The sequence below is a fragment of the Protomyctophum parallelum genome, assembly GCF_964188405.1.
Source record: "Protomyctophum parallelum genome assembly, chromosome: 2".
NCBI lineage: Eukaryota > Metazoa > Chordata > Actinopteri > Myctophiformes > Myctophidae > Protomyctophum > Protomyctophum parallelum.
In genome coordinates, this window is record NC_139699.1 from 39,936,765 (window position 1) to 40,180,557 (window position 243,793).

At 43.1% G+C, this 243,793-nt stretch overlaps 10 protein-coding genes and 1 long non-coding RNA gene across 22 annotated transcripts in view; 9 read left to right on the forward strand and 2 right to left on the reverse strand.

Annotated features, from left to right (window-relative positions):
- Positions 1-1,491, reverse strand: part of celf1 (cugbp, Elav-like family member 1) — a 43,337-nt gene extending 41,846 nt beyond the window's left edge. For 3 of the 5 annotated variants that reach the window (XM_083790074.1, XM_083790073.1, XM_083790072.1), the window contains exon 1: positions 1,286-1,491. The gene's annotated coding sequence lies outside the window, so the exon portion shown is untranslated. Of the gene's footprint in view, positions 1-831; positions 1,093-1,281 lie in introns of those variants that run through there. The other 2 variants (XM_083790076.1, XM_083790075.1) reach the window with 2 other exon arrangements.
- A 1,199-nt stretch (positions 1,492-2,690) lies between these two features.
- Positions 2,691-9,768, forward strand: ptpmt1 (protein tyrosine phosphatase mitochondrial 1). Of its 2 annotated transcripts, none has more exons than XM_083793510.1 (6): positions 2,691-2,761; positions 2,867-2,933; positions 4,009-4,166; positions 7,474-7,554; positions 8,223-8,414; positions 9,005-9,768. In XM_083793510.1, the coding sequence occupies exons 3-6, from the start codon at positions 4,017-4,019 to the stop codon at positions 9,134-9,136; spliced, it is 555 nt and encodes a 184-aa protein (XP_083649636.1). In that variant the 5' UTR covers positions 2,691-2,761; positions 2,867-2,933; positions 4,009-4,016; the 3' UTR covers positions 9,137-9,768. The 2 variants fall into 2 exon arrangements, with proteins under 2 accessions (XP_083649636.1, XP_083649637.1); XM_083793511.1 differs by having other exon boundaries at positions 2,753-2,769.
- A 23,017-nt stretch (positions 9,769-32,785) lies between these two features.
- Positions 32,786-39,414, forward strand: ndufs3 (NADH:ubiquinone oxidoreductase core subunit S3). Its single transcript, XM_083793060.1, has 7 exons — positions 32,786-32,866; positions 34,293-34,376; positions 34,923-35,020; positions 35,463-35,612; positions 35,894-36,019; positions 37,615-37,734; positions 38,989-39,414. The coding sequence occupies exons 1-7, from the start codon at positions 32,812-32,814 to the stop codon at positions 39,157-39,159; spliced, it is 804 nt and encodes a 267-aa protein (XP_083649186.1). The 5' UTR covers positions 32,786-32,811; the 3' UTR covers positions 39,160-39,414.
- Positions 39,415-42,079: 2,665 nt separating this feature from the next.
- LOC310879039 (large ribosomal subunit protein bL21m-like) lies at positions 42,080-53,333 on the forward strand. Of its 6 annotated transcripts, none has more exons than XM_083793460.1 (7): positions 42,080-42,157; positions 45,378-45,441; positions 46,604-46,707; positions 46,994-47,157; positions 50,931-50,983; positions 51,179-51,282; positions 53,197-53,333. In XM_083793460.1, exons 1-7 carry the CDS (start codon positions 42,097-42,099, stop codon positions 53,259-53,261), a joined length of 615 nt encoding a protein of 204 aa, XP_083649586.1. In that variant the 5' UTR covers positions 42,080-42,096; the 3' UTR covers positions 53,262-53,333. The 6 variants fall into 6 exon arrangements, with proteins under 6 accessions (XP_083649586.1, XP_083649587.1, XP_083649588.1 ...); XM_083793461.1 differs by having other exon boundaries at positions 46,607-46,707; XM_083793462.1 differs by having other exon boundaries at positions 46,610-46,707.
- A 2,569-nt stretch (positions 53,334-55,902) lies between these two features.
- Positions 55,903-61,021, forward strand: LOC310854616 (ras-related and estrogen-regulated growth inhibitor-like; the record flags this gene model as incomplete). Its single annotated transcript, XM_083759291.1, has 5 exons — positions 55,903-56,060; positions 56,702-56,758; positions 58,248-58,321; positions 59,360-59,436; positions 60,487-61,021. The coding sequence occupies exons 1-5, from the start codon at positions 55,925-55,927 to the stop codon at positions 61,019-61,021; spliced, it is 879 nt and encodes a 292-aa protein (XP_083615417.1). The 5' UTR covers positions 55,903-55,924.
- Positions 61,022-90,568: 29,547 nt separating this feature from the next.
- Positions 90,569-97,206, forward strand: LOC310853891 (hatching enzyme 1.2-like). Its single transcript, XM_083758363.1, has 10 exons — positions 90,569-90,695; positions 91,366-91,442; positions 91,658-91,694; positions 92,405-92,464; positions 92,596-92,745; positions 93,455-93,572; positions 94,702-94,880; positions 95,943-96,024; positions 96,407-96,534; positions 97,033-97,206. The coding sequence occupies exons 2-10, from the start codon at positions 91,380-91,382 to the stop codon at positions 97,041-97,043; spliced, it is 828 nt and encodes a 275-aa protein (XP_083614489.1). The 5' UTR covers positions 90,569-90,695; positions 91,366-91,379; the 3' UTR covers positions 97,044-97,206.
- A 4,164-nt stretch (positions 97,207-101,370) lies between these two features.
- tollip (toll interacting protein) lies at positions 101,371-117,014 on the forward strand. The gene is made up of 6 exons (XM_083759991.1): positions 101,371-101,499; positions 104,328-104,489; positions 105,202-105,384; positions 108,473-108,661; positions 113,599-113,683; positions 115,070-117,014. The coding sequence occupies exons 1-6, from the start codon at positions 101,467-101,469 to the stop codon at positions 115,378-115,380; spliced, it is 963 nt and encodes a 320-aa protein (XP_083616117.1). The 5' UTR covers positions 101,371-101,466; the 3' UTR covers positions 115,381-117,014.
- On the reverse strand, positions 116,797-120,076 carry LOC310855102. Its single transcript, XR_014568959.1, has 3 exons — positions 117,007-120,076; positions 116,915-116,962; positions 116,797-116,882 (listed from the first exon to the last, which is right to left on the reverse strand). It is a non-coding gene; the product is annotated as an uncharacterized lncRNA (long non-coding RNA).
- Positions 120,077-120,673: 597 nt separating this feature from the next.
- Positions 120,674-161,134, forward strand: LOC310854942 (AP-2 complex subunit alpha-2). 2 transcript variants are annotated; one of them, XM_083759709.1, is made up of 24 exons: positions 120,674-120,880; positions 123,612-123,680; positions 130,076-130,218; positions 130,597-130,790; positions 133,132-133,261; positions 137,035-137,136; positions 139,860-139,968; positions 140,898-141,048; positions 141,558-141,726; positions 142,071-142,208; positions 142,385-142,492; positions 143,648-143,722; positions 147,441-147,538; positions 147,687-147,918; positions 148,855-149,022; positions 149,376-149,528; positions 151,294-151,451; positions 151,705-151,787; positions 151,935-152,023; positions 154,585-154,709; positions 155,498-155,614; positions 155,824-155,893; positions 156,889-157,023; positions 157,669-161,134. In XM_083759709.1, the coding sequence occupies exons 1-24, from the start codon at positions 120,814-120,816 to the stop codon at positions 157,744-157,746; spliced, it is 2,961 nt and encodes a 986-aa protein (XP_083615835.1). In that variant the 5' UTR covers positions 120,674-120,813; the 3' UTR covers positions 157,747-161,134. The 2 variants fall into 2 exon arrangements, with proteins under 2 accessions (XP_083615835.1, XP_083615836.1); XM_083759710.1 differs by lacking the exon at positions 149,376-149,528.
- Positions 161,135-162,679: 1,545 nt separating this feature from the next.
- gtf2a2 (general transcription factor IIA, 2) lies at positions 162,680-169,138 on the forward strand. Its single transcript, XM_083759456.1, has 4 exons — positions 162,680-162,924; positions 164,862-164,966; positions 165,910-166,036; positions 168,138-169,138. Exons 1-4 carry the CDS (start codon positions 162,853-162,855, stop codon positions 168,161-168,163), a joined length of 330 nt encoding a protein of 109 aa, XP_083615582.1. The 5' UTR covers positions 162,680-162,852; the 3' UTR covers positions 168,164-169,138.
- A 4,233-nt stretch (positions 169,139-173,371) lies between these two features.
- LOC310854617 (transient receptor potential cation channel subfamily M member 1-like) lies at positions 173,372-240,593 on the forward strand (the record flags this gene model as incomplete). The annotated part of the gene is made up of 33 exons (XM_083759292.1): positions 173,372-173,443; positions 177,072-177,148; positions 180,139-180,316; positions 180,750-180,963; positions 184,502-184,626; positions 187,971-188,142; positions 189,440-189,614; positions 190,352-190,475; positions 191,873-191,945; positions 192,784-192,884; positions 193,160-193,327; positions 193,951-194,085; positions 194,818-194,868; positions 195,644-195,784; positions 202,987-203,016; positions 206,759-206,842; positions 207,482-207,690; positions 220,020-220,248; positions 223,553-223,669; positions 224,886-225,023; positions 225,993-226,121; positions 226,411-226,589; positions 227,072-227,144; positions 227,620-227,794; positions 233,662-233,682; positions 233,864-234,008; positions 235,468-235,682; positions 236,274-236,406; positions 236,769-237,026; positions 238,387-238,774; positions 239,378-239,558; positions 239,946-240,025; positions 240,276-240,593. 33 exons carry the CDS (start codon positions 173,372-173,374, stop codon positions 240,591-240,593), a joined length of 4,908 nt encoding a protein of 1,635 aa, XP_083615418.1.
- Positions 240,594-243,793: the final 3,200 nt, after the last annotated feature.

The window sequence follows — 243,793 nt, forward strand, 5'->3', positions numbered from 1 at the left end:
GTTAGTAGACTAACATAGTATGTACTGTATACATGACAGACACGCCCCCTTCCTATACAAACGTTCAAACTCCATTTTAACCATGAATACACCCATCCTTGGTTCTGTTTAGGTTGACCATCTGAGTGGTCCCTCTTTAGTCTCCATCTAAACCAATGAGGTGGATTGAGGATCAGCTGAGTTGCGTGGAGAACATTATGTCAACACCAGGCCGCATGTAGCCTACAGTAACATTCTATTTTATTAGACACACACAGAGAACAGAAATAGGCTATATACAGTATAAACAGCAGATATATCACATCCCTCCCTGCTTCATCTCTCTCCGATAAGAGCTAAGGTGTCCCTGTAGTTGGGGAAAGTTGGCCAAATTTGTGACTCATAACTACTGCTTCATCTCTCTCTAAGATAAGGGGTCCCTGCTTTATCTGTCAGATGTAAGCCTCTCTATAGGTTGAGTTTGAACTTTTAAAAGCAGTTTTGTAGCATCAGACAGACAGACAGGCAGCCTGGCTAAATGTGGACTAACCAATCTATAGTGGCATTTAAACCTAACCTCGCCAGAGCTAACTGTAATGCTAACCACTATAGCTTCTCCTGGCATTTAAACCTAAGATTACTAACCTTTAACCAGAGCTAGCTGTAATGCTAACCACTAGCTTCCCATCCCCTGGCATTTAAACCTAATATTACTAACCTTTAACCAGAGCTATCTGTAATGCTACTATAGCTTCCCCTTGCATTTAAACCTAATATTACTAACCTTTTACCAGAGCTAGCTGTAATGCTAACCACTACCTTCCCCTGGCATTTAAACCTAATATTACTAACCTTTAACCAGAGCTAGCTGCAATGCTAACAACTAGCTCTTCCACGGCGCAGCTAAACTCATCATGACGCATGTTATGTCATGTTTTTACTGCTAGTAGAAACATGGAGGGTTTAGTTTAGCCCCGTGCAGAACCACAGCCACAGAGCACCAATGTTTGGGTGTTTATAGAAGCAATTAAGCACCGCTGGACTCAAAACATACAGCTGTTGGACGGCTAATGAGCTACAGCTGCTCTGCTAGCCAGCCGGCCAAGGTAACAGTTGTCAACAACTGTCTGTCGTTTGCAAACCTGACTGACAGTTAGCCTAATAGCCAGCTAGCTAAAATAGACAAAACAGCAGTTAAACCAGCGTAGCTTTCTAAGCTGGCTAACTGTTGTTTGGCTAGCTTTAGCTTAGGTGCTAGGTGTGATGTTGATGTGATATAAAGTTGTGGTTTTATAACTTCACTTACCAGAGCCAGTCCTTTATAATCCCACAGGGTGCCACGCACAGTGCACGGCGGTGCGTGTGTGTGTTAGGTAGGCTTGTGTTTGTTATTGTGACTAGTGTTGTTGTGTGGTGTTGCTAGATAGGGTAGCAGCTGCCTATATCATTATTGTTATTATTTTATTATTATTGTCAGCAGAGGGAACTGTAGCTTCAGTCCTGTATGTTGGCTGTAAAATGGCAGTCTGCAGAGCGCCAGTGCACACACACCAAGGATACAAGACTGACGCCATCAGAATGCTTCATTGATACCTGGATACGACGCTAACGTCATCAAAAAGCGTGTGTGTGAGCGTGAGTGCGTGCGTGCGCAGGGAACTTCAACCAAGCTGTAAAGCAGGGTTTTTTTTTATTGATTGATTGATTGAAATATTTATTGACAGTTTGCAGAATTACAGTACATTTCAAGCAAGACCCAATAAAGCATTACACTTGTTTACAAGAGGGTCCACCTTGTTCAATTCATCAAAACATTTAGAGACGTACAAATAGACACTTCTATATAGCCAAAGAAACAGAACAGGAATTCATCATAAAACTCACTCACACTAAACAGCTTTTAAAACAGGCCTGAAAATCCACCTTTCAGCAGGCCCAAGGCAAGGGAGAGGAAATTATATGATCACCCCCCCCCACACACACGCACACACACACACACACACACACACACACGCACACACACACACACACACACACACACACACACACACACACACACACACACACACACACACACACACACACACACATTTTATAGGCCAGTGTTTTTATTTTATCTTTTGTTGTTTTTACTATGATGATATTGAATCTTGTTGTTATTGTTCATGTCGTCTGTCTATGAATTGATTGCATAATGCCTAAGTAATCAGCAATAGAGCCTTGAGCTATTTTATAAGTTGTATTGTACTATTGTATTGTACTTTTGAATAAACAAACTAATTCAACACGTTGGAGGACACCAAGCTATTTTAACTATATATATTTTTTAACAATTTATGGTTATGGAGCTTTTATGCGGTTTTATTTTTGTTTTGTTCTTTGACATCCCGTAATCCCTAAAACAACGTGTAGAGGGCAGCAACGCGCCACCGATGCTTCTTTAGACTGTCGGAAAATAAAGAAGAGTCCAGATGATGCCATCGTCCGAAGTGTTAGCCACTCTGTGATTGGCTAGTTTGGTTGTCATGGCAACCAAATTTTCGCACATCGACGAGTTTTAGGTGTTGTTGTCCTGACAACCATCGAGTAGTACACTAATCAGCCAATTACAGGGTAACATCCCCCCGGGCTATGGGTTGAATGCTGGACCTTGGAAGCAAGCTGGAGAACCAAGAAGCAATGAAGAGAGACAGCGCAGCAGTTAGATTTGTGTTTAGTTAGTAGCCTCGATACCCAGCCTTTCATTTCGTCTGCGCGAAAAATGAAAAGTGAATTGGTGTGAGTGAGTGAGTTAGTTAGTTAGTTATAGTATATTTAATTTAATTTATTTAGTTGCAGATTCATGATAAAGTGTGATTTAAACTAATTAGTGTTTCTGAAACTTAAGGACCTCCATCTGAAAACAGTTGTGTTCCAAGGACCCCCAGAGACCCCTAAGGACCCCCATATACAAGGTTTGTCTAGGTTTCAAAATAATGATTTAAACATCAGGCAGACTGCTGTTCTATACCAGCCTTGTTTAGTTGTGTGTGTGTGTGTGTGTGTGTGTGTGTGTGTGTGTGTGTGTGTGTTCTGTTATTGATGTACAGATATATTGTTTAGAGTCTAAACTTTAGACTGATGCTAGGTTCAGTGTCTGATAAATGACTAACCTACCTATACATAGTTTTAGGCTTCATATAGCCGCAATTTGCAACACTATATTTATTTTTATAATGTTGAATCTAGAGTTGCAAAACCAGCCATTGACAGTCCATACATCCGTCTGTTCTACCCTACCCTAGCCTACAACGTTGTGATGTAACCCATTTTGTAACCCATTTTTTCACCCAGTGTCAATTATCTAATGTAATCCTGGGCTCTACACTCCCTTTGCCAACCTGGGGAGAGCAACGGACTGACCTAATGCTTCCTTCAATGCATGTAATGAGTGTCCAAGCTGCTTCTTTTCACCTGACAGGGGGGTGTTTCCCCGGTTGGACGTAGCGTGTTGAAGGAACACGTTATTCCAACCAGTTCCTTTCCCCTCCATCAGGTGCCCTTGGCTAGCCTGGGCACCATTTCATTTCGGTATATGATCCGGGAGGGTGCGGATATATGGTTACGTCATGTTGTAGTATTGTTTTGTAGTCGCCAGACAGGAACAACAGGCGGCGGCAACTTCCTTTTCCCTCTCGATAAAAGCTACAGGCTACGAGAGCTTTTATTGAGAGGGAAAAGGAAGTTGTAGCCGCCTGTTGTTCCTGTCTGGCGACTACAAAACAATACTACAACATGACGTAACCATATCATCCGCTCAAGCCCGGATCATACAGACTTTTGAAACAGAGACCAGGCTTTCCTCCGAGGTGGTGGAAAGCTTGGTGAGGCGATGTTAACCCTTGGCTGGCCACAGTGGCCAGGGATAGAGACCAGGATTACTGCATGTTTTTTGTGAGGGTACCGGCTAGTACTACCCTAGGGGACAAAGGGAGAACATGCAGGGCCTTTTTGTCAACCCCGCTAATATTTATTCTATTTATTTTCTAGGTATAACAATGTTATCAGCAGCAGCAGCCAGGGTGTTGTTCTACCCTACCCTGGCCTACAACGTTGTGATGGAGAAGGTCTCGTCTAGACGATGGTTCAACAGGATAGACGACACCGTACTGCTAGGAGCTCTGCCCTTTAGATCCATGACTAAACAGGTATGTGTGTGTGTGTGTGTGTGTGTGTGTGTGTGTGTGTGTGTGTGTGTGTGTGTGTGTGTGTGTGTGTGTGTGTGTGTGTGTGTGTGTGTGTGTGTGTGTGTGTGTGTGTGTGTGTGTGTGTGTGTGTGTGTGTGTGTGTGTGTGTGTGTGTGTGTGTGAGTGAGTGACACTGAGTGAGTGACTAAACAGGTACTGATTAATGTAAACATTTTAGTGCATGGTCAGTATACTGTATAACTTCAGTCTATACGCACGCACGCTCGCGCGCGCGCGCACACACACACACACACACACACACACACACACACACACAGTAGAGAAAGGCATGATTGATATATCATTATCTTATTGACGACTGACAGACAGGACAGAGGTCAGATATGATGTTATCTATTATCTATTCTATGATGTGCTTCATTCAGCTACAGTACATACACACATTATTGCACAACATACAGTACAAGCATACCTTCACATCACATAAGTCAGTATGTAAGTAAGTAGGTCGAAGAGGTTTATTGACGGTATTAGCCATCTATCCCTGTTATAATCAGTTTAATCACATCCATATTATGAAAGGTTTATTTACTGTATTCACAAGGAATAGAAGGTATATTGTAAAGCCCAAACTACAACCACAGTTGCAATTCCTTTCAAGTTGCACTTGCAACTAGTCGCAACTCCTTGCAACAACCACACACCGATGCAATACGTTATACGTGCTATGAGATGAAATGAGCATACACGCTCACTGAAGCAAGAATGTCGTAGAGCTGAGCGAGCTTGGAGAAAAAATAAACTCACCATCCACCTAGAGACTCTTAAAAAGTCAACAGTCGCCTATAACAAAGCCTTGCGTCTAGCAAGGCAAGCATATTTCTCTGGCATTATTAACGAGAACAAGAAAAATGCCAGAGTCCTATTCTCTACCATTGAACGACTTTTAAACGCCCCCCAGTCCTACAAGCAGTCATTCCCGGCCTCTAAAGCTAAGTTTAATGAGTTTGCATGTTTTTTTTATAACAACATTTTTAACATTAGAGCTGATATTATGAATGATGCTGCTGCTAGCGCAAACCTTCAAACAGCAGCAAATGGTTCCAGGGTAGATCTCCCCAGGGGGAGCCTATTATCGTTCTGCGCAATTGATGAAGACAAACTCTGCAAAACCATATCACAGATGACATCATCCTCCTGTTCATTGGATACAATTCCCACCACCTTTCTCAAAGAGGTCTTAGACAGTGTGATTGGAGATATCCTAAAAATTGTAAACAGTTCTCACAATCAGGCGTCTTCCCAGACTCACTGAAGACTGCCGTAGTTAGGCCCCTACTCAAGAAACACAATCTTGATCCCTCTGTTTTGGGTAACTACCGACCCATTTCAAATCTACCCTTTCTGGGCAAGGTTTTAGAAAAATGCATCTCCCATCAATTGGATGTATTTCTACAGAACAATAATGTGCACAACAAATTCCAATCTGGCTTTAGGAAAGGTCACAGCACAGAAACAGCACTTGTAAAAGTAATGAATGATCTTAGGGTGTCTGCTGACAAGAAACATGTATCCGTTCTCTTACTTCTAGATTTAACGGCTGCATTTGACACGATTGATCATTCAATTTTAATACAGCGTCTGGAGCACTGGATAGGCCTGTCTGGTACGGCCCTGTCCTGGTTCTCCTCCTACCTATCAAACAGAAGTTACTTTGTCAATCTAGCCGAGTTTGACTCAGACAAACACGACATCAGTTATGGTATTCCACAGGGCTCGATTCTTGGTCCTCTGCTTTTCTCCTTGTACATACTGCCATTGGGCGAACTCATTACCAATCACGGAGTCAATTTTCATTTCTATGCTGATGATACCCAACTATATCTTTCTGTGGCCCCAGATGATCCCTGTGCCTTAGACCCACTGCTGACCTGTCTGTCTAGCATCAAATGTTGGATGAGTGAGAACTTTCTCAAGCTAAATGAGGATAAGACAGAAGTTCTCATAATCGGTTCTAGCGAGCAGAAAGAATCAATAATAAGCAGGCTTGGCAACCTGACTGTAGAAAGTGACAGTACAGTAAAGAACCTGGGGGTTATTATTGATTCTGAATTGAATTTTAATTCACACATTAATCATGTTACCAAGATTGCCTTTTTTCACCTTAGAAATATTACACGAATCAGAGCCTATTTGTCCTTGGACGATGCAAAAACGCTAATCCACGCCTTCTCGGCTTGACTACTGCAATGCGCTCTTGTCAGGACTGCCTAAGAAAACAACTGACAGACTACAACTTGTCCAAAATGCAGCAGCTAGAGTTGTAACTAGAACTAAGATGAGAGAACATATTACTCCAGTTTTGGCATCACTGCACTGGCTTCCTGTTGTTTTTAGGATTGATTTTAAAATGATTTTACTTGTCTATAAAGCTCTCAATGGTCTCGCACCTCCTACCTACTTGACTGCCTGCCTAAATATGTCCCAAACCGGCCCCTAAGGTCTTCCACTGCTGGCCTGCTCGCTTTGCCTAAACAAATGGCAACTAAAAAATATGGGGAAGCAGCTTTTTGCTTCTACGGGCCGTCGGCATGGAACAAGCTCCCACTGTACCTTCGTCAGGCAGCCTCTGTAGACATTTTTAAAGCTCAGCTTAAGACCCACCTCTACAACATTGCTTTTAAGTGATCTTTTATTTTTATTTATTATTTTTAATGTCGTTGCCTTATTTTATCTGTTCTTATCTTTGTACCATTGTCCTATTGTTTTAACTGCTTGCCTGTTTTAATGCTGTTTTGTTTTGCTTTTATTATCTTTTCTGCTCTGTAAAGCACTTTGAGCTACATTTATGTATGAAAGGTGCTATATAAATAAAGTTTATTATTATTATTATGACAAACAAACAAAAAAGTAAGATCTTGTATGTCCCCTAGTGAAATTCCAGTGGTAAGCTATGTTGTTTTCACTGCATGAAGGAATAGCGGTTTTGGCCAACCCCCGAAATACCCGCAAATGATGTTGTTTTGTTTGTTATACTTTTGAATCCGGGAGCTACCTCTGTGTCTCATTAGTTGTTGCTATACATGTAGCAACATATTTAAAAATAATTATAAATTATAATAATAAGTTGAATAAGAATTTGAAGATTTCCAGAAACCTTAGGTTAGTTTTTAGAAGGCGTTTTTAGAATTGGCCTCAGGTCTAAGTGTGTGTGTGTGTGTGTGTGTGTGTGTGTGTGTGTGTGTGTGTGTGTGTGTGTGTGTGTGTGTGTGTGTGTGTGTGTGTGTGTGTGTGTGTGTGTGTGTAGTTGGTGGAGCAGGAGCATGTCAGAGGTGTCGTCACCATGAATGAAGACTATGAGACCCATTATTTCTGCAACTCTGCCACGGTGAGTACATTATTATTATTACTTGTGCAAGCAGAGCGCTGATAGGCCTATTTGGCACCTCATAAGTGTAAATCAAATGGCCTACAATTGAAACCTGCTACTGCAGTGATTTTCTCCTGTGTTCAATGCGTTTGTGTGTGGGCACAGATGGGCAGGGATTATTTTTAAACAGAGGACAAAAATATCCGTTTTGGAAAAGATCTATATAGGTGTAGCCCACAACTGTTATAGAGCGCATTCGTCATTATACAGAAATAACACCGCTGAATGCAGCAATTGACCAATCAGAAGTAAGCATTAAACAAAGCTGTGTAATGAACATCATTATTTACCATTTTACACTTAGTAGACAGTAGACACTGGCCGGTGTTCCCCAGGAGTCTGTACTTGGTCCCCTCCTTGTTTACCTCTAGATCAGTCTGTTTGCTGAAAATGGCTATCAAGGACTCTATTGGGTAGGCCCTAAAGTTATGATGCCCTTGGATCGCAGGGAATCTTTTGGGGAAATTCTGGTTCCGACTTGGTGGTTCCGGCCTGATGACTACAAACCACTGAATATAACATGATGTGAGGTTTTAGCTCCCGACCAGATCAGATACCCCAAAATGGTATTGATCCCAGGCTAGGCTTAGGGTATGTTTAATATGTTTCTCTGTGTGTATATACAGGAGTGGCAGTCTGCCGGGGTGGAGCAGCTGGTTCTGAGCACCGTGGATCTGACGGGGGTCCCCAGTCTGGCGGACCTCCACAGAGGGGTGGAGTTTACCCTCCGCCTCAGAGAGGAGGGGTCCAGTGTCTATGTCCACTGTAAGGCTGGACGCTCCCGTAGTGCCACCATGGTGGCTGCTTACCTTATAAAGGTTAGTCATACCTATACACATAGGTTCATTTGGTTTCATTGATACACTCCCAGAGTTACAGACCTGTACCCAGAAGGAGCACTCTTTGACAACCACTGTCCTCTTTTTAAATTAAACTCTTGGTATACTATCGAGTCGACCCATACGTAAGCTATGGGTATCGGGAAGTCAGGACAAGTATTGGTACATCTCTACTTTATTTTATACTGAGCTGTGAACTGTCCTCTCCTCTCCACAGGGTTGCCCTCATTTTTCCACGCTGACTACACGGTTCTTGTATTTGTTTTACTGAGGTTAAGGTTAGAAATAAGTTTAGGGTAAGGCATAGTTTTACTGAGGTTAAGTTTAGGTTTAGGCATAGTTTACTGAGTTTACGTTCAGGAATACTAGGCAGAGACCGTTCTGCCAGCGACCGAGGCGACTGTGTTTTGAGGCGTTCTGGTATTCCTCCACAGAGACGTATACAATTGTATGTTATACTAATGTGTGAACTGTGAACTCCTCTCCACATGTGTACACACATCTGTACTGTATGTGAACTGTCGTCTCCTCTCCACAGATTTAAACTCTCCTCTCCTCTCCTCTCTCAGCTGCACAGAGTCAGTCCAGAAGAAGCGTGCTCCAGGCTGTTCTCCATCAGACCTCACGTCCTGATCCGCTCTGCTCAGATGGACATGCTGAGGACGTTCCACCAGGATGTGTGTGGAGCACAGAGTCACTGATCTATGAGGACATACCACCAAGAAAGTTCTTTCTGAAGGCAGAGACGCCGCTGACGGGCGCTTTCATGGGTGGCAAACTGAAAATGATGTCTGTGGCCTTTCCTTCTTTTTTTAATATACCTTGCATACCACCAGGATGTCTGCGGAGCACAGAGTCACTAATCTGTCCAAATTATTGTTCAGAACTCACAACTTATACGTTTACAAGATGGTGAAAATGGCCAATCTTTTTTTATGACATACCTCTGCCATCACAGTGAAACAAAACAAACTTTCTGGAAGGTGTTGATTGAACCTTTCTAGTAGAATAGAGATGACCTCTGCTCATAATAGTATCATATTATCGTACTGTTATTATTATACTAATATTACAGTCAGACTCCAGACTGTTAATATTATTATTTACATTGTGGGTGATTGTTATCAATACAATGCATTGTGATGAGATGACGGGGTGATTATTGTTATCAATACAAAGTGTGTGTGTGTGTGTGTGTGTGTGTGTGTGTGAGAGTGAGTGAGAGAGGGGGGGTCTTTTACTGGATACCTCATTCTACAGACAGTGAGATGATTACTATATGTATGGGCCTATGAGATGAAAAGGGAAAAACTGAATAAATTAAATTGTTGTACCAACGTGTTTTAGAGTAATAGACATCACTCTGCCTCCATCATCACCATCCTTAAAGTAGTATTTCACCCAACAAGTACTTATTGTCTCCACCAGGCCGAAGGCATGGGGGGAGAGTATGTTTTGCACTCCGTCCGTCCGTGTGTGTGTCCGTGAGCAGCTAATCTCGGCCACCGTTAACCCGGTCGATGCCAAATTTTGTACACACACTCCCTGGATGCCAACGATGAACCTCTGCCCCAAACTTTCCAGAACGGCCTGTTATAGCGCCACCAGGAGGCCGCTTTGTGCAAAACACGTTTTTTGCACAGTACACCTACAGATTTTGTCCAAACATCGCGCAAATTGGTACACAGTCTCTCTAGAGCCATTCAACGAAACCGGTCTTTCAGATTTCTCAGACTCCATCCTGATTGGTTAAGATTGGCTTCCAAAGTTCACAGGAGTGCTCAGTTTCAAACAAAATGCTGCAAATCATGAACACATCGCGTGATTTCCGTGAAATTGTGCACGCACATTCCCACTAGGCCGAGGATGAAATGCCACATGAACAATTTCAACTCAGCCTCAAGGTGGCGCTATAACTGCCCGAAAAGTGTTTTTACCTCTAACTGCACGGATCTGTGGATAATTTACTTTTGTTGCCCTTTTATCCAACCACCAGATGAAGGCAAGCTGCAATGTCCTACATTCCTATCCTGGTGGAGACCTGTGCCCAGAAAGGCACTTTTTCTAGTTTGCTATCAATTACACACCCCACGAAGTGAGACAAATATCAAGTTTAGTATTGGGGTTTATGTTGACTGTAAATCCACAAAAGTCAAAATGACATTTTACTGTGTTCCAAATATGGAAATAAAATATTGGAAACAAACAATCCGTGGATGTCAGACCAAGACCAGCCACTAACAAACCGACAGCGCCTTCATGTGTTCACATTGTAGTGTGTAATGATCTAATACCTTCACAAAGTCCACCATTACATAATATAAACAGCATTAAGACACAACCACACCCCCCACCAAGTGTAATAAAAAAATAAAAAACATCTTAAAAGCAAAAGGTATAAATAACAGTCACATGATCACACCCTGTGTCACAAAATATTTTCAGATGGGTGGCCCATAGCACTTACCCTAACCCCTTAGATAGCATTTCTGTTGGCTTAGATAGCATTTGACACAGACTTATAGCATGTTATGTAGACAGCACTATAATTGTATTGTATATAGTCATAGCACGCCATAGTACATATGTATAGCATAGTAGTGAATATGTATAGTTTATTATGTATAGTGTATGTATAGTTTCATCATATAGATATTCCACTGTTACCTTCTTAGCTTACGCATGTTTCATGATAAATGCTTTTATGTGATGTATTCCCATGCTTTTGTTCTTGCTTAAATGTAAGTCGCTCTGGATTAAGAGCGTCTGCTAAATGCCTAAATTGTAAATTGTAAATTGATCCGACCAACATCCATTCCAAAATACATTATCATTGTAGGGGACTAGGGTTCAAATACATAGAAGTCCAAATACATATCAATTTGTGGCGGGGTCCTTGAGAACTACACATGATGTAACTATTCAAAAAGGAGCTACCCGTTTGCTTCGATTCAGAGTAATTCATACATTCAGACCAGTAAATGTATGACTCCTCCACACCAGTAGGCGGCGTGGTGTTCCAACGTGTACAATCGGAGTAGAAGAAGCATCTAGTAGATTTCAAGGGCTCCGTCTTTTGAGCTAATTTAGAACTTCCTGTCTGAGAGCTAGCTAATTTAAGACATCCGGTTGCCTTCAGAATAAAATAAGGTTATTTAATTAATAATTATTACATTACATAGTATTATTATTACATTACAGTTATTGTAAAGACACACATTATGTTTCTGTGTAAAAATAAGTAATTAAATAACATCAAAAAGTTATCTAAATGGATAAATGCTATTCACTGGAGTGAATATTCTATTCTAAAAACGACTTATAAATCCTAAAGCCTTGTCTATACTTCACTGTGCAACGGTCCTATGCTGGACAATAGCAGATATGCAAACTCACAGCACATCTCATTCAAGACACTGAACTTGCAGATCTGCCATTTTTGAACACACTATAAAGTTAACCATTTATCATGCTGCTCTACGTGGCACTGCATTCTGTGACATTAAACCAAATGGCATTTTCCACTCTATGACACTACTGTTCTACATTTTTGTCTAATAAAATAGGCTATTAATTGAATCAATCAAACTGCATTAACTAACTAACCAAGCTATCCATGTCAACATGCTCTATAGGAGTCTCAATAACAGGTATAAGTAACGTTTAATGTTTAGTAATTTTAATGTAGCAGAAGAGGCCATTCATTGAACAGAGTTTTGCACAATTTTAACATCCCAGATCGATTGAAATATGAATCTACTGTGCTGTGCTACACCATGATATATTAAGAGTACAATAACATTCCATTGTGAATAAAAACGTATTAACCACAGTGTAATGCTAAAGGTTTCATCACAGGGCTGTCTGCTTCATGTAATATCATTAAAAGTGTTGTTGGTGACAGTTATATGAGTTGGAAGCATTAAGACCCATTTTAACCCTCAATGGCTTCCTTTCTGACAAATAACGTTATTGTAAAAAAAAAAAAAAAGATTCACGCGTTCATATGTAGCTATTTTGCATTAGAAGCGGATGGGACCAAGGGACCCGGATGTAACGTAGGGGCAATATGACTACAATATGACTACAATAGATTCCCGGTTAAATCTCGCGGGCGTGGCCTCACACCGGAAGGAAGTGCCGCCGCCCTCAAATACGGAAGAGACGCGTGGAGGTAGGTTTGGTCAGTGTTTGTTTGGAAGTGCCACGTCACCATCGGTCTTCGGAGCAAGTAAGTGATAAATGTTATTTAATACTTAACGCTGTTGTTGTTTGTGTGTTCAAACGTCTATCACTTGAAGTTACTTGTTATGATGTTTATATATGATGTTTGTACGAAACTGTAAAACAGTGTTTCAGTAGCCGAATGGTTAGTGTCGAAGGTTTATAAACAACTATGCCCGGCCTCAATGTTTACTAACCGTCGACAGTACCCACTCGACTACCGAAACACGGCTTTAAAGAGTAGTATTTACATATCTAAACACAACAAGTAACTTCAAAAGTGATAACATGTTTGAGCCACGGACCACCATTTCACATTAATAGACTCTCACAATGGTGGTCAGTGGCTCAAATGGGTCTGAGAGACTAGATGGCCTCAAATGTTGGTCCGTGGCTCAAACGCTGAATAAATAATCGACTAGAGGTGAGAAGAGTATTGTCTGGTAGGTAAAAGGACAAACATTCTGTGAAAATTGGCACGAAGCAACAAACATTCTTTGAAATTGGTGGGAAACGATCCCGGGCACTCATGTTAACAAAGCTCAGTCACTAACCACTATCGCTATGCTACAATCAGCATTATAAAATCCAAGGATCAAAAGTAGCAATCTTCTACATTCTCTAATTGTGTAGTTTTTTGGAAATTAAGCAGATGCTTAACAACAATTGAACTATTGAGTGTAAAGATCTACTATTGGGGTCAATTTGGTTACCTAAATTAAATTGCTCTGTATTGTGACAGTAATCATTGCTATAGAGTGCGTGTTGAGTAACAGTGTTAAATAGCTCTATAGTGTGACAGTAATCATTGCTATAGTGTGTGTTCAGTAACAGTGTTAAATAGCTCTATAGTGTGACAGTAATCATTGCTATAGTGTGTGTTCAGTAACAGTGTTAAATAGCTCTATAGTGTGACAGTAATCATTGCTATAGTGTGTGTTCAGTAACAGTGTTAAATAGCTCTATAGTGTGACAGTAATCATTGCTATAGTGTGTGTTCAGTAACAGTGTTAAATAGCTCTATAGTGTGACAGTAATCATTGCTATAGTGTGTGTTCAGTAACAGTGTTAAATAGCTCTATATTGTGACAAAATCATTGCTATAGTGTTTGTTCAGTAACAGAGGTCTCCCGGTCTCTCCAGTTTTTTGTTAAACACAGTCCCATAGTAACGGTACCTCTCATTCAGTCCCATTCACTCCCATTCACTTTTATTCACTCCCATTCAGTCACATAGTAACAGTACACCCCATTCAGTCCCATTCACTCTCATCGTATCAGTCCCATAGTAACAGTACCTCCCATTCACTCCCATTCACTCAAATAGTATCAGTCCCATAGTAACAATACCTCCCATTCACTCCCATCCACTCCCATGCACTCCCATAGTATCAGTCCCATAGTAACAGTACCTCCCTTTCACTCCCATTCACTCCCATAGTATCAGTAACTCCCATTATCTTGCAACACAGCAGCCAAGTATATGCAGAACACATATACACGCATTTGACACAAACAACAAGACAATTTACATACATAAAGACATGAAGACAAGAGCAATATCCACCGCTTAGATTATCCTGTGGCTACTACAACTCCTGATTAAACCCTTTTCTATTTATTAAAGAGCTGGAGAGACAGGAATATTCCTGTTACTGAACACACACTATAGCAATTATTACTGTCACAATAACTTTGTACTACTGATGTTTGTGTGCAACATTTGAGCTGGTGTCAAGTCACCTTAATTCAAGTGATAGATTATATACAGGGGCATGCCATATGGTCTACCTGCACAGCCTTTGTGATTACTGGTAGATCACGATGTACCTTTTGGGCACCCCTGCAATACAGGATTCCTGTCCAGAATTGTTTTTTATTAAATATAGAGGGTTTAAGTGTAGGGTTTGTCATGTTGGTGTTCTCTATAACTTTTCGTCCTGGGCATGACGTTAAACTGTCCAGTGTAACTCCAAGTTACATGGGGTGGGTATGGTTTGAGAGTTTGTGATGCTCAGTTCTTTTTTTGCGTCTCGGTTCCTCAGGTGGAAGCTGCATAGTTGGGTTTTTGATGGGTTGGGTTTCAAGTGGCTGGTCGTTTGTTTAGATATTGAAAAGGAGGGGGGCGAGCGCGCTACCTTGTGGGAGGCCGTTCTTTTCGGCTTTCCATTTACTCCTCTGGTCATTTAACTGAACATAGAAGCGCCTGTTGTTGAGGAGGCTTTTCCTGACCATTGTGCGGTGTTGGACAGTGTCGTAGGCAGCAGAGAGATCTCTGAATGCTGCTCCAGTTATTTGTTTCCCCTCAAACCCATCCTCAATGTGTTGGGTGAGGTTGAGCTCTGTCCAGCACAGGAGCGGCTGGGACGGAAACCAGCTTGGTCTTTAGTCAGCTTGGTATCTATGAGTGGCAACAAGGCGTTGGAGTAGCAGCTTCTCATATAGCCTTGTAGGTGATGCAGAGGGAAATGGGTCGGTAGCTCTTTGTGGATAATGGGTCTATGCCAGGTTTAGGGATTGCAACCACGTTGGCCTTTTCCCAGACAGAAGGGATGGTTTTCTGTGCTATGCATGTGTTCAGCATCCCCACAAGCCAGGTCTTTGCGTTGGGTCCCAGGTGCTGTAACATTTCTGCCAGTAGGTCATCAATCCCTGCTGCTTTTCCGGGTTTCAACTTTCCCATTGCAGTTTCAAGTTCTTCCAACACCGCCACCGACCCACATAGAATACCATCGCACAGTGGTATCAGACCAACCACAATCAGCCAGCCCTCAAACCAAACCCTTCGACTTAGAAGAACGTGAAACTGCAATGGGAAAGTTGAAACCCGGAAAAGCAGCAGGGATTGATGGCATACTGGCAGAAATGATACAGCACCTGGGACCTATCGCAAGGACCTGGCTTGTGGGGATGCTGAACACATGCATAGCACAGAAAACCATCCCTTCTGTTTGGAAAAAGGCTGGAGTAGTTGCAATCCCTAAACCTGGCAAAGACCCATTATCCCCGAAGAGCTACCGACCCATTTCCCTCCTCTGCATCACCTACAAGCTCTATGAGAGGCACTACAATTTCTGAACAGACTATATTTACATCAATATGTCTGGGTCCCCACCTACTCACTCAGGGTTGACGTGTCACACCTGCAGTGATGGGAGGGGCACCAAAATGTGGTATTTTGATTGTTTAATGGGGGCACTCCCTTAGTATAAAAGTGTATGTTTTGTGTACACATGACCTGATGAAGATCAAATGGATCGAAACGCTGTCAGTATTTCAACAAAGAACGTCTTTCTTATACCTGTGGTGTGCGGGCTCCATCCAATACCTACACCAGTTGTGATGCAACAGAGTTTGCTGTGACCGTTGTGAATTATGGGTGGTGTGGTTTTTGCCAAGACGGTGGATTGTGGCCCATGCCTTCCTGCTGTTATTTGACATGTTGGTGTTCTCTATATCTTTTCGTCCTGGGCATGACGTTAAACTGTTCCGTTCGAGAGGACCAGCGACCCTCGAATGTAAACGGCCACGAAAGGAAATTATGTGTGTGTGAGGTGTTCTCTATAGGTTGGGTTTCAGGTGGTTGTATTGTAGTAGCTTGACATTTCTTGGAGGGCACTTTCAAGGACAGACTCAATCTTCTGGAAGTCTGCTTGTTGGGTCGTAATGCAGAGGTTGTCGGCGTAGATGAAACGCTGGCATTAGGCATTGGGTAGTGGCTGGTCGTTTGTGTAGATATTGAAAAGGAGGGGGGCGAGCACGCTACCTTGTTGGAGGCCGTTCTTTTGGGCTTTCCATTTACTCCTCTGGTCATTTAACTGGACATAGAAGCGCCTGTTGTTGAGGAGGCTTTTCCTGACCATTGTGCGGTGTTGGACAGTGTCGTAGGCAGCAGAGAGATCTCTGAATGCTGCTCCAGTTATTTGTTTCCCCTCAAACCCATCCTCAATGTGTTGGGTGAGGTTGAGCTCTGTCCAGCACAGGAGCGGCTGGGACGGAAACCAGCTTGGTCTTTAGTCAGCTTGGTATCTATGAGTGGCAACAAGGCGTTGGAGTAGCAGCTTCTCATATAGCCTTGTAGGTGATGCAGAGGGAAATGGGTCGGTAGCTCTTTGTGGATAATGGGTCTTTGCCAGGTTTAGGGATTGCAACCACTTTGGCCTTTTCCCAGACAGAAGGGATGGTTTTCTGTGCTATGCATGTGTTCAGCATCCCCACAAGCCAGGTCTTTGCGTTGGGTCCCAGGTGCTGTAACATTTCTGCCAGTAGGTCATCAATCCCTGCTGCTTTTCCGGGTTTCAACTTTCCCATTGCAGTTTCAAGTTCTTCTAGGTCGAAGGGTTTGGTTTGAGGGCTGGCTGATTGTGGTTGGTCTGATACCACTGTGCGATGGTATTCTCCTGTGGGTCGGTGGCGGTCTTGGTCACAACTGGTGGCCAACAGTTGTAACCAACACCGCCACCGACCCACATAGAATACCATCGCACAGTAGTATCAGACCAACCACAATCAGCCAGCCCTCAAACCAAACCCTTCGACTTAGAAGAACGTGAAACTGCAATGGGAAAGTTGAAACCCGGAAAAGCAGCAGGGATTGATGGCATACTGGCAGAAATGATACAGCACCTGGGACCTATCGCAAGGACCTGGCTTGTGGGGATGCTGAACACATGCATAGCACAGAAAACCATCCCTTCTGTTTGGAAAAAGGCTGGAGTAGTTGCAATCCCTAAACCTGGCAAAGACCCATTATCCCCGAAGAGCTACCGACCCATTTCCCTCCTCTGCATCACCTACAAGCTCTATGAGAGGCACTACAATTTCTGAACAGACTATATTTACATAAATATGTCTGGGTCCCCACCTACTCACTCAGGGTTGACGTGTCACACCTGCAGTGATGGGAGGGGCACCAAAATGTGGTATTTTGATTGTTTAATGGGGGCACTCCCTTAGTATAAAAGTGTATGTTTTGTGTACACATGACCTGATGAAGATCAAATGGATCGAAACGCTGTCAGTATTTCAACAAAGAACGTCTTTCTTATACCTGTGGTGTGCGGGCTCCATCCAATACCTACACCAGTTGTGATGCAACAGAGTTTGCTGTGACCGTTGTGAATTATGGGTGGTGTGGTTTTTGCCAAGACGGTGGATTGTGGCCCATGCCTTCCTGCTGTTATTTGACATGTTGGTGTTCTCTATATCTTTTCGTCCTGGGCATGACGTTAAACTGTTCCGTTCGAGAGGACCAGCGACCCTCGAATGTAAACGGCCACGAAAGGAAATTATGTGTGTGTGAGGTGTTCTCTATAGGTTGGGTTTCAGGTGGTTGTATTGTAGTAGCTTGACATTTCTTGGAGGGCACTTTCAAGGACAGACTCAATCTTCTGGAAGTCTGCTTGTTGGGTCGTAATGCAGAGGTTGTCGGCGTAGATGAAACGCTGGCATTAGGCATTGGGTAGTGGCTGGTCGTTTGTGTAGATATTGAAAAGGAGGGGGGCGAGCACGCTACCTTGTTGGAGGCCGTTCTTTTGGGCTTTCCATTTACTCCTCTGGTCATTTAACTGGACATAGAAGCGCCTGTTGTTGAGGAGGCTTTTCCTGACCATTGTGCGGTGTTGGACAGTGTCGTAGGCAGCAGAGAGATCTCTGAATGCTGCTCCAGTTATTTGTTTCCCCTCAAACCCATCCTCAATGTGTTGGGTGAGGTTGAGCTCTGTCCAGCACAGGAGCGGCTGGGACGGAAACCAGCTTGGTCTTTAGTCAGCTTGGTATCTATGAGTGGCAACAAGGCGTTGGAGTAGCAGCTTCTCATATAGCCTTGTAGGTGATGCAGAGGGAAATGGGTCGGTAGCTCTTTGTGGATAATGGGTCTTTGCCAGGTTTAGGGATTGCAACCACTTTGGCCTTTTCCCAGACAGAAGGGATGGTTTTCTGTGCTATGCATGTGTTCAGCATCCCCACAAGCCAGGTCTTTGCGTTGGGTCCCAGGTGCTGTAACATTTCTGCCAGTAGGTCATCAATCCCTGCTGCTTTTCCGGGTTTCAACTTTCCCATTGCAGTTTCAAGTTCTTCTAGGTCGAAGGGTTTGGTTTGAGGGCTGGCTGATTGTGGTTGGTCTGATACCACTGTGCGATGGTATTCTCCTGTGGGTCGGTGGCGGTCTTGGTCACAACTGGTGGCCAACAGTTGTAACCAACACCGCCACCGACCCACATAGAATACCATCGCACAGTGGTATCAGACCAACCACAATCAGCCAGCCCTCAAACCAAACCCTTCGACTTAGAAGAACGTGAAACTGCAATGGGAAAGTTGAAACCCGGAAAAGCAGCAGGGATTGATGGCATACTGGCAGAAATGATACAGCACCTGGGACCTATCGCAAGGACCTGGCTTGTGGGGATGCTGAACACATGCATAGCACAGAAAACCATCCCTTCTGTTTGGAAAAAGGCTGGAGTAGTTGCAATCCCTAAACCTGGCAAAGACCCATTATCCCCGAAGAGCTACCGACCCATTTCCCTCCTCTGCATCACCTACAAGCTCTATGAGAGGCACTACAATTTCTGAACAGACTATATTTACATCAATATGTCTGGGTCCCCACCTACTCACTCAGGGTTGACGTGTCACACCTGCAGTGATGGGAGGGGCACCAAAATGTGGTATTTTGATTGTTTAATGGGGGCACTCCCTTAGTATAAAAGTGTATGTTTTGTGTACACATGACCTGATGAAGATCAAATGGATCGAAACGCTGTCAGTATTTCAACAAAGAACGTCTTTCTTATACCTGTGGTGTGCGGGCTCCATCCAATACCTACACCAGTTGTGATGCAACAGAGTTTGCTGTGACCGTTGTGAATTATGGGTGGTGTGGTTTTTGCCAAGACGGTGGATTGTGGCCCATGCCTTCCTGCTGTTATTTGACATGTTGGTGTTCTCTATATCTTTTCGTCCTGGGCATGACGTTAAACTGTTCCGTTCGAGAGGACCAGCGACCCTCGAATGTAAACGGCCACGAAAGGAAATTATGTGTGTGTGAGGTGTTCTCTATAGGTTGGGTTTCAGGTGGTTGTATTGTAGTAGCTTGACATTTCTTGGAGGGCACTTTCAAGGACAGACTCAATCTTCTGGAAGTCTGCTTGTTGGGTCGTAATGCAGAGGTTGTCGGCGTAGATGAAACGCTGGCATTAGGCATTGGGTAGTGGCTGGTCGTTTGTGTAGATATTGAAAAGGAGGGGGGCGAGCACGCTACCTTGTTGGAGGCCGTTCTTTTGGGCTTTCCATTTACTCCTCTGGTCATTTAACTGGACATAGAAGCGCCTGTTGTTGAGGAGGCTTTTCCTGACCATTGTGCGGTGTTGGACAGTGTCGTAGGCAGCAGAGAGATCTCTGAATGCTGCTCCAGTTATTTGTTTCCCCTCAAACCCATCCTCAATGTGTTGGGTGAGGTTGAGCTCTGTCCAGCACAGGAGCGGCTGGGACGGAAACCAGCTTGGTCTTTAGTCAGCTTGGTATCTATGAGTGGCAACAAGGCGTTGGAGTAGCAGCTTCTCATATAGCCTTGTAGGTGATGCAGAGGGAAATGGGTCGGTAGCTCTTTGTGGATAATGGGTCTTTGCCAGGTTTAGGGATTGCAACCACTTTGGCCTTTTCCCAGACAGAAGGGATGGTTTTCTGTGCTATGCATGTGTTCAGCATCCCCACAAGCCAGGTCTTTGCGTTGGGTCCCAGGTGCTGTAACATTTCTGCCAGTAGGTCATCAATCCCTGCTGCTTTTCCGGGTTTCAACTTTCCCATTGCAGTTTCAAGTTCTTCTAGGTCGAAGGGTTTGGTTTGAGGGCTGGCTGATTGTGGTTGGTCTGATACCACTGTGCGATGGTATTCTCCTGTGGGTCGGTGGCGGTCTTGGTCACAACTGGTGGCCAACAGTTGTAACCAACACCGCCACCGACCCACATAGAATACCATCGCACAGTGGTATCAGACCAACCACAATCAGCCAGCCCTCAAACCAAACCCTTCGACTTAGAAGAACGTGAAACTGCAATGGGAAAGTTGAAACCCGGAAAAGCAGCAGGGATTGATGGCATACTGGCAGAAATGATACAGCACCTGGGACCTATCGCAAAGACCTGGCTTGTGGGGATGCTGAACACATGCATAGCACAGAAAACCATCCCTTCTGTTTGGAAAAAGGCTGGAGTAGTTGCAATCCCTAAACCTGGCAAAGACCCATTATCCCCGAAGAGCTACCGACCCATTTCCCTCCTCTGCATCACGTCTTTCTTATACCTGTGGTGTGCGGGCTCCATCCAATACCTACACCAGTTGTGATGCAACAGAGTTTGCTGTGACCGTTGTGAATTATGGGTGGTGTGGTCTTTGCCAAGACGGTGGATTGTGGCCCATGCCTTCCTGCTGTTATTTGTCATTATGGTGTTCTCTATATCTTTTCGTCCTGGGCATGACGTTAAACTGTTCCGTTCGAGAGGACCGGCGACCCTCGAATGTAAACGGCCACGAAAGGAAACTGTGTGTGTGAGGTGTTCTCTATCATTTCATTCCAGACTTCACTGTCTATCTCCTGTGTTTTCCATTCATCTTGAGCGTTACACAGTCGTCTGATGTGCGGGGGGAGGTGCCGGCTAGCGCATAAAGTCACGGACGGGACAGGTGTTGTCTTGACCCATCCCGTGATGATGCGACAGGTGTCATTTAGGGCTGTGTCGACCAATTTGGTGTGACGTGATCGGCTCCAGCTTGAGCAGGCATACTCTGCTGTAGAGAAAGACAGGGCCATGGCAGTTGCACGGATTGTTTGTGGGTCTGCGCCCCACTTGGGAGTTCACTAGTTTTCACAGGATGTTATTGTGGGTGTTGACCGTGGCTTTTGTGTTCTCCAGGTGTTTTTGAAGAAGAGTGTCCTGTCCAGTGTAACTCCAAGATACATGGGGTGGGTATGGTTGGAGAGTTTGTGACCATCCCAAGTGACGCTCAGTTCTTTTCTCGCGTCTCGGTTCCTCAGGTGGAAGCTGCATAGTTGGGTTTGTGTGTCTTTCTTTTTCTGTCTTTCTTTCTTAGGACGGAGATCAAGGTAGACGCCATAGGAAGGCTCAACACTAGCCGATGCCCCTAGAGATCCATCCCAAAGCTTCCCTCAGGGAGCACAGCAAGCCAGCTAGCCAGCAAGCCTGCCCAGTCAGCCAACGCAGCCAGTCAGCTCCGCCAGTCAGCCAGTGTAGAAAGTCAGGCTGCCAAGCCAGAGCATATCAGCCCTTGCAGTCAGCCATTGCAGCCATACCAGCCTTGCTCAGTCAGCTCAGCCAGGCCTCTCTTGAGGCCTGGCTCTCTGTCTGCCTGGCCCGGTCTGCCCTGCCCTGCCTTGCAGCAACAGAACCAGCCTTTCTGGAAAGCCAGCCAGCTCAGAATGCGAGCTGAGCAAGCCAGTGCAGCAGCAAGCCCAGACTAGGTTACCGCAGCCTTACTGTGCAGCCACAGCCACTCAGTCTAGACCAGCAGGAGCTGGCCAGGCTCCAACCCTTGCAGCGCAGCCTTAGGCCGGACAGTCCCCCTGCCTGCACTTTGTTGCCTTCCTGGCCTGTCTGCCTGCCTAGGCGCCTCGGTCTTCCTGTCTGTCTGCCTTGGCCTGCCAGTCTGAAACTGGTTTAGACTAACTGCGTGCTTGCCAGCTGCGCTGGCTTGCTGAGCTCGTATTCTGAGCTGGCTGGCTTGCCAGCAAGGCTGGTTCTGTTGCTGCAAGGCAGGGCGGGGCAGACCGGGCCAGGCAGACAGAGAGCCAGGCCTCGAGAGAGGCCTGGCTGAGCTGACTGAGCAAGGCTGGTATGGCTACAATGGTTGACTGCAAGGGCTGATGTGCGCTGGCTTGGCAGCCTGACTTTCTACACTGGCTGACTGGCGGAGCTGGCTGGCTGCGTTGGCTGACTGGGCGGGCTTGCTGGCTAGCTGGCTTGCTGGACTCCCTGAGGGAAGCTTTGGGATGGATCTCTAGGGGCATCGGCTTGTGTTGAGCCTTCCAACGGCGTCTACCTTGATCTTCGTCCTAAGAAAGAAAGACAGAAAAAGAAACGCACACACAAACTCAACTATGCAGCTTCCACATGAGGAAGGCAGGCAGGCACGCAGGCAGGCACAAGCTGCCTGCGTGCTTGCTTCGCCCTCCAGTTGCTGCTCCAGTTATTTGTTTTCCCTCAAACCCATCCTCAATGTGTTGGGTGAGGTTGAGCTCTGTCCAGCACAGGACGGGACGGAAACCAGCTTGGTCTTTAGTCAGCTTGGTGTCTATGAGTGGTATGAGGCGTTGGAGTAGCAGCCTCTCTTGTAGGTGATGCAGAGGAGGGAAATGGGTCGGTAGCTCTTTGAGGATGATGGGTCTTTGCCAGGTTTGGGGATTGCAACCACTTTGGCTTTTCTCCAGACAGAAGGGATGGTTTTCTGTGCCATGCATGTGTTCAGCATCCCCACGAGCCAGGTCTTTGCGTTAGGTTCCAGGTGCTGTATAATTTCTGCCAGTATGTCATCAATCCCTGCTGCTTTTCCGGGTTTCAACTTTCCCATTGCAGTTTTGAGTTCTTCTAGGTCGAAGGGTTTGGTTTGAGGGCTGGCTGATTGTGGTTGGTCTGATACCACTGTGCGATGGTATTCTCCTGTGGGTCGTGGCGGTGTTGGTTACGACTGTTGGCCACCAGTTGTGATGCAACAGAGTTCGCTGTGACTGTTGTGAATTATGGGTGGCTCCCTGAGGTCCTTGATCGCCATTGGGTCCAACAGTGGTCATTGAAGCGTGCACACACATGCACACATGCACCTACACACACAGGGGCACATGCGTATGCACACCTGGACCTTTAAATGAACAACAACACAAAAACTAAGGCACTGGTGTCGGACTTCTGGTTTACCGGAACGGGGTTCAACTCCCTGCAGTGCCCTGCTCAATGTGTTGTATTTCATTCATTGGTCCATGGTCTCAGGTCATTGAGCGGCGCGCTATAGTGTGCGATTCTTCATCATTGTTGAGGATTTTTTAAAGGTGAAAATCAAGGAAAAGCAAAAGGCTATAGTCCATGGTCACGGACCGCATACTGGTCAAGGTCATTTATACTGGTGAAGATCATTTACTAGTCTTCTAAAGGTCATTTATACTGGTGAAGATCATTTACTAGTCTTCTAAAGGTCATTTATACTGGTCAAGGTCAATTACTAGTCTCATGAAGGTAATTTATACTGGTCACAGTCATATACTGGTCACGGTCATTTCTACTGGTGAAGGTCATTTATACTGGTCAAGGTCATTTGTACTTGTCAAGGTCATTTATACTGGTCAAGGTCATTTACTAGTCTTATTGAAGGTAATTTATACTGCTCAAGGTCATTGATATTGGTCAAGGTCATTAAGTGGCACGCTATAGTGCGCGATTCTTCATCATTGTTGAGGATTTGAAAAAAGGTTAAATTGCAGAAAAGCGAAAGGCTAAAGTCCATGGTCACGGAGGGCATACTATAGTATGTTGTTTTTCTTTTTTTTGGTGGTGTGCGGGCTCCATCCAATAACTACACCAGTTGTGATGCAATAGAGTTTGCTGTGACCGTTGTGAATTATGGGTGGTGTGGTCTTTGCCAAGACGGTGGATTGTGGCCCATGCCTTCCTGCTGTTATTTGTCATGTTGGTGTTCTCTATATCTTTTCGTCCTGGGCATGACGTTAAACTGTTCCGTTCGAGAGGACCGGCGACCCTCGAATGTAAACAGGTGTTGGGACAGGGTCAGGTGTTGTCTTGATGCATCCTATGATGATGCCACAGGTGTCATTTAGGGCTGTGTCGACCAATTTGGTGTGACGGGATAGGCTTGTAGGTGATGCAGAGGAGGGAAATGGGTCGGTAGCTCTTTGGGGATAATGGGTCTTTGCCAGGTTTAGGGATTGCAACCACTTTGGCCTTTTTCCAGACAGAAGGGATGGTTTTCTGTGCTATGCATGTGTTCAGCATCCCCACAAGCCAGGTCTTTCCGTTAGGTCCCAGGTGCTGTATCATTTCTGCTAGTAGGTCATCAATCCCTGCTGCTTTTCCGGGTTTCAACTTTCCCATTGCAGTTTCACGTTCTTCTAGGTCGAAGGGTTTGGTTTGAAGGCTGGCTGATTGTGGTTGGTCTGATACCACTGTGCGATGGTATTCTCCTGTGGGTTGGTGGCGGTCTTGGTCACAACTGGTGGCCAACAGTTGTAACCAACACCGCCACCGACCCACATAGAATACCATCGCACAGTGGTATCAGACCAACCATAATCAGCCATCACTCAAACCAAACCCTTCGACCTAGAAGAACTTGAAACTGCAATGGGAAAGTTGAAACCCGGAAAAGCAGCAGGGATTGATGACCTACTGGCAGAAATGATACAGCACCTGGGACCTAACTCAAGGCCCTGGCTTGTGGGGATGCTGAACACATGCACAGCACAGAAAACCACCCCTTCTGTCTGGAAAAAGGCCAAAGTGGTTGCAATCCCTAAACCTGGCAAAGACCCATTATCCCCGAAGAGCTACCGACCCATTTCCCTCCTCTGCATCACGTCTTTCTTATACCTGTGGTGTGCGGGCTCCATCCAATACCTACACTAGTTGTGATGCAACAGAATTTGCTGTGACCGTTGTGAATTATGGGTGGTGTGGTCTTTGCCAAGACGGTGGATTGTGGCCCATGCCTTCCTGCTGTTATTTGTCATTTGTCATTATGGTGTTCTCTATATCTTTTCGTCCTGGGCATGGCGTTAAACTGTTCCGTTTGAGAGGACCGGCGACCCTCGAATGTAAACAGCCACGAAAGGAAACTGTGTGTGTGAGGTGTTCTCTATCATTTCATTCCAGACTTCACTGTCTATCTCCTGTGTTTTCCATTCATCTTGAGCGTTACACAGTCGTCTGATGTGCGGGGGGAGGTGCCGGCTAGCGCATAAAGGCACGGACGGGACAGGTGTTTTCTTGACCCATCCCGTGATGATGCGACAGGTGTAATTTAGGGCTGTGTCGACCAATTTGGTGTGACGTGATCGGCTCCAGCTTGAGCAGGAATACTCTGCTGTAGAGAAAGACAGGGCCATGGCAGTTGCACGGATTGTTTGTGGGTCTGCGCCCCACTTGGGAGTTCACTAGTTTTCACAGGATGTTATTGTGGGTGTTGACCGTGGCTTTTGTGTTCTCCAGGTGTTTTTTTGAAGAAGAGTGTCCTGTCCAGTGTAACTCCAAGATACATGGGGTGGGTATGGTTGGAGAGTTTGTGACCATCCCAAGTGACGCTCAGTTCTTTTCTTGCGTCTCGGTTCCTCAGGTGGAAGCTGCATAGTTGGGTTTGTGTGTGTCTTTCTTTTTCTGTCTTTCTTTCTTAGGACGGAGATCAAGGTAGACGCCATAGGAAGGCTCAACACTAGCCGATGCCCCTAGAGATCCATCCCAAATCTTCCCTCAGGGAGCACAGCAAGCCAGCTAGCCAGCAAGCCTGCCCAGTCAGCCAATGCAGCCAGTCAGCTCCGCCAGTCAGCCAGTGTAGAAAGTCAGGCTGCCAAGCCAGAGCATATCAGCCCTTGCAGTCAGCCATTGCAGCCATACCAGCCTTGCTCAGTAAGCTCAGCCAGTCCTCTCTTGAGGCCTGGCTCTCTGTCTGCCTGGCCCGGTCTGCCCTGCCCTTCCTTGCAGCAACAGAACCAGCCTTTCTGGAAAGCCAGCCAGCTCAGAATGCGAGCTGAGCAAGCCAGTGCAGCAGCAAGCCCAGACTAGGTTACCGCAGCCTTACTGTGCAGCCACAGCCACTCAGTCTAGACCAGCAGGAGCTGGCCAGGCTCCAACCCTTGCAGCGCAGCCGTAGGCCGGATAGTCCCCCTGCCTGCACTTTGTTGGCTTCCTGGCCTGTCTGCCTGCCTAGGCGCCTCGGTCTTCCTGTCTGTCTGCCTTGGCCTGCCAGTCTGAAACTGGTTTAGACTAACTGCGTGCTTGCCAGCTGCGCTGGCTTGCTGAGCTCGTATTCTGAGCTGGCTGGCTTGCCAGCAAGGCTGGTTCTGTTGCTGCAAGGCAGGGCGGGGCAGACCGGGCCAGGCAGACAGAGAGCCAGGCCTCGAGAGAGGCCTGGCTGAGCTGACTGAGCAAGGCTGGTATGGCTACAATGGTTGACTGCAAGGGCTGATGTGCGCTGGCTTGGCAGCCTGACTTTCTACACTGGCTGACTGGCGGAGCTGGCTGGCTGCGTTGGCTGACTGGGCGGGCTTGCTGGCTAGCTGGCTTGCTGGACTCCCTGAGGGAAGCTTTGGGATGGATCTCTAGGGGCATCGGCTTGTGTTGAGCCTTCCAACGGCGTCTACCTTGATCTTCGTCCTAAGAAAGAAAGACAGAAAAAGAAAGACACACACAAACTCAACTACGCAGCTTCCACATGAGGAAGGCAGGCAGGCAGGCACGCAGGCAGGCAGGCACAAGCTGCCTGCGTGCTTGCTTCGCCCTCCAGTTGCTGCTCCAGTTATTTGTTTTCCCTCAAACCCATCCTCAATGTGTTGGGTGAGGTTGAGCTCTGTCCAGCACAGGAGCGGCCGGGACGGAAACCAGCTTGGTCTTTAGTCAGTTTGGTGTCTATGAGTGGCATGAGGCGTTGGAGTAGCAGCCTCTCTTGTAGGTGATGCAGAGGAGGGAAATGGGTCGGTAGCTCTTTGGGGATGATGGGTCTTTGCCAGGTTTAGGGATTGCAACCACTTTGGCCGTTCTCCAGACAGAAGGGATGGTTTTCTGTGCCATGCATGTATTCAGCATCCCTACGAGCCAGGTCTTTGCGTTAGGTTCCAGGTGCTGTATAATTTCTGCCAGTATGTCATCAATCCCTGCTGCTTTTCCGGGTTTCAACTTTCCCATTGCAGTTTCGAGTTCTTCTAGGTCGAAGGGTTTGGTTTGAGGGCTGGCTGATTGTGGTTGGTCTGATACCACTGTGCGATGGTATTCTCCTGTGGGTCGGTGGCGGTGTTGGTTACGACTGTTGGCCACCAGTTGTGATGCAACAGAGTTCGCTGTGACCGTTGTGAATTATGGGTGGCTCCCTGAGGTCCTTGATCCCCATGGGGTCCAACAGTGGTCATTGAAGCGTGCACAGACATGCACAAATGCACCTACACACGCACAGGCGCACATGCGTATGCACACCTGGACCTGTAAATGAACAACAACACAAAAACTAAGGCACTGGTGTCGGACTTCTGGTTTACCGGAACGGGGTTCAACTCCCTGCAGTGCCCTGCTCAATGTGTTATATTTACATGGTTCATTGGTCCATGGTCTCAGGTCATTGAGCGGCGCGCTATTGTGTGCGATTCTTCATCATTGTTGAGGATTTAAAAAAAAGGTGAAAATCAAGGAAAAGCGAAAGGCTATAGTCCATGGTCACGGACCGCATACTGGTCAAGGTAATTCATACTGGTGAAGATCATTTACTAGTCTTATGAAGGTCATTTATACTGGTCAAGGTCATTTACTAGTCTCATGAAGGTAATTTATACTGGTCAGTCATATACTGGTCACGGTCATTTATACTGGTCAAGGTCATTTGTACTTGTCACGGTCATTTATACTGGTCAAGGTCATTTACTAGTCTTATTGAAGGTCATTTATACTGCTCAAGGTTATTGATCAATATCAATGACCTTGATGACCCCAAGGTCATTAAGTGGCATGCTATAGTGCGCGATTCTTCATCATTGTTCACGATTTGAAAAAAGGTTAAATCGCAGAAAAGCGAAAGGCTATAGTCCATAGTCTCGGAGGGCTTACAAAAATGTGTGGTGCTATACAGGCCGTTCTGGAAAATTTGGGACAGAGGTTCATCGTTGGCATCCAGGGAGTGTGTGTGCAAAATTTGGCATCGACCGGGTTAATGGTGCTGGAGATTAGCTGTTAACAAACTGACGGACACACACACACACACACACTCACTCAGAGTGCAAAACATACTCTATCCCCATGGCTTTGGCCTGGTGCCATACCGTTATTAATTATTGCCTACAATGTCAATTGTGAAATTACTTTACCGTTGCAATGCAACATTTACATTTCAACGAATGGACCTCGTAAAACAAAACAAAAACCAAGGCACTGGTTGTGGTACTTCTGGTTTACCGGAATGGGGTTCAACTCCCTGCAGTGCTCTGCTCAATTTGTTGTATTTACATGGTTCATTTTTATTTTCTGCTCATTGTGTTGCCTTTTCATAGATGATAACCCCCAGGTTCTTTAATGTGTTTGCACTCCCTACAGTTAGGTTACCAAGTCTATTTATTTATTATTTCTGTTCACTAGAACTAGAACCAATTACCAAAGTAGGCTTCCTAATGACACAACTCGCCTTTGTTTTTATGTGTAGCAAAAACGTTCTTTTTATTTACGCCAAAGAGTAGAGGCTGGTCTGCATTCATGCGAGCGGGGAAGTTTAGAGTAACATAGCTCTAAATGAAACGCATTAGAGCTATGGACCAGAGCTAGTAGTCATAGCACTTCATGGTATATGCATAGTTTATATAGTTTCATTATAGATATATTAAACAGAGAGGACTGGAGTCAATTGGGTTATATTATGTTTAACACTAATTTGAAGCTGTCAAAATCTGACAGACTTCTGGCGGCCATGGCCACGCCCACCTTTTGGTAACGCCCACTTTCGGCCAAGCCCACAAAAAGGACCCCCCATGTAATTTGCCAGGCAGGCTCCACTCTCAGACAGATATTTGGCTCCGTCTTATGAGCTAATTTAGAATTTCCTGTCTGAGAGCTAGCTAATTTAAGACATCCGGTTGCCTTCAGAATAAAATAAGGTTATTTAATTCGTTAATTAAATAATTGTCAATGCCCCAAGGCACAGCACTTTTTTGAGCGTTGACCTCAGTAGAAGGTCTGCTGCCGTGAATTTTACACCTCTCCCACTTAGCGGAGAGTGGGGTGTGGTACAGGACATCTCCCCGAACGCGTGGGTATACTGCATCTACAAGTAGTACAAGATAAATTGAAACCATTGACACCTACTTCGATGGTTCAGTTGTCATCTATGCCGGGGAATTTAGCAGCTCTCATTCAAGCGTTTTTTCAAAATCCAGGTCACACATTTGATTGCAAAACAATCTGTGGTGTCACTCAACAACTAGTGAATAGCATCTTACTTGGCCTTAGGAATGCACAATGACCCATTAGATTTTATACACAAACTAGTAGTTTGGTTGAGTATGTGTGGTGTCCACACAGTTGTTCAAGCAAAACATACAGACATCTGTACATTCTGTGCCTGGACAGTTGAAAGCAATTAACAGAACAATAACGGAGGACAATTTGGAAGAAGATGATGATGATGTGGTTTTATGCAATGAAAGTCTAAATGACAATATGTGTGAAGCTATACCATTACCAATTCTAACATTTCTACAACAGACATCTGCTATCAAAAAATGTCACACACGGCTTGAAGAAGCAGCAGCGCAGGACTCAACATTTAGACGGAAACTTGAGAAATTCAATCTAGCCAACACATCAGTGTCATTAGTGTCTCAGAAATGTTCTAGGACAGAAGAATGCACCATATTAAACAGCTTTGTAGAATACACACTTCGGTCTCCTTTCCTTGGAGATGACCTGCTTTGCCTGAAAAGTCTTAGTCTGTATAGTTGTACTCAATGTGGTGACAAGGCCTTACCATCTACAAAGAACATGTCACAATTCATAGTGCAGCCACTTGACGTGTCACAAAAAGGCATCTTAGACACTATTGCACAAATATTACCTGCTCAATCTGAACAATGTGAAACATGTCAGCAGGAAAAGAGCTTATCAACATATGAAGTAATTAACAGCCCACAGACCTTACTTCTCCTGTTAAGAGCTGGCACAAAAATTCCAAAAACGTTCAATTTATCCTGTCTGTACCACCAAAATGAGTATGCTTTGACCAGTATGTGTGTATTTTTTGACAGGCCACCATATGCGTCATTGTACATCCTTAAAGATCATAAATGGCATATCTGGACAAATGAATCGAATGACACAGCAGGCTATACCTTTGATGCAAAGAACATCCGCTCGACAGCACACAAAGACAGTAGTCACAAATAGTTTCTATGTCGTGTCATACGAGAAAATAAACAGTCGAGAAATAATCAAGTTTCGTCAGGACAAACAAATGCATAAATGCACAGACAGATGACCTGACTTAGCTTGCGTAGAGAAAGTGATTTCATGTCAATGCCCCAAGGCACAGCACTTTTTTGAGCGTTGACCCCAGTAGAAGGTCTGCTGCTGTGAATTTTACACCTCTCCCGCTTAGCGGAGAGTGTGGTGTGGTAGAGGACATCTCCCCGAACGCGTGGGTATGTCCAGATAGTTGCCTCGCGGAGGCCTCTTTGTCCAGTGTCCATTCTGGGTCCGGAAACGGTACTTTTTGTCAGCCTTGACCCCAGTAGAAGGTCTGCTGCTGTGAATTTTACACCTCTCCCGCTTAGCGGAGAGTGTGGTGTGGTAGAGGACATCTCCCCGAACGTGTGGGTATGTCCAGATAGTTGCCTCGCGGAGGCCTCTTTGTCCAGTGTCCATTCTGGGTCCGGAAACGGTACTTTTTGTCAGCATTGACCCCAGTAGAAGGTCTGCTGCTGTGAATTTTACACCTCTCCCGCTTAGCGGAGAGTGTGGTGTGGTAGAGGACATCTCCCCGAACGTGTGGGTATGTCCAGATAGTTGCCTCGCGGAGGCCTATTTGTCCAGTGTCCATTCTGGGTCCGGAAACGGTACTTTTTTCAGCGTTGACCACAGTAGAAGGTCTGCTGCTGTGAATTTTACACCTCTCCCGCTTAGCGGAGAGTGGGGTGTGGTACAGGACATCTCCCCGAACGCGTGGGTATGTCCAGATAGTTGCCTCGCGGAGCCGTCTTTTGTCCAGTGTCCATTCTGGGTCCGGAAACGGTACTTTTTGTCAGCCTTGACCCCAGTAGAAGGTCTGCTGCTGTGAATTTTACACCTCTCCCGCTTAGCGGAGAGTGTGGTGTGGTAGAGGACATCTCCCCGAACGTGTGGGTATGTCCAGATAGTTGCCTCGCGGAGGCCTCTTTGTCCAGTGTCCATTCTGGGTCCGGAAACGGTACTTTTTGTCAGCATTGACCCCAGTAGAAGGTCTGCTGCTGTGAATTTTACACCTCTCCCGCTTAGCGGAGAGTGGGGTGTGGTACAGGACATCTCCCCGAACGCGTGGGTATGTCCAGATAGTTGCCTCGCGGAGCCGTCTTTTGTCCAGTGTCCATTCTGGGTCCGGAAACGGTACTTTTTGTCAGCCTTGACCCCAGTAGAAGGTCTGCTGCTGTGAATTTTACACCTCTCCCGCTTAGCGGAGAGTGTGGTGTGGTAGAGGACATCTCCCCGAACGTGTGGGTATGTCCAGATAGTTGCCTCGCGGAGGCCTCTTTGTCCAGTGTCCATTCTGGGTCCGGAAACGGTACTTTTTGTCAGCATTGACCCCAGTAGAAGGTCTGCTGCTGTGAATTTTACACCTCTCCCGCTTAGCGGAGAGTGTGGTGTGGTAGAGGACATCTCCCCGAACGTGTGGGTATGTCCAGATAGTTGCCTCGCGGAGGCCTCTTTGTCCAGTGTCCATTCTGGGTCCGGAAACGGTACTTTTTGTCAGCATTGACCCCAGTAGAAGGTCTGCTGCTGTGAATTTTACACCTCTCCCGCTTAGCGGAGAGTGGGGTGTGGTATAGGACATCTCCCCGAACGCGTGGGTATGTCCAGATAGTTGCCTTGCGGAGCCGTCTTTTGTCCAGTGTCCACTTTATAAAGTCCATGCACTCCAGTGAATAGCATTTATCCATTTAGATAACTTTATTATTATTATTATAAGGATTTAATTACTTATTCTTACACAGAAACATAATGTGTGTCTTATAGCATCATATAGCATCATTTAAATGCTTAATTTGTAGTTTTAATGTGCAAATTAAACTTTTTTTCAATACTCTAGAGGGTACTCTTATTTTGAAGAGATCGTCCACCGGAAGTCTTAAATTAGCTCACTAGATTAGCTCACTAGACGCTGCCGATTTCAAGCATCACGTCAGAGGTGCAAACATGGCAGCGTCTTTGGCCCGTTTGTTCCGAGGAGGATTCTCCAGGGGTCTCAACTGTACGTTTATATGATATTTTATATTATGATGTGTGTGTGTAATCTGTGTGTTTAGTGCGTAAACAACAGTGTACAGTAGCCATTCAAAAACAACAGGCACAGACTGTGCTAACGGTGTCTGCTTGACCTTCGAGGGGCAGCGGTGGCCGAACGGTTTGCGGAGCGGTCTTGATATCGGAAGGTCGCTAGTTCGTAATCCCCGGACCGGCACGTTACAATTACCACCGCTGAAGTGCCCTTGGACAAGGCATGTCCCTACCATGAAATGTTCTATGAGCAGGGCCTGGCTGTAAACAAGTTCTTGAGCTTAGTCCAGTTACCCTGGGTAAACATAGTACCTTTCCTTTTCGAGCTAAAGCTAATGCTAATGTTAGCCTGCTCCAGCACTGACAGAAACTGATCCCTGTTATAATGTGTTTCCCTGTATGATTAAATAATAGGCTACTGATGTAAGTCTGAATGTTGCTTCCCTCACTTCCCTGTTAGAATGTGTCCCCCTGTTTGTATGATTAAATACTGCTGCCTGTAGGTCTGATAGATGTTGTTTACTTAGAATGTAGGATTAGATACTTCTCTGTAGCTCTACAGGTTGGTTCCCTGTTAGAATGTGTTAAATACTGCTCTCTGCTCTTCATCTCTGTAGAGTGTGAGAGATGAAGCAGGGACCCCCTAAACTGAGAAAGATGCTTCATCAATGCGTTGTGAGCTTGTAGATCTGCTATTTTTGGCTAATGTTAAGTGGTTATAGCCCTGAAACATAACTGTCAACTCAAAATTATGACAGTCTCATGCAGCAACTTCAGCCTGTTTTTTGGGACCCACTACATTTACAGAGCAAAACGTAAATAAATGTTCAGATTTCAAATATAAAGCGATCACCCAAGTGCCACGAATGTTAGAAGTTTGCTGGTCAAATGCACAGCACCCGTGGTGCAGTCTGCGTTGTTTAATAAAAGGCATTTTTATCTGAGCGCCCGGCTATTTTTCTCAAATGGGGTACGTTCAGAAAACTCAGTTGCACACTGGGAGGCCTACTTGTGCGCAAGCAGAGCACGCCAGGTGCACTCAACCACTGCTGGCACGACTGCTGCTCTGAGTCCTAAAGCAGTGGTTCCCAAACTTTTTCGTGTCAAGGACCCCCAAATCAACATTTATTAGTTCACGGACCCCCATTTGAAAACCTATGCCAGTGACCCCGATAAGGGAGGATTTTTACGGCTCTAGCAGTGATTCCGAAATATTTATTTCATGGACCCCCCAGCTTCACACGCATTATGCCACAGACCCCTGATTTAATGGCATTTCTATCTCTGGTACCCCAATTTATATTGTAACACAAGATTTAGCGTCCCCCTGTAGTGACTCTGAGGTCCCGGACCTCCTTTGAAGACCCCTGCTCTAATATAAAGTGTTTTGTGTTTTTCAGTTGCAGGTGGCAGTGCGTCATGTCTCCACCATCCAGTAGGTGGCAGTGTGGTCAGGTGGGAGAGCAGCAGTGCTGAGACTAGACGTGAGTATGTTCTAGTGATAACGATTGTTGACAAATAAACCCTGACAGGATGATTAATAGATCTATAAACCCTGACCGGATGATTATTAGATCTATAAACCCTGAAAGGGTGATTATTAGATATATAAACCCCGACAGGATGATTATTAGATCTACAAACCCTGACAGGATGACTAATCAGTGCTAATCATTGCTTATTACCAGGCTAGTTTCTTTGTTTTATATTGAATTAAGTTTGATCGTTCTCTTCTCCAGCATTTGAATAGCTCTCGGTTGCTAGCTGATCGATACAAAGGCTCCCCCCCCCAGCCCGGTCATTACATCCAATGACCAATATCATCCTCCTCCTCCCCGGGGTCCCCACCTGGCTTACCTCCCCGAACACGAGCCAATTGTGCTCGCATAGACGCCCGATAAAGCCGTATGCACCACGGTGGATTCGAACACAAACCTCTGTGCTTGGAGACAGGCATTCAACCAATGTGCCACCTGAGCGCCTCTCATCCTCAGTGTGTTAATATTAACCCTTGTCTTCTTTTCTTGCAGCCACTGTGAGGCCAAAGGATGCTGTCACTCACAGCCAGCTGGCTGCGTTCGGGGAGTATGTGGCCGAAATGATGCCCAAATATGTGCAGCAGGTCCAGGTTAGTGCACTGTGTGTGTGATGAAAAGTAATTATGTCAGAACCGTACCCTAAAACACCCTGGACAACGATCCACACGGCCTAGACTCTTCTCTCTTCCCTAAAACACCCTGGACAACACTCCACGTGTCCTAGACTTTTCTCCCTTCCCTAAAACACCCTGGACAACACTCCACGTGTCCTAGACTTTTCTCCCTTCCCTAAAACACCCTGGACAACACTCCACGTGTCCTAGACTTTTCTCCCTTCCCTAAAACACCCTGGACAACACTCCACGTGTTCTAGACTCTTCTCCCTTCCCTAAAACACCCTGGACAACACTCCATGCAGTGTATGTTGTTTACCTGCTATCCTATAGTGTCTATTGTCACTATGTACACTGTCTCTCTGTGTCTGCATTCTACTTATGTGAATATTTTCGTGTGTGTGTGTACGTGCGTCAGGTGACCTGCTACAATGAGCTGGAGGTGATGATCCACCCGGACGGGGTCATCCCCATGTTGACCTTTCTGAGGGACCACACGAACGCTCAGTTCAGGAACATGATCGACCTGACCGCCGTGGACGTCCCGTCTCGCCAGAACCGCTTTGAGGTGCTTCATGTCTGATATAGCAGTGGTTCTAGAACTGTTTAATATGAAAGACCGCATTACTCTGAGTAGTGTACACATGGAACCAAATGGACCCGTAAGGTGGTTTTGCTTCAGTGCCGTTGGTCCCCCCCCCCAACACTGACCAATTATTGTCAGTGGCAGAAGAGCTCCCAATCATATTTATAGGACGCACAGATACATTTCCGAAAATAGGTGAAGTTGTGACTATGTCATGTCATGTGATGTTTATAACTCTACTGTATGTCATGTGATGTTTCCAGATCGTCTACAACTTCCTGTCTCTACGTTATAACTCTCGTATTCGCGTGAAGACATACACCGACGAGTTGACCCCCGTGGACTCTGCTGTTCCTGTCCACATGGCGGCCAACTGGTACGAGAGAGAGGTGAGGGGACTGCTTATAGTATGTAACCATTCCACACACAGTGCTTATAGTATGTAACCGTTCCACACACAGTGCTTATAGTATGTAACCATTCCACACACAGTGCTAATAGTATGTAACCATTCCACACACAGTGCTTATAGTATGTAACCATTCCACACACAGTGCTTATAGTATGTAACCATTCCACACACAGTGCTTATAGTATGTAACCGTTCCACACACAGTGCTTATAGTATGTAACCGTTCCACACACAGTGCTTATAGTATGTAACCGTTCCACACACAGTGCTTATAGTATGTAACCGTTCCACACACAGTGCTAATAGTATGTAACCATTCCACACACAGTGCTTATAGTATGTAACCGTTCCACACACAGTGCTTATAGTATGTAACCATTCCACACACAGTGCTTATAGTATGTAACCATTACACACACAGTGCTAATAGTATGTAACCGTTCCACACACAGTGCTTATAGTATGTAACCGTTCCACACACAGTGGTTATAGTATGTAACCGTTCCACACACAGTGCTTATAGTATGTAACCGTTCCACACACAGTGCTTATACATGTAGTATGTAACCGCTTCAGACGCAGGGCTTAATCTCCTGCACTCCGGTACCTCTAGATAGGGGCCTACCGTCACCTCAAATGCAGACCCTTCCTGCAATGGAAAAGGGACCGTGGATGAAATTTAACTGAGTTAGGTTTGTAAATCTTCACTAAAAAACAAACACTTTATTATCCGCTGTTAGAAAAATTGCGGATGGTTTGATCGAGTCCTACACTAGGTGTGGAGAGCTCCGCCTCCACCTCACTTCAAAACAGTTGTCAATGTTTACAACTTCACTTGATGAGAAGACATGTGGACATATACTTATGGAACCAGAGCGAGAGGAAAAAACATTGAATTGACGAGTGGTCAGGAAAGCCTGTGTTCTCTCCGCAGTAAATAAGTATAACAGCTTACGCAGATGCACATCTCTCTCTAGGCTTTCCTCCGAGGTGGAAGGTCTGGTGACGCAAAGTTAGGCAGTGCATGTCTGTGTTCTGTGGCTATGTATTACACGAGAGGGGGTGGTTTAACGTCATTAATGCATGCCTGCGATGCGGCAGGAACCCGCCCACAGGGCCAGTTCCGAAAGCAAGAAGTGTAATATTGCAATTATACAACAGTTACCCTTCAAACTATGATACTCGCTTTTTTTAAATGATGGATGTAGCCACTACAACCACAAATGTCCTAGAAACTAGCTAGCCTAGCCACCAAGTCTGCTGCGCTCTGGGAGAGCAGAGCAGCTGAATTCTTTGTTTTGATTACACGTTCCATGATGCTGGTTTGAAGCACGGCTAGAAGGCTGTTTCTACCAATCAGATTGCTTCCTCGAAACGACCTGTTGAATAATGAAACTTGGTCATGCTGTCCAGTGTCAGCAGCTGGCCCTATCTGGTAAATCCTGGTTAGGGTTGGACATTTAGAGGGCAGGTTTAGGATATTAAACTGATAGTCTATTTTCAGCTAAAATGTTGATCCCCTCACAAGTATAGTAATACAAGTGTGTGTGCGTGTGCGTGCGCGTGCTGCAGGTCTGGGACATGTATGGCGTGTTCTTCTCCAACCACCCTGACCTGCGTCGCATCCTGACCGACTATGGGTTCGAAGGTCATCCATTCAGGAAGGACTTCCCCCTGTCTGGATATGTAGAGGTGAGCTGTCAACAAACTATTCAATCTATGAATTGGCCTGTCACAATTATTACATAATTGTCTAATCGCAATTATTTGAGATAATCAATTATTCTTTTGCATAATTGTCAAAACAATCTACAAGCTTACAACGCGTCACATTGACACATTGTAAGCTTGTACCCCAGGGTTAGTGTACCCTAGCGTTAGTGTCCTTGAGCAAGACGCTGAACCCCGATGTGCAGGTTGTCTTGCATGGTTTCCTCTGGTGTGTGTGTGTGTGTGTGTGTGTGTGTGTGTGTGTGTGTGTGTGTGTGTGTGTGTGTGTGTGTGTGAGAGAGAGAGTGAATGTAATGCACACACACACTTTGGATAAATAGCGCTATATGAATTAACCATTTATCATTCTTAGTCTAGTCTTATTCCACTAAATATCAAAATCTTTGTCTTAGTGTTTCAGTCAACAAAATGAACACTTCTCACAGACAGATGTAACATTAGCGAGTGAGGACAAAATGCTCACAGACAACCAGACCAGTTACCAACAGCTGCCGCGATGGAGAAAAACTCCACAGTCTGTAAATGGTGTATTCATATAGCATTTTTTATCCAAAGTACTTTACATAGATTTTGCATTACATTCACACTAGTCTAGGAAATTGGCCTCAGATCCTGTGCAGCAGGGGCGTGGCCAAGTGCGTTGCGTTTCAAATGAAATGCGAATCAAAAGACAGGGGCGGGTTCCACATGGAGTGGGCGCTACATCTAAATAAGACGGAAGGGAAACAATTGCTCCTTGAGTGGTGGTGGCCTACTACAATTCAATGTGGAATTGGATTCCCTTCGGACTATTTTCATGGTATGCACAGTGCTTCAGACCGGAAAGGGGAGTGTCCGCTCAGATTCTGAGCGCAACGTACTTCCCTCACAGGGATACGGTCCTTTTTTCCCCAGAAGTCTTTCTCGCCCGCCTAGTGGCGAAAAATAAAACTTCTGGGAACTCAGATTACATTCACACACACACACATTCATACACTGATGGCGGAGGAAACCATGCAAGGCACCAACCTGCACATCGGGAGCAATTAGTGGTCTTGCTCAAGGACACTTTGACACTAACTCTGGTTAGGTGTTGGGTTTCACTCTGGGGTTTAACACGGTTAGTGAACAAACACTATAGCAATGACATAATATAGACATATTTAACACTTATGGGAAATCACTTTTTCTATTTTAGGACAGAAAGATGCTGTAACATTCTCTGGTCTTTTCCAGGTTCGGTATGATGATGAGTTGAAGCGCGTCGTGGCCGAGCCCGTGGAGCTGTCTCAGGAGTTCCGGAAGTTTGACCTCTCGACCCCCTGGGAGGTTTTCCCCGCCTACCGTGACCCCAAGGCTGACGCCCCCAAACTAGAGGCCGGTGATCAGACCCCAGAGAAAAAGTAGACCCCTAGGAAGGACCCTTGGGACCCCTTACAGGCTCTGAGGGTGTGCAAATGGAACCAATGGACCATTACAGGGTCTGTAGCTTAGCTGTACTGTACAAATGGATTGAGTCCATTTGGTTCCATTTGTACACTCTCAGGGTTATGAGTGGGTCCTTGAATATAAAAAACTCACCCAGCTGTTGTACCATACATTAATTAAGATGTTGTTCTCTGATATATTATTTTATGTAAATAAAGAAAACTGATAAAATAATCCTTGACCTTCTGTGTGTGCATGTGTGTCTCTGGAGGGTCTCTTGTATAGACTAGATGTATTCATCTCCTTATGAGGGTCTCTGGTATAGAATAGATGTAATCATCTTCTCTCATGGGGTTCCCTGGCGCATGTTTTCAAATCTAATAACTTGTTATTTGCTATAATGGCCAGCAGGAGGCAGCGTTGCTCCAATGTGGTTCTCAATTCCATGGTTTCACTTTCATGTTTCCCAGCCTGTGAGTCAATTTACTGTATACATACACACATACCTACAGTAGCATCCCTAAACGGGGGCGGCGGTGGCTCAGGGGTAGAGTGGCTGGATGGTAACCGCAAGGTTGCCAGTTCAAACTCGGGCTCCCCCAGAGTTGGTGTCGAAGTGTCGTTGAGCAAGACACTGAACCCCTAATTGCTCCTGATGTGCTGGTTGGTGCCTTGCATGGTTTCCGTCGCCATCAGTGTATGAATGTGTGTGTGAATGGGTGGATGTAATGCACAATCTGTAAAGCGCCTGCTATATAAATGCACCATTTACCATTTAAACAATATATGGTCTAAATAATAATCTGTACATTGAAACTATAGGATAGCAGGTGATCAATGCACCTGTGGTCCTAGTTTACTGAGGCACTACAATCTGTGTTCCATGTACTTAGCTCCCACCAGACCACCACTGCTAAATAATATTTTGCATTTTTATAGTGCTTTTTCTAAGAACTAAAATTGCTTTACAATGGTCCATTCATTCATACATTGGGGGGTGACGCGGCAAACAGTTGATGACAGTGTCCTCTTGAGTCTCTTCCCACATTCACACCAATGGTGGCAAGCTACCATGCGAGGCACCGACTACTGACTCATTGGAGGCAATATGTGACACAGGAGGAGCAGAGATTCAAACGGCCAACCCACGGATCATTGGACGACCTGCTCTACCCCTTGGGCCACAGCCGCCTCTGACTGCTTTACACCTACATGAGAAAACTGCAAGATTTTTCTTCGTAGAAAAAACAGTGGAATGTACTGAATCTGGAGCATTGAACTCAGGGGTCATCAGTGTGTCTGTACTCCGTACGTGGACAAATATCTCCGGGGCAAAGACTTGGCCTTGTCCGTGGCAAAAGAAAATGTGTTGTGTTTTACATGTCATTATTGTCTCCACCAGGCCAAAGTCATGGGGAGAGTATGTTTTGTTGTCTCCACCAGGCCACCGAAGGCATGGGGAGAGATTATGTTTTGCACTCTGTCCGTGTGTGTGTGTGTGTGTGTGTGTGTGTGTGTGTGTGTGTCCGTCTGTGTACAGCTAATCTCCGGCACCGTTAACCCGGTCGATGCCAAGTTTTGCACACACACTCCCTGGATGCCAACGATGAACCTCTGCCCCAAATATTCCAGAACGGCCTGTTATAGCGCCACCAGGAGGCCGACTTTTATATTACTCCTCCAGATTCTGTCCAAAAATCCTGCAAATCGTTTCACAGTATCTCTCATTTTTGGAACATAATGCCTCAAATCATCCAATTGCCATCCAAGGCTTAAGAAGAAATGGCACCCTTTTCACATTAGCCTATTATAGCCCACCAGGAGGCCACAACCTGACCTGCCCTGTTGGAGACCTGTGCCCCAAGGGGCACTTTTATAGTTATGTTCTTATTTTGATCAATTAAAGACCAATTTACTGAATGTCAGTCTCCAGTTTTTCTTCAGAATATGTATGACACTGATTTACTACAGTTTTATTTGGACCCGACACAACTCATAGACACAAGTGGAACCAAATGAACACTCAGAGTTGTGTTTCTGGTAATATTATTGTCCACTCATTTTGTAAAAAGAAAAAAAATAATAATAATAGGTTTTACAAAAATGTCCAGCAGAAAGCCGACGACGACCACTGACCTCTAGGCATTCTATGTATTCCATGTAGGCTAACTAGGTTCCACGTAAAAAAAGACCTCTGGTTCACCTACATGTGAAAACTGCACAATACTAGTTCTTTGTGGAAAAGCCAGTGGGAAATATGGACTGAAGTTGAAGCATTGAACTGCATACTTTATTTTGTCTCCTCGACCTCAACACTCAATCTCTTTGCCGAAAAAGCCAGACATGATGATTGGTTGGTCCTCCAGAGAAACAGATGCTGGGGCTGTAGGGGTTAAGTATTTATCTTCACATGTATCTGTCTTTCTCACCAATGTGATGACAGACGTAGGCCTACACACAGGCTGCACACTGCACAGGCAGACACCGGCCAGACAGGCACACGCGCACACACACACACACACACACACACACACACACACACACACACACACACACACACACACACACACACACACACACACACACACAGTCACACACACACACACACGCGCGCGCTCGCACACACACACGCACACACACACACACACACACACACACACACACACACACACACACACACACACTAAGAAGAAGAAGAAGAAGAAGAAGGGGGAAAAGAGACTTGAGACATTTTCAAAAATATTAGATCTAGAACAGCATGCTGTTTCTGAATAGCCAAAGTATTTAAATATGGTTCAAGTGATTAATAACTGTGATTAACTGAGAATACATCAGTGCGAATATATTAATATTCGAGGGGGAACTTTCAAACATGCCACATGATCCGGGGGACGATAATAGATGTGACACACCAAGATGGCGGTGACTTTGAGGAGCTGTGTTGTTCACATGTTTAAAAGATTAAAACTCAACAACGGTACGTTTAGTATGTTTATATTCATGTTTGTGTTTATGTGGAGCTGTAAGGGTTAATAGTGAGCTTGTAGATCTGCTGATTGATGATTGAAATATTGTATTAACGGATTGCAGAATTGACGACACCATAAAGCATTACACTTGATTAGGGCCCACTATTTTCAATTCATCAGAACTTTTAGAGACGTACAAATATACACTTCTATATTGCCGAAAACAGGAAATCATCATAAAAGAGTGTAGAGTAGGAGAGTAGCGACACGCTTTGATCTCGCCGCAAAGCGGGTGCCTATGTGCTATAGTTCCAAACATTGCTCCTATGGCTGGAACTATCCCATTTAGATAGAATGAGCACTTCCGCATTCCATTGTTACAGTCTAGTGTCGCCACTCTTACTATTATTACTCTGAGTAGGCCTACAGTCCAAGGAAGGTACAGATCAATACAACAACTCCTAAGAGGATGAAACCAGAAAAAGCACTACTTGTTTACATCAGGGTCCTCCATTTTCAATTAATCAAACAATTAAAGGCATACAAATATATATACATCTATGCAAAAAAAACAAAAAAGGGAATAGCCTACATGTACAGTATAGACAAATGGAGCGGTGGGGGACCATTACTTTTTTACAGGGGCCAGTTTTGAATTGCAGCCATCAGTGCTCTTTGAGAGCGGTTTTGAAGGAGGCTAGGGATTCACTAGCTCTGGTCCATAGCCTTACTGCTTCGATTCTGCCCTGCAGTAAGGCTATGGGACTTGACCTACTCACCAATACAAAGACAGGTTGTGTCAATAGAAAGACTACTTTCCTTAGTGGACGCACTCTGAGCCCCCCACCACACGTATAAACGGTACTTTTGGCCAAAAAGGGGTTTTGTTTCTACCGGGAAAAACATACTTTTAGTTACTCCGCTGCGCCCTCTACCGATATTGCCTCATAGAGAATATTTTTCCTCCGGTGAAAAAAAATCCCTTTCTGGCCAAAAAGTACCGTTTATACGTGTGGTGGGGGGCTCAGAGTGCGTCCACTAAGGAAAGTAGTCTTTCTATTGACACAACCCGTCTTTGTATTGGTGAGTAGGTCAAACGTTCGTGAGATTTCCACAAAAGAGGACAGGCTGGTCTGATTTCGATTTGAGATTTAAAACTGAAAGTCCCATAGCCTTACTGCAGGGCAGAATCGAAGCAGTAAGGCTATGGAGTGAAATTAATGTAACCGCTTGTTTGAGCTGGGTTGAGTGTGGTTTGTTGAACACCCTGTTGTGATTGTGGACATTAAGGAACTACTTTGACAGGTACATGGGTATCTTATTGGTGTAGACAATCTTGTAGACCAGACCCATTGCAAGTTAAGTTGCTGTACTTTGTCGTCAACCCTAAGCCATTCCAACCTATCAAAATGAGCAGGTGTGAAGTGGGTTCTGAGAGTAAGGCCAAGTAATAGCCTGACCAGTTTGTTTTTGGGTGTTTGGAGCCTTGTTTTAAGGGTCTTTGAGGTGCTGTGCGGTAGGTACCATGAGGTGCATGCATAGTTGAAGAAACTTGTATGAGGGCTCCTGTTAAGTATTTTTGCGGACCAGTGAGATATTCTGTACAGGAATCTTGTTCTTTGGTTGACTTTGTTGATTGCATTGGTGGCCATTTTATCACATGAAAGATTTGCCTCCAGGACGGAACCTAGGTAGATAATTTCATCTTTTCTTGTGATATAAACCCACTTTAATTGAGAAGCCGTCTGCCTTGCTGAGAATACCATTTGATCCAAAGAGAATGGATTTTGTTTTTCTCAGGTGTAATGATAGCTTGTTATCAGTGAGCCAGCTGCAGATTCTACCGAGTTCAGAGCCCTGTCTGGTGCAGATTCTACCGAGTTCAGAGCCCAGTCTGGTGCAGATTCTACCGAGTTCAGAGCCCAGTCTGGTGCAGATTCTACCAAGTTCAGAGCTGAGGGAGGGCCTTTTCAACCTGCAATCTGTCTGAGACCAGCGGGGCAAAGTCATCCGCGAACAGGAACAAATTGCAGTCACAAGCTGATGGCATGTCGTTTACTTATTAGGAACAGTACATCAGGGTTTCCTGCACAATGTTGTTGGCATGGCGCTGCGCCATGCTTGAAATAAATCGCGCCATGCCAAGCTTCAAAAAAAAAAAAAGAAGAAAAAAAAAAGAAAACATTTTTTTTTGAGGGGGATAGTGTGTGTGATATGAAATGTCCAGTACCTCCCCAGTGCCTCCCCCAGTGTCTGCCCAGTTTCCGCCAAGTGCCTCCCCAGTGTCTGCCCAGTGGCTCCCCAGTGTCCCCCTGAGTGCCTCCCCACTGCCTCCCCAATGTCTCCCCAGTGGCTGCAGTTTCTCCCCAGTGCCTCCCCAGTGTCTGCCCAGTGCCTCCCCAGTCCCCAGTCTCCCCAGTGTCCCCCCAGTGCCTCCCCAGTGCCTCCCCAGTGTCTCCCCAGTGCCCCCCCAGTGCCTCCCCAGTGTCTCCCCAGTGTCTTCCCAATGCCTCCCCAGTGCCTGCCCAGTTTCCCCCCAGTGCCTCCCCAGTGCCTCCCCAGTGCCTCCCCAGTGCCTTCCCAGTGTCTTCCCAGTGTCTGCCCAGTGTCCCCCCAGTGTCTCCCCAGTGTCCCCCCAGTGCCTCCCCAGTGTCCCCCCAGTGCCTCCCCAGTGCCCCTGCAGTGCCTCCCCAGTGTCCCCCAGTGTCCCCCCAGTGTCTCCAATAGCAATACAAGAGCAATAATAAAAAATTATCTTAATTTATTAATCAAATTAATTAATTAATTAATCAACCAACATTTTATGTATATTTAGAAGTCTTTTGTGACTGTTCCAACCGTTTACCTGCTGTCTAAGGTTTCGTACACACATAAAAAACAACTGTGCTGTGCTCTGCCTGTGTTTCATGGCCGCCCCAATGCTTTCCCAATGGAAGTCACGTGGTTTGACCAAACACTTGTGTTTGATTGCCCCCCCCCCCCCCCCCCCCCTCCCATCACACACAACTGTTTGGTCAAACCACGTGACTTCCATTGGAAAAGCATTGAGACGTCCATGAAACACGGACAGCACAGAGCATGTTCGTCTGATATGTGTGTGTGTGTGTGTGTGTGTGTACGAAGCCTAATAGGACTCAGGATTTTAAACCATTACGATTCCTTGATGAATGATGATTCCCTTCAACAAATCCTAGATTTGTCTTTTCTATTGTTTCTATTCATGTTCAGGGGTGCTGTCTCCTACCATCCTCACCCGGCAGCAGAGTTCTTACAGTCCCAGCCTACCATCCAGGTAACATGTATACCCTACTACACACTCTGAAATAATACCATACCCTACCATCCAGGTAACATGTATACCCTACTGCACACTCTGAAATAATACCATACCCTACCATCCAGGTAACATTTATACCCTACTACACACTCTGAAATAATACCATACCCTACCATCCAGGTAACATTTATACCCTACTACACACTCTGATATAATTCCATACCCTACCATCCAGGTAACATGTATACCCTACTGCACACTCTGAAATAAGAGAGGCTGATTTGGGAAATGGGAATCATGACATTTGCCATGTTATTTCCTACATCAGTGTACACTGTGCTAAAGTTCACATTCACAATCGAGTCATTCACAAAAAAAAGACAAGTTTGATTGACTGTCACAATGCATGCCTAGAACCAAGGAAGCTTTGAGAAGGAAGAGTGGTCACGTGACTGGGCTGCGCCATGACACTTTCATGTGAGCCAAACTTACACCGGAAGTGCAATGAATACATGGCAGTGAATGGAGCCGGCTGGACCAGCTCATAACAAACATTATTTATGAACAATTGAGACCTTTGTCATATAATCGGTTCAGGAATATAAAAGAAGACAAGGATCTAAACAGCAGCAGGTATCGTTTCTGGTACTTTGTGCTCTTTAGATACCATAACCATAACTAATATAAAGATTACAGTTTACACATCGAAAAGCAACACAGCAGACAATAATGTGTTACATGTCTTCTGTTATTTTCCAGAAGTGATTACTTTACAAAAGGTCTCAGTCATTCATAAATAATGTTGGTGACTCAGCTCTTATTGACTCCAGTGCATTCTGCCATACTTCCGGGTAGTTTGGCTCCCATGAAAGTGTCCATGAAAGTGTCATGGCGCAGCCCAGTCACGTGACCACTTCTCTTCCTTCTCAAAGCTTCCTTGCCTAGAACCACCTCCGTTCTACTTCCTGCATCACAGCTGTTTGTTTACACTGACGTAACATCATACGCGACATGCTGCTGCAGAGCACACATCTGATGTTTTATTTTCCCTTTCCTCTACAGAGCGTTGTCGTCCAAACAGACCTAACACATATGAGTGTAGTGTTCTTTGTACAGTGTGTTTGTGTTGTGTAGTCTTGTAACTGTGTGTGTGTGTGTGTGTGTGTGTGTGTGGTAGTAGTAGTAGTAGTAGTGTAGTTCCACAGACCTCTCTCTCCTCCCCTCCGTGGTCAACAGAGATGCATCACATCGACCTGGAAGAACAACAGCAGCAACATGCAGGTGACCTTTCACCTTTGAGGCCGCAGACATGACTGTCATATGATTTTTGCACCTGCTCCTCTTACAACGCTTACATCTACATAAAATATGTGTCAAATCTAAAGCGCTTGCCCCAGGGCCACGGATGTTACAATTCTCCTTGGGCGGAGAATCTTCCAAAAATCTGCATCTAAAAAAATCTGTTCTATTTTTCAAACATTTGTCCTGGGGCGACATTAAAAAAATAATATATATATACTGTATATTAAAAAAGAGAAATATGAAATGTGTGTGTGTGCGCGAGCAGCGGTGGTCCTGAAGGTGAACGACCTCCTGGCCAGTCAGAACTACGGCAGGCTGTTCGCTGTGGTGCAGTTCTCTGGACGTCAGTGGAAGGTCACTGGAGAAGACCTGATCCTCATAGAGAACCATCTGGAAGCACAGTGTGGAGACAGGATCTGCATGGAGAAGGTACTCTCATGCACGCATGCACCACTTAACTCATTGACTGCCACCATTGTGCAACGTATCTGCCGCCGGACGCATCGGCGTCTTTTGTTTTGAAGACCCCAACATTCACCCCAAAATGAACCCGAAGCAACATCAACAACAAAGTTAATCTCATGGATTAAAGTTCTCAGCCGCCACTACTGATTTCAGTCATTTGGATTCCATAGAAGCCAGCGTGTCTTCTGTGCAAACTCGCAATAGTATTCTATTGCTAGTTTGATCCCTTCAAATACTCTTTCATCTCTTTCATACAAGTTTGGAGCATTTTCCAGAAACATGAATGGTCTCAGAAATGTCATCATGATTTCTTCAGCTGGTCGGCCTAAAATATCATTACATTTTCAGTCTTGAGATTTTATTTTGCTAATCTGGTGATCGTATCTTTAAAAGTCATCAGAAGTGTTAATATTGCAACCACAAGGTAGCAATGATTGAATGATGAGCCCCTAACATCGACGTTCTGTTCAAACACCTCAAAACGAGCTTCAATACCAAGAAAAAAGGGCTTTTCGATCTAGTTTGTAATGACTGCGGACGGCGGGGAATCATTACATTGACGGACCACAGGCGAGCCCAGCCCAAGGACCCCTGGGCGTCCCTGGGCCCCACTTTGTGAACCACTGGTCTGTGTGTGTGTGTGTGTGTGTGTGTGTGCGTGCATTCCATTGAGGTCAGTGTGGTTGTAAATTAATAATAATTGTGGTATAAGTATTATAATTATGGTAAACTTGGCGTCACAAAAAAACCCACGTCATTCATGCTGTTTGTCAGCGTTTAACCAATTAAACCCTTCGACAAATAGCAGATCTACAAGCTTGCAACACGTCACAACGTGATGTGCTGTGAGCTTGTAGATCAGCTATTTTTGGCAAAGATCTGGTATAGGCAGAACAATCTCGGTTTAGCACACACACACACACACACACACACACACACTATGTAATTGATGTTAATTGCCTTTGGTTTTTAAATGCAGAATGTTTTAGAGAAACAGACGGCGGGGGGGGGGGGGGGGGGGAGGTTCCCACGGTCATCACATTCCCGTAGACTAGAGGGTTTGGGATAATTCAACACAATGTTTTATGTTTAGTAAGAGCTTTTATGGCTATCGATTATGTTTATGAAAAGAAATAAACATTATACGTTTGTCACATCACAAATAGAGTTGTAAAAACTATCTGTTGTGTTGATGAAGTGTCTGTACAGCACTTTGGTACAATGGAAATGTTTTTTAAATGTGCTTTATAATTAAAGGTGATTTGATTTGATTTATGACAAAAAAAGGTTTGTTGACTACCTTTTTTCACAGACAAAACCTAAATAAAAGCTGAAGAAAAATTGTATATATTGACCATTTCGTCAACAAATTAAAACTAGACTAAAATGTTAGGGAGGGACTAGTGGAGTCATTTTATGCTTGGTTGCGAACTGAAAATAGATCTACAAGCTCACAACGCTGTGACACGTAGCATGAGTGTTGACCTTGTAGATCGCCTATTTTCAGCATGCAATCAAGTGTAAAATCAGCCCTTACGATGCCATCATGGCCTGCTAAAAAATGCATTTTAGACAAAATCAACTAGATTTTGTGGGCTGTAGAAAGTAACAGTACAGTAAAGAACCTGGGGGTTATTATTGATTCTGAATTGAATTTTAATTCACACATTAATCATGTTACCAAGATTGCCTTTTTTCACCTTAGAAATATTGCACGAATCAGAGCCTATCTGTCCTTGGACGATGCAAAAACGCTAATCCATGCCTTTGTTTTTTCTCGGCTTGACTATTGCAATGCACTTTTTTCAGGACTCCCTAAGAAAACGACTGACAGATTACAACTTGTCCAAAATGCAGCAGCTAGAGTCTTAACTAGAACTAAGATGAGAGAACATATTACTCCAGTTTTGGCATCACTGCACTGGCTTCCGGTTGTTTTTAGGATTGACTTTAAAATTCTGTTACTTGTCTATAAAGCTCTCAATGGTCTCGCACCTCCGTACCTCCGTGACTGCCTACCTAGATATGTCCCTAGCCGCCCCCTCAGGTCCTCCAATGCTGGCCTACTTGAAGTGCCTAAAAAGAAGTGCACAAAAAAGTATGGTGAGGCAGCTTTTTGCTTCTATGGCCCAACAGCCTGGAATAAACTTCCATTCGAGCTCAGACACGCACCCTCTGTAGACATTTTTAAATCTCAACTCAAGACTCACCTCTTCACCCTTGCTTAGTTTAGTTGAGTTTTATTTAATTTTTAATTTATTTTATTTTATGTGTTTTTATTTATTTTATGTTCTTATATTCAGTTTTGTTCTCTGCTATTGTTTTATCATTTTAACTACTTGTGTTTTATTGTATTTTATTTTTGTGTCCTGCCCTGTGAAGCACTTTGAGCTGCATTTATGTATGAAAAGTGCTATACAAATAAAGTTTATTATTATTATTATAAAACAAAAGGAGACTAAAACTAAAACCATTTCAGATGACAAAAACACTACACAACACACTATAATGACTGTCTGTAGAGAGTGTTCTGTGGTCAACCATACCAACTGCCACAAGTCTCTCTTAATGTGTTCACATGATATTTCAGGCCTTATGTCAAAGCAGAGCATGGGGGGCGAGTACTCCCCCAGTGGAGACTTGAATTCATGGATATTGTTTTGTTTTTGTCACATTCCTAAGCCAATAATTTAATGACGAGCAGTGGTTCCCTATGGAGACACAAAGGGAACAAAAATATCCATGAATTCTCATTCAGTCTCCATGGGGTGAGTAAACGATGGAAAAGGTTTTTGCGGGGAAATGAAAGGCGGGGGTTTTCAGAGTAAAATCTCTCATTTTCTTGGCACTCTAGCGCCTTTATTCTGAAATCATAAGTGCCATGGACGGAGATCTCCGTCTTTTCAAATCCATTGGTTCACTGCTGTCTTGTTACGTGTAATATTGATCCAGTTGGAGATCGCTCTATGCTACAGAGAAAACCGGAAGTGGTCCATTCTTGCTTTCAACACATGACGGTAACAATGGCTACGTTTACATGAGCAGTTAAATCCCCTTTTCATTCCGAATAGAATTTCAATCCTATTAAACGTTGTTATGTAAACACCTACAAAAACTTACAACCGAATGAAAACGCTCGATGCGATCTAAAAACCATTCCGATGTCACTGGCCGGATTACTCCGATGTTCAATGCGATTGAAAGAAAATTGGACTCATGTATACACTAATTCGGATGTAAGTTCATTCTGGTCTTTCTGAGCATGCTCCAAGGCGCTCATATCCAAGGCGCGCCGAGGAGTTTGCACATAGAGCGCGTTATTTCGTTCCTTTTTTCAGATCCGAAATCCACAAAAAAACGTGGAGCAGCAGCAGATGACGATAACCCTGATCTGTGTGTGTGTGTGTGTGTGTGTGTGTGTGTGTGTGTGTTCAACGGTCTCTCTCTCTCTCTCAAAAATAACGAGCGACCCGATACAATAATAATCAGTGTGTTTGTAGTATGTTTGTATTGTTGAGACAGTCACAATGAATGAACTGCCTATATTTTATGTGTCCAACAGATGGCGTAGTTTCACGTGAATTAACATGTATCATGTCTTCTATCACTTCTCCATATAAACACTCATTCGGAATGACCATTTCCCATGTAAACTCGCGGCAAAAAACATTACATCTGAAGTATTTATTCGGAATGATCACCCTTCATGTAAACGTAGCCAGTGTCTCTGTTTCTAGGTGCTGATGGTTGGAGGAGAAGACTTCACACTGATTGGCAGACCTCTGCTGGGGTATGACACACGCACACACACACTGTTGCCTCCCTTCTCCCTAGTCTGTGTCTAGCCGCCTTACTCCAGAAAACGGTGTTAAATAACAGTATATAATGTATTAACAGTAATGTATTAATTAACAGTATATAATGTATTAACAGTTTATAATGAATTAACAGTATATAATGTATGAACAGTATAATGTATTAACAGGTGTAATCTGGTCCGGGTCGAGGCCACCGTGGTGGAGAAGACCGAGTCATGGCCCAAAGTCGTTCAACACTTCAAGAAACGCAAGAGATTCGAGAGACGGAAATGTACGTTCACCTCACTATTATCAATCTATATTATGTTCATTAATCATTATAAATGTACGTTCACCTCACTATTATCAATCTATATTATGTTCATTAATCATTATAAATGTACGTTCACCTCACTATTATCAATCTATATTATGTTCATTAATCATTATAAATGTACGTTCACCTCACTATTATCAATCTATATTACGTTCATTAATCATTATAAATGTACGTTCACCTCACTATTATCAATCTATATTATGTTCATTAATCATAAATGTACGTTCACCTCACTATTATCAATCTATATTATGTTCATTAATCATTATAAATGTACGTTCACCTCACTATTATCAATCTATATTATGTTCATTAATCATTATAAATGTACGTTCACCTCACTATTATCAATCTATATTATGTTCATTATAAATGTACGTTCACCTGACTATTATCATTCTATATTATGTTCATTATAAATGTACGTTCACCTCACTATTATTATGAAGAGCTCACAGTGTTTCCCAGAGGAAGTTATAACTACTATATTATATATATATATATATATATATATATATATATATATATATATATATATATATATATATACTAGAATTTTGCGGGCCTGCGCATCCTCGATGCATGGCAAATGGGAAGAAGGCAATAGCGGGAGGGCGATGCGAGTGCTGTACTGTACCCCTTTGTACTGTACTGCACTCCTTTGTACTGTACTGTACTGTACTGTGCTGTTATTAGTGTTGTTATTATTGTTGTTATTATTACATGGATTATTGTTCTGATGTGAGCTTGTTTGTAAATGAGTGAGTTTACAAAGAAGCTTATTGTTATTATTATGATTATTATTATTAGTATTATTATTGTGATTGTTATTATTACATGGATTCCAAAATTGCTAAATATAAAAAAAAATATATATATATTTTATTATTTTTACAAACAAATAAATAGGCTAGTTACAGTAGCTAAGCTGCCCACTTAAGCACCCTGACCACACCCAGCACAATGACATTAGCACCCCAGGCTAGTTACAGTAGCTGCCCACATAAGCACCCTGACCACTGCAACAATGACATTAGCACCCCTCCCCACCCCAAGGATGGCCTATAGGTGAGGAATGTTGTTTTTCCAGTTCTAGATAGGAGATCATTAAGATGCTGCTGCATCCTGTATTAAGATGCATCCTTACTTCCTTCCTTTCAAGCAATGGAATTTAATTGAATGCCTGGAAATGTACCATTGTTTAGTCTGTAACTATGCCCCCCGTGGCACCGGGCCTGCAAATCCAAAAGTAGTATAATATATATAATATAGTAGTAATATTTCCACAGCCTAATTACTAAAGGATAAACTATCAGTCTTCTCCGAAATCTGTCAATCTTTGTCAACTCAGCACGTGTTGACAATGCATTGTAAAAGTAGTGTGAATATTTCCACAGCCTAATTACTAAAGGATTGTGACTGTGGGGTGACAGACATACAGTCTGACATACAATAGGCTACACGTGTGCACAGTTAATAAACAATGACCTAATATGTCCAGAGTTCTTAAATTAACATAGTTGGATTTTAACAGAAAGACAATGCCATAAATCAGTCAAAGTGAGTGACAGACTTAACAGTAGCACACAGCATGCAAGGCAGCGTGCATGCAAACATGTTTCTCCAGCTGAGATTTAGTGTCTCCATCTCTCTCTGGAAGAGGTTTTTTTTTTTTGTCGTCATATGTGATGTCATGAGTTGTGATTTGTGAGTGTGATTTGTTACTGTATTTAAAAGTTAAATTGTCACTTCACTGCCTCGGAATCATGTTGAGAAGCAGTGTGTTAAGACATGGTTGTTTTATTGTATTTGTTTTATTTAGAAGCAGTGTTAATCCATGACTGTTTTTCTTGTGTTGTGTTTCAGGGATGGTCCAGCCGCAGACTGTACTGCGGATCAACAGCATACAAGTGGCTCCAGCTCTCTCATGAATATTAATGTACAAATGTTTTACTTTTCTTTTTGTAATCTGAATCAGCACAATAAAACGCTGTTTCACTTGACTTTGTGTGGTGATGTTATGTTATGCTGTGTGGTGCTGGAATATTAAAATACTATCATGTGTATTTGTTACATATTATATAAGCCGACTTCAGATATGGTCATTTGGTCTCACGTTTATGTTAGAATTGTTTCTGACCACAATGTTTAAAAAATATATTTAGTACATCGAAACAGTTGCTATGTTTATTGTTTACCCGGTATCCTATAGTTTTCATTGACAGGTTATTATTTAAATTGTATATTGTTTAGTGTTCATTGTTTTCCTGATATCCTATAGTTTACTGAGAAACTACACTGTCTCTCTGCAGTCTATGTATTTGTTTACCTTGCTTACTGTAGGTCACTCGATAAATATGATTTTCAGAATATTTCTATAATGGCTCGTCTTACAGGCTATTTTAAGCTAGGATATTGTGCAGAAATGCAGAAGCTTTTTTGGATGATGTATCATTCTCAGTCATATAATTATTAGCATTATCGTCACAGATATATATATACCGGTATATAATATAACAAAATACACACATAAATGGATGCACCTGGGACGTATCCTCAGTGATGTATCCCAAGGTCATCAGGGTTTCGGGACTCGCAACATCATACCCCTCACTCAGGTGACCCAGCCGGGAGTGATCAAGTCCCGACTTACGTCCCAGTAGCTACCCTCTAAGTCCCATTAGGGAAAAACCAGGGCCACACAATCCATTCCTCCTGAACTACTCTGCCGGGACTGGGAGGTACCATTCTGGCACATGGAAGGACTAGGCTCTGTGGGTTGACACCTGTCTGGGCCCCTCCTACGTCTCACCAGGTCCACTCCTGCTCTCACCAGGTCAGGCCCTGTGCGTTGCACCAGACTCCCAGCACCAGGCACTTTATTCAGGAATGGTGGATTCTCAAGCCGCAACGGTTCCGCAGGCTCCACCTTGCCCTTGGTGCCGCAGACTCCGCTTGAGGCTTGCATGGCCCTCCTAAAGGCCTCACCGTGGGTTTGTTGGGCTTCTTCCTCACGGAAGACACATATATATATATATATAAAGTATAATTTGCCACATTGATGATGACCCCTTTTAACCACTTTTAATAGGATTCCTATAGGCTACTATCACACAGATTTCTAAAGATCTCGGTTTTGGGAGCACTGTGCGCTAGCGCTCTCTACTGACGAGCCGCCACTTGCCATGTTTTAATTTAGAATTCAGGTAAAAGAAATACAGCACAAACAATAAAAATTTGAATACAATACAATAATAATACAATGATATCAAATGTTGGGAAAAGATGATTCAAACAGCTGTAGCAGTTTTTCTTTTCTTTTTTCTTCATTTATTTTACTAGGCTAAGGATCTGAGGAGCATTGTAAATTCCAAGTTGAAGAAGAGGGTGAAGTTTGGTAAAGTTTTAGCAAAAAAAAATTGTGTATGACGAATTTAGCGTATAGAATAATACAATTTAAAACACATTGAATCATTGGTGACGAGAGGTTAATGCCATGGATCATAGCCATAGTAGGGGATCATGTAGTAGCTGATGGACAGTCTGGGATCCGCCTACATGATGACGTCACGTCAGCCTGCTACTAACTTGTGAATTCATGGAGTGGAGCTACACATTCTGATAGATGGACTGAATGAATATGGAGCTACTCATTCTGTCAGATGGACTTCTTGGATGAATGGATTTTAGCCTACAACGCCTGGAGTGTTCTACCATGTATGCAAGTGGACTCCGACTGTCTGGGATCATTGGATCACAGCTGTAAGAGACTTATTTGCATCGGATGGACGTACAGACAGTGAATATATATGGACAGGATTACTGTACGAGTGTTTTATTATTCAGTAACAATAAGAGAAGAGTGGGCGATGTAAAACTGGTAGGCCTAGTTGGTCCAAAATGTAAAAATAATGTAGCCTATATTTGAAAATCGGTCTTAATTAAGTATAAAGTACACACGATTTATAGAACAAATTTGTCATTTAAACTAATATTTCTGCAATTGCTCCAAATCGGTAACACGTGCAAATCCAACAATCTTGGACCTAAAGAATAATGTTCATTGTATGTGTAATGTTCACTCTATCAGTCAAAAGGTGAACCTGGGTCAAATACTGGAGATGGACATGACGTCATGTAGTTCACAGTTGGACAGGACAGTCGTTTTGGATGTATAGTTTATAGATGGACAGTGAGTCTAGGATGTCTGGGTCAAACTGTGGACAGTAGTTTATAGATGGACAGTGAGTCTAGGATGTCTGGGTCAAACTTTGGACAGTAGTTTATAGATGGACAGTGAGTCTAGGATGTCTGGGTCAAACTTTGGACAGTAGTTTATAGATGGACAGTGAGTCTGTCTGGGTCAAACTGGACAGTAGTTTATAGATGGACAGTGAGTCTAGGATGTCTGGGTCAAACTTTGGACAGTAGTTTATAGATGGACAGTGAGTCTAGGATGTCTGGGTCAAACTGTGGACAGTAGTTTATAGATGGACAGTTAGTCTAGGATGTCTGGGTCAAACTGTGGACAGTAGTTTATAGATGGATAGTGAGTCTAGGATGTCTGGGTCAAACTGTGGACAATAGTTTATAGATGGACAGTGAGTCTAGGATGTCTGGGTCAAACTTTGGCGGGTTCTCCAGGACTCTGCGGAGGACAGGTAGTCTACCTCTGGCCAACAGGACGGTGAGGATCGTCATCCTGGGACAGGCTGCTGTCGGCAAAACAGGTCTGTTCATTATTATTATTATTATTATTATTGCTAAAGGGACCTCCCTACCCCCTCCCACACACACACACACACACACACACACACACACACACACACACTTTTGAGAAACAATGCATCACATCACATGATTATTGTATGACTCTTATAGTTTGTATTTAAATAATTCAAATTGTCAGCTTTTAATTGTGACGATAGCCACGTAAAGGGACATTTCACCGCTGGAAGAAACTGCAGTCATTCAATATTAATAGTATTTGTAGTAGATAACAGTAGCACAATTTCAAATTTGCACCCTATATGGCCATAAAAAATGCATGTAGTTTGTAGTCCTATAGAGACTAATGCATTGGTGCACGTATACTGCCCCTCCTTGTGGAGAGGGGGAGGGCTGTCTTACTGAGACAAGTCCAGGAAGGAAGTGAGACCATTTGAAACACTAAAATATCTAAAAACACATATTACACACAAAAACACCAGGAAAATGTTTATTGTGTCCTATTAAACATCATTAAAATGAGATCTGGTTACTGAAGGGGTGAAGTGGCCCTTGGTGAATTTGGAGATAATATCTATATTCTCTGTCTAAACTCAACTCAAAATGTTATTTATAGGTCTCTCTGTCTTTTTTTTTTTTTCAGCGATGGCTGTAAGGTTTACCACTAGAAGATTCATTGGAGAGTATGATCCTACGTTAGGTAAGTTTATGAATATGACCCAACAATGGTATATATGTTTATGAATATGACCAATCTTTGTTTTGGTTTTATTATTATTATTTTTATCCCACGATTTTGCAACCCATTTTTTCATCCAGTGTCAATTATCTATCTATTAATGGGCATGGCTATAGCAATTCAGGGACTGGAGCCGCAGGCTAGCTATATGTTTATGAATATGACTTTAGGCATGTAGACTCTCATATTTCATATGTATGACTTTATAATGTATAGGCTATATTTAAGATGTCATTAATGACTTCTTCTTTCATAATATAATGACTTCATTACTTAATGTAAATGTAACTCAACCATATTACAGATTTTAATCTCCAGATGTATTTATGATCTAACCAGTGCTGGGATTGGTAGCCTATTATGTGACAAAGTAGGCTACCGATATACAGTATGCTAAAAAGAGTACAAATTAGAAAGTAGCCTACAATGTTACCTTTAAAATCCATTGCTGCATGTATTGCATATAATCATCAAAAAATAATCATCAAATTAAATATGATGATGTCTGAAAAGAGCATGGGCTGAAATACTTTTTTGAGTGGTGCAACCACTCCCTTACGGAGCTGTGTGTGTGTGTGTGTGTGTGTGTGTGTGTGTGTGTGTGTGTGTGTGTGTGTGTGTGTGTGTGGGTGTGTGTGTGTGTGTGTGTGTGTGTGTGTGTGTGTGGGTGGGTGGGTGGGGGGTGGCTGGGTGTGTGCGTCTGAGCACGAAAACAGCATGGTTGTTTTTCACCACCTTTGCGCAAACCTAACACACACACAAACACACACGCACATATTAACTATGTATATATGGTGATTTCGGGTGTGCCAGTACAGTACAGTGACAGTACGGTACAGTAGGGGGACCCCCACACGGTAACTCTGTCATTTCTCAACCGTTTCGGACGCGGGGCGGCTCACCGGAATCGGCCCGGCCCCCTGGGTGCGTTCCTGTGGGTCTGGAACTTCTGCCCCCCCCCCCCCCCCGGGGACCCCCACACGGAGTTGCACCACTCACTTCACATGATTTTTAAGAAATAGGCTATTATGTATAGTAGTTAATTATAATTTTTACCACTATTTCTCCCCAATGTAATCATTATGCCAATTAAATTCCTCTCCACACACATTACTGTGTTGTCAATGCTGTATACTGTATACACCTGCCAGTGAAGAACCCCCACCGGGAGGACGTAGAGCCTGCCTAACACTCCCAACTGACAGGCTCCGGCCGCAGGCCCGCAGCCCGTAGGTCCATAGGTGTACATGCTGTTTAGTGTTTACACAGCCGCCTCACGCTACTATATGGGCCTCATGGCTCGGCAAGGCTTGGAGTTGGACCTAGTGGTGGTGGGGAGGGACTTTCCACTGCGCTACCTTGTGGTGCTATTTTATGCCTTTGTTTTTAAACCCTGCAGAACGTTGAGATTTGTAAATATGTAAAAATGAATGTATTATTATTATTATAGAGAGCATCTACAGACATGAGGTGTCTATTGGAGGAGATGTGGTCAACTTTGAGATTTTGGACACAGCAGGACAGGTGAGATGTTATGATTCAATTTGATAATGTTATGATTTAGTTCACAATACTTTAATTAATCATTTATGTTATAATATAATGCAACACATGAATCTACATTCATATTAACACATTATACCTCAAATGATGATTATATTTCTATACACTATATTGCAGTGCGTTATCAACATGTGGGAAGAAAGATATTCTGAAAGACTTTCTGCTGTCCAATTCATTTTAGTTACTCTTATTGTTATTTGTTAGTTTTTTGAGGGGCCTATATACAGCTTTTGTCCCAACACGTCTCATATTAAATATGAGACGTGTTGGGACAAAAGCTGTATATAGGCCCCTCAAAAAACTTTTGCCATTTACAATGAAAGGGGAAATTAGGTCATATGTGCCTCAAATATGACTTACTTTTTTTTGTGGCAACACAAACATTAAATGCCATTGACAATGAAGGGAATATTTACGTCATATGTCGACGAGCAAATCGGCTAACCAATCACATAAATCCAGTTGTTCATGAGATGATGTATGATGATGCATATTATGAAGCCATTTTTAATTAATATTTTCATGGAAAAAAATTGAATCGTGCAAGAATTCTGATCTCAATTCTTGTGGAGGAAAAACGAGATTCACACTTGAGCAAGAATCGTGCAGCACTACTCCCCAAATGATTGAGGGGGAGGGGATGAGTAGCGTATAGCCTATATAGCCTATAGCTATAGCATAATATGAGTAGACAACTAGAAAAAGCGCTCCTCGGAGCACAGGTCTCCTGCTGCCCAACTCAAATCATGAACGCAGCTTGCAATATACGTGAGAGTTTGCATACACATCTACGCACCTGTCACCTGTAGGTGTGCAAAAGCCTTGCTTTTTATTGGGGGATCCCCCGTTAAATCTTTTGGGGGGGTCAGTGGGTCACAGCCTGCAAGGTTTGGGAAATGCTGTGTAATGCAACACACAGAGGGAGGTGTTCCTGCCTTGAAAGGTATAATTATGTTTTACACACATCACAAGAGCTCATTAGCGGCCCCTTTCTGTCAGGAGGAGGATGCTCTTCTGATCGAGGAGAAGATCAAGTGGGGCGACGGCTTCCTGATCGTCTACTCTGTGACTGACAGGTGATCATTTGTTTGTTTGTTTTTTGCCGAGAGGATGATTAAACACTGAGGCGAAGCAGAGGTGTTTAATCATCCTGAAGGGGGTTATTTATCAACAACAACTGGTGTGGGGTATATTATCCCACTTATTACACGGTTACTTAATAAATACATTCATAAAATGACCCAAAAGTAACAACTAAACAAAGTACTTGCTGTTGAAAACCCATACACCGGTGTTATTCCATAACAAGTTGGTCATTTTCCAGACACGCTTACAAGGTAAACACAAACATAGAATGCAGAGAAACAGTGTAGTGTCTCAGTAAACTATAGGATCACTAGAATACAGAGAGATGTGAGTATCTCAGTAAACTATAGGATCACATAGAATGCAGAGAGACAGTGTAGTATCTCAGTAAACTATTATGATCATAGAATGCAGAGAGACAGTGTAGTAGTATCTCAGTAAACTATAGGATCACTAGAATACAGAGAGACAGTGTAGTATCTCAGTAAACTATATGATCATAGAATGCAGAAAAACAGTGTAGTGTCTCAGTAAACTATAGGATCATAGAATACAGAGAGACTGAGTATCTCAGTAAACTATATAGGATCACATAGAATGCAGAGAGACAGTGTAGTATCTCAGTATAGGATCATAGAATGCAGAGAGACAGTGTAGTAGTATCTCAGTAAACTATAGGATCACTAGAATACAGAGAGACAGTGTAGTATCTCAGTAAACTATATGATCATAGAATGCAGAAAAACAGTGTAGTGTCTCAGTAAATTATAGGATCATAGAATGCAGAGAGACGGTGAGTTTCTCAGGAAACTATAGGATCACATAAAATGCAGAGAGACAGTGTAGTGTCTCAGTAAACAATAGGATCACAAGTAGAATTCAGAGAGAGTGTAGTGTCTCAGTAAACTAGCATACCAGGTAAACAATGAACCTAGCATCTGATTCTGTCTAAACAACAAGTTATCTAAATGACAATTTTACCATTTTACCATCATATGAGTACATCATTAAGAAAATCGTTATTTCTGTGTGATTGGCAGGTGTAGCTTTGATGAGGTGATGCGCCTGTGCTTCCTGGTCAAGCACCTGAGCGGGGGGCGGTGGGGGGGCGTGGCTGTGGTAGCCAATAAGAGGGACCTCCAGTACGACCGCATGGTGAGCCAGGAAGAGGGTCGGAGCCTGGCCAGCGGTCTGGCGCTGCCCTTCTGGGAGATCTCTGCGCGCGACGGTCTGGACGAGACCACCCAGGTGTTCCACGACCTCTACGCACAGCTTGTCCAGCAGGCGGACTCTGGCTCCACCCCCCCGGCTTCCTTCCACCGCAGGAGGGGCGTGTCCAAACTGATGGAGCGAATCCCCCGCCTCAGCAGCTCGGCCGGAGCGACCAGGGGAACTGCCGGACCCGCGGGTGGGTCCCTCGCTACCCTGAGGACCAACTCCTCCCATGGAGGACACCCCAGGACCAACGCCCCGACCCCCTCTACCACCACTGCCTGTGCCGGGGGTCCCGGCACCTCCTCACGGAGCCCTGGGCTCCTTGGGGCCTCTGGACGCAGAGACCTGTTGTCTGACTGATGTGAGACACAGACTAAATGCTGTTCCTGAATAAACAGTGTGGGTTCGAATCGTCACAGCCCAGCAGGAAAACGGCCCGTGAATAAAATGAAAGTGCAATAGAGAACTACTCGAGCCCACAATAATAACACTTTATTTGTATAGCATCTTTCATGACATGAAATGCAGCTCAAAGTGCTTTACAGAGCAATAAAGAAAAAAGAAAAACAGAAGCATAAAACAACATTACGTTTTTTTCCAATTTTTATTTATTTTAAGTTTATGAGGTGACAGTACGTACTTAATTAGACCCCTTGGTTTGGTTGCAATGATGCCGTTCCTTTGTATTTAGGGTTTCTTCCTGGAAGCTGAAACCTTGTCAAATGTGTCAATGAAAAAAAACAGTGATATAGTGACATCACAATATCACCCCTAACCCCTCCCCCTTTATCCATACAACAACAGCTGTGGGTGCGGCTTCAGTTCAGGTGGATCAGCACCCATCACCACCCACCGCAGGCAAACCAGGCATACTTAATGAACTGGTGGGCGTGTCCACATAAAAACGTCATTTTAACAACTACTGTACACTTTTTAGAAAAAGATTATATAATAATAATACCTGATGATCATGTTTTAGGGTGAAAATAAAATCACAACAACACCCCATCTTTAAAATAAAGCAAAAAAGGCAGTGAATAAGGCAATACAGTGAGGTCATGAATAACAACATAGAGATTTAAAAATCAACTAAAAGCAAGAGTGAAGAAATAGATCTTGAGCTGTGCTTTAAAGATGTCTACATGTGGCTGCCTGTCTAAGGTGTAATGGGAGTTTATTCCAAGCCGTCAGGCCGTAGAAGCAGAAAACTGCTTCAGTGTGTTTGTTAACCTATAGGCACTTTGTCCTACAGGTCAGTAGGTGACAGAGATAAAAAGAGTAAAAGTAAAAACTTAAAAACAACCAGGAGCCAATGTGAAACTAAAACGGGAGTAATCATCTTATTTTAAGTTAAAACTGTATCATCAGCATAGAAATATAAATTCACTCTGATCGCCGTGGTAATACGTTCTCCCAACTGCAGTATACAGGGAAGACAATAAATGACCAAGAATTGAGCCCTATATGGAATACCAAAACTGATGTTGTGTTTGTCTGAATCAAAGTCAACTAGAAAAAGTGCCCTTCCGGGCACAGGTCTCCACCAGGTTATCCACAGATCCGTGCAGTTAGAGGTAAAAACACTTTTTGGCCAGTTATAGCGCCACCTTGAGGCTGAGTTGAAATTGTTCATGTGGCATTTCGTCCTCGGCCTAGTGGGAATGTGGGTGCACAATTTCACGGAAATCACGCGATGTGTTCATGATTTGCAGCATTTTGTTTGAAACTGAGCACCTGTGAACTTTGGAAGCCAATCTTAACCAATCAGGATGGAGTCTGATAAATCTGAAAGACCAGTTTCGTTGAATGGCTCTAGAGAGACTGTGTAGCAATTTGCGTGATGTTTGGACAAAATCTGTAGGTGTACTGTGCAAAAACGTGTTTTGCACAAAGCGGCCTCCTGGTGGCGCTATAACAGGCCGTTCTGGAAAGTTTGGGGCAGAGGTTCATGGTTGGCATCCAGGGAGTGTGTGTGCAAAATATGGCATTGAAAAACTTGTTTTGCACAAAGCGGCCTCCTGGTGGCGCTATAACAGGCCGTTCTGGAAAGTTTGGGGCAGAGGTTCATGGTTGGCATCCAGGGAGTGTGTGTGCAAAATATGGCATCGACCGGGTTAACGGTGGCCGAGATTAGCTGTTCACGGACACACACACACACGGACACACACACACACACACGGACGGACGGACGGAGTGCAAAACATACTCTCTCCCCATGCCTTCGGCCTGGTGGAGACAACTAGATTGACAAAATAACTTCTGCCTGTTACATTAGGTATGTGGAAAACCAAGACAAGGTTGTACCAGATAGACCTATCCAGTACTTCAGACATTGCATTAAAATTGTACGATCAATTGTATCACATGCAGCCATTTCATCAAGGAGTAAGAGAATGGACACCCTATATCATGAATTACTTTTACAAGTGCTGTTGCTGTAGGACTGATATGGAATTAAATACATACTGTACTACAATGTAGACCAATCAATGTTAATTACTTGTTTAGACTGAACAGGCCGTGTTACCTTAATTCATATCAGCTTCAATTATGTTTTGTGGCTCCAGACAGAATTTATATTACCAACAAAAACAGCTGAAACGGAACCCTGTTGTTCATTGAATGATTTGATTGTGTGTTTGTTTTTGTAATACTTTGTTTATGAACCATGTATTAACTGTAAAGACGTACGACACATAACAATGGGTCTCTTTGAATCCTCAGATCATTAGGCCAACAACTGAAGTACAACTTCAGTTGTTGGACAACAAGAGAAAAAAATAATGTTTGTGTTGTAGTTTGATGAGACGTTATCTTTGACCTGCAAGAACTCCATTTCCTGTCTTGTATCTTACTGTGTTTGTGTGTGTGTGTCCTTCACAATTACATCACAGAGTTGCTTACGCTAACACTAACGTTGAAAATCACTAACATTGGGTATGTTTTACCCCATATAATAAATTCCATAGGAAATATTTCTCATCAAAATATTAAAGTATAGCCTACAACAATACATGGCAATTTCAACATGAGGAAATGTCACAAAAACAGGTATCATTGGGGGGTGGGGGCAGAGATGGGCAGTATTTGAAATACATGTATTTGAAATACGTATTTGAAATACTTTTTTGTATTTTGTCATTTGTATTTCGCTGGGATGGAAGAAATGAGATGTATTTTGTATCTAAATACTTTCAGATTGAGTATTTTCTGTATTTCAAATACATAAAATACTTTTTTTGTTTTAATGTAATTTTATTCTCAAATGGACACATGTTAAACATTTACACTGCCTCAGGTTTAAACTGTCAAAACACACGCACCCATACACACAACACAACACAATGTGTGATGTCACTTCTATTCCGCCTTCTGATTAATCAATCAGATTGATTGATTTAAATATTTATTAACAGTTTGCAGAATTACAGTACATTTCAATCACAAACTCAATACAAAGACTGTTAACTATGAGTAGACGACCCAATTAATCATTACACTTGTTTACAACAGGGTCCACCATGTTCAATTCATCAAAACATTTAGAGACGTACAAATAGACACTTCTATATAGTTAAAGAACAGAACAGGAATTCATCATAAAGGAAGCAAAAAGGGAAAAGAAACATATACAGTGAGGGGAAAAAGGGGGGGGGGGGGTCGGTGGGGGGGGATTCAGATTTTATGGGGGCCAGTTTCGCATTGCAGCCCTCCATAGGTGCCCTTTGAGAGCGGTTTTGAAGGAGTCAAGGGATTCACATGTCTTAATGACTGTTGGTAGGGCGTTCCACATTTTGGTGGCATAGGAGTGAAAATAATTTAGTCCCTTGTTTGTGCCGGATCTGGGTTGTACATGGTTTGTTGCACTCCCTCTGGTGTTGTGGGTGTGGACTTCGTTTACATTAAGGAAGTATTTAGACAGGTACATGGGTATCTTGGTGGTGTATCGAATCTTGTGGACCAGACCCATTGCAAGATGCTGTACTCTGTCGTCAACCCTAAGCCATCCCAGCCTGTCAAAGTGGGCAGGGGTCACGGGGTGAGGTGGGTTCGGGGGGTGAGGCCAAGTAGGAGCCTGACCAGTTTGTTTTGGGAGGTCTGGAGCCTTGTTTTAAGGGCCTTTGAGGTGCTGTGGTACCAAGAGGTGCATGCATAGTCAAATAAACCTTGTACGAGGCCTCCTGTTAAGGTCTTCAAGGTGATTTTGTTGACCAGTGAGGAGATCCTGTAAAGGAATCTTGTTCTTTGATTGACTTTTTTGATTACGTTGGTGGCCATTTTATCACTATGCATGCCCCTCTTGGTACCACAGCACCTCAAAGGCCCTTAAAACAAGGCTCCAGACCTCCCAAAACAAACTGGTCAGGCTCCTACTTTGCCTCACCCCCCAAAACCACCTCACCCCTGCCCACTTTGACAGGCTGAGATGGCTTAGGGTCGACGACAGAGTACAGCATCTTGCAATGGGTCTGGTCCACAAGATTCGATACACCACCAAGATACCCATGTACCTGTCTAAATACTTCCTTAATGTAAACGAAGTCCACACCCACAACACCAGAGGGAGTGCAACAAACCATGTACAACCCAGATTCGGCACAAACAAGGGACTAAATTATTTTCGCTCCTATGCCACCAAAATGTGGAACGCCCTACCAACAGTCATTAAGACATATGAATCCCTTGACTCCTTCAGAACCGCTCTCAAAGGGCACCTATGGACGGCTGCAATTCGAAACTGCCCCCCGGAAAATCTGAATCCCCCCCCCGACCACCCCCCCCTTTTTTCCCTCACTGTATATGTTTCTTTTCCCTTTTTGCTTCCTTTATGATGAATTCCTGTTCTGTTCTTTAATTATATAGAAGTGTCTATTTGTACGTCTCTAAATGTTTTGATGAATTGAACATGCGGTGGACCCTGTTGTAAACAAGTGTAATGATTAATTGGGTCGTCCACTCACAGTTAACAGTCTTTGTATTGATTTTTTGCTTGAAATGTACTGTAATTCTGCAAACTGTTAATACATATTTCAATCAATCAATCAATCAAAGCTTACACACTCAAATTGAACCACAAATGAGAGGCAGAGTAGTGCGGGCCTTCAGTTGTTGGAGACTAACCTCACAAGGCTCATATCTTCAAGTTCTTCTTAATAATCTTCAATGTATTAGACATTCTGACAGGTCATTCATTTAATATTTGGCAATCAATTATGAATTTACTTATCATTATACACATGTTCATGAAAATGTATTTTCATGTATTTTCAAAATACAAAATACGTATTTGTATCTCAAATACATTTCTCAGACCAGTATTTGTATTTTGTATTTAGATACATTTTTGACCCAGTATTTGTATTTTGTATCAAAATACATTTTCAATGTATTTTGCCCATCTCTGGGTGGGGGTGGCTATCATGGTTTAAAAAAACATGTCAACGGTGAGTGGGTATGTTTAAAAAAATTAAATAATAATAATGGAGCTGGGAAGTTACTTGTGTGTGAAACCTGATCCAACCTTTAGAATGACAGGGTCCTGGCTGTCCTGCATTCCCCGGGGTCTTTGATGTCCTTAATGGATGGTGTGTGTGTGTGTGTGTGTGTGTGTGTGTGTGTGTGTGTGTGTGTGTGTGTGTGTGTGTGTGTGTGTGCGCGCGCGCACGTTCGTGCATGTGTGTGTGTGTGTGTTGTCTGTAAAAATGTAATTAAATGCAAGGAGATAATTTGTTGATGTCTGTCAACTATCCCCTTAACCCAAAAATAAATAAAAAACAACTTTAAAATCAGTGCTATAGAACACCCTGTGTGGGTTTTTACAAATTTTGAACCAATGTATTAAAAAGCACTTCTGACTAAACCTCCTAACTCCATTGGATCCTCAAACTGTCGTTCAAAACAACTTACTCCAAATCTTAATTTTTTTAGTTTATTTTTAGTTTAATCAATGATGGACAACCTCATCACCCCACTTGAGCTATATTTCCGTAAAAGTGATCATAATTTAAGATCATATTCAAGTATATATAGGCTATAAAGTCACCATAAACATGAGGCAGTATTCTTTTTCATTTCCTGAAAAGTTAATATTTTAGAGATGGAGTTCTGTTGTTTCTAGAATATGAAATATAATTGCATGAATTGACTTACTGTATATGTATGACATTTTAAGTGAGAGCAACATGCATATTACAGATGGCCAAGACAGTCACCAGATTTTCAATGGTTCTTCTAACATTCATTAAAAAGGACAATATCAGTCACCAGAAGCAACGACGTGTGTTTCCACATAGGTCCCAGTACTGTATCCGGTCATTTGGTCCTCTGTGCGCTCAGATCCTGCCTAGAGCCCGTCAGCCTATACCATATCCGCTCTGGACAGAGACCGGATCGACATTCAGCAACCCGCAAAGAGGATGAGGGAGGATCTGTTTACATCAGTGGAGGGAAGAGGGAAATGGATAGCATTAACACAATTTTATTGGCAGTAAAAGCGGACGGGTCACGGAGCTTTTTGTTTGGAAAGAAATCGGACGGGGGGAGATATTAGTGTAGCTGCCCTCGATGTGAAAGAATAGAAGAGGATTGGTCTCAACGGGTGTTTTTATTTCCTTTGGAAGTATGGATTGTACACCGTGAAAACTATGGAAAAATGGAGAATAAATACTTTAACATTTCATAGTTTTCATTCAACAATAAAAGCAGTGCATTTGCATAATCACATTAGTACAATCCAACAATAAAATACTTTATAGTCGATTATAATTCAGTGATTCAATCAGTAGTAAAGGCATCAACATAGAGACCCAGACAGGCATAAAGCAAAGTGAACCAAACAAAACCAAACAAAAGCAATAAAGCCCAAAGTAAATAACAAACGAAAACCCAAAACAAACAATCCTAACCTTGCTCCGGCTATCGAGGGGCTAACATGTTGTTTGGACGCCACCTGGAACCTTCATACACCGTCACCCATCAATTATGTCAACGCTGAGTACAGCAGGCGGGCACGTAGTGCTGCTACGTCTACGCACAGGCCGTCTGTCTCTCCCTGTCACTGAGTACTGCCACACCATAGCCTAAAAGATTTTGCGCAGCCGACAGTCTCGGCTGTCGGCAGCCGAAAAACCGGGTTTTTAGACAGCTGGTGGATGGAGAAAATGCTCCACTTCCGCCGAGGACTTGCGCGGCGGCCAGCCTACAGCTGACGCTCTCCTCCGCGACAGATGTAAGCTGCCGACAAGCATAAAAATTAAGTGTGTCACCCGGCAGTGATATGCACTAGCCAATGGAACAGATGCAGCCTGCAGGCCATCTACGGGCGGAGTTTCAATTGTAGTTTTCTTCTTTCACAGACCCAAACGCCCCTGGGAGGGACTTGTGAATGTCGAGGGATACAGGGAGATATCTGGGCACCTCAAAGTAACATTGTCTGTCCAAAATCGTCTGAAGTAATGTAAAGCAGTGGTTCTCATGTTTGGTTCAGATCACCCCTGTAATATTTTCATCCATGGCAACCCTAGCTGAATTACATTGTCATTACTGTAACCTGTCCCTGATCCTTGATGACATTGAAAATAACTTTATACTTTATAAAATAGCCCGTTCTCTTCAGCCTCCACAGCCTTCTCATCATCATCATCATTCTCCGTGGTGGTCTAGTGGTTAAGGTTTAGCGCTCTCACCGCCGCGTCCCGGGTTCGATTCCCGGTCAGGGAACACTGTTTTATGATGAATTCCTGTTCTGTTTTTTAACTATATAGAAGTGTCTATTTGTACGTCTCTAAATGTTTTGATAAATTGAACAATGTGGACCCTGTTGTAAACAAGTGTAATGCTTAATTGGGTCGTCCACTCACAGTTAACAGTCTTTGTATTGAGTTTGTGCTTGAAATGTACTGTAATTCTGCAAACTGTTAATAAATATTTAAATCAATCAATCAAAAATCTCCTTCTCCTTCTCACCGCCGGGTGACACACTTCATTTTTATGCTTGTCGGCAGCTTACATCTGACGCGGAGGAGAGCGTCAGATGTAAGCTGGCCGTAAGTCGTCGGCGAAAACAAAACTAGTGTAGCCCGGCCGGGAGGCGAACCCGGGTCCCCCGTTCCAAAGGCACGTACGTTAACCAGTCGACTAGACAGTCATGACTCGATAGCCAAGTAGCAACCCAGCAGCTTATAGCCTACACTAGAATGCGCCTTTGTCTGTGTCAACATCTTGTCACTCAATTGTCACTCACGCCCACTTCGGTGATGGACAACCTCATCACCCCACTTGAGCTATATTTCCGTAAAAGTGATCATAATTTAAGATCATATTCAAGTATATATAGGCTATAAAGTCACCATAAACATGAGGCAGTATTCTTTTTCATTTCCTGAAAAGTTAATATTTTAGAGATGGAGTTCTGTTGTTTCTAGAATATGAAATATAATTGCATGAATTGACTTACTGTATATGTATGACATTTTAAGTGAGAGCAACATGCATATTACAGATGGCCAAGACAGTCACCAGATTTTCAATGGTTCTTCTAACATTCATTAAAAAGGACAATATCAGTCACCAGAAGCAACGACGTGTGTTTCCACATAGGTCCCAGTACTGTATCCGGTCATTTGGTCCTCTGTGCGCTCAGATCCTGCCTAGAGCCCGTCAGCCTATACCATATCCGCTCTGGACAGAGACCGGATCGACATTCAGCAACCCGCAAAGAGGATGAGGGAGGATCTGTTTACATCAGTGGAGGGAAGAGGGAAATGGATAGCATTAACACAATTTTATTGGCAGTAAAAGCGGACGGGTCACGGAGCTTTTTGTTTGGAAAGAAATCGGACGGGGGGAGATATTAGTGTAGCTGCCCTCGATGTGAAAGAATAGAAGAGGATTGGTCTCAACGGGTGTTTTTATTTCCTTTGGAAGTATGGATTGTACACCGTGAAAACTATGGAAAAATGGAGAATAAATACTTTAACATTTCATAGTTTTCATTCAACAATAAAAGCAGTGCATTTGCATAATCACATTAGTACAATCCAACAATAAAATACTTTATAGTCGATTATAATTCAGTGATTCAATCAGTAGTAAAGGCATCAACATAGAGACCCAGACAGGCATAAAGCAAAGTGAACCAAATCAAAACATCATAGACCCAAACAAAACCAAACAAAAGCAATAAAGCCCAAAGTAAATAACAAACGAAAACCCAAAACAAACAATCCTAACCTTGCTCCGGCTATCGAGGGGCTAACATGTTGTTTGGACGCCACCTGGAACCTTCATACACCGTCACCCATCAATTATGTCAACGCTGAGTACAGCAGGCGGGCACGTAGTGCTGCTACGTCTACGCACAGGCCGTCTGTCTCTCCCTGTCACTGAGTACTGCCACACCATAGCCTAAAAGATTTTGCGCAGCCGACAGTCTCGGCTGTCGGCAGCCGAAAAACCGGGTTTTTAGACAGCTGGTGGATGGAGAAAATGCTCCACTTCCGCCGAGGACTTGCGCGGCGGCCAGCCTACAGCTGACGCTCTCCTCCGCGACAGATGTAAGCTGCCGACAAGCATAAAAATTAAGTGTGTCACCCGGCAGTGATATGCACTAGCCAATGGAACAGATGCAGCCTGCAGGCCATCTACGGGCGGAGTTTCAATTGTAGTTTTCTTCTTTCACAGACCCAAACGCCCCTGGGAGGGACTTGTGAATGTCGAGGGATACAGGGAGATATCTGGGCACCTCAAAGTAACATTGTCTGTCCAAAATCGTCTGAAGTAATGTAAAGCAGTGGTTCTCATGTTTGGTTCAGATCACCCCTGTAATATTTTCATCCATGGCAACCCTAGCTGAATTACATTGTCATTACTGTAACCTGTCCCTGATCCTTGATGACATTGAAAATAACTTTATACTTTATAAAATAGCCCGTTCTCTTCAGCCTCCACAGCCTTCTCATCATCATCATCATTCTCCGTGGTGGTCTAGTGGTTAAGGTTTAGCGCTCTCACCGCCGCGTCCCGGGTTCGATTCCCGGTCAGGGAACACTGTTTTATGATGAATTCCTGTTCTGTTTTTTAACTATATAGAAGTGTCTATTTGTACGTCTCTAAATGTTTTGATAAATTGAACAATGTGGACCCTGTTGTAAACAAGTGTAATGCTTAATTGGGTCGTCCACTCACAGTTAACAGTCTTTGTATTGAGTTTGTGCTTGAAATGTACTGTAATTCTGCAAACTGTTAATAAATATTTAAATCAATCAATCAAAAATCTCCTTCTCCTTCTCACCGCCGGGTGACACACTTCATTTTTATGCTTGTCGGCAGCTTACATCTGACGCGGAGGAGAGCGTCAGATGTAAGCTGGCCGTAAGTCGTCGGCGAAAACAAAACTAGTGTAGCCCGGCCGGGAGGCGAACCCGGGTCCCCCGTTCCAAAGGCACGTACGTTAACCAGTCGACTAGACAGTCATGACTCGATAGCCAAGTAGCAACCCAGCAGCTTATAGCCTACACTAGAATGCGCCTTTGTCTGTGTCAACATCTTGTCACTCAATTGTCACTCACGCCCACTTCGCCACCAAGAAATATAGAGGACTACAGGCCATAAATAGGCTTCCATGTGCGTTAGAGCACAGCACGGGTCCATAAAATTGGACCCGGCCCGAAACGGACCCGGTGATATCAGAACCGAACCGATCCGGATCCGAGAACATTCTAATTGGCCGCACCCGGCCCAGAACCGGACCCGAAATAATTGGACCCGGTCCGATCCGGAGCCGATAAAAACAGGTTCGGATCCGAAAAAAACCTACCCGTTTCGAAAGACCCGACGACCCGTTACACCTGTGGTGTGTCCAATCCTATATTATGCTCATTTTCACTGTGATTATGAGACTGAACGTCAGCAATGCTGCATGCATCACCCCGTCCTCTACAAATCTACATCTACAAGCTCGCAATGCGTTGCATGGTTAAGTAGGCCTACAGTTTGTGTCTTGTGTTGCACAATGTGTACAATCAGAAAGGACGACGTGCTGTAATAATTAGGCTTTATTCCAGACTGCGGTGGATCACATTCACATCGGAAGGCTGACTTCACACAACTGACTGTGTATGTGACCGCGCACACACTGTGACACACCCACCACCAGTGGATACGTTCCATTTCCAAATCCTCGAGGCGTGTATTTTAGAACATAATCATTACAACCGTAACGCATAACCATAATATCATGTCTATTTTCAAAAAAAAAAAAAAAAGTTGAAAGGTTTATATATATTATATAGTGTAGCGGCCAGCTATGGCTTTAGCCAATGGGACTGTCTTGGGGGTGGGACTCCCGGGACGGAGGAGTGAGTGACGCGGCATGTGAGCCTGTGAGGGGCTGTGTTGGTAGTTAGGTTGAGAGAGCAAACCTGGCTAGCATGTACACACAAATGCTGTGGTTATATGGATGATTGTTGAACTATAATAAAGAGAGATCTTTATCATTGGAACTACGTCTCTGCCTCCGGTTCCTGGGATCGTTACAATATATAATAAAGCTCGGGTCCTGCACGGGCATTTCGGGTATTCTGCATTTCAGATACCCGAACCGAGATCCGCAGCTTTGAAATGGAACCGACCCGTTCCCCGACGGCACGTCAATATTTTGCACCAGACCCGGCTCGGTTCTCGGGTCGGATCTCGGGTATTCGGGTCCGGGTGGACCCGTGCTGCCCTCTAGTGTGCGTCTCCTGAGGGGACCGCCCAAAGCCCCGGAAGAAGTCAAAGTGTCGGCAGCCGACAACCGAAACTGTCGGCTGCGCAAAATATTTTAGGCTATGGTGTGGCAGTAGAAACAGTCTGACTGTGTGAATGAATGGGCCGTGCGTGAAGCGAGCGGTTTTAGGTACGTGCCCGTGCGGTGACAGGGCACTTCAAAATAAAGGTAAACCATACGTACAAGAAGTGTCAAAATAAATATATCCCAAAGCAATGTAAATAAACAAATCAACTTCAAACAAAAAATAATATGTTAAAACCAGCAAGTGTCCCCGACACTTACACTCCCACCAAGTCATGTTATAAACATTCTGAAATAAACATAACATGACTCCCAAGGTCGAAGAGGTTTGAAAGGACGAATTGTTAATCATTCACTCTCCAAGAGAAGAACCAATTTCTGGATTGGCCTTTCAATGACTGACGGTTTGGCGGAAAGATCTTGCTTCCCCATCGTCAGCTTGACACGACGCACTATGCCATCGTTTTCTGCTGTGGTGTCAACCACTCGTCCTAGGTGCCACTGGTTTCTAGGAAGAACTTCTTCCTTAACGATGACCAAGTCGTTCACTTTAAGGTTGCGCCTGGGAGTATGCCACTTCTGCCTCGTAGAGATGTTGGAGAGATACTCCCTTTTCCAACGGCTCCAGAACTGTTCAGTGAGATATTGGACTCGTCGCCACCTTTTCCTGGCGTATACATCTTCTTTTACAAACTCGCCAGGAGGTGGGAGAGCAGCCTTGGGCTTCATCAGAATGAGGTGGTTTGGTGTTAAGGGTTCTAATGCCAGGGGGTCATTTACTCCATCTACGGTTAACGGGCGGCTGTTCACGATAGCCATAGCTTCGTAGAACAGGGTTCTGAGGGAGGAGTCGTCAAGTCTGCCTGGGTACGGAGATAGTACAGCGTTCAATACGTTTCGAACAGTGCGGATTTGGCGCTCCCAGACGCCTCCAGCGTGCATGGCTCGCAGAGGGTATGTTGAAGACAAATTCACATTGTTTTTCCGCCAGGAAAGTTTCTAGTCTCTCAGTGTCACATTGCTTCAGTGCTTCTCTGAGTTCATTCCTAGCTCCCACAAAGTTAGTGCCCTGGTCACAACGAAGTTGGCGCACAACTCCACAGAGACTGATGAAGCATCTCAGGGCATTGATGAACGCATCTGTAGACAGATCTTCAAGCATTTCTACATGTATCGCCCGGGAGGAGAGGCAGGTGATTATGAGGCCATATCTCTTCTGTTCCTTGCGGGCGTTTTTAGTGAGAAATGGGCCAAAACAGTCCATGCCGCAATACATGAAGGGGGCAGAGACTTCAACACGTTCCTTTGGTAATTCTGCCATGCGTTGTTCTTCTACTGGGCGTCTGAGCTTTCTACAGGTCACACAGTTGTGAATCAGTTTGGCAACTGATCTGCTCCCGCTGATGATCCAAAATCCATTTGCTCTAAGTTCCATCAGAGTTTGATGTCGACCCTGATGGTGGATCTGGGCATGGTAGTGACTAAGGATCAGCTGTGCGACATGGCTTTCTTTAGGGAGGATGATGGGATGTTTAAACTCAAGACTGAGGGAGGAGTTCTTGAGTCTTCCCCCTACACGTAGGATGCCATTGTCCAGGATAGGATCAAGACAATACAGATGGTTTGTGCTTGGAAGGGCGTTTCCTTCTTGGAGTAGCTTGATCTCTTCAGAGAATGCCTCTTGTTGTACAAGCTGTATTATGGTCTCAGTAGCTCGCTCACGTTCTTCTACTGTCAGAAGCTTACTGGACAGTTCTTGCTTCGATCCCAACCTCTTGATTCTTGCAACCACTTTTACCATTCCTATCCAGGACGAGAAGCGACTCAGACGGCTGAGGATGCTCAGCTGGGAGACTTCATTCATGTTTGGTTACGAACACCTGGACGGTTTTAACCTCTGGATCACCAACCAGTAGCTCAGTTGATCGATTGATCTTTGGGTGGATTTCCTTTTCCCACAGGAACTTAGGTCCAGTTAGCCAGTTTGTTGCAGAGATGTCTGAAGCGGAAAGACCTCTGGAAGCATGGTCGGTGGGTTCTGTGCTGTATCCACATAGTACCACTGACTGGGATCTGTATTTTCTCTTATCAGTTGTACACGGTTTGCAACAAACACATGGAATCTTCGTGCTTCGTTATTAATGTATGCCAAGACGACCTGCGAGTCTGTCCAGAAGTACTCGTTGTTGATCTGCATTTCAAGTTCGTTCCTCAGCATAATACTTAAATTTGCTGAGACCACAGCTGCTGAAAGTTCCAGTCTTGGTATGCTGGTAAGTTTTGTCGGTGCAACTCTGGCTTTGGCCATTACTAGACAGCAATGGACATCACCCTTTTCGTTTTTGTATCTGAGGTAGGAACAAGTACCATACCCATCATTGCTCGCATCTGAAAAGTGATGTAGTTCTACGGTAACATGTTTGCCAAACTTTGGAGGGTGGTAGCATCTCGGTTGTGAGACCCCTTTCAACTTCTGCAAACCGTCCTTCCATTCCTCCCACCGTGGGCTCAAGTCCTCGGGGAGTGGGTCATCCCATCCGATGCCTCGCCGACAGAGCTCCTGAAGAATGCACTTTCCGCTAAGGGTGAATGGAGCAACCAGTCCAAGTGGGTCGTACAGGGAAGCGATGTGGGTCTACATCTTGTGAAGATGTAGACCTCCTCTTCTGCACAACTCTTGTGCATCTACGACCAGCTTCTTAGCCTCTTCTACTGAGGGGACGCTAGTTAGGCCATCATCCACATAAAAGTTCTTCTCAATGAAGTTTGATGCCTCAGGGTAGTCCTCCTTGTTTTGTCGAGCTAGGTGCTTAAGCCGAAGTTGGCACACCCAGGGGAGGAGGCGGCACCAAAAAGATAATAAGCCATGCGGTACTCCTTTGGTTCCGATTCCAGATCTCCGGCCTCCCACCAGAGGAACCGTAGGTAATTCCGCAGTTCAGGGCAGACGGAGAATTGATGGAACATTTTCTCGATGTCGCAGATCACAGCTACAGCTTCCTTTCTGAAGCGACAGAACACTCCCACCAAGGAGTTGGTCAGGTCAGGCCCGGTCAGTAGCTTGTCATTTAAAGAGATGCCCCGGTACTTGGCTGAACAATCAAACACGACCCTTAGTTTCCCTGGTTTGTTTTGGTTGTACACCCTGTGATGTGGTATGTACCATACAGTCTGCTCTTCAGGCGTTTGGGCGACTGGCTCTGCATCGCCCCTTTCCAGCATCTCTTCCATGAAAGCAGTATACTGATCATGATAGTCTTTATTGGCGTGTAACCTTTTCTTTAGGTACTGCAGGCGGATCATAGCCAACCTCTTGTTGTTGGGTAATATAGGCGGACTACTTGTCTTGAAGTGGAGAGGCATCTCGTAGTGAAGGTCTTCCTTCTGCCTGATGTTGTCACTGAGGAGCTGCACAAAGTGCACATCATCTTGAGATACGTATTTGTCCTTGTTTTCTTGCCTCCTTTCGTTGAAGTCTGCTTCCAGAACTGCCAGCACGTCTGTCGATGATGGCATAATTGACATCTCTCTTACTGTGATGCGATTCACATAACTCTGGCTCCCCTGCCGATCAAGATGTGGATTTGAAGAGCCCACTATGCTCCACCCCAACACGGTTCTTTGGGCGAAGGGATCGTTGTCTTCTCCGGTGATGACCTTGAGTGGTGCCAGCGCTATTGGGCAGTCGTTTCCAATCAGGAGGCCGACTTCACAATCCTGAAGGGGAGGCAGCTCTTTTGCAAGGTGTTTTAGATGAGGCCATTGTAGGGCGGTGTTCTTGGTGAGTATATAGGACTTGTCTACCGGAATAAAGTTGCGGGTGTAGGCGTGTCGTATTTGGACCCGTTTCTCGGAGTACAGACCTCTAACTTGTAGTCCTCGAACGCTCTTCCTCGCAGTGACCGTGTTAATGGCTGTCATGGTGCTTAGTTTCAACTGTACGGGCTGGGCATTCACTTTCATCCCTTCAAGGAGGTCTTCTAACACAAAGGTGGAATCACTCTGTGTGTCGAGTAGGGCGTAGGTTAATATTTCTTTCTGTGGCTCCTCGGTAGATGACATGAGCACGGGGACGATACTTGAAGTAGCAGAAGCTCTTTGGAATAATGTGTGTGTTGTAGCCGTATGGACCTCCTGCTCCGAACGATTATCTGTGGGAGTGGACTCTGTCGCCATTTCTCCCACGGGTTTCTTGACTCTATCGTCATGTAGACAGGTCGGATGTTGTCGGTTACATACTCTACAGGTATGTCTCCTCTGGCATTGTTTACTACCGTGTCCTGTCCTTAGGCACCCGAAGCAGAGGTGATTTTCAAAAATATACGCTTTACTGTCTTCGATCAGTTTATTTGCGAATATGGGGCAGGTAGCGATACCGTGTGCTTTCTGGGAGCAGATGGGGCAGGTGAATGAAGGTTTGGAGTCGTTGTTCTGAGTACTGGTGTGGAATGTCCTGGCTTTTCTTAATGTTTTATCTGCTGTAGACCTGTGGTGTAGTAGAAGAGGAGAGGCAATAGGGTTGCAAACTATGTTGGCTTCTGTCTGTATGTATTTTGCAAAACATGGGAAGTTTGGGTAATCCCCAGAGTTGTCCAGTTCCTTCGCCACTACCCTGCTCCACCCACGCACGATCCACTCTGGTAGTTTGTGGAGTATTCTATGGTTCTCCTCACAGTCATTTAAGATAGATAGGCCTTTAATGTGTGGCATTGCTTCGACACAACTTTGCAAAAAGTCTGAGAAGTCTCTGAGGGCAAAAGGATCTTTCGAATCAATGTTGGGCCACTTCATTAATTTGTCACAGAAGGCCTTTTGCAGAATGAACGAGTTTCCGTATCTTTCTTGTAAAACTCTCCAGGCTCCCTGGTACGCATCCTCTGAATTTCTATAAAAGAAGCCTTCCACAGCCCTGAGGGCTTCCCCGGCTAAATAGTGTTTTAGATAAAACATTTTCTCGCTAGCGGGTATTGGCTTTCGATCTATTAATGCGATAAAGGCCATTCTCCAGTCCACAAACTGTAATGGCTCACCGGAAAATGTTGTTGGCTCTGGAGTGGGGAGGCGATTTATGCTTAGTGAGCTCAGGAGTGATTGCGTGAAACTGTATCCAAAGTGACTGCTGTATTAATGGGCGTTTGGGATATTGTTGGCTTTGGGTTTGAATTAGGGTGGGGACGTAATGTGGTGTTAGTAGGAGCAGAGGGTGGGTTGTTGCAGTGATCGGAAGCACCTTCGAAATGTTGGTAAACTCGAACCTGTGCTGCTGCCATTTTGATATCCTTTTGCGCTTTAAGTTGCTGTAATTTTGTCTCTACCTCTTGGATCTCCTGTAATGCCATGGCCGCTTTGTGTGTGGCGGCGAGATCCGCTTCTGCATCCGCTCTTTTGGATGAAGTGTTGGATTGATGGCTGGAGATGGATTTCGAGTTGTCGCTGTTTAATATGGAAGGGGTCTTGGGAGGGTGTAAGGGATCGGTTCCACGGGACTGCACACGGTTTTTGTCTGATGCGCCAGAGACAACAGTTTCTGTGTTTGTGTCCAAACGAGTTTCCGTATCTTTCTTGTAAAACTCTCCAGGCTCCCTGGTACGCATCCTCTGAATTTCTATAAAAGAAGCCTTCCACAGCCCTGAGGGCTTCCCCGGCTAAATAGTGTTTTAGATAAAACATTTTCTCGCTAGCGGGTATTGGCTTTCGATCTATTAATGCCATAAAGGCCATTCTCCAGTCCACAAACTGTAATGGCTCACCGGAAAATGTTGTTGGCTCTGGAGTGGGAAGGCGATTTATGCTTAGTGAGCTCAGGAGTGATTGCGTGAAACTGTATCCAAAGTGACTTCTGTATTAATGGGCGTTTGGGATATTGTTGGCTTTGGGTTTGAATTAGGGTGGGGACGTAATGTGGTGTTAGTAGGAGCAGAGGGTGGGTTGTTGCAGTGATCGGAAGCACCTTCGAAATGTTGGTAAACTCGAACCCGTGCTGCTGCCATTTTGATGTCCTTTTGCGCTTTAAGTTGCTGTAATTTTGTCTCTACCTCTTGGATCTCCTGTAATGCCATGGCCGCTTTGTGTGTGGCGGCGAGATCCGCTTCTGCATCCGCTCTTTTGGATGAAGTGTTGGATTGATGGCTGGAGATGGATTTCGAGTTGTCGCTGTTTAATATGGAAGGGGTCTTGGGAGGGTGTAAGGGATCGGTTCCACGGGACTGCACACGGTTTTTGTCTGATGCGCCAGAGACAACAGTTTCTGTGTTTGTGTGTCCGAAAATTGAGCCGTGGTCCTCTTTATTCAAGGTCATCTTGACTCTGAATTTTGCGACCGGTTCATTGAAGGGTTGATCAATAGTTTGTAAATATTTCTCCGCAATTTCAGATATGTCTGAGGTAATAGTACCACAGACGTCCATTTTCGTCACAATATCAGGAGTGGGGGTGCTGTTGTGTTGAATTGATTTATAGCATTCATAAATTGCAGTGTGTTGGGTTTGAATAGTCTTTTTTATATCCCAGAGATCCTCCCCTGAACAGAATGTTTTCAACTCTGTTCGAATGTTTTTGGCAGATTGCGCCCAGGTTTTATATGCTTTGGTAAATGCCTGTTCGTGTTTCCTTAGATTTTCATCATGCATTATTTGACCCTTTTCTGTAAATGTTTTTTGTCGAGTGCTTGATTTTGCCAGTGGTGCACTTTCCTCTCCAGGTTCATTAACGTCCGGTGTGTCACCTGTTGGCCTTTCTGGATTCATAGGCTGCTGCATGTTAGCAGTCTCAGAGGTTGACATTTTATGGATTGAGTTTTGATCACTTGTACACTTCAGAGGGTATTGACATTCAGAGTATATACACATACACCATAAACCATGTCATGAGGCAACTCTGTAAACATAAACTTTGAACCCCAAAAAGAATGATAGCAAACAATTTCAGCACAATGCAAAATGTCCCCTTTAATATTTAATTGATGCACGCAGCGATTCTCAGTTTGAGATTAAATACCTTGGGACCAGTATAGAAGAACCTTTAACTCATTACCTTAGAAAACACATTTGGTTTTCCCATCTTTTTTGTTGTTGTTGTTTTTTTCTTGTTTGTATAACTTTTTTAATTTTCTTTGTCCTTTTTAGAGCTTTCAGTCCAGCAGTGATAAGTGTAGGTCAAAGGTACCTCTTAATATGTAGTGTGTATGTGACAAACTTGTGAAATGGGCTGGTGACTTGAAGCACAGGGTGGCTGTAGTTGAGATGAAGGTGTCGACGTTGAGTCACTTCAGGTCAAGTTTTCACTGTAGCTGCCCTTGATGTGAAAGAATAGAAGAGGATTGGTCTCAACGGGTGTTTTTATTTCCTTTGGAAGTATGGATTGTACACCGTGAAAACTATGGAAAAATGGAGAATAAATACTTTAACATTTCATAGTTTTCATTCAACAATAAAAGCAGTGCATTTGCATAATCACATTAGTACAATCCAACAATAAAATACTTTATAGTCGATTATAATTCAGTGATTCAATCAGTAGTAAAGGCATCAACATAGAGACCCAGACAGGCATAAAGCAAAGTGAACCAAATCAAAACATCATAGACCAAACAAAACCAAACAAAAGCAATAAAGCCCAAAGTAAATAACAAACGAAAACCCAAAACAAACAACCTTGCTCCGGCTATCGAGGGGCTAACATGTTGTTTGGACGCCACCTGGAACCTTCATACACCGTCACCCATCATTATATGTCAACGCTGAGTAGCCTACAGCAGGCGGGCACGTAGTGCTGCTACGTCTACGCACAGGCCGTCTGTCTCTCCTGTCACTGTCTGACTGTGTGAATGAATGGGCGGTGCGTGACGCGAGCGGTTTTAGGTACGTGCCCGTGCGGTGACAGGGCACTTCAAAATAAAGGTAAACCATACGTACAAGAAGTGTCAAAATAAATATATCCCAGAGCAATGTAAATAAACAAATCAACTTCAAACAAAAAATAATTGAAGTTAAAACCAGCAAGTGTCCCCGACACTTACAATTAGATTGGAGAGAAATGATTTCGGTGCATGTTTACTGGCAAGAAGTACGAATGGGGTAGATGGGGGAGCCCCGCCATTGGAAAGGAAAGGATCTAGCGAGGTAGACGGCCGGTTGCTTTTAAGTGCCACCGTGTCCACTGTGGTGGACGGGTTTCTGACCTGCCCACAGCCCTCCTATGAGACACAGACACACAGAAAATAATTGTGTTATTTTATCATGAACATTATTGAGGACCAATTATATTATTAAGATAGGTTGAAAAGTGGTGAAGTGGTCCTTTAACACCCAATACTTTCCATTATGGTCTGCCTATAATGAACCTGCGTTCATGGCCTTGTTTCTGGTCCACTGAAGGTCACTATAATGCCTGACAGACATAATGAGATATTTACCCCAAAATATAATTTTCTTGAGGCACCAAAGTAGCCTACTCTTAATCACTCAGTCATAAGGGTTAAACCATTTAACATCCTGCTTGTTATGCTGAACATGCATGTGAAAAATAGTGCATCTACAAACTTACAAAGTTTATAGATCGGCTTTAAATAATGAACAAATTCACATCCGTGTGAAGTGAGGGGCGCTCTTATCATCGTACATCATCCAATGAATATACTTCCCCATGAATTCATTTGTCAACTTAAATGCCAACTTATGTTATTATCTTATAACCATTGTCAATGGCATTTAATGTTTGTGTTGGCACATAAAGCTTATTTGCTCAGACACATTTGACGTAAATTCTCCTTTCATTGTCAATGGCAAAAGTATAGGTATACCAGTAAGACGCACTGAGGGCGAGATCTAAGGGTTTGATGAGGGGCGAGCAGAATTCAAAAGCTTCCCTCAGAGCAGCAAATTAACATGGTTGTATACTGTACAGTATGTATAGCATTTAAGCTGCCCTGAGAGAAGCATTCCAAAGCTGCCCTCAGAGCAGCAAATTAACATGGTTGTATCATATGTATAGCATTTAAGCTGCCCTGGGAGCAGCATTCTCTCGCAGCTCTGCTATGTGTGTGTGTGTGTGTGTGTGTGTGTGTGTGTGTGTGTGTGTGTGTGTGTGTGTGTGTGTGTGTGTGTGTGTGTGTGTGTGTGTGTGTGTGTGTGTGTGTGTGTGTGACTGTGTGTGTGTCTGTACTGTCAAATAATACCATAGGTGAGGACATTCTCATTTTCACCATTAAAGCCCGTTTACAGGTGTTGCCGACCAAGTTCAACTTGGCAACCTGGTACCCATCAGCACACGGCCCACACTGCATCCTACATCCAGTACCACATGACAAAGAAGGTCACACACATCTTAAATGGTTGCAGCCACTATAAGGGACTGTACATTGCCATACATGACCGTCTGGTGGACCTGGTCTCAGACAAGATCAGAGGAGTACAGGACAGGACAACAAGAATGTATAAACACAGCAGTGTAAAAATAGACTGGTTTGATCACAATGACACACATGTCAATTCACTACAAGATATTCAAAATACCCCAGATATTGTGTTCATCAATGAAATTAGAAAAACTGTCACTATATTTGAAATAGGCTGCCCATTTGATTTGTATATGGACACTTGTTTTACTGTACATCCAAACTTATGAAATATCAGCTTTTGGTGGAACGTATTATGGCCTTTGGATATAACTGTCCACTTATTGTCCTATTTGGAAGTCTGGGCCATGTCCATAAACGTGTGCTCAGGGGTCTGCAATTGGATGGATTGCAAATGCAAAAAAGTTGGCTAAATACTGTTCTGTCTCAGCTATTATGGGCAGTCTGTCTATCTGGAGATGGCGTTGTTTCATTTATCTATAGGTGGCTTAATTTTTTTAAATAAAAACATCCTGTCTAGTATATTGTCACGTAATAGTATGTCATCAATGTGCTATCTTTTTTTCCTCTGTGTGTTAAGCATGTGCAGCAGTCATATCCGGTTGGACCATAAAATGTAACCTAATTCTGATTAGTGTGTGTGTGTGTGTGTGTGTGTGTGTGTGTGTGTGTGTGTGTGTGTGTGCGTGCGTGCGTGCGTGCGTGCGTGCGTGCGTGTGTTAATACAGAGTGTCACATGAGTTTTACTGCATTAGCAGAGTTGCCCAGTGGGGGGCAGTACAGTCATGTTTAATCCATTAAACAATCTTGCTAAATAATTAACTTCTGCATAACTTAACAGCACAGACAAGTGTTGTTTATTTGGTGTTGCCATGTCTGTTTATTATAAGCGATTTTGGGCTTGTTTTTCTGTAAAGTCGCTTGTAAATAGGCTACTGCATGGTAGGCTTAGTGGGTTGGGTTTTTGGTCTTGTTTCTAAAGTTTTGTTTATTTGGGCTTGTTTCTAAAGTGTTGTTGTTTATTTGGGCTTGTTTCTAAAGTGTAGTTGTTTATTTGGGCTTGTTTCTAAAGTGTAGTTGTTTATTTGGGCTTGTTTCTAAAGTGTAGTTGTTTATTTGTCCTTGTTTCTAAAGTGTAGTTGTTTATTTGGGCTTGTTTCTAAAGTGTAGTTGTTTATTTGGGCTTGTTTCTAAAGTGTAGTTGTTTATTTGGGCTTGTTCCGAAGGGTATAGTTGAATTAATTTAATCCACAATGTTCACATTCTTTTCCCAAGATTAGTAGTTTTTGAAATGGCAGATCTACAAACTCACAACGCGTCACAACACTAACGTGTTGTGAGTTTATGTAGATATTATTTAAAAATATCTGATGTATTAAAAATATATTTGAAAAATATGATCAAAGTGTTGCACGGCACGGGTGCACGTCATTCCTCTTGGCTTGTAACTTCTAGCCTGGCGGGGCCAGACTCATTGCGGGGATTCACTGACACTTCCTCCCCGCATATGAAGCGTCAGTGAATCCCCGCTATGAGTCTGGCCCCGCCGGCCCGGCAGCCGACAGGCTTCTTTTGTTTAAAGTGGGAAATTTGGTATAGTCTTTTTTATTGACCTAAAATATTGTCTATATACATAATAATAATAAATAATAATAAACTTTATTTACCGTATATAGCACCTTTCATACAGAGTTGCAGTTCAAAGTGCTTCACAGGCAGGACACAAATCGTATACTTTACAGTTTAATAGGTCATAACAACTCAGACACAATCACATAGTATGCATATAATCATCAACATAAGAGGGGAATAAAAGGTCAGGCATAGAGTTAAAAAAGACAATAGAGTTAAAAAAGACATACATATAAGATCATGAAAATATCATTTATTAATTTAAGTCTAAGGCATTTGAGAGAATATAAGCACGGTACCGGGGAACCTTCTATAAAGTGCTATGGGAGGATTGAGAAGGCCAATCTAAAGAGGTGTGTTTTTAATTTGTGTTTAAAGATGTTGATGGAGTTGGCCTCTCTGATTTCCTGAGGAATTGTATTCCATAGTTTTGGTGCATATAAGGCGAATGCGGCCTCTCCTATTTTCTTTAGTGGTTTCTTGGTGTCAAGTACATACATTTATGAATCCACTTGCTGACCGGCTGTCACTATTGGGCAATTTCTTTTGTAGGGGTTTCTTGTGACCCTACCATTGACATCCTATGGCAGGCAAAAACATCCTACACTAAATAAATAAATGCATGTTCTATGTTCACATTAAATTGTTACATTTGGTTACCGTCAAATAAACTATCCATAGTGTTCAGAAACATACTGTATATCTTCCATTAAAATATAATCTCTCTTATTTTATTTAATCAGCGGCACAACCATGGGCCATGTCATGTAGAGCCTGCAGAACCATTGCGTCTCGAGAATCCACCACTCCTGAATGAAGTGCCCATGGTGCTGGGAGTAATATGCATAATGTGTACAACGTGTACGTCATTCTCAGACTTAATTTCATCCTTCAACTTGTTTATGTCTGAAGATGACTGGATATACATGCACATTTTGTAGCTATTTGTAGAAATTTTAGAAATTAGACCTTGATTGTTGAATGTTTAAGCATGCTTTAGGCTCAGTGCAGACATTCCAATGCAATACAATACAATGTAGTGTCCAAATAAAGGATTGATTCATTATTTCAAGGGATGATTGCCAAATTGTTTAAATTCTACCAATGTCCTGGCTTGAGCAATGGCACTAAGATAAGGACCAGGAAGTGTTATAGAATGCATTGTGACTACTGTAACACGCCTTTATCGGATCTATAAACAAACAGCGTGCTTACGCACTGTTATACCTTATCTGATCGAGGAAGTATAGTTTCGGCCAATAAGAAGCCAGGAGACTCATCAGAAAGCAGTCTGTGATTTGTATAGATCTGACGTCATTGACTGTGATATTCTTGTAGATCTGCTATTTTCAAAGTACATTTTTAATTCCAGACATTTACTTACTTGTAAAGTATTTCTATATTGCAGTATATTGATTTTACTTAACAGTAAGAAATGAGAGTACCTTTTCCACAGCTTTCAAAATAAATTAGCACTTTAAAATCCCACTTTCAAAGAAATTAAAGAAACGGTTGGATGGCATTTACACCCGCCTTCTAATGAGAGTCTTGGAAGAGCCACCCATCGACTAATCTAATATACAGCAACCTTCCCTGTGTTTCTTCACTAGTCCGATCCAGAAGAACTGCTATGCCGTAATTCTGGTGCACGGGGCTTCACAAAAATAGCAGATCTACAAGCTCACAAAGATTGAGTCGTGTTGAATTTGATCTATACCATATTCCTAGGAAATAGGAAGGAAAGCAGAAAGCTATAGGATGTAACAAACACTGTTCACCTCTGGACACACACACACTCGCGCATGGCACGCGCACACACACACGCACGGCATGCACACAGTATTTGTTGAGTGTTATTTTTAGAGAGAGACAAAAGAGACGAATACAAAAAGGTTTGTGTTGGAGTGAACAAACAGACTTATGTAACACAGCCTCCTATTGGTCAAAATTCCTGTCCATTGGAGCAAAGGACTGGAAAAAAGTACAATTATTCAACTAATTGTACTAAAGGGAATTTTCACTTTCAAACATGTTTTTCAGGATTTTGTGTTTGTGTTTCAGTTGCTTGATTAAGTATTTAAATATTTAATATTCACTTTATCACACACACACACACACACACACACACACACACACTGGGCTGAGTCACTATGACACACAAAGTCACTAACAAAAGCTGTGTGTGTCAATTCACTGCAAGATATTCCAAATCCTCATGCAGATAAATAATAATTATTGAACTGATGACCCCCCAAAGTAATATTTGAACTGAAGACCGGCACAAGTTCAGTCAGGAAACTTAATGCAGTTGTCAGCAGCCGTTCATTGAGCATCATGTTCTCATTCACATCAATCACATGATCCAATCACACACACTCATTTCATCTTCATAGGATGGATAGATTCATATACAGCTTTACATAGATTAGTGCATTACATTCACCCATTCAGACACACATTCATACAGTCAACCATGCAAGGCACCAACCTTTCTTTCTTAGGATCCCCATTAGCTTCCACAAAGTGGTTGCTAGTCTTCCTGGGGTCCACACAAAAATGTATAGCCTACAATAAAAACATGCTAACAGCTAAAACAGTTAAGTCGCTCTGCATTTAACAGAGACAACAACCAATTGTCACAAATAGTGTTTACACAAAATACAATGAAAAAATACAATAAGGTAAAAAAAATAGAAAACTAAAAACAATTACATCTATAAAGGACTGATATCAGTTTATGTTTAAGTAACTAACCTGCATGCTCAGGAACAGTTATGGGTTCAGACAGAGTGCACAAGGACACTTCGACAACTGTGTTATAAGTGTTCTCAGTTTGTTCACTTGAAACAAAGGAGAAAAATGTTTTTGTCTCTTTTGTGTCTTTCTAAAAAAGAACACACAAAAAAATGCTGCGTGTGTGTATAGCATTATGTCGGCCTATATTATATAAGTAGGCTACAATAGAATTTGAGAAACAGACATTATTTCCTGGACCATACAGTGTTGATTTCGTCGACTTAAACTATTAGGATAAATGTTCGTTTACTACGTAAACTAAATAGAAAACCAAGATGCTGAGGAAAACTAAGGACCCTTTTACACGAGAATGGTTTCCATAAAAAAGGCAAAATAAAGTATCGTTTTCAATTTGCACGGTTCCGTTTAGAGTTTAGACCAGGGGTTTTCAACTGATTATGAACCAGGGACCACCACCCTGACTGCTTAATGTAAATCGCTCTGGATTAAGAGCGTCTGTTAAATGCCTAAATTGTAAATGCCTAAATTGTTAAGACACATATCCCACTGAGCATTTTTGTAGTCTAATAGACATCTAAATGGCAAGAAAAGGTATAAAAACTGGGGTAAAAATAGTCTAAAAATTAAAGTTTTTTAGCAGTCTAGGCTAATAAACGTCGTTTCAACGTCTATATAGACGGTCTACATTTAGACCTTGATTAACTAGGCTAATCAAGGTCTAAATGTATATCTATATGTAGACGTTGAAATAACGTTGTTTGTTTCAACGTCTAATCTAAGCCTATAGACTGCTAAAAAACTTTCATTTTTAGACTATTTTTACCCCAGTCATTTAGACGTCTAGAAGCCGAAAATTGCTCAGTGGGATGCGTGGCCGGTTAAGACTCACCTGTGGCTCTGACATGCGTGGCCGGTTAATACTCACCTGTGGCTCTGACATGCGTGGCCGGTAAAGACTCACCAGTGGCTTCAACATGCATGGCCGGTTAAGACATATGCGTGGCCGGTGAAGACTCACCCGTGGCTCCGACATGCGTTGCCGGTTAAGACACATGCATGGTCGGTTAAGACCATAGACTGTAAAAAATATGGACAAAGCGTTCTCTGGGTCTAACATGAACGTAAAATGAAGCCTGTCAGTCCTTGTATTGTAAGTCGCCATCTTTCTAGATCCGTTTTAGCCCAGCTGGCCATTGGCTGGCCCAAACAACGAGGCGGGACTTCCCCCCTTCTTTTCCGTTGGTTTTTATTTTGACTCGAGTGGGAGGGGAATCCCGATCATATGACTGTAACGGTAGCCACGCCCCTCAGAACATACGCGACTTTATAATTTTTTTTATAAATGGGACCATAATTTACCAAAAAGAATATTATGACATTAGAAATGAGACTTTAAACTAGTGACTGGAAGCAGAAAGTATTCATGACCATGTTTATTAAGGTAATATAGTCTAGGTGAAGTTGGGCCCAAATACATGGACTTCTATGGGGCTATGGGTTTTTCTGGGTCCAATGACAGCGCCACAACAGGCCATTATATGAACTTTCAGGAAATCCCGATTTCCTCAGTGGCTTCACAAAATATCTGTCTGACTGCCCCCCTGGTTAAGACACATGCATGGTCGGTTAAGACACTTGCGTGGCCGGTTAAGACACATCTGCGTGGCCGGTGAAGACTGACCCGTGGCTTCCGTGTGCGGTTAGGTTTCTGGTTTAAGAACTTCAGTGTTTTGTACCATATAATTGCATGTATAAGCACAGAACAAAGAATGTTTGCTTTCGCCATCTTTGTTGAAGAATATTTTATATTTGTAGTTCCTACAATTAATGTACAATTTAGGCATTTAGCAGACGCTCTTCATCCAGAGCGACTTACATTAAGCAAGAACAAAAAAGCATGGGAATACATCACATAAAAACATTTATCATGAAACATGCGTAAGCTAAGAAAGTAACAGTGGAATATCTATATAATGAAACTATACATACAAGTAAGACGCGCAAACGCGGGAAGCGAACGCAGCTCGTAAATTGCAATAACAACAATTAGAATAAATTACGTACTTTTTTTTTCTTTTTAGTTAGTATTTTTTTAAAGTTTTCTACTGTGTGTGTGTGTGTGTGTGGTTGTTTGTGTGTGTGTGTGTGTGTGTGTGTGTGTGTGTGTGTGTGTGTGTGTGTGTGTGTGCTACAGCTGCGCCCTCTGGTGGCGGGCGGGTGGTGTCACAGCGGGACAGACACACAGACAGACAGACAGACAGACACACACACAGACATGATCTGCAGGGTCTCATAGTTAGTGCTCACTGCGTTCGCAAAAAACTATACATCTATACTACTATGCTACTGCTGCTTGTGCCACTTTCTTTCGGCTGCCCTTAGAGGTGTTCGTTCAGATCTGAGAGTTTCAGATAGCCAGGGAGCCGGTGGACATGAACGAGCTGGCCTGGATGAGAGCGGGCAGTGTTGGTCGAATGCAGATGAGATAGAGGAGAGGAAGGATGAGGTTGCAGTGTCAGGTGAGAGGGAGAGGAAGGACTCCAGGGAGGGTAGAGAGAATAGAGGATGAGTGGGAGGAGGGGTTTAGGGACTTGAGATTGCGTCGGGAGGTGACGTTCGGAGGGTTAATAGGTTTAGGCGGGAGGGTGGAGAGAGAGAGGGAGAAGGTTATGAAGTTATGAAGACCTAATTAAGGGGGTAACAGAGAGTGTGGAGGGAGAGCAGGCTCTGGAGAACACAAGGTCCAAAACATTACCAGCCTTGTGAGTGGGAGGGGAGGGAGATAGGGAGAGGTCAAATGAGGCCAGAAGGGATGTAACGGGAAGTTACTTCTCTGCGGTAGGAAGGTTGAAGTCACCCAGTAGAATCAGAGGGGTGCCATCTTCCGGTAACGAGCTGATCAGAGAGTCTAGTTCTTCCAGGAAGTTCCAGAGAGTTCCTGGAGGTCCTAGAATGAGCAAGCTCTCCCTTGCCTTGCTCATCCTACGATTACAAATGTAGAGACTAGTGAGTCGCTGCATTGAAAGTAAACCATAGTTATGATGTAAACCAGGGATTCCCAAACTTTTTTGGCCCAGGTACCCCTTGGGGGGAAGAATGTTTTCCAGGTAACCCCTCATCCTCGCAACACAGATAAGCATATTTGCAACCTTACATTGTGATGCCATTGGAACTATTTGTATTAAAACTAGGGCCGGGACTAATTGCGATTAATTACGATTAATTAACTACAGAAAAATTAATGCATTAAAAAAATGCAGAACGTTGTCACTGGACAGTTTTCAGACGGACCTGCGCACCAAGTGTCCGTGTCCTCTTCAGACAATAACACCACCAGAAACCGCAGACAGTTCACCAGACTGGGGGAAGCCGCTGAGATCACTTTGCTTGTCCCCGTGGATTGGAAAAAGGATTTAAAAGGCTATCCGATGGTAGCGTGGATTACAGCACAGTTGTGTGCAATTATTCAATAAAGAATTATTACCCCTATTACGACAAAAACAATGTTTTATTGCTTAAACTTATGTATTCACTATTCATTGATTCACTAGTATACCAAAATCCATTTGAAAAAATTGCTTTCTCACTGTTCTCGGGTCAAATAATGATATGCGATTAAAATGCGATTAATCTAGATTAATTAATCGCAAAGCCTCTGATTAATTAGATTATTTTTTTTAATCGAGTCCCAGCTCTAATTAAAACCTTTGAGGTGTGAAGTGTGAACGGTTTGGGGGACCATTTATAACAAAGGTGGCTTGCATATTGTGGTTTGCTATACTAAACAGAAATTTGCATGCACAAGGGCTGCCAAAGTAGGATATCTTTTGTTGTTTTTCTTGTTTTTTCGCCCCCTCTCTTCGAAGTTAGACTGGGCCAGCTCTAAACTAACTGGGCCACCGTGTGGCCCAATGGACCCTACGCCGGTGCCTACTTTACTATAGGCCTATAAATAATAGTTAGATCATTACTGTGGTTGATGACAGACAGAGATACTGCACTAAGGGAGAGGGGGCGGGGGAGGGTGCAACAGGTATCTGTTACACAACTTTGACTTATTTTAGTTAGTTTGTTTCCATTGTGTGTCTTTCAAAACAATGTCCCGTCACACAAATGAGGCGTGTGATTGATGCCACTGAGTCTGTCTGTCTGTGTGTGTGTGTGTGTGTGTGTGTGTGTGTGTGTGTGTGTGTGTGTGTGTGTGTGTGTGTGTGTGTGTGTGTGTGTGTGTGTGTGTGTGTGTGTGTGTGTGTGTGTGTGTGTGTGTGTGTGTGTTAGGTGAACAGGTCTTTGTGGTCTGAGTGACTGAGTCCACTGGGTATCTTTCCTGGAAAAAACCCCAATTGTCTCATCTTCTTCCTCCTCCTCCTCCTGCTGTTGATTGACTGGTTGAGTCATCGGCTCCATGCACCCTGTCGAGTGAGGGTATTTAACGCCACACAACACAACACACAACACACACGCACCAGTCACTCACCTCACACTGCACCTGCCCCAAGGTAAGATGTACTCTACTCTCCCCCGACTGTTACTTTTGACAGTTGACAGTTTGACAGTTTGTGTAGTTTTAGTCATAGTCTTTGACAAAAAATTCATGTAGTTTCAGTCACATTTTTGTCATCTGAAAGTCTAGTTTTAGACTGACTAAATCTACACTTGATTTACTTAAAATGTACTTTGGCAGGCTGTGATGGCGTCGTAATGGCAGATTTGACACTTTATGCTGAAAATAGCAATTTATGGAAATTTTCAGAGCACAACACCCGAGGGCAACCAAACCTAAAATGATTTTATACAGTCAGGATCTGGATCTGGACTGGAACATTTTAGCCTAGTTAAAAGTACATTGTTATTCATCATAGCTTAGTTTTTATTTACTGTAGTTTTCATCAGTGAAAAAAGGTAGTGCTAAACAAATTATGATCTATTATTATAATCTCTAATCTCTAATATCTTTATGTATATTCAGGTTAATAATCATATCTTTATGTATATTCAGCTTTATAATCATTAATATCTTTATGTATATTCAGGTTTATAATCATTCATATCTTTATCTATATTCAGGTATATAATCATTAATACCTTTATCTATATTCATGTTTATAATCATTAACATCTTTATCTATATTCATGTTTATAATCATTAACATCTTTATCTATATTCAGGTTTATAAATCATCATGACTTCACTTCACGTCTTCATTCTTCTCTCTCTGACTGGGACCATATATGCGCTTCCTCTGGTATGAACCATAGTATGAACACGCACGCACGCACGCACGCACGCACGCACGCACGCACGCACGCACGCACGCACGCACGCACGCACGCACGCACGCACGCACGCACGCACGCACGCATGCCTGTTGTATTATGAAAACACATGCCATGACTTTGCAGATGTAACTTTAATGCACTTTTTAATGCACTTTAATGTGTATGTGTGTGTGGTTTTCAGGATTCAGTTGCTAGAGACATTAGAGAGGTTGTTGTCGGTGAGTAAACATCATAACTTTATCAAATATCATGTTATATGCTAACTTATTGCGACCACAGGTCGCAGTTAATATGAAATCGTGCATTTCCCGTCAGTTGTTTGGTTGGTTGGTCACACATTTGGTTGGTTGGTGACATCACGTGACATCTTCAGGGATGGAGATCCCTGATGTCATAAATCATTATTAAGCCCATAATTATACTGTATGGAGAATCCTGATGTCCATACTGATGTCATCAGCAACTCTACATCTGACCTCAAACCCATAGATCTCCATATATGAAGCTGACCTGTTCTGACATTCAATATGTTGATCCCTCCCCACCCATCCATCCTTCCTCTTCGATGTCTCCCTTTTGACTGATACCTCTCCATTTAAACTCTAGACGGGCCTGCCCCAAAGATAATAGTGCAGCCGCGCCAGGCAGCTGGAGAAAACTCAACAGGCCAAATTAAGATCTTTCCCCACATGCCAAAGCACCAGTGCTCGCCCAGCAGTCTGCTGTCACCCAGGCGGATATGTTGATCTGACCCCCCATTCCAAAGCGCCAGTGCTCGCCCAGCAGTCTACTGTCACCCAGGCGGATGCTTGCACACAACCTCGCCCTTTAGGGCGAGGTAGCTTCTCGCCCTCAGCCGTTTTACCGGTATAATTATAACTGTCTTCTGTGTATTTGTATAATTAACGGTTTGTTTCTATGAATCCAGGTGACATCACTGAAGATCTGGATGTGGGTGAAATTATTCAGACAGCGAACACAAACCTTGGTGAGTGAGACAACATATCTGCCTCAAGGAGACAACATGGCTGCTTAATACAGTATGTGTTGTTTGTGGCATGTACTGTATTTCACTAGATATGTTGTCGTTTGTGTGCGTGTGCGTGTGTATGTGTGTAGGTCGTGCCAGAGGTGACCCTCACGTCATGTTTGGTGACATCGCCATGCCAAACAGGAGGAACGCACATCCGTGCACAGAGAGGGGATGTCTGTGGCCCAGAATGCAAAGTGGCAACGTTTACATCCCTCTGACCATCTCTAATGCTTTCAGTACGTTCTGTTTGATTGATTGATTGAATTAATTATTTATTAACAGGGTTATTAAAAAGATCCATGAATGGCTAATAAGCATTATATGCCTTAACTAAATTACTGACAGATTTAGTTCTCGCTGCATGCGTTTAGCCCTTGCCATGTCTTTTTTCAGTGCATACTGTTATTTTGACGCAGAGAATTTCCCGGAAGCGGAAGTAAAAAGTTCCCTGAAGATCTTATTTAAATTCACCCGAAACATACATTTTATAACCGCTACCAGCGATGCCTTAGTTATGAGCCGTGAATAAAGCTTGTTTCGCTCAAAAACTAGGAATCGTCTTCGCGTTGCCACGTCCAACTTCACAACGTTCGACACGGCAACTTGTGTGCTTTAGTGTGCTTGGTGGTGTCTCTCGTGGCGCAAGTTCACTTGAGACAGCGCCCCTCTGTCATGGTCTAAAACTGTAGGCTACTTTATCCCCTACTACTAGAGGGTGTGACCATTTACTCAAACGCGAAGGTGATTCTTCTGTCACCTTGAATAAAAGATTGAATACACACTGGACCACAATGTAAACACGTCCCCAGCAGGTCTCTTTCTGTTATAGGCTGATCCTTTTAGCCTAAAAGTGTTACCGTACCTCCGTGACAGACATTCTCGAATAAATATATAATGAAAAAAGAATGACCAAACTAAGTGGTTTGAATTTGTCTCCCACTGCAGGCAGTGCACAGCGTAACACCATCATCAGAGCGCTGGTTAGCTTCCATGGATCCACATGCATCCGTTTTACGTGGAGGGGCACTCAGAGAGACTATCTGAACATCTTCCCTGGGACTGGGTTGGTACACACACACACACACACGCACGCACGCACGCACGCACGCACGCACGCACGCACGCACGCACGCACGCACGCACGCACGCACGCACGCACGCACGCACGCACACACACACACACACACACACACACACCCTCACACACACACACACACACACACACACACACACACACAACTCTGTAGGGCCTACAGGTAGACCTATTTAGTATTTGGGATGATGACAGTATTCAGGGTTTCTCTCGCCTGCTGGTACCACACTCTGGCCTGGCAAATAGAACGTCTCGAAAGCCTTGCAAAGAGCTTTCAAAGACACTGAGCTGCATTAGCCTCCCGCGAAAAATTTGTGGATCGGCGGGCTGATCTGGGTTTTTAAAGCGCAAATAACATGCATTTTAAAACTGCTTTTAATATTTAATAATCATATTGTCTATGTCCCTCAAACTTATTTTTAATGGTTTGAGCCTCAATCACCACTCTGATATAACCAGGCCTTGTCAATTCTTCCTGGACTTTGAAAGCAGTTTTAGCTGCAATGCCACAATGTCCTGAGGTGGTGGGGGTGCTGATATGCAGATTATTTAATATTTAAGTCATTATAATACTGATGCTAGATAAAACCAGGCTTGTTTCCATTCCATGCCAGCTTGGAAAATCAACAATGGTGGACATTGTAAACAAAGTGGAAATGCAAATTTGCAACTGAAGACTGAAGAAATGGAGGAATTATACAAAGTAGGGTGACATTGATGACATCACGATGAGGCCAAAATCAGTCGAGCTGTTTCTGAGAGCAATTTCCATTAAAACACCCATATGACATGAAGGCCTGATTGTTCAAAATTGGTTATTTGTGGGGATAGAAAACACACATGGGAGCTCCAAAAACACAAAAGAAATTGAAAAAGTAGAATCTTATGTTATAGGTCCTTTAAATCATTATTTTAAAAGGTTGTATTGCCATCTCCCACGTTCCATGTCCCACCTCCCCACACCATGTGATTGGCCGGGCAAATTTCATCTAATGACAATACATTGTAACACTATTAATTATAGGTGCTGGTCATAGTGCATGGTAACATTGTAACATTAACATACATTCATAATTTAACATTATGAACTGTACTTTAGGTGCTGGTCATACGTGGGGCGTCAGGGAGGCGCTCAGAAGATTTCTCTACAGAGCAGGGGGTGTGTCTTCCAAAGCACCATCCAGCACGAGGTTCTGCACGCTCTGGGCTTCACACACGAACAGAACCGATCCGACAGAGACAAACACGTCACCATCGTCACCGACAACATCCAATCAGGTAACCACAATACCATTTAACTATAGCCTGGGATCAATACCATTTAACTACCTCTATACTAGCCTGGGATCAATACCATTTAACTACCTGTATACTTGCCTGGGATCATTACCATTTTCAGGTTTCTGCTCCGGTCTGGAGTGTATACTGTAAATTACTGTCAGGCAGCTGTGCACCTCCAAAAATGATTCCCCTTCTTAAAAGTATTTATTTTGGTATAATCGTTTCATTATTTTGTTATAATAATCGTTTGGCGTATCCATCTGTTACTCTAACTTGTAGTCTGACTAGTGAGACTAAAGTAGCCTAATTAATTCGCATTATGTGGGGAACAAAAACAATGCAATTTACAATTTACAGTGCGACACCAACCAAAACACAGCACTGGAACACGGTAGTGGAAAGCCTGGTGACGCGGAGATTATCAACCAGGTAATCAGCGCTCGGAATTGCGATCGAGGCTCTTTTTTTTGTGTCTTATGTACCAGGTCTTATGACTTAAGACGTGGAGGTGTGGCCAATGCTATTTGGCTGGTTTGAGTGGCCAAACAGCATTAATGGGACGCAAAATCAGTCAGCGGGGAGTGTTTGGTGGCAAGTGTTGGGCGGCAAGTTGGACGAAGGCTCTTAGGACTTAATTGTCATAACGACTATATTGGGGCGAAAAAGGGGGCAAAAAAAACTGACCTAGAGAAAGAAATTGTAAAAAAGGAAAAAGTATATAATCTGTGCGACCTAAACAGATTAATTGGGAGCATTTATGTGGCTGTTGCTGAGATGCGACCATAACAATAGTTTGATAAATAAATAAATGAATGAATAAATAAATAAATAAATAAATAAATGAATGAATGAATGAATGAATGAATTAATGAATGAATGAATTAATGAATTAATGAATTAATTAATGCTTCTAAACATTTTGACGTTTTGCTGCCGATAGGGATCGATGTTAAAAAAAATCTATATACTTTGTATAATTAAGTGATTTTCCGATTGGTTCGTTTATAATGTGATGGTTTTGTCTCTGTGTTCTGATTGGTCAACTCTGCTTCTCTACAGGAATGGAGCACAACTTCCGTATAGTGGAAACCAACAACTTGGCCACACCCTATGACTACAACTCTGTTATGCACTACAGCATGTGAGTGTGTGTGGTGTGTGTGTGTGTGTGTGTGTGTGTGTGTGTGTGTGTGTGTGTGTGTGTGTGTGTGTGTGTGTGTGTGTGTGTGTGTGTACTGTGTACTAACCCAGTCCCAGGGTTCTGCCCAGTCCTAGTCCCAGATATTTTTGATATTTTGAATGCCGTTCTAAAAAGAAAAGTAATAATATATATGTGTGTGTGTGTGTGTGTGTGTGTGTGTGTGTGTGTGTGTGTGTGTGTGTGTGTTGTGTGTGTGTGTGTGTGGGTGTGTGTGTGTGTGTGTGTGTGTGTGTGTGTGTGTGTGTGTGTGTGTGTGTGTGTGTGTGTGTGTGTGTGTGTGTGTGTGTGCGCACGCGCACGTGCGTGCGTGTCTGCGTGTCAGTTATGCATTTTCCAGAGAGTGGGGGAAGCTCGCTACCATCGTTCCTAAGCCAGACGACTCGGTCACAGTAGGGGGTGCCAGAGAAATGAGCAGCAACGACATCCTCCGTGTCAACACGCTATACTGCAGTGAGTCACATGGCCACCAGTCGAAAGTGATTCAATTTAAAGTAGCTTTAGTGGCATGAGAAAACATTGTGGCAGACCTGTGGAAATACGAAAATGAGGACAAATTGTTTTTTCTTTTGCGGAACAAACCATGCTTGTCCAACACAAACATCAAGCCACTCAAGAAACTCAGCGATTTATGTTACGTTGCAAAAAATGTCCAGTAAAGCCCAAATCACACCAATGGGTCAAGACGCAACCAAGCGGTTTTAGCGTTCGTCCCATGTGTCCTGTCCCGCATGTTGACGCAAGTCGAACCAAGTGATTCAATTGGTTTAATTCAATGGTGCTTGCAACTACATGCATACATGTGTCTACTCGCTGCAAGGAGTTGCATGGTGACCCATTGGTGTGATTTGGGCTTTAGTTGACTAAATATCTAAATCTTAGTCATTGGAGTATGCATGGGCCTTTAGTCAACACAATTAACACTGCTAATGATGTTTTTTTGTCACTCAGATAAAAACTGAGACAGTTGACTTCCTGTTTCCTGAACTGAACCATGCTGTCCTACTGAACAACCTACCATGATGGCTGCTGAACAACCTACCATCATGATGATGATTTAATATTGGTTATGTTGGTTTTTTATATATTTGGTCAAGGAACTGTCACTGGTGTCTGTGTGTGCGTGGGGTATTTTCATGATGACCACTTTATTTGCTTTATTTGTTTTGTTTTATTGTTTTGATTGCTGTGATTCTGTTGCTTAAGTTTTAGCACCCTTTAAGTACGTTATTTATGTTATTTTAATAAGATGAAGCAGGGACCCCCACTGTCATTGACCGACAACCTACCTCAAACCCTAACCTAACCGCAAGCATGGGTGCAACGCATGTTCGACCGCACGTCCGACCGTTGTTTCCGCATGTCTGTCCGTTAGTGTGTCTAATCTGCGTGTGCATTCCGATGCAGGGACCCTTATTGTAATGCAGATTCAACTTTTTCATAGATTTCATAGATAGATTCATAGACTTGTCAGACACTATTTTCAGTGTTGTTGTTTTTTGAGTGGTGCAACCACTCCAAGGAACAGCAATGTCCGTGTTCACCTATGTGTTCACCTATGTGGCCATGAGCACCAGTATATGACTATGAGTACCAGTAGGGGCGCTGTTGTGCCAGAAACAGAGAGAGAGATAGTATTAGTGCTGCACTGTTGCCTGCTAATGAGAGAGAGAGAGAGAGAGAGAGAGGATGGGGGGGGGAGGGGAGTTGCACCACTCAGTTCACACGGGTGTGATTCTTTTCTTATTTAGAGTAGCCAATTCTTTTTACCCCCCATTTTCTACACAATTTTGGTTACCAATTAATTCCTCCCCACACACATCTTTGTGTTGTCGCTGCTGTTGTATTCTACTACTGACTTGCCTGCCAGTGAGGAGCCCCCACCAGGAGGGCCTTCGTTCTACTCCGCCCATGACCTCCTGCTGACAGGCTCCGCCTCCAGCCTGTAGGAGTACATGCCGACACCCGGCAAAGCTGGATGCACCGCGGTAGATTTTACGCCACAACCTCCGTGGTGGTGGATAGGGACTTTTACCCATAGACATATAAGGTAGACACCTCTTCTAGCTCTGGGGCATGTGTTCTCGAGAGGGGGCAAAGCTTTCCCGAGTTTCCTTGCGAAGCACAGCAGAAGCATGAGCGGAAGCTTGCCAAGCTTTCGCGTGCGTCACAGTCACAGACATGGTCACAGAGCGGATGTTCGGGACTAACAAGTCCCGGAAAAGATGCAGGGGCGCTGGAAGGTATTTATACCAGGGGGAGCTGAAGGGTGGGAGGGATATCGTGGCCGAGCGCACCCCCCTTTCAGCGCTGATGAAAAGATGTGCTGTGATTGGCCAGCGTAAGTGGCAGCGTGAACTTCCACTTGAGTGGCACACTTCCTCCCCAGAGTGTAAATTGTTCCACCTTCCCGTTGACTCCAACGAACTATGTTGGATTAATTTCAATGTGTATTTTCAGACATTCAACAATGCACTTAAAACCTCAATACTTAAACTTGACCTTTGGTTCTGTACTTGGTCTGCTCTTTTTTTAACCTGCAGGCTACGTTGACCTTTGCCTAAAATAGCAGATCTTGTGTATGCTTGTTGTCGATCTGCCCTTTTCGGCAGATGATCAGCACTTGTCCTAGGGGGTCTCTGTTTTCAGTATGAAATGATGTAACATAATCTAATACAAATACTCAGATAGAAATCTCATGACTGAATTATTATTATTGTCCCCGAACTGTGATTTATGAAATTTGTTTGATTGATTGATTGATTGATTGAACGTATCTATAGACTGACACCACGGCGCGTATTCAGAGCTTCAAGCTGTGACTCCGCCCACCCCCGGGTGAAGTTGTGATTTGCTCTCGTTCACTGCAATGCAATTTGCAAAACAATATTGCGCAGAGTAGCGATTATCAAACGTATTTGCAATGCCATACGTTGAAAGATCTGTTGCCCGTGGACAAGGCACGCTACCTCCGCAAGTTAGATATTATCGGCATAGATGTTTGTCCGTATGTGATTAAGGATTGGACCAAGTTGCATTGGCAGCCATAGAAAATTCTTACCCCGGGCTAAAACCAGGTGTGACATTTGTGGGCGTTCCTGTGTAGCGTGGTGTCAGTCTATTAACAAGAATAGTAGGCCTATTTGTACAGGAAGTACAACCAAAGGTTATGCTAAAAGGATAACACATGAATGGACAGTTTGTGTAAACACAAACATTGAAGACAAAGGTGAGGACGCAAATTCTCATTGGCCGGAATGAGATGACGTATGATGTATGATGATAAGAGCGCCCCTCACTTTACACGGGTGTGATTTTTGAGGGGCGTTAGCCCATCCTATAGGCTACTCAACTATAGTGTAGATTCTGATACAAACATTAAAATCCCATTGACAATGAATGGAGAATTTTACATCATAGTGTCTGAGCAAATAGGATTAGTGTCTATCTTTGTCTTACACAAACATTAAATTCCTATTGACAATGAACGGCGAATTTTACGTCAGTGTCTTGAGCAAATATGCATAGTGCCTATTTTACATCATAATGATGAGCGCCCCTCACTTCACACGGGTGTGATTTTTTTTTTAATCTCATGAACATTAGTGAGGATTGAGGAAGATAAGTTGGAAAGTGCTAAATGCGCAAATTGTGAGAAGCCCCTGACTGCAGCCCGCAGATCGGGGCGGGGCTTCTCCTAGGAGGAGTGGGTGGGGTTATGGAGGAGGAGTGGGTGGGGTTTTGAGAGGAGTGGGTGGGGTTACCCCCTATAGTTACACCCAGCCCCTTGAGTGAAGGGTAGCCTACTAAACCCTAGTAGTCACTCTTAAAATGCATTACAAATACAATCCATTATACACATACATAATAAGTCACTGCACTATAGGCTAAGAGGTAATTTGTTGATTCATATTTTATTTGTATTGCAATTGTCACTCACAGGGAGTGCTACTCAGTTAAATCATAGAAGGTTAAAATTAGGTTTATAATGGTCAATCACAGAGGGTGCTCGTCCAGGTTCCAGTCGTCCCAAAAAAGGTGATGTGCCCACCTATCTTGTATTCACAACACAACACAATAAGAACATGTACAGTCTTATTAAAACATTTGAAGACAGTAAAAGTATACAATCCATTATATTACATTCCATTGAAGTAATTCAGATCAGTTAACACTAGGGTAACATTAGGGTCATTGCAACCGAAGGTTGCTGTTAGGAATCTGTTAGGAACCTGATGTCATAGTAAATGCGACAGGAGGCCCCTGGATCTCCATATATGGATATATGTCAGAACATGTTCTGACATATATCCATATGTTGATCCTTCCCCATCCATCCCTTCCTCTTTGATGTCTCCCTTTTGACAGACAGACACTGGCACAGTAACTCACCTTGATTACAGCTGCTCTACAATAGGCACAGCTTGTGTGTGTGTGTGTGTGTGTGTGTGTGTGTGTGTGTGTGCGTGCGTGCGTGCATGCATACGTGCGTGCGTGCGTGTTTATCTCAATACGCAACATATTGTGAGTGCTTAAGTGGGCAATAATCTGGTTGCCAGACTATAGTAATTGCACAACTTTATTATTATTATTATTATTATTATTATTATTATTATTAGTAGTTGTAGTATTAGTATTATTATTATTGGACTATTGTCATAATCTGTATGGTATTATTTTCCATTATTACGTACGTTATATCATGCTGATTCCATTGTTATAAGACATTGTAGGCCTACCATGAAACAAGCTTTTTATACCAGGATTTAGATTAGATAGATTTAGATTTATTTAGATAAAGGCGCTATATAAATGCACCATTTACCATTTAGGCCTATCAAGAATTTCGGTATTATTATATTATATTAAACTATAAACATTCATTATTACTAAGAATTTTAATCAGTAGTAGCCTATGATTTTTTGATTAGCAATTTTTACTATGTCTTAAATAAAATATAGGCTAATTTATACATAATTATTTTTAGTTTAATTTCGGTATTTAACTTATAAACATTGATAATTAATAAATATTGTAATCAGTACCGTGAACAGTCAAGCACCCCCTCCTCAAGCCCACCCCCTCCTCACGGAGCCCCGCTCCCTCCTCACGGAGCCCCGCCTCCTCCTCCCTAAACCCCGCCCCCTCCTCCCTACTGCGCGCTGCAGTGAGGGGTACATGCAAATTGTAGTTGTTATTTACTACTGCCGCCGCAGCCCACACGGGGGGGCACTCGGTCCAGTACAGTCTTGAACCCTGTTCAGCTGACGTGTGTCACGTGACCTGGCCGTTCTTTCACACTTCCGCGTTGAGTTGTTTACATTCAGATCCTCTTCAGATTCTAGTTTTCTACTGGCTTCAAACAACAGATCTACAAGACCAACATGGCGACCACCATCAGCACCCAGAGGGGACAGGTACGACGTTATCAAGATGACGTCACTCATAATCATCTTGAAATCATAAGCCATGAGTGGTTATGAATTATGTTATCATGATGACGATGCTAGCTGCTAGCAGGGCTAGGCTATGGCAGAGCCATTGGGCTATGGCTATCCGAAAACATCACTAGATGTACAAGATTACAATTTACAAGAACGCGTTGTGAGCTTGGAGATCTGTTTTTTGTAGGCGAGCGACGCACTGTCGTACGGACGAGGATAAATCAGGCTTAAAGGGGGCTTTAAACAAGCCTGATTATCAGTGGTGTAAAGTAACTATTAAAGGACCACTTCACTTCACCACTTTCAACCAGGGGGGGCAGTGAAGCCAATAGTGTCTGAAGCCAGTAGGAAATCCTGACTTCCTGAAAGTTCATATAATGGCCTGTTGTGGCGCTGCCATTGGGCCCAAAAAACCCCATAGCTCCATAGAGGTCCATGTATTTGGGCCCAACTTCACCTAGACTGTATTACATTATAAACATGGTCATGAATACTTTCTGCTTCCAGTCACTAGTTTAAAGTCTCATTTCCCATGTCATAAAATTCTTTTTGGAAAATGATGGTCCCATTTATTAAAAAAAATACCATAAAGTCAAGTATGTTCTGAGGGGCGTGGCTACCGTTGCAGTCTATGATCGGGACCACCCCCCGCTCGAGTCAAAATAAAAAACAACGAAAAAGAAGGGGGGAAGTCCCGCCTCGTTGTCTGGGCCAGCCAATGGCCAGCTGGGCCCAAACGGATCTAGAAAGATTACTGACAGGCTAGCCTGAGCTAACGTGTTTCTGGTCTAGAGGGGCGGGTCGCGGCTGAGATTTGCGCACGCCCTGATTGGATCTCATCGATCTGTCCGTCACCCCCGGCCCCTCCTCTCCCCCCTAGTGCAGCGCTACGTCACATCATTTGGAGCGACTCCCACCCGGAAGGGTTGACTCCCACTTTTAGACCAGAGCGGCCAATGCGTTCCGCCAGGCTTTCAATTTTTGCACCAACAAAAATGAAAGCCTGGTACCGAGGCTACTGACAGGCTTCATCTTATGTCCATGATCCGGAGAACGCTTTGTCCATATTACTTTACAGTCTATGCTTTCAACCTATCTTCATATAATAGGTCTTCATGTAATAGGCCAGTTCAGAAACCCATCATCGATGGGGAATCCAAGCTAATAGAAACAGCAGGCTTTCTATTCCTGAAAAGTTGCAATGCGAAAATGGAAACCATCGTTCTCACCATAATAAAAATCTAAATCTTTTTGTTAAAAAAAATCTTTCTAACGATGATGTCACTGATGGACGAATTTCTGAACTGCCCACAGCCCTCCCATGAGACACAGACCGAGTAGAAAAGAAATTGTGGCATTTTATCATCAACATTAGTGAGGACCAATTATAATGATGATAGGTAAGGTTGAAAAGTGGTGAAGTGGTCCTTTAAGTACATTTACTCAACTACTGTTTTTCTTTATACTTCACTTCAGTACTTTTACTTCTACTCCACTACATCTCAGAGGCAAATATTGTATTTTACTCAACTACAATCAATGATTTAAAAACTTTAGTTACTAGTGACTTTGTAGATTTTTATTATTATTTATTAAATAGCAGATCTACAAACTCACTACATTGCCTGTAGTCTGACATCTTATGATTCTTATCCTTTCCATCGATGTGTTTTTCAAGGTCAAGTTTAGTCTGTTCCTAATTCTAATCACATTTATAGTTTCAATGATATTAAAAAAAGTAATGTTGCTGATCAACAAACTGACCATGCGTCACATCACAGTGCATTGTGAGGTTGTACATCTGCTATTTTTGGAATGTTGACACAGTGATTAAGACACAGTTGTGCTATTGTTTTCGTGTGTGTGTGTGTGTGTGTGTGTGTGTGTGTGTGTGTGTGTGTGTGTGTGTGTGTGTGTGTGTGTGCGTGTGTGCGTGCGTGCGTGCGTGCGTGCGTGCGTGCGTGCGTGCGTGCGTGCGTGCGTGCGTGCGTGCGTGCGTGCGTGCGTGCGTGCGTGCTGATGTGCCCACAAGTATAGTAACCCTAACCTGGGTGTTCAAATACCACCAAAGTGGGAAACGCAGCCTCAAAATAAAGGATGCAAGACTGAGGTTCAGATTCACATTGTGTTTATTGAGAAGGATTTAGAGAAAAGAGTTATCCAGAGTCATGCCTTCACACGGCGGTCGAGACTGTAAATAAACTAGAGAGAAAAGAATTGTTCACCAAGAGAACGAAAACCAAGAAACCCTTTTCTGTTAACTACGTGCTTACGTTTAATTCTATTAGTCCCAGTATCAAAGACGCTGTCTCAAAACACTGGCACATATTGTCGTCAGACAACGCTCAACAACGTTTTTCAACACCCCCCATTATTTACTTTTAAGAGGGCTACCAGTCTAAGAGACCGACTTGTGAAGGCTGACAAGCACATGAAGAGACCTGAACCAATAATGATAGGCAGTTTCCCTCTTGTGCCAATATGATTAAAACAGATATTTTTCATAATTCACACAGACAAAGAGTATAGAATAAGATCTTTAATATCCTGCAACACGACACATGTAATGTATATTTTGTTGTGCCCATGCAACAAACATATTTGTCAAACATCCCGTAATATGAAAATAAGGCTCAATGAACATAGACGCAGCATTAAACGGGCTGACATCACGTCACCCGTGGCACGCCACTTCTGTGAACTTGGCCACAAAGTGAGGAATGTAACATGTCTCCGTTTACATATGTGTGTCCTTCACATCCTAACACTAACGTTGAAAATGTGTGTTTGTGTGCGCGCAGGTGTACGTGGGCGAGCTGCCCCAGGACTTCCTGCGCATCCAGCCCACCCAACTGCAGCAGCAGGTGCATATGGACGCCCAGGCAGCCAGACAGCTGCAGTACGGAGGCGCCGTGGGCGCCGGAGTGGGCAGCGTGGGTCGCCTCAGCATCACCGTGGTACAGGTGGGTGATGTGCAGTACTACACTCTGTGGGCACTAGGGGTCACCGTGGTACAGGTGGGTGATGTGCAGTACTACACTCTGTGGGCACTAGGGGTCACCGTGGTACAGGTGGGTGATGTGCAGTACTACACTCTGTGGGCACTAGGGGTCACCGTGGTACAGGTGGGTGATGTGCAGTACTACACTCTGTGGGCACTAGGGGTCACCGTGGTACAGGTGGGTGCAGCTGCAAGCAACTCTAAATTCTATTTGTTGAATCTAGAGTTGCAACACCAACCATTGACAGCCCATACATCCAAACAGAAAAGAGCTATCTGAATGTATTAACCCATTCTGACCTGAGATCAGATTCATACAAGGTTTCCGCCGGACACACACTGGTCTGATGAACCCATTCTGACCTGAGATCAGATTAAAAAAAATGTCAGTCGTTCTTCGATTTTTCAAAAATAGCAGACCTACAAGCTCGTATCGCGCCACTCGGTGGCGCGATATGAGCTTGTAGATCTGCTATTTTTCAATAGCTAAAGCATAACATGATGCTGACACCAAAATGGATGCCCGGTCAGAATGGGTTAAACCACGTTAAACTCACCAACATGTAGGCATAGCACTCTATAGTGTATACAATACTTCATGTACAGATATTCTACGGATGTTCTTAGCTGTCTCTGTCTCTGTCTCTCTCTCTGTCTCTCTCTCTCTCTCTCAGGCCAAGCTAGCTAAGAACTATGGCATGACGCGCATGGATCCGTACTGTCGGGTGCGTCTAGGCTACGCGGTGTACGAGACCCCAACGGCTCACAACGGAGCCAAGAACCCTCGCTGGAACAAGGTGATCCAGTGCAGCGTGCCTCCCGGGGTCGACTCCTTCTACCTGGAGATCTTTGACGAGGTGAGAGCCTTACTTCAAAATCATGCGTTGGTTTTGTATTTTATACCGTTGTTATCCAGCGGTGGACCAAGTACTCACATGTTGTACCTGTAGAAACACTCTGTTACAATTAAAAGTCTGGTATTAAGAGGGGGCACGGTGGCACAGTTGGTAGTGCTATCGCCTCACAGCTAGAAGGTCCTGGGTTCGATTCCCGCTCGGGGCGCTGTGGGTGCTGGCGGTGTGTTTCCTCCTCCGCGTCATCAGTGCCCATACCCGAAGGCGGGGTTGGCGAAAGGGCCTTTCTGTGTGGAGTTTGCATGTTCTCCCCGTGTCCCCTAGGGTAGGTACCCTCACAAAAAACATGCAGTAATCCTGGTCACTAAACTGCCTCCCCCTGGCCAGCCGGGGCGCCTGATGGAAGGGAAAGGAACTGGTTGGAATAACGTGTTCCTTCCACGCGGTACGTCCAACCAGGGAAACTCCCCCCTGTCAGGTGTAAAGGAGCAACTTGGACACTCAGGCATGAAGGAAGCATGAGTTCAAGTCCGTTGCTCTCCCCTTGTCCCCCATATACTGTATGGGGACTAGGTTGGTGGAGGGTGTGTAGAGCCCAGGATGACATTAGATCAGTGGTAACCAACCTTTTCAAGCCCAAGAGCCCATTTTATTCCCAATTGTAAGCCAAGATCTACCACTAAAACGTGTTAGAAAAAACACTTGTTTTTTTTGCTATTTCTGACAGGCTCAATGCATGTGCACACATCCACACAAAGACTAAAGCTTAAATAAGAATAAAAACTTATAGTAAATTATATTATCAATGTCAAATAATATTAAGACAAATGTATTAGAAATAAAACATATTAGGACAAAAATACAAATAAACTTCTTTGTTGAGTTTTTTTAAAATAAAACAAAATGCAAAGGACATGAATTGCTTTTACAGCACAATATTTTGTTTCTCATTTCAATGAATATTGACATTGGCAGATGTTCAAATGACATAGGCATAACATGACCATATATATTTGCACAGATATGGTGACATACTCTCAGGGTCAGCCCACCTTTAATGAGACTGCTGTGACTGCACTTTATCTGCAAGCGTTTTGAAATCTGGTTCTTATTTAGTGATTGCCAGTCTGAGGGTGTCATTGTCTCCACCAGGCCGAAGGCATGTGGGGAGAGTATGTTTTGCACTCCGTCCGTCCGCGTGTCCGTCCGTCCGTGTGTCCGTGAACAGCTAATCTCGGCCACCGTTAACCCGGTCGATGCCATATTTTGCACACACACTCCCTGGATGCCAACGATGAACCTCTGCCCCAAACTTTCCAGAACGGCCTGTTATAGCGCCACCATGAGGCCGCTTTGTGCAAAACAAGTTTTTGCACAGTACACCTACAGATTTTGTCCAAACATCACGCAAATTGGTACACAGTCTCTCTAGAGCCATTCAACGAAACGGGTCTTTCAGATTTATCAGACTCCATCCTGATTGGTTAAGATTGGCTTCCAAAGTTCACAGGAGTGCTCAGTTTCAAACAAAATGCTGCAAATCATGAACACATCGCGTGATTTCCGTGAAATTGTGCACCCACATTCCCACTAGGCCGAGGACGAAATGCCACATGAACAATTTCAACTCAGCCTCAAGGTGGCGCTATAACTGGCCAAAAAGTGTTTTTACCTCTAACTGCACGGATCTGTGGATAACCTGGTGGAGACCTGTGCCCGGAAGGGCACTTTTTCTAGTTAAGATGTGAGTCAGTCATACGAGTTCATGGTAGCGTCCCCGACACGTTGAATACTAAACTTATTTGTAAAGTTTGAACGCCAACTTTTAACCAAACGTGGGAGAAACACTGTGCACGGCTGCACGCACAAATAAAGAGTGCACTCGCGCACGCACATGACGGATTATTATCGATCAAAACAATCCTTAGCGTTGCTTACAAAAGCATGTGTTGCACAGCATGAATGATAAGTAATCACCGACCTGGCTGGATAAATATCAGTGGTCCATCCATTGTGTGACCTGATTAACGAGCAACGGTAGGCAGCCGAGTAAGTTAACAGCTTAGTAAATTAATAGTCTACCGTAGCTGTGTGTCAGATGTTCTGTCTGAAGCAGTCAAAGCCAAGGAGAATGTTACAATTTAATTCACAATCGAGCATCTTGCCCTGCATCGAATATCACATGATAGAACAGCAGGATAAAAACGGATAGTCTGTCTATCATCCATGCATCCATGAGCTAAGCGTCAAGCCCTGTCTAGGACCCACTTCCTTCAAAACTGTGGCTTTCTTGTTCAATAGTTAGAATCTTCAACTCTCACTGTGTCATGTTTTGACAGCGGCACTAAACATTTTGACACTTTGTCATAGTGATATTTATCCAGCCAGGTCGGTGATTACTTATCATTCATGCTGTGCAACACATGCTTTTGTAAGCGACGCTAAGGATTGTTTTGATCGATAATAATCCGTCATGTGCGAGTGCCGAGTGCACTCTTTATTTGTGCGTGCAGCCGTGCAGTGTTAAAAGTTGGCGTTCGAACTTTACAAATAATAATATTGAATAATATTCAACGTGTCGGGGACGCTATCATGCTGCGTTCACTCTGATGCTCTGTGTGCTGCCTGCGAGGGGAACAACAGACACACAGCACATGAGCACAGAGTGCTAAAAGGGGGAGGGCCGAGGGCGGTGCGGTGGAAGCAAGGGGAACAGATCTTCAAGCTGAAATGCATCGAGCCTCTACACGTTGTTAGCTTGTAGATCTGCTCTTTTTTTGCGAACGACATTCTGCTGTGTATTGGCAGTGGTGGCTGGCTGCCCGTCAGTCTGACACTTCGGGATCGACTTGAAAGGTTCCCGCGAGCTACCAGTAGCTCGCGAACCCCTGGTTGGTTACCCCTGCATTAGATGATTGACACAGGGGTGAAAAATGGGTTACAAAATCGTGGGATAAAAAATATATATAAAAAAAAAAAAAGTCTGGTATTAAAAATTAACTCGAGGAAACGTGCATTTAATTGTGAGAAGTCAAAGTCGCGATCAGGATTAAGATGTTGATTAATTGTGTAAAGTGTGTGGGTTTGACAGAGAGCGTTCTCCATGGACGACCGGATAGCCTGGACTCACGTCTCGATCCCCGGCAGTCTCAGAGAGGCCAGCAGGGGGCAGTGTGGAGGCCCCCAGGGGGGCGGGGCCGTGGTGGATGAGTGGTTCAGTCTGAGTGGAAGACAAGGAGACGACAAGGAGGGCATGATCAACCTGGTGCTGAGCTACGCTGTGAGTACTTAGCCCTAACCCTGGCCTACACTATACATGATCAACCTGGTGCTGAGCTACGTTAGCTAGTCTGCTAACCGTGGGCGGATAGGACCGATCTATGGCCGTGTATTTGGAATACATGAGATGTAAGATCACATACATTCTAGGGCTAACAAGTTAACAGAAGTCCATCAATCAGCATGCATACTTTCTCATAGACGAGGGCCGTCTACATGTTTTAAATGTTTCATGTAATCATCGAGCCATAAGATTGATCGCTAGTTTAGCAAAAATAAATACGTGATGGTGGCCACACACACACACACACACACACACACACACACACACACACACACACACACACACACACACACACACACACACACACTCTCTCTTTTTTTTTATAACTTTGTTTATTGGTTTTTTTTCACAGAAGCATTATTGAGATAGAGTTTGAAAAAGAATAATTAACATTAACAGCTTCTCTTAAATAAACCCCACAAGTATGACATAAAAGAGTAAACACATTGAATTTTCACCCCAAAGAAAAAGGACAACAGAAAACAAGAAAAAAACAAACCTTAAATACATGATCAGTAAAAGTTGAAAAATAAAAGGCAGACAAAAACAGACAAAACAACAGTACACAACATCCTATATAAAAATAAAAATAAACATAGGTACATGATACATCCATAATCCAATACAGTACAATCCATACAATCCAATCACAGTATATTAAGCTACTTTTAAAACAAAAGTCCAGCAGATCTCACTCATCCCCAAGCAGAGATGGATTCAAATCCTGAATGAATTGAAAGAATGGACCCCATATCCTCCCAAACCTATCGGAAGAACCATTCAAGGAGTGTCTAATCTTCTCCAGTTTTACACAGTACAAGGTGTCCCTAACCCAACGAGTGTGAGAAGGGGAAGTGGGCGATTTCCAGTTGGTCAGAATTAGTCTCCTCGCTAACAAAGTGACAAAGGCCGAAACATCCCTCTCTGGTTTGGAGAGCGACGGTATTGAGGGAAAAACACCAAACAGGGCCCCCAAAGGTGTGGGCTCCACTCTTTGCCCGACTATCTTAGATAAGGAATTGAAGATATCGGTCCAATATTTGTGCAGAGAAGGGCAGAGCCAGAACGTATGAATGAGGTCTGCGGGAGCCTGCCGACATCTATCACACTCAGGAGACACATCGTTATATATTCTAGACAACCTGGCCTTGGTGTAGTAGACACGGTGTAGTAATTTACATTGAATAAGAGCATGCCTCGCACAAATAGAGGACCCATGTACCCGATGTAGAATTGTATCCCAAACCTCCTCAGTTATCTCCTCTCCAATATCCACCTCCCAACGAGCCTTTAATGAGTCCAAAGACTCTGGGCGCAAACAACAAATCTCATCATAAATACATGAGATCGCACCCTTCAAGGTTGGCAACGGAGTCAGAAGGGTGTCTATAACAGAGTCATTAGGTAAATTTGGAAACGTGGGAAATGTTTTCTGAACAAAACTACGGACCTGTAAATATCTAAAAAAGTTCTGTTTGGGAAGCGTATATTCAAATGAGAGTTGCTGAAAGGATGCAAAGACCTTCTCCATATACAAGTCCTTGAAAGTATAAATCCCAAGACTTTTCCAGGTTGAGAAGGCACCATCTATCAAAGAGGGATGGAAAATATGATTGGCTGCTATTGGGGCATTAATAGAGAGTGAGTGTAATCCGAAATGGCGTCTAAATTGGATCCATATTTTTAGAGTCTTTTTAACAATAGTATTTTTAGTGTACAGGGCGGTTGAGGAGAGAATGGGAGAGTATGTTAAAGCCTTCAGTGACACTGGACCAGCCGAGTTTGCCTCCATAGCTAACCACGTTGGAGGGGGTTCCGCTATTTCATATAAGATCCAATATTGGAAAATCCTAATGTTGGAGGCCCAGTAGTAAAATCTAAAGTTAGGCAGAGCCATTCCCCCAAGAGATTTGGGCCTCTGTAGGTACTGCTTACGCAACCTCGGCACCTTCTTGTTCCAAATTAATTCAGAGATCATACTATCTAATTTACTAAAGAAGGTCAGAGGGAGAAAGAGGGGGATACATTGGAACAAGTATAAGAATCGAGGGAGAATGTTCATCTTAACAGTGTTAACTCTTGCAACCAAGGATAAGTTGAGCAAAGACCAACGGTCAAAGTCTTCTTTGACTCTTTTCATTAAGGGAGTAAAGTTAGTTTTATATATAGATCGTCATATTCACGCGAGACATAAACTCCAAGGTACGTAAACCCATCAGGAGCAATCCTAAAGGGGAAGTTGTGAAGAGGGTATGTCCTGGCGGCTCTATTAACAGGAAATAGTTCACTCTTGTTCAAGTTCAATTTGTATCCAGATATTCTACCAAATGAATTGAGAGTAGTAAGCGCAGCGGGGACCGAAGTGGACAAGTCAGAGACATACAGGAGGAGATCATCTGCATAGAGAGAAACCTTTAACTCCGACCCAAACCTAAATATACCGGTGATATGTGGATTAGTTCTTAGTGCAATCGAAAGTGGTTCAATGGCTAATGCAAATAACAGTGGGCTCAATGGGCAGCCTTGTCTAGTCGAGCGGTGTAGACTAAAGTATTCAGATTGAACATTGTTCGTTCTAACCGAGGCTAATGGAGAGGAGTACAGCAATTTGACCCAGGAGATAAAACGTTCACCAAAACCAAACCGTTCTAAGGTGTATAACAGGTAGTTCCACTCAACACGGTCAAACGCCTTCTCGGCATCAAGCGATATCAACGCCTCCTGGGTGTCGGGGGAGGGGGAGTTGTGAATGGCGTTGAACAGTTGTCTAAGGTTGGAGAATGAATGTCTGTTACAGATAAAGCCCGTTTGATCTGGAGAAATCAGTAGTTGGAGAGGGTATTCTAGGCGTGTTGCCAGTAGTTTTGACAATAGTTTAAAGTCTACATTCAATAGGCTAATTGGGCGATAGGACGTACAATCAAGGGGGTCTTTGCCCTTTTTTAGCAGAAGGGAAATGGAGGCCTGATTAAGAGTCTGTGGAAGACAACCCGATTCAAACGCTTCATTAAACATATCCAATAATAATGGGCCCAACTTGTGAAAAAACTTTTTATAAAAGTCAGCGGGGAAACCATCCGGTCCCGGGCATTTCCCACTCTGAAGACTTGAAGCGGCTGTTCTAAGCTCTAACAGAGTGATTGGTCTCTCCAGGTCCCCAGCCACAGGCTGTTCAACAGTGGGAGTGTCGATACTATCGAAAAACATATTAAAGGTAGACTCAGAGGCCTGTTCTGAGGAGTACAGAGTAGAATAAAACTTCTTAAAGGTGTCATTGATTTCCAATGGTTCGGTAGTAATGCCTGAGTCAGATCTAATTTGGGGGATTAGGTTAGAGGTAGAGATTCGCCGTAGTTGGTGTGCCAACAGTTTACCGGCCTTGTCACCCTGTTCAAAAAACCTGGATCTCGTTTGGATTAGAAGTTCAGTGGTGCGATTTGACGTGAGTAAATTATATTCTGCTTGTAGTAGTAAATTATATTCTGCTTGTAGTCACACACACTCTCTCTTAAGCTAAATTCCAATACCCAAAATCTCGGCCACTCGCTCACTCCCACTCGGTCACTCGGGGTCATTCCAGCGTGACCCGGAAATGGTTAACGTTCCATTTGTTAAAGTGCTCCATCGAGGAGGAGAGTGGAGTCGAGTGGAGGAGCCGAGTGGGCTCTCCGAGACCGCATAGAGCGAGTGTACATCAGGTGCAGGCTCGGTGGGGTATTTTGTCTCCTCGCAGCGGATTTCCGCATCACGTGTACATGTTTTTTTTCCTTCTCCAGTGACATAAGTCCGCCTCCTCCACATGTGGCACAGAAAACACTGATGAAACCCGATACTGTGCACCCCCCCCCCCCCCCCCCCCCCATCCACTAGCTGCCGGCCAGCTGACTGGCTGAAGTCACCGACCCAACGGCCAACACACACATGCACGCACTGTTCAACTGTTTGTTGAAGAGACACATTTTCGCTGAATGAATAGAGCTTCAGAATGATAAAGTAGCCTATCTAGCCTACTTATGTGAAAGTGAAAGGACCACAACAAGCCACTGGCTTTATTGCGTTGTGTGATATAAGCATAATAAAAGTAGGATATATAAATTAGGCCGGCTATATTGTGCGCACCTCAAAAGCTATAGTTAATTTATCTCTGTGCATGCCTGAATGCACAGACTGCTATGATTATGAATGACGGTGACAAAAATGAAAATTTTATTTATTTATATGTGGACTGAACTGAATATGTAAGTCAGAGAGACTATACCTAATTCCTGTTATAGTGTCCGTTATTTGCAAAGACCGCGGAGGAGGACTGACTGTCGGAGGAGTGGGGGGGAGGGGGTGATTTATACGTGTGCGCATCCTGGCGCTTATTCACTATTTCAGGAATAAATACCCTTGCCTTGCACATGTTACCAATACATACACATTGGCCTCGGACCCTCGGTTACATGTACAAAATGATGAATTGTCTATTCTGTAGACTGTACGGCTCTGTTCGGAGTTCCAGTGATCCAGGCATCCAGCTGTGTGACAGCACTTTTGCTTTGGCAATGTTAACGTATGTTTTCCCATGCCAATAAAGCCCTTTGAATTGAATTGAATTGAAACACGTCATTAGTGATCGCGGAATGTGCCGTCGCTTTGAAATGACAGCGTAGTACATTCCGATTCCAGAGGAAAATTCGACCACCACTCTGTCCTCGCATTGAATCCTCTCCTCCTCGCTGGGGGCGGGGCCGAGGAGCGAGTGGAGGACGCGAGGAGAGTGCGCGAGTGTGAAAGTTGCGGTATTATTACTTTCAGTGTTGTGTATAATGTGTTGCATTATGCTCTCTGTCTCCCTCTCCTGGCGGTGTGCTGTCATGCCATGCTGCCAGTCGGTGCCAGCGGGCATGATGACTCAGCCGGTGGTGCTGATGCCCTCTGTATACCAGCAGGGAGTGGGCTACGTCCCCATTGCAGGTAGGACCACCAAATCAACTCTGCCTCTCTTTATTTGTCTTTCTTTTGCATTTTACCCCCATCCCCCCTACCCAATTAGTCATTAATTCCTCCCGACACACACTGCTGTTGTATCCTACTAACTCACCTGTCTGCACCGGGAGGACATAGAGCTTTGTCGCTAGCCGATCTACAAGCTTGGCTGTTGGTGTAGAGGGAATAATACAGAGCAGAGGGCTCTTGTGTTGATGGTTTAGGACATTTCTCAAAATACACCCTGAAGAAGGCATTTTATTTGTGGAAACGTTGGTAAAATGAAGTTTATTGCATCATGGTTACGAGCTGTCTGCACTCCTCCCCGGTTGTTTTCACACCATAAGATATATAACATTATATTATAATTAGTATAAGATCTTTTACCAATCCCCACTATTGGTCAAACGCCACACATTCCGTGTTGTTGTTTCTCCGGGCCACATGTTTGTGTCGCAGTGTGATCTGAGACACACACACACACACACACACACACACACACACACACACACACACACACACACACACACACACACACACACACACACACACACACACACACACACACACCGTTCTTTTTCTTCTTTCTCTTCTTTTTTTGAGGGGCTCCTATATACAGGTTTAATGTCTGTTTTTAGTTCAATGTTTGTTTTAAAAACGCTATTGACAATGAAGGGAAAATGTATGTCATCTTGTCCCTAACACAAACATTAAATGCCATTAACAATAAAGAGAATGTAATGTTTGTGTTGGCACCGTTTGTTTTATATCACCATTACATCACCTAATCAAGATGAGTTAGACTATTAGCGCCCCTCACTTCACACAGGTGTGTTTTTTTGGTATGTATTGCAAATAATAACTAACTAAACTAACTAATTATAGACAAAATACCCTTAGTTTTGTTTGTGGGTGGTTGGTGGTTCATCTGTAATTGAATAATTTTTTTTTTTTTTTTTTTTTTGCGGCTTACGCCTTTTATTCGTTTTTTGAAGGGACAGACAGTAGGCTGACAGGAAACGGGAGAGAGATGGGGGAAGACATGCAGTAAAGGCCGTGTCGGGCTCGGGAGTCGAACTCGCGGCACACTGCGACTGGATTACCAGTCGGGTGCCCAGACGGTTACGCCACCGCCTGGGCCATTGAATACATTTTTAAATGCTATCTAAGTTTCTATTACACAATACTTAATACCTTTTCAATCCTGCACCTGACAAATATAAGTATAAAAAACTAAAACTAACAAACTAATTAAAATTTCAAATCCAAAACTATACTAACCTTGCCTTCCTGAAAATCCACATTAAGTGCCATGGACGGAGATATCCGTCATTTAATTGTTCAATATTCTGTGGTGTGCGTGTGTCACCACAGGCGTACCAGCAGTCTACAACCAGAGCATGGTGCCCATGCCCATGGGCGTGCCCCAGCATATGGGCGTGCCCCAGCATATGGGCGTGCCCCAGCATGTGGGCGTGGTGCCCCAACATGTGGGCGTGGTGCCCCAACATGTGGGCGTGGTGGAGCAGCAGGGCGGCGTGGCCTGCCTGGAGGAGGACCTGAAGGCGTTGCAGGACATGTTCCCCAACCTGGACAGAGAGGTGGTGCGTAGCGTGCTGGAGGCGCAGCGCGGAGACAAGGACCAGGCTATCAACTCGCTGCTCACCCTGGCAGAGGAGCTGTAGCCACGCCCCCTGACCCCCCCCCCCCATCAACCCACTCCTGGCTAGGGATGGGACGATGAAATTTTATTGTGGCAAAATTAGTTGCGATTAACGATATTATCACGATAATCAAAATGCATCCCTATTCTGGGAGGAATGTTCGGCAAACATAGCAGGCTTGTCACGTTGTGATCTTGTAGGCCTGCTATGTTTTGGCGAATCGATTTGTGCAGAGTGAAGCGTACCAAATGCACTCTTTACAGGTCAGTTGTATCAAGTATAGAGGGTTTAAGTACTGCTGAATTTGCAGCTCAACAAAAGCCAAGTCATCCTAGTGTACAGTATGACAATACCACGATGAATTAAAATCCCTGCGATACGATTACTGTGATCGTTTTCTTATTACGATAAACAATGAGGATGATCGTCCCATTCCTACTGCTGACCGTGACTGAGGAGTTGCAGCCACACCCACCACACCTCGGACACGCCCCCATCAACTCAGTGCTTCAGGTGACGTGAGCACGCCCACCACCACTCTCCCCTATCCATAGACGGCGGTCATTAGAGATGATGATGTAATGATGCAAAAAAAAACAGAGTGATGATAAATAAATAGAGCACTTATTGTTATATTTAAATTCCAATATAACACTTAGTTCTGATTGGTTGGATGGCTCTACCCGTGCTTCAAACCAGCATGACGTCACACCTAATCAAAATATGAAAATCAGCTGGGCTGATCAGAGCCGGCTAAGTGGCTAGGCTAGTAGTTTGCATGGGACGTTTCCGGCTGTAGTGGCTGAATCTGGCATTAAAACATATTTCAATTTTCTATTGAATATCTTAAATGCAATGAGCTTGAACTAACAGTTATGTTTTGTTCCTCTGTGTGTCCAGACTGAGAAAAGTTGTCTAGTGTGGCTGATAAACAATGCTGTCTGACCACGTATTTCAGCGATAACACTTGCAGAAAGTCCCACAATATGAATACATTTTGATATGTTTTATTTTGTTGGTAACTGTTATAATCTCAACATTACACCCTCTGGTGTAATGCGATTAAACAGTTACTGGCGTGCCGATAATCACAATAATGCGTGTAATATTATAGTCACGGTAAAGCACACTCTATGGTGTAAAGATTCGAAAACATAAATAATGAGTAAGAGCCCGTGTCCACTCAGGCTTATTTTTCCTCTGTTGAAAACGCCAAGACGCTGCACAAAAAATCTACTCCAAACGCCCCAGTTATTATATTTTGTCTCACAGCAAAATAAGATAATAAGAAGATACGACGAGCGCAAAATATTGGCTAATCGCTACACAGCGCTGGGATTTCCCCCCAATAAAACGCACTGATCTCATTAACAATTTGAAACTCAAGAAAAGACACATCGTGGTGAACACGGACCGTAAATATAAATGAAACGTAAAGGAGGTATGGCATCGTGTCCAGCTGTTCATACCAAGCCTGTCCCTGAAGTCACTTATGTATAGTATTAATGTGTACACAGATAGTCCTCTGACGTCACTCGTTCATCCACTGGGTCACAGACGTTTTGTCCTCTGACGTCACTCGTTCATCCACTGGGTCACAGACCTTTTGTCCTCTGACGTCACTCGTTCATCCTCTGGGTCACAGACCTTTTTATCCCCTGGGTCACAGACGTCTTTCTCAGTGGAGGATAACATTGGATCATCTTAGAATCGTCTCATATATGAATTTTGGTCCAAAATAAACAAACTTTCTATATCATGGACAATAATCTAAACATGCCTAAAACTCTTAAAATGCCACTTTCCTTATACCACTTGAACATGCATCCATATTCTGAGGCAGAACATTTGCCCAAAACATATCAGATCTAAAAGCTCACAATGCATTTCAACAATATGTGTTGTGAGCTAGTAGATCTGCTATATTTTGGGCAAAGAGATTTGGTAATTGTGAGATTTTCAAGTGGGTCCTGATCTGGAAAAGGTTGAGAACCACTGAGTTAATCAACCTAACATGAGTGTGTGTGCAACCTGCTTCTCTCCGTGTTCGATACCGTACAGTATATATAGCGTATAAATGTAGATGAATATATTGTTGAGTTTGTAAATTATGGAGACGTCTAGACACCGCTTGGCTTTCCACAGGCAGGATGTGTGTTCATCACATGCAATAGTTTATCCAACTATAATAGATTTCAGCCATTATTTAAAAAAATAAGTTATACATAAAGTTATCGCAAAAAAAGAAAAGAATAGCCTTAAATGGCGTGCGGCAAACACATTGTTTGATCTTGCCATCATTTTATAACAAAAGTCACTGTGAGACCCACTCGTCTTCTAAATCTCCAGCATTACTCCTCCATCACAGCTAATCTTAGATATTTTTCTACATGTTATTGGTGAAAATTCTCATAGATTTAGCCTACGCCTGTGTGTTGAACCCACGGCAGGGTGGCACTGCGTTGAACCCACACACATACGTCGTACGGCAGGTAGCAACGCCAACATAGACCATGTACAAATCTTAGATTGTAAATCTTAGATCGGCTATTTCTGTCATGATTTCTGTCGCGTTTCGAGGGGGTTAGGGCTCAGGTGTGGGGGAGTGGTTACTCAAGAGAGTGCAGATACTGTAATTCTTTCTTTGTATCTTGAAGAATCTGCACCTAGTTAAATTATTCCTGAAGACTCCCCGGGAGGTGAGTTGAGCGTGCCTTCTGACGGACTTGATCCGGTAGAGCAGTTGATCAAAATGACAATTATTTACATTCTCTAATTGTGTAGACTTCTCGTAAAATTAAGTAATGCAGATGTTTAACAAAGATTTAACTCTTGAGTGTAAAATTAAACCAAATGGACCTGTAATAGTCCATTTGTTTAAGAGTTAAAGATGTATATAAGGGTCCATTTGGTTACCTACTCTCCCATCATTTAGCTGGGGACCACCTGGAATACCCTCAAGGACTACTGGTGGTCCCCGGACTACTGGTTGAGAACCACTGCGGTAGGAGAGTTTTCTTTAGGGAATAAACAAACACCTATTTTGGCCTGTAACTTAATTATTACGGAATGTTTTTTCCAAACCAGGAAGGCTGTGGTGGACATGTGTTGGATAATGTTTTGTCGCTGAATTGCGAGAAATCTCTTATCTCCATATTTTTATGTTTTTTTTTTTTTTCCATAAATGTATGCCATACATCGCCATACCACAGTCACACCAAAGTACCACAAAATAGCCGCTCCACAGCGTGTTTTGATCGTGTAGATCGGCAATGTTTTTCTATTTATTGAATCCTGTAAAGAAAGGGTTCCCAAACCTTTTCAGGCCGCAACCCAATACGAGAGAGCATTCCACCTGACAGCAACGAGATTATAATATATATACACTCATAAATGCATACTGTAGATACATACAAATTCACAATTTTCAAGATGATTTGTAACGTTTTAGTTTTCACCCTGCGTCATACTGTGTAAAGATGTTGCTATATTATATTTTTACACTAGCTGTGGAGATTTGATTTATGATGCCAGAAATATTAATCTTATGTGTCAAATATTGTATAGAACCGATTGTGTAATTATAGAAGAAATATTGTTGTACAGTGACTGCAAATCTGATCACTTTATTTTTGGGTTCATGTAATTTTTTTAATGCTCCCACCTTCCCTGCTTAGCCTACTAACCTGTAACCTCCAAGCCACAATGACAGTATAGGGGATAGCAGTGGCAGCCATTTTTTGGTGCAACAGATAGAGAACACATAAAAAGGATTCTCATAGAGATTTCCAATAATACAATTATAAATTATTTGAAGCCTGAAACATTTGATTCTGTGTTAAAAGTATATTTGAATGAACTATATACTATAATTAGCTATTCAAATGTTGTTTTTTTTGTTTGTTTTTTTACACATAATCAAATGTTTTATGGTCATGATAAAAACATATTTTCGGAAATCTCTTTGGGAAAAAATACTGTTCTCTAGATCTACAAAATGGCCGCCACTGGCTCTCAAATATTTTCATGTCAAGGACCCCCGATTTATTTGGCTGCAGACCCCCATTAAATATATTTTGTGCCAGTGACCCCCATAACAGATTTGTGTTTGGAATATTTTTGAACACAAATCTTGTATGAAGGGTCCTTAATTTTGGCACAAAACATTTCAGACAAATGCAATTTGGTGATCCTTGACATGAAAATGTTAAACCACTGGTATAAAAAACATCTATAGGAAAAAATCACAATAATCATAATAAAATAATCAACTAGCCTACACTTTAGAAACAAGCCCCCACATAATCAACTATACACTTTATAAACACGCCAAAATCATCAACTGCACTTTAGAAACAATTCCAAATAATTTTAGAAACAAACCCAAATTAACACTTCAGAAACAAGCCCAAATAATCAACTACACTAGAAACAAACCCAAATAAACAACCACACTTCAGAAACAAGCCCAAATAAACGACTACACTTTAGAAAAAGCCCAAATAAACTTTACAGAAAAACAAGGCCAAAGCTAATAATAAGCAGACATGGCAACACTTGGATTTTAACCTACAAACATCAAAATGTCTTCATGCTGTTTCCATGAAACAGCTGCTCAGTGTGCACACATGATAGATTCATTAGTATTGTTATTATTACTTTGTTACTTTACCCTACTGTTTGATTATTTTGTGAATGACAAATTGTGGATGATTAAAAAAAACATTTTGATTTGCAGTTCTGTGGTCTGTCATGTTGATGAACACTTTGTTTATTATACTAGAACAGTGCCCGTTGGGGGGTGATCAGGTGTGATCAATTGGGTAATAAAGGGTGAGATCTTGCATCATTGTGATGTCAGAACATCATTGTGATGTCAGAACATCATTGTGATGTCAGAACATCATTGTGATGTCATAACAGGCCAGCTCCATATATGGAGATGTAGGGGTGATCTGGATTTGGGCCCTGTCCGGAGCCTGGGCAGAGGCTTTTGTGCTGGTTCTGGACAACCAGCGATCCAACGGACTTGACACTGGGCACCGCACGTCCTGTGGTGATGTGGAACGCATGTGTCAAATTTGAAGTCTGTGGGGCGAACGGTTCTCAGAATAAATAATGGACCTTTATGCTTAATTGTCATGACAACTACAAATAGCAACATCAAAGTAGCAACATGCGGAAGTATTGCAATCCCAGATTTGGCCACTAGGTGGCGGCAGTTTCACTGTTGGTGTTCCAACGCCACGCACGCACGCACGCACGCACTCACACACACACACACACACACACACACACACACACACACAGCAGAGGCAGTGGGCTGCTAGCTAGCTGTCTCGGGGCTAGCTACAGTTAGCAGGGTGTTGTCATGTTGTGAAACCCTGCAGCAGAACATTTTAATTAATAACATTATTGATCATAATTCATATTCACAACATATTAAAATCAAAGATGCCTGCGGTGTCTAAAGGAGACGGCATGAGAGGCCTGGCGGTGTTCATCTCTGACATCAGAAACTGTGAGTTTTAAACTTTACTTTATGTTTAGTTTTAGTTGTCAACAAGTGGTGGAATAATTTACTCACATTTATTACTTAAAGTAAAAGTATAGAAATACTGTAAAAGTCCGCTGTGCGATATTTTCTGTTTTCATCTATGACATCAGAAACTGTGAGTTTAAACTTTTCTTCATGTTTAGTTTTTGTTGTCAACAAGTGATGGAAGAACTTCTAGAAGTATAGCTACTCACATTTATTACTTAAGTAAAAGTGTCAATACGGCAATGTACATAAATAGGTTACTCTGTTACTAGTGAAGTCCGCTTTTTAACATAATCAGTAAAAGTATACAAAAGATATTGGCAGGAACATGAAGCTAGCTAAAGTAGAAAGTAGTCATTATCTCACAGGTTATTATAACATATCTCACTGTGAGAGAATCAAAGACTATAACCACAAACGTTAACTTTCTTGTAGGCTATACTCTTTTGGGGGAGTTTGATACTTAAATCAGGCTTGCTTGTAGCACATCCAATGATTATGGCTACATTTTGAAATATCAATTAAAATAGCTAAAAGTAGGCCTATATAGACATTGAAACATGGCGGGGGGGTTGGCTAGGTATGGGCACCATGTAATACAGGATATATAGATGCATTGGCAGTGGGCAACATGTAATACAGGATAGATAGGCTAGGTATGGGCACCATGTAATACACTGCATGTAATACAATGCATTGGCAGTGGGCATAGAGGCATCTGTGCAGCATGTGATACAGATAGATAGGCTAGGTATGGGCACCATGTAATACACTATAGATGCATTGGCAGTGGGCACTAGAGGCATCTGTGCAGCATGTAATACAGATAGATAGGCTAGGTATGGGCACCATGTAATACAGGATAGATAGATGCAATGTCAGTGGGCAACATGTAATACAGGATAGATAGGTGGGCACACTGGGCACTATAGATATCTGCAACATTCTGTGGGCACCATGTAATACAGGATAGGTGGGCATTATTAAGCCCAAACCACACCAAAGGGTCGGGTTGGGACAAAACGTTTTTTAAGGTAGACCACACCAATGCAACTCTTCGCAACTCAATAAGTTGCATTGGTGTGGTTTACCTTAAAAAACGTTTTGTCCCAACCCGACCCTTTGGTGTGGTTTGGGCTTAATAGTGGTTTGGGCTTTAGACATCTGGGCAACATGTAAAACAGGATACATGGGCACTATAGACATCTGGGCACCTCAATGTGAAATTGGCTATTTTGTCCAAAAGTATAAAAAAATATATATTAGTAAAATGTTCAACTTCTTGTTTATGCCCCAAAAGGTCTGGATACCGGTATACAGGTTTTGTATAGCAGTTGTAGAAATATTAGAACTTAATTGTCGAATGTTGTTCTAATGATCTTTTTATTACTCTATGGTGTCGTCCCATGGCCTAGGGGTCATAGGGGTGTCATCCCATGGCATAGGGGGCATAGGGGTGTCGTTCCATGGCCTAGGGGGCCATAGGGGTGTCATCCCATGGCCTCTTGCTCAGCGCCCATCCCGTAGACCTACGCAAATTGGTCTTTTATAGTGCTTTTTATCGATCGAGTCGAGATGCTACTCGCATCAACATTGGGTTGCTAGCTGGTGTTGTCAATAACACTGGAGCCTGCCATCTTGATCGCAGCGCGCATACGCATCCATCTAAATTTCTTTCAATCGCTTTAGCTCCAATTCCTTGTCCCAGATGGCATTTCTGGTTTTATTCCACGGCCGATAGCCGACGTTGTGACTCTCCTGATCATGTTAAATGTAAAGTGTTTAAAATCTAAAATGACAGATGCTTTCCTGGTTTTAATTTGGCATCTTGTGACGCATGCACGCACGCACGCTTCACCTCGAATAACCTTACAGCCGAGCTACTCCAAGTACATGTGCGTTTAACGTTACGTAAGCATAAAAGTCTGCAAACATTAATAAATAATGCGTGTGCGAAATACTCCTGGCTACACCGGAATTGTGGGCATGTGCAGATTTGATCCACTCTCTCCATTTGGGAGACAATATACGTGCACGTGGGGGCATACGCACGTAAACGAATTAGAGACGATCCTATTTTTACAGCATGCATATCCGGGGCCCGCACTATCCGCGTGTCTGTGTAGCCGGTATCAGAATCAGCATCAGAATCAGAAGACTTTATTGCCATGACATGTAAATATGTTAGGAATTTGGTTTGGTGGGACAGCAGAGTGCAGTTACAACAACATTAGGACAAGTGCAAAACAGGACAAGACAAAACTATGGAATGCACTTCCCATTACAATCAGAACTGCAGCCTCACTCCCAACCTGCCAGCCGTAGTCTGAAAACCACCTCTTCAGACTCCATCATGGCCCGTAGCACTTGCCCTAGCCCCGACATTTTTATGTAGACTTATAGCATTTTTATACATGCATAGTTTCATTATATAGATATTCCATTGTTACGTTCTTAGCTTACGTATGATTTATGACAACTACTTTTTATGTACATGTATGTGTATCTGGATAAAGAGCCCAAATTGTCTAAATTGTAAATTGTAATAGACAAAACACATCAGATTTGGTCTAAGCAGGATCTCAGAGTCACATGTGTGTATGTATGTACATCTTGTAAATACAATGTAACAGTATATGTTGGTGTGTATGTGTGTATGTATGTACATCTTGTAAATACAATGTAACAGTATATGTTGGTGTGGTTACAGGTAAAAGTAAAGAGGCAGAAATCAGGCGGATTAACAAAGAATTGGCCAACATCCGCTCCAAGTTTAAAGGTAAGTGTCAAGTGACGTGATTTTGATGTAATGTTTAATTCATTATAATAATATAGCTGAAAGCAGCGACAAACGATAAAAAAATAAATATATATATATATATATATATATATATATATATATATATATATACTGTATATTTTTATATGTAATAGACTAGAGGGTATGCGCAAATCGAGTAGCAAAGCAACATGCAAAGTGAGTTTAATATTGTTTAATGTTGTTTAATGCAATGAGGTAGGACTTTTCTGTGTGGACGTATGGGTTGTCAAGGCCAGAAAGTAGTTTTTTGCCACTCAGTAGGCCTTCCTGCATAACTTCCTGGTTTGATGATGATGTCACGCGCATACCCTCTATACGCAGAATGAGTCATAGAAACATAGAACACTGACGTTGAGAGAAAGAAGACCATGCAATTAACAAACTAACCTAAACTATACCTAAACCTAACCATAACCCAAAAAGCCCAAATGTGAAAGTATATTATATACAGAGAAGGTGGGGTCCTGAGAGGATTCCCACGCTGGAGAATAGACTTTCAACAACAAAACAGCCTTTGTTTGAGTAAAAAATGTAGTTTTGTTTATTTTTGAGCGGTGCACACCGCTCCAATAAAGGGCTGTGTCCCCCCCTATGTCTGTAGGTCTATGGCTCTGTCTTTCTGTCAGTCAGATAAGTGTAGACCTATTGATCCCTGCAGATGATTGGGGTTGCATTCGGGTCACATTCACACACACACACACACACACACACACACACAATGCAACGCACATACAGCCTGCACCGCTCAGTTCACACAGGTGTGATTTTACCAAAGTCGGGAGCCCACGCATGGCAGTGGAATGTTCCTTCCATGTGTAGCAGAGGAGTGCCTGGCAGGGCAAAATCTGATGGCACTGGGGGCATGTCATCTCCTCCGTGTTATCAGTGCCTATACCCTAGGTGAGGTTGGCAAAAGGGACTTTCTGTGTGGAGTTTGCATGTTCTCCCCGTGTCCCCTAGGGTAGGTACCCTCACAAAAAATTTGTGTGGAAGGAACGTAGCATATGGAAGGAACACTGTGGTATTAAACACTCATTTTAACAAAGAAAACATCACTTAAATATGGAAAGGGGCGGGAGGGGAGTGTCACGGGGTCACAGTATAAGAAAACTATTGTGAGTCTCTCTCTCTCTGTGTCTCTCTCTCTGTGTGTCTCTCTCTCTCTCTGGTCTAAATGTCAGCGGTGTCTCTCGGCCACCTGTTCCATGCCACCTAAATTTAGGGTGCTCCAGAATGAAGCACCCTTCCTCACCCTCCTGTAGGTCATGTGACCTGTCCTCTATGCCCACACTGCTGTAGGTCACCATTTAAATCCTGTGTCTTCCTATTCTTCACAGCCAAGTGTGTGTGTGTGTGTGTGTGTGTGTGTGTGTGTGTGTCTGTGTGAGAGAATTGAGTGACAGTCTGAATTGAGTGACAGCGTGACAGTTGTGACACACACACATTCTAATTGTTTAATTGTGCCCTGCTCTTTATTGTAGCAAGCTGTTACATTCCCCTTTGTATGTCTAGGGGTATTCTATTCAAGAAGAGGATGCAACACGGCTGACATAAGAGTTGTTATTTATTGAACGTTAAGGTGATAAGGTATATACATATAAACAATAAAGATTACAACTTCACTCCAAAACAAAGACAGGCTGTATGGGGCAACTTAAATGAAACAATCAAAACCATCTAGCCCTATGCTAAAGTGTCACATAACCCTCTAACCTAACTCTAACCAACAAAAGGAAAAGAGGGGTTACACAAGTTCAAAACTATCTAAGCTGCCTACACTAACTACTGCCTAACAAAGAGTTACAACAAGTACGCTCCCATACGCCATATTTATATTATATACTATTTATATCTCTATAATAATTATAATATCAGTTGTATCTTTTAACACAGGAACACAGGATCAGTTCAGGGGCTCCACACAGATATAGCCCCTGGCCTACGGAATCACAGAATCAGCTCAGGGGCTCCACACAGATATAGCCCCTGGCCTACGCTTATACACAGTTTCAAGACATTTGAGCATTCCCTAGCTCCTCTGGACAGTGTGCTCTCAGTATGGGGAAACTGAGAGACACTGCCAATGATTGCATGTCACAGGTGCTGCTAAGTAGTCTTCCCAGGTCGGTCCTCCGAGCGCGGATTGGCTCCTGGTGACGAGGGGGTGGGCAGACAGGTTGATGGGTCTCCGCCTCCACGCACCACAGCAGATCAGACCTGTGACTGAAAGTGTTGATCAGCACTCTGTACAATGTAACCTATTCAGTGTATTCATGATATATTATAAGTATATATATATACACAATCATCACGTTATCATCTCATAAATATATATAATCCCCGATTATGTAACACCCCCACACCCAAAATCAAACACAGTTTGAGCAACATTTTCGTTCTGGGCACAACCCTCCCAAACGCATAAAATACAGGGTACACCAGAATTAACTTGGTTTACATTACTTTCTTGAGGTAGCCTCAACCACACTCTAGTGAGGAGCACGCCTATCAAGACACCCCCTGCACTCTATACAACACTCAGTTAGCCACAACTATACTCTAGTGAGGAGCACGCCTATCAAGACACCCCCTGCACTCTATAGTGAAGTTCTACATTATATTTACCATTCAAACATAACCAAATCGCATCTAGGTTAAGTTATCGGAACAGATCTCATAGGGAGATAATACAACCTGCAAACTGTGCATAAACAAATCACTTCATGAAAAATAACAAAGAGGGAAGATTGAATAATGACTCTCACAACCAATCTCAAGCTAGAGTAGCTATTCTGTAACAACCACCTCATGAAACTATCCAGTCATTCCCACGGCAGGTTCCCACGCAAGCGCTGCCGTCTGCCAGAACAGAACCAAACTGAACATACATACAAGGTCAGGGACCTATACGAGTACGCTTGCATTTTTATCTTACACGAATCCATACCTTAAAGTTATATGACACAAAATAAACCATGTGATTCATTTCCTTCCTATCAAGGATCCTACTGAGAACATCTCTATCTCCACTGCGGAGCTGCTTGCTATAACTCCACTGAGGAGCTTTGACTTTAGCTTTGAATATGAAACACAACGAACTTGCAAGTTCAACAAGAGCGAGGCTAGACTATCCAGTCCTCTTAACATAACGACGAACACACATGTCATAGTGGTACCTGTCCTGAACACATTAGATACTAATCACCAACACAGTAACACAGGGGACATTCTAAACCACTTGATTGGATACACAATCACTGGACAGTCAAATACATGACAACTGGATTAACGAAACAAAACACCCACGCATGGAGCTTTGCATTAGCCATACATTCAAACAAATTCACATGTCTCCTGTCATGAGAGAAAACACCACTTTTAATTTGTCTGTAAGCTTGTTAAACCCTGCCACCTTCCCTCAACCCCTCAGCAACTAGTACAAGGGAAGCGAATTAAGAGGAGTGAGATACAGAACCAGGGCAGTACATATAGCCCAAGACAAAATCACTGATTATTAACCCTTTCACACCTTAAAGTACGAACCCACCTCGGACTCACGAACAATGGGAACTAACCCAAAGTACCGTGGCATTTCAAAATTAGTGCGATACCAGCACAACTAAACAGAGAGCGACAGTAACTATATTACTCGATTTTCTGCACCCTCATTTAGCATACAAGCGCCTCACGGGTTAGGCCAATCTTCCCGTGGCAGCAACACATTCAACACAAACGCTGACAGTTGAATTTCAAGTTTTCAACCTTACCTTCTGCAGCATAGGGACAGAGGCACTCCTTGAGTGGTGGGCTTAGAGCAGGAGCACCGTGCTCCGGACCAACATTTCTCTTCCGTGGCTGCATCTTCAGACTGGGGGAGCGGTGATTATGCCGATAGGAGGCACCCCGTCAGACAGGTTCCACCTCCCGGAGACGATGGATGCTCCCAAGCCCCCAGGGTGATGACTAGGCCCCCCCCAGTCGCTCTCAGCAGGCCAGCACGGCTCCGGGGACCCGACCCCCAGAACCAAATCTGTACTGGCCCGCTCCTTTCCACAGGACGCCACATTTGCCACGTAGGCTAGAACCAACAGCTCTGCCACCACTCTTGTCTATACCGCCTCTCAACAGCCCCACCGCAGAGATTCTAAGAAATTTGGAAGTCTAACAACTTTTAGTTTGTCCAATTAACCTAGCTACTACACAAGCAAAACTTCAAGGTGCAAAGAATACGAGCAACATACCTACCACCACAACTCCAGCCGATCACAGACAGGACAGAGGAAAAGAAGCCACCACGAACGCATCGAGTTGCCATCTTCACCACCTTATCACCGCTAATAAACCAACAACTCCAGCCAGCACTTTCCCAAACCGGTAACCTTCTGTGCCTTAGGACGAGCCGCCAACTGTTACATTCCCCTTTGTATGTCTAGGGGTATAAGAAGAGGATGCAACACGGCTGGCACGAAGAATTGTTGTTTATTCAACGTTGGAATGATAAAGGTATATAGATTACTAAACAATAGTGATCACAAATTCAACACAAAGCGAAGACAGGCTGTATGGGGCAACTTAAATGAAACAATCAAAACTATCTAGCCCTATGCTAAAGTGTCACATAACCCTCTAACCTAACTCTAACCAACAAAAGGAAAAGAGGGGTTACACAAGTTCAAAACTATCTAAGCTGCCTACACTAACTACTGCCTAACAAAGAGTTACAACAAGTACGCTCCCATACGCCATATTTATATATTATATTATATTATATACTATATATATATAATTATAATATCAGTTGTATCTTTTAACACAGGAACACAGGATCAGCTCAGGGGCTCCACACAGATATAGCCCCTGGCCTACGGAATCACAGAATCAGCTCAAGGGCTCCACACAGATATAGCCCCTGGCCTTCGGAATCACAGAATCAGCTCAGGGGCTCCACACAGATATAGCCCCTGGCCTACGCTTATACACAGTTTCAAGACATTTGAGCATTCCCTAGCTCCTCTGGACAGTGTGCTCTCAGTATGGGGAAACTGAGAGACACTGCCAATGATTGCATGTCACAGGTGCTGCTAAGTAGTCTTCCCAGGTCGGTCCTCCGAGCGCGGATTGGCTCCTGGTGACGAGGGGGTGGGCAGACAGGTTGATGGGTCTCCGCCTCCACGCACCACAGCAGATCAGACCTGTGACTGAAAGTGTTGATCAGCGCTCTGTACAATGTAACCTATTCACGATATATTATAAGTATATATATATATATATATATATATATATATATAAGCATAACAACGTTATCATATAATATATATATATATACATATATAAATACAATCATCACGTTATCATCTCATAAATATATATAATCCCCGATTATGTAACACAAGCACGCGCACAAACAGTCATTTGAGTCAGCACTTCAAGAGGTTGTCCGCGTGTGTGTGAGACTCAGAATGACAGTATCAGATGGGGCGACAGGAACGTCTAACAGTAAATAAAAACATACGTACATATAGCATGATCAGTCCCGGATTGTAGCTTTTAGTTGGTTGTGACCAGTTCACATACATGTTGGCCTATTGACCCCTGCACCCCCCCCCCCTCCACATCCCAACCCCCCACAACACAGATGTTACCATGGAATGTTTACAGTTTACTTTACACACAGTCACACACACACACACACACACGCTCGTGCAGACAGACGTGCACAGGCATGCATGCAGACAGACAGGATGTTGAACAATGCAGCCACTTAAAAGCAGATTGTTGTGAAATCCTCAAGATCGCACAACTCCCCTTTAATCCCCCAGTCTCACACGCACATGCTCACACGCACGCACACACACACACACACACACACACACACACACACACACACACACACAAACACACACACACACACACACACACACACACACACACACACACACACCATTCATAATTTCTCGACCATGGTCGAGATCATGGATTTCACAATCCCACGCCAGACTTCCCGGTCCTTCATTGCCATCCCCAGTTCCTGCTTACTGATGTGTCCCTAGCGATGACATCTGGGAATGACAGTCGATGAGTGGCTCTTCCAAGAGAGATTCAGAAGGCGGGTGTAAGTGCCCTCCAGCCGTTTCTCTCATTGAAAGTGTCCATGTCTCGGAGCCATAGAGTAGAATCGGCTCAACGGTCGTCCTAAATATTTTTGATTTGATTTTTGATTTTTGAGCCCTGAATGGCTACAGTAATATGTTTGGATTAAGAGCGTCTGCTAAATGCCTAAATTGTAAATTGTAAATTGTGTGTGTGTGTGTGTGTGTGTGTGTGTGTGTGTGTGTGTGTGTGTGTGTGTGTAGGAGACAAGGCCCTGGATGGCTACAGTAAGAAGAAGTATGTGTGTAAACTGCTCTTCATCTTCCTGTTGGGACACGACATCGACTTTGGTCATATGGAGGCTGTCAACCTGCTGAGCTCCAATAAATACACAGAGAAACAAATAGTAAGATCTATACCTACCTACCTACCCAACTAATGTACCTACCTACCTACCTATCTATCAGTGTGGTCATTAACAGTGATTCATCCTCAGGGGTACCTGTTCATCTCAGTGTGGTCATTAACAGTGATTCATCCTCAGGGGTACCTGTTCATCTCAGTGTGGTCATTAACAGTGATTCATCCTCAGGGGTACCTGTTCATCTCAGTGTGGTCATTAACAGTGATTCATCCTCAGGGGTACCTGTTCATCTCAGTGTGGTCATTAACAGTGATTCATCCTCAGGGGTACCTGTTCATCTCAGTGTGGTCATTAACAGTGATTCATCCTCAGGGGTACCTGTTCATCTCAGTGTGGTCATTAACAGTGATTCATCCTCAGGGGTACCTGTTCATCTCAGTGCTGGTGAACTCCAACAGCGACCTGATCCGGCTCATAAACAACGGCCTGAAGAACGACCTGTCCAGCAGGAACCCCACCTTCATGAACCTGGCGCTGCACTGTGTGGCCAACGTGGGCAGCAGGGAGATGGCAGAGGCCTTCACTGAGGACATACCTCGCATCCTGGTGGCCGGGTAGGGAGCGCACGCACGCACGCACACGCACACACACACAGCACTATGAATTGCATATAGCTAATGCACAGTTACAGAGGTGTGTCAGTCATAGAACTGAGAACTGATTCTATCACGGAATGGAGTCCAAAGTCATTGAGAATCTTAAATCAATAAAGGTTTGCAGAGTGCATAGTAAAAGTGTTTCCATGGTGAAGCAGAGTGCATAGTAACAGTGTTTCCATGGTAACAGGGACACAATGGACAGTGTGAAGCAGAGTGCATAGTAACGGGTGCAGTACTTAGTTTAGACAGTTTTTGGTTTAGACTAGTCATTGGTTAGACCAGTCATTAGTCCTACAACTACAACCATGGACAGTGTGAAGCAGTGCATAGTAACAGTGTTTCCATAATAATAATAATAATAATACATTTTATTTATAAGGCGCCTTTCAGGGCACTCAAGGTCGCCGTACAGATTAAAAGCAGTACAAGAACACAGTTAAAAGCAGAAAAATAATAATAATAATTAAACTAGGGCACAGCTTGCAGCAGAAAGTCACACAGAGTCATAGGCCTGCCTAAACAGGTGGGTTTTGAGGTGAGTTTGAAATATGGTGATAGAGTCCATGTTTCTGATGTCAGGGGGGAGGGAGTTCCAGAGGTGAGGGGCAGAGCGGCTGAAAGCTCTTGACCCCATGGTGGAGAGACGGGCTGGGAGGACTTTCAGGGTGAGGGAGGAGGCAGACCTGAGAGACCGGGTGGGGATATTGATGTGGACAAGGTCAGACAGGTATGGGGGGGCGAGGTTATGGATGGCCTTGAATGTGTGGAGGAGGATCTTGAAGTCGATACGGTATTTGATGGGGAGCCAGTGGAGTTGGTGTAAAACAGGGGTGATGTGACTGATGACAGGGGTTCTGGTGACAATACGGGCAGCAGCGTTCTGGACTAGTTGGAGTTTATGGAGGAGTTTGTGGGGGAGACCAAAGAGAAGGGAATTACAGTAGTCCAGACGGGAGGTGACGAGAGAGTGAACCAGGATAGCGGCACTGTGGGGAGTGAGTGAGGGGCGGAGGCGGTTGATGTTTCTGAGGTGGAAGTAGGCGGATCGGATGGTGGTGTTGATGTGGGTGTGGAATGATAGGGTACTGTCAAGGACGACACCCAGACTCTTTACCTGAGGGGAGGGGGAAACCGAGGAGTTGTCAATGGTGAGAGTGAAACTGGGTTGCTTGGTGAGTGTGGATTTGGAACCAATGAGGACTACCTCGGTCTTATCACTGTTGAGTTTGAGGAAATTGGAGGTGAACCAGGACTTGATTTCCTGCAAACAGGTACAGAGGGAGGAGGGTGGGAAGGTGGAAGAGGGTTTGGAGGAGACATAGAGCTGGGTGTCGTCCGCGTAACAGTGGAAAAGGATGTTGTATTTGCGGAAAATCTGTCCAAGGGGGAGGAGATAAATGATAAATAGGATAGGGCCAAGTACAGAGCCCTGGGGGACACCGGAGGAGATGGGGGAGGGATGCGAAGTGAATGATTTGAGCTGAATGAACTGAGTACGGCCAGAGAGGTATGAGTGAAACCAGTCTAGGGGTGTGTCGGATATACCAATTGATGCCAGTCGCTCGAGGAGGGTGGAGTGTGAAATGGTGTCAAAAGCTGCGCTCAGATCCAGGAGGATGAGGATTGATATTAGTCCAGAGTCAGCAGCAATCAGGAGGTCATTGGTGATTTTGAGGAGGGCTGTTTCTGTGCTGTGACGGGGGCGAAAACCGGACTGGAACTGTTCATAGAGGTTATTGTTGGTGAGGTGAGCTTGGATCTGTGAAGCAACTGTTTTTTCCAGAATTTTTGCAAGGAATGGCAGGTTGGAGATGGGGCGTAGGTTATTGAAGATGTTGGGGTCTAGACCAGGTTTCTTTAATAGAGGTGTGACTGCAGCAGTTTTGAGAGATGGTGTCCATGGTAACAGGGACACCATGGACAGTGTGAAGCAGTGCATAGTAACAGTGTTTCCATGGTAACAGGGACACCATGGACAGTGTGAAGCAGTGCATAGTAACAGTGTTTCCATGGTAACAGGGACACCATGGACACAGTGTGAAGCAGTGCATAGTAACAGTGTTTCCATGGTAACAGGGACACCATGGACAGTGTGAAGCAGTGCATGGTAACAGTGTTTCCATGGTAACAGGGACACCATGGACAGTGTGAAGCAGTGCATAGTAACAGTGTTTCCATGGTAACAGGGACACCATGGACAGTGTGAAGCAGTGCATAGTAACAGTGTTTCCATGGTAACAGGGACACCATGGACAGTGTGAAGCAGTGCATAGTAACAGTGTTTCCATGGTAACAGGGACACCATGGACAGTGTGAAGCAGAGTGCAGCACTGTGTCTTCTGAGACTCAACAGGACGTCACCTGACCTGGTGCCCATGGGAGACTGGACCGCTAGGGTGGTCCACCTTCTGAACGACCAGCACCTGGTACACACACACACACACACACACACACACACACACACACACACACACACACACACACACACACACACACGTTTTCTGCAGGGGGGAGTTGAGTTGCCATCGTCTTTTATCAAAGACCCTTTGGGGAAACTGGACCACGCGGTACTTGGTTTGAGGGGCTCCTGGGGCCCTTCATTGGTGGTTGATTGTGTTAAATTTAGGTTACAAAAATTGTCAATGGGAATTTAATGTATGTTCACAAAGTTTGTGAACATACACTAAAAGCTGGATATAGGAAGGGCTAGCGCCCCTCAAAAAGACCTTCTCATTGGTTATAACCCAAACATTGCATTAACCTTTCAGGACAAACGCATTTTATTAGCTGCCTCAACTGCTGCTAAGAAAACAATTATCAATATTTTGCTGACTCATGAGTTTTTAGAGTAAGTATATTTGTATATGAATATCGATTTTGTTTTTGTCTTTAACGGTCCCCCCCCCCCCTTTTTATTGTTTTTGTTTCATTGTTTAAGCTGTCCCTGTGTAAGGCCACCTATGTGCATTGGTGTTTTACATGTTTGTCTTGTTAGAAAATATAAAAAAAAAAAAAAAAAAAAAGTGAAGATCGAAAAGTAAGGGCACAAATTGTGAATGGCCAGAATGAGATGATGTATGATTATAAGAGCGTCCCTCACTTCACATGGGTGTGATTTTTATCGTTTGACCAACCCAACATTTAGAGGTTAACCTAGGTCTATCGGGTTGGAATAATTTCAAACACTGTCATTGAGGGGCGCTAGCCCCTCCTATGCACAGCTTTGTGTGTAGGTGCTTTTGAGCACGGAATGTGTTTGTAGCACGGAATGTGATGATTTGATTGGCTGATGTATAATAAGAGTGCCCCTCACTTCACACGGGTTTTTTTTGAATAGCAATGGCACGCATTCTCACTCCAAGGAAATGTCTGGAGCCTTGCCGGCCATTGCGCAGTAAATAAAACAAACATTTCACTTTATCTATAATCATTACATGTTAGTAACACTTATGCCTATTTATATGTTTTTGCTGAAAGGCAATCAAAGGTTTACTTTACATGTCATGATTGAGCGTCGGGTAGCTGTGACCCAGTTTTCGCTAAATACGCACGCATGCAGGCAGGCTGGGATTTTTGACGTTAAAAGTTCAGGTTGGAGAATTATAAACACAGAAACGCCAAAGTGCCTTGTCATGTTGTCATTTTTATTTAGAGGAGTCACCAGGTTCAGAGCTGACAGTGAAATGCAAATGAGCCATTAACTTGAACAATGCCGTCTCCAGGCGGTCTGGAGGTGTGCAATTCTCTGCCTAGGAGGAGAACGGGTGAGAGCGGTCAGTTTAGCCGACAAGTAGCGAAGATTAACAAACAGGAATGGTATGAGGATGGCTAATTTGCCCAGTCTCCGTCCAGCCGTGACGTCACGCAGTCACCACAACAAACCACACGTGCGCCCTGTCTGTCTGAGAGCCTTAGTCAAAGCACCTCATTCCGTCAGCATACCATCTCATCTTAAATGCGCACTGTTTAACTCCTGTTCTCTCAACCTCAAGGAATCCATTATCAACAACTACATCACTGACAAAAAACTGGATTTTATATTCATCACTGAAACCTGGCAAAAACCTCAGGAATACATTACACAAAATAAATCTACCCCCTCCGGCTATTCCTATATGGACAATCCCCTCCTGGACGGGCGTGCCGGTGGTGGTATTGCTGTCATCCACCGGCTTAACATAAAATTAACCAAAATCACCATCCAGCCCCCACCATCATTCGAATCCCTCACTTTTAAACTATCCGGCCCCAAACCCCTGGTCATCGCAGTCATTTATCGAGTCCCCAAACCCAACCCATCTTTTCTCTCCGACCTATCAGGATTTCTCACACAACTGTGTTCCATATCCCCATCTGTCACACTCCTGGGTGACTTCAATTTCCATGTGGAAAAATCCACTTGCACTGCTGCTTCTGAATTTATGGTCATCCTGACACTATTCAATTTCACTCAACACATCGATTTCCCCACCCATATTAAAGGCCATACCCTCGACCTAGTCTGCTCCACCAACTCCAGTATCAGCCACATATCTAGCACCAATTTTGGTGCTACCATCTCAGATCACTTTGCCATAGACTTCCACATTGACACCCCCACCCCCCAAGAGAAGCTAAAACGCACCATAAAGTTTCGGAAGTTAAAATCCATCAACTCCTCGTCTCTCCGTATCCCTCTCCGACGCCATCTCCATTTCCTCCTTCACACAGTCTGACTCCCCCACCGAACTGGTTAACATATTCAACACCACACTCTCCTCCTCCCTTGACCAGCTTGCACCCGTTCAAACCTGTTCTGTCTCATTCACCCACACTGCTCCCTGGTTCACGGATGAACTCAGCAGCCTCAAGTCCAAGGGCCGGTAGCTGGAAAGGCTATCCAAGAGGACAGGGCTCACTGTCCACTCCGACATGCATAAACAGCATATGCAGCTCTACAAGGACACCATCAACTCCACCCGCACCTCATACTACTCTGGAATCATTCAGTCAGGCAGTGGCAACCCCAGAGTACTTTTCTCCACAATAAACAAACTACTCAAACCCATGGACACCATTACCCACTCCTTCACCACTGAAAAATGCAATAACTTCCTAACCTTCTTTCATGAAAAAATCAACAATATTCACAGCCAGCTCCCTTTCCTCTGGTTTCGTTCCCCCTTCCCTAAAACTTGCCTCCATCACACCGATCCTAAAAAAAACCGGCCTCGACCCTGACTCCCCCAATAACTACCGGCCCATCTCAAACCTCCCATTTCTGTCAAAAATTCTGGAACGAGTCGTCGCAAACCAAATCACTGCATACCTGGAAACAAACCACCTCTATGAACAATTTCAATCCGGCTTCCGCACCAAACACAGCACTGAAACTGCCCTCCTCAGAGTCACCAACGATCTCCTGCTATCTGCTGACACCGGTTCACTCAACATCCTCATCCTCCTTGACCTCAGTGCCGCCTTCGACACCATTCACCACTCCATACTCATCTCACGCCTCAAATCCACCCTTGGAATCACTGACACTGCCCTCTCCTGGTTCCAATCATATCTCACTGATTTTTATTTTTATTTAACTACATTCATTGTAAAAGTAGCATTACTTTTCACGTAAAATTACTTAATTTCTGTGCAACAACTGTAAACATGCTTTCATGTTTAAACCTAGCTCGAGTTAACATTTCTTATTTTATTTGATGGCATCTTAGGATAGATGTAGACCTATTTGACAGTGCAGAAACATAATTGCCTTCCTTGATGTATTAATGAGCATCAATAACGACCATCACCTGTGTCACAGACACATACAGTACAGCTCCCCTCTGCAGGCCTCTACTACTGAAAGTGACTGCATGGAGTCTGTCTCATTTCTCTCCAAAATCACATTGAATATGATGGAATATGATTACAGCTCACATTTCATATCACATTTCACACAGTAATAAATCGATACATATCGTCTTGATATAATATCGATATATATCGATATACGATATATCGTTGCATGCCTACACGTAAGTGTTACTCAGTACTTATCACACAGATTATCCAAAGATAACAGATGTACAAGCTCACAGTGTGTCACTTCAGCCTATACATGTGTGTGTGTGTGTGTGTGTGTGTGTGTGTGTGTGTGTGTGTGTGTGTGTGTGTGTGTGTGTGTGTGTGTGTGTGTGTGTGTGTGTGTGTGTGAGTGTAGGGCGTGGTTACGGCGGCTGCCAGCCTCATCACCACATTGGCTCAGAAGAGTCCAGACGACTTCAGAACCTCCGTCTCATTGGCTGTCGCCCGACTCAGCAGGGTAGGTCTCAAAAGGACAGATCTTACAGTTCCAGGAGCTCTTTTCCACAAGCAACACATTTGCACAACGAAGTGTAAACTAGATAAAGTGCCAATCGGCACAGGTCTCCACCAGGATTCTTCCTCAGCCTAGTGGGAATATGCATGCACAGTTTCATTGCAATCGGACGCTGCGTTGAGGAGTTGTGGCCATTTGCTACTCCTGAAAACTGTAGGAGCCAATCGTGGCCAATCAGGATGGAATATGAGAAATCAAACAAACCTGTCTTGATCACATGACTATGGAGATCATGTGTAGCGATTTGCGTGAAATTTGGATAAAATCTGAAGGAGTAATAATAGAAAATGTGTTTTACATATGTCGGCCTCCTGGTGGCGCTATAAAGAGCAGATGTGAAAAATTCCAGACAAAGGTTTTTCCTTGGCCTCTAGGGAGTTGGCATACAAAGTTATCCACAGATCCGTGCAGTTAGAGGTAAAAACACTTTTTGGCCAGTTATAGCGCCACCTTGAGGCTGAGTTTAAATTGTTCATGTGGCATTTTGTCCTCAGCCTAGTGGGAATGTGGGTGCACAATTTCACGGAAATCACGCGATGTGTTCATGATTTGCAGTATTTTGTTTGAAACTGAGCACTCCTGTGAACTTTGGAAGCCAATCTTAACCAATCAGGATGGAGTGTGAGAAATCTGAAAGACCGGTTTCGTTGAATGGCTGTAGAGAGACTGTGTACCAATTTGCGTGATGTTTGGACAAAATCTGTAGGTGTACTGTGCAAAAACTTGTTTTGCACAAAGTGGCCTCCTGGTGGCGCTATAACAGGCCGTTCTGGAAAGTTTGGGGCAGAGGTTCATCGTTGGCATCCAGGGAGTGTGTGTGCAAAATTTGACATCGACCGGGTTAACGGTGGCCGAGATTAGCTGCTAACGGACGGACGGTCGGACGGACACACGGACGGACGGACGGAGTGCAAAACATACTCTCCCCCTAGGACTTCGGCCTGGTGGAGACAATTAATCTAACATTATGTATATATATATGAGACCAAAAGGGGACTCCTGCACATCCAAAAATACCCGTGGGAGGTGCAGTCCCTTCCAAAGAAGGGACTGCACACTCCAGGGAACAGAGACAATTTACTGCATCAACTTATTTATTAGCACACCGCGTTTCGCAGTGAGCTTTGTCAGGTGCTATATATATTATATATATATATATATATAGTTTTTCACACTTTTACAGCATATTATAAAAGAAAATAAATTACTGTAAATCTGTGTGAAACATGTGGATAGGTTTTTTAAGTGTAAAATGGAAACAAATATTAATATGGATATAAATATGGCAAATTCATAGACATTATATTTGAACACATACAGTATGGACAAACTCGCACCTTGACATGAACACAATATACACACATTTATCAATAGACGTGTAGCAATATTGAATGGAAAAGTGATTAAACCTCTCTTTTTCTTTTTTCTTCTTAACACTTAGCCCGCTAGCATTTATTGAAAAATTAAGATCTAATTCACGCCAGCATTTTTCCCAGTTGAGCTCTTATTTTGAAAAGCCACATTTCCAGACTTCCGGAAGTAGACATATCCTAGGAAGCTGAACAGGTCTCGTTCAACTGTTGTTTACAAGATGGATCTATGCCGGGACACTGGAGAGGTCCACATCGTGTGCCGTCAAAGAAACGTTGTTTTGACCAAAAATGCCATCTGGGACAAGGAATAGGAGATACAGGCGATTGAAATAAACAGATAGAATGGATTATTATGGCGAGGACGATCTAAGATGGGCGATCCATTGTCATGACAACAACAGGTAGCCGATGCTAACGCAAGTAGCATTATGGCTTGATTGATCGAAAGCGCTATAAAAGCGCAATTGCCATTGATCAACGGCAATGGTGGTAAGCGTAGTATTAAATAATAGGCTTCAATTGACCTAGATCTACGGCAATGGCGCGGAAACGGTTCAAGTGATTAAACCCCTCTTTCTTTTTTTCTTCTTAAAATTGCTCAATATGGCCCGATCGACTGGCGTGGCCGTCTGGGCGCCTTGGCTGGTAGTCCAGTCTGGCAGTGTGCCACAGGTTCGACTCCCGCTCCCGGCGGCCTTTGCTGCGTGTCGTCCCCCCCCCCCCCCCCCCCATCTCTCTCCCCATTTCCTGTCAGTCTACTGCATACCTATCCCTCCTATAAAAATCACACCCGTGTGAACTGAGTGGTGCAATTCCCCCCCCACCTCTCTCTCTCTCATTGGCAGGCAACAGAGCAGCCACTATCTCTCTCTCTGTTTCTGGTGCCCCCTACTGGTACTAATAAGTCATATACTCGTGCTCACACATAGGTAGACACATAGGTAGACACGGACATTGCTGGTTGTAGGAGTGGTTGCACCACTCAAAAATACAGAAAGGAGAAAGCCACAAAAAAGATCATAAAAAAAATAAAAAGCTCAAAACACCACACAAGTACTAGTAGCCTGATGCTACCTTCTTGGTTTACCTGCTATCCTATAGTTTATAATGTACAAATTATTAAGTGAGAGAAAAACATGATTCAACTTCTCACAGTCTTCATCAGGGCACGAAATTAATCTGTGTGTGTGTGTGTGTGTGTGTGTGTGTGTGTGTGTGTGTGTGTGTGTGTGTGTGTGTGTGTGTGTGTGTGTGTGTGTGTGTGTGTGTGTGTGTGTGTGTGTGCGCGCACAGATCGTGACATCTGCCTCCGTTGACCTCCAGGACTACACCTACTACTTTGTGGCTGCACCCTGGCTGTCTGTCAAACTGCTGCGCCTCCTGCAATGCTACCCTCCACCTGGTACACTGTGTGTGTGTGTGTGTGTCATGCAGTTAGATATTAAATTATACTTCACATAAGGTTCTAGGGTGGTTCTACGGTGTATCTGTCCTTTATGAGACAGTAAGTTTGCAACTTAGGTTTATACCATATATCACTACACCATTTTTCTTTATATCTGGAAAACATTGACCTTCTAATTTGATGATCATATTGTAACTTATTTTGAAAGATAGAAAACAAATAAACTTCTCAATTCATTTGTCCAGGGGTGACCACCCAGTTAATGATATTTTTAGTGAGTCGACTCGCTGGTCACATCTTCACAAGTCTATTCCATAGCCGTACATTTTGACACTTGGAGGTTCCCATCCAATATCCCCGTTGTTTGTCAACACTGGAATCAATTTATGAACTTCTAAAAATAGTCTAATAGCTCTATGATAAATAAATAAATATGATGCACATTGTTACACCTAGTATGTTCCTGGAAACCCCAAACACCAGAAGCATGAGTTGTGTATAGGTATTGAATCATTTGTTCATGACAGAGCCCACTCAGCTAGGACACTTCAACGGCTTAAATTAATGTCATGTGCTCAACCAAAGTCAATCCAAGATACTTGGATACTTGGTACTGGTCAATACCAGACAACCGTATTGACCCAAAGTTAAACACACCTGAACTTCTCTGTAATGTTTTTTGTCTAAAGTGTACTATTTGGGTTTTGTCCTGGTTTGCCTACAATCTCCATTTCCAGCAACAATATTCAGCATTTACTGCACATCAATACATAATACAATGAAGAGCTTCCTACACCACCTACAGAATAAATACATAGAATCACATTACTACGATAAGTGACTATAGTACATTTTCCAAAAGCCATGCTTATCATCTTAAAAGGGTACAAGCTAGTGGTTACATGTTGTGTTGTGCTGCCCTCTAGAGGACGCGGCGCTGCGCGGCCGCCTGACAGAGTGTCTGGAGAGCATCCTGAACAAGGCCCAGGAGCCTCCCAAGTCCAAGAAGGTTCAGCACTCCAACGCCAAGAACGCTGTGCTGTTTGAGGCTATCGCCCTGATCATCCACCATGACAGGTACTGTGCTAGTACACATAGTACTTTACATAGTGCTGTTGTACCTCATTATTAGCCTGGTTAATAAACCAGACCGAATCAGCCGTTGGCAAAAATAAATTGCCTGCCGGCGGATTACGGTCTGGAGAGGCTCAATAGTACGCCCATTTCCTACACCAGAGAAATGGGGCGGCCAATCGGGACACGGTATGCAATATGGGCGGGCTTTGGTACAGTGACTTTCAATGCTTGAGACCTTTGACTGACAGTAGCTCTGACCAATTGCGTCAAAGAGAAAATGTTTCAACCCGCCCCCCCTGGAAATGAAATCCAAGCTGAGCCTCCCCAGACTAATATCCTGCGGTCCGTGCGATATTAGTCTGGTTTATTAACCAGGCTACCTCATTATATGCTCAAAGAAAAAGAAGGCCCAAGAATAATAATTAAGAAAACGCTTTGTTAAAATGATGATCATTGACACACTCTCTCTCTCTCTCTCTCTCTCTCTCTCTCTTCCCACTCCCTCTCAGTGAGCCCACCCTATTGGTCAGAGCGTGTAACCAGCTGGGTCAGTTCCTGCAGCACAGAGAGACCAACCTGAGGTATCTGGCTCTGGAGAGCATGTGTACTCTGGCCAGCTCAGAGTTCTCCCACGAGGCGGTCAAGACTCACATCGACACCGTCATCAATGCCCTCAAGGTGGACACACACACACACACACACACACACACACACACACACACACACACACACACACAAAAGTAGTAGTAGTTCACCCAATTTTGGCTTAGGGTTGAAGCCTTGAATTCATGTTCTTTTGTTTTTGTGTAATTCCACTATATTTTTTGTAAACTTTAGTTACTAGTTACTAGAGATTGGCCATTTGAAAATAGCCGATCTACAAGCTCACAATCCGTCGCCATGTGACACATTGTGAGCGGTTATTTTCAACAGATTTTTGAAAACTTGAAATGAGACATTCTGCATGAGTACTTTGACTTTGACTGTTGGTACACTTTTTACTTTTACACCACTGCTTCCAGACGGAGAGAGATGTGAGTGTGCGTCAGAGGGCGGTGGACCTCCTCTACGCCATGTGTGATCGCTCCAACTCTAAGCAGATCGTAGCGGAGATGCTGAGCTACCTGGAGACGGCCGACTACTCCATCAGAGAGGAGATCGTATGTAGACGCACGCACGCACACATACACGCACCCACGCACACACACACACACACACACACACAAAAACACACACACACACACACACACACACACACACACACACATACACTAACAGAGAATAAACTGACCTTTCTAACAGAGAATAGCATGACCTTTGACCTTCCTACCTACAGGTGCTGAAGGTTGCCATCCTAGCAGAGAAGTATGCGGTGGATTACACCTGGTACGTTGACACCATCCTCAACCTGATCCGTTTCGCCGGGGACTACGTGAGCGAGGAGGTATGGTACCTCATCTATTGTTGTTAGTATTATTATTATTATTATTATTAAGGGACCAAGAAGTCACAAAGTGACTTTGGTCACATTGTTTTTGTGGGTTTTTTTTCTTATTCTTCTCCTTCTTTTTCCTTTACAGTTCACAAGCAACTACAAGCAATTACAGTTCTGATTGAACGGTGCAGTCGGTTTTCGCGAAACGCAGTAATCTGATGAACCGTTTGACCGTTAGCTATGACACTTTGATACACATATGTGTCTCCTCATGCCGAACAACTTTCGTGTTCTGACTATTGACCTCTGACCTTTAGATCACCCGCCATTTTTAATTATATGAAAAACTGTTAAAATGTATCTCCTCCCAGGATCTTTGATCAAAATGCACAAAAACGTCTACACGTGAACTTTGGACCTATACGTAGTACATTTCTTTTAAGTTCAAAGAATGAAGTTTTTATGAGCCAATGAAAATTACTGGTTTGTGAAAATTCTTCTTTTGTCCCTAATACATACATGCAGCGTCATATGCTTTTGCAACTGTACAGTATGGTAGAGGGTCATGCCAAATAGCACTGAAAGCAGTCTTACTCCAATAGGGGGGCGCTATGGCTATAACTCATGCTTTGTTTGGCCAAAATTCATGGCACTTGTTTCCACATGTTCCTTGACTCAGGGCGAACACATCTGTCACTTTGACAAGTAAGCTCCGCCCTCAGATGTTCCGCCATTTTGAGAAGTTTGAAAAATATATATCTGATTTTTTACCTGGATTTTTGAGCAATTCGTGTGAAATGTCCTACACACAATCTATGGACCATTAACTGAAATCCCAGTTGAAGAGAAGTTTGTACGTGAACACATGAACAGCACACACACTGTAGAAATGGATAACGACATGCCCAAAACGAGGACACATACTTGTTACCAAAAACACTGAATGATGTTACTGTTTACAATGAAAAAACAGACTGTGTCCGGATAGCTCAGCTCTTGCCTTTGGAGCACAAGGTCATGAGTTCAAATCCGGCCACCGCCAACTCAGCCCATGATTCTTATTTGTGCATATTGATCTTATTGCGTATTGTCTTCTTGGTCCCGCCATATCGCTGCTTGCAGCTATATTTGTTAATATTATTATTGTTATTGTTATTATTATAGGTGTGGTACAGAGTCATCCAGATTGTCATCAACCGTGATGACGTGCAGGGCTACGCTGCCAAGACCGTCTTTGAGGTGAGAACACACATTTAAATATCCATAACTGATTTAAAAATAGATACTGTATGTGCAGAGCTGTAGGTTGAAATATTCAAAAGTAATTTACAAATACGTAGCTATGTTACAGAGTTTTTTTGATGGATGAGTTTGGCTCCATACAATTCCAATGGGAGTCACATGGTCAGACCAAACATTTTTGTTTGATGTGCAGAACACAGCCATCAAACACAAATGTTTGGTCAAACTAGAGATGCGCCGATAGATCGGCCACCGATCATGATCGGCCGATCATGCCTGTATTGGATCGGATCGGATTCTCAAAATAAATCAAAATTGCCGATCAAAATGCCCGATCAAAACAGACAGTGGGACAGTGGCAAGTCTCCTTTAAGGGGGCGCCTGTTTTTGCAGCTCCGGTCGCTGTTGAGAGCTTGTAGATCTGTCTGTTTGCAGCGCAGCTCCGCAGCCAGGGAAAAAATAAGAAATAAGTTACAGGTGGAGATGAAGTGAAGTTGGAACGGACAAGCAGATGCAAGCTAAGCTATTAGCCAACCACTGGCTGGTGACAGTGTTTTTAGCCACAGCAACATGTAGCCTGCCCCCCAAGTCTCCTCCTCCCCGGAGAAGTCTTGCCTCCCCGCACCGGAGTGCAGTACTTTCATCCGACGGAGCATTGGTCCGAACGACAACCTACCTCCTCCCTCACCCTAACCCTAACCTCCCCCGGGGCAGACACCTAAACCTAACCGCAACCCTCTCCCGACCCGCAGCGCACCTCAGAGCAGCAATGCTCTGTCGGATGATAGTATGCCTCCCCCCGCACCGACGCTACGCGTTGAGAGCTTGTAGATCTGTCTATTTTTGCAGCGCTGGTGTCGGGGTTCGTTCACGTTGTCAATAAAAAAATTACTTAGATTAAAGACGGAGATGGGGCAGACACCTAAACCTAACCGCAACCCTCTCCCGACCCGCAGCGCACCCCCGGGGCAGACACCTAAACCTAACCGCAACCCTCTCCCGACCCGCAGCGCACCTCGGGGGTGAGGGAACATAGGGCTGAGGGAACATAGGTATGACCCCGGTTGAATCAGTAGCTACACGCTAATCTAAGCACTAAGCTAACGATCAGCGAGCCTATACAGTATACAAGTGCTAACACTAGCAGCCTGCTTTTTATTTTAGTCTGTACAGTGAAATGTTCAGTTGTCTGTGTCCGTGCACTGAACATGTACGGTATGTTATTATTATTATATTTTTGTATTTGATGAAAGAAGAAAGCTACAGTTTACTCTCCAAGTTGTCTCTAAGACAGTGGTTCCCAATGATCCCAAACCTTTTCACGTCAAGGACCCCCAAATTGACACTGATCAGCCCACGGACCCCCATTTGAAAAGATATGCCAGGGACCCCCATAAGAAGATTGTAGCAGTGATTCTCAAATTTCTCCACCAGTTTAATTTCAAGGACCCCCAGTTTGACTACGAACCCCCATTTAATGCCACTTCTATCTCTGAGACCCCAATTCATATTGTAAAATCAATGTTAACCCTAACGGGTCCATTTGGTTCCAAACTATCCTTTTAGCTGGGGACCCCCTGGAACTCCCTCAAGGACCCCTGGGGGTCCACGGACCCCACTTTGGGAACCACTGCATTTTGAGTCTCTACAGTTTACTCTGTAACCTCCAAGTTGTCTCTAAGAGAGTCTAGAGTGAAATATTGCACGTTGCCTCAGCTTGCAAAAAAACTTTCTCATCTCCTAATTTTTATACTTACAATGTCAATGATGTGTAAGAAGAGTACAGTAGAAAATACAGTAAGTATATATGCTACACAATGGAAAAAAATATGGATTTCACGACGCTGTGATCGGTATCGGCAATATCGGTATCGGCCTATACTGTTTCCAGTGATCGGTGATCGGCCCCAAAAAACCTGATCGGAGCATCTCTAGGTCAAACCATGTGACTCCCATTGGAAAAGCATTGTGGCGGCCATCTAACAACAGACAAGACACAGAACATGTGTTTGATATGTGTGTATGGGCTTTTCAGGGCTGCAATTCCCAAATGTGAATCTATCCTATGCTGCCTCCTTGTTGTCACTGATTGACTTGCATACATGCAGTGGGCAAACCCAGGTTGACCTTGATCCAATAATATGTCCAGACTCTGTGTGTCTCATGTTCTAATGGTTCTTCCTCCAGACTCATATATATATATATATATATATATATTAAGGCTGTCAAAAATAACGCGTTAATGGCATTAATCAATTGCGTTAATTAATTGCGTTAAAATATTTAACGCAATTAACGCATGTTAGTGTTCCCCCTAACATGCGCCCGTGCGCGCGGCTCAGGAACGTCCAGAGCATAACAAATCTGTCACTGTGTAGCACACAGTCATGATTGAACAACACCAGAGAGATAGCTTGTGTATTGTAGTTTGGTTGCAAAGTGGTTTGATTCTGTAACTCTGTTGCGTTACTTTGTCTGCCTAGCAAAGCCCCATTAGGCTACACTGCACACACACACACACACACACACACACACACACGCACGCACGCACGCACACACACACACACACACACACACACACACACACACTACTAGTGTTAGCTATCAGCGCGCTGCAAGAATCACTCGGGTCCGTCGCAACTTGTGGACATTTTGAAAATGCCGTTAATGTTTGTCCGGCTGGTTTCGTTTTGTCCTACGCGATTACGTGAATCAGCATGGCTGCGCCTGCAGTAGGCTATTACCAAAACAAACACATGGTACTTTTGTGTCGCACATGGAAAGCAACTGAAAACGACCATGGATATATTAAAGACAGTTCCCCTGTGCTGCTGTGCTGCTGTGCACAGCGGAGATATAATGCACAACTCCAGGTACGAACCAAAACACTGACTGAAGCTGATTCACGACTAACTATCTCCAGACTAGTCCTGCAGTCCCGCAATGAAGGAGAGACAATCTCGCCTCTCACTACAGTCCACTACAATGCCATTCTAGCCTTAAAACCTACATTTATATGTTATTCAATAATTACTTTAGCGCAAAATATAGGCTTTTCTAAACCAAGCCCTGTTTCCAAAAATGCTTATGTGCCATTATTGTATTTTGTGAATTTCAATTAACTATAGTCTACAGTTTAACCCATTGCTTCTCAGCTATTTTAATTAAATTAAATTGATAGAAAGTAGCCTAGGCCATTTTATTATGATTTTCATCTCTGGACTGGGACCCCAGTCTCCATTCATCCATCCATCCATCTTCAACCGCTTATCCCTAGTCGGGTCGCGGGGGCAACAGCTCCACCAGAGTGTTCCAGACTTCCCTCTCCAGAGCAACATTAGTGACTTCCTCCTGGGGGACCGCAGTCTACATGGCCAAAAGCCAGTGTTGATTTAACTCAAAGTGTAGGCTAGGCCTACAAATGCTCACATCACATCATGGCTATACTAAATGCATTAGAAAACAAAAAACATTCAAAAACGAATGTATATCCTCTTTCTGTCATTTATATTTCCATTTCCACAACAATAAACAGGAAAACATGGCATATTTGGACATAGTTCGAATGGTGATTAATCATGATTAAATTAATTTTGAAGCTGTGATTAATCTGATTAATTTTTTTAATCATTTGACAGCCCTAATATATATATATATATATATACATATATATATATATTCAGTAACACATATATTCTAATGGTTCTTCCTCCAGGCGCTGCAGGCTCCAGCGTGTCATGAGAACCTGGTGAAGGTGGGAGGTTACATCTTGGGAGAGTTTGGAAACCTCATCGCCGGAGACTCACGATCCAGGTGTGTATACTAGGAGGAGGTGTGTGCTGTATCCTAGGAGATGGGTTCTGTATGCTAGGTGAGTGAGTTACCATCCGCTCCTGACCGGATCAGAAACCTGAGAATGTGTGTGTGTGTGTGTGTGTGTGTGTGTGTGTGTGTGTTCCAGCCCTCTGGTCCAGTTCAACCTGCTCCACTCAAAGTTCCACCTGTGCTCGGTACCGACCCGCGCTCTGCTGCTCTCCTCCTACATCAAGTTCATCAACCTGTTCCCGGAGGTCAAGGTCACCATCCAGGATGTGCTGCGCTCCGACACGCAGCTGAGGAACGCTGACGTGGAGCTGCAGCAGAGAGCCGTGGAGTACCTGAGGCTGAGCTGTATCGCTAGTACCGATATACTGGTAAATATATAAAATATACACATAATACCTGAGGCTGAGTTGTATCACTAGTACTGATATTCTGGTAAATGTATAAGAGTTTTCTGGTAAAATTCTATATATATAAAATGACAAGCAGCAAGCTAGCAAGCAGCAAGCTTTGCCTTGTGCAGTAGTTAACGCAGTTTGTGGATACCTTGTCACCAGACGTTTATCATTGTTTATTCTTTACTTATTTTACCAACAAAGAACTTTCCCTGCAAATGAAATTGTTTAATTGTTTAAATAGTTACATTGTTTACCTGGTATTAGAGATCTTCACGGGCTCCCCGATCCGTAAATACCCAAGACCCGCACGGGTCTGATCCGAGAAGATCTGTACTACTGTGTGACTACGTGTACGGCGCGACAGACAGTGACGCTCTTCACTGGTCAAAGAGAAATGCAATGAAGTGCCGTTTAACGTATGCAATGTTTTAGGCTGGTTTAGGATAAGATTACTGCAGCCGTGCAGCGTAACAACAAAAAAGTTTGGATTGAAATTGAACCAAACAGGCCTAGGCGGTTGCGTAACCGTCTGGGCACCCAACTGGTAATCCAGTCGTAGTGTGCCGCGGGTTCGACTCCCGAGCCCGACACGGCCTTTACTGCATGTCTTCCCCCATCTCTCTCCCGTTTCCTGTCAGCCTACTGTCTGTCCCTTAAAAAAAAAACAATAAAAAGGCGTAAGCCGCAAAAACATATCTTTAAAAAAAGAAGAAGAAATGAACCAAATTGTGACGGGTCCATCCAGGTTTTTTTTTTTAATATGTTATTATTTAGATAGTATATTCTTTAGACTGATTCTAGTTTCTTGCTTTACCTGTGATCACTGTCTCTCTGCATTCTATGTATGTGTTTACTGTTTACCTTGTTTACTCTGTCTCACTTTCTCTCTCTCTTCCTCTCTCTCCCCAGGCTACAGTGTTAGAGGAGATGCCTCCGTTCCCAGAGAGGGAGTCGTCCATCCTGGCTAAGCTGAAGAGGAAGAAGGGTCCGGGCAACGTTCCCGACATCGACGAGGTCCGCAGGGAGAAGGAGAAGGAGCGCAACGTCAACGGAGGCACCGAACACACCAATAGCAAGGTAGTGACTGCACCCACGACCTGACATTTATAACTACCGTATGTACACAAGTTAGTGACTGCACCCACCAACCTGACATTTATAACTATGTATACAAGGTAGTGACTTCACCCACCGACCTGACATTTATAACCATGTATACAAGGTAGTGACTGCACCCACGACCTTACATTTAGACTGCACCTGGGCAAACATCTAATTCCTTTTTTGGGTGTTGAGCTAAAAGGTTTGGGACCCACTGTCCTACCGGATAGTGGATACACTGCTTCATCAAATTATGAAGCTCTCTCCGTTTATTCCGTCTGTCCCTGTGACTGCTCCCTCCCTTCCTGTAACTTGTCCTCCTGGGTCAGTCCTCTCCCTCATTGGTGGTGGACCTCCTCACCAGCCCCGCCGCCCTCCCTACCAACAGGCCCCGCCCTGTCTCCTCCTATGGCTCCTCCTCCCACCTGCCGCCCCCCCTCGCTCCTCGCCACGCCCCCATCATGCTCTCTGCTCCCACCATGGTACAGTGAATGCATGCCGCACGCGTGTGTGTGTGTGGCGTGCTAACTGACAGTTAGGTGGTACTGTTGGACCTAGTGGAAGCATGCTGTGTGTGTGTGTGTGTGTGTGTGTGTGTGTGTGTGTGTGTGTGTGTGTGTGTGTGTGTGTGTGTGTGTGTGTGTGTGTGTGTGTGTGTGTGTGTGTGTGTGTGTGTGACTGTGTGTGTGTGTGTGTGACTGTGTGGTGTGCTAACTGACAGCTAGGTGTGCTGTTGGACCTAGTGGATGCATGCTGTGTGTGTGGTTTGCTAATTAAGTAGGGGTGTAACGATACATTTCATGTAATTGCCACTAAAGATCGCGGCTATTCCAGCAGTCTATGCAGCGTCCATCTGTTCGAGTCAAATACACTGAGCCGAGCGTTGCCTAGCGACAGGGAACCCTACGGTAGATATTAGCGACACCATTCTGGATTAAACCCATTCTGAACGGGAACCCATTTTGGTGTTGGCATCATGTTATGCTTTAGCTATTGAAAAATAGCAGATCTACAAGCTCATAGCACGCCACCGAGTGGCGCGCTACGAGCTTGTAGGTCTGCTATTTTTGAAAAATCGAAGAACGACTGACATTTTTAGAATCTGATCTCGGGTCAGAATGGGTTCATCAGACCAGTGTGTGTCCAGTGGAAACCTCGTATGAATCTGATCTCAGGTCAGAATGGGTTAATAAATACCCCAAAAAAGACGTCAAAGACGTTCCTGGCAGGGAAAGAGTTGCCTGAAGAAGGTCTGTAGGGACCCAAACGTTGCCTTCAATAAACATAACTACCCTTGTACCGAGCAGATATTCAGTGTGCGTGCGAGCGTATTTTTCTTTATTAGGAAATATTATTTATTCAGTCATGCATGCAGTATTACATACATACATATTTTAGTAGTGGTTCTCAAAGTGAGGTCCAGGGACCCTCATGGTTCCTTGAGGGGGTACCAAATGGACACTTACAGGTCTGTAACTCTGAGAGTGTATACATGGAACTAAATGGACCCTTATGGGTCTGTAACTCTGAGGGCTCTATTTTACGTGTCTTAAGTACCAGGTCTTATGACTTAAATAAAGACCTGGAGGTCTTGACTTAAGTCATAAGACCTGGTACTTAAGACACGCAAAATAGGGCCCTGAGAGTGTATAAATGGACCCGTACAGGTCTGTAACTCTGAGAGTGTACACATGATGGAACCATGGACCTGTGGTTCCATTTGTACACGCTCAGAGTTATGGTGGTCCTCAAAATGAAAAGGTTTTAGAACCACTCATATTATAATTGTATCAGACGACCCTGAAGTCCACATAACCAGCTCTGACAGTGTGATAAAGTCCAGTTTCCAGACATGGTTCCAAAATGTGATTGAAACCATTCTGATGTTGGATCCGGTTCCTCAGGACCAGTGTTGATGATTACAGCAATTTTGTATGTAGTTTTAGTAATTAGTCTTTTGAATAAAATCTATTTTGTTTTTGTCACATTTTTGTCATCTGATATGTTTTAGTGATAGTCTAGTTTTAGTCGACTAAATTTCATAAGATGTTTAGTTGACTAAATGCACTTTTTTGCCAAAGATGTATTTTTGGCCTTGCCTTGATGCTTCATAAAGCCTGATTTTACACTTGTTTGCATGCTGAAAATAGCAGATCTAAAAGCTCATTGTGAGCTTGTTGTGAGCCCTACCCCTCTTGCTCCTCCTCTTGCATCATCATCACGCCCCAAATGACTCCTCCCCCCCAGGTTTCCCCCACCCCTTCCACTGACCTGCTGGGCATAAGCCCCGCCCCTCCTGCGGCAGCCAGTCTGCTAGTGGACGTCTTCTCCGATGGCCACTCCCCCCTGGCCATCGATGTCTCTGCCCCCCCTGCAGCGGCTGTGTCGGACGAGAACTTCCCCAGGTAGGAGGAGCCTGACTCCAGAGGCCCCGCCTCTGCATCGCTGTTGCCATGTCCGCTTATTAGAAGTGACTGGGCTTTTTATTTATTTTTCTGTAAATGTCACACTTAAATATATATTATTTTGGGCTGGTTTCTAAATTGTATTGCTTTTTTGGGCTTGTTTCTAAAGTGTAGTTGTTTATTTTTTGACTTGTTTCTAAAGTGTAATTGATCATTTGAACTTGCTTCCTAATGTGTGTTTGCGTGCATGTAGGTTTGTGTGTAAGAACAACGGTGTGCTCTATGAGAACCAGCTGCTGCAGATCGGACTCAAGTCAGAATACAGACAGAACCTGGGTGAGTTATAATTTCATCATTAATTAGTTACATCTTTAATTACATCTAGGGGTGATGTGTTGTCTCTCTTCAGATCCTGTGTATGTGAACCATATATGTTGTATGTGTACCATATGTTTTATGTATGTTCTTAAAATATGTTTTCAGGTCGTATGTACGTGTTTTTCGGCAACAAGACGTCAACTCAGTTCCTCGACTTCTCATCATCTGTCATCGACCAGGAGCCCCTTGATAGTCATATCCTTTAATTTACATAAATACATAGTCATTATCATATAATTTAATTTACATAAATATATATTCATAATCATATCCTTTCATTTTCATAAGAACTTTGGTCCAGTCATTTAGAACATTGGTCCAGTTCAATTAGAACATTTCTGTCTATGCAGGTAGGTTCTACTGTTATCAGCTGGGTAGGGCTATATACAGGTAGAGGGAGGATAGTCTCATGTAGCCAAACAACTATTCCACAATCTGGAACTATACATCCATTCAAGACAATTGATTTTAAAATATCTTTACATTTTATTTATTTATTTCCATTTCTGCTAAGCAGCAAGACATATCTGCTTCGATGGTTTGTATTTATATTAGGATAGATATGCGCAATTGTAAAGACAAAACGGAAGTTGGGAGGAGGCTTCACATCCACTTTCTCCCTTTCCTCCCCCACAGTGTAAACCATAACCCCTCCCCCACAGTGTAAACCTTAACCCCTCCACCACACTGTAAACCATAACCCCTCCCCCACTGTAAACCATAATCCCTCCCCCACAGTGTAAACCTTAAAGGGCCGCTGACACGCCCCGAAATTAATATGGGTGGTACAGCACATCACGTGGTCTGACTAAAAACTGTTTGAAACTGTTTGAAACAGGGCTACGGCGCGCCGCGCTAGCAACAAGTGGCTGCTAGCTCAGGCTAGCGTTTTTGACGGTGCATTTAGGTCATATTTGCTATAAATGTAATTGAAAAAATATATTTTTTCGCTCGAAAATCCTCGTTACAATGACATTGAGTTGACGTGTAAGTTTTAGGGTAAACTGTTGCATAATCGCAATTTCGCGTGACGAGTTCCATGTTCTCCGTCTCCCCCCGCTAGACAGGCAGTGGTAACCTGTGAAGCTCCGTGCTGCGGAGCCCTGTTCAGCACTTAGCCGTGTTTGAGGCCATGTCTGCGGGGGGAGACGGAGAGCATGGAACTCGTCACGCGGAATTGCGATTATGCAACAGTTTACCCTAAAACTTACACGTCAACTCAATGTCATTGTAACGAGGATTTTCGAGCGTTTTTTTTTTTTTTTTTCAAATACATTTATAGCAATTATGACTCTAAATGTGACACCAAAATAGTAGCATAAGTTGCTATGCTACTACGGCCACCAAGCCCGGCGAGCCCGCATAGATGTCGATGGGGAAAGCTTGTCACACTCTGACGTCAGAATCATGATAGCATTGTTTGATAGCCGTTCTTATCTCCCGAGGGGCGTGTCAGCGGGCCTTTAACACCTCCCCCACAGTGTAAACCATAACCCCTCCCCCACAGTGTAAACCATAACCCCTCCCCCACAGTTAAACCTTAACCCCTCCCCCACAGTGTAAACCATAACCCCTCCCCCACAGTTAAACCTTAACCCCTCCCCCACAGTGTAAACCATAACCCCTCCCCCACAGTGTAAACCATAACCCCTCCCCCACAGTGTAAACCATAACCCCTCCCCCACACTGTAAACCATAACCCCTCCCCCACAGTGTAAACCATAACCCCTCCCCCACTGTAAACCATAATCCCTCCCCCACAATGTAAACCTTAAAGGGCCGCTGACACGCCCCGAAATTAATATGGGTGGTACAGCACATCACGTGGTCTGACTAAAAACTGTTTGAAACTGTTTGAAACAGGGCTACGGCGCGCCGCGCTAGCAACAAGTGGCTGCTAGCTCAGGCTAGCGTTTTTGACGGTACATTTAGGTTATATTTGCTATAAATGTAATTGAAAAAAAAAGAAATCGCTCGAAAATCCTCGTTACAATGACATTGAGTTGACGTTTAAGTTTTAGGGTAAACTGTTGCATAATTGCAATTTCGCGTGACGAGTTCCATGTTCTCCGTCTCCCCCCGCTAGACAGGCAGTGGTAACCTGTGAAGCTCCGTGCTGCGGAGCCCTGTTCAGCACTTAGCCGTGTTTGAGGCCATGTCAGCGGGGGGAGACGGAGAGCATGGAACTCGTCACGCGAAATTGCGATTATGCAACAGTTTACCCTAAAACTTACACGTCAACTCAATGTCATTGTAACGAGGATTTTCAAGCGAAAAAATATTTTTTTTCAAATACATTTATAGCAATTATGACTCTAAATGTGACACCAAAATAGTAGCATAAGTCGCTATGCTACTACGGCCACCAAGCCCGGCGAGCCCGCATAGAAGTCGATGGGGAAAGCTTGTCACACTCTGACGTCAGAATCATGATAGCATTGTTTGATAGCCGTTCTTATCTCCCGAGGGCCGTGTCAGCGGGCCTTTAACACCTCCCCCACAGTGTTAACCATAACCCCTCCCCCACAGTGTAAACCATAACCCCTCCCCCACAGTGTAAACCATAACCCCTCCCCCACAGTTAAACCTTAACCCCTCCCCCACAGTGTAAACCATAACCCCTCCCCCACAGTTAAACCTTAACCCCTCCCCCACAGTGTTAACCTTAACCCCTCCCCCACAGTGTAAACCATAACCCCTCCCCCACTGTAAACCATAACCCCTCCCCCACAGTTAAACCTTAACCCCTCCCCCACAGCTGAATGTCCATGCCAAGCCTGTGGAGCCCCTGGTGGATGGAGGAGCTCAGGTTCAACAGGTCCTCAACATCGAGTGTGTGTCCGACTTCACAGACGCACCGGTACTCAATATTACATTCAGGTACTCAATATTACATTCAGGTACTCAATATTACATTCAGGTACTCAACCTTAGATTCAGTTATTCTCCCTTCCCTAAAACACCATGGACAACGCTCCACACATCTCTGACTCATCTCCCTCCTCTAAAACACCCTGGACAATGCTCCACGCATCCTAGACTCTCTCCCTTCCCTATAAAACCCTGGACAACACTCCACACGTCCCAGACTCTTCTCCCTTCCCCAAAACACCCTGGACAACACTAAACACGTCCTAGACTCTTCTCCCTTCCCTAAAACACATGGTTTTGGTTTTCTGGACAATGCTCCACAATTCCACAATTGTTTGTATGGCGGTGCCCTCCATTGTGTGTAGTTATTAATGTGTATTATTTAACCGTTTACATGCCGTTGGCCCATTACCATAGGCGGTATTGTGAGGGCAGTGCCAGCGAAATGCGCAACATCAACAAAGAAGAAGAGCCATCTTCCGGCAGAGCCGGAAGTGATTGCCCTCACCATTCAGGCTCCAGGCACGGTCACGGGCACGGCCATGATCTGCCGCCCGGAATAATAACATTTATAGCGCGACCTCAAATTAATGTTTTATAGGCTCTAAACATGGTACTTTATCTCAATCTGATTATCTCAATGTTAGATCGCGTGTGTGTGCGTGCATGATGCTAACAACGGTAAATATAATACTATAATTCTGGATTAAATGACATTAATCAAACACAAGATTTCTCGTTTTGGCAAACGAGGGTTTTTTTTCAATAAATAATGTGTTTTAACATGGTTGTGTTAGGTACGGAGGTGTCCTCCAGAACATTGCGGTTCAACTCCCAGTGACTCTCAACAAGTTCTTTCAGCCCACAGAGATGAACGGCCAGGACTTCTTTCAACGATGGAAACAACTGGGAGCGTAAGAGCTGTCAAATCATGCTATTATGATAATCATTAACATTATGTTAATATTACAATATATAACATTACATTATAATTATGATAACTTCTATTATAACATAAGATATTTAACATCACATTATAATTATTATTATAACTTCTGTTATAACATAATGAAACAGCTGGGAGTGTAAGACAAATTGCCATGCCCCTCCCCCCTGTGTTCAGGCCTACACAGGAGGTGCAGAAGATCTTCAAAGCCCAACATAGCATGGACACTGAGGTCACCAAAGCTAAGGTAACTTCTATCACTAGAGGGCACCAAAGCTAAGGTAACTTCTATCACTAGAGGGCACCAAAGCTAATGTAAATTCTATCACTAGAGGGCACCAAAGCTACGGTAACTTCTATCTCCATTAGAGAGCACCAAAGCTAAGGTAACCTGGGAGGAATTGATGATTGTGATTCAATTCAATGTTTGTTTTGTAAACACCATTGACAATGAAGGGAAAATTGACGTCATAATGTGCCTCATTACGTCCCATTTTCTCTTACTCTATTTTGGCGTTATTTACGGAGTAAGCCAAACTAGCCTGCCAAACCCGGAACCTCAGTTTTCCAGGGTTTATATTCTTTAATCCATGTTTTCATCCGATCAAATCGTTAGCTACTGTTCGTTAGCATAGCACTCACAGTGGCCACGGCCATTTTGAAGATGCGCGCGCATCCACTTGCATTCTAAGCCCTGCATTCAAAGCCTTGTATCTCAGAAACGTCATTGAGGGACCGTTTCTGGGGAAGACAAGGGTTTTCAATGCCCGACAACAGGCGCTGTGATACTCACGGGAATTGTCTTTTAATGGCGTTTAATGTTTGTTTGTTTGTTTGTTTTACATCACCATTACATCACCTAATCAACATGAGTTAGACTTTAATATATTAGTGCCCCTCACTTCACACGGGTGTGCTTCATACCTTAGCATGGCAGATTACATAATTATGATTATAATTATAAATTGGGGAGAAACGGGTTAAAAAGACAGAAAGTCACACCCATGTGAAATGAGCGGGGCAGTGTGTGTGTTTGTGTGACCCAAATGCATCACCAATTAGCTGACTGCTCAGTGTGAATGGCCCAGCGGCTCAGCAGTGTGTGACCCGAATCATACTGGGGTCAATGGGTCGTACTCTAAACAGACATAGAGACATTGGAGTGGTGTGCAGTGCTGTGCACCTCTCAAAGGCGACAAAATTCTGATGACTGTGTGCGTGCGTGCGTGCATGCATGTGTAGATCATAGGCTTCGGAGCAGCTCTCCTAGACGGGGTGGACCCCAACCCCTCCAACTTCGTGGGAGCGGGGGTCATCCACACCAAGACCACCCAGGTGGGCTGTCTACTGCGGCTGGAGCCCAACACACAGGCACAGGTACACACACACACACACACACACACACACACACACACACACACACACACGCACACACACAGACACATACACACCCACACACCATGGCGTTGAACTGCCTTGATTCAGTTGATTGATTGAATACTTTATTAACAGTTTGCAGAAAAAAGCTCAGTAAAGTGCAGTTCAATACAAGGTCTGCTAAAAGGATTTAAAACCCAAGAAAGATCTGTGCCAATGGCGCGATTTCTCATGTTTAGCTACTTTACCCATCTGTTCCAATGACGACATGCTCGTCATTTATTGATTAATAATGATTCAGATTGATATTGCTGATATTTTACCGTATAGTAGCGTCCCCAACACTATGCAACGTTTTTCTCTGAATTGAGGTGATTGAACATGACGTTGATCTTAGGAGCTCAATAAAAAGATCTGCACTACTGCGGTTACAATATAACGCTATTGATGAAAGTGAAAGTAGCGACCAGCAGATCAGCAATGGCAGATAACTACTTCCGGTTCACTGGGGTGAATTACAGGGTTTTCAAAATAAAGGGCCCCATGCAATCTGTTGGCAAGGGGAGCCACAGTGCCAGAGTCAATGGTAGCATCAAATGAGATAATGTGACCCTGTGACCTTTGACCTCTGTGTTGTGTCCACAGATGTATCGTCTGACCTTGAGGACCAGCAGAGACACGGTGTCCCAACGACTGTGTGACCTTCTGTCCGACCAGTTTTAACACACACACACACACACACACACACACATGCATGTGCACACACACACACACACAATTCACCACATCACCCTCCATAATCTCTCTTCATGTCACCCCATACCCCGTCCCCTCCCTCCTCCTTTAGATTGGAATTGATACAAAATGTACAGAATGTAAATTCTTTTGGTTTTGTCTTTTTTTATATATTTTACTTATATAAATGTATATGGAATGCCTGAGTTTTCCGCACGCACACACATTTACTAGTATTTCTTCTCCAGTATGTATTCACCACTGTGCCTTTAGAGAAGCTGCTGCACTAATATAATCTCAACCCTGACCGGGGGGTTCCCCAGGGCTCTGTACTTGGCACCTTATGTTTTTTCTTGTGCTTTGTCGTAAAACGGAGCCGATCTACAAGCTCACAACATGCTGTGTTGTCAGGCATTGAACGCCAGATGAGATTACTTTTTTACAACAGATTAACAGATTGTAGAAATTATACAGTTCAACGAAAATAGACTTGATTTGGTCCTCCATTTTAAATTCATCAGAACATTTAATACAGACATACAAATATATACACTCCTATGCAACAAAATAAATCATTACATACACAGTTAAAAAAAAAAGCCAGTGCCAGTTTCGAATTGCCCGTAAGTGCTCTTTGAGCGGTTTTGAAGGAGTCTAGTAGGGATTCACATTTCTTAACGGCTGTTGGTAGGGCGTTCCACATTTGAGTGGCATAGGAGCTAAATTAATTTAACCCCTTGTTGGAGCCGAATTGGATTGAACATGATTTGTGGAACTACCTACCTGGGTTTACTCTACCTCCTGAGCCACTGCCGCCCAGAGAATCTATTACTTTGCTTTTGTGTGCGTTGCGAAGCGTTGTGATCTTGTAGATAGCATTTTTTTCCCTATTTTTTCGGCGTATATCTATTCTACGTCCGAGCATAGACACGGTAACGCCCCGCCTGCCTCTGATTGGCCTACCGACACTGCCCGTCTTGCTTGTCCTCCGAGATGCAAGGGTACTCCGAGGTGGGAAATAATACAAGTACAAGAGAATAACTTGTAACTTAAATATTTGTAGAAATATTGTTTGTGCCGTTTGCTTTGATTGAATAATTGATTGAACACTTATGTACTATGATTTGATTTGGCTGTGTTATAAATTAAAGTGTTAGTGTATAGTAAACTAAACTATATTATACTAAAAAAGATAAAGATCAAGGGAAAAGAAACCTTTTTACAGTACAATAATGTTTCAAGTTTACACGTGTCGACTACCATGTATACAAATAAACAGGCCAACAGCATAAACAATTATTAGTTTGCCTCATCTAAAAAAATAAAAGTTACTGTCGAACGTGCCAAGCTGTCATTCTCTTGTATTATATCGTACTTGTATTATTTATTTATTTATGTCCCACCACGGAGTAACCTCGCGGCAGACTATCCAGCATGTATCTTCCACCTCGGAGGAAACTCTGGCAGTGTCGGTAGGCCAATCAGAGGCAGGCCTCACCACGTCTATGCTCGGGACGTAGAAAAGATATGCCTTTTTTCGTCGTCAAAAAATGATTGTACCAAGTATAGATCCCTGGGGGACACCAGGTGGTTTGAATGTACCTCTGGCCTTTAGCTTGTTTGTTTATGGAAATACTCCCAGGCGCCCACCAGGGGGGCATAATGCCATCTCATGTCACTTTGTTCCTTATTAGTAAACTAAAACACATGTCCCTTATTTATTGAACTGATAACTTGATAAGAGACACACTGTTCCTTATTACCGAATCGGTTATAAATACGGCTACGGGGTCGACTACCAAATCAGTTATAAATAAGGCTACGGGGTCGACTACCAAATCAGTTATACCGGAAAATAAAGCCATCTGTGTCACAATTATCAGTGTGACAATGACACCATGTTGCCTTGTGTGAGTCTGTGACCGCCCCTTGCTAGAGTAGCCTCGCCTGTAACTCCAGGACGCTGGAGCTGTTTCTGAAGATCGTATGGAATGAATGTGTAAAGGTTGTCCTGGTATCCTAACCAGGACTTGTGGTGGACATGTTCGTCAAATGTTATTTTTAAATGAGTGGTCAATAATATTACCAAAAACTCGTTATTAAAAAATGAGATTTTTTTTTTCTTTTTTTTTCTCTATGTACCGGTTTATTTTTATAATCAAAGATTTGTCACAGACATGGAAAAGTCTCACTAGATCCTGATCTAGTTTTTTCTGTTGGTGGTTCTCAAAGTGTGGTCCTGGGACCCCCAAGGGGGTCCTTGAGTTCCAGGGGGTCCCCATGCAGCACAATGAATGATAGTATAGAAAGGAACCAAATTGGACCCGTATGGGTCTGAAACTCTGAGAGTGTACACATGGAACCAAATGGACCCTTACAGGTCTGTAACTCTTGAGAGTGTACAAATGGAACCAAATGGACCCCAGAGTAATGCATTTACTCTGTGTCTCAGAGGATTGCTGTATACAGGTTGTTTACTGTACTGTGCATTTCAGAGGAGATCTGTAGACAGGTTGTTTACTCTGTATCTCAGAGGAGAGCTGTAGACAGGTTGTTTACTCTGTATCTCAGAGGAGAGCTGTAGACAGGTTGTTTACTCTGTATCTCAGAGGAGAGCTGTAGACAGGTTGTTTACTCTGTATGTCAGAGGAGAGCTGTAGACAGGTTGTTTACTCTGTATCTCAGAGGAGAGCTGTAGACAGGTTGTTTACTCTGTATGTCAGAGGAGAGCTGTAGACAGGTTGTTTACTCTGTATGTCAGAGGAGAGCTGTAGACAGGTTGTTTACTCTGTATGTCAGAGGAGAGCTGTAGACAGGTTGTTTACTCTGTATCTCAGAGGAGAGCTGTAGACAGGTTGTTTACTCTGTATGTCAGAGGAGAGCTGTAGACAGGTTGTTTACTCTGTATCTCAGAGGAGAGCTGTAGACAGGTTGTTTACTCTGTATGTCAGAGGAGAGCTGTAGACAGGTTGTTTACTCTGTATGTCAGAGGAGAGCTGTAGACAGGTTGAACGTTTCAAGCTAATGGAAAACTAAAGCCTTTGTTTCTGTTTTCCGGAAAGAGAATGCAAAAATAAAGTATTCCCCTATCCATTAGGTGACTGAGTACTATAAGTAACTAGGAGTGCATTTAGTGAACTGAGCTGCTCTATTATAGCTCATTCTTTTAGGGCCATTTCTTATAGTGGTTTTGCCTTTTTTTATCAGTTGTATTGTGTTTTGTAGCTTTTCATTGTGTTGTTCTTGTTTAAGTATTTTACCCTTTGATTGATTATGTGCTGTTTTAATTCTCATGGTTGTCATGCTGCTCTGTAAAGCACTTTGTAACCTGGTTTGGAAAAGAGCTACAAATAAATGCATTATCATATTATTATTATTATCTTTTGATCATTTTTGTATTTATTTTCTAACAAGACAGACAGACACAACTAAATCACCAATGCGCACATAGGTGGCCATACACAGGGACAGCTAGAACAATGAAACTATAACAATAATAAAATAAATAAAAAAGGGGAAAAAACAGTAAAGACAAGAAAACAAATTTGATATATGTGTGTGTGTGTGTGTGTGTGTGTGTATAAATATACTATAGCTAGCTAGTAAAACTCATGTGTCAGCAAAATATAGGATTTTTTTCTTTTTTCTAAAGACACTACAGACCAGTACAAACGCAGACAAGACAAATAAGACATGTACAACTACAGTACAGTACAGAACAGGGTCTACATAGTACATACAGAAAAGAGAATTATCATATGAGCATTAATACAGACACTGTAACCTACCTGGGTGGAATCAACACATTTGCTGATGTGTTTTTGTTTACTTCAACTTTGAAATGTGCAACATGAGAGGACAGACTTACAAGCTGTTATTTTAATGACCACGTCATAAAAGAGTTGAAAAACGTCAGTCAGACACATCATTGTGATGTCATTGGACCTTTTCGCGTCCGAATCACTATCTGCTAAAACTCAATTTGAGCCACAAACATGAAAAAATCACACTTGTATGTTCATCACAATGATGACGTCGTCAACATGATGTCTAATCATTGATATGAGCACATTCCGTGCTCTAACTAACACACAGACAGACAGACACAGACAGACAGACAGACAGACACAAAGCTGTGAATAGGAGCGGCTGCACCGCTAAAAAAGGTTATTGATTGGATCATGTTCAACCCAGATTCGGCACAAACAAGGGACTAAATTATTTATGCTCCTATGCCACCAAAATGTGGAACGCCCTACCAACAGTCATTAAGACATGTGAATCCCTTGACTCCTTCAAAACCGCTCTCAAAGGGCACTTACGGACGGCTGCAATTTGAAACTGGCCCCCGTAAAATCTGAATCCCCCCCCCCCCTTTTTCCCCTCACTGTATATGTTTCTTTTCCCTTTTTGCTTCCTTTATGATGAATTCCTGTTCTGTTCTTTAACTATATAGAAGTGTGACAAGTGTCTATTTGTACGTCTCTAAGGGCTCATTCGGAAATACCGCACCGGAGCACACGGGCCTATTAGTTTGCATTGCACAGTGCGCTCAGTAGGCTATTTCCGAACGTGCCCTAAATGTTTTGATGAATTGAACATGGGTTAGGACCCTCTTGTAAACAAGTGTAATGCTTAATTGGGTCGTCCACTAACAGTTAACAGTCTTTGTATTGAGTTTGTGCTTGAAATGTACTGTAATTCTGCAAACTGTTAATAAATATTTAAATCAATCAATCAAAATAGAATGAGATAATTCATAAAGGAGTTTACTCCCGAACTGTGGAGGGCAGTAATACGCGAAAGCGTCTACACTGCCAGAAATCCTAACAGAAGAAGAAGAGACCGTACGGCCATTCGGCCAAAGAGATTCTCGTACGACTCACTTAATTTCGGTCCTCGTGTTGTTCCGTAATTCTTCTGCGGCTGCGCGCTCTTTGAACGGGAAGAACAACAAAAAGTGTATTTATTTTATTGTTGCTTCATGTCATCGCTTTTACACAGACATAAACCCTTTAAAACTGTTTATTACTAAATAATAATTGAACTGTGAGGGTATTTTTTTTTATATTGATACTACTCTTCGCCAGGAGGATGGCCTATCAGCTATACAGAAACACCACCCTAGGAAACAGTCTTCAGGAGAGTCTAGACGAACTCATCCAGGTAAAACAACGTATTAGCATTTAGCTAGCCCTGGAACATGACTGCCATGATGATTATCATGACAGTCATGCAGAAACTTTGCCCTGTTTTATGCGCTCGCTGCATTTACAATATTTCCGTATATATAAACATTCAGATTTCAAATATAAAGTACTCACAATTTGTCCCACGGGTGTTAGTTAGTAGCAGCGCCAGCGATTAGAATAATAGAATTGCTGCGTCCCGCGTTGTTTAATAAAAAGCATTTTTGTCCGAGCTCCCCGGCTACTTTTTTCAAACGGGGTTCGTTTGGGAAATCCACAGTTGCACACCGGGAGCGCACTCGCCTATTAGTCTGTATTGGCAGGGCGGTCAGCGTACCTATATCGAACACACCGAGTGCCACCCTCCTCCCGACCGATAGGGGCGCGTAGTTGAAAACCAATGGCAAAATAACACCTCGGATAAAAATGCTTTTTATTAAACAACGCGGGATGCAGAAATTCTAATCGCTGGCGCTGCAACTAACTAACACCCGTGGGACAAATTGTGAGTACTTTATATTTGAAATCTGAATGTTTATATATACGGAAATCTTGTAAATGCAGCGAGCGCAAAAAACAGGGTGAAGTTTCTTCATGACTCTCGTATGAATACGAGTCATGAACCATGGCTAGCATTTAGCATTGATCTTGTTACACCAAAACTGGTGACCCGTAGAATCCCGCACTTCCCGCCGTGAAACGACGACAAACTTCACCCAGTTCGACGGCTCACCGATTGCAGCGTAACGCAGTGTTGGCTGGTTAGCTAGTTACTGTTAGCTGCGTCTTATGGCGACTGTAAAATTATTCTATTCATTTATATGAATGGACAGTGGCAGCTATAATAGTTTTTTTAATGAATAACTTATGTAAATAAGTTTATAGTTGCAGGTCTATTTATAATACTAGTGCAGGTTGTTTAGCTACTAAGCTAACACTGCTAGCCTGTGTACAGACTGCTGCTTACTTTTATCTTATGAACTACTCATTTTCTTCATTAATGTATCACTTAAATACCCAAAAATAAATGAATGCATTGTTGTAAATACATTAACTATTTATGATTATAAACATATTTTTTTATTTTATTTATCTATTGTTTTTTTTATCACAAATATACACAACGTGACAAATCAGACACTGCTGACACTTTTCACAGGAGCGAAAAGGAATAATAAAACAGAACAAATAAAACAAAACACAACAACCAACAACAACACAAAACAAACATTTAGCAGAAGTCAATCCATAGACCATAAGCAGATAAATGAGAGTAAGATGTATCAGTATCCCAGAGAGTGCATAAGAATAAGATCACTACAGTTTATGAAGCATTTCCATTGTTGTTCCATCATTGCGGAGCATATTCATTAACATTCAACACATCAACATTCGTTGAGTTGGGTGAGACTCGTGAAAGGTCCCCAGACATCAGTCACACTCACACATTCACTTTTTTTCTTCAAAATATAAGTTTGTTTATTACTTGGTATAACCAGGGTTGCAGGCCAGGGTACAACCCCAATATGCAGAGTTTTGGATCCAATGGTATCCTTACATCTAGCATTCTATAAATTATTTGTAAGATCTCACTCGAAAATGCCCAATCTCTCTGCATTCCCACATACAGTGAAAAAGTGTGCCCTTTGACTGCTCACATTTAACACAAGTATCTGGGATATTTTCTTTAAACTGAACTAATTTTATAATAGCTGGTGTTATATACGTGCGCATCAACCAGTTGTATTGTAGCAATCTTAATCTAGTATTTGCAGTTTGCCTGTGTATTTTCGCACATATGGCACCCCAGTCCATAGATTGTTGCTAAAGAGTGTAGTTTATTATTTGGGCTTGTTTCTAAAGTATAGTTATTATTACAGTATTCTTATAATTGTTATTATTATTATGTTTCAGACTCAACAGATCACACCTCAACTAGCTTTACAGGTGTTGTTACAGTTTGATAAAGCCATCAACACAGCTCTGGCCAACCGGGTTCGAAACCGAGTCAACTTCAGGGTGAGTACAAGTACTGTAGTGTCCTACTATGGACTATAACTTTATATTAAATGTAACATAACTTAACTTCAGGGTGAGTAGACGTTCTATTCTACTGTTTAATATCCTACTATAATATTAGACGTCTGTCTGTCAGAGTCCTCCTCCCCCCCCCACCTACCCACCCACCCCCACCCTTCCGCTCCTCACTGGCTTGACCTAACCTCGTGTCACCATCCTTTCCACCTCGGAGGAAAGCCTGGCTGTGTTACTACTATTGTGTTACTATTGCAGTGTGATCCGGTCGGGAGCGGATGATATCTTATGTTATGTTGTAGTCACTGGTTTTGCATCATCAAACCGGGAAAAAAAAATACCTTCTCCGCAGCCAGCGATCATAATTTATCTACGCAATAAAAGCCTTGATGCATTGCCGCGTGGTCTCGCTGATTTCTAAAATACTAAATATAAATGTGAGTGTGCTTTCCAGAGACTATTTAGTGTACCGTAATTTCCGGACTATAAGCCGCGGCTTTTTACCCATGATTTGAACCCTGCGGCTTATACAACGGTGCGGCTAATCTATGGATTTTTACAGCTAACGCAGAGCCATCTCAGGCTCTGAGCTAACGTAGCTGTGGCTTATAGTCCGGTGCGGCTTATAGTCCGGTGCGGCTTGTATATGGGATTTTCCCTAAATTTGGCTGGTGCGGCTTATATTCAGGTGCGGCTTATAGTCCGGAAATTACGGTATATACCTTTCTTATCTGACTGGGAAATTCTATTCTCAGAGAGTGAGTCACACATATGGGCACAACACTGACACAGACAGATGGTTAAAACCAGTGCTATGACAACGGGCACAGGTCTACTAGTTTCAATGTACAGATCATTACATGTAGTTCTCATTGTGTTCTCTAGGGGTCTCTATATAATAACATGTAGTTCTCATTGTGTCCTCCAGGGTTCTCTCAACACCTACAGATTCTGTGACAATGTCTGGACGTTTGTGCTCAATGATGTGGAGTTCAGAGAGGTCACTGACCTCGTCAAGGTCGACAAGGTCAAGATCGTAGCCTGTGATGGAAAAAGTAAGAACTGTCTGTCTGTCTGTCTGTCTGGGTTGCTGCACAAGTATGGAAAGTATTTAAGTTTGGAATAGAGTAGGGATGCAACTTAATTCAATTAGCCCTTCACTAAATCCCACCCCAAAAAGTGATTGTCCAATGCCAATCCAAATAGTTTAGCAATGGTTGCTATGCAGGTCAAGCTTTCTTCGCTGCTAACGTGCCTATTGGACAAGGATGGGTTGTGGAGGGACTTAGTGAAGGGCTAATTAGTTGCTTACCTTATCGATCGATCAATCAATTCATTTCTAAGTGACATTCTTTAGGACCACAAGGAAAAGTTTTGTCCGAGACAAATTTTGTGCAGAAACATAATTGCTTTGATGTATATATCATTAACGAGCATCAGCTGGACACAGAGACACACCTCTCTTCTGCACTAGAGCTTTAATCGGGCCTAATAATGTGAGCCCGACACGTGGCCAGAGTCCGTGTTCCCACAGGGCTCATTTCCCCTTACGCTAAATGTAGCACATGTAAGTTGGAGTAAAAGGAAGGCTGTTAACTTTAGCTACAGATATTTTCTAGCTATACTACTGAATCTGTCAGCAGGGCCATTCAGAATGTGTATCCACCTTTTTCATATAGCCCATAAGTCTTTGCGTTTGTGTGTGCATAATTTACTCTTTCTCTTGCTGTATTGCCAGTTTTGCAAGAGAAACAAGTGACCAGGTCTATGAAAACAAGCACACATGAAAATAGCTGATCTACAAGCTTACAGTGACACATTGTGAGGTTTTACATCTGTTATTTAAAAACACATTGAGAATAAATCGAAATATTTAGAATATATTTTAAACATTTTAATAAAAAAGGCACACAATATTTTTAGATGGATGTCTGTGGACAATATATATTATTCTGGGGTTCCTTGACGTGAAGAAATGTGGAAACCAATGGTTTAAACAACAATAGGAAGCAAGCCCACCTAAGCAACTACTGTACACTTTAGAATCAAGCTAGAGCTCTTCCCCGTGTCCCCCGACTCCGAAAATACCCAAGTTGACCGGAGTCGTGTTTTAACGTAATCACTCGGACCGGGTCGGAATCGGACGTATTCCCCTCGGATCTCGGGTCTGTCAATCATTATGTGTAATATCCGAGTGGATCCGAGAAGACCCGTAGGCTACTGTGTGTGTGAACTGTCTGTGCTTTTTTTGTTGTTGTTGCAAATATTAATAAAATATTCATTCAGTGTGTGATTGTGTGCCAGTCTGACTGAGGCTATACTCTTTTTCTCTGTCCGCTGCATGTGCGCTCATGCTCCGCATCGCTGCGGAGGAGAAAAACGGGGAACGGCTGTTTTTCCTTTTTTGCCTATGGGTTCCCAGATCAGCTACAGCTCACACCGGGGCTCCACTGCAGCCATCGGGCGTGTGCTACTGCTAACGTCAAGGCAGGGAATGTTCCCTTTTTAATCAATGAAGGGTGCTCCACTGCCGACGTTGCGTTCGATGGCTACGTGATTGGATCGGTACCATTAAAAGTACCGAATTGAGTACTCTACCCTACTCTTTAGTGATGAGCAAGTCTGGTTTTATTCATAACCCACTTTGCAACACCCAGCTAGTCCTGTCCATTCAATTGCTTTCGAGAGAGAGAGGGGATTGGGGTCTGGACCATTTCCCCAACAATTTACATCTGTGCCGCATTTCGTTCATAATGTTCCGATTGTTGTTAGGCCTACTCACGCTATGGGCCCTTATGGAAGCATTGCACGTCTAAAATCCAAGTTCATGTTCTGTTCCATGCCATGCCATCTGTTTCCAGGTCATATTGTAGTAGGCTACAGTCAACAGTATATATGGCTTCTCCAACAGCCGAACAGTCGGTGGCAGCAGATGGAAAAGACCGCAAAATAATAAAATAAATAAATATATTTAGGCTACATTTCATATACAGAGAGAGGGAGAGAGCTGCGTTTAGCTGCGGGTCAACCCAGGCCGGCCCGTGCACCACTACTACTCTTATTTATTTTGAGAAATGTGGTGTTTATATCGTCATAGAACATAAGAGTTAAATAACCATATTTTGTTCTGTTTTTTTTTTTTTTGCTTGTTTTTAGACACGGGTTCCAACGCAGCAGAATGAAGCGGATTCTACTGATGAAGACACTGCTGTACTGGACTGTAGGCTCTATGCATGGATGTTTCCATTTTGGAAATAACTCTTCCTACTTCCGGGGCTCTTCCGACTTCCATCACAGGTGTGTAACTCTGAGAGTGTACACTCTCGAGTTATTGAAGTTCTTGAAATTAAAAAGTTTGGGAAACGCTGTACACTAAATAGAACAGAGCCTTAATTGGTATCATGATCATCGGAAGTAGGGAAGGGGCCCGGAAGCGAGCATGTAATCTTCTTCGGGTTTGAGTAAGGACGCTCTGTGATTGGCCATTTTATGTGTGCAAGGACACGCTTTGATTAGCCAGTAGCAACTTTGAGTGGCAGTCGGGGCAAATGCTCTTGCCCTCACCAGAACATAATTTACTATTCTTTCCTTATCGGGTCGCAATAAACAAACTTTGCAACATTCGACACGGCAACTCGCGCTCTGTGGTGTCTCATGGCTCAAGTTGGCTTGAGACGGGCAGCTGAAACTGTACTTTATCCCCTGCTACTAGTAGAGTGGGACGCGGCCATTTACTCGAACCAGAAGAGAATTCCATGCTCGCGGCCCGGAGGTAGGAAGAGTTATTTCCAAAATGGCTGCTGTGCATATTCCCTATTATTATGATCTATCATTTGTTTTGTACAGGACTGTATAATTATTAATATCCATCATTTATTTCGTACAAGACTGTATAATTATGGTCTATCATTTGTTTCGTACAGGACTGTTTATAATCTATAATTTATTAGTCATTTCGCTGAATCTAGCTGTGTGTAAATATGACGTCAACAGACGTTCTGCAGATGGAATCCACCAATCAAGGCCTTGGAACATGACTTATTTTTTCATATAGCACATATCAAAGTCATTTCATAGGATGAAGTTTTGAGTTTAGTCACAAGTTTTTCTTTTTTTTAATAAAATGGTAAAAATGCACAACAGCTCGTAATGGTTTTGTTTTCTGGTATCGTTAAGGGTTATGATTTTAAAGATTCACATTCCTTAATGGTTCCTGTATATTCCTTTTATATACCTCACTGGTTATCAAAGTAAGGGCCAGGAACCCTCTGGGCTACTTGAGGGGGTTCCAAATGGACCCCTACAGGTCTGTAACTCTGAGAGTGTACAAACCAAATGGACCCTTACAGGTCTGTAACTCTGAGTGTACAAACCAAATGGACCCTTACAGGTCTGTAACTATGAGAGTGTACAAACCAAATGGACCCTTACAGGTCCCTGAGTGTACAAATGGACCCTACAGGTATGTAGCTCTATGAGTGTACAAATACACCTTTACAGGGTCTGTAACTCTTGAGAGTGTACACATGGAACCAAATGGACCCTTACAGGTCTGTAACTGAGAGTGTACGTATAAGGGTCCATTTGGTCCCATTTGTGCACTCAGACTTATGGTGGCCTTTTAAATGTAAAGGTTTTAGAACCACAGGTATTGTAATTGTATAGACCGATTCTGTAGCGGTTTCATGGTCGCAGCCTACGTATTTCCTGTAGGCGGACTCGAAGTAGCTGCGGGTTTAAACCCTCACCAGGCGCATCTCTTCCACTACAGTGAACGGCAGAGTGACTGATGTTAGTTTGCTCTTTTACCTGCTTTTTTACTAACACTAACACTACAAAGATGTCCAGAACATCGAGATGAACCTGTGTAGTTTATGGCTGCTCCAACAGTAGTGGCAACATAAAAAATAAATAAATACGGAATGTCAAAATATCCACCGCGGTGGCTGAGACCAGAGCCATTGAGTAATGGTTGAGACAAAGCAGTGAAAGGTCCTGAAAGATACATCATTTCAGTCTTACCCAATACCCAATCTTTCTGTTTTATGAACAAGGCTGCTGTATTTTATACCTCATACTAAGCATTTAAAGTATGAGGTATAAAGTACAGCAGCCTTGTGTTAATAAAACAGAAATATTTGGTATTGGGTAAGACTGGAGTTATGTATCTTTCACTGCTTCGTCTCAACCATTACTCAATGGCTCTGGTCTCCGCCACCGCGGTGGATATTAGACATTCCGTTTTTTTATTTATTTTTTATGTTGCCACTACTGTTGGAGCAGCCATGAACTACACAGGTTCATCTCAATGTTCTGGACATCTTTGTAATGTTAGTGTTAGTAAAAAAGCAGGTAAAGGAGTAAAGTTTGAGGCAAACTAACATCAGTCACTCTGCCGTTCACTGTAGTGGAAGAGATGCGCCTGGTGAGGGTTTAAACCCCGCAGCTACGTCGAGTCCGCTTACAGGAAATACGTAGGCTGCGACCATGAGACCCGCTACGGAATCGGTCTATATCAGACGTGAAGTCCACATAATTAGCTCTGACAGTGACGGTGTGATTAAAAACGGTTTTGAAATGTGATGGAACCCATTCCTGGTTCCTCAATGTTTGATGGATTTGGTTGTTCTCCCGGATCCTAGCATCGGTGTGGGTGAGCTTAACAGCCTGTATATGCACATGATGATGTTTCATTTACTGTAAACACATTTTTATTTTTATTAAAGCTTCAGTTGTTGATGTTGCACTGTCAGTGGTTCCCAAACCTTTTAGTGAAATTTGATTAAAAAGATCACACACCCGTGTGAAGTGAGGAGCGCTAATATATTAAAGTCTAACTCATGTTGATATGGTGATGTAATGGTGATGTAAAACAAATGGTGTCAAAACAAACATTAAATTCTCTTTATTGTTAATGGCATTTAATGTTTGTGTTAGAGACAAGATGACGTAAATTTTACCTTTTAAAACGAACATTGAATTAAACACAAACATTAAACCTGTATATACTGTAGGAGGGGCTAAAACCCCTCAACAATGTATCACTGCTACACAAATTATCTTCTCTGAAATAGCAGATCTACAAGCTTGTGGTGTGGAGCTCCGCTGTTGACTTTGACTGCAAGCAAGGCGGTGTAATCATGGCAGAGGTACAGAAACTACGGGGGGGGGGGGGGGTTACGATTATGTCCCTATCAGAACATAACTCGGACGGTGCTGAGACGGCATGTGATGCGACACTTTGTGTGAGCTTGTAGATCTGCTATTTTCAAAAAATATTTTATACATTTGAAAACTTGAAAAGGGACATTCTGCACAATGAGTACTTTACGTATATTTCACAATTTCTACATTGCCGTATTGATACTTTTACTTAAGTAAAGCATGTGAGTACTTTTTCCACCACTGGTCTTGTCCGTACAATAGTAACCGAGGTTAATCTGTTTGACCTGTGTTCCATTTAGTGCAGAATGAAATGCATTTCATTGTGATCGCCCTGTCCTTAGTGCATATATAATCTGTTAACCTGTAGAAAGCCACATGCAGTTGTCCAGTTGAAGGATAAGCCTTTATGCTGGATTATAATTATAATCCATACATTAGTGCAGTTACTGTTTAGGTTAGGTTGGGCTGCCCATAACATAACATACCGGTACATATATTCTACTGTATGTCCCAAAACTGTTCTAAATTTAAAAATCATTTATTATAATGAGATATGGATATACGAGCTTACTGCCAAAATACAAACACGTGTTGTGGATGTCATACTTACTGTAAATGCTTGGCATAACTTCCGTCCCACTTTTCCACACAGCTATAGTGAGAATAGCCGATCTACAAGCTCACAATGTATTATATTATCTCATCTGTATTTCACAACTGGTGGAAGTGTGTGTGCGCGCATGCACGTGCAGGTTGTACATAAAGCATTTTAATATATTGTAGATTAATGGGCTCAGCTGGATGGAAGGATGGATAACCCATATCCAGCTTTTTATATTCATTCTGTTGAATGTTATTTGATTTCATTCCAGGTTAAGGTTAGCTGAAAAACGGCCTCTTGAGAGCTCTCAAAAAGAAAAGAAACACATGGGTCCTTACATTTGGCTTCATTTTACACGTAAGAGTTAAATTTTTGTTAAACATCTGCATTAAGCCCAACACACACCGTCTGTGAACGCCGCGTGTCAAAACAGCCGCCTCCGTTATTTTCAATGAACCTATCCCACACTGGCCGCGTCGCTGCGCACCCGCTTCACAGACGGTGTGTGTTGGGCTTTACTTAAAATGAATTTACCAGAAGTCTACACAAAAATAATTATTATTTTACCTGTTATCTCTCCTAATGGTACCACATCAATACAGCATGGAATTGAAGACAAAATCTTATCCAACGATAACATATTCTTAGTTTTGCGTCTGAGAGGCTAAATCTCATCAAATGGTGGTAAATAATAATGGACCTTGATGTGAACAGGGTTGAAAACCACTGATTTAGGCCACCAGCTAGGAGGCCAATTCTTGCAAAAAATAAAAATCTGATGTTTGTCCAAACATCAAACACATCTGTACACATTATACCTCTATACTATAGTCATGTGATCAAGACAGATCTGTTTGATTCTTCATATTCCATCCTGATTGGCTAATTCCAAACATTGTCGGGCCACAATTACCTACCTGACCTGGCCGAGACCTGTGCACTTTTTGTAGTTTATGTATTGTTGTATGTGTGTGTGTGTGTGTGTGTGTGTGTGTGTGTGTGTGTGTGTGTGTGTGTGTGTGTGTGTGTGTGTGTGCATGCACGCACGCGTGCGTTGTACATCTGCCAAATTGAAAATGTACTAATCATTTAAAAAAGCAAATATGCATGTGATAGACCCCCCCCCCCACCACCACCACCACCACCACCACAACCCGCACCACTAATCCTGATGAGAGAGAGAGAGTCTATATGTCAAAGCTGTTGCTCATTGACATCACATACTGTGATGAAGAGAACAGTAGAAGTTCAGGAATGGAGGCTGTTTGGATGTTAAACTGGACGGACAGAATATAGGTAGTCAGACAGATAGACAGATCGACATCTATAGACGGACAGATATATCTATAGGTAGACAGGTTTCTTCTCCACATCCTAGAGTTTACTTTTACTGTACGTCAGAACACACAGTGTTCGTTTTCTATCTACAGACTGGAGTTCTGGAATTACTGAGGGATTCATCACCAATCTGCTTGTTATTGAAGAGCCGAGACCTGAGGACTGACAATCCCACGCATGGCTGGTTTGCTGGCTGGCTGGCTGACTGATTGACTGACTGATTGACTGGCTGGCTGGCTGACCGACTGACTGACTGACTGACTGACTGACTGACTGACTGGCAGACATGAAGAGGGTCAGTAGTGGCTCAGTGAAGCGTTCGTCCGTCAAGCGGAGCACGTCCACTGCATCTCAGAGGGTAAGATCTCACCCCGAGTGGAGTGACTCAGGGCTCTCTATACTTCTTTTGAGGCTAGGCCCTCCAACATCTGTCTTTCAGACATGACGTCATGTGGCAGCCAAGTCTATGGACTGTTAATCCTTTTTTAGTGCTCTAAACGTGACTTCATGTGGCAGCCAAAGAAGTCGATGGGACATTTAATGTGTTATTACTTGCGCAAGCAGAGCGCGCAAGTAATATTTTCGCCCGGTCTCCTTCGTCGTGACAGCTGTTCCGCCATTCGAGGCTTACGCAGAAAAACATCAAATCTGTGCCTGTGTTGCTGGACCAATGATGACGAAATGACCATATTTCTTACGTCATCATTTAGAGCTAGTCATACGTATACTATATACATAATCAGTAAAAAATAAAATAGCAAATTGTGCCTGATCTGCTGGGACCAGAGTACGTGGTGTGTATGTGTATGACTAGCTCTAAATGATGACGTAAGAAATATGGTCATTTCGTCATCATTGGTCCAGCAACACAGGCACAGATTTGATGTTTTTCTGCGTAAGCCTCAAATGGCGGAACAGCTGTCACGGTTTTTGACGCAAAGTAACCACAGTATACCGCTAATCAACTTACAACTACACACTTTATACAGTATAGAGTATAGAGTATATATGTATACATATATAGTATATGCCTATATACTATATATATACTATATATATTTCTTACGTCATCATTTAGAGCTAGTCATACGTATACTATATACATAATCAGTAAAAAATAAAATAGCAAATTGTGCCTGATCTGCTGGGACCAGAGTACGTGGTGTGTATGTGTATGACTAGCTCTTAATAATGACATAGAAATATGGTCATTTGGTCCAGCAACACAGGCACAGATTTGATGTTTTTCTGCGTAAGCCTCAAATGGCGGAACAGCTGTCATTGTTTTTGGCGCAAAGTAACCACAGTATACCGCTAATCAACTTATAACTACACACTTTATACAGTATAGAGTATAGAGTATATATGTATACGTATATAGTATATGCCTATATACTATATATATACTATATATATTTCTTACGTCATCATTTAGAGCTAGTCATACGTATACTATATACATAATCAGTAAAAAATAAAATAGCAAATTGTGCCTGATCTGCTGGGACCAGAGTACGTGGTGTGTATGTGTATGACTAGAAAAACTAAAAAGGGATCCAGAATATATCTACAACGATAAAACAGTATTTCTTATATAGATAGAAACTTGAATCATACTTAATAATACTAGATGTTTATATGTATAAAGTAGGTAGCAAATAGTTACATCTAAACATTAATCATTTCAAACGTTCCTTCACAGAGATACTGAGATTTGACAGTTTACAGCGGTCGAAAGGACTTGCGCGCTCTGCTTGCGCACTAGTTGGCCATTTATGGCCTACTAGTGTGCAACAAGCAAGTATGCACTCGACAGAGTGCAGTTCTAGTTGTTATTTAATGTTATTGTCAGGGAGGTGTCTCTGACTCTGTATCGTTTACGACAGTCAGTCACTCATATAATACAGTCTGTTTCTAGCGAAAATGTAACTAATTAAGTAGCAGTAACAATAGCGTTTTCTCTCAGTCAGTTGATTCTTCATATCCATATGAGTGAAGCAGCCTAGATGATTTGTTAATTTTTTTATGAGGCGATCTAAAATCCATTAAAATGCAAATAAAAAGTACATGAACCCGTGGATCTGCGCCCTCTACGGATATTGACGTCAGACTTTGGTGCTAGCTAATCCAACCGATGGATTGCGAGGACGTTATTTTGGGGGTTGGCCTCTCCTGCACCATACTCCTTGCTGTTCATGCATGCGCGTTGCCGTTCACTTCCCTGTCTACGGCTCAGAAAGAATGCCTTGTATCCTAATCTAGGGAGTGGGACTTCAACATGCCTCTCGTTCAAAATATGAACACGGGGGATTATTCAGCGACTTTATCGTAATCATAGCGAGGTAAGCAAGCTAAATTATTCTTCCCGGTTTTTGTACGGAACGGAAGTGGGGGCTTTCAGAGTAAAACCTGCTATTTTGAAAGAAATCCTGGCACTGATTGTGTTAAATGCCATTGACAAAGAATGGAGTGCCATAAGAGTGCCCCTCACTTCACACGGGTGTGATCTTTTGGCTCTACATTCAATATTTTTCCTGAAAATGTCAGATCAACGTGAACTTCGTGAAGCCTGCTCATCATGATCCATGCCTGCGTCACAGCATGCAGTTGACGCAGTTGACGCGGCAGTTGAGAATGTTCAATGCAATTACATCGTTATTCACAGTTATTTGTGAATAACTGTGCTGTTATGTGACAGCCCTAGTCGTGCCCTGCTTCCCGTACACCTGTAAGATCGCCTCAGCCTTGGCGCAGCAGAAAGATTGCCTCGGCCTCGCGGGTCGTGGCTGTCCTGCCCTGCTTCCCACACGCCCGGCAGGACCTCGAGGACTGCAGCGGCGCACGCCCATCACCGCCTGGCTGCAAATAATTGAGTACCACAGACGAAAAACAGTCTAAGTCCAAATTTCATTCTGACCCCTCCACGAAAAGGCCTCGTTGTCCTGAACCCTTATCTATCATTTATACATTATGGATCAATAGTGTGGACTTAGACTGTTTTTCGTCTGTGGCATTCAATTATGTATCCAGGTGCCAGGTCCGACCACATCATCATCATGGACCTGCACGCCTAACAGATCAAGGCTTCTTCCACATCCTGTACAGGACATCCTGTACGCAAAGCCTGAGGAGCTCAACACCATATAGATGAGAGAGTTGTGACTTGTGAGAAGTTCGTTCACTTCATGGAGCCAGTCCAATGGCCGCTCTTGTACAGACTTGCATTGGTGAAGTGCTAGGTGAAGTGTGACAAAGTCCTGGACCGGAAGTTGGCAGAATGCACTGGACTCAGGCAACATCCCAGCTTTAATGATCTTAATCCCTTTATTTTAAATAGTTTTTTAGTAATAGTACAACAAACTACAACATAGACATTACATAGACTTTAGTTTAGTTGTAACTCTACAATACTTTAAAACCGTTGTCAGGTTGCACACATGCCTAAAATTGCTGATATTTGTCTGTGAAAAAAAAAGTAGTTGACCAACATTTTTCATCATACGAGATTTTGTCCTATAGCATTCTTGTGTAGACTCTATCCCTTTCCCATACTGACCACTGTGGGTCACTGGGTCCATCTCTCTCTCTCTCTCTCTCTCTCTCTCTCTCTCTCTCTCTCTCTCAGTATTTCATATTTAATATCCAGTAAATTATACATTATCTGATAGTCTTATTTTAATCCTTATTATCCAGAGTGAATGTATGTTGTAAAGAGCTCCACAGTGAAAGGTTAATCACTAAGGAGGGATCACACACACACACACACACACACACACACACACACACACACACACACACACAAGCAGGGGATTAGGATCATGTTGCTTTCTGAGGATTGCTGCATAACAATACATTTTGTTGTGTGTAATTAATTACATCTCATATATTAAAACAGCTTTAATATGATGTTAATTAATGCAATGTTATGTTAATTCATTGTTATTCATGTTTAATATGATGTTTCTTTGAATGTTTTTCTCCCTCAGATTCAGAGAGTCTGGATCGAGAGAAATTTCCAGAAGAGAGAATGTGTCCACATTATTCCCGGCAAAGATACCAGCAGGTACACATGCACAAGCGCGCACGTGCGACACACACACACACACACACACACATATATTGTGCTTTAATCCAAAGTGCTTTTCATAGATTGTGCATTGCATTCACGCATTCACACACACATTCACACACCGATGGCGGAGGAAACCATGCAAGGCACCAACCTGCACATCGGGAACAATTAGGGGTTCAGAGTCTTGTTCAAGGACACTTCGACACTAGCTCTGGGGGAGCCCACGATCGGGCCGCTCTACCGGCCACTCTACCCCTGAGCCACTTCCACCCTTAGATATCTTGAAACCAGGCCCATTGCAACTAAGTTGCTGTACTCTGTCCATCCCACCCTAGACCTACTGTACATTATACCTCTGTCCATCCCACCCTAGACCTACTGTACATTATACCTCTGTCCATCCCACCCTAGACCTACTGTACATTATACCTCTGTCCATCCCACCCTAGACCTACTGTACATTATACCTCTGTCCATCCCACCCTAGACCTACTGTACATTATACCTCTGTCCATCCCACCTTAGACCTACTGTACATTATACCTCTGTCCATCCCACCCTAGACCTACTGTACATTATATATCTGTCCATCCCACCTTAGACCTACTGTACATTATACCTCTGTCCATCCCACCCTAGACCTACTGTACATTATACCTCTGTCCATCCCACCCTAGACCTACTGTACATTATATATCTGTCCATCCCACCTTAGACCTACTGTACATTATACCTCTGTCCATCCCACCCTAGACCTACTGTACATTATACCTCTGTCCATACCACCCTAGACCTACTGTACATTATACCTCTGTCCATCCCACCCTAGACCTACTGTACATTATACCTCTGTCCATCCCACCCTAGACCTACTGTACATTATACCTCTGTCCATCCCACCCTAGACCTACTGTACATTATACCTCTGTCCATCCCACCCTAGACCTACTGTACATTATACCTCTGTCCATCCCACCCTAGACCTACTGTACATTATACCTCTGTCCATCCCACCCTAGACCTACTGTACATTATACCTCTGTCCATCCCACCCTAGACCTACTGTACATTATACCTCTGTCCATCCCACCTTAGACCTACTGTACATTATACCTCTGTCCATCCCACCCTAGACCTACTGTACATTATATATCTGTCCATCCCACCCTAGACCTACTGTACATTATACCTCTGTCCATCCCACCCTAGACCTACTGTACATTATACCTCTGTCCATCCCACCTTAGACCTACTGTACATTATACCTCTGTCCATCCCACCCTAGACCTACTGTACATTATACCTCTGTCCATCCCACCCTAGACCTACTGTACATTATATATCTGTCCATCCCACCTTAGACCTACTGTACATTATACCTCTGTCCATCCCACCCTAGACCTACTGTACATTATACCTCTGTCCATCCCACCCTAGACCTACTGTACATTATACCTCTGTCCATCCCACCTTAGACCTACTGTACATTATACCTCTGTCCATCCCACCCTAGACCTACTGTACATTATACCTCTGTCCATCCCACCCTAGACCTACTGTACATTATACCTCTGTCCATCCCACCCTAGACCTACTGTACATTATACCTCTGTCCATCCCACCTTAGACCTACTGTACAGTAGGGCTGGGTGCAATAACCGCAATACCGCCATACCGCCGGTATGTAACGCAAACATGCCATTTTATCATGATTATTAGTGAGGACCTATTATATGAAGATAGGTTGAAAAGTGGTCCTTAAATGATTACCGTCATTATGGTAATCTCACAATTAATATTGCACACACCATACCTGTAACTTTTATTAGGGGGGGGGGGGGGTATATTAATAAAAATCCCATACCGCCCCAGCCCTACTGTACAGTGTACATTATACCAGGGTTTCTCACACTGGGTGCCGTGGTTCAAGTCTCGTCTCCGTGCAGTTAGAGGTAAAAACACTTTTCGGCCAGTTATAGCGCCACCTTGAGTCTGAGTTGAAATTGTTCATGTGGCATTTCGTCCTCGGCCTAGTGGGAATGTGGGTGCACAATTCCACGGAAATCACGCGATGTGTTCATGATTTGCAGCATTTTGTTTGAAACTGAGCACTCCTGTGAACTTTGGAAGCCAATCAGGATGGAGTGTGAGAAATCTGAAAGACCGGTTTCGTTGAATGGCTCTAGAGAGACTGTGTACCAATTTGCGTGATGTTTGGACAAAATCTGTAGGTGTACTGTGCAAAAACTTGTTTTGCACAAAGCGGCCTCCTGGAGGCGCTATAACAGGCCGTTCTGGAAAGTTTGGGGCAGAGGTTCATCGTTGGCATCCAGGGAGTGTGTGTGCAAAATTTGGCATCGACCGGGTTAACGGTGGCCGAGATTAGCTGCTCACGGACACACGGACGGACGGACGGACACACACACGGACGGACGGTCGGACGGACGGACACACGGACGGACGGACGGAGTGCAAAACATACTCTCCCCACATGCCTTCGGCCTGGTGGAGACAATTAATCAATATCACTACTCGGATGCCAGTTTCACTGTACTCTGTGCGTTTCTTCTTGTTCAAAAAATAGCAGATCTAAAAGCTCACAATGCTGGGGTTCAATCTGTCCTAATGGAAACTGATATTTTCTTAACATTCTGTTATTGACATGCTGTATCTTTAGGGGGGAGAGATTAACATATTTACATACCATGATACGACTTGAAATGTAAGGTTGTATAAAGTTTCCGGTTTTGTTGATCGCAACCGAGAGCTATTCATACGGTGGCGAAGAGCACGATCTAACTTATTAAATTAAAAAAACTTAAATGACATCTGAGGATGTCAAGTGTTGGATTTGAGATGACATCCAGGGATGTCATTGGCGGGGAATGGGACGTCATTAGTGGGGGATGGGACGTCATTGGTGGGGGATGGGACGTCATTGGTGCGGGTAATGTTGTAACTTTGATCATGTGCTCTTTCAGGTGCGGCTGTGGTCAGCTGGTGTCGCAGCATGCGGCCCCGCCTCCCGACTCCAAGGAGGAGGGGCTTGTGGCCGCCCCCCCTGAGCGCTGGTCGGTTGCCAAACACACACAAGCCACGCCCACTGACACCTACGGCACCGTGGAGTTCCAGGGAGGAGGGCACGTGAACAAGGCTATGGTACTGACAGGGTTAATTTACTATGGTACTTATTTAGTCCACTGTAAAAATGTTGGTAGACTACCTTTTACACTGACGTTCTTTTTTTAAACTAAGCTATGATGACTAAAACTAAGACTAAATATATTTCTTTTTGTCAATTTTGTCAACAAAATGACTGTTTTTTATGTTTGGTTGCACTCGAGTGTTGCGCTCTGAAAATAGCAGATCTACAAGGACCAGCTCAGTGCCTTGTGGCTAGAGTGTCTGCCCTGAAACTGGGAGGTCGGGGTTCGATCCCTGGCCGGATCTGCTATTTTTCAATAGCTAAACCATAACATAATGCTTAAACACCAAAAGGGGTTCCCGGCCGCCCAGAATGGGTTAAAAGTTAAAACAGGTTCCTAGCCCCACCGGCGCCTACTCATGGTTTTTCTCTCCTTTTGTCCTTCAGTACATCCGCTTGGCGTACGACTCCAAGCCAGACAACCTGCTGAACCTCATGGTGAAGGAGTGGGGACTGGAACTACCAACCCTGCTCATCAGCGTCCACGGAGGCCTGCAGAACTTTGAGCTGCAACCCAAGATCAAGCAGGTGTTTGGCAGGGGGCTGATTAAAGCTGCTGTTACCACGGGAGCATGGATCTTCACTGGAGGAGTCAGTACTGGTAGGTTTACACATTATGAATGTATTAGTACATTCATGCATTAGTACATTAATGTAGCAGGTGTTTGGGAGAGGACTGATTAAAACTGCTGCACGGGAGCTTGGCTCTTCACTGGAGGAGTCAGTACTGGTACTGTAGGTCTAATGTATTAGTAGTACTGGTAGGTTTTACCAGTACTGGTAGGTTTTACCATTAGGGTAACACTTTATATTAAGGTTGTCTTTATAATGCATTATAGCACATTTATATGGCATTATAACACTAGTTGTAAATGTTTGTAATCATGTATAACAACTTATAACCACGTTTATAACATATTATAAGTGCTGGTCATAATGCATTATTATGCTCAGTGGAACAGCACATTATAACTTAGGTGGTTATAAAAGCACATAGAGAAGTGCTGTAATGTCTGTGTCATAATGCATTATAACCAATGTGTATTAAATGGAATTATGTATAAGCATCAATAATATGCTATAGCAGGACTTTGAGACCTTTAAGTAAAGTGACTGTTCGGTTTTCGGTGAGATTTGCCGGGATCCGAATTCCCCAGAATGCAAGCAGATTTAGCTAGATATAACACGCACATTGGTTTGTTTAGTGGTTCAATAATTTCCTTATTTTACGAATCAAACATGCTTTTTATAGGGTTTTTATTAATTCATTATTAAACATAAAACACATAATAACAACATTCACACGTTTGTTCAACTCTTTCCACACATGCTGATAATAGTACCCTGGAATTTGTGCCTTTAGCAGCCCTTAAAGCCTATTACCTAACCCTGCTCTCATTTGGAGAAGTGTAGTTATATTGAAACATAATTATGGTATTCCTCTTTGTGACGTTCCACTAAGTAAGTGTGCATGTGTGCGGTATTCCACTTTGTGTGGTTCCACCATGCTCACTTTGTAATGTGTGTGTGGCTCCACTTTGTGTGGTGTTCCACCCACTATATAAGTGTGTACCAGGTATGTGGCCACTTGTAATAAGTGTGTGTACCAGGTATGTGGTTTTAAATCTACCGTATCAAGATTATTAATTGGAGAAAAGAAACACAATAACACTTGGTTACAATCTAATTATCATATTACACATTAAAACATAGTTATGAATAATGCACCAATCATATCATTATAATTACCGCTGGCCTTCTGCTCGCTTCTGTCACGATGGTCTGGTGAATCTAATTCAACTCTAGACCAAACAGTACACTTAAAGCAAGGGAGTTGCTTCTGCAACCAATCAGATCGACAGGGACAGCTGTCTCAGCCAATGAGAAAGCACGGACCTTTATTGCCTGTGCACCCACTGGGACAGCTTTTGCAACAGCTCCCATCACTTTCTGTCATGTGAGCTGCTGCTTATCTCTAGATCAACTGTTAGATCATTACATACTTATATTATCTAGGCTTTACTAACCCAGTATAATATTGGTTACTTAGAACACATTTATCAATGAAAGGAATTAAAGAACCAGGTTATGGCTCCTAGTGCCTACACAGACATGTCCTGTAATCAGTGACTTGAGTTTCTGCCTGCCTGTGGAAGTCATAAACCTCTTCTCACAGCAGGATCAGATAAGCAACCCCCTACCAGAGTGGTCGCATCCATGGAATGTGCCAGAGAGACCCATTTCAGTCCCTTTTCAGTTATCAGTGTGGAACTGTTGATCAATCATTTTTGACTCACTATATTTTTACCACCAATTCTGATAATACTTTCCGTACATCCATATATAACTCGACAGTGACCACATTCTTTAATGGTTATTAGCAGTTGTATCATTTTATAATACCCTATAGCATGACTTTGTGACCTTTTAAGTAAAGTGACAAAACTTTGTATAATATGCTATAGCATATTATTGATTTTTATAAGACATTATTCCATTTAATAAACACATTTTTTATTTCACTACGCCTTTAAAACAAGCATTGAACTGAAAACAAACATTAAACCTGTCAAAAAATGAAAAACTTTCATGATGTAAAATTAAAAAATCACACCCGTGTGAAGTGAGGGGCGCTAATATATTAAAGTCTAACTCATGTTGATTAGGTGATGTAATGGTGATGTAAAAACAAACGGTGCAAACACAATTAAATGCCATTAACAATAAATGGATAATATGACGTAATGAGGCACATTATATACAAAATTTCACTTTGTTGTCAATGGTCGTTTACAAAACAAACCTGTATATAGACCGATTCCGTAGCGGGTCTCATGGTCGCAGCCTACGTATTTCCTGTAGGCGGACTCGACATAGCTGCGGGAGTAAAACCCTCACCAGGCGCACCTCTTCCACTACAGTGAACGGCAGAGTGACTGATGTTAGTTTGCCTCAAACTTTACTCCTTTACCTGCTTTTTTACTAACACTAACATTACAAAGATGCCCAGAACATCGAGATGAACCTGTGTAGTTTATGGCTGCTCCAACAGTAGTGGCAACATAAAAAATAAAAAAAACGGAATGTCAAAATATCCACCGTGGTGGCTGAGACCAGAGCCATTGAGTAATGGTTGAGACAAAGCAATGAAGGGTCCTGAAAGATACATAATTTCAGTCTTACCCAATACCCAATCTTTCTGTTTTATGAACACAATGCTGCTGTATTTTATACCTCATACTAAGCATTTAAAGTATGAGGTATAAAGTACAGCAGCCTTGTGTTAATAAAACAGAAATATTTGGTATTCGGTAAGACTTGCGTTATGTATCTTTCACTGCTTTGTCTCAACCATTACTCAATGGCTCTGGTCTCCGCCACCGCGGTGGATATTAGACATTCCGTTTTTTTTATTTTTATGTTGCCACTACTGTTGGAGCAGCCATAAACTACACAGGTTCATCTCGATGTTCTGGGCATCTTTGTAATGTTAGTGTTAGTAAAAAAGCAGGTAAAGGAGTAAAGTTTGAGGCAAACTAACATCAGTCACTCTGCCGTTCACTTATAGTGGAAGAGGTGCGCCTGGTGAGGGTTTTATCCCCGCAGCTACGTCGAGTCCGCCTACAGGAAATACGTAGGCTGCGACCATGAGACCCGCTACGGAATCGGTCTATAGGAAGGGCTAGTGCCCCTCAAAAATATGAAAATGTATATTAATTTGTGTATAGAGCGTACCAAAATGTCCTTAATGGGGCGTCAACATATGTGTCACGTGGGAGCGGCCACCATACTTGTTGGCTTGTGTCTGGTTTGTTTACATTGAGCGACTATCCTCACTGACCTCACAATGGTGCAGACTTGCTCAGTAAATAAGCACCACAGCAGGTCACGTCGAGGGAATGATCCAGAAAACGGAATTAGATTTTCAGCTTTCCAGCATGGAGACAGCATCAAGGAGGCCAGATTGACGAGTTTACAAAAAGTCGTAGAATGGCTTGGATCTCGGCTGTACGGCTGTAGGAGTGATTCGTCTTAACTCTATTCTGTCATGGCTCATATGAGTGATTTGTGTAACCCTGTTCTGTCATTGGTTCATGTAGGACTTATTTGTCTAACCCTTTTCTTTGATTGGCTCTTAGGAGTGATTCGTCACGTGGGTGATGCGTTGAAGGACCACTCCTCTAAGTCCAGAGGTAAGGTGTGGGCCATCGGCATGGCTCCCTGGGGCATCATCGAGAACAAAGAAGACCTCATTGGTCGAGATGTAAGTACCATTTCCTACATTTAGATGTACACGTACCATGGAGTTCCTACATTTATTTAGACTAGAGAACTTTGGGGGTGGTTCTGGACAACTGACTATCCGACACCGGACACTGCACTCCCTGTGGAGGTGAGGAATCTGTGTGTTTAATTTGAAGTCGGTGGGGCAAACAATTCTCGAGTTACGTGGATTAAGGATAAGGATAAGGAAAACGTTATTGTCCATTAAATTTACATAAAATGGAAATTTGTCTTTGGCACACCGGCAGTCAGTTACAACAATAAAACATTACAAAAAATACACAGATGCATTAAAATTAGTGATGCTCCGAATATTCGGCCGCAGAAAGTAAAAAAGCATTTTCAGCCCGAATAGGCAGAAAATATATCACCGAATAGCGTATGCAAATGATGCATTCAAAAGAGCTGAATAAATGTTTTATGGTCCCATAATAGTGATTATTATTTAAGTGAACTATTTATTTTGCCATAAATCAGGTAGCTTTAAGGTACGGCCATGACAGCAAATTCGGTATTCGGTTTCCAATATTCGGTATTCGATTTCGGCCAAGAATTTCCCTTTCGGTGAATCCCTAAAATACTATATAAAATGCATTCACATAAACACAGCAACAGTGATCATGAACAGTAGGTGTTAGGTGAACTATTTAAACATTTTCTTATTTAAAATGTCCACAGCAGATTTGGTGCATTTATAGATAGATGTACAAGTAACATGGAGTACAGCGAGATCACTGCAATTGTCTGCATTTATCATTGTATCGTGTGTCGTGACTAGGGACGTGAAGTAATTAATTAATTGATAAAATGATAACCTTATCGATCGAGTTAGTTGATAAACTGCGTTTATTTTCTAAATCTACATTTTGCTAAAAAAAATACAAAGGGTGTATTATATTCCTTAATCAAATATTTATTTGACCATTTGACATACAGGGCCAGGCAATTGCATCTCTGTATGAGGAATACAAATTAATTTAAATGTGCTGTCACATCACATGCAAAAGCAGAGACGTTTCTGTGGCTACCAAGGTGAGGGGACTTATTTTAACCGTCCCACATGTGCGTTCCTCGGCCACAAGTGTACGCAGACAGCATTACATTCACAGAAAACTGTCCAATTATAGAACCTCAGTATTTATGATTTTTTTTGTTAACTATTAAGTTTAATTGAATAATGTCTTAATGATCGATTAATCGAGTAACAAATAACAATTTACATCCCTAATCGTGACTTTGACTTGTAGACACATAGAGCAGCATCAGTTTGTTCCATGTAGACACATAGAGCAGCATCAGTTTGTTCCATGTAGACACATAGAGCAGCATCAGTTTGTTTCATGTAGACACATAGAGCAGCATCAGTTTGTTCCATGTAGACACAAGGAGCAGCATCAGTTTGTTCCATGTAGACACATAGAGCAGCATCAGTTTGTTTCATGTAGACACATGGAGCAGCATCAATTTGTTTCATGTAGACACATAGAGCAGCATCAGTTTGTTCCATGTAGACACATAGAGCAGCATCAGTTTGTTCCATGTAGACACATAGAGCAGCATCAGTTTGTTCCATGTAGACACATAGAGCAGCATCAGTTTGTTCCATGTAGACACAAGGAGCAGCATCAATTTGTTTCATGTAGACACATAGAGCAGCATCAGTTTGTTCCATGTAGACACAAGGAGCAGCATCAGTTTGTTCCATGTAGACACATAGAGCAGCATCAGTTTGTTCCATGTAGACACATAGAGCAGCATCAGTTTGTTTCATGTAGACACATAGAGCAGCATCAGTTTGTTCCATGTAGACACATAGAGCAGCATCAGTTTGTTTCATGTAGACACATAGAGCAGCATCAGTTTGTTCCATGTAGACACATAGAGCAGCATCAGTTTGTTCCATGTAGACACATAGAGCATCATCAGTTTGTTCCATGTAGACACATAGAGCAGCATCAGTTTGTTTCATGTAGACACATAGAGCAGCATCAGTTTGTTCCATGTAGACACATAGAGCAGCATCAGTTTTTTCCATGTAGACACATAGAGCAGCATCAGTTTGTTTCATGTAGACACATAGAGCATCATCAGTTTGTTCCATGTAGACACATAGAGCATCAGTTTGTTCCATGTAGACACATAGAGCAGCATCAGTTTGTTCCATGTAGACACATAGAGCATCATCAGTTTGTTCCATGTAGACACATAGAGCAGCATCAGTTTGTTTCATGTAGACACATAGAGCAGCATCAGTTTGTTCCATGTAGACACATAGAGCAGCATCAGTTTGTTCCATGTAGACACATAGAGCAGCATCAGTTTGTTCCATGTAGACACATAGAGCAGCATCAGTTTGTTCCATGTAGACACATAGAGCAGCATCAGTTTGTTCCATGTAGACACATGGAGCAGCATCAGTTTGTTCCATGTAGACACATAGAGCAGCATCAGTTTGTTCCATGTAGACACATGGAGCAGCATCAGTTTGTTTCATGTAGACACATGGAGCAGCATCAGTTTGTTCCATGTAGACACATAGAGCATCAGTTTGTTCCATGTAGACACATGGAGCAGCATCAGTTTGTTTCATGTAGACACATAGAGCAGCATCAGTTTGTTCCATGTAGACACATAGAGCAGCATCAGTTTGTTCCATGTAGACACATAGAGCATCAGTTTGTTCCATGTAGACACATAGAGCAGCATCAGTTTGTTCCATGTAGACACATGGAGCAGCATCAGTTTGTTTCATGTAGACACATAGAGCAGCATCAGTTTGTTCCATGTAGACACATAGAGCATCAGTTTGTTCCATGTAGACACATAGAGCAGCATCAGTTTGTTCCATGTAGACACATAGAGCATCAGTTTGTTCCATGTAGACACATAGAGCAGCATCAGTTTGTTCCATGTAGACACATAGAGCAGCATCAGTTTGTTCCATGTAGACACATAGAGCAGCATCAGTTTGTTCCATGTAGACACATGGAGCAGCATCAGTTTGTTTCATGTAGACACATAGAGCAGCATCAGTTTGTTTCATGTAGACACATAGAGCATCATCAGTTTGTTTCATGTAGACACATGGAGCAGCATTGTTTTAACAGTTTGACAGGCATCTGATTCCTGGGCTGAAATTGAAGATGGTTTCTGAATTGCATTGATACATTAGGGCCAGTGTGATTCATCATTTAGACATGTGTGTGTGTGTGTGTGTGTGTGTGTGTGTGTGTGTGTGTGTGTGTGTGTGTGTGTGTGTGTGTGTGTGTGTGTGTGTGTGTGTGTGTGTGTTTGTGTGTGCGCGCGCGTGCGCGCGTATGTCAGGTGACCAAGTCGTATCAGACCATGTCCAACCCTCTGTCTAAGTTGGCGGTCCTAAACTCCTCCCACTCCCACTTCATCCTGATTGACAACGGGACCTGCGGGAAATACGGAGCTGAGATCCGACTGCGACGACAGCTGGAAAAACACATCTCGTTACAGAAGATTAACACACGTAAGCAATTAAACAGTAATATTAAACACATCTGAGCACTTCTTTTCTCCTCAATTTAGTCATGATACCAATGAATTCCTCCCCACACACATTTCTGTGTTGTCACTGCTGTTGTATCCTCCACCGGAAGGATTTTCTATTGTATCCTACTGGCTTCCCTACCAGTGAGGAGCCCCCACCGGGAGGATGTTCTGTTGTATCCTACTGACTCCCCTACCAGTGAGGAGCCCTCACTGGGAGGATGTTGAGCCTCTGTCCTACTCCTCCCGTCCAACACTCCCTGCTGACAGGCTCCGCCCCCAGCCTGTAGGAGTACATACAATGACAAATATCACCTTCCTTCCCTCCCGTGAACACGGGCCAATTTGTATCCGTATAGAGTAGCTGGTTGCACCACGGTAGATTTGAACCCACAACATCTGCCATGGTGGACATTTACCTTTACCACCGCGCCACCCGCGTGTCCGGACATTATGACGAATGCAACAGTACGTTCTCCCGGTGAGGGCTCGACACTGGCAGGTGAGACAGTAGGATACAACAGTGTTTCCTCCCGGTGGGGGCTCCTCAGTGAGCCACTAGAATACAACAGTATGTCTTCCCGGTGGAGGCGTACAGTTTTTTTGAGTGGTCCCTTACAGAGCTATGTGTGTGGCTGGGTGGCTGGCTGGGTCTGAGCACGAAAACAGAATGGTTGTTTTTCACCACCTGTGCGCAACCTAACACACACACAAACACATACAGGCAGGTGTTGGGTGAATTTCACCTGTGTTCTGTGATAGAGAAAAATCCCATACAGCCACAATGGACTTTTTTTGTTTGTTTATTTAGTTTTCTTCACTGGACCATTCTCACGTGTCCCAGGAATGCGTGGACCAGAGAAGTTCCCAGCTCCAGTTCGTTCTGTTTTTAGGAATATTTTTAAAATAATATGTTTTCACCGATTTTGCCTCCCCCCTGTTTTTAAACCAGTGGAGCAGAGGTTTTCATACCAGTGTTGCGGACTCCATTTCTTCTTCTTGTACTGCCATTTGTCCAGCACCTGGGCTGGACAAATTGACTCCGTGACCACTGCAGGGATTATAGTCATAGTGTGCCATTCCAACCATGTCATTCATCAACTCGTCGCTGCAACGATGGCCCACCGCCGGCCTGCAGGTCCATCTGAAGCTGAAGGCTCCAATGTCACCTGGTTTCTGATTTAAAGCTAGACGCAGCACTTGGGTTGTCCATCTCAGTATTCACCCTGCCCATTGTAATTTGTGCGTGCATGCGTGCGTGCGTGTGTGCGTGTCAGGTCTGGGTCAGGGTGTCCCATTGGTCTGTCTGATCCTGGAGGGCGGTCCTAATGTCATCAGCATAGTGTTGGAGTCTCTGAGGGAGGAGCCTCCCGTCCCCGTGGTGCTGTGTGACGGAAGTGGGCGGGCCTCCGATATCCTGTCCTTCGCACATCGATACTGCTTGGAAGACGGGTCAGTGTCACCAAAACACACACACACACACACACACACACACACACACACACACACACACACACACACACACACACGCACGCTCACGTCACACACGTCTCACACACACAACTTTATTATATTTGAGGAAGAATATAAGGGTGAGTGTCACCAAAACACATACCTTGTATTATTGTATTAAATTTGTATCATTATAACCCATTCAGATTCAGAACACCTATGCATTAGTATAGAGGGTACGCACATGCACATGAGTGGCAAAGTTTAATGTTGTTTAACCCATTAAGACCTGACGCCGGAAAAAGAAATGTCTTCTACTGTCAGGTGGACAGAAGATGGTGGCGTACTCATAGAGAGGCTGGGGAATTGGGAGTTGGCTTTACTAAATTGAGACTTGAAATGGAGGAAATGTTTTTTCTTTTTTCTTTTGTCTTGAAGGGGCATGATTTGTGCAATAATACTCTTTTCATTGTGTCTGCCCTATGATTCCTGAGATCTATACTATTGAAATTTCAATAAAAAGATTACAAAAAAATAAAAATAAAAAAGTCTTCTAAATCCTAACAGTTTTCTGAAAAACCTGTTTCTATATCAGTGGTTCTCAAACTTTTTCATGTCAAGGACAAGTGACAGTGATTGACAGCTGTCATTGTGTCATCAGAGTGATGATTGACAGCTGTCATTGTGTTGTCAGTCTGATGAGTGACAGTGGTTGACAGCTGTAATTTTTTCTTCAGGGTGATGAGTGACAGCGTCAAAGAGCAGCTGCTAGTGACCATCCAGAAGACCTTCAACTACACTCAGAGCCAAGCTCAACACCTCCTCCTCATGGTGACAGAATGCATGAAGAAGAAGAGTCTGGTATGTATCAAATAATAACTAGAACTGCACTCTGTCGAGTGCCTACTTGCTTGTTGCACACCTTGCCATAAATGGCCTACTAGTGGGCAAGCAGAGCGTGCAAGTACTGTAGACCGCTACAAACTTTCAAATCTCAGCCTCTCTGTGAAGGAACGTTTGCAATATTGAATTATTAGGTTTAGCTATTTGCTACGTATCTTGCTTTTGGAGGAGAAAAAGTAGTATTTTGAAGTATGGTAATGATGATTATGCCTGTTATGGCAGTGGTGTCAGATTACCGGTACATACATGTATACATAGGGGCATTTACCTTTAGTCCACCCGACACTGAAACATGTCATCGTTATGTCACCATCGATAACCAATTATACCCTGGCATTGGTACATATATTCATCACGTCATATGCTCATATGTCTATATATGTTTATATGTCTATACGAATGTAATTTCTGAGTAATTAGTGGTACAATGTGGTTACTCGGGTGGTTTGATGCGTATGTCCCTTACACTGAAACATATCATTACGTCACCATCGTAAACCAATTATACCCTGGCATTGGTACATACTCTTCATCACGTAATGGGACAACCGCGAAAACATACCTGCACCGTCTGCTTCCGTATGTCCGGGGCAAGCATATGACGTCATATCATATGCATTCTAAGGGACATTGGTACATAACTTCATCACGTCATGGGACATATGCTTCGTAGCATGACGGAAAACATACCTGCACGCCACGGCCAGCTTGGTGCCAGCATATGACGTCATTATACTGGCCCTGGACATATGCATCGTAGCACCTGACTGATAACATTACTTGCATGCTCTGCTTGCGCAAGTAATAATAATAATAATAATATTATGTAATAATAATATTCTGACATAATACATTGGGATTTGAGTGGGATTTTTCTAACACAGTTCTTATTTAACACAATTTGAATTAATCTTTAACCCCCTTTGACTGCTGTTTTTTTTCATTGATCGATCCGTGAGAAAAAAATTGAAAAACGGAGGCGATCGCATTGCGCTGCGTTGTCCCATAGGATTGTGTGGGGGTTTTCCACTGGCTCCCACAGGCAGGGGGAGACTCGTTTTTTCCCGGTCACGTGATCCACATGTGTGACGTGTCACAAAGAACCCGTGGAAAACGTATGGCGTCTCATAAGTGTTTTTAAAAAATCTGTGGGAATTCACAATGGAGGAAAAACGCAACCCAGACTTCAGACCCAGGTAGGATATGTAAATGACGTCAGACTTTGGTGCTCTGGGGACCCTCCCGGTTCCCATGGGGCCACTATACAGTACATCCTGAGCCACTGATGAATGGTAACATTAATACCATGCAGATCACAGTGTTTATAGATGAATGGTAACATTTGTACCATGCAGATCACAGTGTTCCGTATGGGTTCAGAGGGACAACAGGATATTGAGATGAGCATCCTGACTGCACTGCTGAAAGGTACCGCACGCACGCACGCACGCACACACACACACACACACACACACACACAAACACACACACACACACCGTAGACTCGTAGAGAAGGGACTTAACCCTAGAACACTAAACACGGGTGATTTTCACCCGGACAATATTGTTGTAATTTTCATAATGTTGCTCATGAGGTCTGAGGTGGGTCTTTAAGTACCTTCATGATGCTCAGTGACATCTTAGAAGGTAGGTTTGTTTCCCTGCCCACATCCCTGTTTTTTCTACAGGCAGGTGTTCGGTCAATTTCACACGTCTTTAGTGATAGTGTGATAGAGAAAAATCCCATACACCCACAATGGACTTTTTTTGTTCGTTCTTTTCCTTCACTGGACCATTGCCATGGAATGGGTGGACCACCCAGCTCCATCCATTCTATGATTATTTGTGAAAAGTCATGATAAAATATTAAAGAAGAGTACCTCAAGTTGCCATGTATTGCTGTATTTCAATATATTTTGATGATAATTATTTAATGGAATATTTTATTATATTTATTTTAATATATTTTGGGTAAAATATACCTGTAGTGATGGTGTAACAAAAATGTGTGTGTGTGTGTGTGTGTGTGTGTGTGTGTGTGTGTGTGTGTGTGTGTGTGTGTGTGTGTGTGTGTGTGTGTGTGTGTGTGTGTGTGTGTGTGTGTGTGTGTGTGTGTGTGTGTGTGCGCGCGTGCGTGTAAATACTCTGTTACAAGTAAAAGTCTGGAATTCAAAATGTACTTGAGTAAAAGTACAAAAGTATCGATTAAAATGTAGGCTACTTAAAGTATACTTATATTGCAGAATGTCACATTTCACACGTGCAGGTACAAACGCATCTGCCAAAGATCAGCTGAGTTTGGCATTAGCATGGAACAGAGTGGACATCGCTAGGAGTCAGATCTTTGTCTACGGACTTCACTTGCCGGTCTGTCACTCTCTTCTCCCTTCCCTGAAAGACCCTGGGCAACGCTCCCCACATCCTAGACTCTTCTCCCTTCCCTAAAACGCCCTGGACAACGCTCCACATGTCCTAGACTCTTCTCTCCCTTCTGTAAAACACCCTGGACAACTCTCCTCACGTCCTAGACTCTTCTCCTTTCTCTAAAACGGCTGACTCACTACAATGTCTGTGTCAGATTTAATGTCTACAAATTGTAAATGGTTGTAATTGTAACGTTAGCTGTTCTGCTGTCCCTCCAGCCGGTCAACAGTATGAACAACACCCTGGACAAGCCCAAGAGTCCTGCGAGAGCCGCAGGAGGGGGGGGAGGGGCGAAGGCTCGCTGGAAGAAAGGTGGAAAAGGAGCAAAAAACAAACCTGAGCCTCCTGAAGAGACCGACCCCAGGAAACTGGAGCTACTCAACTGGGTAAAAGACCTGTCTGTCTACATGCAAACATGACCCGCTTTAATTACTTCAGTATTATGTAGTTTAATGACTAGCAGAGTTAACATTACTCTAATAGTGATCCTCTGTCTGGAGTGAGTGTGGAAATATAGTGTCCTTCTGGAGTGAGTGTGGAAATATAGTGTCCTTCTGGAGTGAGTGTGGAAATATAGTGGTCCTCTGGAGTGAGTGTGGAAATACAGTGGTCCTCTGGAGTGAGTGTGGAAATATAGTGGTCCTCTGGAGTGAGTGTGGAAATATAGTGGACCCCTGGTGCTGGAGAAAATAGTGGTCCTCTGGAGTGAGTGTGGAGATATATTGGCCGTCTGGAGTGAGTGTGGAAATATAGTGGTCCTGTGGAGCGAGTGATCATCATGAAAGTTGCCCACCTCTGATCGATCCCTGTCTGTCTGTCTGTCTGTCTGTCTGTCTGTCTGTCTGTCTGTCTGTCTGTCTGTCTGTCTGTCTGTCTGTCTGTCTGTCTGTCTGTCTGTCTGTCTGTCTGTCTGTCTGTCTGTCTGTCTGTCTGTCTGTCTGTCTGTCTGTCTGTCTGTCTGTCTGTCTGTCTGTCTGTCTGTCTGTCTGTCTGTCTGTCTGTCTGTCAGGTGAACTCGTTGGAGCAGGCCATGATGGATGCCTTGGTGTTGGACAGGGTGGACTTCGTCAAGCTATTGATAGAAAACGGGGTGAACATACACCACTTCCTGACCATCCCCCGCCTGGAGGAACTCTACAACACGGTGAGAAGAACACACAAATCTAGTTAGATACAGTTTGTTAACAAAACAAACACAAAGGCAAAGCCGTGGTGGAGAGGGTATATGGTTCGGTGGGCTAAGGTCCGAGACCTTTAGCTCTCACTGGACTGCAGTTGCAGTCGAGTTTACTGCGGCTGGGATGAGGATCTCCAAATCTGACTATCGGAGGCTATGGTTCTCAGCAGGAAACCGATGGATTGTGCAGTTCAATAGGGAATGAGACATTGCCCCATGGGTGAAGGAGTGTCTTGGCGTCTTGTTCACAAGTGAGGGGAGGACGGAGAAAGAGATCAGTCGGAGAATCGGAGCGGCAGGGGCAGTATTGTTATTGCAGTCGCTGTACCGCACTGTGAAAAGAGAGCTGAGCCAGAAGGCAAAGCTCTCTGTTTACTGAGGGTGAAGTTACTAATGTTGCTCTGGAGAGAGAAGTCTCTCTGGTGGAGCTGTTGCCCCGGCGACCCGACTACGGATAAGTGGTTGAAAATGGATGGATGGAGAAATGAAAAGTATTTTTGAGGTGCTAAACATATAGCTCATTCATGTTCATTGGGCTCGGTTTAGAGTCCTTGTTCCCTGTGAGTCACTCAGTTTAAAGTCCTTCATTGGTGTTACTTAGCTCCACCCCCTCTTCTGATTGGTCAATATGTCATAGTTTGTATAGTTTGCTTTAACTGTTGAACAGTTTGTCATACAGAGTCCTCTCCTCTTCCACAGAGACTGGGGCCAACCAACACACTGCACTTTGTTGTCAGAGACGTGAAAAAGGTACAAATACACACGCACGTGCGCAAGCGCACACACACACACACACGCATGCATACACACGCATGCATACACACACACACACACACACACACACACACACACACGCGTGCGTACTGTACGTGTGGAGGTGGCAGGTGAGTCAGTAAGATACAACAGCAGTGACAACACAGAAGTGTGTGTGGACAAATTAATTGTTAAAATTAAAAGAAATTGGAGAAAAAGAGATTAGAAGCAAAAAAGCTACATTGTGCATTAATGCCATTCATTCTGGTGGCAGTAGTGAGTTCCCTCCTACCTGCATCTGGTCTCTCTCAAGCAGAAACGATGAACCCAAAGCAGCGGGACAAAAATCTGATATCTCCATAATAATTTCGTGTTGTATAGTCTTGTTAGGTTGTGTTTACATGTGTGCTGTGGCACAGCTTCAATACGTCATCAGTCTCGCGTTGATCCCGCCTCTAGTGGCCGCATACGGCCGCATATCGCTTCGATCAGAAGGAACTGGTTCGGAGTACATCGTCTCTGCTCGAGAGAGTCCAGATGCAGGCAGGAGGAGGAACTCACTACTGCCACCATCTGGCGGAGGTTAATTCAGACATAGCAGGATTAAAACACCTTTATTAAACTCTACGGACCACAAAGGACCCGATCTGACTGATTGATTGATTGATTGATTGATTGATTTCTCGAAAGCTTAGTAGAAATGCTAAAAAGCGCTGCATGGCAATATGCTATCTAGGAAATTCCGTTAATGACCTTTATGTGACCTTCCAAGGGAAACCTGCCACCTGACTACCAGATCACCTTGATTGACATCGGATTGGTTCTGGAGTTCTTGATGGGCGGAGCCTACCGATGCAAATACACCAGGAAGACTTTCAGGACGTTGTACAACAACCTGTATGGACTGAAACGAGTGAGACCACATGCATTTACATATCATTTACATACGACTACATTTTAGAGTGTGGGTGCTCGGGTGGCACAGTGGTAAAGTCCTAGACTGGCGGGGCCAGACTCGTAGCATGGATTCACTGACGCTTCGGGGAGGAAGTGTCAGTGAATCCACGCTATGAGTCTGGCCCCGCCAGGCTAGGACTTTACCACTGTGCCACCAGAGTCCCTGTCCACCCCCACGGAAATTGTGGGTTGGAACCCGTCAGCGTGTAGATCTGTTCTGCAAAATGGTGATGTATTTTGCGTCACAGCAAGGAAGCTCTGTCTATCTGAAGGAAAGGTATGGACGGCGGGGAATGCGCCATGACACTCATGGGTGCAGGCAAACAGGGAAAATGCCTTCTTTTATATACAGTATACCTTGCATCTAAAATGGTGTACAGGGCAATAATGTCGTTTCATACAAACACAAATAAAGTGCACAGTAAATATGAAAGTGACAAGGATGAAATGTAATGCATTGGATTTCCTATGGCATGCATCATTATTTGTGCACAGAGAGGAAGCAATTGCACGACTGGTGTGCTAGAACTAGGCACACTTATAAACAACACTAATTAGGGTGGCTGGATGTCCATCTGAGCCTGTCTTGCATCCTTCATTTCGGAGTGCCGTTTTGTCCACGTTATATTTATAGCTGATCACCCAGATTCACCCACTGCCTAAACTAAACTAAACTACTAGCTCTGTTAGGCTGTTCCACACCCGGACAGTGGTGAGGAGAAAAGCTTTAGTCCAAGGAGTGTGTATTGGAGCCTGGGAGGCTGAGAGCATGTTCTGGTGTGGCTGTGCATGGGCGGCTGGTTCACTGTCCTGCATGCGTACAGTGGAGGGAGGTGGAGCATGTCCTCATGTCCTGGAGGTCTGTGGAGCAGTGGTCATAGAAACGTCATAGATGACTGTCATCACAATGATCACACATATACCGGTACCCATACATGGAGTTCATCCCTGGCCCGGTGTATATATGTTGTCAACCGAGTGCCATTGAGTGAGTTCGTCAGTTGCGTAGCATTGCACACAAGATCTGTTTCTGGACTGTAGCACTCGTGTATTTAGACCGTGGTAAAAGATGGTGGCGACAGTGGCCAAGCTGGGAGCAAGAAAGAGGAGGAGGACGGTGGCAGCGAAAGCGTCTGGAACAGTAAGGCGCAGAAGACGCAGGGCCGTGTCCGCCATGTCCGCCAGCCCCCTCCCCAGGAGGCGCAGGAGGAGGGCCGCCACCTCTGTGGCCAAGCCCAGGAGGAGGAGACGCAGGGCAGTCTCCGCTGGTTCAATGGCCAGTCCTCTGCCCCGCAGGAGGCGCAGGAGGAGGGCTGCCACCTCCGTGGCCAAGCCCAGGAGGAGACGCAGGGCCGCCGTGTCCGCCACTCCTGTCAGACGCAGGAGGAGGACCGCCAGGAAGACGGTAGGGAAGAGACGGATTGTGAGGAGGAGGAGGAGGATGACAAGAAGAGCGTAGGGAAGTTGAGACAGACAGACTCTAGGAAGGCTAGAGAGAGACCGTACGAAAGCTAAGATGGACAGATTGTATGAAAGCTGAGAGGGATATACTCTAGGAAATCTAAGATGGACAGACTGTATGGATGCTGAGTGAGAGACAGACTGTAGGAAAGCTAAGATGGACTTCCTTCCTGAGAGAGATTTTTCATTTTTGAGATGTGAACATCACCTGTACTTTCTCGATGGGCAAGTGCTTTGTAGGGAAGCTAGAGGGGGTCAGACTGTAGGAGAGCTAGGAGGAACAAGGCATTATTTGAATTTGATGGTTTGCCAGAATGTGGTTCTTTGGAGTGCTCCACTGAAAATTATGGACGTCTTAATTTAACATTTGTTAATGGACCGGTGGATCCATTTAGACACTCATAGTTAAATTAGCACTCTCGACTTATGTGCACCTCAACACACAGAATGCCTTTCTCTATTCATCATTTGTTTTATTGTATTTGATCTGAACTACTTCCTCGTCTGTCTCCATGTTCATGTTGCCACTTTAACTCTAGGGGGCAGCAGAGAGCGTGAATTCAGCATTAAGGTGGTGTTTTTTGTTGGAAAAAGACATGGTCTCTGATCATGGCAGTAGGCCTAGTTTCGTTTCTTTTTTTCCTATTTTTATTTATTTTTATTTAATTATATTTCATATAATTTATGTTTTTGTGATCCTAGACATTTGGGCTGCTAACTCTACATTTCCCAGCTGTAAATACAATAGTTTGCTTTATTCTTTTTTGAGGGCCGCTAGCCCCTCCTATGCCCAGCTTTGTGCGTCTGTGTGTACTCCATAGTGATTATTTGACTGGCTGAGCACGAAGGTGATGTATGTTGATGTATGACAAGACTGCCCCTCACTTCACACATGTAATTTAATATTTAAGATGTAAGATTTCTGTAACCTGTTGGTTTGGCCTCTCTCAAGCAGTCTGACATACCTACCAGAGAAGACCTGTCAGTCTGACAGACCTACCAGAGAAGACCTGTCAGTCTGACAGACCTACCAGAGAAGACCTGTCTGTCTGTCAGTCTGCCAGACCTACCAGAGAATACCTGTCTGACAGACCTACCAGAGAAGACCTGTCTGTCAGTCTGACAAACCTACCAGAGTCTGTCTGTCTGTCTGTCTGTCTGTCTGTCTGTCTGTCTGACCTACCAGAGAAGACCTTTCTGTCTGTCAGTCTGACAGACCTACCAGAGAAGACCTGTCTGTCTGTCAGTCTGACAGACCTACCAGAAAATACCTGTCTGTCAGTCTGACAGACCTACCAGAGACGACCTGGCTGTCTGTCAGTATGACAGACCTACCAGAAGACCTGTCTGTCTGACAGTCTGACAAACCTACCAGAGAAGACCTGTCTGTCTGTCAGTCTGACGGACCTACCCGAGAAGACCTGTCTGTCTGTCTGTCAGTCAGTCAGTCTGACAGATCTACCAGAGAAGACCTGTCTGTCAGTCTGACAGACCTACCAGAGAAGACATGTCTGTCAGTCTGACAGACCTACCAGAGAAGACCTGTTTGTCTGTCAGACAGTCTGGCAGACCTACCAGAGAAGACCTGTCTCACAGACCTACCAGAGAAGTTGTACAAATTATGCCTTATTTCAATGTACAACCTTTAACATCTTGTTTATTGAAAGATGTTTAAATTAATTGTAAAGTGTGTTTTGCTTTAGTAATCCACTGCAGCCCTCCAGTGGGGTCAAGTACATCCAGATCCCAATCCATTTCTTTTGTTTTTAACTACCCATTTTGAAGATTGATCCAGATTACGGCTTGGATTGGATTGGCTGATCTGATTGGATATCAGGGAGTTTGAACACCCCAAAATCCATATTTTATCCGATCAGAGGGATTAAAAGTTTAACTCGTGGGCCCGGATGATCAGAGATCCATCATCTGGATCAGAGGTCCTCCAATGTTAGATTTGATTCGAAGGAGTTGAAGGGAACGCTGCATCCATTTGTACAACTAATCCTAATCATTATCTGATTGGCTCATCGCGAACAAAAAAACTACTTTTTTTTCCAAATTTATTTAAATCAAGTATTACAAAAAATATATATATCCCCATTATCTGGGGTTCACAGAACAATATGCAAAAATATATATAAAAAGGAAAACATTTTTATCAATGCATGGGTAAATGACTTTCTTTGTTTGTTCATTTGTATTCATTCATTTGGTTTTGAAGCCACTTGATAAGAGTCTTTCACATCTCACTCACCATATTCAGCTGATTGTCTCATCAATGTGTGTGGAGAGATTTGAAACTAGCGACAGATTATTTTAAGAGACCATGGGATGAAATGCATCTTCCTTCCTACTCTCACCTATGATCATGAAGTGTTGGTTCATGGCCGAAAGAATAGGATCACGTATACAAGTGGCTGAAATGAGTTCTCTCAGGTGGGTGGCTGCCCTTAGAGCTAGGATGAGCAGATGGGTGTAGAACCGCTCCTCCTCCACTTGGAAAGGAGACAGCTAAAGTGGTTCGGACATCTAGTGTACGGATGCTTCCTGAGCGTCTTCCTGGAGGGGTCCTCGCATGTCCCACTGGGAAGAGACCCCCTGGCAGACCAAGGACCAGATGGATTATATCTCCACTGGAAGTAGACCCCCTGGCAGACCAAGGACCAGATAGATTATATCTCCACTGGAAGTAGACCCCTGGCAGACCAAGGACCAGATGGATTATATCTCCACTGGAAGTAGACCCCCTGGCAGACCAAGGACCAGATGGATTATATCTCCACTGGAAGTAGACCCCCTGGCAGACCAAGGACCAGATAGATTATATCTCCACTGGAAGGAGACCCCCTGGCAGACCAAGGACAGATAGATTATATCTCCACTGGAAGTAGACCCCCTGGCAGACGAAGGACCAGATGGATTATATGTCCATTGGAAGGAGACCCCCTGGCAGACCAAGGACCAGATGGATTATATGTCCATTGGGAGGAGACCCCCTGTGACCTGACCCATGACTCTGGATATGTTGCTGGATATGGATGGATTGAGAGATTTGAGACTATAGCTTGGAATAATTCCACTGTTTTTTTGAGGGGCCCTCCTATATGCATGGCTTTTGAATATTACGTCATATGGCAGCCAGGTCTATGGACTTTAATTTTGTTTTTAGGGCACTTATGACGTACATTGTTTGATGTCATGTGGGCGCCAATCACTTCACACAAGTGTCAGTTTTATTTGTGATGAGATTCTATCTTCCTACCTTCTCTCACCTACAGTATGGCCATGAAGTGTGTGTCATGGCTGAAATGTGGTGGCTGCATGGCGGTGAGGCGGACTATTTGAAACTATAGCTCGGACATGTTCCACGTTTTTATTTTAACGAGTTGAGATATTTTTTAAATAGTTTTGCACGATTTTTATTTTAAGTGATTATTGATATATTTGAAACTAGTTTGGAAGTATTGCACAGTTTTTATTTTTAAGTGTCTCCGGGTTAAGAGCAGAGGTGGAACTGTATTATGGTGTCTTGATGGTGTTGAAAGGCCTGATTTATATCAGAAAATAGAAGAATAGATTTTCTCATGACCCATTTAAAACTAACTGGGTCAATCCAATCATGGGTCTCGACCATAGACTGTAAAAAATATGGACAAAGCGTTCTCCGGGTCTAACATGAACGTAAAATGAAGCCTGAAATCGCTTCATTGTAAATCGCCATCTTTCTAGATCCGTTTGGTACCAGCTGGCCATTGGCTGGCTCCGTTTTGGACCAGCTGGCCATTGGCTGCCCAGACAACGAGGCGGGACTTCCCCCCTTCTTCTCCGTTGGTTTTTATTTTGACTCGAGTGGGAGGGGAATCCCGATCATAGACTGTAACGGTAGCCACGCCCCTCAGAACATACGCAATGTTTTTTTTTCTTTATGGTCATTTTTTTAATTAATGGGACCATAATTTTCCAAAAAGAATATTATGACATTAGAAATGAGACTTTAAACTAGTGACTGGAAGAAGAAAGTATTCATGACCATGTTTATTAAGGTAATACAGTCTAGGTGAAGTTGGGCCAAAATACATGGGCCTCTATGGAGCTATGGGGCTTTTTGGGTCCAGCCCAGCGCCACAACAGGCCATTATATGAACTACCGATTTTAAATGAGGCTTCACGAAATATCTGGCTGACTGCCCCCCTGGTCTCGACCCAGTGTTTAGGAAAATAATTGTCCACCAAGGCCTAGGGGGAGAGTATGTTTTGCACTCCGTCCGTGTGTGTCCTTCCGTACGTCCGTTATCAGCTAATCTCCGGCACCGTTGGCCCAAACTTTGCACACACTCCCTGGATGCCAACGACGAACCTCTGCCCCAAATATTCCTCAACGGCCTGTTATAGCGCCACCATGAGGCCGATTTAGGCAAAACACATTTCTGTAGATTACTTGTACACATTGTATCCATACATCACACAATTCGGTATACACTATCTCCATAGTCATGTGATCAACACGGAGTGGCACCATTTCCCATCTTCCATCCTGATTGGCTAAGATTGGCTTCCAAAGCTCACATGATTGGTCCGTTTCGAAAAAATGCCACAAATCACAAACACAGTGTGCAATTTCCGTGAAATTATACACGCACATTTCCACTAGGCCGAGGACGACATGCTACAATTTCCCCCCAAATCAGCCTCACGGTGGTACTATAACAGGCCAATTCCTGTTTTTAGCTATAACTGCATCGATCTGTATACAACTTTTGTATGCGCATTCCCTAGAGGCCACGGAAAAATATTGTCCCTGCATCCCTCCACATCTGCCGGTTATAGCGCCACCATGAGGCCGATTTCTGTAAAACACATTGCTTACAGTATGTTAGTCGCACAGATTTCATCCAAATCTCACGCAAATCGGTCCACATGATCTCTGTAGTCATGTGATCAAGACGAGTCTGTTGGATTTCTCAGATTCTACACTGATTGGCTTATACACTCTTCTCCATAGTCATGTGTTCAAGACGGATCTGTCCGATATATCATTTTCCATCCTAATTGGCTAACATTGGCTTTCAACGTTTGCAAGATTGGCCCGTTTTGAACAAAAGGCCTCAAATCATCCAATTGCCATCCAAGGCAAGAAGAAATGGCACCATTTTCACATTGGACTATTATAGCGCTACCAGGAGGCCACAACCTGACCTGCCCTGGTGGAGACCCGTGCCGATGGGCACTTTATCTAGTTATTATATAAGTCTATGTTAATATATAGATCAGTGTATATTTATATTAATTAAATTATAATAATGATATAATTCTATGATAATAGATCAGTGTTTCTCAACCTTTTGAATTCCAAGGACCCTCATTGACCCTATAGGATCCTAATACACAGTGTTAATTTAATTCTCAGCATTACCAGACCCCGGGGTGGTCCCCGGACCTGATGTTGAGAAACATTATTTGGCTAATGCATGGAAAGGAAAGATCAGCTGGTTCTAATGTGTATATCATTTAAAGATGTTCAGTTTAGAAGGAAAAAGTCCTTATACACATGAGGTGCGTTTGATAAATTAACTGGAGGAGTAGAAAAAACTGGAATCCCGCACACTGTCTTCACTTACAGAATTGTATTTAAGCAGCGGACCTTTATCAGGCATGTGAGTGTTCAGTTTAACACGACATCTCCTCTTTCTCTTTCAGCCCAAAGCTCTGAAACTGCTTGGAATGGAGGTATGTATTTATTTATGTATTCATTTTTAATTGTTTAGACAATGTTTCATTTCAGATAGTGACACTGAATATGTTTTTTATTTTTTTATTTAACCAGTAAAATCACATTGAGACTGCGTCTCTTTTACTTCTTAAGGGACCAAGAAGTCACGAAATGACTTTGGTCACTTATTGTTTTTGTGGGTTTTCTTCTTCTTCTTCTTCTCCTTCCGCCAAAAATAATTGCATATCTTTTTTTTTTAAGATTTGTTAGGCTTTTGTGCCTTTATTGATAGTAATAGTGAAGACGGACAGGAAAGAGGGTGGAAGAGACAGGGAGAGACATGCAGAAGGTCGTCATGAACGGGACTCAAACACGCAACGTGCTGTCAGGCCAGAGTCTATATGTGGCATGCGCCTGGACCACTAGGCCAGCGGGCACCCCAGCATATTACAAATATTTTGAAAATATCAGATCTACAAGCACAATACTTGTAGTCGCGGCTGAAATGTGTATAGGGCTGAAGTAGTTAATGTATGTTTTTTTTTTAATTAATCAAAATCTATAAAGTAACTAGTAACAGGTACAGGTTTCAAATTAACGTAGTAAAAGTCCAACATTGGTCTCTCAGAAGTAGTGAGGTAGAAATAAAGGCATTGAAAAAATATATAAAATTATATATATAATATATATCCAATAGTGTACTACAGTACTTGAGTACATGTGCAATGCATTGTCCCATTCAGTCAGAGGTTACTGTAGCTCAATGCATTGTCCCATTCAGAGGTTGTTACTGTAGCTCAATGCATTGTCCCATTCAGTCAGAGGTTGTTACTGTAGCTCAATGCATTATCCCATTCAGTCAGAGGTTGTTACTGTAGCTCAATGCATTGTCCCATTCAGTCAGAGGTTGTTACTGTAGCTCAATGCATTGTCCCATTCAGTCAGAGGTTGTTACTGTAGCTCAATGCATTGTCCCATTCAGTCAGAGGTTGTTACTGTAGCTCAATGCATTGTCCCATTCAGTCAGAGGTTGTTACTGTAGCTCAATGCATTGTCCCATTCAGCCAGAGGTTGTTACTGTAGCTCAATGCATTGTCCCATTCAGCCAGAGGTTGTCACTGTAGCTCAATGCATTATCCCATTCAGTCAGTGGTTGGTACTGTAGCTCAATGCATTGTCCCATTCAGTCAGTGGTTGGTACTGTAGCTCAATGCATTATCCCATTCAGTCAGTGGTTGGTACTGTAGCTCAATGCATTGTCCCATTCAGTCAGAGGTTGGTACTGTAGCTCAATCATAGACTGTAAAAAAATATGGACAAAGCGTTCTCCGGGTATGATATGCAGTGTTGGGGAAGTTACTTTTAAAAAGTAAGGAATTATAGTTATCGTTACTTATCTAAAAAAGTAATTTGTTACTTTACTTTACATTAAATTATGAAAGTAACTACTTTACTTTACTTTACTTTAAAAAATAATAATATAAAAAACGATTTAAAAGAAGGTTTTTTGTGATTAATTAATCTCAATTAATCGCATATCAATAGGCCTATTTGACCTGATCATCAGTGAGCTTTTTTTTCGAATGGATTTGGATACGAGTGAATCAATGAATACTGACTACATAAGCATAGGCAATTAAAAAGTAGTAATAATAATAGTGATAATATTATTATTTATATAATGCTTCTCTGAGTACTTAAAGACGCTTTTCAAGGGGAACATGAGAAAACAAATAACAACTACTTTATTATAGAAAAACTAAGACTATGGAATAAAATAAATGAAAGTGGAATGAGATAGCTGGGGAAACAAATATTCTAGAGGTGTGTTTGAACTTATAGGTGGTGGCTGGCATGTCTTGTGAGTTTTGGGAAGTGCATAGTTTTGACAGGTCTGCCTGCTGTGGACAGTGAAACCCTGACCATTAAACACGGGCAGACGCAACATCGAGTGTGAGGGTTGGGGAACGGATGGAAAGTACCAGTGTTATTAGGAGGACTCCTTGGCTACTAACGATATGGACCAGAGTTAAACTAATGTTAGCTCCCATGCTAACTAGTTGCTACCCTCGTCAGAAACAACACCACCATCCAGATCGGGTGGAAGCTGCTTATGCCCGTGGATGGGAAATGAGATTTAAAAGGCTATAGAAGCGTGGATGAAAGGCAAGCACAGATGTGCAATAAAGTTGTGTCGTGACTCGTATTTGCGTGTATATTCCGTCTGACGACAAGTGGTTTATGCTGCTAGTGCGTTGTCGTTGCTGGCTGCTGAGTGCTGATGCATATTTAAGAGCGTCATAAGCATGCGCCCGTCCTGCGCTGGAAGTAGCAGATCTACAAGTTATCTACCGGTCGCAATGCACAGCGCTTTGGGCTTGTACATCTGTGTTTTTCCCACAGTTAGTTGAGAGGCAGAGCACAAACGAAACTGTCAACACAGAGAGAGCTCTCTAGTCTCTGCACTGCAGTCAGCAGCACAGAGACGCCTGTAATATGATAGACTCACGGAGCTGCGAGACTTTTCACTGATCACTTTTCACTGATCACATAAGTTGACAATAACGCCATAACGTGGGTAACGCTCGCACAATAACTATAAGGCCGTTACGGAATGGGGAAATGTAAAGCGTTAGGTTACAAGTTACTGCAAATAGTAGTTACGTTATGTAACGTAACGCGATGTAAGGGCGTTAGTCACAAAACTGCTGATATGGACGTAAAGTGAAGCCTGTCAGTCCTTGAATTGTAAATCGCCATCTTTCTAGATCCGTTTGGGCCCAGCTGAGCCATTGGCTGGCCCAGACAACGAGGCGGGCCTTCCCCCCTTCTTCTTCGTTGGTTTTTATTTTGACTCGAGTGGGTGGGGTATCCCGTTCATAGACTGTAACGATAGCCACGCCCCTCAGAACATACGCGAATTTATGGTAATTTTTTAAGTAAATGGGACCATAATTTAGAAATGAGACTTTAAACTAGTGACTGGAAGCAGAAAGTATTCATGACCATGTTTATTAAGGTAATACAGTCTAGGTGAAGTTGGGCCCAAATACATGGATCTCTATGGAGCTATGGGGTTTTTTGAGCCCAATGACCGCGCCACAACAGGCCATTATATGAATTTTCAGGAAATCCCGATTTCCTTAGTGGCTTCACAAAATATCTGTCTCACTGCCCCCCTGAGCTCAATGCATTGTCCCATTCAGTCAGAGGTTGGTACTGTAGCTCAATGCATTGTCCCATTCAGTCAGAGGTTGGTACTGTAGCTCAATGCATTGTCCCATTCAGTCAGAGGTTGGTACTGTAGCTCAATGCATTGTCCCATTCAGTCAGAGGTTGGTACTGTAGCTCAATGCATTGTCCCATTCAGTCAGAGGTTGGTACTGTAGCTCAATGCATTGTCCCATTCAGTCAGAGGTTGGTACTGTAGCTCAATGCATTGTCCCATTCAGTCAGAGGTTGGTACTGTAGCTCAATGCATTGTCCCATTCAGTCAGAGGTTGGTACTGTAGCTCAATGCATTGTCCCATTCAGTCAGAGGTTGGTACTGTAGCTCAGTGCATTGTCCCATTCAGATCTCTAATATGTTGCGCAAAGAGTGCAATGAAACTTCTGAAGATGGTTACGGGGGACACGGGACATGGAGCTAGCTGCCTCTCAGGCAGAAACCTTGCATCTCATTAATCTCATTAATCTTTTGAATGTTCGTAAGGTGACGTAATTCTTATTTATTTATTCTTTTTACGTTGTGGTTTCCAGGACGACGAACCTCGGGGGAAGGGCAAAGGGAAGAAGGCCAAGAAGAAGGAAGAGGAAGTGGACATCGACGTGGACAACCCAGAGGTTTGATTGATTGATTGACATGATCATTAACAGTACTGGAAGTATACAGTCAAAAGTTATGTTAAAAGGATAACATATTGTTTCCATTTTGGTCCAACATATTCAATCCATCATAATTAACATAAGTTATAATACAGCCAATACAGACAGTGCTGTGCACTAGTGGTCAAAGGATACTACTATCAAGGTGTTCAAGCAGTTAAACAAATTTATGATCACTTGTATTTTTTTTGTAACAGATATTAATTTAGTTTTAGTCATAGTCAAATTATTACATGTATTACATGTAGTCATATTTTTTTGTTTTAGTCGACTAAATAGTAAGATTTTAGTCAACAAAATCTACAAAATACATGTCGGTGGTGCCGTGATGACTGATTTTACACTTTGAAGCATGCTGAAAATAGCAGATACACAAGCTCACAACACCAGTCCCTGGTAGATCAGCTATTTTCAGAGCACAGCACCCGAGCACAACCAAACTTAAAATGACTTGTCTTGTAAATTGTAAATATATTAGTTTTAGTCATCATCGTAGCTTAGTTTTTATTTGGTTTTCGTCAGTGAAAAAAATAAATATTTCCTCATAGTTTTAGTTGATGAAATCAACGTGGCTGATCTAAACATACCCATGTTTAGGTCAGCCGCTTCCAGTTCCCCTTCCATGAGCTGATGGTGTGGGCCGTGCTCATGAAGCGTCAGAAGATGGCGCTGTTCCTGTGGCAGCGTGGCGAGGAGGCCATGGCCAAAGCCCTGGTGGCCTGTAAGCTCTACAAGGCCATGGCCCACGAGTCCTCACAGTCTGAGCTGGTCGACGACATCTACCAAGACCTGGAGAACAACTCCAAGTTAGATCACTATTTAACACTGTTACTGAACAATGTAAAGCTAGTATTTAACACTGTTACTGAACAATATAGAGCTATTTAACACTGTTAATGAACACTATCACTCTATTGCAATTATTACTATCACAATATAGAGATATTTAACACTGTTACTGAACAATATAGTTATTTAACTGTTACTGAACAATATAGTTATTTAACTGTTACTGAACAATATAGTTATTTAACTGTTACTGAACAATATAGTTGTTTAACTGTTACTGAACAATATAGTTATTTAACACTGTTACTGAACAATATAGTTGTTTAACTGTTACTGAACAATATAGTTATTTAACACTGTTACTGAACAATATAGTTATTTAACACTGTTACTGAACAATATAGTTATTTAACAGTTACTGAACAATATAGTTATTTAACACTGTTACTGAACAATATAGTTATTTAACACTGTTACTGAACAATATAGTTATTTAACAGTGTTACTGAACAATATAGTTATTTAACAGTTACTGAACAATATAGTTATTTAACACTGTTACTGAACAATATAGTTATTTAACAGTTACTGAACAATATAGAGATATTTAACACTGTTACTGAACAATATAGTTATTTAACAGTTACTGAACAATATAGTTCTCTATCGTGTTCGAGACTGGCTCTCCACTACATATTATTCAATATGTACGGGAACTGACCCCACGGGGCAGTGTTCATGGATATCTCTTTAAGACACATCCTACTATGGTGGCCCTGCCCAGATGACAATCAGCGGGCTATTTAAGCCCCATCTGTGCAGAGCCACTTCGATTTTTTGATTTCCACGAGAGCAGACGTTTCGTGTATCTCAGCAGTTTTGACACTTATTATTAAACAATATATGTAATATATATATATATATATATATATTTAGAACATACAGCTGCGTGGCACACAGTCCACTTACCATAGGTAAGAAGAGAGCCGGTCGTCTCTACGACCCCTCTCGGGGCGCCGCGTAGCTCCACAAAAACAACAGCAACAAGACTGAGTGCCAAATCTGCCCCGTGGAGGAAGCCTCAGTCTTGTCCGTGCGACCGCTCCTTGGTGAAACCTGCTCGTTGGGGGAAACCTTGAGACGGCGTTCGGTCCGTGTGTTCGCTCCCTGGTGAACCCTGCTCGTTGGGGGAAACCTTGAGACGGCGTTCGGTGTGGCCAAAGGGTCCCAAGTGCGAAGCCGACCTCGTTGGTGGAGCCTTGGTTCCCTGGCTGCAGAAGCGCTGTGAGACCCCGAGCGAAACCGACCTCGTCGGTGAACCTCCTGGTTGATCATCGCGACTGTACACCGTTGCGGCGGGTAGCGGGGTAGAACCCAGAGGAGCTGACCTAGTCGGCGTACTCTGAGGCCATCTACGTCGCTGATCGTTGCCGCCGCGGTCCGGCCAGACCACACGGCAGAGAGCGTAAACAAACAATTCCAGCGTGTTCCAACCTCCTCATTGACAGGTTGACATGAGCATCATAGTGTAGGAGGGATGCCCGTCAGGGATGGCTGCCCAGACTGCACTGTGCCTCATGGTTCACAAGAGGGCGGTGTGGCTCAAAGATCAGGAGACAAAAACTCCTGATGACCCACCGTCATGCACCGCAATTAAATCGCTTACTCTGTCACAATTGGTTCTGGTTAATATATACTTATATGCTTTAATGCTTATAAGTATGATAATGGCTACAACAACACACTATGCAGGTGGACTTGTAGGCCTACTTGAATGATATACAAAAGTTTGGAGGCCTCCAGTGTGCTTAATGTCAGATTGTTTTGTGCTAGAGCGCCTCAGAGCGGCTGAGCAGTTTATGTACAACCTCTTCCAGAGGTCCATAACTCTGCTGGTGACACAAAACAAACTTTGGACATTGATTTGGTATGGACTCTGTTCTAATTAACAAAGAGAGAGCACACTGAGAGTCCGTGTCATGGGGATGTCTTAGGGTACCATGTTGCCTTGATTCGTTTATGCAGCATTGTGAGATTCTGCAAAGGGTAGATTATGACCCCTCACGTTCAAGCAATTACTATGTGCCCACTCCTTGTTGAGCACAGTCCGAACAGTTAAAATATGGTGTACAATACAAGATGTATACATATATCATATAATGTATATATATGTACACATATTATAATAAATAATGTATACATATGAATATATCTATAGAGACAAGAGGAGATGGAAACAGCAGGGGTTTCTCAGGCTGCATGTGGAGCTCACATGCCCACAGAGGATGGCCATGACCAGTGTGTGTCCTGCGGGGGCCCTGGTATGAGGACCCCACCCCCTGTATGAATGGTCTCATCCTTCCAGCTGAAGCTGGAGGGGCCATGGGGGCCTGTTTTTAGAGGCAAAAGACCAGTCGTTTCCACTGACAGACTAAAATGTCCCATAAAAATGTCATTTTTATGTGAACGTGTATGCTGATTGTATACAGCTGTGACTCTGTCTCCAAGACATTTTTTTTTCTCAAGGGAGACAAATAAAGACTATACCTTGAACCTTGTCCCTGGTTGGCAGAGCTGGATGAGCTAAGCTCAGGCTATAGCTCCACCTCTTTCCTGCCCTGCCTGGTATGGACAGGTCTGTAAAGAAGGATTTAGTGAAAGTTTTCAGTGAGACTACTTACGAGTGTCACCAGCCTATTAATGCACTACAGTGTGCAGTTTAGGGAGCGAGCGTTGACTCGCCCTCTCGGGTTAGCTGTTGTATCGTTTGTAGGTGAGATCTAACAAAATTCCTTGGGGTCAGACGGCCATTAGAGCACTATACAGGGTATGGTTTATTGTTTATTGAATGGATCACCATTAGCTGATGCCGAGGCGACAGCTAATCTTCCTGGGGTCCATATGAAATAGACATACAAAAAGTACATGAATACATGTATTGTGGGTGTTGCGCCAGCTTACACGCCGGTGATGTAGTTCGGTATTGTGGATATGGGTTCAGTGACACAAACAGAACGTGCTGGGTCAGTCGAATGTTTCCCTTTATGTTGGGCAGTCATCATAGCGCACTAGACTGTCGTATTTCTGGCGAGGCGTCAGCTCACGCGACAGTGGTGTAGTTCTGTCACAGACAGGACATGCTGTGTCTGTCCGATGTTTGGTAACACAGACATGACATGCTGGGTCTGCCAGGAAGTATGCCTGAATCTCAGCCATTGTCACACTATAGGGCGTATTGCTGACGGGGTCAGCTCATGCGTCCGTGGTGTAGTTCTGTCACAGACAGGACGTGCTGTGTCTGTCCGACGTTTGGTTGAAGGCAAATTATGCAGGCATTGTAGCGCACTATACTGTTGTATTGCTGGCGGGGCGCCTGCTTACGCGACCGTGGTGTAGTTCTGTCTGTGGATCTGGTTCCCCAGTGACACAGAAATGACATGCTGGGTCTGCCAGGAAGTATGCCTGAATCTCAGCCATTGGCACACTATAGGGCGTATTGCTGACGGGGTCAGCTCATGCGTCCGTGGTGTAGTTTCACGGTGGAGCCGGGCTCAGTAACACAGCAGAGTGTGCTGTGGCTGTCGGGCAGAGCACACTATACAGTATACAGGGTGTCACGGCGGAGCCGGTCACGCACCTAGGTGTGACTCTGCAGCGTATAATCCGGTTACCGGTCTGAAACCACAGAGAAAGCTCTTCTCATCCAGAGAAGTCACAAAGTCATGGCCATCTAGGCACAGCTAGCCAACACAGGGCGATTTTGTCAATGCCACCGGCACCTGCTTACATGGCACTTCGGTGACCATAAGGGCCTGACCTTATTGAGGAGCTACAGCAACTGGCTTCAAGCTTCCCAGGCAGTAGCAGCGGGCAAGACTATTCTGGTGTGGCGCCATCGGTTGCCACAGTCCGAGCTGCAGCAGGAGGGCCGAGCTCGTCCAATGAAGCTGCCTTGTTAGCCATTGGCCTGGTTAGGCCAGGAGTTCAGTGCATTGCTCCAACAAGCTAAGACGGCTTGTGCAGATGACCAGATGCAGGAGGTGATGGCAGGAATGCTCCATCATGAGCAACTTGCCTCAACGGCTCATCAGGCTGCGCAACCCCAGTTAGGTTTGTCAGCTCCAGGGGCCTACGGGTCCGGTTGGAGGCCAACCGGCGGGGTATGGCTAGATGTGCTCAGCACACTGAGCCCACTCAGTCCTGACAGTCCAGGGAACCCAGCCCCCACCTGCTGTCTCTCGAGACAGTGGCGGTCAATTCAGGTGGACCCCTGAGTAGGTTCCACCATGTCTCACTTGGTATGAATACTGAAGTTTTGGAGCATTTTGGCAAGCGCCTGTGGCAAGGATAGGCAAGGTTAGACTCATGGCGCTCACAACTTATAGGCTCTGATGGAATTCAGGTAAACTGCCTCGGGCTGCCGCGGGGGCAGCTGGTCTGCTTATTTCCTCGCGGTGTGTCTTAGAGAGTTCCCGTACATATTGAATAATATGTAGTGGAGAGCCAGTCTCGAACACGATAGAGAACGGAGGGTTACACTCTCTGTAACCCGGGTTCTCTGAGTGGAGAGACTGGCTCTCCACGAAAGAGCCGCTCCGAAATTCATGTCAATCAAGAGTTAATCGAAGTGGCTCTGCACAGATGGGGCTTAAATAGCCCGCTGATTGGCATCTGGGCAGGGCCACCATAGTAGGATGTGTCTTAAAGAGATATCCATGAACACTGCCCCGTGGGGTCAGTTCCCGTACATATTGAATAATATGTAGTGGAGAGCCAGTCTCTCCACTCAGAGAACCCGGGTTACAGAGAGTGTAACCCTCCGTTATTTAACAGTTACTGAACAATATAGAGATATTTAACACTGTTACTGAACAATATAGTTATTTAACAGTTACTGAACAATATAGTTATTTAACAGTTACTGAACAATATAGAGATATTTAACACTGTTACTGAACAATATAGTTATTTAACAGTTACTGAACAATATAGTTATTTAACAGTTACTGAACAATATAGTTATTTAACACTGTTACTGAACAATATAGTTATTTAACACTGTTACTGAACAATATAGTTATTTAACAGTTACTGAACAATATAGTTATTTAACACTGTTACTGAACAATATAGTTATTTAACAGTTACTGAACAATATAGTTATTTAACAGTTACTGAACAATATAGTTATTTAACACTGTTACTGAACAATATAGTTATTTAACACTGTTACTGAACAATAGTTATTTAACACTGTTACTGAACAATATAGTTATTTAACAGTTACTGAACAATATAGTTATTTAACAGTTACTGAACAATATAGTTATTTAACACTGTTACTGAACAATATAGTTATTTAACAGTTACTGAACAATATAGTTATTTAACAGTTACTGAACAATATAGTTATTTAACACTGTTACTGAACAATATAGTTATTTAACACTGTTACTGAACAATATAGTTATTTAACAGTTACTGAACAATATAGTTATTTAACACTGTTACTGAACAATATAGTTATTTAACAGTTACTGAACAATATAGTTATTTAACAGTTACTGAACAATATAGTTATTTAACACTGTTACTGAACAATATAGTTATTTAACACTGTTACTGAACAATAGTTATTTAACACTGTTACTGAACAATATAGTTATTTAACAGTTACTGAACAATATAGTTATTTAACAGTTACTGAACAATATAGTTACCGGTATTTAACAGTTACTGAACAATATAGAGATATTTAACACTGTTACTGAACAATATAGAGATATTTAACACTGTTACTGAACAATATAGTTATTTAACAGTTACTGAACAATATAGTTATTTAACAGTTACTGAACAATATAGTTATTTAACACTGTTACTGAACAATATAGTTATTTAACACTGTTACTGAACAATATAGTTATTTAACAGTTACTGAACAATATAGTTATTTAACACTGTTACTGAACAATATAGTTATTTAACAGTTACTGAACAATATAGTTATTTAACAGTTACTGAACAATATAGTTATTTAACACTGTTACTGAACAATATAGTTATTTAACACTGTTACTGAACAATAGTTATTTAACACTGTTACTGAACAATATAGTTATTTAACAGTTACTGAACAATATAGTTATTTAACAGTTACTGAACAATATAGTTATTTAACACTGTTACTGAACAATATAGTTATTTAACAGTTACTGAACAATATAGTTATTTAACAGTTACTGAACAATATAGTTATTTAACACTGTTACTGAACAATATAGTTATTTAACACTGTTACTGAACAATATAGTTATTTAACAGTTACTGAACAATATAGTTATTTAACACTGTTACTGAACAATATAGTTATTTAACAGTTACTGAACAATATAGTTATTTAACAGTTACTGAACAATATAGTTATTTAACACTGTTACTGAACAATATAGTTATTATTATTTTATTTTTTTAAGATATTTTTTTGCGGCTTACGCCTTTATTGGGTTTTTTTTAAGGGATAGAAAGTAGGCTGACAGGAAACGGGAGAGAGATGGGGGGATGACATGCGGTAAAGGCCGTGTCGGGTCCGGGAGTCGAACCCACGGCACACCGCGACTGGATCACCAGTCCGGTGCCCAGACCGTTACGCTACGGCCTGGGCCAACAATATAGTTATTTAACACTGTTACTGAACAATAGTTATTTAACACTGTTACTGAACAATATAGTTATTTAACAGTTACTGAACAATATAGTTATTTAACAGTTACTGAACAATATAGTTACCGGTATTTAACTGTTACTGAACAATATAGTTATTTAACACCGTTACTGAACAATATAGTTACCGGTATTTAACTGTTACTGAACAATAGTTATTTTACACTGTTACTGAACAATATAGTTATTTAACACTGTTACTGAACAATATATTTATTTAACACTGTTACTGAACAATATAGTTATTTAACAGTGTTACTGAACAATATAGTTATTTAACTGTTACTGAACACTATAGTTATTTAACACTGTATAGTTATTTAACACTGTTACTGAACAATATAGTTATTTAACACTGTTACTGAACAATATCGTTATTTGACACTGTTGCTGAACAATATAGTTATTTAACACTGTTACTGAACAATATAGTTATTTGACACTGTTACTGAACACTAGTTATTTAACAATGTTACTGAACAATGTAGATTTATTTAAAACTGTTACCTTAACAAACAACACAATGATTATACTATCACAATAGTACTGAGCTATGTAACACTGTTACTGAACAATATAGAGCTATTTAACACTGTTACTGAACAATATAGAGCTATGTAACACTGTTACTGAACAATAATAGAGCTATTTAACACGGTTACTGAACAATAATATAGCTATTTAACACTGTTACTGAACAATAATATAGCTATTTAACACTGTTACTGAACAATAATAGAGCTATTTAACACTGTTACTGAACAATATAGAGCTATTTAACACTGTTACTGAACAATAATAGAGCTATTTAACACGGTTACTGAACAATAATAGAGCTATTTAACACGGTTACTGAACAATAATAGAGCTATTTAACACGGTTACTGAACAATAATAGAGCTATTTAACACGGTTACTGAACAATAATAGAGCTATTTAACACTGTTACTGAACAATAATAGAGCTATTTAACACTGTTACTGAACAATAATAGAGCTATTTAACACGGTTACTGAACAATAATAGAGCTATTTAACACTGTTACTGAACAATAATAGAGCTATTTAACACGGTTACTGAACAATAATAGAGCTATTTAACACGGTTACTGAACAATAATAGAGCTATTTAACACGGTTACTGAACAATAATAGAGCTATTTAACACGGTTACTGAACAATAATAGAGCTATTTAACACTGTTACTGAACAATATATTTATTTAACACTGTTACTGAACAATATAGTTATTTAACAGTGTTACTGAACAATATAGTTATTTAACTGTTACTGAACACTATAGTTATTTAACACTGTATAGTTATTTAACACTGTTACTGAACAATATAGTTATTTAACACTGTTACTGAACAATATCGTTATTTGACACTGTTACTGAACACTAGTTATTTAACAATGTTACTGAACAATGTAGATTTATTTAAAACTGTTACCTTAACAAACAACACAATGATTATACTATCACAATAGTACTGAGCTATGTAACACTGTTACTGAATAATATAGAGCTATTTAACACTGTTACTGAACAATATAGAGCTATGTAACACTGTTACTGAACAATAATAGAGCTATTTAACACAGTTACTGAACAATAATATAGCTATTTAACACTGTTACTGAACAATAATAGAGCTATTTAACACTGTTACTGAACAATATAGAGCTATTTAACACGGTTACTGAACAATAATAGAGCTATTTAACACGGTTACTGAACAATAATAGAGCTATTTAACACAGTTACTGAACAATATAGAGCTATTTAACACTGTTACTGAACAATAATAGAGCTATTTAACACGGTTACTGAACAATAATAGAGCTATTTAACACTGTTACTGAACAATAATAGAGCTATTTAACACGGTTACTGAACAATAATAGAGCTATTTAACACTGTTACTGAACAATAATAGAGCTATTTAACACGGTTACTGAACAATAATAGAGCTATTTAACACGGTTACTGAACAATAATAGAGCTATTTAACACTGTTACTGAACAATAATAGAGCTATTTAACACGGTTACTGAAAAATAATAGAGCTATTTAACACGGTTACTGAACAATAATATAGCTATTTAACACTGTTACTGAACAATAATAGAGCTATTTAACACTGTTACTGAACAATATAGAGCTATTTAACACTGTTACTGAACAATAATAGAGCTATTTAACACGGTTACTGAACAATAATAGAGCTATTTAACACGGTTACTGAACAATAATAGAGCTATTTAACACTGTTACTGAACAATAATAGAGCTATTTAACACTGTTACTGAACAATAATAGAGCTATTTAACACTGTTACTGAACAATAATAGAGCTATTTAACACGGTTACTGAACAATAATAGAGCTATTTAACACTGTTACTGAACAATAATAGAGCTATTTAACACTGTTACTGAACAATAATAGAGCTATTTAACACGGTTACTGAACAATAATAGAGCTATTTAACACGGTTACTGAACAATAATAGAGCTATTTAACACTGTTACTGAACAATAATAGAGCTATTTAACACTGTTACTGAACAATAATATAGCTATTTAACATGGTTACTGAACAATAATAGAGCTATTTAACACGGTTACTGAACAATAATAGAGCTATTTAACACTGTTACTGAACAATAATAGAGCTATTTAACACTGTTACTGAACAATAATAGAGCTATTTAACACGGTTACTGAACAATAATATAGCTATTTAACACGGTTACTGAACAATAATAGAGCTATTTAACACGGTTACTGAACAATAATAGAGCTATTTAACACGGTTACTGAACAATAATAGAGCTATTTAACACTGTTACTGAACAATAATAGAGCTATTTAACACGGTTACTGAACAATAATAGAGCTATTTAACACTGTTACTGAACAATAATAGAGCTATTTAACACGGTTACTGAACAATAATAGAGCTATTTAACACTGTTACTGAACAATAATAGAGCTATTTAACACTGTTACTGAACAATAATAGAGCTATTTAACACTGTTACTGAACAATAATAGAGCTATTTAACACTGTTACTGAACAATAATAGAGCTATTTAACACGGTTACTGAACAATAATAGAGCTATTTAACACTGTTACTGAACAATAATAGAGCTATTTAACACTGTTACTGAACAATAATAGAGCTATTTAACACTGTTACTGAACAATAATAGAGCTATTTAACACTGTTACTGAACAATAATAGAGCTATTTAACACTGTTACTGAACAATAATAGAGCTATTTAACACGGTTACTGAACAATAATAGAGCTATTTAACACAGTTACTGAACAATAATAGAGCTATTTAACACTGTTACTGAACAATAATAGAGCTATGTAACACTGTTACTGAACAATAATAGAGCTATTTAACACGGTTACTGAACAATAATAGAGCTATTTAACACGGTTACTGAACAATAATAGAGCTATTTAACACTGTTACTGAACAATAATAGAGCTATTTAACACGGTTACTGAACAATAATAGAGCTATTTAACACTGTTACTGAACAATAATAGAGCTATTTAACACTGTTACTGAACAATAATAGAGCTATTTAACACGGTTACTGAACAATAATAGAGCTATTTAACACTGTTACTGAACAATAATAGAGCTATTTAACACTGTTACTGAACAATAATAGAGCTATTTAACACTGTTACTGAACAATAATATAGCTATTTAACACGGTTACTGAACAATAATAGAGCTATTTAACACTGTTACTGAACAATAATAGAGCTATTTAACACTGTTACTGAACAATAATATAGCTATTTAACACGGTTACTGAACAATAATAGAGCTATTTAACACTGTTACTGAACAATAATAGAGCTATTTAACACTGTTACTGAACAATAATATAGCTATTTAACACGGTTACTGAACAATAATATAGCTATTTAACACTGTTACTGAACAATAATAGAGCTATTTAACACTGTTACTGAACAATAATAGAGCTATTTAACACGGTTACTGAACAATAATAGAGCTATTTAACACGGTTACTGAACAATAATAGAGCTATTTAACACGGTTACTGAACAATAATAGAGCTATTTAACACGGTTACTGAACAATAATATAGCTATTTAACACTGTTACTGAACAATAATAGAGCTATTTAACACTGTTACTGAACAATAATAGAGCTATTTAACACGGTTACTGAACAATAATAGAGCTATTTAACACGGTTACTGAACAATAATAGAGCTATTTAACACGGTTACTGAACAATAATAGAGCTATTTAACACGGTTACTGAACAATAATAGAGCTTTTTAACACTGTTACTGAACAATAATAGAGCTATTTAACACTGTTACTGAACAATAATATAGCTATTTAACACGGTTACTGAACAATAATAGAGCTATTTAACACTGTTACTGAACAATAATAGAGCTATTTAACACTGTTACTGAACAATAATAGAGCTATTTAACACTGTTACTGAACAATAATAGAGCTATTTAACACGGTTACTGAACAATAATAGAGCTATTTAACACGGTTACTGAACAATAATAGAGCTATTTAACACGGTTACTGAACAATAATAGAGCTATTTAACACGGTTACTGAACAATAATAGAGCTATTTAACACTGTTACTGAACAATAATAGAGCTATTTAACACTGTTACTGAACAATAATATAGCTATTTAACACGGTTACTGAACAATAATAGAGCTATTTAACACGGTTACTGAACAATAATAGAGCTATTTAACACGGTTACTGAACAATAATAGAGCTATTTAACACGGTTACTGAACAATAATAGAGCTATTTAACACGGTTACTGAACAATAATAGAGCTATTTAACACTGTTACTGAACAATAATAGAGCTATTTAACACTGTTACTGAACAATAATATAGCTATTTAACACGGTTACTGAACAATAATAGAGCTATTTAACACTGTTACTGAACAATAATAGAGCTATTTAACACTGTTACTGAACAATAATATAGCTATTTAACACGGTTACTGAACAATAATATAGCTATTTAACACGGTTACTGAACAATAATATAGCTATTTAACACTGTTACTGAACAATAATAGAGCTATTTAACACTGTTACTGAACAATAATAGAGCTATTTAACACGGTTACTGAACAATAATAGAGCTATTTAACACGGTTACTGAACAATAATAGAGCTATTTTACACTGTTACTGAACAATAATAGAGCTATTTAACACGGTTACTGAACAATAATATAGCTATTTAACACTGTTACTGAACAATAATAGAGCTATTTAACACGGTTACTGAACAATAATAGAGCTATTTAACACGGTTACTGAACAATAATAGAGCTATTTTACACTGTTACTGAACAATAATAGAGCTATTTAACACTGTTACTGAACAATAATAGAGCTATTTAACACGGTTACTGAACAATAATAGAGCTATTTAACACGGTTACTGAACAATAATAGAGCTATTTAACACTGTTACTGAACAATAATAGAGCTATTTAACACGGTTACTGAACAATAATAGAGCTATTTAACACGGTTACTGAACACACCCTCCTCAGAGAATTCGGCCAGCTGGCCTATGAGCTCTTGGACCAGTCCTACAGGAACGATGAGCAGGTGGCCATGAAGCTGTTGACCTACGAACTGAAGAACTGGAGCAACTCCACCAACCTGAAGCTGGCCGTGGCCGCCAAGCACAGAGACTTCATCGCTCACACCTGCAGCCAGATGCTGCTCACCGACATGTGGATGGGCTGCCTGCGCATGGGCAAGAGCAACGGACTGAAGGTAGGCAGGCAGACAGACATGCATGTGGATGGGCTGCCTGCGCATGGGCAAGGGCAACGGACTGAAGGTAGGCAGGCAGACAGACATGCATGTGGATGGGCTGCCTGTGTTACACACTTCAATGAATGAGTCCATATCAGTGTGGTTTGATTTTATGACCGTTTTACTGGACATCAAGGAACTGCAACAAGACAGTTAAACACACAAAAATGAGTGAGACACATGTTGTCCAGCTTATATGCACAATCACCATATACAGGATGTACTGGTTTCCTCATTGCCTGACTGGCAGAAACATGCTGACTCACTGGACATAACAAAATAATACATAATAACATCACATTCAGTTTAAACAAAATAACAAAAATACATGACACCAAATAGTTCTGTTTCCACAATAGCATATTACTATCACAGTGAGTTGGAATTATTATCAATAACATCAGACAGACAGTAGTAGCTTGGGGCCTCCTGCAGTCACTATCACAGAGTTAGCATTAGCTGCTAGCTATTAGCTAATCTGCTAAGCTGCTAAGCAAAACCTGACTACAGACAGTACTCTAAAACATTGTGGAGACACACGGCTACCTTTTCCCAGTATCACATATCCCCTGTTCAGGTACTTTATACAGTATGTCTAAATTAACCCACTCTCTTATATCTCACCTGCAACAAGACAGTTAAACACACAAAAATGAGTGAGACACATGTTGTCCAGCTTTTATGCACAATCACCATATACAGGATGTACTGGTTTCCTCATTGCCTGACTGGCAGAAACATGCTGACTCACTGGAGTATATTGCCCCTTGTGGCTTAGAGGAGCAATCGCTCTGTTTTGTTCTTGGCAGGGCAGAAACACATAGGTCCTAATTAATTAAAAATGAAATACGCCACCGTTACACTGTGGCGGAAACAGATATCGTATTTATCCGTCCGAACAAGCTGCGTTGAGATGACGTGTTATTCAGAGAGTGGTGTGTACCACAGGTACGCAGACGTATCGCAGGTGTATGTCATACAAAGCAGCGGGTGCAAAGTGATCGGAGAAGCATCCGACAACCTCATCTGCATTGATCCACGCCCCATATCGACCATAAAAGGCTTCAAGCATGACTCAGCAGACAGCAGTTTGAGATCCGTCTGTCAAAAAAATAAAAAAGGCTTTGCAGCCGCAGACTATAGCGCCTTCACAAATTACAATAAAAATGCTTGCTGGAAAGAAATCACAGCCGCGGTCACTGCTATGAATATAGCCCGCACTCTATTAATTTAATAACTCTACACATGTAGGAGCAGGACAGTTAGGGCTTTTACGTTATGTCGTTTTTGCACCATTGTAGGCTATATTACCACTGTAGGCTACTATATATGTACAAACTGACATCAATCCATCAAAGGACACCTAAAGGAAATAAAAAGATTACAACGGTGCGTGCTCCGCTGAAGCAATATAATTATAATTTATTTAATTAAGTTCGGGACCAAGGCGGTTGCTCACTCACACCTTTGCAGAGGTAAAACATATCCGATATTTAAAATATCGGATATGTCAATGCAAAAGTCGTCTTTTCAGAGAGAGCGAGAGAGAGAGAGACGACACTGTTGCGCGATAAAGAACAGTAGCCCATACATTCATAAGTGAATATATTATAGGCCTACCTCGTAGGCCTGGGATCCTCTTGTCTGAAGAAATTATAATCCAGTGAGTTTATCCAGTGAGTTAAACTATTCTGTGTGTGGCATCCATGTGATCAATATCAATATACATTATTATAAATTCTGTCTGTCTGTCCGTCATGTTCGCGAGTGGAGGTGAGCTGGCTTAAAACTGATATGACTGACTTTCAAACACGCTGCATTCATTAGGCTAATATTGGTCTTCTATTTTTTATATAGGGCTAATTAGCCCTATTCATTTTCCAATGTGAATCGGATCGGCAGCGCTGCTGTCTGCCCCCCCCCCCCGCCACACACACACACACACACACACACACACACACACACACACACACACCGACAGTCAACGGACTCAAGGATCTCCGTAACAAAACAATTTCATTAGGCCTGCCGCCTACTGGCATTACTACACTAAACAATGTTGGATTCGTACAGTGCAGAATGCAGATAAGCCTATGTTCTTATTATAAATGTGAGTTTGTTTTTTAACATGCAGCGCAAGTCCGCGAGATCCGATCTACAAGCTCACAACCGTTGCACTTCGAGTAGAAGGCTGCCGAGTGAGCAGCCTCAATCGCGCATGATAGAAATATCCTAATAAATAAATAAAAAGGTGTCACGCTTGCAGGGCAGTTTCTGTATGGGACTCTATAGGCTAACTTGCCTAGAATGCATGCATTTAGGCATACAAGTGCACTCAGCTTTTATATATATATATATATATATATCGTTTTTTTATGTGCTGATCGACCAATATGTTGGGGACACATGCCTACATATTTTATCTGAGATTTGGGGACTATTTATTGATTCAGCATGAAGACTAAAGCCTTCTGAATAAATCTATATGCAAGTGTATGCTTCCGCAAATTTCTCCGACACCTAAAGAGGTCCCGTAGGATTTAGCGGAGTTTCCGATCAATCAAAGTCAGCGTCAAGTTCAAGGCCATTTCCATGAATTCCAAATTAATGTGGGAAATCCACGTAAATGCCTTTCCGCTAGCGTCACGTCAATATATAAGCGGAAGCGCGTTGGAGAATCAGGCCCATAGTGACTATTTGTATTTGAGACTATTAAACATTACATAGAACAATGACAAAATGAAATACACTTATGCATGAACTTTTATCTTTTTAACTATTTGACTTGTAATGTCATTAACTGCATTATGAACTTGAGTAGAATATGAATTATCATTAAATAAACAACCAAAAAATAGGGGGTGGCTTTGGCTTATCCTACACCTGCGCATGGGCAAGGGCAACGGACTGAAGGTAGGCAGGCAGACAGACATGCATGTGGATGGGCTGCCTGCGCATGGGCAAGGGCAACGGACTGAAGGTAGGCGGACGGACAGACAGACAGACAGTTTTAGTTCTTTTTTAATACTGCATGCTTGTTGTTTTTCGTTTTTAAAGCGTATTTGCTGTAGTTCTTATTAGTTTTACTGTTAGTTTTATACTTTGGGTTATTTGTCAGGTGCAGGATTGAAAAGGTAATAGAAACTTAACAAAAGATAGCATTTAAAAATGTATTCAGTTACAGCAACCACCAACCATCCAAAAACCATCATGTTTAGATATTTCTCCTCCAGTTCATCATGTTTAGATGTTTCTCCTCCAGGTGATTGTGGGCATCGTGTTTCCTCCCTCCATACTCCTGTTTAACTTCAGAGGAGATGAGAGCACCTTCAACTCCAAGGAGAACGAGGAGAAGGACGACGACAACAAGTCCACCAAGGTACAGCAGCCTCTTTATTTATTTAACTCATTTACTGCCAGAGCAAATACATTATATATTACAACAAGTCAGTCCAGCAAGGTACAGCAGCCTTTTTATTTATTTAATTTAGAGTAGCCAATTATTTTACCCTCCTGTTTCTCCCTAATTTAGTTATTATGCCAATTATTTCCTGTTGTAGTGACTGACTCACCTACCGGTGAGGAGCCCCCACCGTGAGGACTACTCCTCCTGCCCAACACTCCCTCCTCACAGGTGCCGTCCCCAGCCCGTAGGAGTAGGCCGACATGCAATGACCAATATCACCCTCCTCCCCGCCCGGCTTCCCTCCCCCGAACACGGGCCAATTGTGTTTCCTCTGGTAGTCCAGTCTGGGACATGCCCACGGACTGGTTGTTAGAGAGGGTTTCCTCTGGTAGTCCAGTCTGGGACATGCCCACAGACTGGTTGTTAGAGGGGGTTTCCTCTGGTAGTCCAGTCTGGGACATGCCCGCAGACTGGTTGTTAGAGGGGGTTTCCTCTGGTAGTCCAGTCTGGGACATGCCCGCGGACTGGTTGTTAGAGGGGGTTTCCTCTGGTAGTCCAGTCTGGGACATGCCCACGGACTCGTTGTTAGAGAGGGTTTCCTCTGGTAGTCCAGTCTGGGACATGCCCGCGGACTGGTTGTTAGAGGGGGTTTCCTCTGGTAGTCCAGTCTGGGACATGCCTGCAGACTAGTTGTTAGAGGGGGTTTCCTCTGGTAGTCCAGTCTGGGACATGCCCGCAGACTGGTTGTTAGAGGGGGTTTCCTCTGGTAGTCCAGTCTGGGACATGCCCACGGACTCGTTGTTAGAGAGGGTTTCCTCTGGTAGTCCAGTCTGGGACATGCCTGCAGACTAGTTGTTAGAGGGGGTTTCCTCTGGTAGTCCAGTCTGGGACATGCCCGCAGACTGGTTGTTAGAGAGGGTTTCCTCTGGTAGTCCAGTCTGGGATATGCCCGCGGACTGGTTGTTAGAGAGGGTTTCGACAACTTGGGATGCCCAGAAACGAGGCAGGAGGGCTGGAAGAGTGTTCTGCTGTCTCTGCTATGATTGTCAGCTGGGTGACTTGACGTGCTTGGTCTAATCATGAGGACATTATGCCTTAGACTTTATGGATGTAACCTCACTGCACCGTAATATTTGTGTCCTTGTTTCCTTTTGTGTGGACATGTGTGTATGTATGCGTGCGTGCTCAGGACGGTGTGTCCAACGTAGACAGCATGTCTAAGAAAGGCGACGAGGAGGACGGCCTGAGGAACCAACGCCGAGTTCCCTTCAGCACGAAGATCTATGAGTTCTACAGCGCTCCCTATACCAAGTTCTGGTTCAACACGGCAAGTACATTTTATTTTTATTTTCTGGCCAAAACGTGTATGTTAAACGTCAGGTGGGGGGCTCTGAGTGTTCCCACTAAGGAAAGTAGTGGGAACTATTAAACTGTCTTTGTTTTGGTGAGTAGCGAAAGTGTATTTTAAATTTTTATTACAAACGAGAGGCTTCTCTACCGGGAGCTGGGTGCAACGGCTGGAAAGTAACATAGCTAGAAGGATAACTTCTTCTTTTTTTTTTTACTACATTTTTATCCCACGATTTTGTAACACAGTTTTCTTTTTCACCCAGTGCCAATTATCTAATGTAATCCTGGGCGCTACACTTCCTCTGCCAACCTGGGGGGGCAGCAGACTGACCTCATGCCTCCTTCTATGCATGAGGAGTCCAAGCTGCTTCTTTTCACCTGACAGAGGGGAGTTTCCCCGGCTGGACGTAGCGCGTGGAAGGGACACGTTATTCCGACCAGTTCCTTTCCCCTCCATCAGGCGCCCTGGCTGGCCAGGGGGAGGTAGTTTTAGAGACCAGGATTACGGCATGTTTTTGTGAGGGTATCTACCCTAGGGGACACGGGGAGAACATGCAAACTCCACACAGAAAGGCCCTATCGCCAACCCCCGCCTCGGGTATGGGCACTGATGACGCGGAGGAGGGAACACGCTGCCAGTGCCCATAGCGTCCCCAGCGGGAATCGAACCCAGGACCTTCTAGCTGTGAGGCGACAGCACTACCAACTGTGCCACCGTGCCCCCTAAGGATAACTTCTTCTAACGCTATATAACATACCTGGTTTACCTGGGTCTGTAGGATTATGTACAGTATCGTATCGTATGTTATAATATGTTGTTGTATTAAACAGATCTCCTACCTGGTTAATCTGCGTCAGTGTTTAAATGATAACATATGTATATATTTATAGATCTCCTCCCTGGTTTATCTGTGTCAGTGTTTATAACAGATGTATATATTTATAGCTCTGCTACCTGGTTTATCTGGCTCTGTACAACTACATCATCCTGGTGAAGATGGAACGATGGCCGTCTCTCCAGGAGTGGATCGTCATCTCTTACATCATCACTCTGGGACTGGAGAAAGTCCGACAGGTACAATCTGATACACTGTATGCCCAATCACATCAATCTGAGATACTGTATGACCAATAACCAAATGTGTTTTACGACTTGGTTGAATGCTTGATTCCGATTGGTCGGTCACTGAATTCATGGCTATTTTCGGAATGCGACACCTGCACACAGCCAAGCATAAAATTAACTGTCTTTAGTTTTTTTCTTCTGTGGAAAAAAGGTAGTCGACGAGCATGTTTCGTCATAGTTTTAGTCGACTCAAGATGAACCCTCATGCCTACATCATGTTCTCATGTACCTCCACCAGATCCTGATGTCGGAACCAGGGAAGCTGAAGCAGAAGATCAACGTGTGGTTGGAGGAGTACTGGAACATCACCGACCTGGCCGCCATCTGCACCTTCCTCCTGGGTCTGCTGCTCCGCCTGCAGACCGAGCCCTACATGGGCTACGGCCGCGTCATCTACTGTGTGGACATCATCTTCTGGTATGGTGGCTTTCAACCCTTTCCATATCAAGTCCATTATGTATTCAGCATTTGAGGAAAATAATAATCTGTACCTTGCAACTATAGGATAGCAGGTAAGCAATGAACCTTGCAGCTGTTTCAATAACCTGGTATCTAAAATACTTTCAACAAAACCATGTAAACGAGTGTCCAACATATGTCTGCATGGCGGCCATATCCTACTGTAAGTACCAAAAGAAAAGTACTCATGCATAATGTCCCATTTGAAGTTTTCAAATCTTTGGAAAATAGCTGTAATGTGTATAGGGCTGAAGTGGTTAAAAGTACAATAGTAAAAGTACAATATTTGGATCTAGTGGAGTACAACTAAGTAAAGCACAACTACCTTAAATTTGTATTCAAGTACAGTACTTAAGTAAATGTATTTAGTTACTCTCCACCACTGCTGGACAGTCACTAAGGTCAATGTGTTTTACATGTACTACATGTATGTTCTACAGGTACATACGTGTTCTGGACATCTTTGGCGTCAACAAGTACCTGGGGCCGTACGTCATGATGATAGGGAAGATGGTGAGTGTGGGCCATTACTTCATTATAGTTTAAATTTTCTTCATCAGATTCTTGAGGGGCGCTACCCCTCCCAACGTCTGGCTTTCGGAAATGTCGTCATATGGCAGCCACGTCTATCTATGGACTTTTAATGTTTATTTAAAGAAGTGAGACGCCTCTCAATTCACACAAGTGTGATTTTCATTTTGTTTTCACCTTTTTTAAGCACAGAGGTAGGGATCGAACCCTGGTCTCCAGCTTGGCAGACCGGCAGGCAACAATCAACGCCAATCGAGAGTTGGCTCCCATTGGAGAAGCAAGTTACGGCCGGGTCTTCAGAGAGCTAGCTCGCTTTGGAAGATGCGGGTTGCGGCCGAGCATTTAGAGAGATAGCTCCCTTTGAAGGAGCAAGTTACAGCCGGGTCTTTAGCGGGGTCGCTACAATATTACAGGTGATAGGCATGCTCTACTTTATGTATTTTCTATGTATTTTCAGATGATTGACATGCTGTACTTTGTGGTCATCATGCTGGTGGTCCTGATGAGTTTCGGTGTAGCACGGCAGGCCATCCTCCACCCAGATGAAAAGCCGACATGGCGTCTGGCCCGGAACATCTTCTACATGCCATACTGGATGATCTACGGAGAGGTTTTTGCCGACTCCATAGACCGTAAGACCAAAGTTCATCGTAAGACCACGTTTCCTGACTCAGCGGCCAATAACAACATTATAAACATGTCATAAATGTAATCATAATAATAATAATAAAAATCTCTAATGAAGGACAAGAATTTTCAACCGAGTCCGGTGAGGCGATCGACTCTTGACACTGTACGACAAATTGTTCAAAAGTTACGGCAAAACATACAGTACTGTAGAAAATATGAAATATTGACCAAACAGAATAGGGTCCAATGAAGGACAATGACTCTCAACCGAATCAAGTGACATGACTCACAAGTCTGTACTACAAACCGTTCAAAAGTTATAGCAAAAAATAGGACCTGTCAAATTTCGACCAATCAGAAGAGGGGGAAGAGCTAAGTAAAACCAATGAAGAACTAGAACTGCACTCTGTCGAGTGCATACTTGCTTGTTGCACACATAAATGGCCAACTAGTGCGCAAGCAGAGCGCGCAAGTACTTTCGACCGCTGTAAACTGTTAAATCTCAGTATCTCTGTGAAGGAACGTTTGAAATGTATAATCATTAGGTGTAACTATTTGCTACCTACCTACTTTATGCATATAAACACCTAGTATTATTAAGTATGGTTCAAGTTTCTATCTATATAAGAAATACAGTTTTATCGCCTGGAAAAAAACAGCAAGAAAAACAGCAAATCTGTGCCTGGTTTGCTGGGACCAGATTACACAAATGACCATATTTCTTACGTCATCATTGAGAGCTAGTCATACATATACACAACACGTACTCTGGTCCCAGCAGATCAGGCACAATTTGCTGATTATGTATATAGTTTACGTATGACTAGCTCTAAATGATGACGTAAGACATACGTATACATATACATATACTTTATAGAGTATGTAGTTATAAGTTGATTAGCGGTATACTGTGGTTACTTTGCGCCAAAAACCGTGACAGCCAACCCGCCATTTTATGCGTATGCAAGAAGAACAGCAAATCTGTGCCTGGTTTGCTGGGACCAGATTACACAAATGACCATATTTCTTACGTCATCATTGAGAGCTAGTCATACATATACACACCACGTACTCTGGTCCCAGCAGATCAGGCACAATTTGCTATTTTATTTTGACTGATTATGTATATAGTATACGTATGACTAGCTCTCAATGATGACGTAAGACATACGTATACATATACATATACATATACTATATAGAGTATGTAGTTGTAAGTTGATTAGCGGTATACTGTGGTTACTTTGCGCCAAAAAACGTGACAGCCAACCCGCAATTTTATGCTTATGCAAGAAAACAGCAAATCTGTGCCTGGTTTGCTGGGACCAGATTACACAAATGACCATATTTCTTACGTCATCATTGAGAGCTACATAGTAGTCATACATATACACACCACGTACTCTGGTCCCAGCAGATCAGGCACAATTTGCTATTTTATTTTTACTGATTATGTATATAGTATACGTATGACTAGCTCTCAATGATGACGTAAGATATGCGTATACATATACATATACATATACATATAAATATACAAATACATATACTATATAGAGTATGTAGTTGTAAGTTGATTAGCGGTATACTGTGGTTACTTTGCGCCAAAAACCGTGACAGCCAACCCGCCATTTTATGCGTATGCAAGAAGAACAGCAAATCTGTGCCTGGTTTGCTGGGACCAGATTACACAAATGACCATATTTCTTACGTCATCATTGAGAGCTAGTCATACATATACACACCACATACTCTGGTCCCAGCAGATCAGGCACAATTTGCTATTTTATTTTGACTGATTATGTATATAGTATACGTATGACTAGCTCTCAATGATGACGTAAGACATACGTATACATATACATATACATATACATATACTATATAGAGTATGTAGTTGTAAGTTGATTAGCGGTATACTGTGGTTACTTTGCGCCAAAAAACGTGACAGCCAACCCGCCATTTTATGCTTATGCAAGAAAACAGCAAATCTGTGCCTGGTTTGCTGGGACCAGATTACACAAATGACCATATTTCTTACGTCATCATTGAGAGCTAGTCATACATATACACACCACGTACTCTGGTCCCAGCAGATCAGGCACAATTTGCTATTTTATTTTTACTGATTATGTATATAGTATACGTATGACTAGCTCTCAATGATGACGTAAGACATACGTATACATATACATATACATATACATATACATATACATATACATATACATATACATATACATATACATATACATATACATATACATATACATACATATACTATATAGAGTATGTAGTTGTAAGTTGATAAGCGGTATACTGTGGTTACTTTGCGCCAAAAACCGTGACAGCCAACCCGCCATTTTATGCGTATGCAAGAAGAACAGCAAATCTGTGCCTGGTTTGCTGGGACCAGATTACACAAATGACCATATTTCTTACGTCATCATTGAGAGCTAGTCATACATATACACACCACATACTCTGGTCCCAGCAGATCAGGCACAATTTGCTATTTTATTTTTACTGATTATGTATATAGTATACGTATGACTAGCTCTCAATGATGACGTAAGAAATATGGTCATTTGTGTAATCTGGTCCCAGCAAAACAGGCACAGATTTGATGTTTTTCTGCATAAACATCAAATGGCGGGTTGGCTGTCACGGCGAAAGAGACTGGGCGAAATTATTACTTGCGCGCTCTGCTTGCGCAAGTAACAAGGACTGTGATCTGCGTCCAATTACATTAACCACAAGTTTGTACGAAAATTGCTGAAAAATTAGGCTACATAGAAAAAATCACACCCATGTGAAGTGAGTGGTGCAACTCCGTGTGGGGGTCCCCAGACTTTCAGACCCACAGGTTCTGGCGAGCCGCCCCACGTCCGAAACGGTCGAGAAATGACAGAGTTACCGTGTGAGGATCCCCAGGGGGTCCCTCTACTGTACTGTACTGTACTGTCACACACCCGAAATCATCATACAGTTAATGTGTGTGTGTGTGTGTGTGTGTGTGTGTGTGTGTGTGTGTGTGTGTGTGTGTGTGTGTGTGTGTGTGTGTGTGTGTGTGTGTGTGTGTGTGTGTGTGTGTGTGTGTGTGTGTGTGTGTATTAGGCTGCACAACAGTGACACTTGGTGATGAAAACCAACCAAAAGCAATTGTTGTGCTCGGACACAGCTAGCCAGAGACACACAAAGCTCCGTATAGGAGTGTTTGCACCACTCAAAAAAGAAAACCTTGACCATGTAGATGAGCTATCTTCACTCACTGTTTGGCGTTTAAGTTTGACGCTTCGCCACGGTCATGCTGTTTTTTACAAAAACTCACGCCTTTTGATAACTTTTCATCGTAAAGTTATTTGAGCGAGTTTCAGGCTTATCTGACAATCCTCCTAGGAGGAGTTTGTTAAAGTACAACCAGTGAAAATGGCTTGAAATGCACAAAAACATAAGGTGAAACCGCATTGTGCTTCAACCACAAACTAACTTGTAGGGGAGCTATTAGGCCACAGCCCTTTTTGAGACGATTAAAATACATACACAGAAATAAAAGCAGTACATAAATAACAATACTAAACTCATATAAAAAGATTAAACAATACTAAACTCATCTAAAAAGATTAAAAAACTGGTCAGCATACACGGCCGTTTAGCAGTCTTGTAGTGTGGGGGACAAAACTTACTTCAGCCTGCTGCTCCCAACGGGAGGATGTACTGTTAAATGTACTGCCGTAGTCTGAAGCCTCCATCACCTCTTCAGACTCCACTTTGTCGTAGCAGCACTTGCCCTTATGCCCTATAGCCTTGACAACCATGCAGGGCAGGCGTATGCCAAGGCTATAAAAAATGATTTTTAGATAACGTAATGTAGACAGATCATTATCAATGTGTTTTATAACTTCAATGTATAGATTATTGTTTTTCCTTTATTATACTGTTTAGGTTCATGGTTTACTTATGATCCTAGATGACATCCTTCTATGCATTTGATGTATTACCTCTTGTTTTCCTTGCTTACTGTATGCCGCTCTGGATTAAGAGCGTCTGCTATGCTAATGTGTGACATTTGCAACACATTGTGAACTTGTAGATCTGCAATTTTTGGGTCTAACTTTGCTCCCAAAACATTGATGCTGTTAGCATTGAGTTGCAGTGTTGGGGAGTATTAAGCTACATGTAGCTGAGCTACGTAGCTGAGCTACATTTTGCTGTAGCTTGTGGTATTTTAGCTACATTCATATTTGTGTACCTCGTCAAGTAGCTCAGCTACCTTTTGGGTCATTTTTTGTAGCTTAGCTACTGAAGTTACAAGCTACAATTTTGGGCAATAACATGAAAGAAATATATAAATTTTGACCATTGGTTGCTGTGTTAATTCTTGTACTAGAACCCCCTTTGAAAAATCAAGGACTGTTCCTTTTTCTGATTGCTTTGAGGGCATATCAGCACTTGACAGCTGCCTCTAATTGGCCTCTGATTGGCCCTGGTATCACAGGGTGGGAGGGGTCTCCCAGGGGGGAGCAGGGGTCTCCTAGAGGGGAGGAGGGGTCTCCCAGAGGGGAGCAGGGGGAGGAGGGGTCTCCCAGAGGGGAGCAGGGTGGGGGGGTCTCCCAGAGGGGAGCAGGGTGGGGGGGTCTCCCAGAGGGGAGCAGGGTGGGAGGAGGGGTCTCCCAGAGGGGAGCAGGGTGGGGGGGTCTCCCAGAGGGGAGCAGGGTGGGGGGGTCTCCCAGAGGGGAGCAGGGTGAGGAGGGGTCTCCCAGAGGGGAGCAGGGTGGGAGGAGGGGTCTCCCAGAGGGGAGCAGGGTGAGGAGGGGTCTCCCAGAGGGGAGCAGGGTGGGAGGAGGGGTCTCCCAGAGGGGAGCAGGGGGAGGAGGGGTCTCCCAGAGGGGAGCAGGGTGGGGGGGTCTCCCAGAGGGGAGCAGGGTGAGGAGGGGTCTCCCAGAGGGGAGCAGGGTGAGGAGGGGTCTCCCAGAGGGGAGCAGGGGGAGGAGGGGTCTCCCAGAGGGGAGCAGGGGGAGGAGGGGTCTCCCAGAGGGGAGCAGGGGGAGGAGGGGTCTCCCAGAGGGGAGCAGGGGGAGGAGGGGTCTCCCCGAGGGGAGCAGGGTGGGAGGGGTCTCCCAGAGGGGAGGAGGGGTCTCCCAGAGGGGAGGAGGGGTCTCCCGCATGTACATTCTCAATTTAACGCTGAAAAATAAAAAGTAGCTGAGCTACTTTGAGCTACTTTTTCCATGTAGCTGTAGCTTTACAAGCTACATCTCTCCGGTGGTAGCTATGTAGCTTGATCAAGCTACTGCCATGGTGAGCTACTTGTAGCTTTACAAGCTACGCTTTCAAAGTAACTTGCCCAACACTGAGTTGTTAGGATGGATCTGTGACTCCATGCACTTTTATTTAGTTTCAGTTATTCAAATAAAAAATATATTTATTTACCGTACTTTCAGTCATATTTTAGTCATCTGAAATGTTTTAGTTTTAGTCGAAAGAATATCACATGATTTTAGTAGTAGTGTCTACAAAATAATATTTTAGCGGGCCTTAATGGTGTCGTAATGCCTCATTTTAAACTTGGTTGCATGCTGAAAATAGCCTATTTTCAGAGCACAACACCCAAGCGCAACCAAACATAAAATGGGCTTGACCAGCCACAAGATAGTGACTGGCCCGAGTCGCCCGACTGACCAAGTCATTATATTTTGGTACCTGATTTAAGCAGTTTACATGAGTGAAGCGTCAAGCGTGTGGACAGAAAATGCATACACTTTAAAGATAAAGGTCCATGGTGTATGTTTGTGCAGTTTATGTTGTGTTGTTGTTATTACTCTTTTCTTTTGTTTCTGGTGTTTTCCTCAACTCCTGGCTGGCTCAGTGTACGCCATGGAGATCAACCGTAAGTATCACACCCTGCTACAAATGGAAATAAGTATTGATTGATTGATTGATTGATTGATTGATTGATGACCATTTGCAAACAGTACAGCAAGTACAAGATAAGATGCTTATTGTCACTTTATAGTAGTAGTACTACTACTACTACTACTACTACTAATAATAATAATAATGTATCCCAGCTCCATGCGGTGACAACATGTACGATGAAGACGGTAAGAAGCTTCCTCAATGCATCCCTGGAGCCGCTCTAACTCCTGCCATCATGGCCTGTTACCTTCTGGTGGCAAACATCCTGCTGGTCAACCTGCTGATCGCTGTGTTCAAGTAAGACCCTTTAAATGTCCTGTGTTCAAGTAAGACCCTTTAAATGTCCTGTGTTCAGTAAGACCCTTTAAATGTCCGGTGTTCAGTAAGACCCTTGAAATGTCCGGTGTTCAGTAAGACCCTTTAAATGTCCTGTGTTCAGTAAGACCCTTTAAATGTCCGGTGTTCAGTAAGACCCTTTAAATGTCCGGTGTTCAGTAAGACCCTTTAAATGTCCTGTGTTCAGTAAGACCCTTTAAATGTCCGGTGTTCAGTAAGACCCTTTAAATGTCCGGTGTTCAGTAAGACCCTTTAAATGTCCGGTGTTCAGTAAGACCCTTTAAATGTCCGGTGTTCAGTAAGACCCTTTAAATGTCCGGTGTTCAGTAAGACCCTTTAAATGTCCGGTGTTCAATAAGACCATTTAAACATCATTCTGGTGAACCCACTGATCGCTGTATTCAAATAAGACCCTTTAGTTTTTTACCCACCAGTAAGACAACCTGAGGGCGAGACGTGCACGCATCCGCCTGGGTGACGGCAGACTGCTGGGCGAGCGCTGGTGGTCAGATCAACAACAAAATAATTCTGTACAGGGTTTGATGAGGTCAGATCAACATATGGAATGTCAGAACAGGTCAGCTCCAAATATGGTGATCTAAGGGTAGCAGCGTCAGTGTCTTGACTGTACAGGGTTTGATGAGGGCCTAGGGTAGGGCCGGGCCGGGCCTTAGTTTTCGGGCCTGTTGAGAATTTGGGGCGGGCCTGTCTAGAGTTTGAATGGACACTGGACAGGCATCAGTCAAAAGGGAGACATCGAAGAGGAAGGATGGGTGGGGAAGGATCAACATATGGAATTTCAGAACAGGTCAGCTCCATATATGGAGATCTATGGGTTTGAGGTCGGATGTAGATTTGCTGGCCGGCTCCATATATGCAGATCAAGGTGATGATCCAGTCTTCTCCATGTATGGTTATCTAGGTTTTTATAGTAATCTGCAACCATTATCATATGTTTTCTCCCCAATTTAGTCGTTATGGCAATGAATCCCCCCCCCCACACACACATTTGTGTGTTGTCGTACGTGTTGGACGTAGAACCTTCATCCCCCCTCCTTCCCCAGCCCCGGAGGAGTGCATCATCATCATATATACATTTGAAAAGTTGTCCCCAACACACGGACAAGGGACCCAAAGTCAACAGCTATACGTCATGCCGAGACCGCCCTACTCACTTCTGCAACGCCGTCCTACACACTACACTCACGGCAGTGACGTCACAGACTTACCCTCCGTGTGTGTGTGTGTGTGTGTGTGTGTGTGTGTGTGTGTGTGTGTGTGTGTGTGTGTGTGTGTGTGTGTGTGTGTGTGTGTGTGTGTGTGCGCGCGCGCAGTACACATACTACCACTGCGCCACATGAGCGCACACAGAAATGCAGAATTGACGCGTGTCTGTTGATGTTGTTCTCTGTTGCCACAGCAACACGTTCTTCGAGGTGAAGTCTGTCTCCAACCAGATCTGGAAGTTCCAGCGCTACCAGCTGATCATGACCTTCCACGACCGGCCCGTTCTTCCTCCTCCCCTCATCATCCTCCCTCACATCTACATCCTGCTCAGACGGCTGTGCTGCCGCTGCCGACGCAAAGTCAAAGCCGAGGGGCACGAACACGACGAGCACGGCGAGAGAGGCTTGCGTAAGAACTGTGTTTGTTTGTTCTGAGCCCTTTTTCCCCACAATGTTGTCGTCACGCCAATTAATTCCTCCCCACACACATTGCTCTACACACATTGCTATGCTGTTGTATCCTACTGCGTCACCTGCCAGTGAGCCCCCACCGAGAGGTCATACTGTGTTACCTACTGGTTCACCAGCCAGTGAGGAGCCCCCACCTGGAAGTCATACTTGTTGTATCCTACTGCTTTACCTGCTAGTGAGGAGCCCCTACCGGGAGGTCATACTTGTTGTATCCTACTGCTTTACCTGCTAGTGAGGAGCCCCTACCAGGAGGTCATACTTGTTGTATCCTACTGCTTTACCTGCTAGTGAGGAGCCCCTACCAGGAGGTCATACTTGTTGTATCTTACTGCTTTACCTGCTAGTGAGGAGCCCCTTCCGGGAGGTCATACTTGTTGTATCCTACTGCTTTACCTGCTAGTGAGGGGCCCCTACTTGTTATAGCCTACTGGCTCGCCTGCTGTTGAAGAGCCCCTAAGGGGAGGTCGTACCTGTTGTAAATCCTACTGGCTTGTATCATATTATTTCATATGAATCATATTTTAAACAGAGCTGGTGTTAAACCCTGAGGAACTGAAGAGCTTGTATGAGTTTGAGGAACAATGTCTGGAGGAATACTTCAGAGAGAAGGAGGATGAGACGCAGTCGTCCAACAACGAGCGAATCAGAGTCACTTCTGAGAGGTAGGAATAATATAACAATCTGTGTTATTATTTATTTATACTTATTACAGTTTATGGATAAGAGCCACTTGGCTCTATACCGTTAATCTTTATTATTTGTTTTTACGACGACTCTTTGACGAGATACACTGAGACACTTATGATGCACTAGCTGACTGTAATGGACACTTTATTTGTTTTAACCTACCGTATGTTTACCGTTGCTCTGTATTGTTGATGCTTCTTGTTTTGTTTTACCTTAGTTTTTTGTGTACACAACAGTACTTCCTTTTCATACTCCTAAACTACTGTGCCGTCCGTCCATCCATCCATCCATCCATCCATCCATCCATCCATCCATCCATCCAATAATGTGTCTACAGGGTAGAGAACATGGCCATGCGTCTGGAGGAGGTCAATGAGAGGGAACACCACATGAAGGCGTCTCTCCAGACGGTGGACCTACGTCTCTCTCAGATGGAGGACTACTCCTCTCGCATGCTGTTCTCTCTGGAGAGACTGGCGGGGGTGGAGTCAGCCCAGCTGCTCCGTCCACTAGGGGGCAGCGGCTCCCTCGCTGAGAAGGACGCGCTGCGCCGACACAGCAGCATCAACAGTGCCGACGGATGCAGTATCTACCGGTACGTTAACGATAAAACAGACTACTAACTATAGTCTTTACCGGTATGTAATTACTTCATGATAGTTAGCTATAAAAATAATTACTGGGTGCAACGGTTAATCAAATTCAACAATTCAACTCTAAATCCAAATTCCAATACCCAAAATCTTGGTCACTCGCTCACTCACACTTGGTCACAGAATGGTGGTGTTACGATGAAATTGGTGAAGTAAGTGTGTGTGTGTGTGTGTGTGTGTGTGTGTGTGTGTGTGTGTGTGTGTTTGCGTGTTTTCAGATGATGCTCGTTGTCATTGATGCTCGTTAATGCATCAAGAAAGGCAAATTATGTTTCTGCAACTATAACAAATACGTCTTCTACATCTATTCTGAGATCAATTTAGCCCTCGGCTTGTTACCGGGGTACCCTAAACATAATGACGACCGTTGCTGCGTATCTCTCCCCTTCTCTCTCCCTCTTTCCTGTCTATCTTCATCTTGAAACTATCTATAAAGGCAGCAAAGCCAAAAACAAATCTTAAAAAAGGGGAAAAACAGAAGTGAACCTACCACAGAGTTATAAAGCATAGTGTGGAGTGGACATAGTGTGGATAGTGTGCTATTCATTTCAATGGAAGTTGCTCAGTGGCGGAAGAACACTCAACACTTGACAAAGTAAACATTTTTCAGACCTGTTTATTTATGTTTAAATTAAAAAAAATGCAAACATTCCCTCTTCTTTTCACAATTTTTTCAGTGTTACTTCTGACATTCACTCCTACCCCACAAGGCAAAGAGATGATTTTGAATTTGTCGCACTTCCAAACATCAATCTTTCATCAAATTTAGAGGCCCTCATCTATGGAATTCCCTAGATGCCTAAACCTAAACACTCAAAGACGCAAAATTACGTCCTGGCACAGGGGCTTATAGTGCTTAAAACGTAACCTGTCGTTCCTTGGCTTGGGTTAAATGTCCTTTTTGTATCTTATATACAGTAAGTAGAGGCGTCGTATAAGCCCCCCTGGCTTCTTGCCTCCTCCTGGCACTGTCCATTTTTTATCAAATCAAGGAAAACCTTGAAGGGGTCACTGCCAATAATTTGATGCCCACTAGGGGTTCCCTATGGAGGCACAAAGGAGATTCTTTGTGTCTCCATAGGGGACAATAACTATTGGCATAGGAATGCGACAACAAAAAAAACTAATATCCATGAATTCAAGTCTCCACATGGTGAGTAATCAATAGGGGAATTTTTTTGGAAACTGTCTAAATTTGCAAGTGAAATCAAATTCCGGAAACTCTGAGAAAAGTACATAAATATACAGGAAACTCTGAGATACAGGAAAGTGTAACAAACAAAAGCTGGTTTCCTCCTGCAGCTTCCAGCTGGACAGCGATGAGCGTCAGTCGCTTACAGGGGACTCCGAGGTCAGAGGTCAGCTGAGTCCACAGAGACGGCCCAGCGTCAGGTCTCTAACCAGCAACCCCGCCGCGCCCAAGGAGTACGGGGCCACGCTGGAGGTGAAGGCACACCGCTCCAGATCCATCTCTAGCGTAGACATCCTGATATCGCCCTGCGACACCGAGACGCACAGCGTTGACACCGAGACGCACAGCGTTGACACCGAGACGCACAGCGTTGACACAGAGACGCACAGCGTTGACACCGAGACGCACAGCGTTGACACCGAGACGCACAGCGTTGACACCGAGACGCACAGCGTTGACACCGAGACGCACCGACCACACTACACTGACATCGACCAGGTTTTTATCAGTTTACATCATTATTGATCTAAACATTTACATTTTGATCCCATGATTTTGTAACCTGTTTTTCAACCAGTGCCAATCAGGGCCGTGCAGAGAGCACTGAGGGGGCAGGGGCTCAAACTCCAGAAAAGGGCACATGTGTAGGGGCACGACGTGCCTGGTGCCAATTGCCTAAGCTGTAATTCTGGGCACTACTCTCCCTCTGCCAACCTGGGTTTTGATTGTTTTTTAATAGTAATGTGCTTTTTTTACTTAGTTTTAGTTTACCGTATGTATTTTGAAGAAACTATTTGAGGTTAGTTTACACTAGTTACAATAGTATTAACAGCGGGCGACAGCCTGGCGTATTTTCCGGAAGTCATGGGAACCGGAAACTACTGCCGATAGCAGGCGATAAGGCGACTTATATCACCTTTTATCACCAAAAGTCGCCGCCGAGTCGCTGCTGTTCGCCCGCTGTTAAAACGTAAGGTTAGATTACTATCACTAGTATAGTTGTTTACTTTAAACCAAAACATATCACCCCCCCCCCCCCCCCCCCACCAGGAACCAATGAAGGAAGGCGGGGGGTGTGGCCCCACTGCGTCATTGGTCCAGCCCTTGGAGAAAGAGGAGGTGTTGACCTCAGTGACCTCCATGACTCCGATGACCCTGGAGAAGGTCAAAGTGGGCGCGGCAGTCTCCTTTCCTCTGGAACGTTCACGGGTCCTGCAGTACCTCCCCTCACCACCGAGCGCCGCCCAGAGGTCCCTGAGCGACATGCTGTACAACCCTGCAGGTAGGGGGCTGCTGCCGACATCAGTACACATGTAACTAATAACTATACATTTTAACAGCCATGTGCTATATGCTTCACCATGTATTAAAACCTCATTTCACATACATATATATTATATTTGATAAAATGTGAATATTTTGTGCCCTAAAGATATTACTATGCCAACTTATTGCCATATTATACATTCATGTATTTATTATATCTTTATTTCAGCTAATGTATCTAATATGCAAATTATCTCATTAACTATGCACAATACAAAAATGTACCAAGCAGAATTAGACAGAGACATTCAGGATCAATAGAAGTAGGACAATGAGCCTGGAGTTTTCCTTTCATTTTGTCGACTAAAACTATGAAGACCAGTGTTGGGCATTTCTGTTGCAGGTACAAAGTCTCCCACGCCGGGAGCCAAGGTCCACCCCTCCCCCTTCGGACACATCCCCTATGGTGGTGACGTCATCGGGGTAGGACTGTCACCATCACAACCTTTTTTGATTGATTGATTGATTGATTGATTGATTGATTGATTGATTGATTGATTGATTGATTGATTGATTGATTGATTGATTGGCCAGAAATGTTAATATTCGTAAACATTTTAACTTTATGTTTATATTTGAAAATATGGATGGGCAAACAGACAGACAGACAGACAGACACGCCCCCCTAATTGAAAATATCTCAAATAATTGATGATGTAATAATTGCCGACAGGCTCCCGTCGTCGTCGGGCAGGAGACGGAGACGGAGCGCAGAGATGACCACCAATCGGCAGAAGAGGCGGAGTCCAGCATCACAGATCGCTTGCTATTGGTCGAGGACGACTGCACGTACCCGGTGCTGCGCTCCAAGAGCCTCAACGTCCCGCGGCGGGAAAAGGGGGCGGCGCTAAACGACGGTGTCCTGAAGGCACGCCCCCACTCATCCAGCAGCGTCAAAGACATGGCGGCTGCCTTCGGAGAGACGGGCCGGGACTTCCTGTCGAACAGGAAGTCCAGGACAGGATCCGGGGATGGCGGCGCCGATTGTTGACACGGAAGCAACACAGTAAACCTAAGTACATTTACTCAAGTACAATCACGAAGTACTTTACGTTTACTTGAGTATTTTCCTTTTGTGATACTTCTGAACTTTCCACAGCCCTCGATGCTCTGAGACACTGAGTGAGTAGACAGAAATGGTACCATTTTGTGACTTTTGTGACTAATGACTATTTGTGAGGACCAATTATATGAAGATTAATATAACAAGCATTAGTGAGGACCAATTATATGAAGATAGGTTGAAAATGTATGAAGGGTTATATTTTGTACACCTTTGTAAGTATGGCAGTAAGGAGACGACGACACACATATGTATTTATATTGTATGTATTATATTTACATGTATTTATATTTATTATTATTTATTATTTGTTATATTTATACATATTTATATTTCATACACCAAGTGTAGACACATAGTGGAGACATAGGTTAGGTTGATTTTTAATTGGTCGAATAAGCTTCATTCCTACTCCTTTTTGAACAATTCACTTTTTTGTGCTTTGTTTATACTGTTTAATATCTGAAACTCATATCTAAACTGTTAAATCTTCAGTGGTAAATTAAAGGGATATTTCATGTTCAAACGTGTGTAGGCTCAGGGTCATATTATTGTCTAATCTGGCTGTTGTGTTTAACCACAAACAGTTTTTAAGTTGCTTAATCGACTATTTAGATATTTGATTTCAGAGTAATTTTTTTTAAAGCATCAGTAGATTGAGAGGATCTCAAGTAGTTGGGGAGGGCGTTCTACATGTGTGGGGCTTTCTGCTCCATTGCCCCACACCTGTAGAATGCCCTCCGTGACCACTTGAAGATCACCACAATCAACCGATGGACTCAAAACATACCTTTTAGAACAAAACCTTTGCTTAGCTTTTAATTTGCCTTTTATTAGTCGACTAAAATCTCATGATAGTTAGTAAGACTAAAACATTTCAGCTGACTAAAATATGACTAAAACGAAATGATTTGGGTTTTTTTTCAATAGACAAACGGCTAAAAGTAAAAATGTAATTCACTTCATACTGTTCTGCATTCAATCAATGCAACTTCCTTTTCATCCCACTAGAGGGCGATGTATACTCAATTATTAGAACTTTCAATGCTCTAATTTTAGTAATTTAGTCTGTTTTGGAACAGTAAATAGATAAGGATTATCGTTATTTTTCTTGCATACATTTTCATCCGATCCGTTACGATTTACAGGTGTCTCTCTCTCAGCATTGCATTATGTCAGTGTGGAGGGTTTGCCTTAATTCTCATCCAGCTCATCCTCATCACAGATTACACACGCACGCACGCACGCACATTTGAATTCTTTTATTTGGATCTGCACAAGAGGCGTAATACAATAGACCCAAACAATGATCAGAATTAGGTTATACATTATATGGTCCAACCAGATATAGCTGCTGCACATGCTTAACACACAGAGGGAAAAGAAGAGAGAAAAAAAAATATATATATAGCACATTGTTTACATACTATTACTTGACACTACTAGACAGGATGTTTTTTTTTTTTTTTGTTTTGTTTTTTAAGCCACCTAGGGATAAATGAAACAACGCCTTCTCCAGACAGACAGACTGCCCATAGTAGCTGAGACAGAACAGTATTTAGCCAGCTTTTTTGCATTTGTTTTTAACAATCCACCCAATTGCAGACCCCTGAGCACAAGTTTATGAACATGGCCCAGACTTCCAAATACAAGGACAATAAGTTGACAGTTATATCCCAAGGCCATAATACGTTCCACCAGAAGCTGATATTTCATAAGTTTGGATGTAAAGCAAGTGTCCATATACAAATCAAATGGGCAGCCTATTTCAAATATAGTAACAGTTTTTCTAATTTCATTGGTGAACACAATATCTGGGGTATTTGGAATATTTTGTAGTGAATTGGCATGCGTGTCATTGTGATCAAACCAGTCTATTTTTACAGTGCTGTGTTTATACATTCTTGTTGTCCTGTCCTGTACTGTCTGTCCTGTCCTGCACACACACACACACACACACACACACACACACACACACACACACACACATTGTGATGTAGTTTTAGTCTAAAGATTCCAGTTTCAGCCATATTTTTGTCATCTGAAATGTTCTAGTTTAGTTGACTAAATACCATTTTAGTCTACTAAATCTACAGTTGATTTAGACGACTTGACTAACATGTATTTTGGCAGGCCGTGACGTGATGGTGTTGAAATGCCTGATTATACTCTGTGTGCTGTGTGCCGAAATTGCAGATCTGTAAGCTCACAACGTGTTGCAGCGTGACACGTTGTGAGCTAGTAGATCTGCTATTTTCGGGGAGTGACATCACCTGCACACAACCAAACATAAAATGACTTGTCTTTTAGTTCTACTGGATCTCTTCTCCACTAGTCCCTCCCTAACTATTTGTTGACTAAATTGTCAATATTTAGTCATAGTTTGAGTCACAATTTCGTCAGTTGTTGTCTCCGAAGGCATGGGGGGAGAGTATGTTTTGCACTCCGTCCGTCCGTCCGTCCGTCCGTCCGTCCGTGTGTCCGTGTGTGTGTCCGTGAGCAGCTAATCTCGGCCACCGTTAACCCGGTCGATGCCAAATTTTGCACACACACTCCCTGGATGCCAACGATGAACCTCTGCCCCAAACTTTCCAGAACGGCCTGTTATAGCGCCACCAGGAGGCCGCTTTGTGCAAAACAAGTTTTTGCACAGTACACCTACAGATTTTGTCCAAACATCACGCAAATTGGTACACAGTCTCTCTAGAGCCATTCAACGAAACCGGTCTTTCAGATTTCTCAGACTCCATCCTGATTGGTTAAGATTGGCTTCCAAAGTTCACAGGAGTGCTCAGTTTCAAACAAAATGCTGCAAATCATGAACACATCGCGTGATTTCCGTGAAATTGTGCACCCACATTCCCACTAGGCCGAGGACGAAATGCCACATGAACAATTTCAACTCGGCCTCAAGGTGGCGCTATAACTGGCCGAAAAGTGTTTTTACCTCTAACTGCACGGATCTGTGGATAACTTTGTATGCCAACTCCCTAGAGGCCAAGGAAAAACCTTTGCCTGGAATTTTTCACATCTGCTCTTTATAGCGCCACCAGGAGGCCGACATATGTAAAACACATTTTCTATTATTACTCCTTCAGATTTTATCCAAATTTCACGCAAATCGGTAC

Coding starts and splice junctions, on each gene's coding strand:
- LOC310879039 (XM_083793459.1), top strand. CDS start 42,097: ATGGCGGTGACTTTGAGGAGCTGTGTTGTTCACATGTTTAAAAGATTA. Junction 42,158..45,377: donor AAGATTAAAACTCAACAACG/GTACGTTTAGTA, acceptor ATTCATGTTCAG/GGGTGCTGTCTCCTACCATC. Junction 46,708..46,993: donor ACAACAGCAGCAACATGCAG/GTGACCTTTCAC, acceptor GTGCGCGAGCAG/CGGTGGTCCTGAAGGTGAAC.
- LOC310854942 (XM_083759709.1), top strand. CDS start 120,814: ATGCCTGCGGTGTCTAAAGGAGACGGCATGAGAGGCCTGGCGGTGTTC. Junction 123,681..130,075: donor CATCCGCTCCAAGTTTAAAG/GTAAGTGTCAAG, acceptor GTGTGTGTGTAG/GAGACAAGGCCCTGGATGGC. Junction 149,023..149,375: donor CCGAACACACCAATAGCAAG/GTAGTGACTGCA, acceptor CTCCTGGGTCAG/TCCTCTCCCTCATTGGTGGT.
- gtf2a2 (XM_083759456.1), top strand. CDS start 162,853: ATGGCCTATCAGCTATACAGAAACACCACCCTAGGAAACAGTCTTCAG. Junction 162,925..164,861: donor GTCTAGACGAACTCATCCAG/GTAAAACAACGT, acceptor ATTATGTTTCAG/ACTCAACAGATCACACCTCA. Junction 166,037..168,137: donor CGTAGCCTGTGATGGAAAAA/GTAAGAACTGTC, acceptor GCTTGTTTTTAG/ACACGGGTTCCAACGCAGCA.
- ndufs3 (XM_083793060.1), top strand. CDS start 32,812: ATGGCAGCGTCTTTGGCCCGTTTGTTCCGAGGAGGATTCTCCAGGGGT. Junction 34,377..34,922: donor CAGCAGTGCTGAGACTAGAC/GTGAGTATGTTC, acceptor CTTTTCTTGCAG/CCACTGTGAGGCCAAAGGAT. Junction 36,020..37,614: donor CCAACTGGTACGAGAGAGAG/GTGAGGGGACTG, acceptor CGCGTGCTGCAG/GTCTGGGACATGTATGGCGT.
- LOC310853891 (XM_083758363.1), top strand. CDS start 91,380: ATGACTTCACTTCACGTCTTCATTCTTCTCTCTCTGACTGGGACCATA. Junction 91,443..91,657: donor CCATATATGCGCTTCCTCTG/GTATGAACCATA, acceptor TGTGGTTTTCAG/GATTCAGTTGCTAGAGACAT. Junction 93,573..94,701: donor AACATCTTCCCTGGGACTGG/GTTGGTACACAC, acceptor ACTGTACTTTAG/GTGCTGGTCATACGTGGGGC.
- tollip (XM_083759991.1), top strand. CDS start 101,467: ATGGCGACCACCATCAGCACCCAGAGGGGACAG. Junction 104,490..105,201: donor TCAGCATCACCGTGGTACAG/GTGGGTGATGTG, acceptor TCTCTCTCTCAG/GCCAAGCTAGCTAAGAACTA. Junction 105,385..108,472: donor ACCTGGAGATCTTTGACGAG/GTGAGAGCCTTA, acceptor TGGGTTTGACAG/AGAGCGTTCTCCATGGACGA.
- ptpmt1 (XM_083793510.1), top strand. CDS start 4,017: ATGTTATCAGCAGCAGCAGCCAGGGTGTTGTTCTACCCTACCCTGGCC. Junction 4,167..7,473: donor TTAGATCCATGACTAAACAG/GTATGTGTGTGT, acceptor GTGTGTGTGTAG/TTGGTGGAGCAGGAGCATGT. Junction 8,415..9,004: donor TGGCTGCTTACCTTATAAAG/GTTAGTCATACC, acceptor CTCCTCTCTCAG/CTGCACAGAGTCAGTCCAGA.